Source organism: Tenrec ecaudatus, chromosome 8, assembly GCF_050624435.1.
Source record: "Tenrec ecaudatus isolate mTenEca1 chromosome 8, mTenEca1.hap1, whole genome shotgun sequence".
NCBI classification, from domain to species: Eukaryota; Metazoa; Chordata; class Mammalia; order Afrosoricida; family Tenrecidae; genus Tenrec; species Tenrec ecaudatus.
Genome location: NC_134537.1, coordinates 20,534,466 through 20,822,823, shown reverse-complemented (window position 1 = coordinate 20,822,823; position 288,358 = coordinate 20,534,466). Strand labels below are relative to the sequence as shown.

Genomic DNA, 288,358 nt, shown 5'->3' with positions numbered 1-288,358 from the left:
GCCCCACCTTTCCCTCTCCCATGCCCCTCCCCCACCAGGAACCATGGATCCTGTTGTTTTCTTCTCCAGCTTGTTTATCCTGCCTATCATAGACCTGCAGAGATAATAATATGCACACAAAAAAGACAGAGCCAAACAAAGCAACAAAAGAAAAGAAAACAACAACAACAAAATCAATCACAAAACAAAGAAAAGCCTGTAAATAGTTCAAGGTCTGTTTGTTGACTATTAGGAGTGCTTTCCTATTGAATCTGATGGGGTGCCAAACCCTGACCCCAAAGTCTATTTTTTGTATTCCCTCAGGACTTCCTTGCTCTGCTCCCCTTGTTGTTCTGTTGCACACCCTTAGTATTTTGCCTCGGTGTGGTAAGGTCAGATTTCCACACCGTGTCGCCAGTGTTGTCTCCTGTAGGGCTATGGGTCAGTGAGGGATATCATGTCTCGTAGTGGGGCCTGCCATATGGTCCTCTCTGCATTGGCTGCTCTGAGCAGGGATATCTTCCTCAATGCTTGTGGGCCAGGATGTGCTTCACTCTCTCTTCCTCCCCCTTTATTTGCTCCTGTGTGCTCTGATCAGACATGTCCCTCTTTCTGAGCTGTAGCTTCAGTGCTGTCCACTGAAGTAAATTGTTCTGGGGAACTGGGGCTATTTTTAAGGCACGGGCATGGAGCAGGGAGAGTGACTAGTCTGAGGTTAGTAAGGACAAGGTGCGGTTACCACCTATGGACTTGAAGGCACTAAAGGAGAGTGGCAGGTTGTCTCCTGTCTGATGAGGCCTGTGACTTTTGATCTAGGGACTCAGACAACTTTGAGGAGACTGCAGGAATGGGCCTGGGGTTCAAGTACCTCACCTGGCTCTCTCCCTTCTTCTTCTCATCTGTTGCTAAACCCGATCTGCTGCATCTACCTGGAAACCTGAGGATTGGAGTCCAATGACTTACTCCCTACCGGTCAGTCTGCATAAAGGCAAAGAGCTGTGTACAGCAGGATGAAGATGAAACCCTAACAGAAGGCTTTAAAATTACTTCCAGAAGAATGGTTGTCCTCTGTGCTCCAATGTTCATCGCAGCACAGTTCACAATTGCAAGGAGTTGGAAACAACCCAAATTACCATCAACAGATGAATGGATTAAAAAACTGTGGTACATCCATACAATTGAGTACTATGCATCGCTAAAAAGCAGTGATGAACTCATGAAGCATATTGTCGCATGGGAAGAACTGGAGGAAATTATGCTAAGTGAAGTAAGCCAAGCACAAAATGATAAGTACAGCATGAATCCGCTGAGATAAATTTATAAAGAAAAAAACAGAAAAAGAAAAGAAAAATGGAAATGGGGCACAGGGGAAAAGCTACTGTATACAAACACTCCAGGGGTGAGGTCAAGGTAGTATGACAGGGACCAGACCAAATCCAAGGGTACATATGGTAGCCAATTAAAAAGAATGGTGGGGGGAGGGGGGGAAGATATGTGGCTGGGGAATAGGGCACTGACCCACCCAAGGGGAGGGTATTGTTTGTGTCTCCACAGAGAAAGAGGGACCAGACTTAATTGTTCTGGGTGCAAATGCATCAAACCAGCATGGAGAGGACAGCCAGTGAAGGGGCCTATGGGTTGGGCCCCCATACCAGCTACGTGGACAACTGCCTCTCCTCACAGAAGAATTTACTTGAGAGGACAGCACTGAAGCTGCAGCTAGGGGAGAGGGACATGTCTGATCAGAGCACACTGGAGCAAATGAAGGGGGAGAAAGAGAGTGGAGCACACCCTGGACCACCAGGCCTGGAGGATGAGATCCCCGCTCAGAACAGCCAATGCACAGAGTGGACCATATGGCTGATCCCACAATGAGACACGACGTCCCTCGCTGACCCAGGACCCTACAGGGGACAACACTGGAGACTCAGTGTCGGGATTGGCCCGGACTGGCCCTGCAACACCGAGGCAAAACACTAAAGGTGGGCGGCAGAGCAACGGGGGGGGGGGGGGGGATGCAGCAGAGCAGGGAGCTCCCGAGGGAGTGCAAAGGATAGACACAGGTGGCCAGAGCATGACACCCCATTGGACTTGACTGGAGGAACCGCCTAGCGGTCAAAAATCAGACCTTTATCTATTTACAGGTTTTTCTTTAAAAATTTTTTCTTTTTAAAAAATTTATTCTTTCATGGGTCATTGGTTTTCTATTTTGTTGTCATCATTGTGTTCTCTTTTGTCACTTTGTCTTGCTATGCCTTGTTTTGGGGTGCTTATTATTATCTCTGAAGAGCTATCTAAAGATAGGCTGGATTAACAGTCTGGGGGAGAAAACAATGGGACCCGATGGTTCCGGGGGGACATGGGAGAAGGAACGGCAGGGGTAAGGAGGTGGTGTTGACCAACCCAGGGACAAGGGAGTAACAAGTGATCCAAAATTAGTGGCAAGGACGGTGTGAGAGGCCTGGTAAGGGCAGTGTAACTGAAGGAAATTACTGAAACCCAAATGAAGGTTGAGCATGATAATGGGACAAGAGCAATGTAAAAGGAAATAGAGGAAAGAACTAGGAGACAAAGGGTATTTATAGAGGTCTAAATACAGGCATGTACATATGTAAATATATTTATATGGGATGGTAGGGAAATATTTATAGGTTTAGTGTTAAGGCAGCAGATGAACATTGGACCTCCACTCAAGTACTTACTCAATGCAAGAACACTTTGTTCTATTAAATTGGCATTCCTATTAAATTGCACACCTTCTTGATGGTCGCTGAAGACAAATGTGTGCATAAGCAAATGTGGAGAAAGCTGATGGTGCCCGGCTATCAAAAGATATAGTGCCTGGGATCTTAAAGGCTTGAAGGTAAACAAATGGCCATCTAGCTCAGAAGCAACAAACCCCCATGGAAGAAGCACACCAGCCCATGTGACTACAAAGTGTCTAAGGGATCAGATATCAGGCATCAAAGAACAAAAAATATCGTATCATTGTAAGTGAGGGTGAGTGCAGAGTAGAGACCCAAAGCCCATCTGTAGGCAACTGGACACCCCCTTACTAAAGGGTTGTGGGGAGAAGATGAGCCAGTCAGGTTGTAGGGTAGCAACGATGAAACATACAACTTTCCTCTACTTCTTAAATGCTTCCTCCCCCCACTATCATGATCCCACTTCTGCTTTACAAATCTGGCTAGACCAGAGGATGTACATTGGTACAGATAGGAATTATGAATGCAGGGAATCCAGGACAGATGATCCCTTCAGGACCAGTGGTGAGAGTGGCGATACCCAGAGGGTGGAGGGAAGGAGGGGTAGAAACGGGGAACCGATTACAAGGATCTACATATAACCTCCTCCCTTGGGGATGGACCACAGAAAAGTGGGTGAAGGAAGACATCTTATAATGTAAGATATGACAAAATAATAATAATTTATAAATTATCAAGGGTTCATGAGAGAGGGGGGTAGGAGGGAGGCAGGGGGAAAATGAGGAGCTGACATTAAGGATTCAAGTAGAAATCAAATATTTTGAGAATGATGATGGCAGCAAATGTACAAATGTGCTTGACACGATGGATGGATGTATGGATTGTCATAAGAATTGTACGAGCCCCCAATACAATGATTAAAAGAAAAAGAAAACAATGGTTTCCCATGGAGCTGGGTGGGTTGAGGACTCACTAGAAAGAGATGTGGAAACAGGCCCGGGCAAGAGTAACCTTTTCTATCTTGACACAGTTAGTGATATGTGTGCTGAAACAGGGGATGCATGACTACACAGAGAGCTGACCAGCTGAATATGTGGATCCATGGGTCAGCAGTTAGAAAAAGAACTAGAGAGATCACGTGATGATGAGGGCAACAACGTGCAAACGTGCTTGACACAGTGGATGGGTGGATGCATGGATTATGATAAGAGTTGCATGAACCCCAATAAAATGATTTTTTTAAGCCAGTAGAGTAAATGGTAATAGAAGAATCTGGGTGGTAGGAACATGGGTGTTCATTAAAAATGGTTCAATTTACTGTAAGTTTGAAAATTTGCATATTATAATGAATGCTGGAAAAATGCTTTCAAAAGCAATAGTAACTTCCACTTTGGGCGGGAGATTTACTCATGTCAAATATTTCCCCGAGATTGGCAGTTACAAGAGATTATGAAGATATTGCCTTGAGTAAACCTGCTACACAAGACCTGTTGGACCTCAAGGATGTCACAGACTGAGGCGGGCCTGACCCAAGCCAGGGTATTTTCAACCGACTCGTGTGTATGTGAAGGTTGGACACTGAATAAGGAAGACTGAAGAAAGATGGATGCATTTGAACTCTAGTGCTGGAGAAGCATTTCAAAAGTATCATGGGCTGCCAAAAGAACAAGTAGTTGTCTTGGAAGAAGGATGGCCAGACGTCCCTTAGAGTTGAGGATGGCAAGAGTAGGTCTCCTGTGTTTGGGACCTGGTATCAGGTCCTGGAGAAGGACGTTATGTGCGGTAAAGGAGAGGAGCGGCGAGAGCCCTCCGGGAGATGCCTGGTTCGGTGGCTGCAGCCATGGGCTCCCACATCGGAACCATTGTCAGGATGGTGCAGGACCGAGCGCTGTTTGGCTCTGTTGCGCATGAGGTTTCTGTGAGTCGGAATCGAGTCGACGACATCTAACAACAGACTGAGTATTGCGTTTCTATTGGAAACGTCTGGAAGTCATTTTGCTGAAATTAAAAATTCAACGATGCTCTTTTCAGATCTCTCAAGTTCTTAAAAGGCGTGTTGAGGATCTTTGTGAAGTAGAGAGTCACTGTGTTCATTTTAAAGCCGTTTTATGCTTGTGCCCACAAGCGCATAAATTATCTATAATGCATGGGGCGGTTGCTCCCAGCAGTGCTTTTCCTCTTTTCTTGACGTCACTTGCCATTTGTGAGGGTTGCCACGGTAATGACCAGACACATCTAAAGACAAGCCTGCAGGAAAAGACACCGTACTTTCCCCCCTCCCTTTTGAGCATGGAACATCTTTAAAATTCATAACATATTCTGTTTGAAGAAATTCGACTTCACAGTAAGCCAGACTTCACAGTGTATGGATGTGTTGCTTGCCATATATAAGACGGTCTTCACAAATGTGATTTGCACAGCGAGGGAACTCCATCCCGATACTTTAAGGGAGCCCGCGCCCAGTCATCCTCCCTGCCAGTGCTGCTGGTGGTGGCCAGAAGAATGGGTGGAAGGGGCAGCCTCAGTGGCAAGCTACACAAGGGGCAGGAGCTGCCTGGGCTTCCACCACTGCCACCCCTGCCCGCTGGAGACAGCTGGAGAGCCCATATCCAGAGCCATGTCCTCTGTATCCCATCCCTGGTCTTGTGCTGCAGGAGTCTAGGTTTGGAGTTTTTGAAACCATTAAGGGGCAGTAATAAGTAAACGGAACACTTCTTTCTCTTTATAAAACAAGTATGTTGCCATCATCATTTTCAAAGCATTTTCTTTCTACTTGAGCCCTTGGTACAAATGTGCTTGACACAATGGATGGATGGATGGATGGATGAATTGATGAATTGTGATAAGAGTTATAGAAGCCCCCAATAAAATGATTTTTTTAAAATATGGCTGTAATCAAAGCTATCAAAGAAAATTACAACTCAAAATAAATACCGGTTTGGTAATACAAAAAAATAAAAAAACAAACGATTAAACAGGCTGATGGGACTGTCGACATAGATGCAGTGGATATGGTCTGTATGAACATCGCATGACACACACCTGTAGGTATTTGCAAAAACCCTCTCCACTTATCTTACAGCTTTACTCTTAGTGGATAGATTTGTTCTAAAACCATATGCAGACTGCTCTAGATCCACAGCCCCAATCCTTCCCCACCCTGGAAAAAGGATGTGAAGACAAGCTAGACCTATTTCATAAAATAATTTTGGTAAAGCTAAGATGAAGACCTACTCTATCTCACATGTGGACACAGAGCAAAACTGAGATCTGTTCAAAGGACTACTTCATGCTACTTGGAAAGTACATACTTTTCAGTAATTGAGAAATAATATATGCAATTATCAATCAATATGATTAATGGATATGTTTATGCCTAGATAGATCTATCACATTACACTAATCATTAAGTCTTATGCCAATAAAAAGGTAAGTTTGACAGCTTTAAACATTTAATACAAATATATATTTATTTTGTGGCAACAATACATAAACCACTGTAGGCTAAGGAAGGAAATTCCTACTATTGAGGTGTGCATCATTCTGTTTGGAAATAAACTTGGTCTGCAGTATGGTCGCTATGAGTCGGAATTGACTTGACGGCAGTGAGTTTTCATTTGGCTTTCCGTATGGATTATAACTCAATCTAACGAAACAAAAATCTTCACAATTGGACCAAGAGGCATCGTGATAAACTGAAACAAGATGGAAGTTATCAAGGGCATTCATTTTGCTTGGGCTCTCCAATCAATGCTCATGGGAGCAATAGTCAAAGAAATCAGATGACATTTTGCATTAGGCAAATCTGCTGCATAAGACCTCTTTCAAGTGTTCAAGAACAAGGGGGTCACTTTGAGAACTAAAGGGTGCCTGACCCAAGCCATGGTGTTCCCTGGAAAAGGACGTCATTCTTGGTATAAAAAAAAAAAGGAAGCCTTAACAAGAGGGATTGACACAGTGGCTGCAACAATGGGCTCAAAAGTAACAATTGTGAGGGTGATTCGGGGCCAGGTAGTGGTTCCTTCTGTTGTACATGGGGTCCCCGTGAGTCCGAACAGACTTGACAAAACCTAACAACAACAAACAGTATTAGAAAATTATTATGGGATGCATTTCAGACATTCTATTTCTATCAGTGGCTCCTTAATTTCAAAATAAGTCCCGACCGTACTCTCATTTGTGTGTTGAGATCTTATCACAATTTACTTTTCCCTCTTCACCAAATGTGGTGGCAAATTTGGATCTCCACCTGCCGAAGAGTAACATAGGACTCATACCTCACCCCATGTACCACAATGAACTCAAGACCGATCAGAGACCTAATAAAATCCCAGAGCGGTAAATGTCATCGATGCAAGCATAGGGACAAACTTAAGGGCCCTATTGCAGGGCACAGACATAGTATCATACATAATGGAAGAAGTACACATGGTAGAAGATGAAAGAGATGACTGGGACCTCCTAAACACAAGACACTTAGATGCATCAAGCAAACAAACCGTAATCAAGAGAGTGTAAAGAGAACCCACAGACTGGGAAAACATGCTTTAGTAATGACAAAACAGACAATCTCTAAAATCTGTGGAAAACTGCAATATGTTCATAAGATAAAAATGAATAATCCAATTAAAAAGTGGACAATGCATAGGAATAGACAGTTCACTGAAGATGACATCTAAATGGCTAATGAGGGCATAAAGCAATATTCACAATCATTAGCCATCCAAAAGATGCAAATTAAAACAATGATGAGATATCACTTTACACTAACAAGGACATCCTAATAAAAAACAAAACAAAACAGAAAGCTACAAATGCTGGAGAAGATGAGGAAAGACCGGAGCTCTCACAACTGCTTTTGCGTCTGTGAATATGTCCAACCACCATGGAGCTGCGGTAATCCCTCAAACAACTAGGAATAGAAATTTCATATAATCTAGCAACACCTCTGCTGGTATAGATCCTAAGGAAGTAAGAACCGTAACACCAACAGACATGCATGCTTTAGAGCACTGGGCCTTATATTTAGATCTTTGACACATCTGAAGTTTGTTTTTGTACATGGGATGAGCTATTGGTCCTGTTTCTTTCTTGAGAACTTCATTGCAGCACTGTACGTCACAGTGATGTTGATAATAGGAAAGAGTTGGAAACAGCAAAATGCCCATCAGTAGAAGAATGGATACAGAAACTTTGGTACACACACACACACACACACACACACACACACACACATACACACACACACACAATGGAATGCTATGTATTGCTAAAATATAATGACGAAACAATGAAGAATCTCGTGAAATGGATGCACCTGCCATTAATGTTTAATGCATCAAGTTTTTTCTTGAGATGTTCTCAAAATTCAGGTGGAGGTAGACTCAAGGTAGTATTTGGGCTCTCATGTACTTGTTTTAATTTTCTTCAGTTTCAACTTGAACTTACATATGAGCAAATTGATGGTCTCTTCCACAGTCAGCCCCACCTAATATTAACTGCTGATATTGAGTTTCTCCATTCAAAAAATTCACTCCCATCAAGTTGGTTTCCACTCCCAGTGACCCTGTAGGATAGTTCATTCTGCCCCTGGGGGTTTCCAAGGCACAACCTTTACAGGAGTAGAAAGCCTTATCTTTCTCCCATAGAGCAGCTGGCGTTTTCAAACAACCAGTCTAACCAATATGCAGACAGGACTCCTTTCTCTACTGACAGCTATAGTCAATTGTATTATTGTGTGTTTCATCTGGCAAAGGTCATGTGAATAGTCGCTTTATGTGTTGTTGATAAAAGGTATTTGTGGTCTTGTAAAATTCTGTTATGCGATCTCTAGCTTTATTTCTGTTACCAAAGTTCTATTTCCCAACTACTGTTCCTTCCTCTTAGTTTCCAACGTTTGCAATCCAGTCATCGATAATTATCAATGTATCTTGATTGCATGCTGGATCAATTTCAGACGGAAGACATCAGTAATTCTTCAATTTCTTCATCACTAGCTTCAGTGGTTGGTGCAAAGGTTTGACTAATAGTTGTATTGACTGTGTTTCCTAGCATAGACAACGTGGTACTTCAAAATAGATCTTAAATGTCTTTTTTGACGATGAATCATTCCACTTGAATCTGTCCTTCTGGGCATCGTAAATCTGATTCAAACTGGCCAATACCAGCCCGTTTCAGTTATCTAATCACTAGGAGATTGACCTTCATGTGCTCCATTTCATTTTTGACCACTTCCACTTTCTTAGACTTACTTTGACATTTAGAGTTCTGCTTATCAGTGTGATTTTGCAGCTGTTTCTTCTCATGTGGAGTCGTGGAGTTGTGCTTTCCTCCAACAGGTTTTATTCCATACACATCATTGTGTTCAACTCTCCTCTGACAAGGCAGCTCTTGCTCAAGCGTGGTTTGAGTACCTTCTATCCAGAGGGGTTCATCTTCCGGTACTATTTCTGACAAGGTCCTGCTGCTTTTCATGAGGTTTTTAGTATCTGATAATATTTTGATTCTGTCTATAAGGCTTCATTTGTAGCTAATTTCTCAGAAGCAGGCCAGCCTATTCCTTCGTCGGAGTCAGTTCTTCTTCTGGAAGGTCCAACAAAGCATGTTCTCTTTGGGTGACCCTGCTGGCATCTGAAATACCAGTGGCACAGCTTCCAGCCTCACTGCAACACACAAGCTACCCCAGCCTCACAGCAACACACAAGCTACCGCAGTATGACAAACTGACAGACACATGGTGGAAAATAGAGGATAATTACATCATGTTGAGAATCATTATCTACTCCAAATTGACGCATATTTTGGGTGGATACAATTCCATCGATGACCACTCTCATGTTCACTGGTGTGTTAAACATATTTTTTTACAATAACTAAAAGCCAAAAAGAAACTATCAAGTTCAAACTGCAGATCAAGTGCACGTCTGCTGTGGAATTTGATGGAAATGTTTGCTTTCATTCACCTGGCCCACTGAATCTACCCTCCTGAGTCTCCGTCACAGGCCCCGTGCTCAGAGTTCAAGCCACTGCAGACCCTGCTCTTTCCCTTGATTAGTTTGGATTCTGCATAGGACCTTCTCCACCTTCATTATGTAATGAGCAGTGCATACTAATCTGCAAATGGTTTCAGTTTGGTCCTTAAAACAAATGAATGGGCTAATATCTATTTAACGGTTACATCTTCATGGGGAGATGAAATCGCTAGTGTGGGAAATGAACAGGAGGAAATTACAATCTGAAATCCCTACTAGTTTATTTTATTTCATATTTCCTGGACCTTTGCTTTACTTGAATTTTAAGGGTAAGCCTAATCTACTGATGAGTCCCTAAAGGATGATTTTATGGTATGTGTCAGTCTGGGTAGACCAGAGAAACAAATCCATGGATATATATTTCATATATATATGAAAGGGATTTCTATACAAGAGCAATTGAACATTGAGAAAACATCCCAGCCCAGTCTAGTCCAAGGCCATAAGTCTGATATTAGCCCATATGTCCGATATCAATCTATAAAGTCCTCTTCAGACTCACAAAACACATGCAATGAAGCCAAACGCAGGACGATCACAAGCCAGTGAGTAGAAAGTCTTTGGGTCCAGTGGCGTTGTAAGCATCTCAGCGCTCACAGGGTCTCTCTGTGGCTTTTCCAGCTTCCAAGCGCTGGTTGCATCCATGTGGCTTGTCTTCTGCAATGTCTCCCGGGAAGTGGCAGAGAGAGAGAGAGAGAGAGAGAAAGAGAGAGAGAGAGAGAGAGAGAGAGAGAGAGAGAGAGAGAGATGTCTTCTGCCATCAAGGAGGAAACACCAGATTTCCCAGAATTCTCAGGAGAAGGCCATGCCCACACAGAAGACTCATTGGCTATCTCCAGATTGACAGTCTAGACTCCACCCCTACACTCTTAATCCTTAAACTGACACCAGATTAGGTGACTACCACATGGTGGTAATTAATCAAATATTAAGAAGACCCCAGGCAGTGCAAAGAGTTAAGTGCTTGACTACGGACCAAATAAAGGTTGATGGTTTGAACTCACCCAGGGATGCTTCAGGAGAAAGGCTTGGTGATCTATGTCCAGAAGGATTCCTTGAATACTCTATGGAAAAGTTCTACTCTTTCACACAGGGTCGCTGACCCAGACCAAGGAACTCACTTCACAGCAAATGCAGTGCGGCAATGGGCCCATTCCCATGGAATCCACTGGTCGTATCATGTTCCTCATCATCCTGAAGCTGCCGGCTTGATAGAACGATGGAATGGGCTCCTAAAGACACAGTTACGGCGCCAACTAGGTGGCAACAACTTGCGGGGCTGGGGCAATGTTCTCCAGGAAGCTGTATACGCTCTAAACCAGCGGCCAATATATGGTGCTGTATCTCCAATAGCCAGAATTCATGGGTCCAGGAACCCAGGGGTGGAAGCTGGAGTGGCACCACTCACTATTACTCCTAGTGATCCCCTTGCAGCATTTTTGCTTCCTGTCCCAGCAACCCTGTGTTCCTCAGGCCTTGAGGTCCTGGTCCCGAAGAAAGGAACTCTCCCACCTGGAAACACAGCACGGATTCCACTGAACTGGCAGCTGAGAATGCCCCCTGGGCACTTTGGACTTCTCATGCCTTTGGATCAACAGGTCAGGAAGAGTGTCACCGTACTAAGTGGTGTGATTGATCCTGATTATCAAGGAGAAATTGGACTGGTACTACATAATGGAGGTAAAGAAGAATATGTCTGGAATCCAGGAGATCCCATAGGCCGACTCTTAGTGTTACCATGCCCTGTTATTAAAGTAAATGGTAAGTTACAGCAACCCAATCCTAACAGGACTTATAATGACCCAGACCCCCCAGGAATGAAGGTCTGGGTCACCCCGCCAGGCCAAAAACCACAGGCAGCTGAGGTGTTTGCTGAGCGCAAAGGTATTACAGAATGGGTAGCAGTAGAAGGTAGTTCTACCTATCAATTACGACCATGTGATCAGTTGCAAAAGCGAGGCTTATAATTGTCAATGTATTTTCTTTGTATGTGATTATTGCATATATTTCCTTTGTTCAAGTATGCTATATCAGATATAATTTGACTCAGTGTGTTTTCATTTATATGTATGATAGATGATTGATGATAAGTATAAGTGTGATTTCATTAATATCTGGAAATTATATAAGTATGTATGGGTAAAGAATTGTGTACAGGTGCCAGGCTGGCAAGGGGTGGATTGCTATAGTTTATTGTGCCAGCCTAGCCGATAAACACAAGTAGGATTAACTGAAGGGCAGAGGGATAAATGGCTCGGTGAGCCTCACCTTGGTTGTTCTGTGCCTCAGTTTAAAGGGGTACACTACCTGTGGGATGCCTAGCCTGTGGACTGTATCGCTGTAAGTTGAGGTCCCTTTAAGCCCACATGATTGGAATGTTCATCCCTGGAGCTGGGGACTGACAGTTGATGACAGTTGGGGACCTGCCTTGCTGTTTGCTGCCTGGATATATATAGCCCAGCTCTCTCTACAGAAGGGGACTGGCACCTGGCAGCTCTCAAAACTTGAAGGACTGCTAGTGTCTCACTGCTTTATAATTTAACTGTTAATTTCTTGTATTATCTATCTGTATATTATTTAACGGTTTATTTCTTGAATTATATATCTATCTTTATAAATATATTTATATATAATTACTAGCAATCTGTTTTGTCTCTCTAGAGAACCCTGTCCAATACAGTCGCCATGAATAGGATCCAACTTCATGACAGCAAGCAAAAGCAACAAACAAAGCATTAAGTATTGACTGAGCCCTTGCTTTGGTGTTCGGTATGGCATTAAGCTATTACAGTACTTGCCCCTTCCTGTGAATCTCCCAAGGAGCCACAGGAGTGCCATGAGTTAAGTCTTGAGCTACTTAACTGCAAGGTTGCTGGTTCAAATCCATTAGCCACTTTGTGGGACAAAGATGAGGCTATCAGCTTCCATAGTGATTTACAGCCTTGGAAACCCGATAGGGCCATTCTACTTTGTCCTGTAGGGTGGCTATGAGCCAGAATGGACTTATTTTGGTGACTCTCCCAATTATGATGGTCCAGAGCTTATGTGAACATGAACAATGGAAGCACAGTGGTACTCTGATGCAGGCACCATCGATGCCTTCCTACTCTCTGGCTTTGGGTGGACCTGCTCAGACTTTCTCTCTGGCTTCTCCCTCACCCTCTTTGCACTCCCCAGTCCATCTCATTCTCACCTGTGTGTGCCTGATTCTGAGCCACTTGTTCCCACTAACAGACTCTCTTCATTCGCCCAGCTTGAGGAAGCTGTCCCAGCTCTGTCCTCTCACCTCCAGTCTTCCTGCTAAATGATAAAGCCAAAAACCAAAGCCACTGCCAGAGTGGACTCTGACTCACAGTTACCCTGCAGGGGATTTCTGAGCTTGTAAGTCATCACAGGAGCAGATGGCCTCATCTTTCTCCCCAAGAGTGGCTGGTGGGTTTGAACTCTGGGCATTGGGGTTAGCAGTCCAGCGGTTACCTGTTGACAGATACACAAGGACTCTGGAAAGGATTCGACCTGTTAGCCTTTCCCACACAGACCTAAAAGGACAGGGAAGCTTAATGAGTAAAGATCACAAGCACGAAAACTGTGAGATAATAGAGTTGAGAGCTCTATGATGCTGGGTAAATTACCTAACCATTCTGAACCTGTTTTCAGTAAAGTAGAAATGACTGTTTCAGGCAATCCAAAAACCAAAACCCACATTCACTGCCCTTGAATCCATTCTAACTCCTAGAACCCATTAAGACAGAATTGCCTCTGTGGGTTTCCGAGACTGTATATCAGTGGTTCTTAACCTTCCTCATGGCGCGACCCTTTCATACAGTTTCTCATGTGTGGTGACCCCCAACCATAAAATTATTTTCATTGTTACTTCAAAACTGTAATTTTGCTACTGCTATGAATTGTTGTGTAAATATCCGATATCCAGGATGTATTTTCATTGTTATAAACTGAGCATCATTAAAGCATAGTGAGTCATCACAAAAACAATATGTACTTATATATTGTGAAATATTTATTTCTAATTACAAGTAAATGAAATTTTGTCTTGAAGCATGGTGTAGCATGGGTCATAGTTTTCACATGAGGTACTCACGTGGGCATATCTGCATGTGGGTGGACCCGGCTGGAGACGGATAGAGGAGCAGTGTCTCTATTCCTAAGACCATCGGAAATGTGTTTTCTGACGGTCTTAGGCAACCCCCACGAAAGGGTCATTTGACCCTCAAAGGGGTCACGACCCACAGGTTGAGAACCACTGCTGTAAAGCCATATGGGACACAAGTAGAAAGCTTCCTCTTCCTCTTCCTCCCCTGGAGGGACTGGTAGTTTTGAACTGACAAAGTGCAACCCACTCCACCACAAGGCAGAACACAAGATAATGGACACAAAGGACCTCACTGAGAGGTTTTTAGAAAAGATGGCAGTCATAACTACTACTTTGGTATGAGCTTGGTATTCCTGTGTATAGCATCTAATGTTCTGCATACTCATATGGAAATCTGAGTCTAGGCTACAAGGCATTAAGTCAGTTTGGCCCACAGAAACTTCAGATTAAAATGAATAAATAGTTCCCCTGTGAGGGATTACATTGGTCACTTACTTTCTTTGTAGAAACATCCTCTCCCCCCCACACAGAGAAACACAGAGGAGTAATCAGATAGGCAAAGGGGCGAGAAGACAGGCACACACAGTGATGGGCAGATACGGAGGCTGCAGGAGGACATGCCCACATGCCACTTCATTTGTACATGTGGTACTTTGCTTAAATGTTAGACTCCCTGCCATCGAGTGGATTCTGACTCATGGTAACTCTATAGGACAGGGTAGCAACGGCCTCTGTGGGTTTCTGAGACTGAACTCTTCAGGGGAGTAGAAAACTTCGTCTTTCTCCAATGGAGTAGTTGGTGATTTCGAACTATATACCATGTGCTTAGCACCCCAGTGAACAACCACTGCAAATTCAAGTTTTCTCTCTGAAATTGTGTTTAGAAGACTTTTAATCTACGAATGGCTGAATATGAGATCATGAACCTGTGGCTATGGAGGACCAACTGTATACAGTTTAAAGGAGTTCTGGTCATTGGACCAGCTGGTGTGGGGTCATGCACTAAGCAAATAGATCTTGGACATTAAATGAACACATATGTACACAAATATCAAATTTCTCCTTTCTTGAAATAGGTGCTTTTGTTAGATTTCTCACGTGGGAAATAACTCGGTTTTTGGCTTTGCATGAGAATGAATTCACGCGGAAGCCTGGTTTGTGATCCAAGTGGGTTTTACAGTCTCAAAAGAATACACGCTGTTTTGGGGGAAGCATGCCAAACCACTGTAAGCCACTCTGGGGCTCACAACTGAGCAAGCACGGGAAACCTCGTGGGACTGCTCACCCACACGTGGTGACTTGAGGCCAGAGACACTTTGGCATGGCTGGGGGGTTGCACAGGAGCAAGGTCCCAGGGGAGAAAGCAGAAGGCCAAAGCCATAAGGGCGGAAAAAGGGTCTGGGGTCCTGCAGCCAAGATTATAAAGCCTTTTGCTGGGGAGGCGTGGTTGGTGGCATTGGGCGACCCCATTGGCTGAATTAAGCCTGACTGGGTCTAAGTTGGGTCGCCCAGGTGTACCACCCACCTGGCTGGTGTGTGGGGTGGAGTGGGTGGGGTTGGGGCTGAATTGAAGCACACTCAATTAAAGTGTCCTTCTAAGTGTTTAATGCTTGCCTGATTCTCTTGCAATCTCCTCTAGGGGGCCTTGTGCAGGCATGGGGAGGGGCAATGCCCTCTATCCCCATTCTTCCACCTAACTCTTTGACAGGGGCCAACTGTACATTTGTTTGCTGGACACACTAGCTAACCTACACGACCTCAGTTTGCTCTCTGTAGAATGAGGAACAATTTCTCAAGCAGGGATCATTCCTCATAATATTTTTGAGAATGACATGAGATTTCAAGTATAAAACACTTAGCGCCGCTCTTGGCGTGTGCAAGTTGCTAAAGTTGCTACATGATAGTTGTCTTTCTTTCATCAATTAAGATTGCATTTCTGAGACGCCTGTCGATTCTGACGCTTTATGTAGCTCTGTGGGATTGCTGGGTGTCCTCAGCGTGTTCTGGGCACAAGACCGACTGTCTGCTTCGGCTTTGGTCCCCCTGTTTGTGCTCAGCACCTTTCCTCCTTTCTCTGCAGCACTGGCCACAAGCTGGCGCCAAATGGGAAAGGAAAGTCTCCCAGACTGAGATCAACTGAGAAGAATCTCCCTGCAGGGGCAGGCCCCCTACCTTACTTCTCCCCTTCTCCTGTCTTTCTTGCCAGCGGAACTCTGGACTCCACACTTCCTGCCTCAAACTATAAACACTCTCTCTCTCCCGCTGCTGCCTGCAATTCCCTTGAACCTTAACTATTTAACTGCTGGGGACCCTCTTCTCACAAAAATGCACTGGATTCCAGGAGCCCTATCTTCTGAAAGGGAGAATCGCTCCTTTCCCTCAATCCTCCTTTAATATGCATTTATCCTGTTCATAAATAAAATTAGAAATGTATTTCACCCTAGAAATGGCACCCCCAATAATTTTTCTGTAGTTCAGAATTGTTGATTGAACATTATCTCTATACCTGACACTACAATTTATTTATCACCTAAAAACACTTTCCAATGAGGAAATGTTTGCTGTTTTCCAGAATTTATTCAATCGGACTAATAAAACAGAACCTAAATATAACTTGAAAAGTCTTGGCCCAGAAGCCTCATTCAGTCTTTAGCAATAAAGATAATAAAGGCAGTATTGAGTTAGAAAGAGACTGAAATAGAAATATTAAAAAAGAAAACTCACAAATAAGTAATGATAATGAAGGATTATTATCATCCACAAACTAAAATCCTTAAGTCTATATGGAAATCAATCAATCAATCATGATCAAGATACAGTAAAATTATAATTAATGAATTTAAAAGAAATGACAGGACTAAGAAATCCCCATTAGTAAGTGAAACCATAAGAAACAGAAACTCAAGCCAATGGAGTCAGTGCTGACTCATATAGAACCCCCGGGAGTAGAAAGCTCAGGCTTTGTCTGGAGGAGCTGCCAGTGGTTTTTGAACTGCTGACCATGCAGATAGCATCCCAATGAGTAGCCACTATACCACCAGGGCTCTCTATAAGAAACAATATGGGTGGAAAGGGGGAACCGATTATAGAGATCTACATATAACCTCCCCCCTGGGGGACAGACAACAGAAAAGTGGGTGAAGGGAGACATCGGACAGTGCAAGATATGACAAAATAATAATAATTTATAAATTATCAAGGGTTCATAAGGGAAGGGGGAGCAGGGAGGGAGGGGAAAATGAGGAGCTGATGCCAGGGGCTTAAGTAGAGAGCAAATGTTTTGAGAATGATGAGGGCAACAAATGTACAAATGTGCTTTACACAATTGATGCATGTATGGATTGTGATAAGAGTTGTATGATCCCCAAATAAACTGATTTTTTAAAAAGAAAGGAAAACAAAGTTTTTGAAAGCCAAAAAAACCCCCAACTATATATGCAAAAGATATGTGTCCAATGTTTCTCCATATGATACTTTTTAACTACAAAGGGAAGAACACAATCGTTTCACAGCATAGAAACATGGCACACACCATCCTAATGTACTGATCAAAATGAACGCTGCTAGTGAACACTGAAATCACATACTCACTGCTAGGGTGTACCACAAAGGGGGGAAACATCACTGTGGTATTTTTTGCCAAATATGCATAACCTCACTGCAACCTTGAGAAAACATCAGACAAGCACAAAGTGAAGAGCCTTTCATAAAATAATTGCCCAGCACTCCAAAAAACGATCAAGATCTTGAAAGACCAAGGAATGTTGACCAAACTACCGCAAATTGGAGGAAATTAGGGCATGTGGAAAGTAAATGCAATTTGAGATTCTGTACTAGAAAAAAGGGATATTAGTAGGACAGTGGGTGAAATTCAAGCAAGGTCTGAGATTTGTTAACAATGCTATTTCACGGTTAGTTTTTTGGATTTAGAACATAGTTCTCTGATTTTAGAAGATAAAAACAGTAACATTGAGGAAAGAGGAGTACAAAATATTTGAGGATTTTGATGTCTTCTTTTGCAACCTTTTCTATTATATTGAGCAAAAATTTAAAAAAATTAGAGCGGATGTGTTACTTTTTTTAATAAGAAAAACACTGAAGATCTCAAGAGAAAAAATTATGAGATAGGTGAGAGGGACAATAGTAATATCAAGGAGTAAGTATATAACCCTGTGCTGCTACACCAGAAACACCACAAGTGGGTGACTTAAACAAAGAGAAATTAATTTTCTACAATTTAGGAGGCTGGACGTCTAAATTCAGAGCCCCAACTCTCCAAGAAGGCTTTCTTCTCAAGGAAGATGTTTGTCTCTTCGGCTTCTCCTTCCTGGCCCTTTGGCACGCTCTATGGGTCTCTTCCCCACAAGTCTGCTTCTCAGGTCAATCTTTTTAAAGAGATTGACTCAAAGAAACCCTACCCTAAGCTTGCCTTATTTCCCAAATGGTTTAAACCACAGGGATTAAAAATAAAAAACCAAACCCACTGTTATGCGGTTGATTCTGTTTCATAGAGCTCCTATAGAGGATTTTCAGATCTTTATAGAAGCAGACACTTCATCTTTCCCCTTAAAGTGGCTGGTGAGTTTGAACTGCCAGCCTTTCACTTAGCACCTCAACATCCACTTGATGGTGCTACCAAGGCTCCAACCACAGGCATTGAATTAAAACTCTAGGCTGGCGGCTATCGAATAGGCTAGGACACTAGAACTGACCCTTTGAGGGTCTGACACTGGATACTTTTACAAGTGTAGACAGCCTCATCTTTCACATATGGAGTTGCTGGTGGGTTCAAACCACTGGCCTTGTGGTTAGCAGCTCAATGCAGGGCCCACTACACCACCGGAGCTCATGAACCAGAGGTACGCTGTTGTTGTTAGGTACTATTTATTACTCCAGACTCATAGCGACCCCAGATACAACACAAGGAACCCTACCCGGTTTGGGGCCATCTCACAATTGTTGGAAGGAGGAGCCCATGTGGCAGCCACTGTGTCAGTCTTTCTCACTGTCCCTCTCCATCACGTCCCAAGCAGGATGTCTTCTTCCAAGGACCGATTTCTCCTGATAACATACCAAAGTACACGAGACAAAATCTTGCCATCCTTCTTTCTAAGGAGCATTCCGGTTATACTTCCATCGAGACATCGTTGTTCTTCTGGCAGCCCATGGTACTTTCAATTGTATTCACCAGCACCAGCATTCAAATGCATAAAGTCTTCTTCCGTCTTCCTTAGTCAAGGTCCCATGCTACATGCATGTGAGGTGATTGAAAAGACCAGGTCTTGGGTCAGGCACACCACAGTCCTCCAAGTGACATCCTTGATTTTTCAACACGTTAAAGAGGTTTTGTGCAGCAGTTGATTTACCCAAGGCAAGGCATCAACTGATATTTTGATTACTGCTTCCATGAGCATTGATTGTGACTTCGAGTAAAATACAGTCTTGACAACTTCTGTCTTCCTTCTGTTGACCATGGTATGATATTACCTACTGTCCAGTTGTGAAGATTTTGGTGTTTTCACTGAGTTGTAGTCCCTATTAAAGGCTGCAAGCCTTGATCTTCATCAGCAAATGTTTCAAGTCCTCACTTGGAGCAAATATGTATCATCTGCGTATCAATAAGACTTCCTCCAATTATGTGACATGGTCTTCAAATAACCCTACTTCTCTGATATTTGCTCAGCACACAGATTGAATATGTATGGTGAGAGGCCTGGCACATTTTAAGTATAATAACTGTTAGATTAAATTATGTGTATGTGAGGGTATGATTCAATCCTTAACAATGATCACACATGTCATATGCTGTTCATTTGGCCCCGAAAAGAAAGAGGAGGGTCTTGGAGATACCTGACAAAATATGTACATATGCAGAAGTGTCCATCCTAAAATATATCTACAAGGTTTGTACTCCGCTCTTTAAGCCTTAAACTATGTACGTGTATGAGGATAAGTACAGCTACAAAATCATAGACACCTTTGTTAAAGAAAAAAAATCTCAAAATACAAAGTTATTGTTTCTGGATATGTCCCTCATCTCCGGGTATATAGTTCTGAAAGTGATGTTTCCATCTCTCTAACCTTTCTCCAGGTGAGCTCTGGTGAAGTGCTCTAACCACAAGGCCATCAGTTCAAACTCACCACCTGCTCCAAGGGAGCAAAATGAGCCTGCCTGGTCCTATAAAGATTAAAATCTTGAAAACCCAAAGGGGTAGTTCTATTCTGTACTGTAAAGTCACCGTGCATGAGAATTGACCCCGTGGCAGTGAGCAGCGAGTTTGGTGTTGATGTTCAAAACTCTTCCTTGAAAGGATCCTTACTGGCACTGTCAGGTAAGTATTAGACTTAACCACAAGGTTGCCAGTTCAAATCCATCAGCCACTTTGAGAGGAAACGATGAGGCTATCTGCTCCCATAAAAATTTACTTCCTTGTTAATTCTATAAAGAGTTGCTGTGTCTCAGAACCGATGTAGGTTTGAATTTTTCGTTTTGGAACCTTCTCTGAAGACTTCTTTGCTCTTTGGTTTACACCGTGTCAGAAGGACAGTTTGGATATCCTTGAGGGCCTCGATTACTTTGGAATAGTCTGGCATCGATTTAAGGATTAAGAGCATAGAGGTGGTGTCAATTTAAGGATTAAGAGTGTCAATGTGGACATAGCCAGTGCGACTTCTGTCTGGGCATGACCTTCTCCTGAGAATTCTGGGAAATCTGGTACTTCCTTCTTGGAGGCGGAAGACACCTCTCTCTGTTACTCCCTGGAAAACATTGCAGAAGACAAGTCACATGGACGCAACCAGACCTCAGAAGCTGGAGAAGCTACAGAGAGACCCCTGCCAGCACTGAGATGCTTACAATGCCACTGGACCCAAAGACTTTCTACCCACTGGCTTGTGATCATCCTGCATTTGGCTCCATTGTAAGTGTTTTGTGAATCTGAAGAGAACTTTATAGATTGCTATTGGACATACGGGCTAATGCCGGATTTATGGACTTGATTTGGACTGGGCTGGGCTGTTTTCTCAATGTTCAATTGCTCTTGTATATAAATCTCTTTCTTATACACATATGTGTGTCCATGGATTTGTTTCTCTAGTCTCCCCAGACTAACACAAATACTCTTTGAGTTTTGGGACAAAATGAATTTGTCAGGGCTGAGATGAAGGCAAGGTCGTGGCTAGATCAGGACAATAGGGTGGATACAGTAAGATTTCTCAACAAAATGCTCATAGGGCCATCCTTGCTCTCCTTGAGGAATGTGTTTGCGCATCTTCGTGATGGGACAAAAATTCCTTGGTGGAACTTTCCTGACCTTTTCCTCTCCGATGCACTTTTCCATTTTCTGAAAACTTCTTCACAATAAGCGCAGTGAGATCATCTTGGATTCTTTGAGAAAATCTATCCTTTTGGGATCCCACAAGCCTTAACCCTCTATGCTGACCTCCCCGCCTTTAATGGAACGGTTGTAGCAGATCCTCGGAGAAGTCACTGGTGTGGTTAGACTTTTTCTTTGGAGGCTCCCTAACCAGACTAAGACAAATGTACTACGGAGAGAATTTTCCTTCAGCCATCCACTGATGGCAAAGATTAGCTTAAACACATTCTGTGCGAAATAAACCTGTACGTGTATGAACTGGAATGCTAGAAGAAAAACTTTGTGACTTACCCTTTATATAACTCATGGAAAGGAAACTTTCCAAAGATGTTGCAATCACAAGTGCTTTATACATTCCTTGGCTTTTGAAAAATGTTGTTCAAATTAGGAAAGCAGTTGATTTTTAGATGTAACTTTCTATCACATATTTGGCCCACGGAATATCATATTTTATTTTCTTCTTTCCATTTTCAACACCAGATAGAAATACATCCTAGAGTCCTAGAAGAGAAAACAACAAAAAAAGGAATGTTTCAAAATCATACCTTTTTTTGGTTTGTTTTTTAAAGCATAAAGGTTTACAGTCACAGTTGTTAGGAGAAGGACTGTTTTAGTAGAATAAAAGTCAACAAGACTGAAAGAAAAAAACCATTTAAGCAGAAGATAAAAACTATTTCAGAATCTACCTTTAGGCTCACCAGACAAATCTGAACACACACACACACACGCACACACACACACACACACACACAATTAGACGAAGTATAGCTATTGTGGCTCATTACACGTAGCACACACTAAAACCAGAACCTAAGACACAGTTGGTTTCTTTTCTTTTGCTTTGAGTAGAAATGAAATGCGCTTCCCAGAGCCCAGTCCGGCCATAGAACACAGTGATGCTTCTTCTGGGAGAGAAGCAAGCCATTGACATGCAGCGAGCATAGATCGCTAACACTAGCAAGCTATTTTTAGTTCAAGCGGTAGCTCAATTTAGAAACTAAGCCTTGCCTTTTCCTAGGATTGATTTTTTTTAATACCAGTAGTTATCTATACATATAGAAACGCAGCCTTGCAAAAAGTAGCATTCTAATGATTCTTGAGGAATATAAATTGCTAAAGCTGGTGCTTCTGCAGGGGTTGGAAAGGTTTCGTTGGTCTGTAGGATGGTTTTGATTTTTGAATTCATGGTAGATGGCCCTTAAAACATGAGAATGCTCTTAGCTGTCTTGGAGGGATCTGCCAAGCTGCTCAGCTATCTACCTGGTAGAATAACATCCTTGCCTGGCTGCCAGTGACTGGCCTGGGAGGCAGAACCGGGATGTTGGGAGGAGTTTCTGGGCTTCCAGAACTCGGTGACGCGTATGCTTAAAAGGCTTTCCCTGGGCCATCATTTCTATCCTGGCTTTCCATCAGGATCGTCTAAATTAAATTTAAAATTCATTTCCTGTGCCACACTAGATACATTTCAAGTGCTCCATAGCCGCATGTGTTTAGCGAAGACTGTATTAGTTCAGAGCATTTCTTCTCATCGCAAAACCTTGTCTAGGATAGCAGTGATCTATGCCAGTGAAAAAAGGCCCTTATATGGCTTCGTGAAAAGCTTACATAGGGGGGTCAAGAGACCTAGGATTTGGTCTTATTCTTGTCCCTCTTTAAAACAAAACAAAACAAACAACAAATACTTATATAGTGTTTACCATGTGCCAAGCAGAATTCCTGGGGGGTGTAAATAGTGTTCTTGGTTGTTCATTGAAAATGTACACGTTCTAGTCTTCCTAGAGGTGCCTCAGAAGAAAGGCCAGGTGATCTACTTATGAAAAACCCATCATTGAAAATCCTCTGGAAGACACTTCTACCCTGACCCCCATGAGATGGTGACAAAATGGTGTGGAAGCCATATCTGACCTCCTCTGGCTACAGAGGGTGAAGGAGAATCCATCTCCACTTTGGCCCAAGGCCTACTGCCACCAGTGGTCGGCATGACTCCACCCAGTTATACCTCCCATGACACTCTGTGTCTCTGCTATGTTCAATAATTCGTTGCAATGGCCACACAGAACTCACAGACGATGCTCACAACGAAGGGGGTTTATTAGGAAAGTTAACAGGTTACCACAAGTCAGAATCGGAAAATGGTAAGGTTACAGTGGTCCAAAGCAATGCCTCTCCTCAGCCAGGAGCCAGGTCTCTTTCTCTCTGGTCCTCAGCCTCACCCACATGCTTCTTTGGCTTCTATCGCTGCCCCACCTCATTGCTCTCAGTCTCTTAGCCCATGTGCTGTGTCTCAACCTAGCTCCCTTGCTCAGTTGCATGGTCTCCATGCCTCAGCCTCTGGTGTCTCTGGTGTTGACCTACAACACTATATTCCAGGATCTTGAGTGTGTTCCACTGGTGCTTCTTCCTTGGTGGTCTCTGTACCTTGCTGGTCCCTGTTTCCTCTCCGCTTCAGAGGTGACTCTTGAGAGGCATGGCTTTGATAGAGGTGTGATTTTTGTCTTTCATCAGATGATACCCCCAAGGAAACAAAGGGTGGCGGCTTGATACACAACCCTATGAAACTCACTGCCACCAAGTCAAGTCCAATTCATAGAGACCCTCGAGGACAGGGTAGAACTTCCCTTTGGGATTCTGAGACATTGAATCCTTATGGGATCAGACAGTTTCCTCTTTCTCTGATGGAGTGGGTGGGGGGTTCATACCACAGACTTTGTGGTTAGCAGATCAATGCATAACCCGCTACATAGCCAGCGCACCTCTCACAGCCTCTAGTAATGGTGAAACTCAGAGTTCCACCTTCTTCTTGTTCATTAGCATAGCAGAAACTGGGATGATAGCCATAGGCAGAGATACTAGATGTTACAAAAGGGATTCTGGCTAGAAGGGCGATGTTAATTGACCAGAGTTGGAGTACATGCCATAGCAACTTGTTTTGTTTTGCTTAGATGTACCAAGTACTCTTTTTAACATTGCACAAAGATCACTTAATTCTTATGAAAACCCTAGCAAATGGGCACAATTTTCCACATGGCCAGATTGAGGCACCGGGATCTTAAATGATAATTTATCAAACTGGTAAGGGATAGAGCCAGATATGAACTCAGACCTTGTGCCTTCTGTGTTAGTCTAGGTAGACTAGAGAAACAAATTCATAGACACCAATATGTGTATAGGAAACAGATTTATATACAAGAGCAATTGAATATTGAGATATCATCTCAGCCCAGTCCAGATCAAGTCCATATGTCTGATATTACCTTATATGTCCGATATCAATCTATAAAGTGCTCTTCAGACTCATGCAACACATGCAATGACAGCGAATGCAGGAAGATCACAGGCCAATGGGTTGGAAGTCTTGTGGATCCAGTGGCAATGTAAGCATCTCAACACTGGCAGGGGGTTCCATGTGGCTTCTCCAGTTCCCAGGGCACGGGGTCTATCAGCATTTGCCATGTACCTTGTCAGTAGACCATCTCTCAGGGAATGAGCCTTGTCAGTAGAGAGTCTCCAAGGGAGTGAGCCAAGAGAGAAACTGTCTCCCACGTCCAAGGAGGTAATCCAGGAGTTCCCAGAATCCTCAGGAGAAGGCCATCCCTCTACAGAGACCTCAATGGCTACACCTGATCAATGCCTAGGCTTTACCCTACAATATTAATCCTCAAATTGATACCAGTTTATGTAACTACCACCCCTTCAGAGTCTGTAGTGTCAATACACTGCCTCTCTGAAAAAAAATAGTATTTGGGAAAATAGTTTCAAAAGGAAGGGAGTGAATGCCTTTCAGATCCTTTCCGGTTGTGGAGGATTTCTTCATTTATACGATGGTTACCAAGTGTCTGCTCTGCGCCAGATGCAGGATAGACCCTGATGAAGAAAACATGCATGGTCCCTGTGCTCATAGTAAGGGAAACAGGCATTCATACGCCAACACACAGCCAGTAGCCAGTTGCTGCCAAGCCAACCTCTTATCATGGCAGACCCCTATGTGCCAAGGCTTTCAGTGGATAATTTTCCAAAACTCGATCACCAGGCAATTCCAGTTAGCAACTGTTTGTACCACCAAGGAACTTTGGACTCCCGTCAAACCCCCAAAGACATGTAAGGTTATTTCAGCAAAAGATGGGCTCTGGAGACTCTGAGAGTGTTTAATCAGGAAATGCAATTGGGTTGGGGCAGCCAGTAATAGCTCTCATGGACAGGCCAACCCTGAGAGGAGAGACAATTATGAGAGCCTCACTCTGGCTGGGCTGCTGCTACCCAGTGAGGGTTCACTGTGCCCATGTGCGCTCCTGCCCATATGTTTACCAGGGGTCTGCATGAGTGGGAAGTGGGAATGAGAAATGAACTCGGAAGCTGCGAGTGAGCAGGACCACAGAGAAACACAGGGCACTCCCCTCCTTGGTTTGCCCAGATTCATGTAACCTGGCAACAGGGTATATGCCTACGTCAGAGTTAAAAATGGAATGCAGGCTAACATCTGTAATGGGGACCCAAAATAATTTGAGCTTCAGCTTTCACCCAGCTTGCACGTGGGGATGTTGGTGAATATGGGCGTGTTAATAACCTTAGTTTGTGACGTGGTGGACAAATGCAAAGGCTGGGTGCTGTAGGCTGCTCCTGTTGGTGACTAGCTTCAGGCCTTCTGAGTGCAGATACTTCACTTCAAAAGAGGGACTGATACGCATGTCTCTATATGGGCAATAAACAAAGGTGAAAGGAGATGAGGGAGGAAAGGAAGAAGGGAGGGAGGGAGACGTCCATGCCCTCTGAATGGCTCCTGGCCCTCCTTTCATGTGCCAGCTGTGGGCTTCTCCCAAGGCTCACGGCACACTTTATTTCTCTTCAGCAAATGATTCTATCCCCTGGCTTTAACCAGGTCATCTGTGGATGGTTCAAATGCATACCGGCCAACAGGGAGGAAGCCTACTCTGGCTTTGAACCTGGACACTTGGAATGAGAATGCCTTCCCAGAGTCAACTACCAAACAAAGACCATGTCACCGAAGAGTGATCCTACAGAGCAGCAGTTCTCAATCTGTGAGTCGCAACCCCTATGGGGGTTGATTGACCCTTTCACAGGGATCGCCTGATTCATCACTGTAGCACAATCATAGTTATGAAATGGCAATGAAAATAATTTTATGGGGGTTTTTTTTGGGGGGGGGTCACTTCAACACGAGGAACTGTATTAAAGGGTCGAGGCATTGGGAAGGTTGAGGACCGCTGCTACAGAGGCCCTGGCAGTGCAACCGGTTTTTCATTTATATGGCCTTTCAAGACAGTCTGGAGTTCTACCAGGGTGATTTGGCTAGGTCACAAGACAGATGACAGAAACGGAGAACAAGTTCATGGTGACCTGGGAGTGCGTGCCCTTTCCTACTTCTCCAGCTAATCATTGCCAAATTCCTTTGGCTGCATTTCTGTTTCTTTTAAATCATTTTATTGGGGGCTCTTACAGCTCTTAAAACAATCCATACATTAATTGTATCGAGCACACTTGTATGTATGTTGCCATCATCATTTTCAAAACATTTTCTTCCTACTTCAGATTTTGGTATCAGCTCTTTTCCCCCCTCCGAACCTCGTGAGTCCTTGATAAACTATATATTATTATTATTTTCATATCTTACACAGTCTCCCTTCACCCACATTTATGTCATGCGTCCCCCTCAGTGGTGGTGGTGGGGGTTATATGCTGATCATTGCAATCAGTTCCCCCTTGCCCCCCCTTCTCCCTCCCCCTACCTTCCCTCTCCCCTCACGGTATTGCTACTCCAATTACTGTTCCTGAGGGGGTTATCTGTCCTGGATTTGTGCGTCAAGAGCTCTTATCTGTACCAGTGTACATGCTCTGGTCTAGCTGGATTTGTAAGGTAGAACTCGGGTCATGATAGTTGGGGGGAGGAAGCATTCAAGAACTAGAGGAATTTGCGTGTTTCGTCAGCACTATCCTGCACTCTGGCTGACTCATACCTTCTTTGTGACCCTTTTGTGAGGGGATGTCCACTTATCTACAGATGGACTTTGGGTCTCCACTCCAACCCCCTCTCGTTCATCTTGATATAATTGTTTGTTTTTGGATTTTCTGATACCTAATCCTGTCAACACCTTGTTTGTTTTTTTACCCTGTCAACACCTTGTGATCACACAGACTGGTGTGCTTCTCCCATGTGGGCTTTATTGCTGCCCCGCTAGATGGACACTTGTTTAACTTGAAGCCTGTAAGACCCCAGATGCTATATCTTTTAATAGCCAGGCACCATCAGCTTTCTTCACCACATTTGCTTATTCACCCATTTTTATTTCAGTGATCGATCATGTTGGGAAGATGAGCATCACAGAATGTCAGGTTATTAGAACAAAGTGTTCTTCCATTAAGGTTGGACTTGAATAGAGGCCCAATGTCCATCTGTTACCTTAAGATTTAACATATAAATGTATGTACATAAACCTATATCCCTATCATTACATATTAATATATTTACATATATACATACCTATAGCTATAATTGGCTTTTGCCTCCTTGTTCTTTCCTCTATTTCCTTTTACTTTCCTCCTGTCCCACTATCATGCTCAACCTTCATTTGGCTTTAATTCCTCTCAGCTACATTGCACTTAATCAAATCCCTCCAGAAATTGTACACCCTCCTTATCCATTTGAGATCCCTTGTTGTTCCCTTGTCCCTGAGTTTGTTGGCTCCCCACTTCTTTTCCTTCCACCTCCTTCTCTCCCATGTCGCCCCAGAACAGTCAGTCCTGGTGTTTTCTTCTTGGGATTGTTTATCCTGCCTGTTTTATATAGATGGACATTAAAAAAAAAAGAAGAAGAAAGAAAAGCCTACAAATAGTTCCAGATCTGTCTGCTTACATTCATGAATAGTTTCTGATGGGATCTGATGAGGTGCCAAGCGCTGCCCCCTGAGTCAGACGTCTATTTTGGGGATTCCTCAGAGACTTCCTTACTTTGCTCTCCTTGCTGCTCTGCTGCACTCACTTCACGTTTTGCCCCAGTGGGTGGGGTCAGCCCACGCACACACCCTGCACTGTCTCCGGTGCTGTCTCTGTAGTGCTGTGGATCAGTGAGGGATGTCGCATCTCGTGGTGGGGCGGCCCTACAGACCTTTCTGTGCATTGGCTGCTCCAAGCAGGAATGTCGTCCTCGGGGCTTGGTGGACCAGGATGAGGTCCACTCTCTGTATCTCTCTGTCCCTCTTAGTTTGCTCCCGTGTGGTCTGGACAGACCCCACTCTCCCCGGGCTATATCTTCATGGCTGTTCTCTGCAGTGCAGCCCTTCTTCAAAGAGAGATCACAATTCTACCTTTTCATGAGCAGCTAAGTGACAAAAATGTACTTATAGAGACAGATGTGGTCTCGTGTTTATTAAGATTTTGAGTACCAGTTGTCCATGTAATTTTTTATTACAGATTAGTAAATATGCACAAATAAGGTAACCTTGCTCCTTGGGAAATCGAGCACTGCCCATAATCTGTCCACAGACAGAGAATGCAAATCTGAGTATTTTGTTTATTTTGTAATCTTGTTTCATTTTTGTCACTAAAGCAATTCTGATTTTACAAATTAATCTCTTTCAGTTGAGACAAAGGTGTCCCTTAGACCCTATCACTTAAGACATACTGGATGATCAAATTTCTATGGGCAGAGCTTCTCAGTTGATATCGTCTTCCAGTGAAAAAAAGAAAGGCTCAAAGAGCCAAGTTTTAAATAGATACTTAGCCGAAACATTGTAAAGATAAATCTAACACTAGTGAAAATGCAGATGGAAGTATTCTTCTTAGCATATACATTATTATATAGTTTTAGATTTGCTATCTTCTATATAGTTTACATAGTCAAAAGATAAAATTAAACAAGAAAAATTTTTAAAAAGGCCTGAATGTGTTTAACTATGTATCAAGTTGGCAAGATAGCTATGCAGAGAAAATAATTCAAGTTATTTTATATCTTCTTTTCACAACATATTGTCAGTGGAACATATTAGCAGAGTAAACAGGAACGTGACGGAACTATAAACTTATTGTCAGTAGTAATACTAATATTCTTTTGAAACTGCTTTTTATCTTGCAGGATAAAACAAATGCATTGCCATGTGGATACTGCTAGGAACCATGATCTTCAACATCAGAAACACAAGTTTAAATCAAGTAGTCATGTAGCACTTTTAAAAGATCCTCTGTAATGTTAAATTTGAATTGGAAATATCAGTATGAACCTGTGATTTTTTATTTTCAGAAATATGCATTTCCTCCCTCTGGCCACCGAAAGGCCCGCAAGTAAAGACAGCACAGACTGTGGCCTTTAAATACCATATCGCAGTCCAGAAACGAAGGATCGTTGGCGAAAATAAACCATTCCTGGTCTTGGACACAACATGTACATAGAGAGAGAGAGGAGCCCAAAATGACTGTGTTAGAAAGCCAGGGATTACCTTAGACCATTAAGTCTTTAGGGTCTCAGCAGTCGAGAGCCCAAAGACACGTCACATTGGGTACATCTGCTGCACAGGCTTCTTTAGAGTATTGAAAAGCAGGAAAGTTACTTCGAAGACTAAGGTGTGCCTGATCCAAGCCATGGTGTTTTCAGTTGCCTCGTGAGTATGTGAAAGTTGGACATTGAATAAGGAAGACCGCAGAAGAGTCGATGCGTTTGAAGGACGGGGTTGTTGACGAATACTGAAAGCACCAGGGACTGCCGAAAGAACAAACGAATCTGCCTTGGAAGAAGTGTCGCCAGTGTACTCCTTAATGGCAACGATGGTAAGATTTTGTCTCACTTTCTTTGGCCATAGCGTCAGGAGAGACCAGTCCATGGAGAAGGACATCAGGTTGAAGGTCAGTGAACAAGAAGAAGGCCTTGAGCACATGGGGCCTGGACAGAGGGGCTGCAACAATGGGTCCCTGTGCAGGAACAACTGTGAGGATGGTGCAGGAGCAGGCAGGGTTGCTCTGTTGCACATGGGGTTGCCATGAGTCAGCACTAACTTGGTGGCACCTAACACCAGAGGGCATATCCAGAAGAGCCGACGTGAAGAGGCTGCTTCTTTCTTCCTGTGGTGGGAAAGCTGAGTTTCAGAAAGCTTACTAATTTAAAAAGTGAATGCATGTCACATTGGATCCTTTTGTGACGAACTTCCTTGACTCACAATCATGTTTTTAAGGTTACGCATCTATCAAGACTTAATTTCTCTTTATAGCAGAAAAATAGCCTCCTGTACATTCAAGGGGGCTTCAACAAGTTTGTGGGAGAATGGAATTAAAAGACACTGGAATGTGTCCACAATTTTTTAAAGATAATTTTACTGGGGGCTCTCACAGCTCTTACAACATCATGTGTATCAAGCATATTTGTACATATGTTGCCACCGTTGTTTTCTAAACATTTATTTTCTATTTGAGTCCTCGGTATCGGCTCCTCTTTTTTCCCTCCCTCAACCCCTTCCACCCTCATAACCCCTTGATTAATGATAAATTATTATACTTTTCATATCTTACACCGACCGCTGTCTCTCTTCCCCCACGGTTTCTGTAGTTCATCACCCTGGTGTGTGTGTGTGTGAATGTTTTGATCACTGTGATTGGTTACCCTTTGCTCCACTGCTCCCATTTCTGTTCCTGAGGGTTTATCTAACCTGGATTCCTTGTGTCGTGTCCACAGATCTATGAAGCCCCTCATTTATACCACATTTTCTTTGTCCTTTCTTCTGTTGACGGAGCCCGGGTGGTGTAGTGGTTATGCGTTGGGCTGCAATCTCATAACAGTGACAGTCTCAGAAACACATGGGGAGGGGTCGCTGTGAGTTAGCGTTGACGCAATGGCAGTGAGCCATCTGTTGATTGATGGGTATTTCCGTGGTCTTCACCTTTTGGAAATTATGAACAATGCCGCGAGGATCATTGACGTACACGAGTCTTTCCATTGCTGCTTTCAAGTCTCTGGAGTATACTGCAGGAGCAGGATTGCTACGTCATCTGATAGTTCTACATTTAAGTCTTGAGGAACCGCCTAACTTTACCACAGTGGCTATATGATTTTACATTCTCACAAGGGGTGGATAAATGTTCCAATTTCTTCACATCTTTACCAACATTCCTGCGTTCTAAGCTTTTGTGGTAGTTTCCACCCCACCCCCACCATCCATGTTCGGTATCCTTTAGGGGCTATAGGGATGTAAAAGTCATAATAGTAGTCGTGTTAGACCGTGTCTAGCTTCAGGGGGAAAAACAATCAAGATCATCCTACGGCTGCTTCCTCTGAGATGGAGGTCAGCTATATGACTGTCCCATCTTTTTACCAAATCGAACACCGGCCATCTCTCCCACAGCATCGGTACTTCTCTCTGGCTTCTCTGATTCCTTGCAATGGCCACAGACTCCGGAGACCACACTTAGAGTTAAATGGCTTATTAAGGAACAGAGTATCTTGGGATCAGGAGCAAAATGTTACAACTGAGAATCAGGATCAGGAAGGATATTGGCACTATCGCCCTTCCTCAGTGCAGGGCAGTTTTCTCACCATGCAGACCTCTTCTTGGACCCCAGAGGACAAGGTCCTCCTGGCCCTGTTCTCAGTCAGCAGCTCTGTGTCTGGTCTCTTCCAGGCCTCTCCTGGCTTCTCTCCTGGCTTCCGTATGAAAGTCCTTGATGAGGGTTACAGCTCTTTTAATGGGTCCTTTGATCCCCGCTCCCCCTACTGTGTCTTTCTTTTCTTACTCTGCTCCCTCTGTTGCTTCTCTTCTTGTGTGTTTCGGTCTGTCCCACCACTGTGGACAGCAGAAAAGTGGGTGATGAGAGACATCGGACAGTGTAAGACATGACAAAATAATAATAATTTATAAATTATCAAGGGTTCAGGAGGGAAGGTGGGAGAGGGAGGGGAAAAACTGAGGAGCTGATACCAAGGGCTCAAGTAGAATGAAAATCTTTGGAGAATGAAGATGGCAACAAATATACAAATGTGCTTGACACAATGGATGGATGTATGGATTGTGATAAGAGTGAGTCCTCAATAAAATTTTTTTTTAAAAAAGCTTAACTTTCAAAGGATAAACATTCAATATACCAGCAATCAAAATCTAGAAAACATGACAGGGATGATGCCATTCACAATGGCATCCAGAATATAACAATATTTGAAAATACAGTTGAAAGATAAATTCGTGGGCTCTTACAGCTCTTATAACAATCCATACATCAATTTTATCAAGCGCATTTGTACATATGTTGCCATCATCATTTTCAAAACATTTTCTTCTACTCAGCTTCTCTTTACTCCCTCTCTCCCTCCCTCATGAACCTTTGATAAAATATAAATTATTATTATTTACATATCTTTCACCATTTGCTGTCTCCCTTCAACCACATTTCTGTTGTTCATCCCCCTGGGGGATGGGGTGGGGTTATAGTCAATCACTGTGATCAGTTCTTTCTCCCCATTTTCCCCCACTTTCCCTCTGTCCTCATGGGATCACTACTCTCATTATTGGTCCTGAAGGCTTTATCTGTCCTGGATTCCGTGTGTCGAGAGCTCTTATCTGTACCAGTGTCCATGGTCTGGTCTAGCTGGATTTGTAAGGCAGACCTGGGTTCATGATAGTGGGGGTGGGGAGGGCCACGAGAAGTATTAAAGAATGAGAGTAATGTATTGTGTTTCTTTGGTGCTATACTGCACTGCCTGGTCCCTTCCTTGTGACCCTTCTGTGAGGGGAGAAGATTTTAATAACTTGAGAAAAAGATCATCTTCCTGAGTGGAGGTTAGACATTGCATCCCCATCAGGTCTCCCTAAATTCGCTTATAATGTTAACACATATCCAATTTAAATATCAATGAATCATATATTGGGGAAAAATCAAGAAAAAACATATATTGGGACTAAAATAAGACAGAATAACTATAAAATTCATAACAGAAAAGTCTAAAATAGAAAAATGAGAGCGCTATCTCTCCCTACAAAGTAAAAATGTTTTATAGCTTTTTCACGCAATAGGCTCTAGCAATGCATTACGGGCAGTTAAAATGAACAGAACATGGATACTAGAAATAGACACTTTTTCAAAAAAATCATTTTATTGGGGGCACGTACAATTCTGATCACAATCCATCCATACTTACATTGTGTCAAGCACATATGTACATTTGCTGCCATCATTCTCAAAACATTTGCCTTCTACTTGAACCCTTCAAATCAGCTGCTCATTTTCTCCTTCCCTCCCCACTCCCCCATCCTGAAACGGACTCTTTTACTATAAGAATTTTACACATAGTAAAGGAGGCATGCTTATTTAGAAAAAAATTGGAGCAGAAAACTAAAATGTATATTTTCTAGATCCTCTGAAGCTAAGATTCTGGATGTAAAATGTGTCCTGTAAATTGCATATGGATGTGTGAGATTTAATAGAAGTGCAACATGAGCTATGTGCTGTCAGCTATAATTTCTGCTGGTGCAAGGCTACTTGTGAGTATCCATTATGCTACCACACTTGGAAGAATACCTTCCCCAGTCAGGCCTCCAAAGCCAAGCTTATCCCAGGCTCTACCCTGATTGTGGACGTACAGAGGACTCAGCTAACCCAAGTCTGCACTCCTGAATTACAGATAGGGTGTGATGTAAAATGTGTGCTGTTTGTGTGAAGCTATTGTGCAGGAATAGAAAATAAATACATTCCTAATGTTTGAGAGGGGCTTCAAAAAGGGTGTGTGGGAAAATCCCAGTATCTTTTAATTCCATTTTCTCCCACATACTTTTTGAAGCCCCTTCATAATAAATCTAAGAAGCAAGTTGCAAAAATTGTATCTACTATAGGATACCATTCCGATTTCTAAAAATTCATAGTAGTCTGCTCTGTATGTTCTCCAGAAACATATTATGTTCTATTAGTTAGCAACTTTACAGAAAAATGTCTGGTGGGATACATGCTAGCCTGATAGAGAGAAAATGAGGCTAGAGAATAAAGCTTGATGAGGATTTATGCCTTATTTTATTTTTAAAATATTTGCTGTTGTATCAGAGAGTGTGTCAGTCCAGGTAGGCTAGAGAAACAAATTAATAGACACTCATGTGTGTACAAGAAAGAGCTTTATATAAAAGAGTAATTGTATATTAAGAAAACATTCCAGCCTAGTCCAGATCAAGTTCGTATGTCCAATATTAGCCCATTTGTCGGTACTAGTCCATAAAATCCTCTGTAGGTTCACGCAGCCATGCAATGACGCTGAATGCAGGAAGACCACAGGCCAGTGGGTGGAAAGTCTTGTGGATCCAGTGGCGGTGGAAGCATCATAGTGCATCTTAGTGCTAGTGTATGCCATGTGTCTTGTCGGCGGGAAGATGAAGCAGAGAGATCCTATGTGCACCTGGCCTCCAGTGAGCTATTTATCTCCGTGGCGCCTCCAAATGGGGTCATCAAGCTGTAACCCTGATTGACAGGTTAGATCCCACCCCTTCACAAGTTGACAGGAGATTATGTAACTGCCACCGAGAGCATATGTACTTCCTTAGAGTGAAAAGTGAACATTAAAAAAGTCATAAAACAGAGTCCGTTCTTTTAGTGTCCATAGCTGTACTTCCAGTTGCCATCAGAGTGAAACCACGCACCATGGGATTTCCATGGGTTTGGCCTTTCTGAAGCAGATTGCTCTCGATCTTTCTTTCAAGATATCTATGGGTGGGTTCGAACCACAAACCTTGCCATTAGTAGCCAATTACCACAACATGGTTAATTTATATTAATCTAATTACCTCACTGCAGCACTAGGCACTGTTTATCACTCCCTCTTCCTTGATATATTTTTCCTTTGCCTTCTGGAAACTACTATTCCTTGTTTTTTCTTCCACCTCAAAGACTCTTCTCTTTTCTCTCTGTGGATTCACCTTCATCTTCTTTTCTCCAAACACTAGAGGTCCCAAGGGTTCCTGCTTGGGTTCATGTTTTCTTTGTCTATGAGGGAGAAGAGGTGATATACCCAATCAACCAAGTGATTTCATTGGGGCTCTGGTCCTCCGGGTTGTATTTAAGCCCTATAGAGAATGTTATTATTTGTGTTTTAGCAGACAATTGGCCTGCTTTCAGGTTGCTAGATTTTACTATACACCTGGGTTTGGTGTTGCTTTGAATTCAGGCTGTAGACTAGCAAGGAAGAAAAAAAAAAGGAGCTCAGAATAGGGAATAGCAGAGGTTGGAAAAAATAGAAAACTCACTGTTGGTTTGATGACATTTCCAATTCTGATCTTCTTCCCAATCCATCTGCTTCAATTTACTTTTCAGAGTCATAAAATAGCTGCTCCGTGCATTCTGTCTAGGGTTTATAGTTACTTTAAGTGGATGAGACAGAGTAAAGTATGCTTCCTGCATTTTTACCTAAAACCAAATCTTATGAAATCCAGCATCATTTAATGTTATGATCGCAATTTCTGTAAAGAGTAATATGAGTAAATGATTATACCAAAAGATGGTTCTGAGTTTCTAGCAAAGTTATTGAGACATTTCTTGATCCATTATATGGTGTAAAGTACCACCGGAAAAAAAAGTGGGGAAATGTGGAAAGGACATGAACTTTAGGATTAGGCAGTCCCAGATGTGAGCCAGCATACACATTCTGTTTCCAGCCCTTGATTGCAAGCCCCACAAATAGCATCACTCATCCCACTTCCTTCTGTGTTGCCTCTTTCTTGTTCGCAGTCTTCCTTCTTTTCTAACCCTCTGAACTTGTCCTGTGGTAAATGCTGCCCTTTGATCTCACACGGTTGATTCTTCTAAGGTATGTGGCCTCCCTGGTGCTATTTTTCCCTTTATGGTCTCTTCTATTGTTTGGTTGACAATTGAAGCATGGGAGTGAGCTCAATTCCAGACCTGAAGAGTGACAAAGGGCCATAGTCTCTAAGGTTCCAGCAGTCTCTATCTGGAATTTTTTACTACTTAAATCTGGTTCCATATTTTCCTCCCACTCGACACACAACTTTCTAATACGATCTCTTTCAAAGCAGTGGGTAGTGGTAACCAAGCCCATCTAGTTCTTCTGGTCTCAGGGGCCTGGAGACCAGTGTTTGAATGGTCCATGAGTCCCTTGGAAGAATTGTTTACATGCATCTTTGATTTAATTCTTTCTTCTCTCCTGATAGGGAGAGAACAATAGTTTGTCCCTGAGATGACCATTCACAAGTTTTTAAGACTCCACTTGCCATTCACCAAAGTAGGATGTAGAACATCGTCTTTGTGAACTACGTTTTACCAGTTGAGTTTGGTGTCCCCTGGGACCATGATACTCAGAGCCAAGTCTCCATGAATCAATTCCTTCCAGGTGCTTGATTATATCTAAGAAGTTTTCATAATTTTGTCTCTCATATGCTCTACTGTCTCCATAAATATCTTTTCAGCAAAGGTAACGACACAAGTACAAAGATCCTCTGGCAAACTTGTGTATGGTCAGGGTATGGTTCCACTCTCTCATACCTATTTAGCCTTCATGGATATCCACGTATGCACGCATAGGCCTTTGTTATTGCGAGCCTGTGTATATAAGAGTATTTACCTTTGTTACCTTTAGCTCTTCCATACCTCCAAGGGCCTTCCCCTACCTCCGTCAATTCTTGATGACCTCTCTTTTGTTCCTTATTGCTTTCCCCTTCACCTAAGTTAACATGGACCTACTCTGTGGCCAGAAATTTACCCTCCCTTTCCATTCCTGGGAACCAGCAAAGCATGTTTCTTTGGTGTGAAAACCTTTATTTGACCTTTCACAATAGTGGTCTGATACAGTATTTGTTCTTCTGTGATGGGCTTGTTTCACTGAGCACAATGTTCTCCAGGTTCATCCATGTCATGAGGGATTTGGCAGATTCATCGTGGTTCTCCTCTTTCCTTTAAGGATTTAGTATCAGGACAAGATTGCCAAAAATAATAATGGTCATACGGTGCTAATCATGTGGCTTGTGTTTCTCTTTATGCTCTCACTGACAGGAGGCTCCAAGCAGCATGTAATAAGCATTCGGTGTATCTATCCATGGAAACAATGTAGTTGCCTCTATTCTACATGGTATTTCATTTCAATGGCCAAATTTTCTAATATGCCCTTTATAGTAAACTATTAAACTATTCTAAATTTATTTTGGATGTAAATAGCATGTAGCCATATAAACTTTAGTGTTTTGAATATGATATTGCTGTACATTTTATAATCCTTTGTTGAAAGCTTACAGTTACTTCTTGATAAAATAATTCATCTCAAATTCATAAATACTTAAGCAATTGAATAGCCTATCTTATAACTGAAATTCGTATTTCACAAAGAGAGCTAGCATGACAGACCCCCAACACTGGCATTGCTTCAATATATGACCCATCTTTAAAACATTTAATAGGAGTTGATGATGATAATTGAACAATATTTCTCAAAATGACATGTTGTGATAAGACAACGATTGTGTCATCTTCCTGCAAATGTTATTAGCATGTTTGTCACTGTAAACAGTAAGCCTTTCTTTTGAGCACCATAGGAAAAGGCTTGTTCAATCTTCTACATTTTTCTTTCCAAGTCTAAAAGAGCTCACAGTAAGCATTTAACATGGTTTTGGTTAGATTTTAAAATAAAGTGTTTCATGGTTCTGATGAAAGCTTTCCTTTTTTCTTTCAAATTTCCCTTAGGAAGAGCTATTTTTAAATAGGCCTAATCTCTCCAGCTTGCTTTAAGCTCATAGGTTTTTAAAACAGTTAGATAATTGTGTTGTGGGGCCAGATGTTTAAGCAATTTTTTTCAGTTTTGTTTTTGAAGGTACAAGCTCACCTTTCACAGGGTAAGACACCTTCCAAAATGTTGATCAAAAGCTATTTCAAGAGACTTAAATTTCCCCAAATAATTCAGCTCACAGCAGCACAGAAGTCTGCTTGTACACCCCGCTTCCTGATTTTGAGGTCAAACTTGGCATTTTAAATGGGTAGGCCAGTACAGCCTGCTTGGTTCTTCTCTGGATTTAAGTGTGACTTCACTTTGTGACATTCCATGAGCTAGGTTTGAGAACTTTTCCGTCTCCCTGTAAATACTTCTTGAATTTCACTAGGAACCCAGAGATGGCTCATGAGCTCACTGAGGGAGATGTCAGGGATATTTTTGCTTTCTTTTAAATATTTTCCCATTCTCGTGCAGTTGGATGAATGAAAATGGCACAGAGCATATGTCTGACCTCTCGCTGCACAAGAGAGAAGCCACACCAGCCCAAGGCCAATAGCCATGAAACAGAGGTGAGACTGCTTCTTTCTTTACTCATTCAGGCACCATCTAGCCCTCCCACGGCACTCTACTTCTCTGCTGGGTTCCATGCTTCCCGGCTAAGGCCACACAGAACCCACAGCCAACCCTCACCATGGCAGGGGCTTTCTATTCCCGTAAAGAGTCACCGTCTCAGAAACTCACAGGGGCCATTTTACCCTGTCCTACAGGGTCAAGGTGAATCAGAATCAACTTGATGACAGTGTGTTTGTTAGGGAAGTTAACAGGTTACCACAAGCCAGGATGAGAAAACACTACGGATACAGTCACTGGGCCACAGCGATGCCTCTCCTCAGCCAGCAGCCAGGTCTCTTTCTCTGGCCCTCAGCCTCTAAGCCATATGGTCTCTTGGCCTCGGCCTCCGTGGGACAGGGAGCCCATTTGCTGCTCTGCCTAAAAATCTCCTCTGTCCCTTTGTCTCCTTGCTTTAGCCTCTGGTCGTGGCCTGTGCCCTTCAGACAGGGTTCCCGAATATGTTCCAATGGTGACTCTTCTTTTTGCCTCTGAGACAGCTCTCTTACAATCAGAGAAATGGTGACTAAATCGAACTGTCCCCTCTAAGAGTATTTTGCAAGTCTGCAAATCCCATCCAAACAGTTGGTGGGAGTTACTGAGACATAGATAGCAGAGCCATATTAAGAACTTTCACTTTAACACAGAATCCCACTTGGTCGTGTGTGTGTGTGTGTGTGTGTGTGTGTGTGTGTGTGTGTGTGTATGGCTGGATTCTATTGGCTAGGACTTTGTTGAGGATTTTTGAATCCTGAGTAATATTGATCTATAATTTTCTTTTTCGGTGATTTTCGTTTTTTTGGTGATGTCCCCACTTGTCTTATGGAGAGCTGGTGGTGCTGTCAGCTTCGGTATTGGGTTGTTATCTTCAAATTCATCCATTCACACTCACCAATCCTTCAGCTGGAAAAAGAAGAGGCGGTCTACTTCCATAAAAACTTACAGCCTGGAAACCCTTGTCTAAGGTGTGACTGCGAGTGATTGGCTGCCAGGTTTGGGGTATGAAGGCTATGCTTATGTGATGAAATGGAAAGTTCTCCAGCTTTTCCTGTACTCTGGGTCAGTTTGAGAGCAGAGGTATCACCTCTTTTCTAAATGTTTGGAAGGATTCACCAGTGAAGCTATCTTGGCCCATTTAAAAAAATTTTTACTGGACATTTCATCTTGACCTGACTGATCATTTTTGTTTTGTTTTAGGTTTGTTCAGGTTATGTACTTCAGTTTGTTTTCATTTAGGTAGATAGTGTGTTTCTAGAAATGAGAGCATCTCTTCTAAAGTTTTAAAATGTGTTGGAGTATAATTCTTCATAGCCTTCTACTCTCCCCTTCTATGTCAGCTGGTGTTGTTTGCTGTTGCCCATTTCAGTTGTCATTGCATCGTCTCCTTCTTTCTTTCCTTAGTTTTGCACGTGATTTGTTGATTTTGTTCATCTTTTCTTTTTTTTTTCACACCAACAGCCTTACATTATTTATTGTTAAACTTGCTTAGGAAGCAAAAAACCAAGGAACAAACCAGATTATTTGCCAATATAAGTTCAAGTTATCAGATGGGGACAAAATTCTTAATCCATGATTTGAGCCTGGGAAATGCGGCCATGCGTGCCACCCTTCAGGGAGCTCCTTACAGACCCAGCTTGGTTCTTCTCCAATGTCTTCTCTTGGAGTTGTACCTGATTTTATTACCGGTTTTCATTCGAATCCATTGGGGGAATGGGCCGATTCTGCTTCTGTTTCTTGGCCAGGAATCTCTTGATCCTGAAAGTCTTATGAGACGACATGGTGAAGTCGGAGCACCACCACACTCGGGGTGGCAGAGACACAGAGAGCTTGTTCATCTTTTCAAAGAACCAGTTTTTTGTCTTAGTGTGTCTTTCAATTATATTTTTGTTTTCTGTTTCATTTGTTTCTGATTTAATCTTTCTTATTTATTTTCTTCTGGTGGTTGCACATATATTTTGATGCTCTTTTCTCATTCGTGTAGATGTTCAAGTTGGTTCTTTCATTCATTTACAGCTGTAATTTTCCCTTTGAGCATTGCATTAGCCGTGTCCCAGAGGTTTGGGCACGTTGTGTTCTCATTTGCATTGGATTTAAGGATTTTTGTTGTTGCTGTCATTTCACTTTTTATTTCTTCCATTAGTTCAGTGGTTCTCAACCTTCTTAATGCCGCGATCCTTTCATACAGTTCCTCATGTTCTGGTGACCCCTCAACCATAAAATTATTTTCATTGCTACTTCATCACTGTAATTTTGCTACTGTTATGAATCAGGGGACCCCTGTGAAGGGGTCATTCAACCCCCAAAGGGGTCATGACCCAGAGGTTGAGAGCGGCTGCATTAGTTAGTTGTTTTTAGGGAGGTGTTATTTATTCATTCATTTGTTTGCTTTTTTTCTCCAACAGTTTTATTAGGATATAACCCACATGTAATACATTTGGATGGTTTAATCATATCAAGAAGAGTTGTATAATCATCACCATAATCAGTTTTAGAAAATTTTCTTCATTTTTTTAAAAATCATTTTATTGGGGCTCATACAACTCTTATCACAATCCATACATACATTAATTGTATAAAGCACACTTATACATTTGTTGCCCTCATCATTCTCAAAATTTGCTTTCCGCTTGGGTTCCTGGAATCAGCTCCTCATTTTAATTTTCTTAATTCTTATGCTCATTGTTTTTAGCTCACCATTTCCCACCAACCTCCCTTGCCATGCCCTCAAAGAATCATTTATCCACTTACTGTTTCTATAGACTTACCTGTCCTGGATTTCACATACAGAAAAACACCAAAAACAAACAAGAATAAAAAAAGTAAAATACATAAATGCCATAACTTAAAGAAAGCAGAAAATACTAAAAACTCGAACAAATGTTGTATCTCCACAGGAAAAAGGGAAGACTGCAACCTGGTGCTCCAAGATGGGAATGCAACATGCCGGCATGGAGTAGGGAACCACTGGAGCAGTCTGAGGTGCCGACCCCAATCCCAACTACGTGGGCACCGGCCCAATCCCCCCAGAAGAATTTATTTCAGAGGACAGTACTGAGGCTGCAGCTCAGGGAGAGAGACATGTCTGATCAGAGCACATAGGAGCAAATGGAGGGGGAGGAAGGGAGAGGGGAGCAATCCTGGCCCACCAAGCCTTGAGGACGATGTTCCACTCAGAGCAGGCAATCCAGAGAAGAACATATGGCTGGCCCCACTATGAGACATGACACCCCTCACTGACTCACAGCCCTACAGGGACAACACTGTGGGATATCCGCCTGATCTGAACCCACCACACTGATTGCAGGGATTTACATATAACCTCCTCCTACCTGGGGGACAGACAACAGAAAAGTGGGTAAAGGGAGATGTCGGACAGTATAAGATGTGACAAAACAATAATTTATAAATTATCAAGGGTTCATGAGGGAAGGGGGAGTGGGGAGGGAGGGGGGAAATGAGGAGGTGATGCCAGGGGCTTAGGTGGAGAGCAAGTGCTTTGAGAACAATGAAGGTAATGAGTGTACAAATGTGCTTTACACAATTGATGTGTGTATGGATTGTGATAAGCACTGTATGAGCCCACAATAAAATGATTTAAAAAACTTGAACAAATGTAAATGGATCAGAAGAGAGATCAAATGATAGCGTGCTGAATTTTAATCTCAACAGTCCACTTTCCAGGGCATTCTGCATATTAACAAGGGTATTCGTCTCCCTGATCCATGGTCAGAGGGGATTCACCAGGAGCTTAATCCATGTGTGTTTCCCCTGCCTTTTTTTAAAAACTGAAACAGTCACATGAATAGTCACATCCCTCATCTATGATTCTAAATTACTTAATTTCTAAGTATTTGATTTTTTTCTTCTTGATCTCCTTTGTTGATTTCTAATTTTATAACATTTTCATTTGAGAAGATGTCTTGTAATATCTCAGTGTTTTAAATTTTATTGAGGATTTCTTTGTAGGCTAACATTTGGTCTATCTGAAGGCTGCTCTATGTGCTCTGGAAAAGAAAGAATATTGTGTTGTCATTGGGTGGAATGTTCTGGATGTGCCTATGAAGTCAAGCTTCCTTAGTTCTTCTGTGTCTCTTTTGAGCTTCTTTCTCATTGTTATATTGCTCATCAAAAGTGATGTATTAAAGTTGCCTACTATTTTTACAGAGTTGTCTATTTCTCTCTTCCTTTTTAAGTTCCCTTAATGCATTTTGAAGCTTCTCCATTGGGTGTGTGTATGTGTGTGTGTATCTGATATGGTTATGCCTTCTAGTCAATTGACCCTTTAATCCACTTTCCACTTTTTAATCCACTTAATCATTATATTGCCCTTTTTTTTCTCTTATGCTAGATTTTGCCTTAAAGTTAATTTTATCAGAAATTAATATTGCCTTTCCAGACCTCTTTTGACTGCCTTTAACTTAATATATTTTTCCATCCTTTGATTTTTAGTCTATTTGTATCTCAGGTCTGCCTCTTACAGACAGCATAGTGATAGGTCTTGCTTTCCCATTCATTCTTCTACCCTTTGTCTCTTGTGCATTTAATCCATTTACATTCAGTGTAATTTACTGCAGTTATTTTGCTGTATATTTTTGTGTGGTGTTGCTCTTTTCTTTCTTTCATATAATTTTCTTGCTGAGTTCTTTTTGTTCATGGGTTTTCTTGTCATTTTCTTCATGGCTGTTGTTTCAGTCCTTACTAGACCTTATGATTTTTCTCCTTTTTATTTTGATGAGGTTTGTTCTTTTTCTTTGAGGTTAACTTAGAATTTATTAATTTCTTCCCAAGTTTGAAACAGGCTGTTCTATCTACTTGACTTCCTCTCTATTTGAAAGTTCTATAAACTATTCTATTTAGTTTGTCATTGCCTTTATTACAAACTGATATTTATGGCTCTTTTCAGTCTAGGACTTATGTTTTACTTTGAGTGCTTCTATGTTTGCACTGACCTCTGATTATTATTTTTATGTATGTTAAACTCAGGTTGTTGTCTACTGTTGTAGGTTCTCTGGCCAAAGAACTCCCCATGCCCTATAGGTGTGACTGAAGACGTACGGATGAAACTGAGTTATGTGGCCATTGTGCTTTCTCCAGTCAGGTGTCACAACATCATTGTCATCAACGGCAACAATAAAAAACAAAGAGAACAAAGTTACATGAACAACACTCAAAAAGGAAACTAATTTAAATATATGTAAATGAAATTTGGAAAGCAAGAAAACAACATCAAGGAAAAAAAAGAATTTCATAACTGAAAAGAGGAAAATCAAGAGTAGAGGGAAAGAAAGAAAAAATAAAAAGCAAAGCGAGGGATATTCATTAGCCTGAGTGACTAGAAAAACAAATTCATAAACACTCATATGTGTGTAAGAGAAAACTTTATATCAAAGAGCAATTGTACATTAAGAAAACATCCCAGCCCAGTCCAGGTCAAGTCCATAAGTCTGATATTACCCCACATGTCAGTACAAGTCCAAAAATTCCTCTTTAGACTCACACAGCCATGCAATGATGTTGAATGCAGGAAGATCACAGGACAGTGGGTGGAAAGTCTTGTGGATCCAGTGGCGGTGGAAACATCTTAGTGCTAGTGTGGGTCTCCACCTGGCTCCTCCAGCTCCAGGGCTTGGGCTTCATCAGCTTGGCTTCCATGTGGCTTGTCAACAGGAAAGCCTCACAGAGAGACAAAGCAGAGAAAGTGTGTCTGGCCTCCAGTGAACTATTTATCTCCTTCGCACCTCCAAATGAGGTCATTAAGCTGCGACCTTATTGGCAGGCTAGTCTCCACCCCTTCGCAAGTTGACAGAAGATGATGTAACTGCCACAGGCGGGGCAACCAGAAAGGTGAAAATGAAAACAGCAAAGAAAAAATAACTAAGAGAAAGAAAAGGGAAAGGACCCATGGTAAAGAGAAATAGAAGGAAAGAATTTAAAACAGAAAGCAGAGAAAGAAAGTGTGAACGAAGGGAAGAGTGGCACCGTCCCTTCCACAGCACGCTATTCCTCTGCTGGTTCTGACGATCGGTTGCGATACCCTCACAGAAGTCACCGGCAACACCCACGAGTCTGAGGGTTCATTGGGTCAGGATCCAAAAGCATGAAGGACACAGTTCTTCGACTTTGCTGTTCTTTGGTCAGCCCTGCTGCTAGGCATATTGCTCTCCCTGGTCCTTGGCCACGTGATCCTTTGCTCTCTGCTCAGGTCAGAAGCACAGACCTCCTTCAGTGCTCATAAATGCCCAAAGGGCACAATCTGCAAACAAGCGTCTTGCTGGAAGGCACTCAGCTTTGCTTGCTCCGTAGATGGGAAGCAAATGGCTTGGTCTCATCCTCCTCACTGCCACTGTAGCTCCTTCTTCCTGGTTTCTCTTGCTACCACTTCTCCAAATAGGGACATTACAAGATGGTTCTACCAGGGTGCTGTTGGGTGGGTTTGAGCAGTCAACCTTTGGATCAGAAGGCAAGAGTTTGACCATTGCACCACCAGGGATCCTTGTTCAAAAGAAAACCCAGAAACCTTTACTCTCGGAGTGGAAGTGGCCCTGTAGGTTAAGCAGCAGGTTGCTCCAGGGAAAAGATAAAGCTCTACATTCGATCTACTAGTCATCTAATCTTTGTTTCTATGCTCAGATGCATATCTTTCCTCCTTGAGGATGGATCAAATGCCATTTAACAAAGCTACTTAAAGAGAGAACCTGATTTTATAGTAAACAAATAAAAGCTTGATTGAAATTTGATCTTTAAAAGGGACATACGATGAAATTTTCTTTTGTCTTATCTTGAACAAAATTCAGGCTATAGTTGAAACTGTGCAACTGTCTTAGAATGAACCAAGTCTTAATTTTGTATCAGGGCAACTACTTTAGCAAAATCCTCTTGATACTAGCAACATGATTGCAAAAGGATTATTTATTAACATATGCAATCATTCTTATTAAAAGTGCTCAATGTTATGAATGTTATCATTTTTGCTGGCTAAGTGGATTCATTTTTCCAGAGTCTCATTATCAATTACTTTGTCTTTGGGAGATTAGAGGGGAGAAAGATAACAGTATTTCTCTGGACTAACTTTACATCAGTGGGCATCCGGGAATTCTGGCATCTTTAACAATATCTACATCTTCAGTTTGTAATGTGTTTGCATCATATTCTCATTTTAGATTTTCATGGTATCTGAAAATCGTGCAGCAAGCAACAGACTCCCCCAAATGCAGATGCTATGGGCAAGAAAAGACTAGTGTTACAAATCTGGCTAGCCCAGAGGATGTACACTGGTACAGATAGAAACTGGAAACACAGGGAATCCAGGAGAGATGACACCTTCAAGGACCAGTGCTGAGAGTGGCGATACCGGGAGGGTAGAAGGAGAGTGGGATAGAAAGGGGGAACTGATGATCAGGATCTGCCTATAACCTCCTCCTGGGAGATGGACAACAGAAAAATGAGTGAAGGGAAATGTCGTATAGTGTAAGATATGACAAAATAATAATAATTTATACATTATCAAGGGTTCATGAGGGAGGGAGAAGGGGGGGAGTGAAAAAATGAGGAACTGATACCAAGGGCTCAAGTAGAAAGCAACTATTTTGAGAACGACGATGGCAACAAATGTACAAATGTGCTTGACACAATGGATGGATGCATGGATTGTGATGAGAGTTGTATAAGCTCCCAATAAAATGATTTTTTAAAAAAAGTATAATTCAGTGACATTAAAAAAATACTACATGGAAGTTTGAGAAACCATTTTGTAAGGGAATATTTACAAATAATAATACTATTTACAAATAATACAAATAAACATATTTACTACTACTAATAATAATACATAATAATACTTTGCTTTTGACCCAATATCATGTCCATATAAGCTTGCATGATAAAGGTCAGCCCTTCTGGATTTGATGACAGTCTTCAGTGGTGGACAGGGACGCATCTGCAATGATAAGAACTGTGTGGGAGACCATTGTTTCTCAGGTTCCTCCTGCAGGAAGTATGGACCTTGGTAAAAACAGAAGCTGGTTCATGAAGGAGAGGAGGAAAAACAAGAGGCAGGGAGGGCTAAAGAGATACAGTTTATGGAGAGGTTTCCAGGAATACACAGCTTTAAGTAGTTATTCCTGGACAGGGAGCCCTGATGGCATAGTTGTTACACATTAGGCTGATAACCACAAGGTCAGTAGTTCAAATCCACCAGGTTTACAGTCTTGAAAATGCAAAGTGGACAATTCTACTTTGTCCTGTAGGGTTGCTAAGAGTCGAAATTGAATCATTGGCAGTGGGTTTCATTTGGTGGTTTTCCTCTGGGTTAGGTACAGTCCCAATTTTTAACAATTTTTCCCATGTTCCATGGTGTTTTTAAAAATTTCCATTTTTTGGAAAGAATGCACGACAAGCTAGGGTGTACGGTTTTCAACTGCCATGTGGCTATTTTGCCAGGATATGAGTTTTATCAATGGTGTCCCACTTTACCAACGTGAAAATCTGGTCACCTTAATTTAGGTATTAACTGAAAGGTCAGCTCTGTGGGGAAAAGATGACTTATCTGCTCCTGTGAAAGATGTACAGCCTCCCATGTCAGTGGGTTTTGCCTTGTTTGTTTATTGTTATTATGGTTTTTATTATAGCAGACTTATCTGGGTTCTGCTACCAGACCTGTCCAATGGTTTGTAGCAAATTGTCCTCATTTACTAAGGCTTCCATAACAAAATACTACAAATGTTTTTGTTGTTAGGGGCCATCAAGTCAGTTCCAACCCACTGTGACCCTATGCACAATGGAATAAAACACTGTACGGTCCTGCGTCATCCTGGCAGTTGTTCCTATGCTTGTGTCCATTGTTGTAGCCGCTGTGTCCATTCAGCTCTCTCGCTGCCCCTTTACTTTACCAAACATGACATCCTTATCCAGGGGCTGGTCTCTCCTGACAACATGTCCAAGGTACTGGAGACAAAGCCTTGCCACCCTTATCTCTAAGGAGCACTCTGGCCTTACTTCAACAGGCCTGTCAGTCCTTAGAAGGCCATGATACTTTCAATATTGTTCTCCAGGAGCAGATCAAATGCAGCAATACTTCTTTGATCTTCTTTATTCAATGTCAACTTTCACATGCTTATGAGGCCATGGAAAACACCATGACATACGCCAGGCACCTTAGTCCTCAATGTAACATCCTTGCTTTTCAATACTCTGAAGTGGTCTTATGCTGCATTTACCCAATGCAATGTAGCTTTTGATCTCTTGACTGCCGCTTCCTTAAGCATTGATGTGGATCCAAGCAAGATGAAATCCTTGACAACTTCAACCTTCTCTCCGTTTATCATGCTGTTACCTATTGGTCCACTTGTGAGGATTTTGATCTTCTTTTCAGTGAGTTGCAAGCCAGACTGAAGGCACAAACCTTAATCTTCAGCCGCAAGTACCTCAAGTCCTCCTCATTTTCAGCAACAAGGTTGTATCGTCTGGATATCACAGGTGCTAATAAACCTTCCTCCCATCCAGGTGTCTCATTCTGCATATAAATCTAGCTTCTCTGATGATTTGCTGAGCATAAAAGTTGAATAAATGTGGTGAGAGGTTACAACCCCGACACACAACTTTCCTGATTTTAAAGCACGCAGAAGTCCCTTGATCCATGCACAAGTTCTCACAACTCTCTCTTGATGCATGCACAAGTTCCTCATGAGCACAATGAAGTGTTTTGGAATTCTCACTCTTTGCAAGGCTATCCATAGTTTGTTATCATTCACACAGTTAGGTGCCTTGGCATAATCAATAAAACACATATAAACATCTTCTGGTACTCTCTGCTTTCAGTCAAGATCCATCTGACATCAGCAATGATATCACAAGTAGTTACTTTAATAAATAGACATTTGCTATCTCACAGTCTGGAGGCTAGGAGTCTCAATTCAGGACTTAAGTTGGTAGAAACCTGCTCTTTCCATTTCAGTTCTAGGGAATCCTGCCTTGTTTCTCTCAGCTTACGGGTTTTCACAAAAGCTGTGCATTCTCTGGTGGTTCTACTTGTAATTATATATCTCTTCACAGTAGTGCAGGAGCAGTGCATTATTTAATGTGGATTTTCTAGCCAAAATCTGTAACTCCCACCAAATGACCTTTCGCTGCATGAGTTTGGTAAGAAGGTGGGGGAAATACTGATAGGGATCAGCTATAACTATGAACAGGATTCCCTCGGATGCCATCCTCTTGCACATTAAATGAGCCTTCTGAGAAACATCTGGAGGATCTCATTGCCATTTAAGAACCAGGAGTGGAGTGCGTCCTGTGAATCTCAAGAATTCTGCACAGTGAACCTACTGTAACATCAGAAGAGCAGCATGGAACAGAGGGATGGACTTCCAGGACCACAGAGCAAGGAAAGATGAGTGCTTTTGTGCAGGAGGCTGGCTTGTGGAGTGGGTTGCCTCTGAGTATTTAATTGGCAGAGCTGGGTTTGCTGACCGCATGGAGCTTGACCTGAAGGCTCAAGCACCCTGAAAGAACTTTGTAACATGTCCTGATAAACAGCTCTATCCTGAGCATTTCTCATTTGCATTACAATGTATCAACTTCCTTAGCAAACTCTTTAATCATGAATTTCATCTGTGAATTCTGTGAGCAAGTTCAATAAATATTAGAGCCTAGATATAAAGTAGAGAATGCTAAGACAAGTTATCTTCTGTCTCTATGTGTTCTTTTTAAGTCACTGCTTTGATAATCTCTTCTAGGAAAGACTCTATTTTCTCCAAGTCACACTTACAGGCACAGGGAGTAGGACTTCAACAGATCTCTTTGGAGGATACAATTCACTCAATACCACGAATCATCCTCATTGTAGGCACTAGTTATTGTTGCTCTGTCAGCATACACAGTCTGTAGGAGTCCTTGTTTCTGGAAGTACATAATTCTTTGGCCTGAGAATATGCAACATTTCCAAGGGATGCTGGACCACTTATGAACACTTGATAACTAAGAAGAATTTCTAGCTCTTCATTTGAGGGTTTTTTTGGTTTGTTTTCTAAGACGTGCTCTTTCACATAGTGCACTTGTGTTTATTCTGCTTTTAATCAATTAGCTGGTAGAAGGCATTTCCATGAATTAGGAAAATACCCTTCCAACAGTTTAGAAAAACGATAGAATATTTTTGGTTTACTTTTTACAACCTAGTCACTCCTTACATTAAATGGACAAAACCAAACCACCCCTATTTTGGGATCATAGCCCTATCTCGCCCACCCAGCTAGGTGCTCTTGTACAGGATATGTCACCAGCACATACCCACCCTGTGTGGTGGCTCCATGTTCAATAAACTCATTTGATTGATCTCCCAATCACTTTTCAACTTCCTGGTCATACTGGGGGTTAGGCACTGCGGTGCCAACTGCAAGGTTGAGAGAAAGATCAGACTGTCTACCCCCTAAAGGATTGTAGTCCCAGAACCCTGTGTAGTGTCACTGTGGCAGTCACCTAATCTGGTGTCAATTTAAGGATTACAAGTGTAGGGGTGGAGTCCAGGCTGTCAATCTGGAGATAGCCAATGAGACTTCTGTGTGGGCATGGCCTTCTCCTGAGAATTCTGGGAAATCTGGTACTCCCTCCTTGGAGGCGGAAGACACCTCTCTCTGCTACTCCCTGGGAGACATTGCAGAAGACAAGCTACATGGACGCAACCAGACTTCGGAAGCCGGAGAAGCCACGAGGAGACCCCTGCCAGCACTGAGATGCTTACAACGCCACTGGATCCAAAGACTCCCTACCCACTGGCCTGTGATCGTCCTGCATTCGGCGTCATTGCATGTGTTTCCTGAGTCTGAAGAGGATTTTATGGACTGCTATTGGACATATGGGCTAATGTCGGACGTATGGTCTTGATCTGGACTGGGCTGGGATGTTTTCTCAATGTTCAATTGCTCTTGTATATAAACCTCTCCCTTATACACATGTGTGTCCATGGATTTGTTTCTCTAGTCTACCCAGCCTAACACAGTCACTATGAGTCAGAGTCGATTCAGTGGCAATGGGTACATAGTGTGTAGATATGAAATGAGCATAACTACATTCACGATCTGAATAGAGACAAACACAAGTCTGCTGGAAACCAGATGTCAGGGGCAGTTAGGAAATTTGGTCATTTGGGTACCTGGTAGTATAGATGGGGAAGAGAAATTATAACCATTTACTAACCAATGGTACCAGGAGTTTTATAGATTTACATGTTAAGAGTATAAAATTGAGGGGTACTTAAGAATTTGTGAATCAGTGTTGTTTTTCAGTGCCATGGAGTTGATTTTCAACTTGTCATGACCCCAGATGACAGAATGGAACTGCCCCAGAGTCCCCTGAGTGTGATCTTTATGAAGTTCTTCTCCATGCCTTTCCTCCTAGGAACCCTAGACGGCTTCAAACTGTCAGCTCTCCCCATAGCAATCAAGTGCTTAACCACTGTGCCACCAGGGCTGCGTATCATAGACCAGATGTAACTTTGTAATGTCTTAAGGAATTCTTTTTTTAAGTGATTTTATTGGGGGCTCTTACAAGTCTTCTCACAGTCCACCATTCAATGGTATTAAGAACCCTTGGACATATGTTGCCATCCACCTTTCCCAAACAGTTTCTTTCTACTTGCGCCCTTGGTACCAGCTGTTCTCCCCCCCTCCCGCTCTCATGAACCCTTGATCAATGATATATCATTGATCCTGTTAAGGATTCTTCAATAGCACAAGCTGCTCATTATTGGGAACCTCAAAGGGTGTGAATTAATTATTTATAGTTTCTGCAACTGTGATAATAGCTACTGCTTGTTGAGTGTTTACAATGAACCAAGTAAATTTGGAATTTGAGGAATAGATAGTTGCTCAGGGCAGCACAGTTTAAACCTGGGTTTGAACTCAGGGAGTTGATTGTCGAGCCCACACTGAACCGTGGACTCCCATTGCCTCTGTGCTGTAGTGCTGTCCCCTCTAGCAACTGGTCAAGAGGAGTGATCATAGTTTGTGTTTTGTTTATCTAAACTCATTATCAATCAGTATCAATCATAGAGCATTAATTTAAAAACCCTCACCTGATGGGAATACAACGCAACAGAAATGATAAGGAAGGAGTTTTTTTTATCATTTACGACTGTCTTCTCTCCATATTCACGTAGACACATGTTGGATGATGTGTGCTCTGCTGTGTGCAATCTCAAAAGCATCAATAAAAATAAAATGATTTTTTCAATTTAAAAAAAGACTTATTTCTGCCCTCAACCTCCTTGTTCCTTGCTCCTAAGCTAAGTAATTTTCAATATCTGGTAATTCAATATAACAGGAGCCGTACAGAGCAAATTTACTCTTGAGCCGAAAGTGCAGCTAAGTGGTAATGTCTACACCCTGATATGGTAAGTAGAATTAAACAACATAAAAGGCCGAGATTTCTTGCCAAACATCAAGGACTGTAGGTAAACCATGAGAAGTTATTCAAAACAGAGGGAAAAAAGGAAAGACAGTGAGGCTTTTACTTAGTGCTCAACTGAAAAAACAAGGACATTGAAGCTATGCACTGTTGCATCTGAAAGTTGCTTCAAGAAGAAATTGGGTGAAAAATGCAAAGAATCCCCTTGGTATTATCTATGCAACTTCCTGTTAGAATTTTCAATTATTCCAAACGTTTCAAAGCATGTGTTTTATTTTCTTATTAACTCTTCTGCATGGAAAATAACTATATAGCCTCAGGGAGAATTTTTCTTACAACAGAAGAACAGGAAGTCAAAATCCAAAGCAAACTCACGGCCATTGAGTTGACACAGATTCATAATGACCCTCGTGGGCAGAGTAGGACTATCAGAAACTGTGAGTTTCTGAGACTGTAACTCTTCACACCCCTTTGAGCTGCTGGTGGTTTCGAACTGCTGACCTTGAGGTTAGCAGCCCAACTCATCATCACTACACCACTAGGCCTCCAAACTGTGCCATTTCCAAAGAGAGTACTTGGTGTTCATGGGGGGGGGGCCCTTTTTCCAATTCAGTTCAGTGACTAGAAAGAAGTGATAGAATGTGCCATCAACAATGTACTTCCTTCTCTAATTCCAGGCATGAAATGAGAAGCAGTCATCAGAGAATACCAGCTATATATTTTATTGACATTTATATTTCCTCCCTTGTGATAGAAACTATATATTTATATTATAGAAAATACATAAATATTGAAAATAAAAAAGAAATACATTAAAATCACCTACAATTTAAAACCCAGAAATACCTACTGTTGATAGTTCAATGCATTTATTTTAAGTTTCCCCCCCTCTGTAAATACAAACAGAGGTCTATATATTGTGCTTCACAGATACTGTATGTTTAACTGAAGGTTGTGGCAACCCTGTATCAAACAACCCTATGTCCCATTATTTTTCCAACAACATGTTCACTTCGTGTCTGTGTCACATTTTGGTAACTCTCACAATATTTCACACTCTTTCACACTGCACACAATATATTCCTTTTTCATAATGCACACATTATGTGACACAGTATGTTATCCACAAATACTGACCCTTGCTCTGGAGCAGTGGAGTCTGATTAAGAACCACTTCAACCAAGACAGAGAAAGAGAAACTTCACGAGGAGGTGCACCACCTCTTTAAAAACACGGTACTCTGCGATGCTCACCTGCCCTGACATGATCACTGAAGACAAAATGGGTGCTTAAGCAAATGTGGTGAAGAAAGCCGATGGTACCTGGCTATCAAAAGATGTACCGACTGGGGTCTTAAAGGTTTGAAGATAAATAAGCGGCATCTAGCTCAGAAGCAACAAAGTCCATATGGAAGAAGCACACCAGCCTGTGTGATCATGAGGTGTCCATGGGATCAGGTATCAGGCATCAAAGACACACACAAAAAAAAATCATACCAATGGGAATGAGGGGGAGGGCAGAGTGGATACCCAAAGTCCATCAGTAGTCAATTGGACACCCCATGTCAGAAGGACAACAAGGAAGAGACGAGCCAGTCAGGGTGCACAAACAAAACACATAACCTTCCTCTAGTTATTTAATGCTTCTCTCCTCTCCCCCATTATCATGACCCCCATTCTATCTTACAAATCTGGCTAGACCAGAACATGTATACTGGTACAGATAAGAGCTCAAAACTTAGGGAGTCCAGGACAGATAAACCCTCAGGACCAATAAGGGGAGTAGTGACACGAGGCGAGTAAGGGAAGGAAGTGAGGAGTAAGCAGAACAGATCACAATAATTGACCTATGGCCCCCCTCCTAGGGGGATGAACAGCAGAAAAGTGGGTGAAGGGAGACAGCGGTCAGTGTAAGACATGGGGGGGAAACAGAATAATTTATAAATTATCAAGGAGACATAGGGGAGGAAGGAAAAAATGAGAAACTGATACCAAGGGCTCAAGTAGAAAGAAAATGTTTTGAAAAAGATGATGACAACATATGTACAGATGTGTTTGACACAATGGATATATGGATGGATTGTGCTAAGAGCTGTAAAAGCCCCTAGTAAAATAAAAAAAATAATAAAGGCAAATAATAATAAAGATGTTACTTTGAGAACTGAGGTGTGCCTGACTCAAGCCATGGTGTTTCCAATCACTTCATGTACATGTAAAAGTTGGGCATTGAATTCGAATACCTAAGGAGAATCGATGCATTTGAATTACGGTGCTGGAAAAGATTCTTGACATGGCCCCAGGCTGCCAAAAGAACAAACAAGTCTCTGCTGGAAGAAGTGCAGCCAAGAAGGCTCCTCAGAGCAATGACAGGGAGACTTCATCTCACTTACGTTGGACGTGCTGTCAGGAGAGGCCAGTCCCTGGAGAAGGCCATCACGCGTGGGAAGTGGATGGGCGGTGAACAAGAGGAAGACGGGGTGGATTGACACCGTGGCTGCGACTACGGGCTTAAACACAAGAACAGCGGTGAGGCTGGAACGGGACTGCGTGGTGTGTCTTTCTGCGGATCATAGGAACACCAGCACCTCACAACAGCCTTCAAGCATCCTTCCAGCATCTTGGCTGTTTGGTGGCTGCGCAAATTATCCCAAATGGCCTCAGGATATTTATACTGATCTCTTCCAGCACTACTACTGAGAGATGACGTGACAGTGTGCTCTAAGTCGTACAATGCCTCCCAGGTGACAAAAGCCGTAAAGCGCAGTGAATACATATAACAGGAGGCACAGGAAAGAATTCTGTAATCTCCCAGCTTGGCATTAAACCTCCAACTGACTACTCCTTATCAATGTACACAGTGATCGAGAGAGCTAGAGGCGTCAGCTGGACTCTCAGCAGGGCTCAAAGAGCAATTAACATTCTGAACTCTCACAGAACCCTTGGAAACGGTCAAAGCACAGGCTGAAAAATAAACAACAAGATTATACTTAAACAAGGCTGGTCATATCAAAATGGCTGCTGTCTTGCTCACAACTCACCAGTGTAAATATAACTTTTTTGGCAGGGAGGGGAAATGATTTTTAAAATTGTATCAGTAGTTGGGAGTTCATACATATAGCGTATCATTCCATAGTTCAATCATGTCAAGCAGTATTGTACAGTCGCTACCACAATCAGTTTCCCAGGATTCTTTGACATCGTTTCCTGTTTACGCTCCCCCGTCCCCACCACTACTGAAATCCCCACCCCACTCCTGAAACCCTCAATCTACTTGCTGTCTCGATAGGCTGATCAATCCTGGGTCTCATCTACCGAAAAACATATGGGGTGACCCCGAAGGATATAACACCTCTGAGATAAACCCTGATATGAACAAACAAAACAAAAATGCAGGGAATGTTGAAAACCAGATCAGGTCCAGCATGCGTCAAAGGGGGGGGATCAACTGACAAAGTTTTAACCCTTCAAGTCCGGTTTATCCCTTCCAACCTAACTTTCAGATGCACTGAGAAACCCACAGAAGCCTTTGGGCAACTCACTTTATCGCAATAGCAGCTTTAACATCACCTGAAAGGAAAGCTGCAGCATTTACAGGGTCTGCCTGGGTCAAATGAGGATCGCCCTCCACTTTCACGACAGGCTTCCCTTCACATTTAACACATTGTGAACCTTTTTTCCAAAGATGAAATAAGGTTTTAATGGCTGCATATGATTCCACTGTGTGACTATATTTAAAAAAAACTTGACAACATAAACCATTATTGTTTGACATCTAAGTTATTTGTAATTTTTCATTAGTATAAATAATGGTGTAAACAAAAGTTTAATTCAAGAGCAATATGTTCGTGTTTGATTGTTGAAGACAAATTCTTAGAAGCAGTGTCAAGTTGTTAGGTGTCATAGAAGCAGTTCTGGCTCAGAAAAACCTCATGTACAACAGCATGAAACACTGCCTGGCCCTTGAACAATCTGTCCGATGTTTGAGCCCATTACTGAAACCACTGTGTCAATTCATGTCAACTCATGTTGATGAGGGTCTTTCTGGGGTTTTTTGCTAAGCCTCTATCAGGCATGATGTCCTTCTTCAAGGACTGATCTCTCCTGATAACATGGCTGATAACACGTACATGAGACAGTCTCATAGTCCTCACATCTAAGGTTCATTCTGACTGTAGTTCTTCCAATATAAACATATTCATTCTTATGGCAGTCTATGGTGTCTTTACTATGCTTTTTCCAGCACCATAATGCAAAGACATCAATTCTTCTTGTCTTCCTTATTCATCGTTCAGCGTTGGTACACATTTGAGGCGACTGAAAGAGCCATGGGTGGAGTCGGGCACACCTGAGTCCTCAAACTCACATCTTCGATCTTTAACACCTTGAAGAGGTCTTTTTGCAACTGACTTGCCCAAAGCGAAACATCGTTTGATTTCCTGACTGTTTGCTCCATGGGCATTGGTTGTGGAGCCAAGTAAAATGAAATCCTTGAAAAATTCAATCTTTTCTTCTTCCTTCTTCTTCCTCCTCCTCCTCCTCCTCCTTCTTCTTCTTTCTGTGATGCTGGCCCAGTTGTGAGGACGTTGTTTCCTTTATGTTGAAGTGTAGTCCGTGTGGGAGACTCGTCTTTGATCTTCATCAGTAAGTGCTTTGGTGCTTCTTAGCTGCCAGGATGTAAGTGCTCTTAATGTGCATTGTTGTGCAGAAAGGGTAGATTAATCAAATATCCAACTGAGATTAGAAATGCTGCAGCAATGGCCTCTCCCTTTTGCCTCCTCAAAGTCTATTTTCATTCGCCTGTTCTCCATTCTCACTTCTTTTATATGAGACTAATTACACCCCAAAGATGAGCTATCACCCTAAAACTAAACCCACCGCCATGGAATTGATACACACACACATTTATATCCAACTTCGAATGACCCTATAAAAGCTCTCCAAACCAAACTCACTGCCATCAACTGAATTCAGACTCATAGCAATCCTATAGAGCAGGGCGGGACTTCCCAGGGAGTAGACTAACTCTTTAAGGCAGTAGCAAGCCCTGCCTTCCTCCTGCAGAAGAGTGGTGGTTTTCCAACTGCTGACCTGGCAGTTAGCTATCATCACCGCTATGTCACCAGGGCTCCAATAGGACAGAGTAAAACTGTAGATCTTTATGGACACCGATTGCTACATCTTTCTTTCCTAGAGCAGCCGATGGGTTTTGAACTGCCAATCTTCCTGTTAACAGTCTGATGCTTCACCCACTGTGCTACCAGGGCTCCATAAACGATCAGCTATAGGAGATGAGAAAAAAGATATTCTAATTATAGGCAGTCATCCTAAGTATAGTGACACTGGAAAGCAGGCCTTCACTTTTAAATCCTTTTGGCAGCCACCTAACATTATATTTTCATGTTTTTTTTTAACACCATGCTAGCCCAAATCATTTCTGGACACTAGACTGCCAAGTAACTAAGACCGGGATGAGAGGAGAGAAGAAAGAATGATTTCCTAAAGGACCTAATTATCAGTGTGTCTTGAATCTTAATATGCTGATGATAAGAATAGGGCATCGGGATTGGAGGAAATCCTATTAACTTGCATTCGCTTCTACAGCTGTGTAGGTCATTTTCTTGATATAATTCTCTCTCCACTGTGGGCCAGACTGGAGCATTTATACAGGGACAGATAAGAGATGAGAGCCCGGCATCCATGGAATCCAGGAATCGGAATGGGAGTACTGATACCAGGAGGGTAGAGGAAGATGGCGATAGAAGGGGAAATGGGGGGGATGGAATGCAGTGATCGACTCGTAACCACACACACATCCTAGGGTAAAGAACTACAGAAACCTTGGGTTAAGGGAGACAGGGATCGGTGTCAGATAGGAAAATAATAATTTATAATTACTCAAGGGGTCACAAAGGGGGTTGGGAGTAAAAAGAGCCGATACCAAGGGCTCAAATAGAAAGTAAATGTTTAGAAAATAATGATGGCAACATATGTACAAATATGCTTGATACAATTGATGTATGGATTTTTAGAAGAGCTGGAAGAACCCCCAATAAAATGATCCTTTAGTGAAATATCTATATATGTAGGTAAATGGATAGATATGGATATAGATATAGGTATAGATCTATATATCAATATCTACCTACATATACTTATAAATATCAATAGCTAACCTTCTGAAGAGAACCCATCCTAAGCCAACCATATAATCCTATTGATACCTTTCACCACCCTGTCTTCCACAGACTCCAAAGGAAAAGAAGAAATTATTCATTGGGAATCCTCCCTTGTCCCCAAACATACCCATGACACCAGTAAGCCAACCACTTCATGCCTTTGGTAGGATCTGGGATTTTGTCTTTCTGATAACTGCATGGACCATAGTTTGAGAAGCAACGATTTCAAATATTTTCTTCACTTCATCGGGAAGAACCTTAGACCTAACAAGTTTCTGACACTCAACTCGGGTCATCTAGTTAGTTAGTATAAAAATCCAGGTCTCTATGCTGTCTAATTTTAGCAGTAAAACAGTTATGAGATCCCCCCTTTGTGGCTTACAGTGTCCAATAACCTGGTGGGATGAAGGGAGAGGATGGCGTAGGATCTCCTCTAACTTGTCAAGGAGAAGAGAGAAGATTCGCTACCAGCATCCACAGCGCAAGGCGGTTTCCATGAGGCGAAGGTCGGACATGCCTCTACCCTTCAACCTTGGGACCAATTTCGAAGACAACCATCCATTCCGCAACACTATCTACTCTGCTGAGTTCAATACTTCCTTGTAATGACCACACAGAACCTCCCAGACCATACTCACAGTTACGGAGTTTTTCTAAGAAAGCAGCAGGTGACAGTTCAAGTCCGGGAACATTCAAGATAAAGTTCTTCGCTCAGGACAGCTTCCTCTTACAGCAGATTAGTCACACTTGCAGGCACGTCTCTCGTAGACTGGGTCTCTCAGCCCATACCCGTAGTGGACCATCACCTCCTCCTATCTGCATCATTCTCCTCAATCCGTTGGAATTATACAAAGCCATATCTAGGAAAGTCATAGCAAGTAATTCTGCACCATCATCATGAGGCAAGGAGGCAGTCTTTGGGTTGGTAAATGCCGGCATCGGCTGCAACAGGAAATCATCTAAAGCATAAGCAAAACTAATGGAATAAAGAGGTGCCTTACTGGCTTGCTGGGTAAGTGCTCAAATGCAAACTGAAAGGCTGGGGATTCCTACCCACCCAGTGGTTCTCCAGGAGATGGATTTGGCAAACTGCTTCTATAGAGATAAACCGAAGTGAACCAAACCCATCAGAGTTAATTCCAACTCATTGTAATGCTGTAGTACAGAGTGGAACTACCCCATAGAGTTTCTAAGACGATCCTCTTTACAGAAGCAGAATACCAAATCCTTCTACTATGGGGCAGCTGGTGGGTTCAAACTGCTGACCTTTGGGTTGGCAGCCAAATGCTTAGCCATTGTACTGTGGTAAGCAGGTAACAGGAAGACAGTATATACAGATGACTCCTTTATTCTCATATATTAAGAAGCCTGGCAGGCTGGGCTTCTGGGGTGGAGGGAGGGCTCCACCCTTGAGAATTGGGGGTGAGTCCCAAGCATGTTCTCATCATTAATGTTGTTCCCCACTATGTCCTGCCTTAACAGAGCTACCTTAAAGTTACCTCTTACAAGCGCAGGGCTACTTGCTATCCAGCCCACAGCTTTAGCTATCGGAGCAAATATGAGCTACAGCTCGCTAGGTTCTGAAGAGAGCCATTCCCACTACCTGCCCCGGGCCCTGGTGTTAGGTTACTCCTCTACTATACTTAGGTACCTTTAGGGTTAGGGTACAGCCCAATTTGTTACATAGGTGGTTACCTATAACTAGGGGGGCCTTGAATGCCCTTTGAGTGTATATAAGCCTTGGTTAGAAATATATTCTCTCTCTCTGTGCGTGGGCCCTTGCATGCTTGGTCTTGTCTGACATCTCCTTAGTTTTACCCCTCAATTACACAAATGTCCCTCGGACCTATTCAATTGTCAAGGCTGGTACCCCACATTGTATCACTAGAACTTCTTTTCTTTTTTTTTTTTTTTTTTAGAACTTCTTTTCTGATGGCATCCAACAATAACAATGGAAATCAAGTTGTTAATGGAGTTAACTGTGTCCCACCTCCCAAAATGTGTTGTAAATCCAAATCCCTAACCCCATTTGGGAATGGGGTTTCTTTGTCATGTTAATGAGGCAAAATTAGGATAGGGTGTGAATTAAATCAATCCCTTTTGAACTATAAAAGAGCAGTGCAATAGTGAGAGTTCCTGTCTACTTGTGGGGCCAGGATTCCCAGCAGTTTGGCAGCAATCCCCCAGGTGTGATCTAACACAATGGCATCGATCCAAGACAGGATCTAACATAACCTAATCAACTCGGTCAGCAGCTAGCAACTGTGATCCAGTGTAGCTCCCTTTATTGGATTACCACCTTAATGCACTTGGAAGAAATCCTCTTTGGGGGTGTGGCCTAAAGACTGAATGGGAAAGCTTGTCATTTCTGCTGGATCTGAATCCTGCATCCGGTTCACTGACCTCCTACCATAGGGCCTGCCAATCTGATGCTGGATATAATGCCATCGGCATTTCAAATTACAGCAAGATTTCCCGTCGTGGACAGATTTCAGTGAAGCTTCCAGACTAAGACAAGGAAGAAAGGTTTGGGGAGTTACTTCTGAAAAATACCAAATGAAAACCCTAGGCCTGACGACAGAATACCATCCCCTATCGTGCTTGACAAAAAGAGCCCCTCACGTTGGAAGCCACTCAAAATACAGGTCACAACAATGGACTCAAATATTTCGGTGATCAGGAAGATGACCCGGGAGCTGGCAGCCTTCCATTCTGTTTGTAATACACAAGTTGTAAGGATGCCGTAAGGAAGCGCTAACTAGTTCGTAGTCCGTAATTTCTGAAAGACAGTAGAAGAGAGGCTGATTCACGGAGAAATGAGTTGGTTATTGATGGCTTCCCAGTATCATGGCTACTTTGAGTGACTGCAGAATCTGAACAGCGGTACACACACTGCTTCCTGAGTTGGTGCTGTCTGTGTCAAGTACCAAAACCCATCTCTGTGGACTCCGTTCTGACTCCTGGTGACCCTGTAGAATAGCACAGAACCGCCTCCTTGGATTTCCAGGGCTGTCAATCTTTACAGAACTGGTCGTGTCTTTCTTCTATGTTCAGCTGGTTATGTCAGAACCTCCAATGATCCATTTAGCAGCAGAGTGCTTAACCACCGTGCCACCACTCCTCGTGAATGGCCATATCATGGATTCAGCTCCTTGGCAAATGTGAAATAGCAACAGCTGTAGCATTATACATCTCTTTCTTTTCTCAGCTAAATACCTTTAACCCATTGTTCTTTTTCTGCAAGTCTTTCTAAACTTTCACCCCAAGATTTGTCTCTTTATTCTTTTTAATTTTAACAATTTATTAGGGGCTCATACAATTCTTATCACAGTTCATACATATACATACATCAATTGTATAAAGCACATCTGTACAGTCTTTGCCCTAATCATTTTTTCTCCTCTTTTCTTTTTTTACATTTTATTAGGGACTCATACAACTCTTATCACCATCCATACATATACATACATCAATTGTATAAAGCACATCCATACATTCCCTGCCCCAATCATTCTCAAAGCATTTGCTCTCCTGTCTCTTTATTCTTTGGCCCGTTTTCTACTCCCTTTCAGCATTATCATTCTCCTGGTATTCACAGATGAGGCTGGGGATGGGTGGGAAAGACACTTTTTTCCTCTTTACTGTGGGAGAGGCAAAGAAAGCAAACCTAGGTTGTTCTTTTATAGACATTAAATATAATTGTTTGATAGATTTAAAAAATTAAGGCTCAGAAGAATAGATTCCTTGTGCGAAGTTACACAGCTCCTAAGTTACAGAAACCAGATATGGATTCAGCTTTTTCGCCTCCATAGCTCATGTTCTTTCAACGATGTCACTGTTACTTTTGAATCTGGGAGATAGAACAAGCACAAAAAAGATGATAATTCAAGCCCAAGTGGGTGGTAGTGACATAAATGCTGCAGAGATCAGAAAGGGGAGATCTGTTCAGTTGGGAAACTGTGACTTTGTGGAATTGGCTCAGGATGGGCCTCTGCATGACACATTCCAGCCAGTACAAGGGAAACGAAAATCCCAGGACCTCTTCTCAGAAATCGAAAGAACCTAGTGTCAATGGAAAACACCATCACGGCGAGAGATAAAGCTAGGAAGGAGAGGTCGTGGCCTCGTTCTGGAAGGGTTGCCTGACACATGACAAGGCAAGGGTGCAGAATTCAGTTCCAGGTTGAGGTAGGAAAAGCAGAAGTAGAAGGATAGGTTTTTTAGGGCAATAATTATTGGGTGGGAAAAAGAACCAGGTTCAAGTTAGAGAAGAGAAGGATATTTGGGACATCTCAACATCCTTTAAGTTTACTTTGCAGCATACTGTTAGGGGTTGAGGAGTGGATTTCCACTTGACGTGACCTCCCGTGGTTGAGTAGAACCGCCTTGGACCATTTGCATGACTGATCCAGACAACAGTCGATCTCTAGGTCTCTCTTCTGTGTTGGGTTTGAACCATCAACCTTTCTGCTGAGTGCATGACCATGTTTTCCATCTGCGCTGTCCTTTTAGCATACATACGAGTCTCAACAAAGAGTTGATCTTCTAAACTCTACCACATTGAAGGCTAAGGTGACCCTGACCCAAACCATTTTATTATCCGTTGCCTCCCAAGTAAAACAGAAGATGATGTGATGCATTGGAATTTGGTGTTGACAAAGAATTGAGTTCACAGGGACTGTCAGAGGAACATACAGCCAGAATGTCCTTTAGAAGCAAGGATGGAAAATCTGTGTCTCCAGTACTTTGCAGAGGTTATCAGTAGGTATTACACCGATCCCTGGAGAAGGACTTTATGCTCCGTAAAATGGAAGGTCAGCAAAAAAGGGGAGGACCCTCAATTAGATGGATTGACACAATAGCTCAGCACAGGGCTCAACTAGTTATACATGGGATTGCTATGGGTCAGAACTGACTTGAAGGCATCTGACAACAACAATTAGTACAACACTCCCCCAAAGAGCCATTCCTTCCAAATGCTGCAGGGAGCTTTGCTGGCACCATGGCTAAGCAATCTCCTGGGAACTGAAAGGTCGACAGTTCAAACCTAACCGGTGACTTGGTGGGACAAAGAACTGGTGACATACTTCTGCCGTAAAAATTAGAGCCAAAAAAAATACCCACTTGGGGTCATTTTGAGCCAGAATTGACTCCCCTTGACCTGGCAACCTGAAGTCACCCCTAAAGTCACTTAAAAAATGATTATTTAGGTATTCAATAAGAGTATTGTTTTTACCAAGGGCTCAATAGAAAGTCAATGTCTAGAAAAGAATGATGGCAACATATGTACAAATATGCCTGCTACAATTGATGTATGGATTGCTATAAGAGTTGTAAGAGCCTCAATAAAATGATCTTTTAATAAGAAAAAAAGAGTATTGTTTTTAAGATAAAAGGAAAACAACAAATCTATAGTGAATGCTATTTTTGAGTCGCTACTTTACCAACTAAACTAAGATGTAATCATTACAGTTCCTCATTAGAGGACAAGATTCTGTCCCCCACCTCCATCCTTAAATTTCTTACTGAGTCAATGTAAATCTGACTCACTGTCACCAAAGGAGAGGGATCTTCTTGCTCAGACCTCCTTGCATCTGCTCCAGTGTTAGTCATTACAGAAAATATAGGTACCCTGTGCCATGCTCACAGTTTATAACACTAGTGACTTGAATTATGTTCTTGGTAGTAAATAAAGCGCATTTAATAAAAATGGATAGAGTTGACTAGCATTTCCTTGGCAAAATCATTTTAATATCATTTAAATAATAAGAGGCAACCTATTTATTCCTCAAGAACATTGGAATTCCAGAATACTGTCTCACTGCCAAAAGGAAAGTCCTTGACATTGTAACAGAGAAAGTGAGGTAAGCATACATAATGAGCAATAACACCACATTGCAGGAGAAGTGGGAACACAAGCAATCCCTGGGTTACAAATGTCTGGTGTACCTTGTGATTAGGAACCCTAACCCACAAAGCCTAGTATAAAAAAACCTAGAGAGCTAAACAATGGCTTGGAATAACAAAGGGGGTACTATTTTGCAATCAAAACATTATTATTATTACTATATTAAAAGGGTTTGGAGTTTTCGTAACTGTCTCTATAATTTATCTATAGGGAAAGGTATACTATACACTAAGACAAATATTTGCCTAAATGACATTAGATACAAATTCAATCCCAATGTACTCAACTTAAAAACAGATTTATGAATGAACTTGTTTGTAATAGTCTGGGGACTGGCTGCATAGCCATTCTGACTCAAAGGTTTTAACTAGAAGACCCATCTGACAGAAGGGATAAACACTCAAGTTCATTTCCGTTTAAGCAAAACAGGAAGAGCAATAAGTAGCTAATCCTGATAAGGGTGGGAACTGTGAGCAGCAGAGAAGTCCACATTCCCAGACTGTCCAAATTTGTGACGTCTCTTGGGTCTGGGTAAGTTAGTGGTGGGGTGGGGAGACTTCTCCGCTGCCTGCGCCTGTATGTATGGATTCCAGCTTTGAGAGAGGGAATAAACTTCCGACGCGTTCATTACTTGGCACGCGTTCATTACTCTGCCCTCATTTATTTGGAAGGAAATCCGATATTCAAAGTGAAACTTAAGTGAAAGCAGTGTGTCCCTGCTGGAGGCTGGGCTCCTAAACGGGAGGGAGGAGCTTTCCCAGACATGGGATCAGAAAGTTCTAGTTCCAATGTCAGCTCTCCCGTTTATTCGATATTTGATTCTACCTAGGAGGAATTCAGGGGCTAGTAAACTAGAATTCTTTTGGCGAAAATATTTTTTTAGATCGCTTAAGAAGCGGCAAGCTATTTGTTACTCAGAGAGGGGAAAAAAGCAAATTCCAGAACACCGAGCAAAGGGGGGCATGTTTCAAAGTTGTGTTGGCCTGGTGGGCACCTTTACCTCCGGCTGTATAATATTGGGGTGGCTTTTAGGACTGCTGAAGATTGGGGGAGTATGGAAGGGTCAGGATAAAGGAGGCCCCCCCAAACCCAGACCGGACACTGCCTGGGACCTAGAACATGATTTCAAACTTCAGTCTTAATCCCCGCCTTTGCACAAAAGAAATAACAATATCCCTTTATAAATATGCTACAGACGCTGAATAATGGGAAATGTTGGCTCCTGAATGCTCAATAAAGATCCTGTCATAGTCATTTTAAATATAAAATATATGGAAGAGGGAATGATAAATTAGGGAATCTTTTTGTTTTTAATACTTTTTCTCTTAGGAAAACATTCTTGTTCTGTTTCTCAACTATTTTAGATATTTATTTTCAAATATTTTGTTCGAACTGCTGATATCCTCCCCACCCCCACCCTCCAAAAAAACACATTAAGGAAGAGAAAATCAGTTCATTTCAACCACCATTACCCTGCTAATAGGGGCTCAAAGTTGGGGTTTTCCAACAAAACACTTAAAAACAAGTGAACGTGTCACACCCATTAGTTCGCAGCACCCGTTCTGAGAACAGAAGTTGGACTTTGTGGGTTAGACCGCCCCCCTCCCTGGTTCCTGCAGAGAGTGAATTGTTCCAGGCTCCTTTATTATCTGATGCCACTTGGATGGCAAGCAGTGATGGCAGCTTCCATGCTCCACCCCACGCAGCACTAAGAACAAAAAGGACAACACACAAACCAAAAGCCCTGTTGTCACCCCATCATTTCCTACTCAGAGCAACCCGAGAGCTGTGGCGGGGTAGCTCAGTGCTCAACTACTACTTCAGACACAAGGCCATGTGTAAAAACTGTTCTAAGTCCTAGAACTTGAGCACTTGCCCTCCCCTCCCAGCCCAGCCTGACCACCTCATTCATTGCCCAGGGCAAGATTTCACTCTTGGAAGCACTAATGTGCAAGCATTTTGTTAGTCTGATTCTATGAAGTCCTAAATAACTATGGTTATCCTTTGTATGAGAACTCACTGAATATTTACCAATAACTTATTAAAAAGGAGCCCTGGCACCTTCCCGACACAATCGCAGAAGACAAAGAGGATGCATAAGCAAATGTGGTGAAGAAAGCTTATGGTGCTTGGCTATCAAAAGATATAGCATCTGGGGTCTTAAAGACTTGAAGGTAAAAAGTGTCCATCTAGCTGAGAAGCAACAAAACCCACATGGAAGAAGCATACCAGCCCATGTGATCACCAGGTGTCGAAGGGATCAGGTATCAATGACCAAAAAATCATATAATTGTAAATGAGGGGGAGTGTAGAGTAGGGACCTAAAGCCCATCTGTAGGCAACTGGACTCCCCTTACAGAAGGGTCTCGGGGAAGAGATGAGCCAGTCAGGGTGCAGTGTAGCAACAATGAAACACACAACTTTCCTCTAGTTCTTCAATGTTCCCCCTCCCCCAATATCATGATCCCAATTCTACCTCACAAATCTGGCTAGACCAGACAGAGGATGTACACTGTTACAGGTAGGAACTGGAAACACAGGGAATCCAGGGCAGATGAACCCCTCAGGTCCAGTGGTGAGAGTAGCAATACCGGGAGGGTGGAAGGAAGGTGGGGTGGAAAGAGGGAACTGATTACAAGGATCTACATATAACCCCCTCCCTGGGGACGGACAACAGAAAAGTGAGTGAAGGGAGATGTCAGACAGTGTAAGACATGACAAAATAATAATAATTTATAAATTATCAAGGGTTGATGAGAGAAGGGGTGGGGATGAGAGGAAATGAGGAGCTGATACCCAGGACTCAAGCAGAAAGCAAAAGTTTTGAGAATGATGATGGCAACAAATGTACAAATGTGCTTGACACATGGATGGATGGATGGATGGATGGATGGATGGATGGATGGATGGATGGATGGATGGATGGATGGATGGATGGATAAGCGTTGTACGAGCCCCCAACAAAATTATTGAAAAGAAAGAAAAGGAGTCCTGGTGGCTAGGGCTGCTCCCAACACCCACAGCTTGATTCCAGCAGCTCTGTGGGGGAAGGACCAGGCTTTCTACTTCCATGAAGAGTCACAGTCTTGGAAACCGGCAGTTCCCTCCTGCCGCACAGGGTCACTCTGAATTGGAATCGACTCCATGACAGCGAGTGTGGTTTTGGAGTAAATTAATGACTGTGCCTGCCTCAGCTTCCAGAGACTACTCTGAGCTTCGTAATCATTCTTTAAACAAACCTTGCTATGTGCTTGCTACGTGCGGGTCCTATGCTGTAGCTGGCCTGTGCTGCGCAGTTGGCTCCAAGGCATAGTAACCCCGGGTGACAGAGGAGAACTTCCCCATAGGGGTTTCTTGCCTGTAACCTGTATAAAGGCAGGTTGTCCGATCTCTCTCCCGTGGAACTGCTGGGCAAGTTCCCATCATCATCCTTTCAGTTAGCCATGGAGTGCTTAACCATTGTGCCACCAGGACTTGAGGGCTGGGCTAGAATTGAACATATAGTGATAAGACATGTGGTCCCTTAGTGAGATGATGACATGAAAGAATCATTTCCTTGTGCATCTCTAGATCAACCTAGATAATATGGTATGTTTTTGAGGAGTTGGGGGGAGGGGGTTGCATGGGGTGGGGGGTGGGTTGTTACAAAACAAGCAGTGACACCATGGAGTCCATTTGAAAGGATGCCATGGGGTTCTCTCAAGGTGTGACCTGTCAGAAGCCTATTACTATGCCTTTCTTCCCAGATGCCTCTGGGTGGGTTCAATCTGCCAAACTTTTTGGTGAACTGTGCTCCCGGGGATGCCGCATTATGCTTCCAGGCACCGTAAAATGGCAGTGATTATACAAAGAAGAAATTATATAGAATGACATACACCAGTAACATATACACTTGGTCTGACTCAATTGGTTATCATCAGTAATGTGACTTGACTGCCTTAGAATTTGTAGAAGCAATGATGACATGATTTAGAAATTCTGGTCTACTTGGAGAAGATGGTTAAGGAAGTCTGAACTCAGGATTCTTTTTTTCTCCCAAATATTCCTTGGGGGTAAAAAGGTATATTAAAAATCATTTCTTAAATCTTTTTTTTTTGATGATACAACCACTTTTTTTATTGTTGTTATAAATACATGGGTCACATAACATTTGCCAAATCAAGTTTTTGTATGTGCACAACTTATCAATATCAGTGACATTAATTAGCTGTGCAATTCTTACCCTCAGTCGATGGGAATTTGGGATCACCGTGAATAAAGACTTTAAAGTTCCACAAGCAGGAAGCCCCGCCCCAACCTATCACCACTGGTAAGCACTAGTAAACTTTGCTCTCTACACTTTTGCCTTCTCTTGTCATTTTACATAAACGAAATCATACACTTTTTGTCCTTTGGGGACTAAGTTCCCCCTTCTCGTTCCATCCCTGCAACTGCATATATAGAGACCACGTTCTCTTTCTGGTAGAATAGTAGTTCTTTCTATGGAGGCAAACATTTTTGTTGGTCCTCTCCTCCATTGATGGGCATTTTGGTGATTTCCACCTTTGGACTATGGCGAAGGATGTGACAGTGACGATTGGTGTTACATCAGGCTGCTCCTGAGGCTGCAGCATCCAAGTGCCTATGGGGCCTATTCTTAGCAGTGGAACTGCTGGGCTACTTGGCATTTCTGCCATTTTTAAGACACAACCTTGAGGTGTTTGGTCATAGCAGCTTTAGGAAATGAATACAACCCTGTCCGCAGACTTCTAATTGACCTTGATCCATTTCTTAAATCTTAAGGGTTTTTTTCCCTTTTCTTTTCTAAAAGCAGGTTCATTAATAGTGTTTCTGATGCTGAGACTAGTGATTCCATTACTAAATAAAAAATGTTTAGAATAATACTTGATCCATACTGCTCTTTTAAATCTTTTCTTAGCCTTCCAAATAGAGTTTAAAGTCTAAGCTAAGTAGCTTCGTAGCAGGCCAAAGCAGTTGTTTCTAACAGAAAATTGTCAATGCTATTAAATTATTCGTTCTCAGCTTTCACTGCTGCAGGCAAATGACATGTTGTTGACAGCTATCAGAGCTTTTCATGCTTTATTGGAAAGTCACTTGAAAAATTACCATATCATTAAGCTCATTTTTTTTAAGTTTCAAAACATCACTTAGAGAATTGCTAAGACAGGCAACAGATAATATCTGTACTGTCTGTTCACTCTTTGCCTTCTAGTGTTCAGACTTTGGGTAAAGGTAGGGGATGTGGCTTGGGGAATAAGTCCCATGAGGGGAATGCAGTGTTCATGAAGGAAACCTGTCCTTCCCTGACTTCTCTCTGCTTCTCCAAGGGAGGGGTCACCCAATCCCTTGGAAAGTTGTTGGTCTCTGCCATCGAAGGAGTATCCGTCACCAGCTGGCTACCTGGATGGTCCAGGATTTGCAGACCTTCCCAGGAGGATGTTCTGAGAGGTTGGGGAAACATGTCTTGGATTGTGAATATTCTAGCTAACACGGTTCTTTTTTTAAAAAAATATGCAAATATAAGCATGTACCATGGTTGACATGGTACAGAACTGTCGGTTCTTGAGAAATACAGAAGGAAGGACAGATGAGCCAGTTTGGGAAATAGCAAAGACAAAGATGGGAAAGGAAAGAATAAACTTTTGGTAAAGCAAGAGGACTAAGTAGGATGGAAAACTAAGTCGTAAAAGGTAGACCTAGGAAGTTATGCTGGAGCATGCCAGGGCAAGGCAATATACTCAATTCAGTCAATAATTGAAGGTGGCACCTTCTAATAAAAGTTGTATTGGGGCTTCTTTGAGCCCAACAAGTGATATCATCTGTCCTATGCTTTAGGAAAATTAATATGACAGGAATGTAGTGATCAGATCAGGGTAGAGAAAGACAAGAGGTAATATGCGTGGGGGATGCTGAGGAAGATACAATAATGGGGCACCACTACAGACATTTGTGAAATGACTAAAAAAAGTTTTAATGACATTATCAAAGGATGGTAGGACTACGGAGGAACTAGAACTGTCACGCACGTTGCTTTGGCAATTTAAAATTGACCAGTCACTTTGCAAAATGTTTTGGAACTCTCTTTTTATTTTTGTATATTTTTATTTTTATTAATCATATTGTTTCTTTTTCTTGTTGTTATTATAATAGTTTTCTGGACATATCTTACACAATCCCGATACATCCATTCACATACAATTCTGTTAGTCAACCGCATTGCATGGAGTTATACAATCATCAGTGCTATCAGTTCCTCCATCTCCCTCCTTGTCCCCTCTCTCTCCCATACCCTCAGGAATCCATTACTCCAGTTACTGTTGTTGTAGGATTATCTATCTTGACTTTCATGTGCCAAACAATCTTAAATATACAAATGAACGTACACAAATCTAACATGATTGATGAGTTAAACAATTAACAGTCTTAATAGTAAGGGGAGGAAATCATAAAGACATAATGGATAATTATGTGGTTCATCAGTGCCATGCCACACCCTGGATTTATCATCCTTTCCATGTGGCCCTTCTGAGAGGGACTGTCCAAATACCTTGCAGGTCAGTTTTGGGACTCTAGTGCATCCATGCCCCTTCACATTGAGTGAGTTGCATGTTTTTTAACTTCTGATACCTCTACCTGTCAACACCTCATGATCACATGGGCTGGCATGCTTCTTTCATGTGGGCTTTGTTGCTTCTCTGCTATTTGGCCGCTTGTTTAATAACAAGTTTTAAGACCCAGATGCTATAACTTTTGATAGCTGGGCACCATCAGCTTCTTTACCACATTTCCTTATGCACCCATTTGCTCTTCAGCAATTGTGTCAGGGAGGTGAGTATCATACAATGCCACATTATTAGAAAAAAACCCATTCTTGTACTGAGGCAGTATTTAAGTAGAAGCCCAAAGTTGGTTTGGCACTTTCTTATGTAATTAAATACAATGAAACAAATACAGATGATCCTAAAGCCCTCATCTCCTGTCTGACTGGATAGAATACTGCTTGCAAAAGTTTAATGTTCACAAAAGGACAGAGAAGTGAATTGAATATCAACCAGAAGAAACAAAACAAAAAATAGCAAGAGAGGAGATAAAAGGTGAATTATTGGCTCTCCTGACATGCTGTGGCCATCTTAAACTTTTGCAAGCAGTATTCTATCCAAACCGCAGCCTGGCAAACTGGTGGCTGGTGACATGAAAAATTAGATATTTCTTTGTTCCCCTCACCCTCCTGGTGGTCAAAAGCATGGCCAGGTTCCCCTTTGCCCGCTGAGTGGTTGGCAAACAACCTGGCCCTTGTCTGATGTTGAAGTTTGACTTTCCTGGGTCCGGCATTAGGGGCACCACCCCTGAGTCTGGAGGCACTTGAACTTGCCTTTATCAGAACCCACAGTGCCAGGTCCCTGCACACCAGATAGACAGAAACTCATTCCATAACCAACTGCCTTGCCTCCAGCTACCTCTGTGTCCCCTCCCCCAAAAAAGAGAAAAAACCAAACACCCCCCACCAAAACAACCCAAAAAACTCTTTCTGGAAACAAGCACACCAACCTTGGTCATGATCTGATAAACATGAACGACTTCCAGATCAGGTGTCCTGACTCCACGCAGCATACAAAACTTGAGGAACTCCATCTAGGACTGATGTCCACAGCCTCCCACCCCACTTCCTGAGCTCATGAGCTGGATGATGCCAACCCAGACCAGGTGCCAATAATTTTCTCCTTTCTTTGTGTTTGCAGTTTACTTGCTTTTCCTTTTCTCTTGCTTAATTTTTCATCCTTTCTTTCTCTTTGTCTTTTCTTCTGATTCTAATTTCTTTATCCCTTCTAGTTTTTTTCTTTAAGCCTCAGTTTTTATTATTCTCTTAGCTTCCCCTCCTCTAGTTTTTCTTATTGTATCTCACTTTTCTTTACCTTTGTTGTGCCTTATCTGTTTAGTTATCAAATTATTTTGCTTTATTATTTGCTTGCTTGTTTTTTTTTAATTCATTATTTTCCCATTGGTGTTTGTTTTTATTTTTTGCCGAGTCAACTGTTGGGAGACAGCAACCAGGCCCAGCCAAATCCAAATCCATACCTTTTGCAGCCACACCTGCTGGTTCAGGGCTACTACTTCCTCCGGTACCACCTGCTCATCAGTACACAGTGGAACCCATCAGCCAAACTGGCCCTCAGTTGTGCTATATAAACAGCAAGCAAAAATCTGCAAATAAACCCATTTTCTCTATCACACCCACCATAGGTATGTGGGGAGTGGCTAAGTTCTCAGCAAGACAAAATGATCCATTAAGCACATGTAAAACACCCCCACCATGCCTCAGAGACAGTGGACAATTTCGGTTCATGCAACGAAACATGTCAGAGGGGCTCAAGCAAGTGACTAGTGTTCGGAGCATGAACACCTTTCTCAGGAAGACAAGGCATTGGGGCTATCCTACAAGTAAATTTAAAAAATGGTATTTAGACCCCTCCAATGGATTGATAGAAAACAAATCGACAAAAGCAAGGGAAACAGGTGGGGATGGGGTGGAGGGGAAGGGAACTTTAGAAAAAAAAAACAGGAAAAGGCTGCAAGAACCAACTGATGGAGAACTCCTCAAGAAAAATGAAAGAGTGGGGAGGCTTCCTTTACTGGACTTTCACACCTATTATACAGCCACAGTGGTCAAAACAGTGTGGTGGTGGGGTAACGACAGATACTCAAACCAATGTAAAAGAACTGAAACTCCAGAAATAAAATAATCAGTATACAGAAAACTGATCTTTCATAAGGGCCCAAAAAATATCAAATGGGAAGCAGATGCCCTCTTCAACAAGTGGTGCTGGAAAAAATGGATATCTGCCTGCAAAAAAATGAAGTAAGATCCTTACCTTGGACCACTATGAGACATGACATCCCTCACTGACCCATAGCACTATGGGGGACAACAGTGGAGACACAGTACAGGAATCCCCCCTCAACTGACCTCACCACACTGAGCAAAACACGAAGGGCTTATAACAGAACAGCAAGGGAACAGAGCAACAAAGTCCCCAGGGAATACTAAAAATAGACTTTGGGCCAAGGTGTAACACCTCATCAGACTCTAGTGAAAAACACTCCTAAAGGTCAACAAAGAGACCTTGATCTATTTATAGGCTTTTCTTTTTGTTTGCTTGTTGTTGGTTTTTTTGGTCATTTTGTTTTCTTTTGTTGTTTGATTTTGCTCTGTGCACATTGCTATCTCTGCAGGTCTATCTAGATACAATAGGCGGGATAAACAATCAGGAGGAGAAAACAATGGGGCTGACAGTTCTGGCTGACAGTTCTGGGGGGACATGGGGGGGGGAGTGGGTGTCAACAAACCCTGGGACAAGGGGACAACAAGTGATCCAAAATCGATGGCCTGGTAGAGCTTGATCAAAGGCAATGTAACCAAGAGGAATTAGTGAAACCCAAATTAAGACTGAACATGATAGTGGGACCAGATGAGTGTAAAAGGAAATAAAGGAAAGAGCTAGGAGGCAAAGGACATTTATCAAGGTCTAATTACAGACATGTACATTTGTAAATATATTTATATATGATGATGTGGAAATAGATCTATGCAGATATATTTAAAGGTTTAATATTAAGGTAGCAGAAGGACAGTGAGCCTCCACTCAAATACTCCCTCAGTGCAAGAACACTTTGTTCTATTAAACTGGCATTCCATGATGCTCACCTTCCTGATACGATCGCTGAAGACAAAGCAGGTGCATAAGCAAATGTGGTGAAGAAAGCTGATGGTGCCCAGCTATCAAAAGATATAGCATCTGGGGTCTTAAAGTCTTGAAAATAAACAAGCGACCATCTAGCTCAGAAGCAACAAAGTCTGCAGGGAAGAAGCACAACAGCCTGTGTGATCATGAAGTGTGGATGGGGTCACATATCAGGCATCAAAACTCAGAACAAAAATGATCAATGTGAATAAGGGGGTGTGGGGAGTGGAGACCCAAAGCCCATCTATAGAAAATTGGACATCCCCTTATAGAAGGGTCATGGGGAGGAGATGAGCCAGTCAGGGTGCAGTATAGCACTGTTGAAACATACAACTTTCCTCTAGTTCTTTAAACCTTCCTTCCCCTCACTGTTATGACCCCAATTCTACCTTACAAATTTGACTAGACCAGAGCATGTATACTGGTACAGATAAGAGTTGAAAACACAGGGAATCGAGGACAGATAAACCCCTCAGGACCAATAATGAGAGTAGTGATACCAGGAGGTTAAGGGGAAGGTGGGGGGGAGAAAGGGGGCACCTATCACAATGATCTAAACACAGCCCCCTCCCTGGGGGACAGACAACAAAAAGTGGGTGAAGGGAGATGTCAGTTAGTGTAAGATATGACAAAATAACAATTGATAAATTATCAAGGGCTCATGGGGGAGGGGTGTGGGAAGGGAGGGGGAAAATGAGCAGTTGATGCCAAGAGCTTGAGTGGAGAGCAGGTGTTTGGGGAATGATGAGGGTGTTGAATGTACAGATGTGCTTTACACAATTGATGTATGTATGGATTGTGATAAGAATTGCATGATCCCCTAATAAAATGATTTTTAAAATAATAATTTATAAATTATCAAGGATTCATGAGGAAGAGAGGGTCAGGAAGGGAGGGGGAAAATGAGAAGCTGATACCAAGGGCTCAAGTAGAAAGAAAATGTTTTGAAAATGATGATGGCAACAAATGCTTGACACAAGGGATGGATAGATGGATGGATGGATAGACAGATGGATGGATTGTGAGAAGAGCTGTACAAGCCCCCAGTAAAATGATTAATATATATATATCCACAAAAATAAAAGAACCAACTGATGAAATACATGAAAATTAAGAAACTATACAAAGACAGGAAGCAGAAATCCAGAAGATTAATACTAAGAAATCAAAAATAGATACTTCATTGTATGAGGTAGGATTGAATCAATAGGAGGCAAAATTAGTAAGACTGACGATAACTTTCTCAACACAAACCTGTTAGAGGATCAATGAAAACAAATGCAAAAGAATTTTAAAATTTGGAAAAAGCCTAAGAATTCTGTGGGTCATCATGAAGAGGAATAATTACCTGTGATTGGAATTCTATAACAGGAAGAAACAATAAGAAGCACAAAGAACTCCCACACCTGGGTGAAACACAGAGGGAGGGCAACAGAGCAGCAGGGAAGTGAAGCAACAAAGTCCCTGAGGAATCCAGAATATGGACTTCAGGCTTGGAGGGCAGGGCTTGGCACCTCATTAGATTTGATTGGAAAACATTCATAAGGGTCAGCAGACAGACCTGGAACTATTTATAGGTCTTTCTTTTCTTTCTTTCTTTTTTTCTTTCCTTTTCTCTCTTTCTTCTTTTTCCCTTTTTTCATATCTATCTATATAAGCTAGGCGAGAAAAACGACCCAGAGGAGAAAATAAAGGAACCAATGGTTGGGGGGTGGTGTGTGGGGGGGTGGTGGTGGTGGTAAGGGATGTGAGAGCCACCAAACCCAGGGACAATGGAACAAGATTTGAGCAAGCTGAATGTAGCTGAGAGGAATTATCAAGAGCCGAATGAAGGTCAAACATGATAGTGGGACAGGAGGAAAGTAAAAGGAAACAGAGGAAAAAACTAGGAGGCAAAAGACAGTTATAGAGGTATAAATATAGGCATGTATAAATGTAAATATATTCATATATAATGATAGAGATATAGGTCTATGTACATATATTTATATGTTACGTATCAAGGTAGCAATGTGCTTGACACAATGTATGTATGTATGGATTGTGATAATAGTTGTACAAGCCCCCAATAAAATGATATTTTTTAAAAGTATCAAGGTAGCAGATGGACATTGGGCCTATACTCAAGTCCTCCCTCAACGCAAGAACGCTTTGTTCCAATAACCTGGCATTCAGTGATGCACCTTCCTGACATGAGCCCTGAAGTCAAAATGGTGCAAAGCAAATGTGATTAAAAAAGCTGATACTGCCTGGCCATTAAAAGATATAGCATTTGGGATATTAAAGGCTGGAAGTTAAGCAAGCAGCCATCTAGCATGGAAGCAACGAAGCCCACATGGAAGAAGCTTACCAGCCTATGTGATCACAAGGCATTGACAGGATCAAGTATCAGGCATCAAGACCCAAAACAAACAATCATATCAAGGCAAATGAGGGTGGTTGGAGTGGAGACCCACAGCTCATCTGTAGACAATTGGACATCCCCTCACAGAAGGGTCACAAGGAAGTGATGATCCAGCCAGGGTGCAGTATAGCACCAATGAAACACACAACATTCCTCTAGTTCTTGAATGCTTCCTGTCCCCAACTATCATGACCCAAGTTCTACCTTACAAATCCTACTAGACCGGAACATGTACACTGGTACAGATAAGAGTTCTCGACACATGGAATCCAGGACAGATAATCCCCTCAGGAACAATCATGGTAGTAGTGATACCATGAGGGTAAGGGGGAAGGTGGGAGAAGAAGGGGGGAGAAAGCGGGAAAAATGATAGATGCATAAGAACACTCCCTCCCCACCAACCAGGGGGATGAACAACAGAAACATGGATGAAGGCAGAGAGCAGACAGTGTAAGATATGAAAATAATAACAAATTACAATTTATCAATGGGTCACAAGGATGGAAGAGTGGGGGGGAAGGAGAGGAGCTGATACCAAGGACTCAAATTGAAATAAAATGTTTATATAATGATGATGCAATATATGTACAAATGTGCTGGATACAACTGATGTATGGAGTGATATAAGAGCTGTAATATCCCCCAATAAAATGATTTATTAAAAAAAGAAGAAGCACAAAGAAAATTGGCAAATATTGTTTCTATAGTTTCACATCTAAAAAACTCACAAACCAGAAGAATATATAACAAAGAGTCAAGAAGGGTACCAACAATAAAAAAAAAATACAACAGAGATAAATCCCATTTTGAAAGAAAACAGAATATGTTGAAAACTGGAGCAAACTGGAAATGTGTCAAAAGAGAAATCACATGATTAAGGGTTTCTGGTAGTGGCGGTTGAGGAATGAGGAGTTAATAACAAGGAGTACAAGAAGGAAGAAAATGTTCTAAAACGGATTGTGGTGGTGGTTGCACAACAATTCTAGATACAACTGAACTATTGTATTGTCTGGCTTGTGTCCTAATAAAATTATATATCTATATATAATTGAGGTGGTTAGTTTATTGTGCCAAACTGGCCGATAAACACATGTGGGGTTAATTGAAGGGTGGAGGGATACATTAGCCTTGCCTTTCTTGTTCTCGGGTCTCTTGCTTTGTGATGGTTGGACCAGGGTGCAGCTGCCTTAGCCAGTTCCCTGCTTCAGCTGGCAAGGCTCACTTCCTGCGAGACATCCCCAAGGAGAAGCCACATGGACCTACCCTGAGTGCTGGATGCTGGAGCAGCAGTGTGGAGACCCCTGTCCGTGCTGAGATGCTTACACATTCACTGATTTGGCTTTCCTACTGCAGTCAGCATTGTAGTGTGTGTTTTGTTAGATGGAGGAGGACTTTGTGGATTGGTGGCAGACATATGGGTTAATGTTGAACTTGTGGGCTTGGGCAGCACTGGGTTGGGATGTTTCTTGATGTGCACTTACCCTTATATATACAACTGTCTCTTATACATGAGTTTCTGTGGATTTGTTTCTCTAAAGTACCCAGACTGACACAAAAATTTTTTAAGATTGTTGGAAGAAAACTCCCCTAACCTCATTAAAGTTAAGAAAATATGCATTCAAGAAGCTCAATGAACCACAAACAGGACAGGTCCAAAAGAAAGCCATTATGATATAATAATCTAGATTTCCAAAACCAAAGGTAAGTAATGAATCCTGAAACCAGTTCAGAAAAATAAAAATGTTACTTACAAACTAGAACCATTAAGACTAATTTCTTATTTCTCAGCAGAAGTCATGTAGGCAAGAAAGTAATGGGATAACTTACATAAAACTATGAAAGAAAAAAATTGCCAAACAAGAATCATTTACTCAACAAAATTATCCCTCAAATACCATAATGAAATCAGGATATATCCAGATATACAGAAATTGAAAGGATTTATAAAAACCAGATAACTCTTACAAGTAATTGTAAGGGAAATTCTTTGGACAGAGAACCAACAATAGTAGACAATAACTTGAGATTAACATACACGAAAACGCCACCCAGAAGTCAACTCAGGTATAGAAATACTCAAAGTAAAGCAAACCTACGAGACTGAAAAGAGGAAGCAGAGGTGTCAATTTGTAATGAAGATATTTACAAAATAAATTGAATAGTTTAGTTACAGAACTGTCAAATGGAGAAGTCAAGAAGATTTCAAGATAGTTTCAAACCCATAAACAAATTAATAAATCGCAAATAGCCTCAAATAAAATAAACAAATCTCATCAAAATAAAAGAAGGGAAATCACAAAGATTTAGTAAACAATACAATAGACAATGGAGAAAACGACAAGAAAACCCATGAGCCAAATGAATTCAGCACAGAAAATGATGTGGAATAAAGAAACCAGCAAATCCACACAAGAACACCCAGAAAAATGACAGTGATATATTCATACTTATCTGTAATTACACGGAAAAAAGGGAATTAAACGTAGCAGTCAAGAGACTGAGAGAAGCGAAATGAATGTGAAAATAGGGCCATCAATATGCCGTCTACAGAGACATGAAAAGCAAAAATAGACCAAAATTCAAAAGGTAGAAATATATATTTTGCTAAAGGTAATCCAATTAGAGAAAGAGTGTCAATATTAATTTCTGATAAAATGTGTTTTTAGGCAAAATTTGGTGTAAGAGACAAACAAGAGCATTATACAATGATTGTAGGGTTGATTGAACAAGAGGAAAATCATAATAAATACCTATTTACCCAATTTAAAAAACTTAAAATAAATTATAAAATACTATTTTCTCACATTTATCTCAACTATATTCAATATACATCCCAAACTGGAATGCTCAGCAATAAAATTATGCTAAGTGAAAAAAGCTTGTCTCAAAAGATTTAATACTACATGAACCCACTTACATGACACTCTTCATTTTCCCCCAGGTAAATTGTCTTTAAAAAGAAAAAAGTTTTATTGGGACGTAATCTGCATATCATACAATTCAATAGTTCAATCACATCTTACATGACATTACATAAAGTGAGAAAAAGTACAGATGGAGGACCGATAAGTAATTGTTAGGACTTAGGGAAAGGGCAAAATAATGTAGTTTGGGGGCTGATGGAACTGTACTGTCTCCTGCTTGTCGTGGGGGCTACATGAATCTGTAACCCTTTAACTAGTTGCCACCAAGTTGATTCAGACTCATGGCAATTCCATTTACTTCAGAATAGAACTGCTCAATGGACTTTTTAGTGGCTCTGGATCGATTTGATTTGCCAACTTTTTTATTAGTATGAAAGTATATAACCGTTTGAACTACATGTGTTTAAAATTATGGGAATGCACACTAAAATAAACTCAAATTTATAGTATGATATTTTTAAAGATTTTTTATCAATTAAACAAGGTTAAAAAAAGAAACAAGATTAAAAATCCATAAAGAAATAAAACATTTTACATTGTTTAAAATATCTTTCTTCTTTAAAATCATTTTATTGGGGGCTCATACAACTCTTACCACACTCCATGCATACATCCATTGTGTCAAGCACATTTGTACATCTGTTAAAATATTTTATCTACAAACATATTAACACAAATAAACAAAAGCCATGCTATATAAGAGGAAGGACTGGAAAAAGAGAATCTTAGATGGTTAGACTTACATGCCTTAATCTAGGGCTCTAGGTATACATGCAGGAGATTATATTTCAAAAAATGGCAGCAATAATGTGTTCATGTGTACACACTCTTCTAGAAACTTAGAATTCTCCCATTGAGAGGAACCTATGTCCCTTTCCTTGAATTATGACTAAGTGTATGTTAGAAGTTACATTATATGATTGCTAATGCTCCCATTATACCGTTATTAGGTATCAAATGGCTTCTGACTCATAGCTATCCTGTATAGAACAGAATGAAAATCTACCTGGCCCTTTGCCATCCTCACAATTGTTAGACTTGAATGCATTGTTGAAAGCACTGTGTCAACCCATCTCATTGAAGATCTCTTTTCGGCTACTAGTTCACTTTACCAAACACGATGTTCTTCTCCAGGCGCTGGTCTCTCCTGATAACATGTCCAAAGTGTAGGAGACAAGTCTTTAAATGCTCACTGCTAAGGAACATTCTGGCTGTACTTCTTCCAAAACCGATTTGCTTCTTCAGGCAGTCTGCGGCATTTTCAGTACTTAATTCAAATTCTTCTATTCTTTGGTCTTCCTTATTCATTGTCCAGGTTTCACCTGTATAGGGGACAAGTGAAAAATACCAAAGGATGGGTCAGGCCCACCTTAGTATTCAAAATGATATCTTTGCTTTTGAACAGTTTAAATAGGTCTTGTGCCGCCTAAGGCTGAACAATATATTGTTTCATTTCTTGACTGCTGCTTCCATGAGCAATGATGATGGGTCCAAGTAAAATGAAATCCTTATCAATTCCATCTTTTCTCTGTTTCTTGTGTGTTCATCCTATTGTGAGAATGTTGGTTTCCTCACCATTGAGTTGTAAACCAAACCGAAAGCTGTAGTCTTGGAGGTTCATCAGTGATCGTTATTGGATTCAAAGTGGTCAATACCAGTGCAGTTCACCTTGAAAATGCCTAAGAGCTAATATGACATAGCTGACACTTGCTGGTCTGCTAATGTCAAGAGCAGCCATTTGGGACCGCCAGTTGCTTTATGGGAGAAAGATGAAGCTTTCGATTCCCATAAAGCGTTGGAGTCTCAGAAACCCACAAGGCAGTTCTAACCTGTCCTAGAGGGTCGCTATTAATTGGAATTGAGTCAGTGCCGGAGTGTGGAGTTTGAATGCCTACGACATCAATCCATTTCATTTTTTATTACCTCTAATTTTCCTAAGTTCATATTTCATACATATATCATAACAATTAATGAATATCGGCAGCCTCTTCTCACTTCGAGTCATGTCGCGGCAGCGAAGGAAGGTCCCCAAAGCTTTGTTCCATCCACGCCATGAAAGCTGCCTCTACTTGGAGATAGCGCTTCCTTAGTCCTATTTTGCGCGCCTGCTCACCCAAGGGGCTCGCTTCTGGTTCTGCTTCACGCCACTTTCTAGTGCGATTCATAAAGGTTTTCAGTGGCTCGTCCCTCAGTGGCTAATCACCATGGTTGCGACGATGGGCTCAGGCACAGGACCAACTGCAAGGACGGCTCGGTGGTCTCCTCTTGTGCACAGATAGGGTCGCTATGGGTTGGAGCCGCCTCGATGGCACCTAGCAGCTGCAGCAATCCCTTAGAAGCGGATCGCTTCTTCTTCGTCCTACTCTATAGTCTGTTGAAACCTGTTCACCACAGGTGACTCTGAAGAAGACTCAGAGGGAGATCTGAGGGGCCCGCCCCAAGCCCAACTACCTGGGCACTCTCCTTTTCTGCCGGGTTCGACAAGCCATTGCAATGGCCACACAGAACTCACAGACAGTACACACAATTAAGGGGTTGCATTGTGGAAGTTACCAGGTTTGCACAAGCCAGGATTAGAAAACATCAAGGATATAGTCATTTGTCCATGGCAGATCCTCTAGTTAGCCAGGAGTCAAGTCTCTCTCTGGTCCTCAGCCTCTCAGCCACAAGGTCCTTTGGCCTCTGGTCTCCATGGGCCTGGAACGGCCCACTGCTCCGCCTCACAGTACTAGAGTCCCACCGGTGCTCCCCTGATGTGTCTTATGGTTTCCTTTCCTTAGCCTCTGGTCTTGGCCTCCACTGCCCATGCAGCTTCAAGCAGGGAGGGATCTCAAATGTGCTCTGCTAGGGGATTTTCTTCCTTGGTGGTCCTGCTTGCATCTGAGCTACCTCATTCTTACGCCCACTCATCCCTTCTATTAGTGCGTCACACACCCTATTTGCATTGTCTCACCCAATCATTTGGGGGCGTTACAGAGACATGGATAGAAGAGTCATATTAAGAAATGTCACTTGACCCCAGTGACTCCACTGGCATTTGAAATACTGGTGTCTTGGCTTCCAGCATCACAGCAACACGCAAGCCACCACGGCATGACCAATTGACAGGTGAGCGGTGGACTGACAGGCAAGTTTAGAAGTGCAAGCTTTGGATGTGTTTATAACTTCACTGAACAGCAAATGCAGTTGTGTGCAATTGAGGCTAAAACATGAAAATGCCAACTACTTCCTCCTTGTTCTTGGAACCCACTCACGAAAGTGTGAGGAAGTCTGAGTGGCCCATGGAAAGGCTTCTGTGAAGAGGAACTGAGGTCTCCACCCTCCGATCGGGCTGACCCTCCCGTTGGGCGGCAGCACCATCTTGCCAGCTGGTGAAGAGAGTCATTTTGAAAGTCAAAGTAGCGGTGTCCCAGCAAGGGGCAGAAAAGGGCATGTCTGCCAAGCTTTGCCAAAACCGTACTTTCATGAGCAAAATAAATGATCACGTTGCTTTAATCCATTAATTTTGGTGTTGGCTTGTCACATGGCAATAGATAACTAATTAGTGTTTTGACTCATCAACACAAACAGATCAGAGCATCTTCCTGGAAGGTGATTTTTCACAAGGGTTCTTGGAACCGGATGAAGTTTAGAGAGAAAGGACAATGACTGATGAGTGATGTCATCCACTGAGGATGGTATTGAGGGCTGGCACCAGAGCTGCTTATTTGCCAAGCCTGTTAGGCTCCAACACCTGCACTGGTCATACAGATGTTACGCAGTCAAACTGTTACCTGCTCAATATCACAGACGTCATGTCAGAGCCAAAGCTCTAAGTCAGGTCTGCAGGTGGACTTGTAGTTTGTCTTCTTTCCACCTTTCCATGCTCCTTCCCAGAGATCGATTACAGGATGTGAGCCAAAAAAGGGAACAACAAATACATGCCTGGGTGCTTCTCCACCCCCCACCCCCAATTCCTGTGAGAGATATCATTGGCTAAGTGCTCAGAGAGACCATTTGCTGTTGAGTTGAAGCTGACGTGGCAACCCTGTAAAATATAGTCGAATCTCTCACTAGGTTTGCTGAGGCTATAAATCTTTATGGAAGCAGACTGCCCCACCTTTCTCCTGAGAAGCCGCTGGCGGATTTGAGCCTTTCATTTAACAACACAATGGATTAACCCACGACACCAAAGGACTCCTTTTAGCTAAGTAGAGAGTTTATATGATAGTTCCATAATCTGGTGTCAACTTGCAAAGGGGTGGAGTCTAGCCTGTCAATCAGGTTGTATTTTGATGACCTCACTTGGAGGACACATGGAGATAAACAGCTCATTGGAGGCCAGATTGAAGCAGACAGACTCTCTCTGCTTCATTTTCCTGCTCACACCACACATGGAGCTATGCTAGAGCCCTGGAGCTGGAGGAGCAATATGGAGACCCCTGCCAGTGCTGAGATGCTTACACTGCCACTGGCTCCACAAGACTTTCCACCCACTGGTCTGTGATCTTCCTGCACTCAGCATCATTGCATGGGTTGTGTGAGTCTGAAGAAGAATGTATATATTGATAATGGACTAATGGGCTAATATTGGATTTACGGACTTGACCTGGACTGGGCTGGGATGTTTTCTCAATTTACAATAACTCTTTATATAAAGCTCTTTATTACACAAAAGAAAAGAAACTTAAATCTTAAAGAGGCTAAGGAATTGATTTCCACATCCTTCAGGAATTCTACTACACATCTTATTAGACAATTTCCTATGAATAACTTTAAATGTATTTTGTAGTTGGAAGGAAACATTATACGTTAGCTCTAATGCTGTGTGCCCATACTTTTGGCCTCTGAACATATAATTAGAAGGCATACAACACACACAGAGTCATTATTAGGTCTTGTTCAGTCAATTTTCAACTCAGAGACTCCATGTCACAGAGAACTACCCCAAAGGGCTTTCTTAGCTGTCGTTATACCATGGGCTGTGATCCACAGTTCTAAAGATCAACAGTTCGAAACTACCAGCTGCTCTTCCAGAGAAAGAGGGGACTTTCTCCTCTTGTAAAGACTTATGGACTCAGAAACTGACAGGGACAGTTCTACCCTGTCCTATACGGTCACTATAAGTTGGCATCAATTTGATGAGAGTGAGTTTGGTTTTTGAATCTTCATAGGAGCAAATCTCCAGTTCTTTTCCCATAAGAGCGGCTGAATAAGTTCAAGCAGCCCACCTGTCAGCACGTAAATGCCCCCCCGTAGGGCTCCTTTTGAGACGTAGATAAGATTAAACAAGTGAACCACTGCAAAACAAGGTCAGATGTGAAGCTACCTGGAGATGTTTCCATGTAACCTGGAAGCCCTGCTGAAGAGACCAGAATCTTCCTCAAAAGAACTAGGGGGCAAAGGGCATCTATACAGGCATGTACATATGTAAATATATTTATATATGGTTATGGGGAAATAGATCTATGTACATAAATTTGTAGATTTAGTATTAAGGTAGGAGATGGACATTGGACCTCCACTCAAGTACTCCCTCAATGCAAGAACACTTTGTTCTGTTAACCTGGCATTTCATGATGCTCACCTTCCCAACACGATTGCTGAAGCCAAAGTGGGTGCATAAGCACATCTGATGGAGAAAGCTGATGGTGCCCAGCTATCAAAAGATATAGCATCTGGGATCATAAAGGCTTAAAGATAAACAAGCAACCATCTAGCTGAGAAGCAACAAAGCCCACATGAAAGAAGCACACCAGCCTGCGATCATGAAGTGTCAGTAGACTCAGGTATCAGGCATCAAAGACTCAACACAAAAATCATATCAATGTGAATGAGGGGGAGTGTGGAGTAGAGCCCCAAAGCCCATCTGTAGGCAACTGGACATCCCCTTACAGGAGAGTCACAAGGAAGAGATGAGCCAGTCAGGAAGCAGTATAGCAATGATGAAACATACAACTTTCCTCTAGCTCTCTAATGTTTCCTCCCCCCGCCCCCCCGCACTATCATGATCCTAATTCTACTGTACAAATCCAGCTAGACCAGAGCATGTACATGGGTACAGATCAGAGCTGGAAATACAGGGAATCCAGGACAGATAAATCCCTCAGGACCAATATTGAAAGTAACCATACCAGGAGGAGAAGGGGAAGGGGAAGGTGGGGGAAGAAAGGGGGAACCGATTACAATGATCTACCTATAACCCCCTCCCAGGGGGATGGACAACAGAAAACTGGGTGAAGGGAGACATCAGTCACTACAAGATATGACAAAATAATAATAATTTATAAATTATCAAGGGTTCATGAGGGAGGGAGGGTGAAGGAGGGAGGTGGGGAAATGAGAAGCTGATACCAAGGATTCAAGTAGAAAGAAAATGTTTTGAAAATGATGATGGCACAAGTGACCAATAAAATGATTTTTTTTTAAGAAGAAAAAGAATCTTCCTCAAGAGTCAACACAGAGAGAAAACCTTCCCCTAGAGCTAGCACACTAAGTCAAACTTTGAGCCTCCTAAGCTATGAGAAAATATATTTCTGTTTGCTACAGCCATACACTGTCGTATGTCTGTGATGGTAGCACTAGATAATTAAGACAAAACATAGTACTGAGAGTGGGGTGCTGCTCTAACGAATATCTAAAATGTGAAGGTATGGAAGAGGTTTAAGGTGCCTCAGGCACCTTGGATAGAGTCCTAGAGGTGCTGTTAAGTGCTGGACTAACCACAAGGCCAGGGGTTCAAACCCAGTACCTGGTTCCACAGAAGAAATGTGAGCCTATCTGCTTCTAAAACGATTGAGAGCCTCAGAAAATTTATAGAGTCACTATGAGTTGGGATAGATTCGATGGCAGTGGAGTAAAGGAGCCCTGGTCGTGCAGAATAGTTGATTAAGTGTTGGGCTGCTCACCACAAGGTTGGCAGTTAAAACCCACCAGCTCTTCCACAGAAGAAAGATGAGGCTGTCTGCTCCTGGGAAGGTTGACAGTTTAGGAAACCACGAGAAGCAGTTCTGCTCTGTCCAAAAGATTGGTTGCCATGAGTCATAACTGATTTGATGGGGGGGGGATAATACAAGCCCAGATCATGTTGAAGAGACTTTATCAAGGTCAACACTAAACTGTCTTTTGTTCAAGAGATTCTGACTGTGACTGATGGATCTAACCAACTACTACACCGAAGAGTGTGGAGGACGGCTGGAGAAGGAAAGAAGAGAATGTTGCCTGTTGTTTGTTTGTTGGAGTTCAACCGGCAGGAAACAGTCCAAAGGAGCTGCACGTGTTTTCCTTGTAGACAAGGATCATCCCTGGCACAGTTCATAGATCAGCAGAACGGTTGGAAGGAGCACAGCCCAGGGTCTTCCTGGTTGCAGAGTGTGGTGCCACAGCCTCCTAGCTTTCAAAGAGTTGCAGCTCTGTCAACATGGTTCTGGAGTACGGAGGACATGCCAGGGACATGGAATCAGCACCCAAAGTTGAGAGGACAAGACTGTTACACCGATGGGACCAAAGATCGGGATGTGCTGAGTGAAGGAGGTAGTGTCCATAGTCAGAGGGGCTAGAAGGGGGCTTTGGTTGAGGGAGCAGAGCCAATGGCCTGAAAGGCAGTGCTGAAGCCCAGGGTAAAACACCTTCAGTCAGAACCCAGAAAGCATGGCCAACCCCCAGAGTCCGCAATGCTTGGCGACGGTTTAAATGATCTCAGAGAACAGAGAATTATATTGTAAATCACATATCCAAGAGGGGATTCCAAAAATAATATTCAAACTCACTGCCCTGAGTCGATGCTGACCCATGGCAACCCTAACGGGCTAGCTAGAACTGTCCCTGTGAGTTTCAGAGGCTGTAACTCTTTGTGGGGTTAGAAAGCCCCATCTTTCTCCCTGAGAGCTGCTGGTAGTTTCAAACTGCTGACCTCATGGTTAGCAGCCCAATGCATACCCACAACACCACCAGGGCTCCTAATAAGGGACTAGTACAGCGGTTCTCAACCTGTGGGGATTGAATGACCCTTTCGCAGGACTTGCCTGATTCATAATAGTAGCAAAATTACAGTTGTGAAGTAGCAATGAAAATCATTTTATGGTTGGGGGTCACCACCACATGAGGAACTGTATGAAAGGGTCACAGCATAAGGAAGGTTGAGAACCACTGGACTAGTATGAAGAATATAAGGAACCACAGTGACATAGTGGATTACCAGTTGGACTGATCGACTTAAGGTCAGCAGTGTGGAATCACCAGCTGCTGGGTGGGAGATGATGCTTTCTACTTCATAAAGATTTACAGTCTCCAAAGCCTACAGGGGCAGCTCTGCTCTGTCCTGCAGGGTTGCTATGAGTAGAAATCAACTCGATGGCAGTGAGTTTTTAACCTGTGAGAAGGAGTCAGCAGTTTGAATCCTACTTTGGGAGAATGACAAGTCTTTCTGCCCAGTAAAGATATTCAGCCTTACATGGATGAGAGCTTTCCATCTACGGAACTCAGGATAGACAACCCTCCTCAGAAACAGTAATGGGAGTAGTGATTCCAGGAGGGGAGGGGCGGGAGGGGGAGAAAGAGGGAGGGGTAAGGGAGAATGGATAGTAATGATGGTGGAATAACCCTCCTCAAGGGGGTGGGGGAATGAATACCAGGACAGTAAGTAAAGGGACAGAATGGACAGTGTACAATATATATATAAATAAAAAGAACAATACATAATATATTAAGGTTTCATGGGTGTGGCAGGGTGGGGGAGGGAGGGAAAAAGAAAAAGGAGCTGATATCAAAGGACTCAAGAAGAAAATGTTTAGAAATTGTTGATGCTAACAGAGGTACATATCCGCTTGATATGATGGGTGCATGGGTTCTTATAATATATGTAAGAGGTCCTAATAAAATGATTACATAAATAAATAAAGATAGACATCCTCAGAAACCCAGAGAGATAGTTCTCCTCTGTCCACAAGGCCACTATGAGTCAGAATTGTCTTGATGTCAGCGTGTGAACCGGAGAGAATAAATTTCTGTTGGCTGAAGGCATTCGTGCATGGTATTTCTAGGAGAGCAGACGTAGGTGAGTAAGATAATGGTGCATTCGGCCTTTTCTTGAGCAAGGGAGGCTCACACAGAGACAGACCATCCCAAGGGTACAATTCAAAAGCCAGAGTCAGACATTCATGCCACTGTGGATGAATCCTGCTCACTGAGAACAGGATGGAGATTCATCTCTAATACAGAACAGAGGGCAGAGCTTCTCTAAGCCAGGTCCTAGGTAATCCAAAACATCTTGCATAAGTAGCAAAAACTCAATGCCCTGAGAAGCCACGATCACCCCCACCCGCACTCCCACTATGGTTCTGGCTTGGAGATGTGGGTGCTGAGAGCTATGGAAGTTATTTTAGTAAAATAAGTAAGCATATTCATTCATGCATCTGCTGAGGACCTAGTCAGGGCAAGGAATTCTGTTGAAAACTATAAAATGAATTCAAGAACACAAAATTAATATACGAATAGAAGGATGAGAGAATGAGGGGGGTCAGAGAAGAGACCCCAAACCCATCTGTAGACAATAGGACATCCCCTCACAGAAGGGTCATAAGGAAGAGATGAATCAACCAGGGCTCAGTATAACACCGATGAAACCTACAATATTCTGGTTCTTTGCGGCTTCCTCACCCCCCACTATCATGATCCCAGTTCTGACTTTCAGTTCTGGCTAGACTGGAACATGTACACTGATACAGACAAGAACTCATGACACAGAATCCAGGTCAGATAAACCCCTCAGGAACAGAAATGCAAGTAGCCACACCTGGAGGGCAGAGGAGAGGGTGGAGGGAGGACGGAAGGGAGGAGGAAGCGGAAACTGTGATAAATGCATAACTCCATTCCCCCCACTCCACCCCAGGATGAACAACAGAAATGCGGGTGAAGGGAGACAGTGGTTGGTGTAAGATATGAAAACAACAATAATGTATCAAGAGGTCTTGAGGGTGATGATGGGAGGCAGGGAGGGGAAAAGAGGAGCTGATACCAAGGGCTCAAATAGAAAGTAAATGTTTAGAAAATAATGATGGCAACATCTGTACAAATATGCATGATACCATTGATGTAGGGAATGTTATGAGAGCTGTAAGAGCCCCCAATAAAATGATTACAAACAAACAAACAAGGATGAACCAGGCAAAGATGTTGTCCTCAAAGTTCTCCAATAAGACCATCCCACGCCCCCACCCCACCACCAACCTTGCCCCATCTGCTCTGAATAGAATGCGCTTTGAAAACATGGGACCAGTGAGTTAGAAACCAAAATATATCATCCACTGGCACGCACATGGGAGAACCTGGGGCTCCATCATTACATGCAGAAGGCATGTTACAATTGTCTACACAAATTGGTGGCTTCAAAATGTTAATAGCACCTCTCTAGCCTTTTTTTTCCCCTATAAGATCTACATCCTCTTTGGGAAAATTATCAATTGCTAGATCCCTTTGAGACATTTCTATTCTTTTGAGACATATTTTTTGGTAATGAAATTCTTTTTATCAACTCCACTTTCAGATTTGTAGTATGGGCTTATTCTTTATCAAATAAGTGTCCGTTTTAGAAAAAAATATATACTGCAGATTCAACAAAACACAAATATAATATTCTTGGAAGAAGACTAGTTTAGATAATTAAACTTTCTCTTTCTATATTTGGACTTTAATACATTTTTCTGTTCACATCTAACTTTTGGTGTTGGTTATTGTGTGTACTTTACTCTAAAATATTCTGACAAAAACAAGCAAGATTCTTATTGAAATTGTTCAGGATTTTTTAATAGCTTAATCTAGAAACTGTTTCAGGAAGATGTGGCTTTGATAGAGTAACTTTGCCAACTTTTGCACTTGAAAGCTGGTAATTTAGATTTCCCTTAATCTTTTCAGATATGAAGTATCTATCTCTGTGTTTTTCCTGAACACTAATAACTTGTTTTTCAGCAAATAATCCTAACCCAATCACTTCTCAAAGCCAGATAATGTCTGCTAAGTGTTGTCGCGCAGGGACAAAACAGAAATGAATCTAAATAAGGAAACTGAACTTTGGAGCCAGGCCAGCCAGGTCCCAGGTGAGATGCTGCCACTCCCTGTGACTGCAGCTAACTTGCATGACCTTACGGAGTCTGTTTCCCTATCTGTACAATGGGAGTAAAATCCATATTGCCAGGTCATTGTGAGAACCAAATATGACATGAGAAAGCAGACAGTCTGGTATCCAGCAGGTGCTGGTTAAATCGTAACATCCCTTTGCATACTCCTAAAATCAGCTTTTAAAATTAAAATCTATAAATGGTATATATACACACCATTCGCTCTTTCAACCAGCTCCCAGCAAACTTTTGCTGACTCCTTGATGGCAAAAGGGGAGTTGGCAATTGTTCCTCCTTCTTAGAGGCTGGGGGTGGGAAGGTTGGGGGAGTGGGAGGCGGAAGGGCTGGAGCATCCCTTGTTAAGAAAAGTAAAAGTTTGGGGAGGGAGGTCACAGCCCATTCTTGCCACCTCCCAGAAGCATTCTTTCCGCTCGGCTTTTGCATGGTCTGGTTTTTCCACAAAAGGGTCTCACTTTCTCAAACGGTGCACGCGGGGTGCAAAGCATCCTCCCTCTTCAAGTACTAAGAGATGTATTCCAGGTGCTAGTGGGAAGCGGCAGCAGCAGGAGAAATGGAAGGCTGCGGGGGTGTCAAGTTCTCACAGGATCCATTGAAACCTTTCTCCCCGCACAGCACAGCAATGGCACAAAGAACTCCTGTAAAGTCCTTACCCAGGGCTGTTTCTTTAAATCGTTTGACGTCAGAGAAGGAATGCTATAGCAACAGTCTGTCAAACTGGAATTAACTTAGAAGAAAGATGGGGGTGGGGAGAGGAAGACTGCTCCCAGGGGTACTGACTTCGGAGGGAGCAAACCGCACAGATTGTTCACTTCTTTTATGACACGTTAAGCATGAAAACTCAGAGAAATGTGAAATCATGACGTCCACTGAGCTTGCCTGCGGCCTTTAGCTCGTGCAGGGACGAGGACTCTGCGGGAGGCCTCTGAGGAGATAGTAACAATAACTTGCGAGTCTTGATCATTGGTTAGGCACCGGCTCTGGGACACACAATGCCACAGGTGATTGAACGTTTTGAGCCGCTGGGTGAAGCAGGTATTCACAGGCGGTGAGGCCCGAGAGGAGGGTCACAAGGGTGGTCCCTATCCAGAGGGATGGCAGAGCTGGGCTGGCCACGCAGTTGGGCGCGACACTGGCCTCCGCTCGCTCGGACTTTGAGGTTCCTGGAATGTGAAACCTACATGGGATGGTGGAGACTTGGACCCGAACCCCACTTGGCGCGCCCAGAGGAAGCTGGTGCAGAGCCCGGGAGGAAGCTGGCCACGCTCTTTTTCGACGGGCGCGACGCAGAAGTGCGCTCGGGCGTCCCGGCGCCGCGCCACCGAGAAACTGAAACTGCTCGGGAATCGCGGTCGCTCTTCTCCTTCGAGCAGGAAGCGAGAGAGAAAATAGGAAGCAGAAGCTCCGCGTCGCCAGCAGCCCCAGCCCCCCGCCCCGGCGGGGAGGCGGAGAGGGAGGGGGAGCGCGCTCCGGGGCCTGCGCGCGCGCGTGCCCGCCGCCGGTTCCTGCCGGGCCCGCGCCTCGTGCCTCGCGCCCCGCGCCCGCCGCCACGTCCCCGCCCCACCCCGCCGCAGCCCCCGCCGGCGCGCCGCGGAGTCGCCTGCTGGGCGGCGCGGCCCTGGGTGTGGTCGCCGAGTCTCCGCCGTTGGGCTCCGCGCGCCGCGCGCCGCACGCCGGCTGCACGCCCCCGAGCCGCCGCGGACCCAGACGGCGCCCGGTCGGTCGACGCGAGTGCCCGCGCCTTGCAGGTAGGTGGCCGGCGGCGCACGGGCGGCGGCTCGCCCGGGAACTGGCGGGTGCCCGCCGGGGGCGTGCGGGGCCGCTCGGGCGGCGTCGGGGACGGAGCTCCGGGCGTCGGGGAGGGGACGGAGCTCGGGCGCCGGGCCGCGCGCCGCTGCAGCTCGGGGAGCGGTGGCTCCGCCGTGCCCGGCGCCGCGCCTGGGCCGCTCGCTCGCGTCGGAGGAGCGGTGGGCTCGCTCTCCGCCCCGAGCCCCGCCACCTCCCCCGAGAGAGGCCGAGGTCGGGCGCCCCCGAAACCCGCGGGTCTTCGGGAGGGTCTCGAACGGTGCTTGAGGAGGGAGCGTGGAGAGAGCTGGGCAAGTTGTGCCGGGCGTGCGCCTCCCCACGCGTGCAGCGGGTGCGTGTCCCGTGTCTCTCTGAAGGATGCCCGGGCAATGAGGGAATGGGGGATGCTCGTGAGCCTGGGCCAAGGACCCAAGCCCTTCCTCCCGCCGGACCCCGTCTGCAGAGCGCGCAGGGCGCTCTCACGCTCGGCTGGCGGTGGCCGTTTGGAGAGGAAGAGCTACTTTCCCAAAGTTACAGGGGGACAGAGCGAGCGTCCATGTGTCCGTGGAAGCGCAGCTTTGTTACCGCTGCATCGCTCTCTGCCCTGGTCTCCCCGTTGCTCCGTTTCTCTGCGGTGAGGGTGACGCGGATTAGCACCCGGCCCGCAGGGCTGGCTTTTTGGGAGTTCGGTTGTTGATTACCCAAACCCTAACACACTGCTAACAGATCCCCACTCGCTGTGACGCACGGAGGGTAGAACTGTCCCCATAGGGTTTCCCATCTGTCCATCTTTCAGGAAGCAGGCGACCAGCTCGATCCCCGACTCCGGGTGTGCACGAACTCGCCATCTTTTTGTTTGCACCCTCAAGGCCGCTTATTTAAGTTGGCAGGGCAGTCATTTCTTGTCTGTCAAGGTGCTCTGTAGCCATTTGAAATCGTATGCATCGAGACCCTTGGCACATTTTGAGACTCTTCATCAATGTGAGGCTTTGGGGTTTAGCCTAGATTCTGGAAGTTTCTGGCTTATTTCAGGATTTGTTTAACAGTCACTTCAAGATTTTTTTCCCATGTTGCATTTTCATTTGGAGAGGAATTTGAAACGAAAATAGAAAGCTTTAAAATGTCGTTGTATTGAGCAACAATGACACCCTTCTGTGTGTGTACACACTTGGGAAAGGATAAAATTAGTTTCTGTGGCTTGAGCTGCATTCATATTTCTCTGTGAGGCACAGGCTTTATATGAGGTTCTTCTAAGGCAGTGGTTCTCAACCTTCCTAATGCCGCGACCCTTGCATACAAATTATTTTCATGGCTACTCCATAACTATAATTTTGCTACTGTTATGAATTGGGCGACCCCTGTGAAAGGGTCGTCTCCCCCCCCAAAGGGGTCGAGACCCACAGGTTGAGAACCGCTGGGTGCCTGTCGGTCTTTTTTTAGCATGTAGAATTGGTTTCTTTTAACTTTTTGGTTATGTTTGTCAACACATACTTTCGTGTTTTAAACAATAAACTCTGGGCACTTTGAAAATTAAGTATTGGAACTAGACGGGTGGCCGTTTTTCTGCGTGCCTGAGATGGCGTACTTCTCTCAGGCACCATTATTGATGTCAACTAGCTGCAACTGGTTTTCTTTCTCTTGCCCATTAGTTGTTTTCTGTTTTGTTTTAATCATTATATTGGGGGGTTCTTTCAGAGCTTATAACAATCCATCATTCAATAGTATTAAACACCCTTGTACATATGTTGCCGACAACATTTCCAAAAGTTTCTTTCTACTTGAGCACTTGGTATCAGCTGCCCCTTTCCCCCCCTCCCTTACTCACCCTCCCTCCCTTCCTTGTGAATCCTTGATCAATTATATATTATTATTTCGTGTGTTTTAAAAATATTTTATTGGGGGCTCATACAACTCTTATTGCAATCCATACTTCCATCCATTGTGTCAAGCACATTTGTAGCCATCATCATTTTCAAAACATTTTCTTTCTCTTTGAGCCCTTGGTATCAGCTCTTTTTTTCCTCCCTCTCTCCCACCCATTGACCTCTTGATAAATTATAAATGATTATTATTTTCATCTTACACCAACCGCCATTTCCCTTCACTCATGTTTTTCTTGTTTTCCCCCTGGGAGGGGAAGTACCCATTAGTTTAATCTCTATTTATTATAGGGACTACTTTATACCCGTTCTGGACCAGGGACCATGTTATATGTGATTCTGTTTATATCTCGTAATAACTTGGTGAGGAAATTACATCTCAGTGATGTTGATGGTAAGTAACTTGCCTGGCACTGTGCAGTTGTTAAGTATCTCAAAGGGAATTTAAGGTTCAGCCCCTCTTGTCTCCAAGGCCCATGCTGGTTTCTTTGTGTGGCACTGAATGCCAGGGCATGAGGAGTGAGCCCCCATAACTGGTCAGCATGTGCGTGAGGTGTCCAGGACACATGTGGATGTCAGTTTGTTTGTTTACCGTGAGCCCTACCATCCTTCCCCATTGCTTTTCAGCTCCTCACACCAGCTACTCTCTTACCTCTGGTTAAGTTATAGTGCTTCCCCTCTGATCACAGCTTCCCCTCTGAGGCTGTGGGTTACAGTGGAATCCTAAATCCATTCTGAATCAGCCTCCATTGTGACTGTTCTGACCATTAGCCGGTAATGTAAAAAGCTTGTCCCTCTGAGGGAGTGTCTGCTACCTGGGTGTGCCCTTGATAGAAACTGGGATGCTGAGGTCACATGGTTTTGAGTCAAGCCTCAAACAAGATGGAACGAGGGCCTCAGAAGGAATCCCATAAACATGTCTAATTCACAACAGTGTACTTATCCCCATCAGAGTCCTGTCCTGCTTTGGGAGTCCCGCCGATGTGATGGGTTTTATCTGCCTCCAGTCCTGATTTTGTGACAGCGTCCTTTGTTTACATGCCCTGTGTATGCAGCAGGGCGCCTTGATGGCTACTGACCACAAGGTCAGCAGTTCTAAACCACCAGCCAGCTGCACAGGAGAAAGCAGAAGCTTTCTACTCTCAAAAAAGAGGGATCGTTTCTAAAACTCACAGGGGCCTGTCTGCCCTGTTCTAGAGGCATGCTGTGGGTCAGAATTGACTTGCGGGCGGGAGTTATTGTAAGCAGCATCGCTACTGTGCATCCCGTGGAGGCCAGGATGCTGGTGCTCTGCTTTGAGAGGATTCATTTCTCTTGGTGTCCTGTGAACGACTTAGTAGATGCGTCTCTGCAAAATATATTTGAATTGGAGTCTCTTTTCCCCTAGTAGAACAAGTGTCCTGTTCAAAGTTCAAAGCTTCCCTCTTGCAAGGGCAGAATTTCTCCTATTGAGACTAACAGGAGTCCAGATGGTGTAGTGGATTACACGTTAGGCTGCTAGTAGTTCGAAACCACTAGTCACCCCTGTGGACGAAGAGGAGGCTTTCTACAATCTCTGGAACCTCCTGGGACAGATCTACTCTATCCTCTGAGGGCGCTGTGAGTCGGCATTGACTCAACGGCAGTGAGTTTGGTTTTGAATTTCCAAAATAATAACCCTATTTGAATGCAGGTCCTTGGCAACAGCACTACCAATGGCCCGTTGCTGCCGAGCACATTCTGATGCATGGTGGCACCGAGTTACAGCACTGGGTACTGCAGGGTTTTCTCCTGAAGGAAGCGCCTGGCGTTCATGTCTGATGCTTCTCGGTGTGGATTTGATCTCTAGTCTTCAGGTAGCAGCTGGTAGTGTGACCTGTGTGTGCTACCCAGTGACTTGGAAGTTTACAAACTGGATAGAAATCTAATGTGGAACATGCCCAAACCAAATTCACTGCCCCTGAGCCAGCTCTGACTCAGAGTGACCTCAGAGGGCAGGGCAGTAATGCCCCAATGGGTCTCTGAGACCGTAACTCTTTACTGGAGTAGAAAACCTCATCTTTCTCCCAACGTGGAATATAAGGACCCTGTCATTTCCCTCAAATTAAATCAGGAGATAGTTTATAGGTATCATTTCTCTGTATCTTCTCTTCTGCATCTTCACTTTGTCTCCTTGAAATCATTTGCCTTGTTATGTGAACATTCTCTTGGTCTCCCATCTTAAAATTACTGATGCATTGTTTGGTTCCAGCAATGGCCCCATTTCTCTGTTCTTCCCTGATTAAGTTCAATTTTTATGTAACACAAAAAGATACTATGGTAGGATAACCCCAAAGTAGTGAATTTAGTTACCGTTAGTAAATGGGTACAGATGGAGCAAAAAGGTTAACAGGATATGGCTTTGCTCTGCATATTACAGTTTTGTATAATTTTAAGTTTGGGGAACTTCTTAATGTTTTACATATTCAAAAATAAAATTAACAAGGATTGGGGAAACCCATCCAAAAGTGAGTACAAACCAGCAAATGGACCATCTGTATTTCAAGAATAAGTATAAACATTCAGTAGGAAAAAAAAATCCATTCAAGCATGTTTTAAACACAGGACTTTGACTATGTTCTGAGAGGAAAAGGACCCTAGATTCAAACATATTCTATTGAGGTTCCTTTATTAAGCTTTAGACAAGACAGAAAGAAGACACAGACAAATCAGATTAGAGAGCCATCAGCATGAAGCCACGATGGAGTCCTAATGCATTACTCCATGATCGTCGGGCTAAGCATCAACCACAGGAAACCATCACAAAATCATGATGGATACCAGATCTGTTTATCACCCTGAAGGCAGGACTGCAGGCGCGGTCAGGAGAAGGACCACTATTGATCTGTGTGCGTGTGGGTGATTATAAACGTTTACAGGGTTGGTCCTAATGCTCTGACCACATGGCTCATGACCATATGACTCATGACCATGCCACCTGGAGTCTTGTGTGCCAGTACCCCCAAACTTGATGGCTCGAATCTGTGAATCATGAAGGACACGTGCAGGCAAGGTTCCCGCAGGCAAAGCTGTTGCAGGGCTGGTGAATGGCCAGAAAGTAGTCTCCAGTAGAGTCTGAGTTGAAGCCAAGACTCCAAGTGGAGTTAGGGCTCCCACAGAAGCCTGCAGCCTTCCACAGATGAGGTGCTTGAGGATTTAAGCTCTGATATAATAGGAGACAGCTTCAAAAAGCTTGTGGAAAATCCCATTATCTTTCCATTCCATTTTCCCATGAACTTTTTGAAGCCTCCTCATATACACTTACTCTAAAGATTAAAAGAACTACAAAAAAAGAGAGAAAACTCTTGAATTCTGGATGGACTCAGGGTTTCTGACACTCAATCATTATGGATGAAGAGTGCCTCATCTTCCTTCCGAGGAGCACCCGAGGTTTGAACCGCTGGCCTTGTGGTCAGCAGTCCAGCGACTCACTGTGCCACCAGGGCTCCCTTGAATGATGTAAAGCAAGTTGTTATTTGTAGTAGTAGGGGTGTGTCAGTTCTGTGTGTGTATTGTAAGACTGAGCAAATGAGTAAATGCATTGATATGTAGGAGCCTGGGTTCTTGCTGTGGGAAGAGACAGAGGAGTCCCTGTGAGCGCATGACGTATGCATACATATATCCTAACTCCGTCTGGCAAGGGGGCATAGAAACAATGATACCGTATCTGTTAGTCCAGATTGACGAGAGAAACATTCATAGACATTCATATGTGTATAAGAAATAGCTTTACCCCAATAAAATGACTTATAAAAATCTATATATTCCTGACACCCCTCCCCCCCAAAAAAGAATGAAAGGGCTGAAGTAGAAAGAAAATGTTTTGGAAATGATGAGGCAACATATGTAAAAATGTGCTTGACACAATGGATGGATGTCTGGATTGTGATAAGAGCTGTACAAACCCCCAATAAAATGATTTTTTTAAAAAAGAGTTTTATATAAAAGAGCAATTATATATTGAGAAAACATCCCAGCCCAGTCCAGATCAAGTCCATAAGTCTGATATTAGTCCATATGTTTGATACTAGTCCATAAATTCTTTAGACTCACACAGCACATGCAATGGTGCTGAATGCAGGAGGATCACAGGCTAGTGGGTAGTAGGTCTTGTGGATCGAGTATCAGTGGAAGCGTCTCAACGCTTGTGTGAGTTGCCACATGTCTCCTCCAGCTCCAGGGCTCAAGCTCCATCAGTGTGTCTCCATCTGGCTTGTCAACAGGATGTCTAACAGAGAGAGTATGTGTCCTGCCTCCAGAGAGGAAGATAGGAGTTCCCAGAAGCCTCAGGAGAAGACCGTGCCCACACAGAGGCATGATTGGTTAAGACCTGATTGACAGGCTAGACTCCATCCTTATAACCTTACAACAAGTTGACATGAAAGTATGTAACTACCACACCTTAGTAGCAATGAGTACACTAGTGACCATATATTGGTGTCAAAATATTCTCCAGTCAATAGAACCAAAATGCCGTAGAGAAATAGGTAATACCAGAGCTGGGATAGTTCGAGCCGGAACATCTTGTGTGACAAGGTAAGGAGGTGCTCAGAAATGATGAAGGCACACCAAAAGGACATGGGAACTACTGGAAGGACCTCCTCTGTCTGCCAAATCTGGGACATTTTTCACTTAAATCAAATGAGAACGCGCAAGTCCGTACAAAATAAAACAAGAAAGAAGGGGACATTTTAATTTGAAAAATCACCTCTTGTCACTGGTGCAGATAGGAGCTGGAGACACAGGGACTACAGGGCGGATGATTCCCTTCAGGACCAGGATGTGAGGGGTGATACGGGGAAGGTAGAGGGTGAGTGGGTTGGAAAGAGGGAACCGATTACAAGGATCTACATGTGACCTCCTCCCTGCGGGACGGACAACAGAAAAGGGGGTGAAGGGAGACGCCGGACAGGGCAAGATATGACAAAATAATAATTTGTAAATTATCAAGGGCTCATGAGGGAGGGGGGAGCAGGGAGGGAGGGGAAAAAAGAGGACTTGATGCAAAGGACTTAAGTGGAGAGCAAATGCTTTGAAAATGAGGAGGGCAAAGAATGTACAGATGTGCGTTATACAACTGATGTATGTATGGATTGTGATAAAGAGTTGTATGAGTCCCTAATAAAATGTTTTTTAAAAAATCACCTCTTGTAACCATCTCAGCAATATTGATCAAACAGGTATCATGAATGGAGAAAGCTTGATCAAGCAAGGCTACAGTCTCAAATGATATCTCCAGAGATTCCTTACAAAGATCAAAATGTTAACTTTACGGTGGAGAAATTGGACAGATACCACCGAAACCTAGTAGTCAACGCTAATATTGCCAATAATGGGAGCAGCATGTACCTCTTGATGCGGCTGAACTGAGGCTATCATTCCTTTTCTGTGATATTTCTGCAATAGAGGGCCAGAATCTAATCATGAGGAAACAGCTGCGGAAGCTAAATTAAAGATTACATAGAAGATGGGCTGGACTCTTCAAATACGCCAATGTCCTGAAAAGCACGAGGCGCGGGACTGTGACAGAAAAGCACGGTTAAAACATAGGAGCAGCACATTGCAGTGCATAATCCTCCACTGGATTTGGGAATGGAGAAAAATAATCACGGGCGCGCACTGTTGTGGTAAAAGCACAACCAAGCCCACTGCTCTGCGGTCCATTCCAATGCAGTGACCCCAGAGGACAAAGCAGAACTGCCCCCACAGAATTTCCAAGGCTGTAATTCTTTACAAAACCAGACAGCCACTACTTTCTCAAATCCAGCTGGTGGATTTGAACTGCTGACCTTGCAACCCAGCAGGTAACCCACTGGCCACCAAGGCTCCTTGCCACCAGGGAGATGCAAATCAAAACCCCCGTGAGATGCCCCCTCACCCCCATTAGAAGAACAATGAACACAAAAATGGAAAAGCATTGTTGATGATAAGTGGGGGAGCAGCTGGAACGCCCACCTATTGCTCATGGGGCGGCACAGAGGCATAGCCCCTCGGAAACAGCCTGATGGCACCTCAAAAGTTGAACTTAGAGCTTCATACACACAGCACTCCACCTGGAAGTGAAAGCAGGAACACCTTGTACCAGTGGTCCTCACAGTGATGTACACGACAGCCTACAGGTGGAAGCAACCTAAATGCCCCTCAGCAGACGAATGGGTAAGGGAGACGTGGCCTATACGTACGATGGCATATTACTCAGTCAGAAAGGGAAAGGAGGTTCTGCCGCACATCACAGCGTGGCTGAAGCGACAAAACCGTTTGCCCAATGAAATAAGGCAGGTCCCCAAAGGACACATATGGTCTGATCTGACTCGTCTGAAATAAGCCAACCCACAGAAACCCAGGATTCCCAGCGGTTAGCCGTGGTGAAGGCTTGGCGGGGCGGAGTCTCTCTTTGGGGCATATTGAGTTCGTTCATGGGGGTAGCATACTTTGGAAAAGGACACTTGCAACGCTTTCATAACATGAAGAGGGCAAGCAGTGTCTCTGGCTTGTGTGGAATATTTTGGAAATTGTTGAATTGGTTTTGCTGTATATATTTTCATGGCAATAAAAAAAATAGAGCTACTTTGTGTCAAAATTTGTTTTTCTTTCAAACATTCCACATAGACTATTTCTCAGCTCTTAATCTTTTTTTTCCCCTGAACACACTCCAGACAGACTTTATCCCTTCTAGTCCATGAAGGAGGAGCCCCGGTGGTACCGTGGTTAAGCTCTTGCTAATGAAAAGGTGTATTGTTTTAATTCACCAGCTGCAGAGAGGTAGCCGTCTAATCCACAAAGATTGACAGCTTTGAAAACCCCACGGGCAGTTCTCCTCTGTTCTCCTGGCTGCTCTGAATCGGGACTGTATAGACAGCAATTATTTTTCAGCTTTATAGTAAAGTGACCTGTTTTTGTCGGGAAATTATTATTATTATTTTTAAATTCTGACTTTTAAAAAATTCTGACTTTCTATAAAAGAAATACTTCTGGATTCTAAATACCTTTCTGTTCTTTAATTAAATCATGCATATTAAGCAGACCATGGTGGATAGGTAATTAAGAAAATTGGTGTCAACCAGGGATCTTTGTTATGTGCATGACTTGTTAAGTTGTCCCTTAGGGAATTTGTTGGATGAGAGGATTATTATTTTTTTTAATATAGACTCCTCCATGCCACATCATCTAAAAAGAAGAAGAAAAAGCTGATATGTAACTTTTTTTAAAGCTCAGAGATTTGTTTTTATGTTTATGTGTGACCCTTTATGAGAATTAACATTTATGAACAAGAGATCTTCCCTATATTCTTGGGTTTCTCGATGCGCTGCTTCGGGCAGTTTTCAGGAAGAAACGAGTGAGAGCGAGAGGAGACTCTTTCCCCTAAGATACAAAGAAGAGGAAGAGGGTTTGCGCTGTACACTGCATCTGTGGCTCTGAGCCAACTCTCCTGTTAGTGAAGGACCGGCTTTGTACAGCTGTAGAGAATGATGACGAGGCAGCCGTGATGTGCTGGTTAAGCATCAGAAGTAATACGAAGCAGCTGGAGGAATGGGTGTTGATGACGGAGTGACACTGGCATTGTAGGATAATGTTGTAGGGCAAGAACATCTGGAGGAAAACCAGGGAGCCACAACACAAGGGAAAATGACTAGAGGCCTACCTTGGATAGACTCTTCAAGCCCTCTGCCAGAGATAAAGGAGCCCTGGTGGCGTTGCGGGTTATGCATTGGGCTACTAACCCCACATTGCTCACCTGCAGCTCCAAGGGACAAAGATGGACGATCTTGGAAACCCACAAGGGGAGTCTCACTCTGTCCTGTAGGGTCTCTGTGAGTCGGAATCAGCTAAAGGCCATTTGACTGGTGGTTTTTGAGAACACTAGTTAGTGGTGGGGCAGGCAGGTGGGGCGAAGGTGGAATCTCACATCACACTAGTCTGGGTGGTTAATTAGCTGTTGGTCTAAATCTTAGATGGCAAGCATATGACATTCTGGTAAAGAACTCGTGCAATTTGGTGCTGAAGTAACAGATGTGTGTCTGCTCAATTCAGAGCAAGGTCACATGGTACACTTGCTTGGTAATTGCTAAAGCCACGGAAGCTCTATTTTATACATCGGCTTAATGACTTTCTGTTAGAAAGAATGAAATCAGCAACTAGAAAAGGAAAGCAAAGACAGCGTCTTAGTTCTACTTATTCTTGGTAACTTTTATTCATTTATATTTTTAAAAGGTGTAATCTCATGAAATCGCCTTTTCGTACACGTGTTATTTGCACACGCCATACTTTGTCCTCTGAAGTCAAGGCGGCAAGTAAGTGAGAAGGGTCGTGGTGCCAAGAGGCACAAATAAGCATTTGTTGGATGAAATCTGACATCCTCCATGCCGGCAAGCTTTCATCCTAACAGGAATGGATTAAAACTGTTTTGCAGATATAACCCAACGTAATATGCACCCAAGGTTGTGAAAATTAAGACAAATTTTGCGATTTGATATGGAAAGGAACTACATGTGGTCCTCTATATGAAAAACAAAACAAGAGGTGGCAGTACTGCTTGGAGTCATGAGAAGGGGGACCCACAAGGGCCATGATTTATAATTTGCATAATCATCGTTTATGTTCCTAACAGCTCACATTTGGAATTCAGACAGTAGAGGTGCCTTGTCATTAGTTTTAGGACTGGGTTATGGATTGACTTGTGTCCCCTCAAAATTTCATGTTGTAAATCCTAACCCATATCCCTGTCTTTGTAGTTTGGGAGTGGTGTTCTGTGGTAGGATAACAGAGCAGCACCAGTAGGCTGTGTGTGGCTTACAACAGTCTCTCTCGGAGACAGAAAAGAGCAGGTTTAGCAAGGAAACACAAGCAGGTAGGGGAGGGAGATAGATGCCCTACCACGTGAAGATGACAAGGAACTGAAGACCAGAACCTGAAAAGAGACAAAGACCTTCCCCCAGAGTCACCAGAAAGGGACATCGTTCCTCTAGCCACTGGAAAAGGAGTCTTGGTGGCGGAGTGGCTGATGACATGCATTGGTGCTGCTAACTGCAAAGGTCAGCATGGTCTCTACTCCCGCAGAGGTGTGCGTTCTCATAAGAGCTCCAGATTGCCAGACGAAGAAGAAGGAAGAGGTGATTCAACTCTCACATTTAGGACATTCTGAAGATCAACAACGCATTGGGTGATAGAGTACCAGAAGATGAGCCCTTTGTGTGTGTTTTGTGAGAAGGAGGAGGGCTCTGTGGATTGGTGTCGGACTTAGAGACTTTATATAAGAGTTTTATATAAAGAGTAAGTGCACATCAAGAAAACAGCCCAACCCAGTGCTACACAAGCCCAACATTAGCCCATAAGTCTGACTCCTTCACACGACTGTTCCAGCACCCAGGGCTGCTGTATCCAGGTAGGTCCATGTGGCTTCTCCTCGGGGATATCTTGCAGGAAGTGAGCCTTGCCAGCTAAAGCAGGGAACTGGCCAAGGCAATTGCACCCTGATCCGACCATCACAAAGCAAGAGATCTGAGAATTAGAAAGGCGAGGCTCACTGAGCCATTTAACCCCACATGTGTTTATTAGCCAGGTTGGCACAATAAACTACCTTAAGCTGCCTCCTCAACGTGATGTCAGTCTTGATGTGGACAGAGCAAAGCTTTGAGGACCTTCCTTTACTGACATGGCATAACTCAAAATGAGAAGGAATCACTGCAATTATCTAGTAATAATCAGTGTGTGGTCCTGTTGAAGTATGAATGACGAAGTATGAATCCAGGAAAATCTGAAGTTATAAAAAGTGAAATGAAATGCATAAAGATCAATATCGTAGGCACCAGTGAGCTGAAACAGACTGAGAATGGTAATTTTAAGTCTGACAGACATCGTCTGTTGTACTGAGAATGAAAAACTGAAGAGGAACAACGTCACATTTATCATTAAAAAGACTATTTCAAGATGTATCCTGATGGACAATACTGTCAGTGATAGGAACATATTGATAAGCCTACGATGTAGACCAGTTAATATTACTATCGCTCTAGTTTTTGCACAAATGACTAGTGCCAAAGATAAGGAAAGGGAATATTTTTACCAATGTCTGCAGTCTAAAATTCATCAAACATGCAATCAAGATGCTTTCATAATTCTTGGTGGTTGGAATGTGGACCTTGGAAGCAAAGAAGGAGAAGTTAGACTTGGATGATGCAGACTTGGTGGAAGGAATGAAGCTGGAGAGTCCATGATGGAATTTTGTACATGTGGATCTTTCTGAGTGGAATACACAGAAATTCAATCAACTATGTCTAAGGAAAGGGACAGTGGAGAGGCTTAATATCATCCGATAGAACATGGCCAGGATTGACTGTGGAATAGGATGAGCAATTGCTCACATGCAAGTTCAAGTTGATGCTGAAGAAAATTCAAACACATTCAAGAGAGTCGGAATAGGACCTTGCGTACATGGCAGGTGAAACGATAGTCCGTGTCAAGCATAGATTTGAGCATTAATGACCAAACAACAGACTAGTCAGATGACATCAAAAGATATACTTGAAGCAACCAAAGGGTCATGAAAAAAAAAAAACAGGATGGAAAGAGAAAAAAAATAATAAATGTCAGAGGAGACTCTGAAACTTGCCCTTGAATGTACAGTAGCTAAAGCAAAAGGAACAAATGATGAAGTGAAAGAGGTGACCAGAGATTTCAAAGGTCGACTCAAGAAGACAAACTATAATAATTATCATGATAAGCAAATGCGCAAAGACTTGGAGTTAGAAATCCAAAGGGGAAAACCAGTCAGCCTTTCTCAGGCTCGAAGAACTGAAGAGATGTCATATGGAAGGATCCTATGGACAAAATATTGAATAATGCAGGAAGCGTCCAAAGAAGCCGGACACAAAGACCCTGTACCAAAACGAACTGGTCTGTGTTCAGCCATCTCAGGAGGTAGCACATGCTAAAAAACAAAACAACAACCAGGGTATTAGAAGGAAGTTTAAGCCGCACTGAAAGTATAGACAAAAACAAGGTTCCAGAAATTGACAGAACACCAATTGAAATATTTCAACAAATGATGTCACATTGAAATTACTCCATATATCTATGCCAAGAAATGTGGAAAGCTACTATCTGGCCAAGCAACTGGAAGAGACCCCTATTTGTACCTGTTCCCAAGAAAGACGATCCAACAGTTTGGGAATTATTGAACAATATTATTTGTATTACATTTCAGTAAAATTTTGAATTGCAAACATTCAAAAAGGATTGCAGCAATACACTGACCTGTCAGAAGTTGAAGCTGGACTCAGAAAAGGATGCGTTGTGAGGAATAACATTATAGATGGATCTTGGCTGAAAGATGTTAGCCTGTGTTTATTGGCTGTGCAAAGGCATTCAACTATGTGGTTCATAGCAGATTGTGGATAACATTCTCAAAAATTTAAATTCTAGAGCATTTAATTGTGCTCCTGTGGAAGCTCTATGCAGACCCAGGGGCAACTGTTAGAACAAGGGTAAATGAAGAACATGTATTCAAGATTGGTGAGCCGCGGCGTAACTACCTGCGGCAATGTGACACAGCATAACCTTGCTTCCGCGAGGGAAAGGGACTCGAGGCATTTACAATTTGACCTATACCCCAACATAAAGAAAAACTACATTCCTCACCACTGGATCAGAAAGCAGCATCATGACAAATGGAAAAAAGATCAGAAGTTGTCAAAAATTTCATTTTAGTTGGCTACACCATCAGTGATCTACTGGGAAAATCTGCAAAAGAAATCTAAATTGTTAAAAAGCAAAGATGTCTCTGGCCCAACCCATGGTGTTTCCAGTCACTGCGGGTGAAAACGGGACAATAGATAAGGAAATAGGAATATTAATTGATGCATTTAGTTAATGGTATTCGTGAATATATTGGACCACTAACCACAAGGTCCACAGTTCAAAACCACCAGCCACTCTTCTGGAGAAAGCTGAGGCTTTGTATTCCTGTAAAGATTTATAGGTTTGGAAGCCCACAGGGGCAGTTCTATCCCATCCTATAGGGTCAGTATGAGTCATAATTAACTCGATGGCATTTGTGAGTTGATTTGGTGAATAAAATTAAATAGACCATGCACTGCCAGAGAACCAACAAATAAATCTCTTGGAAGAAGTACTGCCAGAATGTTTACTAGAAGTGAGGATGATTACTTAATTTAAACATATCATCAGGAGGGATCAGTACCTGCTAAGGAACCTCATACTTGTTAAAGTGAAAACCCCCCAAAAAGTCAAACCAAACTCACTGCCATCAAGTCAATGCCAACTGATAGCAGCCCTGTAGACAGGGTAGAACTGCCCCTGTGAATTTCTGCGATTTTAACTGTTTACCAGAATAGAAAGTCCTACCTTTTCTCCCACAGAGTAGCTGGTGGTTTTGAACTTCAGACCTTTCAGATCATAGCCCAACTTATAAACACTACACCGTAAGAGCTCCCTCTAGTCTCTGGAGGACATCTTGTTTTGTAAAAGGGAGCGGTGGTGAAAAAGTGGAAAGCCTTTGACAAAATGGATCGACACCGTGGCTGCATCAATGGACACAGGCATAAGAGCAATTGTGAGGATGGCGCAGGACCACGCAGTGTTTTGATCTGCTTCGTGGGTCGGAGCTGACTTGATGGTACCTAACAACAACAGCAACCAGAACACAACAGACGTATTGCTCCCCCATGTTCAGTGCGTCACAGTTCACAATAGCAAGAAGCTGAAAACAATGGATAAAGAAACTCTGGTACATACACACAACAGAATATTATGCATCCCTGAAAACCAGAGAAGAAACCAGAAAACACCTCATGACATGGATGGCCCTGGAAACCAATATGTTGAATGAAGTTAGTCACAAAAGGATTTATTATATGAGTCCACTACTCTTACACACCAGGATAAATACCACTTCTAGGTCTTGTGATCTCCTAATTCACTCTCCCAAGCAACTAGGTCGAGACGCTGTCTTGCGTCCTTGAGCCATAGATCAGGGCATGAACATCTTAGCAACCACCTTGAAGAGGAGACCTCACCTCATCCAAGGTCATTTTTTCAAGATGTGGGGAGAGGGAGAAGACCATTCAGTTGCTGCCATAAAAAATCGTACTAAGGTCACCCCAAATCCACAGACGCTGGTGAGAGTGATAAGCAAACTTTACTGAAACTTCTACTCAAGATGGAGCCTGTGTGCGTGTGGGGTGTATGTCTTGTAGAGGCGATTTCATTTCTGTAGGTTAGGAAATGGGCACGAGCAACCTCCCATTGGGAGAAAATGCTTAATATTTATATAGAATCCAAGAAGAGAATATGCCTGGTACTGTGTTCCTAAATTGGTTGCTTTTGACCTGGTTTTTATCCAGCCCTTAATGACTCAGGCTTTGTACTATAGAATCCTGGGATTTTACCCTATGTACTTTGAAGCACGCAGCATCCTTCCTAAGGTACACCAGGACTAGGTGAACTGGGATTTACCTTAAACTCACCTGTAGCCCTGGGACTTAGGCTGAAGCTCTCTGGTGTGAGATGCAATAGATGACTGCTGTATCAATGAGTATAGAGCGGTCATTGGACCCTCTCTTGCCTTGAGGGTGCCCAATAAATGGTGGCCCAAGACTACCATAGAATTACGATTTTAATGCCGTTTCCTGTATTATGACATGTGTTAGGCTGGTTCTGCCATTGCGAATGAATATTATTGAAAGTTTTACCCTTATCACCAAGTCCCAGTGTTTATGTAAATAGTACCCGGTCACTTAAAAAGAGTTTAATCTGTACATGTAAACAATTTATTATGGTTAATAAAAAATTAAAATAAAATATGCTCTCTGTATCAGTGTTTCATGCTGTGCCTAATGTTAATGTAACTTTAGGTTTGTTATCTTTTCCTGACTTTCCCCCTTCTTATTCCTTTAATGAAAAAAATTAATTAAATTTATTTAAAGAACTCAAGACTTAAATTTCCAGCTTTTACAAATACAAAGTAGAAACCAGAATTCTGAAATACAGTGGATGAAATATTTAATGTATAAAACATAAATGTGAAAATATGCAGGAAAGAAAATCCATTTGCTTTTCATTCCATGAATTCCTGCTCACTTAAAAAACATGCTCATGCATAACATTTTACTGGGTCACGGAATTTACCACTTCAATATATGTTCTGCACCCATGCCATTCTGTTCAATAACTAAACCATGATTATTATCCAAAGTCCCCCACCAGGTCAGTTCTGATTCATGGTGACGCTTTATGGGAGCAGACAAATCTTTTTATTGGGGGTCCTTACAGCGCTTTTAAGAACTTGTTCTTATGGCTTGGTATATAACTATGTGTGAAAATGGTCACATTGGGCCTTATTGAGAAAACAACCTCGTAAGGTTTTAGGTTCTGTTAAAATAAAAATATATTAAAAAATCACCGTTAGCATTTCAGGATCCAAATTCTTTCACTTATAGTTTTTTCCTCTAAATTTTACTTACTTTTTTGAGAACATAGACAGCAAAACATACCACAATTCGACAGTTTCTACATATACAATTGAGACATTGGTTGCACTATTAAGAGTTGTGATCCTAGCCTCACTGTCCTTTTCTGAGCTAATTCTTCCCGTTAAACTCACTTCCCCCAGGGGTTTCTGACTCATAGTGATCCTGTAGGGCAGGATGGAACTACTCATGTGAGTTTCTGAGACGGTTGGTGTTTATGGGTGTAGAAAGCCCCCTCTGTCTCCCTTACAACGGGGTGGTGGTTTCAGACTATTGGCCTTGCAGTTAGCAGTTTAATGCCACGGAACCACAGGGTTCTTCCTGTTGACCTAAATGATTCTTTGGTTTTAAGATGTCTTCAGGGGATATTTGTGATTGAAGGTTTAAAGATGATCTCAGGACAGCTATCTCAGGCATTCATCCAGCCCCTTGGTACCAGAGAATCTAGAGCTCGGGAGCTCATCTAGAATTCTGATTTGCATTTCTCATGAGAATTTTCCTGAGAATTCATGAGAATTCGTTTTCATGAGAATTCTTTTATAGAATCTGGAATCAAATGTTTGGTAATGGTAACCAGACACCACCCAGTTCTTCTGATTTCACAGGACAGAAGGCAATTAGCCACCCATGCCCCCTTCCCTATCCTCCTATTCCTAACACCAACAAAACGAAACAAACTCCGTGAGCAAGTTGATTCCTATTCATAGCGACTCTGCAGGACAGGGCAGAACTGGCCCCATGAGTTTCCAAGATTGTAACTTTTGTTTTTTATTAGATTATATCTCTTTATGGGAATAGAATGTCTCCTATTTCTCCAAGGAGTGACTGGTGGCTTTGAACTGCTGATCTCGTGGTTAACAGCCAGTGTGTAACCATCAACCAGGGCTGTTTGCAAACTTTTAAGACACACCCAGCCCCAGGCAGTTGGTAGTGAGCTTAGAGATAAAGAGAAGCACCAAGTTACTTCGTGAGTTAATGCTAAAGATACATGGTGGGTATTTTGTCGTATGAAAAAAGATTATTGCATGTAAGTCTTATATTTAGAATCAAAAGGTTGTTTTTTTTTGGTGGGGGTTAAAAGGGAGCTGATGTCAAGGAGTTCAAGAAGGAAAAGCATGTTTTGAAACTGATGTGGTAACATTTGTACAATCCTGCCTGATGTAATTGAACTGTGGAACAATATGATTCTGTATTAGTTCCCAATAACATGATTTTGAAAAAAAAGAGTGTTTTGCCCTAGTTTCCTAAAGGATTGAGACCAATGGTTATCAAACTAGGGTATGTCAGAATCAGCTGGAGAGCTTGTTAAGCACTGATTGTTGGTTGTTCCCCTCACCCCCACCTTCCACCCCTGCTTCCCGAGTTTCTGATACAGACATCTGAGAGTGAGTATTTGCATCCTGAGTTCCTAAGTGCTGCTGCTACTGCCCCCTCCTTCCCCGAGAACACCTACCCATTGCCCCGGACTCAACACATCCCCTCCCACTGAGTCCATCTTACTCATAGTGACTCCAAAGTGGGGTAGAACTGCCCCTGTGCGTTTCCAAGACTACAGATCTTTACAGAAGTAGCAAGTCTCATCATTCTTCCACAACGAGGCTGGTGTTTCTGAACTGCTGACCTTGTGGTTATCAGCCCAACATAACCAGTCCACCACCAGGGCTCCTGCCCATAGACTCAAGAGTAATGCTATATACAGGTTTCCGGGCCTATAAATCTTTACGGGAGCAGACAGCCTTGTCTTTCGAAGAGCAGGTAGTGGGCTTCAACCTCCGATCTTGCAGTTACTAGTCCAACACTTACCTGCCAATGACTCCTGGTTCCTTGAAAGAGCCAGTGGTATACACTTTTTAGTTAATATTGTGGTTTCTTCCCTCATACACCTTAAGGAGATAGTGGACATGAATAGTGAGTCATGGGATTGGAGGGGAGCCCAGAGAAGCGCAGATGCTCCTGAGGAGGCGGGGCAGGAACCGAAACCTTCCAGAGAATCAGTGTCGTTTGAGAAAGTCCTTCAAGGAACTGGATACATCACTGCCATCCAGTCAATACTGACTCATAGCGACTCTCTGGGTTTCCAAGACTTTACAGACGTACAAAGCCCTGTCTCTTCCCCTACCCACCAAGGGGCTGCTGGTGGTTTCGAACTGCTGGCCGTGTGGATTGCAGCCCAATGCATAACCACTATACCACCCAGGTGCCTTATTTTGCCCACTACCCCTCCCTGAATTCCCTCCCTGTTAAGAGTCCAGGTTTGTATGAAGGGTCACATCCGGGATGGTGTACATCATCTCGTCAAAAGCACAAAGACCCAGCTTCTAGAGTCCAAGAGGAATTAACATTGTGCCCATGCTTCCCACCGAGCTAAGCTGAGGAAGATGTGGTTACAGTACAGCAGGATTCGAATAAGGAGTCAGGCCATGAAAGGAGCCCAACCGCCTAAATATTTTGAGTTTACGTTTTAAAGTATGCCTGAGTGATACTTGTCAATGTCAGCAGTTGTTAGGTGCCCTCGCGTCAGCTCTGACACATAGTGGTTCTGTGGGCAACAGAACACACCACCACCCACTCCTCTGCCATCCTCACGACGGCTAGACGTTGAGCCCTTGGATGCAGCCTCTGTGTCAGTTGATCTCATTCGTCTTGCTCTTTTCTCTGACCACCTGCCAAGCATGATGTACTCCTCCAGGGACTGGTCCCTCCTGACATGTCGCAAATGTGTGAGATGAAGTCTCGCAGTCCTCACTTCTGAAGAACACTCGGACTACACTGCTTTCAAGACGGTGTTCTATCCTTCTGGCAGTACACAGTACATTTATTATTATTCGCCATCACCATAGTCCATGGGCCACAAGCCACACCTATTACCATGAAGTCAGTTGCAACTCATCGTGATGCTCGGTATCACTAAGATCACAGAGCTCTGAGGTGCACGCTGCCTCGGTCCTCTCACAGAGGTGCTCGTGTGTTTGAATCACTGACCTGGCGGTTTTCAGCCCAACACTTTACCCCGAGGACTAACCAGACGCCTAGTTTAAAGAGAAATCAATCATTTGTCCTGTCTCCCACATTGTTGTCCAGCTTTAGCGTGCCTACGAGGTGACTGACGACCACAGCTTGGCTCAGGCACACGTCCGTCTTCGAAGCAACATATTTGATCGCTAGCATCTGAGGAAGATTTTCTGCTGCAGATGGCTCAATGGACTGTGTTATTTGATATCTTGATTGCGGCTTCCTCTGGCCTTACGAAGCCAGGTAACACGAATTCTTCCACAACTTGGGTCTTTTCTCCATTTGTCATGAGGTGACTATGAGTCTGCGTGTGAGGGTCTTGTTCTGTTTCCATCGTGGCTTACTCCACACCGAACACTCTTTGAGTGTTCACCAGCAAGGGCTTCACGTCCTCCTCGCTTTCAGCAAGCAAGGTGGTGTCATCTGCCTGTCGCAGGTTGTCAATAGACTCCCTCCAATCCTGATGCTGTTTTTCTTCATACCGTCCAGCTGCTCAGATCATTTGCTCAACATGCAGTTTGTACAAATATGGTGAAAGGACACACACACCTTTCCTGATTTTAAACCACTCCAGGTAGCCCTTTTTCCACTTGAGTCCTGCCTCTTGGTCTGTGTACGGAGTTCCCACAGCAGTTATTTCCATGCTTCACAGCGTGACCCACAGTCTGTTGTGATCCACACAATCCCTTGGAACCGTTCATAAATACAAGAATACAGCATGCTGGCCTTCTCAGCTTTCAGCCCAGGACTACCTGGTGGCAGTAATAATAGACCTTGTTTCATGTCCTTTTCTGAATCCGACTTGAATTTCTAACAGTTGTCCCAAGATCTGGTTGAGGAGTTATGTGATCTATATCATATGATAAGCATTTTGATGTTAAAATCTGAAAAATTCCAAAATATGGAACATATCTGACACCAGGGTTGATGCCAGCATATTTTAGCCTTATATGACTATTTCTTGGTTTCAGGGCTTCACACAGTTCATTCCATTTGGTCCTATTCTGAGAATTTGCATTTCCACCCCCGATACACTGAATCGGCATCATTTTGAACCAGGTCCCCAGGGGATGCTTGTGTATCAGTCAACATTTTAAGGCACCAATGTTAGGCAATCATTCCAGGATGAATCTGTTCAAAGTCTTGGTCCCTTTGTTTATCCTCCTTTTTGGGCTATGACCTCAGAGAACTGGGCCGATATCTTATTCTTGCGGAGTCCCCGCTTCTGGCACAGAATCGGCATTCAGTAAATATTTGGTGAGAGAATAAGCTATTCCTCAAACATCGCACTTAGGTGAAGAGAAACAGATTTGAGAGCACTAGCTTATTTATTTTGGGAACACAAATAAAGCAGACATCCTTTCCAGGCACAAGAAGCTGAATTATTTTATGTTTGGGGTCTTTAAAAATGATTCATATCATGCGTAATTTGGTAGCAAAACTTTCATAAAGGAAATTCCAAGTTAACACTTTATGCTAGAATCTCCGCATCTCTTGAGTGACTTTGTTTTGTTTTCCTCATATCTTTCTGGAGGAAAGCACAACAAACGTCACTTAACCGCTGGTTCACCATTGCGCTGCTAACTGCAAGGTCAGCTGTTTGAAACCACTGGCCGCTCTGCAGGAGAAAGACCAGACCTTCTACTCCTGTAGAGCGTTAAAGTCTTAGAAACTCAGAGGAAGTTCCATTCTACCTTGTCCTATAGGGTTGCTATGAGTCAACATTGATTCGATGGCGGTGAGTTTGGTTTTTAGTTTTCAGTTATGTTTGTTTTTGTTTTGTTTTCCTCCTACCTGTTTGCTCCCTGCATCTCTGTTGTCTTGAGAAAGAATGCCACGCGGGGGGGAAAGACCTAAAATGCAAACCTGTCCTGTACCCAAACCCACTGCTCGGGAGTGGATTCTGATTCTTAGAGACCTTGCAGGGCAGAGTAGAATTAACTGTTCCATAGGGTTTCTGGGGCTATCAGCTTTAAAAGAGTAGGCAGCCTAATTTTCCTCCTGAGTAGCTGGTGGGTTTGTACCCCCAGCCTTACAACAAGCCAGTGCTTAATCCATTGTGCCACCAGGGATTCTTAAACATAGTTTACAGAGACTCTTTCGTTAAACCTTACTACAGGAGAAAGACAAAAGGCAGTCATCCTTTGGGAAGGGATGCCATCAGGTGGATGGATTTCTTCAGCCCCACCACCATGGATTAAGTTCCTTACAGTATATGATTTGGAGACAAAGAAAATTGCTACCAGATTGTGACTGGTGGCAGGTTAATTCATCTCATCCCAGACACTGCTTCAGACTAGGGGAGAGGACCTTGATTAGGGTACGCACAGCATTGCAGAAGTAGATGTTTACAGGACTGGTTCTGGGGCTTTGACCACCAGGATTTGAGCATGACTTTGTGAGTCACAGCCACCTGGTGACCAACTTCAGGGAACATACTGCTCTTGTCTGTGCATCCTTTGGGGTGTCCCTAGGGAGTTCCCTCGTGTTTTAGGCAAGCCTCCCCTAGGTTTGCCCTGGACTTGTATAAATACAGACACCCAAACGCAAACCAAATTCACTGCCTTCACGTGAATTCCATCTCACAACAGTCCCATTGGACAGATTAGAGCTGCCCTTTGCGTCTCCATGGCTTTAGATCTTGACGGAGCAGAAAGCTTTGTCCTGTTTGGACTGCTGGCCTATCGATGAGCAATTCCATGTGTCATCCACCAAGCCCCTGGGGCTCCTCACTGTCACTACGCGACTGGTCAGTTGTTCAGCATGAACTCAGTGGAGCCTGAATTGTGTCAAGTCTCAAAACGGAGTAAAGGATCCCACTGAAAACTACAGCTCTCTGCAAGCCACGCCCTGTAGAATGTAAGTGCTAACACATGGCCCTAGCTGTCGCTTGACTTCTCAGAGAATTTTTAAAACCTCAAAGGCTTTATCTTATTTATGATTTTGCTCTTTGTCAATAATGTATAACCTTTGACCCAGATTAGAAATCTAGAGTGCAAAAAGAATGCCCAATCATTATTTTTTCAATTATTATGATAATAACCAAACTCTATTGTCATCGAGTTGATTCCAACCCATAACCATTCTATGGAACTCAGAACCCTGTGGGTTCTAGTACCACGACTCTTTATGGGAGGAGAAAGCCTCATCGTTCTCCTGATTCTCAACCTACAATAATCTTTGATGAACAGACCTTTACCTGTATGTTTTAGACTTTCAGGAAGAAAAAGTAATTTATGTGTAAGGGTTTGATTTTTTAAAAATCATTTCATTGGGGGCTTGTACAGCTCTTATCACAATCCATCCATCCATCCATTGTGTCAAGCACATTTGTATGTATGTTGCCATCATCATTTTGAAAACATTTTCTTCCTACTCGAACCCTTGGTATTAGCTCATTTCTCCCCTCCCCCACCCTGCCTCCCTCATTAATCCTTGATAATTTATAAATTGTTTTTTTCATGTCTTACACTGACCTCTGTCTCCCTGCACTTTTCTGCTGTTCTTCCTCCTGGGAGGGGGCTATAGTAGGTCATTATGATCGCTTCCCCGCTCTTCCCCTAGCTCCCCTTCCCCTCTAGCATGTAAGGGTCTAAGTGCCATTTCTAATACGGATCTCTTTTATGAGCTTTCATGAAAATAGTTAAGAGATACTTGTATTGTTTCATGCATATTAAAATAGCTGTTCACTAACAGAACAGTGTAATTGTATAGATTACATAATACTTGCTTTATTAAAAGTTCTATGGTCGTGAGGACCTGATGCAAGGGGCGTAAGTGGAGAGCAAATGCCTTGAGAATGATTGGGGCAGGGAATGTATGGATGTGCTTTATACAATTGATGTATGTATATGAATGGATGGTGATAAGAGTTGTATGAGTCCCTAATAAAATGTAAAAAAAGAAAAAAAATACATATATATGTGTGAAAGACAAAAAAAAGTTCTGTGGTCGTTTTTAGAAGTGAAGAAGACCATTGGAATTGTGCAACTGCTTTTTTTTGTAGTTAACAAATTGCCTTGCATACAATGTCTTATTGGTATCTTTGGATAATTGTAACTAGTACAGCTGAGCTTTGAAAAGATAGCTAGCTCTGTTGTTTTCAGCTCAGTGCATGATGCTTTCACTATATGGCAGTTATTTAAAATGTGTTCAAATGAGTCACCGATTTCGTTAAGAACTTAAGTTACAGTGATTGAAAATAACACCGTGCTTACATCAAACCCATTCTCATAACCATTCCATTTAAAATGATCTTCAGTGCCATCTCAACAACCACTTAGGATAAAAGGCTCGGATTCGATCTTAAACGGAAATCGCCATTGGTGGAGTTTCTTTAATATTGCGCCATACCCCTGTTTGGGGGGCGGGGAGTGAAGTAATGAGACTTTCTACTCCCATAAAGAGTTAAGGTCATGGAAACTCACAAGGGCAGCTCTACCCTCCTACAACGGTCACTATGAGTCAGAAGCAACTCCATGGCAGAGTTGGTTTTTTTGACTTGGTGGTGGGGAGGAGATGGTGGTAAGGCATGCGGGGATGGCTTCTCTATAGCTCATACTTCCTTTGATCTTAAGAGCCTTGGTGACAGTGGGTTACGAGTTGGGCTCCTTAGCAGCATAGAGGACAGGAGGGAAAGGCAGTTTGGCCGTTCTTGACGTCCAGAGAACAGCCGTGGTTATCTGGCTCCGCCATCAGATATGTTCCGATTCTGCAGCTTAGAAGCGTTTCCCAGCCCATTATACCATAAATGCCATCTCCTGCTCTATCATACTTGCTTCTGTTTCACCAACGTCTGAGCGAGGTTTGGGAACGCAGAATGCCAAGTAATGGGGCCATCTTTGTTCCTAAGAGAGGGCAACTCTCTGAGCTGATTGACAGGCTAGACTCCACCTCTTCCTCAAGTTGACAGCAGATTATGTAAATGCCACAAATACTTTGATCAAGGATAAGTCAAAAAGAAAAGCAACTCAAAAGATTGGATGGGATGCTTAAAGGGGGCAGTAATTTTATGCTAACATGAAAAATTTAAGAGATATAAGAAAGTATATTATGTAGTTTATGATTGAATCCCAATTTAAACAAATTAGATATAAAAATAATTGGCAGTTGGAGAATTTTTTAAATGGTCTGGGCATTAGATATTAAAGATTATCACTAATTTCAGTAGGTAAAATGAAGGAAATTATAATTTGGTAAAAAGTCACTTGGTAGTTTGATAAATGCATTCTAAAATATTGATGGGGGAGACTATATAATTGAGTCTAAAGTACTGCAGCATGAAAGCAAAAGATGAAGGGAATATGCGAAAATATTAACAATTGGTAAACATATATGATGGGTATTACGGGTTTCATGACCCTAACCTCTCGACTTTTTGATGATTGTTTACCAAGCAATGTTAAGTTCCGATAATCATTGATTATTTTGAGTTTCAGAGAGACCAAAAGTAACTTATATGCCAGTATATTTGAAATGCTCAATAGCTAAATAGAGAATTGAATGTGTCTTGCTTTCCCTTTTGAACAGTTGCTTTTGCTTGCTAATTCCTGAGGCAAACAACGTCAAGGATGAGTGAACTGGAACAGCTGCGGCAGGAGGCAGAACAGCTGCGAAATCAGATCCAGGTAAGGGCTCACTGGCTTGTTTGAAAGTTTCACACTTCCCCCGAATAAAACGATTTAAAAAAAGAAGAAGAAAGTTTCACACTTGTGCGTAGCATGGACCGGGAGTGCTGGTGGCATAGGGGCTTACATGTCTGGCTGCTAACGGCTGTCTATGTTAATTAATATTTTCTATTTTACCTCTTTGAGTTGTAACATCCATTGCACTGGCTACATAGAAATCACAGTCCAAATTCTTGAGTAAAGGGCGTATTAAGGAAGCTAACAAGTAGTAATGCCAGTGAGAAATACTCAGGGCTGAGCGCTCATCAGGACAAGGTACTTTCAGAGTTCACATTTGCTAATAAATGCCCAAAGGGGCACACTCCTCCGCTGGAAGCCTCACCGGAAGGCTTTCAACCCAGCTCCCTGAATTAAGTATCCAGATGCACCTCACTCCAGTAAGCCTTAGCCTGAAGTCACTTAGCTCCACGGGCCCCCCACTTCCATGGCTTGGCAAGCCCGACTTCCCCATTTCGTTGGCCAGAGGCACCGCACTCCTGCCTGAAAGCACTCAGTTTTACTTGTTCCCTAGCTTGGGAAGTCTGTTACTCTGTCCCATGCTTGGACTCCTGGTCCGGCTGCTGTTCCTCTGATGGAACAGCTGTCTTCTGGCCCCAGGAGCTTCACTGTGCAGGAAGCTCAGGTGCGGAGGTCCCCGGTCCTGCTTCCCAGAGGGCTCCTTTTACATACAGCAGGAAGGCATTCCAGGTAGTCTTGTCTGCAATTACTCACAGGTGAATCCTCTCAGGATCTTCACCCACCTTCTTGCCAGGCCCATGCAGTGAAAGGCCATTTGATGGGAGAGGTTTGCGCTAAAAGAGCCACATTCAACAATTCACTACCCCTGCCAACTGCAAGATCAGCAATTTGAAGCCAGCAGCTGCTCCATGAAAAAAAATATGAGACTTTCTACTCCCGTAGGGATTTACAGTCTCAGAAACCGACAGGGGTGTCTGTCCTGTAGGGTCACGGTGAGCTGGAATTGGTTCAGTGGCAGTGAGTTTGCCTAGGAAGGACACCAATCCAGTGCTACTTTTCCATCCTCATTGCTGGTCACCCGTGCCACTCTCCCCCAGAGCTCACAGGTTGGTAAAAACATCTTCAGACGGCCAGATAGGCCGGCACCAGTCACCAGTCTGGGGAGGTCCACATGACACCCCAACTGCCTGACCTACTGGTCAAACATTCAGGGCTGATTTCCCACTACCCCCCTGAGATGGCAGTCACACTCTTGTGAGACCATGAGACAGCCATATGGTCTGACCTGGAGGCTCCTGCGGCGCTGTTGAATTCAAGTGTCCTGGACTGACTCTGAATTTGTGAAGACCGATGACTACAGCTTTCTTCTCATCAGAAAGGATACCAAACGATCCCAGAGAGTGCGATCTGGGAGCGTGTCCACTGCCCACCCCCCTAGTCTCAAACACGAGCAATCCTCCGCCCTCTGAGATGGTCTTCCAATCAGGAAGCACTCTGGGCTTAGTGCTCTGGGCTTGCCTTACCTGATAGGCTTACCTGATTGCCAGTTGCCAGTCTTACCTGATAGGCTAGCTCATCACCTCCCTCCCTCCCTCCCAGGTGAGTCTTCTTTGAAACACACTATGAAACAGACTTGAACGAAACTGCAAGAGTTTGGGAACTTTTAACCATCATAGGAGGTGTTGGCAAATGCAGTGGTGTCAAAGGCATGTCAGCGCAGGGGATTCTCCATGGGTGTACATCTCCTACAATGCAGGTAGCAATGCCTGGGGGGCAGCACTGACAGTCACTTGTTTGGAACAGTGGAAACTCAGGTCCCCTTTCAGGAAGCTCTGCTTGGTGAGCAGGATGAAGACTTGTGAGCAGCCTGGCAGCCGCTTCCTATGTTTGGCTTAAGAGATGTAAAGGCTTAAACTGACAAATACACGGGAAGGGCTTCCCATCACCCTGAAGCAGAGAGAATCCCTGGTATCTTGGAACACTCAGTGGCCCTCTCCAAGATGAGCCAAGCATATGCAAGGACTTCAGAAGACATGTAAGAAGACCCCGCGTCCACCTTGAGGGACGATGGCAAAGGAAGACAAAGATAATAGAAGAAGAAAGAGGACAGGAGAGGCAGAACAAGGGAGGCCTGGACAGGTGCCTACAAAATACCGATCCTGAGAAGATACAAATCATAACCAAGCCTAGGACCATGAGTTGAAGGAAGCTGGAGATTTTATAGAAATAGGCCTGGTGGCATAGTGGTTAAGTGGGTCTCACTGTGCTTCTATGCTCATATGTTCCCCGGTAGGTTGTTGGTTCAAACCCACTGGGCCACAGGAAAGGCTTGGTAATGTGCTCCCGGACAGGCTACTGCCCAGGAGAGGCTAAGGAGCAGGGCTACTCTGACACGGGGCGGCGGGAGTGGGCTTCGACCTGATGGCGCAGAGCAGAAGAGATTGAGCTAGGAATGAGAACCCTGAGGAGGTGTGGCCTTGGGCATCTGAATTAAGGAGAGGCTTGTTTTGCCCGAGCTGGTCCGAGAAGGCGTGCTAGGCAGAGCTGTGTGTTAGATGCTACTGCCGCCAGCAGAGTGAAGTCCCCCAGTGTCTTTGCCCCCTTGTGTTACTTGCTCCCCGAGCTGACTGGCCAGGCAAATGGTCACCTGCTAGTCTCATCTAGGCCTCATTGCAACCCTTTGAGGCAGGTGAAATTATTTTATAGTTGAGGAAACAGGCTCAGTGAGATGAAATCCTTGCCGAACCAAACACCAAAACAAAATGAACTTATTACTATTGAATCACTATTGACACATGACAACTCTATGGGACAGGGTAGAACTGCCCCTGCGAATTTCCAGGTCTAACTCCTTTTTTAAAAATCATTTTATAGGGGGCTCATATAGCTCTTATCACACTCCTTTCACACATCCATTGTGTCACGCACATTTGTTGCCCTTATCATTTTCAAAACACCCTCCCTCCCTCATGAAACCTTGATAATTTACAAATTATTATTATTTTGTCGTGTCTTCCACTGTCTGATGTCTCCCTTCACCCACTTTTCTGTTTTCTGTGGGCTTCTAAGATGGTGTTGAAGGCTGCAGATAGCCCAGATGTTGTCCCTCTAAGGGGCTGGTGATTTCAAACTGCTGACCATGAGGATCACAGCTATACCACCAGGGCCCCTTATTTATACAGCACTTTTGTGCTTCTGCAGAAGCTCTGGTGTCACCTTTTTTATGTGTTGGGCTGCTAATCACAAGGTCAGCAGTTTGAAACCACCAACTGAGCCATGAGCAAACCAGAAGCTTTCTCCTGCCATAAAGAGTTAGTTTCAGAACCCCACGGGGCAGTTCTACCCTGTCCTATGGGCTTGTTATGAGCTAGAACCAACCTGATAGCAGTGAGGGTTCTTTGGTTGTTTGTTCATTTGGTTTGTACTTCTAGGAACCCTGGTGGCACTTTGGGTTAGGTGTTGAGCTGCTAACCGCAAGGTCAGTGGTTCAGACCCACTAGGTGCTCCTTGGAAGAAAGATGAGACTGTCTGCGTCTGTAAAGATTTATGGTCTCAAAAACTCTTCTCTGGGGTTGCTATGAGTTGGAATCAACTCAATGGCAGTTGGTTTGTAGTTTTTCCTTCTATTGCAGGACCTTGTTCCTTGTGCACGACTATCTCCGCCACTTGTACTTGGATGGGAAAGTTCACGGTCATCATCGTGTCTCACCAGCATCCCAAGCACAAAGCCATGTATTTATTTCCTCCGTGGTTTCAAATACCATGTACTTTTTGCGTTAGTGTCACACGACATGTAAAGGCCCTTTTTTCTGTTTTCCCCTTAGTTCTTCCTCCATTTTGGAAATGTAATCCTAATATATATATATATATATATATATATATATATATATATATATATATATATATATATATATCACATATACATACATATACACACATGCTGTGTAAACACATGTTTGCCCATGGATTATATTACTGAAATGCCATGAAGAATTTTTTAGAAGCACCAATAGAGAAAAATATATATTTTTAAACTTATTTTTTGTCGACTGTGATTTTGAATGAGAACTATGCCACAGTTCTCTGCTTGTGCACAAAAATGTCAGTATCGGATCTGGTATTGCTCACTAGTGGACAGCATGGAGTTCAGCCTTTAGTTGGGGATAATTCTTTTATATGCAGTTTTATAATGGATCATGGTGTTCATAAGAGTAAGTTCTTCTCCATGTGAATAGAATCGTTCATAATTAAATTTGCAAGTGATTGCTGCAAAGACTTTTGCAGAATTCTTGTATTCAGCCTGATTTCAATTTCCATACTGATTTGCAATAATTTCCATGTGAGGTTCTTTAATTGCACTGTAAATATTAATAAGATCTTGTGGTGGTGCAAATGGTTAATGTGCCCCGGCTGCTAGCTGAGAGGCTGATGGTTGGGGTCCACCAAGAGGTGCCTTAAAAGAAAGACTTGGTGACGGATTTCTGAAAGAGCAGGCTTGGAATGTCTCTGGAGCGCAGTTCTATACTGACACTTGATTTCATTTGTTTGGTTTTTCATTCATTGGTTCTAAAATAGTTCCTGGCACAGAGGAGCATTTTTCTCAAATCACTGACTCAAGAACGATGGCCTGACTAATGCGAGTTCATTTTCCTAAAGCCTATTTTCAGAAATGAATCTTCAAGTCCACCATTTCCAGAACACGGTTCAGGCCATGGCTGCCCTTCCTGGGAATTCTGATGGCTGTAAACCAGTGGCCATGATTATTTCTTGCCAGTTGAGGTTCTTCAGACCCACAATGTTTCTAAGAATGACAATCAAACCATACATTAGTGCAGCTATTTGTGAGCAACCTCAGAGGGAAATATGCCAAGTGTTTATAAACAGGTCAGAACGGCAGCCCAAAGATCCAGTCTCCCATCCAGACGGCTGCACGCTGAGGCAGACACCTGTCTCCCTTGCCTGCTGGGAGAAGTTAATCTGGAACATTTATCCAACAAATACCGTGTGTCTTCTGTGTTTTCTTAATTAGCGGTCTCTATTTGACCTCTCTAGAGTCTCTAATACCCACTGCAACAGCTACACAGAACTCAGACAATGCTCAGGATACAGTTGTTTATCAGGACATACTACATTCTTCCAAGTCTGGGACTAAGTTCCCAAAAGAGTATACCGTTCCATTGGAAACCCCATCCTGAAGACATTTGGGGCAAGCTCCCAGATTAAAGTGCTCCTGGATGGAGCTCACAGAGCAGTGAGTGATGCCCTGAGTGCCTCAGGGAAGCCCGTGGAGCAACATTGTAAGTTGTGCGGTTGAACATCAAATACATGGCCTGCAGTCCTGCTGGGGGAGTCCTGCTTGTCACTAGTATGGACTGACCCACCACCAGCCATGTATTGTGACCGCCATCAAGGACACACCCAGGTAAGCCCTTAAGGTGTTTGCCCCTCTCTGGGTTCGTAGGGCTGCCTCACTTGTTTCGTTACATTCACTTCTAGTCCACTCTCCTGGATCATTTCTTTTAGTTTGTATGGAGAAAATAACTTGTTTCTTTGAAGTCTCGTAGGAGGGCTAAAATATTGAGGCACAAACCACTGCATACAAGTTAGGGATTTGCCATTATTATAAAAATATGAAAAAAATATACCACTCAGTAAAAAATTGCTGCCTGTTACATAAAATTTATTTTCCTGAGGTAATATCTTATTTTTGTATTGGAGGAAAATATTTTAAAGTACTTTTCCTGCTTTAGATATTTCTGAAACAAGCTGTAATACACTATAAATACCCTTCCCATCACTGAAACTTTTAGATGCCAGAATAAATAAAAGGGAATTTAGAACTTTTGTTTTCAGCTGAAGCTTATTTGGAATACTGTGGACATATTAGCCCAAACTCTCTCTTCTTAGAGGATACAATTTAAAGACACATATATAAAGAACATTTGCACAATGGAATGGAATCGAGAGTCCAGAAACAACCTATTCCAAATGTCCAATTCATTTTCAACTAGGGTGCCAAGATCATGCGATAGGGGAGAGAATGGACTCATTAGTAAATGGTGACTGGACACTGGATATCAATATGCAAAGGAGTAAATTGGGATCCCTGCCTCACACCACATTTAAAGATTATCTAAAACAAATCCACAACAACTGAAAGTGCTAAAACTATATAGTTCTTAGACGTAAACTTAGGTGTCAATCTTCACAACCTTCAACTAGGCAACAGTTAAATTTGGCCCCCAAATAGCACAAGAACAAACCAATCAGTAGGTAAATACAACTTCATCAAAATTAAAAATGTGTGCATCCACGGGCACTAACGAGAAAATAAAACAAAGTGGAAAGGCAGCCGAGCGAGTGGAAGAGGATATTGCAAATCATATATCTAATAAGGGTGTAGTCTCCAGAGTTCATAGAATCTCTTACAGCTGAGCAATCAGAAGACAAGCTTAATGAAAAATAGCAAAGGATTTGAATAGTCGTGTCCCCAAGGAAGACGTATAAGTGAGTGATAAGAACATGAAGATATGCTCAGCATTATTAGTTGCTAACACCTGGCCCCCTGCCCTTGGTAGGCTGCTGTGGTCCCCGCCAGCCCTCTGGGACCGAGGAGAAATGCTCCATAGACTTTCCGAGGCTATACATCGTTCGGGGGCAACCACATGTGTATCTTGTGAAGTGGCCAGTAGGTTCAAACCACTGACCTTGTGGTAATCAGCCCAGCGCTGAACCCACTGCAGCTCCAGGGCTTCTTCATTAGTTATCAGGGAAATGCAAATCAAACCTGCAATGAGATGCAACTTTACACCCCCCGCCCTACCTACCTGCTGGTTGTCGTGACATTGATTCCAACTCATGCAGGTGCCACACGTGTCAGAGTCAAGACCACATTCCAAGGGTTTTCAAGGGTAGTTTTTTCAGAAGTCAATCGCCAGGCCCGTCTTCCAATGTGCCGCTGGGTGGACTTGAACTACCAACCTTTTCATTAGCCATTGAGCATGTTAGCAACTCGCAGCCCCAGGTTGGCCATCAAATAGTCCAACCATTCTGAGAAACAGCCTGGAAGGTTCTCAGCATGTTTAAACATGAAGTTTACGCATGAGCTGCCAGTGCTAGTCCTGGGTGTATTTACTCAAGAGAATTCAAAACATGCTCGTTCAAAACTTGTATATGAACGCCGATAACAGCATCATGAAAAAAAAACAGACAAAAATGGAACTGATGATGTTTATTAACAAGCTAGTGTGAAGCTAGTGAATAAGCAAAATAGTTAAAAAAAAAAAAAAAAAGGGCCACGTTCGATGGTTCCAACCCCCAAACTGAACTCATAGTCATTGACCCGATTCAGGATCCCAGCTCCCAGTAGGACAGGGTAGAGCTGCTGCTGTGGGTGTCTGGGGCCATTAATCTTTACAGGAGCAGAAAGCCTCATCGATCTCCTGGGAAGCCCAGGTGCAGTCAAATTGCTGATCTCGTGGCCAGCAGCCCACCTGGTAACCGCGTACCTGATTCGCCCTGCACGAAGCCTCCAGAATGGTCCAGGGTACAGTCATGACGAGCAGATACAGAGAAGAGGGTCGCAGGCCTGGGCCTTCTGTGCTGGGGCAATGGAAACATTCTGGCATGAGACAGTGGGGACAGTTACCGCTGCATCCTGACAGCATTAAAATCCAATGGGCTACTCACTCAGAATTAGTTACAATGATGAGTTTTGTTTTGTCTCTTGTCACAATAAAAACGTAGAGCATAAACGAAAGGATTTTAAAACTCAAGATTTTGTGGTACAGTAAAAAGTATACTTCTAAACATGCTTTTTGCCATAAACAAATATGACTTTGAATTGTATCTAATCCACACTGAAATGCATTATCATTTTTCTTCAGGATGCCAGGAAAGCATGTAGCGATACAACGCTCGTTCAGGTAAAGTTGTTTTTGTTTGTTTGTTTTGCCCTGTTTTAGTCACACCTGAAATACGTTAACACTGAGTGCAAATGGCTTCAAATTCTTTTATGAGTAATTAATTTTAAACGTAAGTGAGGTCATTATGTTGAAACTTTGCTCTCTGTCAAGTGTTGTGCAGTACAAAGATATTATAAAGTATATTATTAAAGGTTTGTCTGGAAAAAAAAGCCGTATAAAATATGTAAACTGGTATAAATATAGTATAAGCTTCTTTGGACGTTCTTTCTGATATGGTGCCTCAATTAAACATTTGTTTTCTTTTATAAACTCTTAAGAAAGTCTCATGAGCTTAATTAAAATTGGTTACTTTCAAAGAAAGTGTTCTGCGGGCTATATGAATATAGCGTGGGCTTTCTTATACCAAATTGAAAATTGAAATCCATTGCCCTCAAATTGTTTCTGATTCATAATGAGACTCTGGGATATCATTAAACGATCCTTTCGGGTTTCCAAGACTTACCTTAAAGGATGTCAGCTGCTGTATCCACTTTTGCAGATGCCTGGTGAGTTCAAACTGATGACCTTTTGTATAGCGGCTGAGCACCGAGCCTCTGGGCTATCAGGGCTGCTGCCTCTCGTATAGAAGGCTGAAGTTATCAATACTTTACTCTTTGATCCTCTACTGTAAACATTTGTAGCTAATTTTTCCGTAAAGCTTAGAAGGTTTGTCTAAAAAATAGTGTATAGAATATATCCTCACTGATTGTGGCAAATAGGATCACTTAAAATTAATCATGCTTTATTTTTTTATCGACATGATAATCCTTAAGACATGGTTATCCTTAAGAGCTCAGGGATGATTTATAGTAACTTGTCTTCAGTTACTATGAGATTGCTTTATATCTACTTTTCTTCCTCTGCTAATTGTTTCTCGTTTTGAATTGCTTTCTGAAGTAGGGCTAAGAAAAAGGATCACATGTCTGTTGCTTTCGACAGATCACATCAAATCTGGACTCCGTGGGTCGAATACAAATGCGAACGAGACGTACATTGAGGGGACACCTCGCTAAAATTTATGCAATGCACTGGGGATACAATTCAAGGTTTGTGCCTGCTGTTTTCAAACTAGCTACAGAACTGTGTTTGCTAAGAATCATGATGTGGCTTATATTTGTTTTAAAAGCAAGTTGTGTTTATGAAATGTTTGCAGGAGATGTAGCCAATGTAAACACCTAGCTTTCGCTAAAATTTCATTAATATTTTACAAGTTTAGAAACCTTTACTAAGGAAGGTAAGTGCACCTCTCAAAAAATATTTTATTCATAAAATGAAGTATGGTTCAGACTGAGAGAAAGGCAGTTCTGGTGCGTGCGGTGGTGTGGATGACTCTTAACCCAGTACGAGGAATCAGATGAACCACGTGCTAACCTCTTCTGAAGGGATCCATGAAGGCAAGCAATTGAGGCTTGATGTAAAGCGAATCCATGTGCTTTATTCTTTCTCCTAAAGGAGCTGAAGAGAAGAATCATTTGGTGATTGGTAGCCCAAACTGTGAACGCAAAACAGTCACTTGGTAAAAGGTCAATGGTTCTTGATAGCTTTCAAGACCTCAGGAGTCAGAGGCTCACGTTGCCTTCAGACTCACTCTGACGATCAGCTCGTTACTGAAGGTCCTTGCGCTTCACGTGCTGACTCTTCTAATGGATCTTTAAATAGGTTCTGTCTACACTCTACTCCGTGCCCCACTGTCACATCTTTCCCAAAAAACTTAAAAACTGCTCACTGTGTGAGAAGGCCACAATGGTCAGATCACAGGAAGGGAACTGGAGAGCAGAGGTTAGGGAAGAGAGTGTGTTTGTTGGCACTGTAAGAGGGGGTTCCCCCCCCCCCAAATAAACTGGATTTGCTTGGGCGGAGCTGAACTTTTGTATTACGCATGTTTCCCACTAGGGAAGCATCAAGAAATGATCTGAATTAGTGAATCCAGGGGCATCGCCTAGCAAAGTTCTCTCTGGTCACACCAAATTTTTTTTTTTTGAAAAGCAGTTTTGCTGGAACCTTGTTTTTTTGTGATGGCTGATTTATGAGAACAGCATGTGGCTGTAAAATTTTGTTTTCTGTTTGTGAAAAATGCCGCAGAAACTCTTGTGATGTTGAACATCGCTTACAAGGACAACGCTATGGGGAAGACTCAAGCGTATGAGTAGTTTTCTCATTTCAGAAAAGTGAAGTGTTTATTGATGACAAACCTTGTTCTTCCCCGAATGGATGAAAATGTTGACTTGTAGTACATTTGTAGCTCATTCCACCAGGTCAGACTGTTAATCAAGCTTTCTATTTAGAGGTTCTGAAAAGACTGTGTAACAGTGTGCGACAAAAAAGGCCTGACTTGTGGCAGACAGGGGGCTGGTTTTGCCACCACAACAGTGCACCTGCTCATGCAGCCATCTCAGCGTGCCAGTTTTTGGCAAAAAAACAACATGCCTCTTTTCCCCTCTGTACCTGATTCACTTCTTTTGTTTCCACTAATGAAGAGGGACACGAAAGGACAGCAATTTGATGATGTAGAAAAGGTGAAGAAAAAAATGAGCGAGGTGCTGTCAGCCATCCAAACATGAGTTTGAAAAATGTTTCCAAGGATGGAATCTCAGATTTGACATATGTATTATGTAAGTGTATTAGAGAGTACTTTGAAGGTAATAGGGTTGTTTTATACAACACATTTAAATACACAGCTTTGAAAAAAAATTCCAGGTTTGGGGGGCACCCCCTTGTATGTATACATTTTTATAGTTTGAATTTTATACTGCGGTGAAAAATAAAATTCCCAAATAAACCAAAAATGGAGTGACTGGTAATTATTTGGGGCTTTCTACAAAACCTGTTTTTCTCAATGTGTCTTTCTTTTTTCTCACAAATGCTATTCAACTGGGATAGTCACGTCTCCTGCAGTTCACCCTGTGCATGGGCTGCTCACCCTCCTGACAGTGATTGGATTTCACCCTGCTTTTCAGAAGTTAGCTCTCAAAAGTGGTTTTTTGACACATTCTCTTTTTAAAGGCTCACTTGATTAACTCTACTAGCTGTCACTTTGTGGCTCAACTGCCCTCTGGCCTGTTTTCTGCCGCTCCTCGGCACGCTTCAGTCACTTGAGTGTGTAAGTAGCTTCTCTCCCACTTGGCAGAAGTGGGTCTAAAGAACAGGAGGCCTGGCCTGCATTGTACTTAATAATGCATGGGCGAACTCACTGTTGACGTTTTTAGATTGAGTGAAATACAATTGTTAGGCTTTTATACTCTGCTGTTAAATTTCAGTGACTCAACAAATACTGATCCAGGCAGCTAATCCTGTACCAGGACTGAAATACTGCCACCATGACAAAATTGAATCATCAGCCAACGCTTTTAGTGCATTGCTCAATTTTGCATTGAAAATTTGGGGCATGCATTCAGTTTTCTTCCCCCAAAGTTTGATTGGAACACAATTCACATATCATACAATTGAATAGTTCATTGAATCACCACCGCATCTATTTAGAGCCCCGCCCACATGGTCGGTTTTTTGTTTGTTTGTTTTGTTTTTTAATGCTGGGAGAATATGTTTTGATATCCAGTTAATTCGAATTTTTGTTTTTTCTGTCCTGCGCTGTTCTACTCTGATGAATGTGTAACTAATTTAAACCACTTTCCCCTCTCAGTGTCAACCTGTTCTTGTGTTTGTTTTCCAGGCTGCTAGTCAGTGCTTCCCAAGATGGAAAATTGATTATTTGGGACAGCTACACAACAAATAAGGTAGCATTTCACTGTCCTCCTTCTCAACGCCCTGGTCTTTGCTTGGTGGCCATGGGCTCTTTTCTTTATTCTGCTTAAGACTTAACTTGCTCTCTGGGAGAAATTGGTCCCATCCAGATTCTCACTGTCGTCTGAGCGCTTGCGTTTTTATTCCCAAGGTCAACTACAGGAGTCTTATTCGGTGTGTTTTACTTGAGTCTCATGTTTTATACCAGAACATTAGAAAGCACCGTACACCATTTTTACATGTAAACGTTCCTATTCCAAATATGACAGTGATGCTGTTTTTATTTCTAGCTGTAGTTAAGCCAATGGCTAGTTTAAAGCTTTTCTGTGGTCTATTTAGATATCGATTGGAATTTCTGGGCTGCTGAGAAGATGTAGTCGATATGTTAGAAAGTGCTTAGATTGGTTGGTGGTGAAAGACTGGGGGGTAGGGGGCTTTGAAATAGCTTCAGGGGTACTTCCACAGACTAGAGCCATTCGATTCTGGGGAGCCTCCTATCACTATTTTAGTTGTTGTTATTGTTAAGTGGTTGAAGACATTCGTTTGTGAAATAGGCACAGGCTAGCCAACATCATTTTGTAATTTGTTTTTCTGTGTTAATTAGCATTATCCTGCCTATCTCTTGTTCATAAAACCAAATAATTTTTCCTTGTTTTAGCCATGTATTTTAAGTTAAATGAGAACACAGCAATAATTCAGTAATGTGTTGATTCCTCCCGTGAACAATTTATCCTTGTTCACAGATTATATTTCATAATGTGTGTGTGTCCTATAGGGAGGCCGAGTGTCAGAACAGGCTCAATAGCAATGAGTTTGGATGGGTGTGTCTGTGGTGGGGGGTGTTGGTTTTTTTCCCATTTTGTGGGAGAAAGATGAGGCTTCCTATTCTACAGATTTACAGCTTGGAAACGCTTAGGGGCAGTTTTACTTTGTTGAATCAGATCATGGAGTTGGAATCGACTCTATGGCAGAGTTCACATTTTCTATTAAAAGAATGATTTTTGAAAATGCATATATTTTGTGTGTGTGTGTGTTTGAAGTGAAGGTTATATGAGCAGATTAGACTCTCATTTACATAACTCTTGTACACATTGTGCTGTGACATTGGGTTCAGTTTTAACAATGTGTCAGCCTTCTTGTTGTTTCTTCTGTCTGTTCTGTCCTTGCCTTCTCCTCTTTGCCTTCGGGTCATTTGATCTCATACAGTTGGTTGTTTAAGGAAATTCCTCAGGGGTGTGCTTTATAAGCCCCCCCTATTATTTACCTGAAAGGAGCCCTGTGGGAGTGACTTCAAGTTCAAGTTCAGAGCATCCCCCAATAGCCTCAGGGGTTCCTCTGGTCTCTATCAGTCTTGCAAGTCTGATCTCTGTTAGTAATTTGAGTTTGGAGCTAAGTCTCCACCCCCCATTCTCTCCAGGATCTTCTCTTGTATCTTTGGTCACCCCAGTTGGTAGTGAGGGGCACTGATCTCGGCCTAGGATCTTCTGATCTCGGCCTAGGATCATGTGGGTTGACTGTCCTGCGAACTCGTTTGAGCCCTGGGTTTCCTTCACTCTCTTTTGCTGCAGAAGGACAGCCATCAACAGTTCTATCTTAGATGGTCACTTGCAGGTATGAAAAGAACTCTTCTAAAATCCCAGCGGTGTGGTGACACCCAAAAAAGCAATCTGCATTTTTATGTGGATTGGCATTTTTCTTTTCCTAGCTTACTTTCTAAAGCTACTGCCATTTTTACTTTATTTGGCATAGCATTTATCGTTGTCTTTCACGGTTCGTGATATTTGCTTCTGTGGAAATCATTTGAGAAATCCCTGCTGGCAATGGTCGTCGAGTCCTCATCTGTTCATCTTCACATATCGCCTTCGTTCTGCAGATGCATGCCATCCCTCTGAGGTCCTCCTGGGTGATGACCTGTGCGTATGCTCCCTCCGGAAACTACGTTGCTTGTGGCGGGCTGGACAATGTCTGTTCGATATACAACTTAAAGACCAGGGAGGGGAACGTGAGAGTGAGCCGAGAGCTACCAGGTCACACAGGTGAGTCCCACTCAGGCTCTCCTTACCTGCCGGACAAGCGGCTCCGGGAGAATGAGTGACCCCTTGTGCTCAGCTGGCGAAAGGGGGGTCGTTAATTGGCCATAGAGTGGGAGTTGGGCATCTCTACTCAATTACCAAACTGAAGCTGTGTTTGAGGAGCGTGTTTCTGGCTCAGGGCGGGGGCTGCGCTTCTGTCAGGAGTGACTGGCAACAGATCAGGGTGACATTTGTGCAACACGAGAGTGCAGCAGATGTCACTGATTTGTACACCCAGCACATGGCTGGCAGGGCCAATGCTTCTTAGAGGTGTTTACCACAATGAAGGATCCGAATGTCTTTGCGAAGCCGTTCATTGACCACGTCCATGTGCACTGCCTGACTCCCCGCGAACACCCTGTCGTCCAGTGGCGTCCTATAGGCTGAGCGGTGCTCATGGACAGTTAACTGTCTGACCTCTTGGCAGCACTACTGGCCCATGCAGCTACCGAATCTCTCCTGGGACCTTTGCCCATATTTGGAAGCCCCGGGGCAGGCTGAGCCCGCAGATGCCCCACGTTCAGGAAGCCTTCCCTCGAGCTGCGTTTCTCACTGCTCCCAAAATGTTCTTACCTGTTTCTCCAAGCTGCTTCCCTAGCACCATCGAGGGCAGCCTACGGTGCTGTGTGGCAGGGCATCTCTCCCTCCTGGGTCCTGACCCAGGAGCCGTAGCAGCACGGTGGCTAAGAATCAGCTGCTCACTGGAAGGTTGGTGGTTCAAACCGAGGGCAGTCTGCTTCTGGACAAATTTCAGCCTCGGAAACCCTCTGGGGAAGCTTGACTCTGTCCTGCAGGGTTATTATTTCATCGTTGGAATCCACATGACAAAAACAGCGAATCATCCTAGGTGACCAAACCCCAAACCAAAACGCACCGCCCTTGAGTCTATGCCAACTCACAGTGACTTTCCGAGACGGTAGTTCTTTACAGGAGCAGATGACCCCGTCGTTCTTCTGAGGAGCGGCTGGTGATTTTGAACTGCTGACCTTCCAGTGAGCAGCCCCACACATCACCACAATGCCGCCAGGGGCAGGGAATTACTCAGCTTCCTGACTTTCAGAGTGCCCCGCTCAAGTGCCATGGACACACTCAGTGCCCGAGACAGGCTTTTCTAAGAAAATGGGGTTGCAGGCAGCTTACGGCGAGCAGTTACCTGTAGAGCCGTGGCTCTTACTGACAAACAGCCGCTGCCTGGGCGCGATGGATTTTTAAATGCACTGTCCTGATTCACATGGTAACTGAGCCATTCCGTCAACCGTACCCAAATGTGCCGCTCTCTGCTCTAGGCTACCTGTCCTGCTGCCGCTTTTTAGATGACAGCCAGATTGTAACAAGCTCTGGAGACACGAGCTGGTGAGTTCATGTCAAAAGGCTGCTGCCTTGGGTGCGCTGTGGCAGGGGCCAGCGTAAGAGAGAATAGCCACCCATGATCTCGGTCCTTCGTTTTGAATGACAGTGCCCTCTGGGACATCGAGACTGCCCAGCAGACCACCACGTTCACCGGCCATTCTGGAGACGTGATGAGTCTGTCTCTGAGCCCTGACATGAGGACCTTCGTCTCCGGGGCCTGCGACGCGTCCTCCAAACTGTGGGATGTTCGCGATGGAATGTGCAGGCAGTCCTTCGCGGGGCACGTGTCCGACATCAATGCTGTCAGCGTGAGTGGACCCTGGTCTGTGCGTGCAGCGTGGCCCACCACCAGGGGCGGTTTTTAAAGCAAATGGCTTTCCAGGGTAATAAAGATTTGATTCAAGACAAATGGGAAAGTGTGAATCCCAAAGGCCTGGGGTTTGATTTGCAATTGGACAGTAAGTTGTATTTTCAAATTGGAGCCCCCAGATCAGTTTGCCCAAACAAGGGGGCCAGGGGTGCCCACAGCATTGGACTCACTTGACCATAGCCCTTTATCTCGGGGGTGGAAGAGAATGAGCAAGCAGCTGTTTGGCATGAGGTATAATGGGGTGGGGGATGTCTGTGGGTACGCTGCCTGCCACGAGCATGGTGGACAACGTGATACTGCTGTGGATGAGATGCTCCCGTCTCTTCTTCCTAGTTTTTCCCTAACGGATATGCCTTTGCCACTGGCTCGGACGACGCCACCTGCCGGCTCTTCGACCTTCGTGCGGACCAGGAGTTACTGCTGTATTCACATGACAGCATCATGTGTGGAATCACTTCTGTCGCCTTCTCGAAGAGCGGGCGCCTCCTGTTAGCCGGCTACGATGACTACAATTGTAACGTGTGGGACACGCTGAAAGGAGACCGGACAGGTGAGCTAGCAAGGGCACAGGAGGCTCGGTGACCTAGTTTGGTCAGGGAGCGTGCCTCGGCGCAGGGGCTTGGCCCCTGGAGCTGTGCGTAGGGAAAGCCCCGTGGCGTGCCCCTGTCATGTTGGTATTTTGTCGCTCTCCCACAACCGGTCCCAGGCCACACACTGCCTGTATGGCCCGTGCCTAAACTGTAGCATGGAGATCTATGTTTGTTTGTTTAGTAAGTTCTTTTTTCCCATAATTTTATTGGGATCTCTTACAGATATTACAACAGTTCATAATTCAATTAGACAAAGCATAATTGTACAATTACGGCCACCATCATTTTCAAAACATTTTCTTTCTTCTTGAACTCTTTGATATCAGCTCCCCTTTATCTCCCCCCTCCCTCCGCAACCAGGAGCCCTTATTCTTATATTACAGTTCTGATTATTATTATTATTTTTAATAGATATATTTTGCCATGTCTTCCACCATCCACTGTACCCATTCCCCTGTAATTCAGTTATCCGTTCCCCTTGAGTGGAGTTACTCAGTCTTTCCTGCTCTTGGTTTGTTTGGCCAGTTTTAACATCAGGATGGATAGGAAACAGGACCCAGGATGGCCTGTTTAGGAAACTGTAGACCTGCCAAGCCTCTTCCTGCTTCCAGAGCGGGCCTGGTGTGGGACGGGACCTGGGCCCGCCATCTTCCTTGCAGGCTGGGGACTCTCCTGAATGGAACATGAGTCTAATTTCTTCAACTAAAAACACACACACACACACACCCTCCCCCCCCTCAAGGAATCAAATAGTCCTCATGGCTCGTGACCCCGAAGTGGCAACCGTGTGACTGCAAGCCCAGCGGGCGCTCCCTGAGACGGTTGTGGTGTTAGCTTGCATGTATTTAAAATGGGTGCTGGGGTGGCTGCTGCCTGCTCTTCCCCCTTTGCTCGGTGGTCTGTGATTGACTCGGGCTCTCAGGTGGAGCTGTGGTCGGCCGCTTGAACCCCCCGCCCAGGGGCCAGAGAATGGCACTGCTCTGGCAGAGTCACCGGCCAGTTCCCTCCTGTCCTACAGTGTTGCTGTGTGTAGGACTTGGCTCCACGGCCCTGGGTTTGGGTCCTGCTGATGAATTAACTCATTAGCCAGGATAGGGATTAACTTTCCTTAGCATCCCTGCTAAGAAGCACAGCCACGGCCTTCTCAGCCCCGCTGTTTCCATGTAGGTGCCGACTAGTTTGTTCAGAACAACACTCCCTGTTTACACGAGCGCTATGTACTGGTGAACCATGAGGTATGCGGTGACTTCGTTCGCTATACAGCTTTATCATACATATGTATATATATATACACACATGTGTATGCACTTATTTATTCTGACCCCCTCTGAAGTTTAATTTGATGGGGGGGCTGGTTGGTTGTTTGTGTGTATGTTTCTCACTAATGCATCCTCAAACGTTCTGTCTGTCGTGATGTGCGCTCTTTCACAGACTGTCCCAAGCATTCAGGGCTCATTCAATCTGGAAGTCAGCCTGCAATATGGGCCTCATTTCTTTGCACGTTTTTCCCTCCCATTTTCTTCTTCTTTCTCTGGGACGCTTATAATTTTTAGCTTGAACTCCTTGGACTTGTCCTTTGACTTTCTTCCTATATTTTCTTCATCTCTCTTCTTTCTCTTTTGACTGTATATTCTAGAAGGAAATCCTCACATTTTCTTCAATCTCTGTTCAGTTTTCTTTTTTCTGCCATCTCCGTGAGAACTATTTTGAGTCTTTATAGGGATGTGTATTTTGAATGGCATCTGTTCTTTTTAAAATAAATAGCCTTTTGCTTCTCTGAGATTATGAATGATCATTTCCATAAGTTCTTTGAGCACCCTACTGTGTCTTTCAAGTTGATTTTTTATGGTTTCATTTAAAGTTTTTTCCCGCTCTTATTAACTTTGTCTCCTACCTTTGTTTTTGAAGTATTACCCCCCCCCCAAAAAAAAAAAAGTCTGTGGCTCTTAGATGCTTGCTCGTGTAAGAGCACTGTCGATGCTTGGCAGCTCGCTGCGTGGGCTGGGTGCACTGACTGTAGACCACAGGGCAGGGTGAGCTGCCCGGCATTCACCGAGGAACTCGCTCAAGGTCTTCTTGCCTTGGGCTGCTTACATTGCCGTGGGGGGCCCTCCGTCTTCCTATGGGGAGTCCTTGAGTTGACTGGCAGAGTTTGGGAGGAGAGTGGCGCTGGAGTGGAGCAGGACGCACAATTGGCCCTTCTTAAAGCAGCAGTGTTTCACCAGTCTCAGCTCTAGTTAACAACAGGCTCCGGTTCCCTGGCTCCGGCAAGCATCTCCTTTCGTCCCTTCATAATGCAGGCTTACTGTAGCTCCGCTTTGCCGGCTGCACCCCACCTCCTGGTTCCACACTAGTCTCTGACCCGCTGTGGGGCTCCGCAGCGTCATTCTGTACTTGGGGTTTTGAGTTCAGCACCTTGGAATCCACTGAGTCACCACTCTTCAGCTTGAAAACTGTTGTTGGCATCAGCTGCCCCCACACGCTCCCTGTCTCCCTGGGATTATGGGTCCCTTTACAGGCAGGTTTCTCTGTGAAAGTGGTATCAGTGTGCCCAGGGATTGTTTACAACCTCTCCTACGAGACTGCAGCAAACTTCAGTTCTGCCCAAAGCCAATAACTTGTGTAAAGAATCAAGTGTTTTGCCTGGATTGAGTCAACTAGTATCATTAACAAAATGAGAATACTTTTGTCTTGTACATTTTTAAATGTATGTGTGAACTTCAGTTTTGTTTTGTGTACAAGCCGATTTTAAGTTCACCCTACTGGGATTTCCGCTCATTCCTAAACCTTGATTCATGAATTACTAATGAATTCACTTCTCCCACTTAATTTGGAATATTTCATCACAATATTCAGTGAGATAGTTACTTTATTGTGCCAGCCTGGCCGATAAACACAAGTGGGATTAATTTAAAGGCAGAGAGATAAATGGCTCAGTGAGCCTCGCTTTCTTATCTCTCGCTCTTTGATCATAGGACTAGTGTGCGGCTGCCTTGCTTGCTCTGTGCCTCAATTTGCAAGCTACACTACCTTGGGACACCTAACCAGTGAACTGTGTCACTTTAATTTGAGGTCCCTTTAAGACTTGCCTCGCCAGAGAATTGGAATGTACATCTCTGGAGCTGGGGACTGAGGGTTGGTAACCTGCCTTGCTATTTGCTGCCTATACTGGGATAGCCTATCTCTCTCTACAGAGGACTACCTGGCGGTCCTCACGACTTGAAGGACTGCCAGTGTCTCACAACTCTCTCATGGGAGTGAGTTGCAGTGAGCCATTTGTACTGCTTTATAATTTAACTGTTCATTTCTTGTATTATATATCTATCTATCTGTATATAATCTAACAGTTCACTTGTCTTATATATCAATTCATCTTTATAAATATATATATATATAAGTATCAGCAATCTGGTTCTCTCTAGAGAACCCTAACACATTTCAAGTTCACCCTACTGGAATTTCCACTCATTCCTAAACCTTGATTCATGAATTACTAATGAATTCACTTCTCCCACTTAATTTCGAATATTTCATCACAATATTCAGTTTTTGCATTTCATCCCATCATGGGAATTTGCCCATTGCCACCAGTTGTCACACTTGGAGGTCAGACCCATAAACTCACTGCCATCGCATCAGTTGTGCCTCTTGGAGACCGGACAGGACAGGGTAGAGTTTCCCCTGTGGGTTTCCGAGACTGTAGCCCTTTATGGGAATCAAGAGCCTCATCTTTCTCCAGTGGAGCAACTGGTGGTTCCCATCGTGGAGGCACTGAGAGAATGTGGACAGACAGGGTGGCCTTCTGCTCCTGAGCGTGAATGACAGTGACACGCTTAACTATACAGAGATAACTCAAGGTCAAACAAAGTATAGTAACAAAATATAGTAACAAAAATTGAGAATATATGTTTTATTTTATACTCTTGTCACATGGAGTCAGAGTCAAAACGTACTCAACACCTAGAACCAATTTTTCTTTTAACTTGTATCAAATTCCTTTATAATATTGGATAATAATTCATTGTCTACTGTGTGCTGCTCAGGTATCAAGTGAGTTCAACTTTGGTGTGTAAAATAAACTAAAACCAGATGGGTTTGAAGGTTTCTGAAAGTTATAACCATCCACAATTTATCTGCTGCTCATTCCAAAGTCTGAGAGTCAGTAGAATGTAGGCAGATGGCCTTGATATTTTTGAAAGGGCTGGTACGAGGCAAGTCCATGCTCATATTTTTGTGGTTCTCTTGGTAAAAGACCATTTCACTGGACATCACTGACAATTTTGCGTTTATGTTAGAGAACGTAGCCTCGCTCCGTAGCTGCATTTGGACTGCAATACAGAATGAACGTATAAGAAATGTAAAATAAAGTTCTTCTGGGTTACTTACATGTAAAAACAACAACAAAATTGTTCTCAAAGAGCCTTTCAAAGATTAAAAGTGTCAGTTTTCTGCACTTAGATGTAAAATCAACAATAACATTGTTCTCAAAGAACCTTTCAAAGACTAAAACTGCCCATTTTCAGCACATCTGAAGCTTTTCAGTATTTTAAGGATGTGTTCCGCTTATGCCTGGTCCTCCATTTCTCCCCTTGGAGGAACCTAATTGTCAACCACTAGAGAGGCACATATTAGTTGAATGCTAAAGCCCCGCAGTCTTTTTCTTCGCCCTAAGAATGTATTTGTTCTCTTCTGTTCCGTAGGTGTCCTGGCTGGTCACGACAACCGCGTCAGCTGTCTCGGTGTCACTGACGATGGCATGGCTGTGGCGACAGGCTCGTGGGACAGTTTTCTTAGGATCTGGAATTAACAGTGTTGTGCGTGTTTCCTGTTCTCCACTGACCCCTGGAGAAATCAATGCTACAGCCTATAGCTGTGAAAAAATGTCGACCTTATATTTCCAGGTGGAGATATTATATACAAAAAACAGCTTTCTGTAAATAACAAAAAAAAAAAATGTGGGGGGAAAAAAAGGGCAAAGGTGCTTGCTCAGATCAAAAGGATCGGTGTGTTCATCCGGAGAGTTTGGTTAATTTAGCCTTGAACTTTCACTTGTCCTCAAAATCCGAATTCTTTATTTTGTGTAGAACATCACACACACATTATTGCAGCCAGGGTCATGTTCGATTGTATGCATTTGCATTTTTTTAAAGATCTCCTTTGGTAACTTGGTAAGCACGAAGAATGTCCTGTCTGAGTTTGTGATGGTCGACCAGGCACGGTAATGGAGGGACGGGGTATTCTATGTGTGAACTTACATGTGAAGAAAATCCCTTTGAATTATGACCATCCTTTTTAATCTGGAAGAGATCAGGACCCAGTGCAGTATGCGAGTGCTGGCGGGTCTGGCTGCTCTCAGGTGGGTGCTCAGGATAAGCGTGACTTCCTGGCACACCCCTTGCCATCCGTCAGTCAGTCTCCATCAGTGCTAGCTGCTCTGAGGACCTGCGCACAGAGCTTGCTCTGGGCCATCTTCCGCACACATCAGGAACTTGAACTAGTAGAGAGCAGTGGCGGCACATACATGGGCCTGGGGAATTCTCAAAGGCTGGTGGTTATGATCAAAGACATTTGAGTAACCCTCCGAATAGCCATTTTGCTTTTTGGGTGTTCCCTATATTTTTTTTTTTTCTGAAGCTGAGTTAGTAGGCCACGCATGGCTCACACATTTGGTCAGTATTCAGATGATCGCCGCATCTGAGGAATCCTAAATTTCTCTGTCAGCATACTTCCAAGTGGGGAGTCCAGTGCACTAGTGTTGTTTCTGAGAGAAGCGTTAAATTTAACCAGTCCCTAGCCCTACTTTGTCTCATGATTTTTATGTCCATGCAATTTAAAGCCTGAATTGATGTAAAGGATCTGAGCCTTCACATTTCTTAAAAGTATGGAAGCTTTTTGCTGTTCGGTGAGATTTCTTGCTTAGCACAAAAGGATGCTTTCTGAGGGGTTTGCTTCCGAGAGTGCCCAGATCTCTGCCGCCTCAGTTTAAACCTAAAGAAAAACTCATGAAGCAATTCACAGTCTCAGAACTACGTGGTGGAATCCCTTTAGTGGTCAATAGGATACTGTATCTGAATTTTAAGCAATTTTTCTCCTTGGATTTTGTCTTATAAATCTTCATGATGGACACTAGAAGGTTGCTGGTCTTGATGGTGACAATGTTAAGTCACACATTAGAAGTGCTTAGAAGTAGTTTGTCACATTGTAAACTGTTTTAAGATATTGTTGGGATGGGTCTTTGTTCACCTTTGATTGTAACCTAAACAATCTCAAGTATTGCCTATGTAGAGTCTCATTTTTGTATCATGTACGTGCTACTTAGGAGGTGCCATTTTCTTTATTATGGTCAATTTTGTATTAGAGAAATAAAATGGCCAAAAGGTGATTTAGGACCAACACAGAATCTTACAGATGGCAGGCATGACTGTATATTGACATTTTGGGTTAGGTTTCTACGAACTTTTTGCTATTAATGTTTACTTGTGGACTATTTATATCTTTTCTAAAAGAACAGCACTTTGAGACAAGGCCCAATTTTAAAGGAAAAAACTGGAGAAGGGGGAATTTGCCCCGCAGCTCAGCAGTTTATTCCAAACTCTTTCGCAAGTAATTCCGCTCTAAGCAAAACATTTTATATATATCTTCTTTACTTTAAATATTTTCCCAGTAACAAGATAACTTTAGTCAGAGAGGAGCAGACTTTTATTAGTGTGCCTAAAGGGAGATGTTGAAAATGATTTCCTTCATTGACTCTGGTCCAGGCAACTGAGAACCACAATTGAAAACTTGTGACTGATTGTACATGTGACAGAGTGGCAACAGAGTAACCTCAGTATGCCAGTTGTCCTGTGCTGCTATAACAGAAGTGCCACAGATGGTAGCTGTAACAAACAAATTCATTTTTCCATAGTTTAGGAGACTAGAAGTTCAAGGTCAGGGTAATGCTTCTCTGTCGGCTGTGGAAGACAGCCCTGGTTTCTTCAGCTGTTTCCCGGTTCCTAGGCATCCTGTTTGGGGTGACATTGGTCATCCCACAGGTTGGCATCATCCTCTTGTTTAATCTCTCTTATAGCTCAAAAGAGATTGAAGACACCCCTGACAGTAATCCTGCCTCATTAATATAACAAAGCCAACCCATTCCCAAATGGGATAAGAACCACAAGCAGAGATTAGGATATACAACACATTGTGGAGGCACGCGATTCAATCGTAACATTCCACTCTTTGGCCCTGGAAAATTCACATCCTGTCACAGCGTCCCAAAGTGTTAAACCAGCTCCCATCGGAGTTCATAATCTCGTCTTCTAAATCAAATACGACTGAGACGTGAATGAAGCATGCTCCATCATGAGCCCCAAAACTCTTGTCACCTGAGAGTGCCTGTGACATTTAGACTTCAGGTTACCTGGTTCCAAAACACAACGGTGGAGCAAATGAAAGCAATCAGAGAAGGAAGAGGGTGCACCTAGCAAGGCCCAGACTCAGAACCTTTTCAAGGCTTGAAATGGTTTTTTCTCTTTAAGGCGTTTGGGGAATTGTCCCCACGCCAGACTGTGGGTTAGCCAAGCCCTCTGGCATCTAGGTGGGGGCCCCTCCCCCTGGACTTCGGCTGTGCCTTCTAGGCCTGCTGGAATGGTGAAGCTTCTCGTCCACTTGGCGTGGACAAATGTGGATGGTACACCTAATAGCAATCCCACTCGGACTGGGCAGGTGATGCCCCAATCTTTGAAACCTGGGAGGCCGAAGACCCACCTGTTGAAACTGAGAAGCCCATGTTCCTTCCAACAGGTCTGCCGATCGCCAAGCTGCACACCAGTGCCTTTGTCTTGAGGACGGGGGGACGTAGTTCAGATTTTGTCCGTTTTTTCCCCCTTTTTCATTACTTTTATTGAGGGATCTTATATCTCATCACAATCCATACATCCATCCATTGTGCCGTGCACATTTGTACATATGTTGCCATCATCATTTTCAAAGCATTTTCTTACTCCTTGAGCCCTTGATATGTTTTTTTCCAGCTCTGTCTTCTTAAGTTTAAATTGATAGGTTTTCTGCCAGGGTAGTTCGTTCCATCACTCCCAGGCTCAGTGTCTTTTAACAAATAATCGTGTAGTCTCTTCCTTGGTGAGCATTCTAACACAGGTCCTTAGTTGATACAACAATTTGCCAAATCATTACATTGTTTTCATTTTGCAGATGTGTGTGTATATGTGTGTGTGTGTGTGTGTAGAGTTAAGAAAAAAATTATTTAAATCATTTTATTGGGGGATCTTACACTCTTAACAATCCAAACATCAATTGTATCGAGTGCATTTTTACATATGTTGCCATTGTCATTTTCTATTTGAGCCCCTAGGATGAGCTGCAGAATTTGTTTTTAAGTCCATTGTTTCTTCTCCCATTTTGCTATAAGCAGCAAGGAGAAAGCGATCAGCTTTTGGGGTGCCCAGAGTGCTTAGTGCATCAACTTAATGAAGTACCACTTTTCTTTATTATGGTCAATTATGTATGAGTAAAATGGACAAAAGGTGATGAAGGACCAACGCAGAATCGCACCATGCTAGTGGGGAACATATCGGCAGGACACCCCAGCACACTGGAGACTGCAGTGATTGCTATTTTATGGACGTCAGATTGGCTAGTGGGACTGCCCAAATGAAAGGAAGACACAGCCATGGTGCCAGTTACGCGATAGTACTTGGCAAGGTTGGGGTACAGGGCTCCAGGAGACTGGCCTCAAAACCGCAAGGAATGCCTGGTGCGGTTTCTCTCATAACCAGAATTTCTGGGCCCAGAATCAAGGAGTGGAAATGGGAGTGGCGCTATTCCCCTTAGTGACTCAAAGAACATTTGCTTCCTGTCCCTGTGACCCCGTGCTCTTTGGAGCCAGAGGATCCAAATGGAGGAGTGCTCCCACCCTGAGACCCAGCACTGCTTCCATTGAACTGGAAGTTAAGGATGTTACAGTGTGGACTGTTGAGCTTGTTCCTGGGCTGGTGACCAACAGGAAATCAGACTGATAGTATATAATGCAGGTAAAGAACAGTATGCCTGGGCCGTTGAAGAGAAGATCTTCTACAGCCTCTCTGGTACTACTGTGCCCTGTGATTAGTCATTGGAAAACTCCAGCAACCCAATTCTGAAATGACTACTAATCGCCAATCCTTGCAGCAGTGGTTCTCAACCTTCCTAATGCCATGACCCTTTATTACAGTTCATGTTGTGGTGACCAAAAACCACCATATAATTATTTTCATTGCTACTTCATTAACTTGCTGTTATAAATCATAATGTAAATATCTGATATGCAGGAAGTATTTTCCTTGTGACAAATTGAACTAAAGCATAGTGATTAAATCACAAAATATGTAATTGTATATTGTGAAATATTTCTAATTACAAATAAATGATTTTGTCTTGAAGCATGGTGTAACATGGGTACCAGTCTTCACGCCGGGTACTCATATGTGGGCGTATCTGCATGTGAGCGGACCCGCCTGGAGATGGATAGAGGAGCGGTGTCTTTGTTCCTAAGACCATATATGTTTCTGGAAATATGTATTTTCTGATGGGTTTAGGTGAACCCTTGAAAGGGTCGTTCAACCCCCAAAGGGGTCGTGACCCACAAGTTGAGAGCCACTGCCCACCAGAAATTCAAGCCAAATTCAGAAGAGGATGTAGAATGACAACAGATGGGTCTTGACTGGGAGCAGAGAATACCACAAAGATGGTTACCTATTTCACTGATGATCCAAAGGCATTTCTTTGGCTGTGGACGAGCACAAATTTGACTAACACTGTGAATCGGAACCCCATTATGATCATGTGGAGCCTGTACAAGGGAATGCTTCGTATTTTAAAATTAGAAGAGGTGTGTGGCAGAGTTGTATCCTTTCGCCATACTTGATAATAATCCTGGAATTTGGACCACATGAAAAAGAGCAGGGCATGAATGGGAGGCTCATCAACAATGTGTGATAAGCAGATGACAAGACCTTGCTTGCTGAAAGCTAAGACGACCTGGTGAAGATCGAAGGCTACAGTCTTCAGTATGGATTACTAATCTCACAACGAGAAAAATCCTCACTGGACCAATAGGCAACATTATGATAAACGGAGAAAAGATGGAGATCTTTATGGATTGTCTTGTCCTTGGATTTAGAATCAACACCCACGGAAACAGCAAACACTTAAGTGATGTATTAAACTGGGCAAATATGCTGCACATGGAAACCTCTTTAAAGCATTGAAGAGCCAAGATGTCACTTTGAGGATTCAGGCGTGCCTGCCTTAAGCCATGGTATTTGCAATGACCTCCTGTGTTGTGTGTCGTGTGCAAGAGCTGGACAATGAATAAGGAGACTCAAGAACCGATGCTTTTGAATTATGAAACTAGTATAGAATATGAAACAGCTGCTGGGCTGCTGGCAGAAATGAACATGTCTGTCTTGAAAGCAGCACAGCCAGGCGTACCTGAGAAACGATGGCAAGACTATATCCCACTGACAACATGTTACCAGGAGGGACCACTCCTTGGAGACGGACAACACACTTGAAAAAGCAGGATCAAAGTGAAAGAGGAAAACCCTGGACAAGGTGGGTGGACACAGTGGCTGCACCAATGGGCTCAACAAGCAATGATTATCAGGACTGGGCAGCATTTTGTTTGTTGTGCGTCGTGTCACTGCAAGTTGGAAACAACGTGACAATAACTAACCTCATAACTAGACCAAGAACCACAGCTAGCTGAGGTGTTTGCTGAGGCTTAAGGGATTATGAAATGGGTGGTAAAGGGTAGTTCTGCCAGCTGTGACTGTAACTACCCAGTTGCAGACACAAGGACTGTATAATTGTTACATGCTTTCCTTATACATGCACGTGTGTTTGTATACAAGATTCTAGAAGTGCATGGGAAAATGGAGTTAAAAGAAGGTTCCCAAAAACCTTTTTAAGACCTGTCACACATATATAATACATACACCTGTACATTTTTTCTCCCTTGTCATGTTACTTATGCAAGAGGTACTACAACCAGTTAAGCTGACCTCTGTCCTTCCCTTTGGGAGCTGGTGTGCAGTGACTGCAAGCCACAGCCTCCTCAATGGTGTATAGTTACTCCAAGGGACCTTGGAGACAGCCTTTTCTGCTCCTTCATGTGACTGCTGATCTATACTGCCCCTAACCTAGGCTCCACACAGGTGTGCACAGTACCTGTGGAAAAGCCCACGGTCCAGTGGCCAGAATGCCCATCATTTGCGTCACCACACTTCAAAACAAAGACAATGTGATCAATTTGAAGCCCTACGAGGACCAAGTTCAAGATCACTTGGGCATCAGAACTATCTCCAAGAAATGGGGCTTCACCAAGTTTAACGGTGAGGAGTTTGAAGACGTCACTGAGAAAGCGCCTCGTCCCAGATGGTTGTGGAGTCAAATGCAGACCCAACACCGGCCCCTTGGACAAGTGGCGGGCCCCGCATTCCTGAAGCCTGCCGGACCGCTGTTCACTGATGGGAGTTGCTGTCTTTCCCCTCCAAAAAATGAAGAGATGTAAATGGAGCTAGTGTGCTTTCGTCTGTACGTGTTAGGTGTATTGTTTGGCGTAAGTCTGACTTTTTAATTATAGTTTCTACTTTAGCGATTATGTAAGTTTTAAGGAGGTGTGTTCAGGCACCAAACTTGACAGTGGACAGTGACTGCTGTGGTGTTAGGTGTTACTTTGTCTAGGTCACGATTGTAATCATCCTTCATTTTATACTCTGGTGTACGGGGAACTTCTTTGGGAGTGTGGCCTGCAGCCAGCATTTTGGTCCCTTTGCTCTGCATTTGACTCGTCATCTCTGCTTCTGAGGACATGGGCCAGCATCCTGCCCTTGCACCAGATTGTGGGGTTTGCCAGCTCCCACAGCCCCCATGAGCCAGCCCCTTTCCATCGACCTGCTGGTTTGAGTTTGTCATCCCTTGTGACCACAGAAGTCAGAAGCCTCAACCTGAATCGATGGCTTGCCAAGCTGCATGACTGTGAACCAGTTTCTTGAAAACTTTATATTTACACGTGTGCTTCCCAGCTTTTCCTCCTCTAGCGAACTCAAGCTAGACACATTACATTAGTTACTTTACAAGTTAAGCTTCTGCAAGTGATAGAGGTTCACATTTCTAAACATTTTAATTTATTTGCAGTTTGAGTTCAATTGAGTACCCATGTAATTCTGTGCACCAGACTTCCTGAAATCAATGCCTCTTATAATAGAGAGACATGGTATAGTTTGACTCAGTTTATTTAAAGGCTAAAAATGTGGCCACGTGTCATTTTTAGGAATTCCTATCATAAAGAATACAGCAGTTACCTGTTGCCTATTCTTTAAAAGCCAAAACCAAGCAAGCAGTGTACCTTAACATTCATTTAAATCACTCCATTAGCTCACTAAATCTGGCAAGAATATTTTCAAGGCACATATTCTTTCCTAAAACTAAATGATTGCTGAGTAGCTCGGGAAGTTCAATTCAAAAACACTTGCTCAAGAGCGCACTTCTTGAAATCAGTTGGAAGACAAGCATTATTGGTCTGCTAACTACAAGATCAGTGGTGAAAACCCACCAGCAACCGAGGAAGATGAGGCAGTCCACTCCCATAAAAACGTACAGCCTCAGTTACACCTTAAGAGGGTTATGATGAGTCAGTATCAACTGGTTGATCAGCCTCATTTCTCAATTCTATTAGGAATTTAGCTGAAACACCCATCTTCCCCCAGCTCGTATCAGCTTCATCTTCATAAAGGCAAAGATCTGGGCTCAGTATTTCAACTGGGTGCATCCTAGTAGGCACCTCTTGTTATTGTAATTTTGACAGCACCGTGATCCTAGACGTACTGGTTGTAGGTACTTGTGGAAGTGAACCCGTTATGAGAGAAATGAATTTAAAAAAATCAAATTGAACCCAGTTGACAAAGATGAAATGTTATTAGGTACAATCATTATAAAATTTTCTAGTTTTAGCAATTTGTTTTCGAACACTGCCAGTTAATGTGTCCACATTACTGCCAATCCTAACTCTGCTCCTTGGATGTCCAAAATCTAGTAATAAATTAAGATTTTATCCATTTAAAAAAACTGAAGAAGCCTTATGTACTGCTTAATAGTGAATGCCTCACATCTTAAACTGTGTCTGAAAGGCATGGACACTGACACAGGCCCCAATGTGCCTGGCATGCTAATACTGAAGGTGTAACTTTTTATTCTTTAGGGAATCAGAGAACTGGGCTTTTGAATTTTTATTGTTTATACACTATGCTTAGCATTTTCTTTCCTGGTTGAGTGAGTCCACAAGTTTTTAAATTATTTCTTAAGTCCTGCTAAAATTGCTTAAACCATTTAGTTATACCACCTTGCTTATGTGACATGTAGCTTACAATGCAGTGACTAAAATGGGTGTTGAGATTAGATGCAGAACAAGGAGCATTTCAGATTTTGTTGCCTCAATGTGCTATATGAAGGGGCTTCACTACAGTCCATGGAAAAGTAGCATTTTAGAAAAACGTTTCTACTTTTTTAATCCCGTTTAAGAACTATTGGCTACAGTAGCATTCATGAAGCTGGTTTGCAGTAGTTTGTGTAAGCTAGGACTCCCGTTTTAAACAGTAAGTTACTGACAGATCGTGCGTCTTGTATTGAGCAAATTTGTATGCATGCATGCTGGCAAAATTTCCAGTCTTTTTTATAAAACCCAATGACTGATGTTAATAGACTAAAGTTAGGCTGATAGACCATTACGATAAATGTGATGTTACTAAGTGGTGTTAAGTGTGCCCAATAGCTTTTTCTTTTTAGCGTTACTGGCTTCGGTGATAAACTTGGCACAGTTCGGGCTTTTCCCTCTTCTACACAATGGTGCTCTTTCCGACTGTCTTCAAAACATATGAGCGCGTGTGCTTGCATAGCTTATCCAAAGGCATCCACCTTGTAGGGAATTTTTTTAAACAGTTGATGCGTATTAGATTGCTGTTACAGCCTTTGACTGAAATGGTTCTGTGTACTTGTGGCTAGTTGACTGTGAAAGTAGCAGTAATGTTAGGGGAAAGGTAGACACGCCAGAGCAGTGGTTCTCAACCTTCCTCGTGCCGTGGCCCTTTCACAGTTCCTCATGTGGTGGGGACCCCAACCATAAAACTGTTTTTCTTGCTACTTCATCACTGTCATTTTGCTGTTATGAACTGAGCGACCCCCCAAGGGGTCGCAACCCACCGGTTGAGAACCGCTGTGCTGGAGTAAAGCTTCTGGAAGAGCTTTAAGCCAAGCCAAGGACACGCTCGTGCCAAGACTCAGTGTGTTTACTTAGATCTTCTCTTGCACAATGACTCATTTATTTGTATAGTAGCTCAATGAAATAATGTGGCTGTGATTTGATATTGTCGTCAATAAAGCATTCTTAACCACATTTCATTGTCTTAAGCCAGTATTTTATGCTCACCCCGAATTTGTCTAAACAAATTCTTCATGAAAAATGCATTGGGAGACAGACTAGATCGCTCCAGACCAGCCATTTGAGAACCAGGAGCTTCTTCCTGGGTGTCTGCTGAAAGAACACACTTTTAAGTCAAAAGCAGAATTAAGCCACCTTTCGCCTGGAACTGCTTTAGTTTAATTTGGTTTCGTTCTGCAACCGTTCTACTGCTTATATTGACAGGGTGGTGGTTTAAAAAGAAGTCTTCCTGTTTTCATGTCCCCAACACCCCGAGGGAGCAGGGGCAGATTCGTCCCACACTGGCTGCACAGAAACAGTGAGGGTGACACGGCAGCTCTGCTGTTGCCCAGGAACTGACTGTCACTGAAACGGAGTGATTGGTCAGAGGGGTTCACGATGCTTTCTGGCTTTTGTCTTGATTCATTTCCAGCATTTAAGTTTTTGCTTTATTTTTCAATTAGCATGAACGTATGAAGAGGCCGAAGTGAAGAGCACAAGTAATGGCCTCGGGGGCACTTGTGGTGCTCTGCTGACTGGGAACAGAGCTCACACACGCCTTTAGTGGCAGGACTAACAAGGACCACCTATCACAGTGCTCCCCAAGAAGGTCTGTAAGACCCAACGTACTTACGCTCACTCACGTCTGAAACACTGCCAGCTGCACTAAAAAACGCCGTGAACAAAGAAAAGCCAGTCTACTCAGGACCACTCACTGCCCACAGTAAAAATGACCAAAGATGAAAAATCTCTAAATGCCAGCATAAATGTGCCATTATCAATGCATGTATCAACTACCAGGCAATCAGGTTTGTTTTATTTTCTCACTGCAATCTTGCATTTTTTAAAAAGTACTATTTTGTAAAAAGTTTGTTCATACAAAGTTTATAAATAATTCTGAAAACATACATAGTAAATCAAGTATATGAGCAATTACCTTGGACCACATCCACTGTAAATCACATCATTTCTGGCTAATTCATGGGCTTGGTACTTATCTTCAGGCATAAAGGGTAGGGTTTCATCATTTCAGTGTTTTATTTCCAACATTCATTCGTTTTCAATAGGACCAGGAAGGAACTACATGTAAACAGTGATGGAAAACTTTCTACACCAGAACGACTGTATCGTATCGTAGATCCCTCAACTTTAATGTGCATGCCCATCACGTGGAGGTCTTGCTAAACAGATTCACTGGGTCTAACATTTCTGACAATTTCCCAAACAAAGCTGACAATCCAAGGACCAAACTTCAAGAACCACTAAGGTCACACTAAACTACCCGCTGCTTCACAGGGTCAAGGTCTTGAATTTGCAGTGCCACCCAGTGTTGGACATCAGCTTTTCATGTTACTGTTGCTGGTGGCCTGACCCATTAATAGAATTATAAACCAACAGCAAAAACTGTAATAGTCACCGGCGCTCCAATACTGCATCTTATTTAATCTCACTTGCATAAAAGTATTTTTGCAAGTCTTCTATAACCTAAACAATGTTAGTCTTTCAAGATACCTTGAAAAATCAATTGCACCTGCTTTGAAAAGTTCAAACATCTAGGATCCCAAAAGGCACAGATAAGGAAGTGCTAAGCAATTCCATCTTTCTTGTGTGTAACAGAACATAAGCTGTACTTAGCCAAACAGACCGTGTCCCTAGGGATGCTGGATTTCTAACAAGCTTTTAGGTGGCGCTTTATCTGCTGGTCCTCAGACTACATTCTGTACACCAAGACTTCAGAATGATGTCATTAAAAAAAAATTCCAATGTAAGTTCCAATCAGTTTTCCATACAGACATAATACCCCTATAAATATTTCAATAAAGAATGCATTAGTCATTTGTAGCCTGGACCTGGCCATTTCATAAAATAAAAGTAAACACCTCTCCTGAGAGACAAGCTGCCACTACACAGAAGACCTGCCTTCTGAAGAACTGCTCTTGCCCATTACTGTCAGCACCCAGAACCCAGGCCTCCCTTATCTCCGGATGTTTTCCTGACTTCAAGCTCTACAAGGAAAACAGAGAGAAGCTTCTCTTCCTGGAATCAGTTGATGAAGCACAACTGGAAACATTTCTTCAGAAGCACACCAGTGACTATTTAGATCCAGATTAGTGGCTACGTATAATAACAAACTTTTATGTTGTTTTATATCAGCTTTAATGGGAATCAAAGGGAGTAAAAACAGCACATTTATTAGTGGTTTACATTACTGCCATGACAGCAAAGGTGACTGTAACTTGAATAATAAAACACCCTAGAACATTCCATTTTCCTCCTTGGTGACTAGAGCAAGGCTACTGATAAACAAACCAGAAAACCATTCCCATTAAAGTAGGCATCAAAAATTAGTTTTGAGAAAACAGATGAGCCTTCTCTAACTCCTGGATGCCAGGAAGCAGAGCTTTTCAGAACCAAAACAAAGAAAGCCCTACCTACTGAAGAGCTCACGGCCCACCCCCTCAGGGGTGTACTCGGCTGGTTCTGTTGCTTTTAGATGATTGGCTATTTTAAAATAGTAAATGATTTGGCCTCTTATTTACCCCGAATTAAAACTAAGGACAGCAACACATTATAACACTCCTCCGGAACACAAACACCCTGAGACAGCATTACCAGAATCTGCACAGGGTTTGTGGCGTAGGTAAAGTTAGTATAATTCATATTTAAAGTCATTTCATAAAAGTTATAACTACTGTTCCAATCTTCCAAATTCTTCTCCTCTGTGGCGATCACGGAAGCAATCTCTCTCAAGATTTTTCTTCACTGCTTGAATGTAGAAACTGCTTAGCAAAAATTTCCAGCTCATTTTCAAGTTGAACAGCTTTATTTCTAATTAAAAGAGAAAACATGCTCAATTATTGTAAAGGTCAATAAAGAAAAACAAACAAACCAACAAGCTCAGGAGCCAACAAGCTCTATTTTATCTGAAGCCGCAGCTAGCAAGGGACTGTATGTCCTGCCCTAGCCCTCCCTGCAGGACACACCCGGTGTTCAGGTCCCAGAAAGTTAAAGCGGGACAAGAGGCAGAACTTAGGATTCCAAACTATCATGGTATTTGGTTTTCAAAAAATGTTTCTCTGTTAGAAAAAAAAATAATTAGGAGATCAAAAATACTACAATTCAAAATAAAAAATTAAAGAAAAATTAAGATACCAATCTTACCAAAACAAAATGTTATGGGGCACACACAGTTTCTCCAGATGTGAAGGGCAGATCTGGGGTGCTCTAACTTAAATAAAAGAGAAACCAGGAAAGAAGGAGCTTTTCCCATGGGAGGGGCTGGTGGGTGAGCGACGGTGGTGAGAGTCAAGTGATAGGCAGTCACCTTTTCCAGATTCTGAAACAGGTGCGGTGAGCAGGGGACTGCTGATTATGGGTCAGATACTACCGAAACGGTTTACCGTATGTCTACAATTCGGATGTCAAGGTCAGTCCCTTCAAATTGCAAATACCGGCTATAAAGTTTGGGCATGAGTAACGTATACGCAGCTTAAGCGCTGGTAAGAGAGTAAGTGAAGCTCAGTGGTTCGCCACACGTGCAGGGGAGCCAGCTACTGGGCACCAGAGCGGAAAGTCAAAGACCCATGGTGACACTTCTCATCTTGTCCGCAAAGGCAAACATTTAGATCTAAGGAGCCCATTAATCATGTTACGTTAGAAAATCTGTATTAAGAAATCTCATTTACTTTTTGTGTCAAATTTAAGTATACACAACATTTCCTAATAAGAAAACAGCTATGTAACATAAAAACTGAAAGTCCACATACTTTTCATTCGAACTACTCTAACAGGGACTCTCATAGAGCCTAACTATGAGCTGCAAGTACAGAGCTCCAAACTTGTTTTAACCAGGCAGTACATAGGAACCCAGCTGTCAGGCGCCGTTGGCTTTGTTAGGTGCCGGGGGTGGTTATGACTCACAACGAGCCCAGGCACAACAGGGTGAAGCACTGGGCCAGCGTCACAACTGACACTTTGTCAGTCCGTTCATGTGGTACTGTCCTTTTAACGACTCGATTTTGTTTTCCTGTTTAGAAATCAGTTTTCATGAAACTGCAAACACGTGGAATTCATTTTGAGTTTTAGACTACGCTAGGGGAGAAAGCTCCGGTGTCCGTGAAAATTTGCAAGTGCTCCCACACAGCTGTATTTTGTAATGAGACCACTGAAATGTCTGTGGTATTGAGAACTTGGTTCAAATACCGTAAGAGCTTTGAATTATTTTGTATTTTCTCCAACTGCTCTATTTCTTTGGATAATCGAGCAATTTCTTCTTCCAGATGTCTCTGAGTTATATCGACTTGTTGGCACAGGCGTGCAAAAGTGGTAGCCATCTCCCTTAAAACAAACAAACAACATTTTATTAGCAGCCATGTCTTCAAACAAGTAAGCTTTCATTTAATCCTTAGATAGAAAGGGACCACAAGTAGTAAAAAGTAGCTAAAATGTAAGCTATATCAGAGACCACTGCTGTAATAAAAAGAGGTATAGCATTTTTGAAGCTTAATAAAGATGATAGGCTTAATGTCACCTGGTCTCAAGAGACAGCACTGCCTCTTCTCTACAGCTTCACAAGTACACTACAAAAAGACAGATGATGACTATTTTTCTTTTTCCAGAAGCACAATTACCCTGACCCTGCTATAAAAATTACCAATGAAAAAAATTTTTTTTAATGATCAATGACCAAGAACGGGGGGAAAAAGTCATCACCTAATATTGCATTCGGAGAAATACTTTAAATCCTGCTAAAAGTCAGCAATGCGAGGAACAGATTAGCCCTCCTCTCGGTGTGAGCCCGCACGTGTGCCTTCCTATCTGGGAGCTGACAGTGGTGTGTGTGGCCCACCTCGGCACTTTTCCCTGCAACCATTTTCCTGGGAATCTTCCTCTATTCCCTGGTTTATTTCCTTCCCAAATGAAGTATGTTTCACTATTTTAACATTTCTCTAAAATTTAAACAAATATTTAGATAAACAATTTTAACTGAATGATTACTTTGGCTTTCCTCCAGTAGAGTGTAAAGTTCTGCAAGAGGATCAGATTACTTCGTACACTGTATCTCCCTCACTCCTAGCAGGGTTGTCGCACGGTGTGCAACTAACAGATGTTTGATGGTCAAATAAATGGAGAGCTAGCCTCAGTTTACTCCTGGGATCCTCAACTGATTTTTAAGATGCAGGTATCTTTAGTACAAACAGGGATTCTCCTAGGAGCACTTTAAATGTTTAGTAAATGAATGATTGAGTTTTCAAATCCGTGGCCTCCTACTTCCATTCTTCAAAGCTCTAATTCTGATTGTGTATCTAAAATAAAGGTTAACTTGTTTCTCTACCACTCCACACACACCAGAGCCAAGTGACTTTTTCTAGAGCTAAGTGTTGATTGATACCATCACTCTCAGGGTTTCTTCTAGTAATAAAACACCCAATTCCTACACATCCAGGGCCAGTCTGAGCTAGACTCCAGTGCACCCTCTTTACGTGCACATGCCACACAGACCCGCTCTCGTGTTTGCATCACATTCGTGCTCCCTCCCCTCTTGCTGCTGGTTGTGCTGTCTTCTCTGCCTGCACTGTCCTACAGTGTGTGTTCAAACCATCGTTTCAAACTGGGTCCGAACACTTCAGTCATGGCCAAAGAAGCAAAATAATTTGTAAACTTTAAGAGTAACCAGGCATAATAACTACAAAGGAAAAATAATGGACACCCTGCTAGAAACGTAAGCTCCCTTTTAGAAAACATGAATAGTATGTGTTGCCTAGAAACCAAATCTCTTGAACGGCAGAATTGGAAACTCTGGTTTGGGGCCCAGCTCAAAGAAGAGTTTCACTCTCCCAGTCCTGGCAATAATTCACCCACTCACACACGTTTCCTGAAAGGGTTCACCAAGCCTCTCCTCTCCCCCGCCTGCCCGCCGCCCCCCAATATTCCAGTGTCAACTCATCATCTTTCCTGTGCCAGCACATCCAGGTTTTACAAATTTACGTCCATCTTCACTTCAAGGGGTCACCCATGACTGCATCAGTTCTGAACCTTGGTTCAAATCTCACATGCTAAAACCTTTATTGATCCATTATCTTTTGATTTAGTAATTTCTGAGAGCCTCACTCTGTGAAACATGTTTTGTCGTCTTCCTGTATTACTTATCACCTTTAATTTTGTCATATAATTACAATCACATACCATTGCAATCAAGCTCAGGGACTGAAGTCAAGGCACACAAATAGTGTAGCTTGTTAACTAGAGGAGTTCTGTCTCTTAACAAAAGCAACAAAACAAGGTTTAAAACACATAAAAGCAAAATCTGGGTGGATTGAGTTATTTATTTCTCTTGAGTACTAAAAATTTTTATCTTTCAAGTTATTTGTGACATTGAAACTATTATTACAGCCACCAAAAATATAGTCTATGTTTTGAGCCCACTGGTGAACTACAAAGAATTCAATCTCTACAATTTAGAAGTGGCAATGATCTTAAGAGTAGGACCCTGAATTTAGGTAAGGCCTGGAAAAAATGTTTATAGAAAACCCTCGGGAGTCGTGGGGAGGTCTTCTCCTTCAATGTGCAGACATCCACTCTAATCTAGCGGAGAGTACAAAGTCCAGTGAGTAGGAGAAAGGGAGAGGGGAAGTGAGGCTTCTGAGATTTGGTACTGTTATTTCTTCTCTGTGATAAGAGTTGCAAGATGTATTCATTGTGTGATCATTCTCTGAAGTAGACACTTATCTGTGTGCCTTCTACATGCATATCCTCCTTCAAGGAAACTTTTTCAAAAGAGCAAAACATGTATCTTTCCACTTACTGCTGTACTTGATGGCTGCAGTTCGCACTGGTGAAGCTAACAATCATCTGCAGTTTTTCAGTTGCATAGTTCACAAACTGCTGCTTAAAGGCTCTCTCCTTGGCATGGGTGGTCCAGGACAGCCGTTCATAAAGATACAAAGCGCCATACATACTCAGTGACACAGATATGAGCTTCCAGCCTATAGTTTTCCAAATCTGTAAGATAAAACCAGAGTTTACTTTCGAAAAGAAAAAAACCACTTGGGAATTATGCTATTGTTTTTTGTTAGTTGCTGTCAAGTTGCTTCTGGCTCCTGGCGACCTCACACGGGTACAGCATGTGATACACAGGGTTTTCTGGCTGTGACTACCTCGTTCGGTCTGTATTCCCAGGAACCTCTGGTTGGGACTGAACCACCAACCTTCTGGCTCACAGTCATTATTTTGCAGATCTAGGAAAGCCAGAGAGTATTCTAAAAGGCATTTTAGGAAATGCTTTCACTACTAAAAAAATAATCTTTATATTTTAAGATAGAACTTCCTAAGACTCACAAGTTTGCCACCAACTAGATCCCCATTACTCTAATGTATAAATTAAATTTCTTTATGCACTATGACATAAAACTTGTTAGGAACTTTTATAAATTAAAAATAATATTCTGTAAAGTAAAACAATGTTAGGAAGCATAGTTTTAAATACAATTGGTGGTGACTCTTCCCTAAGAGTACACATAATTTGAAAATCCAAGATTAGACTTGTGAAACTGCAATTCATTTATATTTACCCATACATTTTCATGTGATTCCATAGACATAGGAAACGGAAGTAAATATACTTCTCTTTCATTATTTCAGATAGTCCTACAAAAGCATCTACTTTAGTTATAAATCAATGTTTCTTACCACTCCTCCAATAACAATGATGCCCATGGATGTCCTAGATGTAAGAGAAGCTAGTCCTGTTATCACGGTAACCATGAGTTCTTCCTGCGATGCAGTATCTGACATTGTTGGATTGGCAGGAGCAGTCGGCGTAGAAGCTAAAGATCTAGGGAGCTGGTAGGTTGAGGAAAAGCAAATATCACTGTTAAAATAACTATATATAAGTTCTCTTTATGAAATTTTCAAAACTTCTACTTGTACCATATTTTTATATAAATACTGCATGCCCACCTGTGCTTGTCTGCCATAGCATTATGCTTAATTTTTATTTAATATTGCTGTAAAAACATTAGCATAGCATGTTTATGAAAATTGGCAGAGGGAATGATTGTACAAACAACCGAAGAAGGCTCGTGTTATTTGTATAAAAATACAGTAAATCTGTGAGAAATGATACTAAATAACGAGTTTACCATAAGTATATTAAGACAATAAAATAGGTCTGAAATTATTTTCTGATATGAGCAAGAGATATTATAAAGAATAATTTAAACATACAATGGCATCTACCTGTAATTTAAAAACTCAAATTTATTGCCATCAAAGTCAGTGCTGACTGACAGTGACCTTGGAGGACACGCAGGAGAACTGCAATGTCTGGTTCTGAGGCTATAAATCTTACGGGAGCAGACAGCCTCATCTTTGTCCTGTGAGGGAGCTGCTCAGTGAGAGGCCCAAGCACAGTGGCTGCAATCACAGACTGACAACAGTGACTCTGGGGTGCCTGGCCGGCAGTGCTCCACTCTGGGACACAGCGCTCTAAGTCAGAACTGACTAGACGTCACCTAACAGACATACAAAACCCAACATAAAAGACATTTTCTGTGGGTACATTTCCACTGAAAGCCAAGCATACGACGGAAAGGTAAGCAATCACTCTGAAGCAAAGGTGAGAAGGGGGCAGGAAGCCTGAAGGATGAGAAAGGGAACAGCCAGAATACAATTAAGGAGAATGCTGACAATATTGTGAAAAACTGAATTAATGTCACTGAATAATTTGTCATAAGTATCAAATGAGAACCTAACTTGCTGTGTACCCTTTGATAATACAGAATTTTAAAAGAAAACTTAAAGACAAGCTCTACTAAAGAGAATCTTTTTAAATTGCATTATCTGATATGCAGTCCTATAACTCAGTAAGACAAATAATTAGAAAATGGGCACAATACATAAATATGCATTCTGCCAGAGAAAACATGTGGATGGCTACTAAGCATACAAAACAATGCTAAAGAGCCCCAGTCATTAAAGCGCAGGGCCATCTAATCAATTCTGACTCACAGTGATCCTGCATGACAGACTAGAAATGCTCCCTTGGGTCTCCGAAGCTGTAAATCATTACAGGACAGATAGCTGAATCTTTCTCCCCAAAGAGCAGCTGGTGAGTTTGAACCTCAGATCTTTTTTCTTTTTTGCTTCCCCTGTCCCGTCCTCCCCCGTGCCCCCACTTGTCGAACCTCAGATCTTAAGGCAGTAACCCACCGCACCATCATGGCTCCTAAGCCAGAAGATTATGTGAAGCTAATTTTATTAGCGAGAGAGTATGAATTGCTATTCAAATCTACACACCTGAAGCATAGGCTCAGACAATCCGAGAAGCATCCTCTGAGCATTTGTAGGGCCCAGGAAACGATGGACAAGAGAAGACCAGCCCAAGGAAAACCGAAATACAATATCTTCTTGGAAATCTGAGCATAACTTGTGGCAATTTAGGTCATAGCTGAGATCAAACTTCTTACAAGGGATTAGTGTGTGTAGTTTATTCTGAACACCAGTTGGAAGTAATGGCTTCAAATTTTCTAGATAACAACAAAAATATGGTTACTTATATTTTACAAAAAGGTTTGAATAATGGTGTGCCTTCTAAAAATACTCAATAAATATAAAACTATCTAAGAAACAAATTCTTTCCTAATGAAAGGGGCGAGGGGAGAACAAAAGCTGTCTATGACCTTGCAGGCATCAACATTACCAATAATCTCCTGCTGGGACTGGAACATCGACGTGTTGACTTCGTTGGTGCACCGGTCAGCCAGATTTCTTCCCATGCCATCTTCTATGTGCTTATTTAGCTCCTATCAACAGTGGGAAATATTCATGTGATTGCTTCTAAAGAAAACAGCACATATTTTGTACACTTCAAAAAACTAGTAAGCTTACTCTCACCCATGAAAGGATGATTTTTTGTGTACTTCAAATGCAAGATAAAATCACTCAAACATACAACTATCGAGTTGATTCGGACTCATAGCGACCCTACAGGGCAGAAGAGAACTGTCCTCGTGGGCTTCCAAGACTGTCAATCTTTACTGGAGTTGGAAGCCGCCTCCTTCTTCTGTGAAGAGCTGGTGTTTTCAAACCTGTTGTCTTTTCCGTTAGTGGTCCGATGTGTAGGCCGCTGCGCCACAGAGAGCTTGCACTGATTACATGAGCGCTCCCAAACTGCTCACGGTTTAACTTTGTATCGGCAGTCATGAAGACAGTAAGATGCTCAAGCCACTGTGTTCACAGTAAAGGGGAGGTGAGTAAACCGTCACTAATAACTGACAACGGCATTTCAACTTACACTCTTATAGACTTTTAATACGCTTGGAGTAGGATGGAACTCAGAACAAAATTCATCAACCAAAACAGAAAGTCGACAAATTTCATCTGTCATTGCACATGAGACCTGCAAACATTAAAAATTAAGACCAGGAATTAATAAACAAGGCCATAAACTACTAAAAGAAAATCAAATTTTGAAACAAAACAAAATTTAAGAACTCCTTTATGGGGCAGTGACTGTAAAATTGTATAATTATCAAAAATGTTCATTTCCATATACTGAAGTGAAATAATTCCCCCTTACCTTATTTGCCACCTCCTCCGTAACCTCTCGGATTTTTTTCTTGACATCCAGTGTTAAAAGATTCATCTGGTTCCGAATAAAGTCCAATCTGTCAATTTGATCTTCCCTCTCTTCTATTGAATATACTCTATAACAGTATTAGATTAGAGCAATTAATATATTCAGGTTACATTCATGTCCCAAAGCAATTAAACAAGGGCATTCATTCATTTAGGTACTGAATTACCCCTTAGCAAGACAGTAACAAGAAATATCCTATTTCAACATCTAAAAGGATTCAAATACTCCTTACAAAAGCCTTATAGATGATATGTAGGGATTTTCTTTATTTTCTTCCCATTTGGCATCTCAGTACCACAAGGGATTAATAGTTAACGTCTCAAAACACAAGAGTTATGAACAGTCAAAACAATATTGTCTCAACATTTAAACAAGTGTCAACAAATGGCAGCCTGTAAGCCAAATCCAGCCAGTTACTGATTTCAATTAAAGTTTTCGTGAAGCACAACAATATCCAGCAAGTGCACTTGCGCGTGGCTGCTTTCGTTTACAGGTGCGGAGCTGAGGAGGGTTACAGAAGAGTAGGACCCACCAGCCTGAGATGTATTATGTGGCGGGCTTTACAGAAAGTGACTCCTGTACCATAACACAAGAATATAAGACCTAAGATTCTTTTTAAAAGGTACTTAGCAAAGAGATCCCAAGATAATATAGCTATGAAAACTATCCTCATATTTAGTTTAATGCCCTGTATTTTAAAAATTAATAGCAGCAAGGACAATTTGATGGATCAATTTGGGGGGGGAGGGCTTACTATAATAAAGCAATTAAGCTGAAGGGCAATTTAATAGCAATCTCTCATATATTAGCAGGGACTACACACGAGAGCAAAGAAGCCCTAGTGTAGTGGTGCAGTGATTAAGCACTCAGCTGCCGAGAAAAGTCAACAGTGCAAATCTCCCAGTGGCTCCACGGACTAAAGAGGGGCAGCCTGCTTCTGCAAAGACTGTATCTCGGAAACCGTTCTGAGCTGGCCCACAGTATGGCTTTCATTCAGTCTGACTGAAGGGCAATGGGTGTGGTTGGGTAAACAGAGGCCCGGCAAAAGAGACTGAGACCAGATTCAGTTCTCTCTCCTGTATTTTACGTGCTGACATTCCCTGTTTATGTACATTAATTCATTCCCAAGAATGTACCAAAGTGAAGCAACCCAGAATGTGAGTAGAGTGGTTTCCAGCTAAATGGTATAAATTTCAATCCCAATTGTACCTCACCTTGGACGCATTCTTGGGTGTTTTTTCTCTTTTTCTCAACTGGCTTAAAACAAGTTCCAGTGGAGGCTTAATATCATTTATCACAATGACATCTTGATTTCTGGTTCAAGTTTACCACATTTGTGACGACTATAATTTCCATTGGTAGTATAGTACTGGCTATTTCAGCATTTATTTAAAAAGGACAGCGCAATATGGCAAATAGGATCATGCTTACCAGTTTGTGTTTCTGGCTAGCAGGTTATCACCTTGTCTGTTCACCATCCAATGCACAAAATAATGACAACTGGCTCAACAATGGATTTCAGAGTACCAATGTATGGATATATGAAAGACTGGGTAGTAAGTTGAATATAACAAAGATAAGAACTACTGTTTTGAACATGAGCATAAAATTCTGCTGGAAGAAATAGTTCTTCTACCGCTTTAAAATATTTTAAATGTTGTGGAACCAATCACAATGACCTACATATAACACCCTCCCCAGGCAACAGAAAAGTGGGTGAAGGGAGACATTGGACCGTGTAAGACATGACAAAATAATAATTTATAAATTATCAAGGGTTCATGAGGGAGGGAGGGGAAAAATGAGTAGCTGATACTAAGGGCTCAAGTAGAAAAAATGTTTTGAGGATGATGGGAACAAATGTACAAATGAACTTGACACAATGGATGGATGGATGGATTGTGATAAGAGTTGTACGAGCCCTCAACAAAATTTATATATAGATATTTTTAAATGCACTAAATACTTAAAAAATATAATTCATACATGGGTATACTGAGATCCTGAGAATGTAAATGATGTTAAATGTTACAGAAAATTTATACACATATCTTCATACATTTAAGTTTTTAAAATATGCACATTTATAAATATATACCACTTCAAACATTAAGAAATATACAAATAGAAGCATCCGTTAACCTGCAGGTTGGCTTTAGTATGGACTTACAAGCCTTAGCCATACAAATTCTCACTGACACACTGAAAAACAAGCTAACATTTGTAGGTTGTGACAAACTGAACTCATACCTTTTCTCTGCTGCGGCCACGTTTATTGAGTCCATTATGTTTTTCACGGTATCTAGTATCTGTTTAGCTCTGATAGTGTGCTGTTCAAACTTTGTTTTCACTGCTGACTGCGAGATACACTCCTGCGAGGGCCCAAGCCATAACACATTACTGTAATTCCATCCCAACAGTTTCAGGAATTTAAACACAAAAACTTGCTGTTTGCAACTTTTAACGAAAACAGAAATAGGGATGTAAAATAAATGCAAAACAAACAATTTAAAAAGCAAAGTTAAATAAAAGTATAAGAATTCAAAAGTAAAAAGGGTTTTCACAGCAAGTTCACAGCTTTGTGTATTTCTACACAGTAATGTGCAATGCCTTTGTTAACTATGGTTCCAACAGTAAATAAACAAACAAATAAAACAGGATACTGTTTTCAATGTTTAAGAGGACTTCACCATTAAGTTACTAATTTTATCTATATCACTTTTAATTCACCCATTTTGATTCCCTTACACATGTGATAACTTAATAAGTTCTTACATTTAAAACGGTTAAATCCTTGTGATAATTCTTGTCAGGCTACGAAAAAGGACTTCTGTGGGTCAAAACTTGGACAATTTGAACAATAATCTTTAACAGCAAACAACCTAAGTGATTTTATTTTTAAACCAGGAAAGTGCCCAGTTATTTTAAAGGTAACCTTATTCTTGTTATTGGGCTAGGATGTGTGCTCACCAACACTGTCTCAATTGCTTCACTGTTCTCTAACTACAGCTCATAATATGCTGATAGATTTTCATAAACACCAATCCAGTGTTTCATTGTCGCTTTTTGTTTTTAGATAGAATATAGCAGAATATATCAAATATAGTGATGGGCTCATTTACGTTTTAAAATTTTATATATAAATAAGATATATATACCAATTGCTATGTAAATATACTTTTTGGGGGTAAATATACTTTTAATAGCTAGCAACCATGAAAAGTTAGCAAAATTATCAAAGTTTCCCTCATTTCATTTTTACTTCCTAGAAAGTCAAATTCTGTAACTATAAATGTTTACTGAGATAAATTAACCAGGTCTTTGGACAACCTACAAACTCTAGGCTGAGTCACATTGAACATCAAAAACCACAGGAGGAGTCCAGTAGACTATTTTCCCCTCCTGGGATAAATGTTAAAAGTCAGGGCTGTGCCAACCCTGAGGCTGATTCCAAGAATTCATCTTCTTTAATCTCTTTACACCTATTTAGCTAGTATAAATTGTGGCACTTACTTCCTAACATTAATTACTGTACTTTCAAGCTTTTAAAAAGCATTCACTTGATGCTCCAGGACATTAATTATTTCAAGCATCCACAGGCTACAGGTCGTCCAACATACTCAAGTGATGCCGCGAGAGCTAGAACGTGGTGGACTCTCTCGTTTTCCCACATCTTGTAGGTTGTCTGCTATTGACAAGATGCAGCCTCACCTTTTTTTTTTATTACTTGCTTTACTGAAAAATATTTCCGTTTTCTCTCTGACAGGTTTATGCCTTACACAGGCTCTGACTTTCACCGGATTCGCTGTATCTGGAACTCAAGAATTGTCCATTCTCTAAACTGATCATATGCTCATTTCACCCTGAGATGACTCCTTAGTTTTCATCTACTTTTTGCTCCTGAGCTGCTTTCTTTAGTATTTGGGCTGAGATTGAGTCACTGCTTTAGCTATGGGCACATGAGAGTAACACCTTTATTATGCAAGTTTATAAAGACTTCTTGGTCGTTTCTTACGCCCTAATTCAGAGCCCTTCATTCATTATTTAGCCTCATTTTTGCTCATAATGAATTGAGGTTAATTTTTAAATCACTATTTTCACTAACCCTCAAGAGTTTAGTCGTAGAAGTCACAGTACTCCTGTACATGTCTAAACAAAAACAAAACTAAATTCATGGATACTTCCTTTTTTGAAACATCAATACAAACTATCTAACATTAAGGAGGTAGATTTCGACCAGAGCAAAACTTTATAGAAGCAGGCAGCCTCATCCTCCCACTCCCTGCCATCGAGTCAATTCCGACTCATAGCAAAGTCTATAGGGCAGAATGGAACTCACCCTGTGGGTTTCTGCCCCACCAAACATTGCCACTAACTGGATTCCGCCTCACAGTGACCTTGCAGGATAGGGCACAATGGCCGCTCAATGATTCCTTCCGAGCCTTAACTATTTAAGGGAGGAAAGGTTGGTGGTTTCAAACTGCTGGCCTTGCACAGCCCAACACGAACCATTCCACAACCAGAGAGAAAGTGAAGGACTGCCCTAAATACAGTTTAATCTGCTTATGTTTCCGTATCAGTACAAAGGTTGGCTTCGGTTAGAAATAACTGTGCTTTACAAATGAGACAAACTAATATCCACAAAACAAAAACATGAAAATAAACATGTTAAAGGACAGGGAGCTAAAAGAAACTGTCTTCCTCGATGAAGCAGATCTAGGCGTCAGCAATGAAGGTCTGAATGCGCACACAGCACAGTGTCAGAGCTAGACTAGACAGAAAAAGAGAAACTTCGAAAAGTTATTAGGCAACATACACACTACTCTGACTTTCAAGTGAACAACAATGAGTAAACCCACTCACACTTTAGAGCAAGGAGCTACTGGACACCTTTCTCCCATCCTACAACCGAAAAAGCAGTCACAGCTAAGAGCCAAAGAGCTGGGCTAAGAAATCTGTGTTTTTTACTTGCCTTGAGAATATATGCCTTCCCAAATTCACGTTGAAAGTTTTCAATGCATATTTTAAAAATATGACATTCCTTTGTCTTGATCATTTATACATAACTTAACATTCAAGCTTACTGTTAACAGGACTATACTGTAAACATGCAGGTCTTTTAAAAATCAAATCAACCTGAGAAAATGCCGATTGTTTAATAAAGATGATGAATTTGGCATTTCGTTGTTCTGTTCACAAAATGGAGCTCATCATGATATGGAAAAAAACAAATCCATGCCCTAATGAAAGAGAAAGTATTTATAAAGGCCATGTTCTGTGATTATAATGCAGTGAAACCAAGAAGTTAATAACCAAAGGCTGGATTCGATGAGATTGGCTATGTTCAGGAAGCGATGGCTGTGAACAAAAGTTGTATTAAAATAATGCAAACATTTGAATTTTTAACAGTTCTGGTTTGAAAGAGTGGGTGGGGGTAGCAAAAACAAAGACTACCATGAATACAGAAACCCATGGATTATGCTGCAAAGCTGCACTAAAAATTCACAGCTTTTAAGTCCTTTCTTAAGAAACAAAAGGCAGAGAGAAATTTTACTTTAAAAGGAAAAAAATTCCAGAAAATATATAAATTATCAAGGGTTCGTGAGAGGGAAGGCAGGGGTGGGGGGAAAAGGAGGAGCTGATACCAAGGGCTCAAGCAGAAAGTAAAGGTTTTGAGAATGATGATGGCAACAAACGTACAGATGTGTTTGACACAATGGATTGGTGAATGGATTGTGTTAAGAGTTGTATCAGGCCCCAATAAAATGATTTTTAAAAGTCCAAAGAATGTACAAAGAATCTGTTACAGGAAATATAAAAATTCAGTAAAAATAAAAAAGCAATACTTGCCAATAAATAAAATAGCCATGGGCTGAATGTTTGCAAAATATACAAAGAAATTAAACTACTAGAAAATCCAATTAAGGTTTTATAGAAGTAAAATAGAAAAGACAGTTTTTTAAAAATACAATTTTGTTGTTACATTTTAAATTTCTAAAAACAAAAGTTATAAATTCTCAGAAATGCACCCAAGTGCTAAGAATTCCTAAATTACCCAAACTGAAGTAGTGAAGTAGTAGATAAACACTTTATTAAAAAAGATGCCAAAGAATCACCAAAACCTGCTTTGGCCCTTCATAATATCAGAGATTTTACCCACCTGATTATTGCCTTGTATTAATCTGATATGTCTAACAGACTCTCAGTTTTGAAATAGCATAATTTTAAGACACATTTTCAGACCATAACGTATGATTAGAATCATGCTCCATATATATACATAAAACTACTAATCAAATGATTTTCATGATTTTTGAATTCCCAAATAAACTTTTACAATAAAAATACCTAACATTCATCTTTAAAACAAAACAATACCTAACTCTCCTGTTTTCTCTATGAACATCTTAGCATGGCCGAGCCAAAGTCTGTGCCTGACTATCATCATCTCATAGCGAGCTTATCAATGCAGAGATTCTGAGGGCCCGGGCACCTTGGGCCTTCTGAGTCAGTCTGTGGATCAGTCAGGAATCTATGGTTCTCTAAGGCACCTCCCTCCTGCGATTCTACTCATCACATTTGGAAACGGGCACATCTTTTATTCTTTCATTCTTACCTCTTCCAGGGAATGTCCTGGGAAATCTAAAGGTATACTATAGACCAGTGGTTTTCAACCTTCCTAATGCCGTGACCCTTCAATACAGTTCCTCATGTTGTGGTGACACTCCCAACCATAAAATTATTTTTAGGAGCAAATGCTTTGAAAATGATGAGGGCAATGAATGTACAAGGGTGCTTTACACAATTGATGTATGTATGGATTGTGATGAGTTGTGTGATCCCCTAACAAACGTTTAAAAATTATTTTTGTGGCTACTTCATAACTACTTTTGCTACAGTTCTGAATCGGGGGACCCCTGTGAAAGAGTCCCTTGACTCCCAAAGGGGTCACAACCCACAGGTTGAGAACTGCTGCCATAGATCAATATGAAAGAGATAAACATTTTTAACAACAGTGTATGATTTGGCAGATGTAATCAATGCTAAACACCCATGAACAAATAGATAAACTCATTAAATTAAGGAAAAAACCAACATATCCTCTCTCTATATTTTTTACCCGGAGATGAAAAGATTGACAAGAACATCAACTCTCTTGTAAAGCGAAAGGGAGAGGAAATAAACTGCTGACAATGACCTCTGAGTAACCGAGACTCTGTGTCCTACAGACTGGCCGGAGAGGAGGGGACACCTGCTGACATCCTTGCAGACTCTGAACCACGGGAGGATCTTACCACTAAAACTGGTAGTGGCTTTCTTTCCTTCTCAAATATTTAAGAAAAAAATTATTCTTGGCTGCTTAATGAATCTTCTCTCTCCAAATTAAAGATGAGGAATAGGGAGCAAATTTTTGCTTTTAAAAAAATTGACAAGTGTATTAAATACACATACACCTCCAGTCAGGACAGGAACATCTACAGAGGAATAATTACAAGTACATCTATAGAGGAACAATGCCAGTGGCTTCACATCTGAAGTCCTCTGTTACACTTGTGAAAGGAAAGAGGATGTGGAATCTAAGCAGAGTGATGAAGTAAAATTAAAAGTATGGAAGTGTAACATCTAAAGAACTTCAAATTCTAAAATTGGATCATGAATGCATCTCATTATGATCAAACTTTTGTATTACACGACATGTGAATTATATGCCAATTAAAAATTAAAAACATAACTTTTCAGACAATGGTAGTATAAAGTTTCAATGTCTCCAAATTAAGCAGAACAGGGATATCATTGCCGATGTCAGATGTGGCTATAAACAGAGAAGATTATACAGCTATTTACTTGTGTTTTACTGACTATCCAGAGGCACTTGAAAGTGTGATTCATAACAATTGTAGAAGAAAGGGAATTCCAGAACACTTCACTGTACTCCTGTGGAAGTGGCCATGGACTAACAGGCAGTTTGTTCAATCAGAACAAGGAGTTCCAGTGTAGTTTAAAATCCAGGAAGGTGTATTTAAAAGTTGCATCCTTCCACTGATTTACTCCATCCGTATGCCACATCAATCGTCTGAGCAGCTAGAGCACAAGAAGAAAGCAGGATTGGAGGAAGACTCATTCTGTGCTATGTACCCTACACAACCTTGCTGACTTGACCGAAAGCCAAAATGATGAAGCGCTTACTAACTTACTGATGGAGATGAGCAGCTAGTCTTCAGTGTGGAGTAGACCTCAACATAAAGAAAACAAAATCCTTAGGATGACCAATAAACTACATCACGATAACCTAAGCTAACATTGAAGTTGTCAAGGATTTCATTTTACTTGGATTTCATTTTACAAATCAATCATGGAAGCAGCACTCACAAGACATTGAGTTGGGAAAATGTGTGCAACAGATCTCTTGAAATTATTAAAAAGGAAGCAACCAATCGCAATGATCAACACATTAACCATACATCCCTCTCCAAGGGGAAGAACAACAGAAAACACAGGGGAAGGGAGACAGCGGGCAGTGTAAGATATGAAAATATAATTTATAGTTTATCAAAGGGGTGTGGGGGTGAGAAAGAGGACCTGATATCAAGGGCTCAATAAAAAGTAAATGTCTAGAAATGAATAAAGGCAACATATGTACAAACATGTCTGATGCAATCAATGTATCGATTATAACAAGAACTGTCAATAAAACGATCTCTTAATTAAAAATATACATAAAGTATTAAAAGGGAAAAATGTGACTTTGGGGATTACACTGCAGTTGACCCAATTCGTGGTATTTAATTGCTAGGGAAGCTAGACAGTGAATAACGAAGACCAGCAAAGAATCGGTGTTTCTGAATTACGTTGTTGGAAAAGAATACTCAATACATGATGGACCGCAAAGAATGAGACTGGTCATGAGGAAGTCCAGCCGCAAGCTCCTTAGAAGTAAAACTTCAGTTCCAATATTTCGGACATTTTATTAAAGAGCAGTCCCAGAGAAGGATATCATAGTTTGTGAAACAGACCTCAATAAAATGGATTGGCAACACAAAGTGGCTGGAACTAGGGGCTCAACTGTATCACAGATGGTGAGGCTGGTGCAGGACTACATCAGTATCTCATTGCGCTCTACATGGGGATGCTGAGTTAAAACTTAACAGCACCTAACACTTGATACTGTTCAGTCATCAGCCTTTCATGTGCTTCAGTGTGTTTTTTCAAGATGCCGAGTGTACTGGATCTATATACTAATTGTTTTTCTATTTATTCATATGTCCAGACCATACAGCAAAGTGGGGAGAATTATTTGGTCCCAACTCAATTTAGGACTCTAGTAAACTTTTATCAAATGATAATAATCATGCTATAAATAGGATGGTACAATGAAAAAAACGGATGATCTTCTGTTCGTTTTAATATCTATTCCAGTAGCAATTATGTTTGCAATTGTCCAAAACTATTGGATAGAATTTAACTCATTGTAACAAAGGATCAGCAACACTGGGAAACGGTTTTTCTTTATATTTAACTACATAAGGAAATTACAATCTCAATTCTCAGTGCTTTATGGACTCCATTTTCAAGCTGTCTCTACTTCATTCACTGTGTGAGGAACTACACGAGTAACAGCAAAAGCTACTGACAAAGATAATAAAAACAATGAAATTGCAATCTCCAACTAATCATAATTTTATATAAACCCATACACTCAAAATTCCTACCTCAAATGTTTGTTCAAAATTCTGAAACTCCTGTAATCGTGCCTGAAATCCTTCAGCAAGTGCTCCTCCTGTAAAGTATAGGTAAAGGCTTTACAACCGTGTATAACGAGACAGGACTTCTAGCATGTGGCGGGCGTCTCTGGCTAGGGTGCTGTGGCACTGTGGAGTTCTAGGCTTCCAAGAGGGACGGCCATAATGAGTACACACCACCTTCCGGCATCCCCTGGGCTTTGTGCTTTCTAGCACTAAGAACTTCCTTCGCTGAAACAAAGAAGATCCGATTCTTTGCTTCTAAATAATCCACAACTTTGAGCTCCTCAACCAAGAAGTTTAGGCATCTTTCCATGTGCTGCCGACGTACCTATGAAGAAAAACAGAGCTTGAGAAGAATCTTAGTAATTTAAACAAACACAAGTTATAATTAACTACAGGTTGAATACTAAACTCCAATTGTAGTTAAATGTTAGTAAGAGTTCTCAAATGCTTCAATAATTTGAGGCATTTTAAGGAAGTTGCATACTTGCTAAGAGAAAAATCTGTTAAAACATGAACCTATGACCATTTAAAATTCTGATGTAAAAATATTACATAATAATTTTAAAAACACAAACAAATATGACTTCTCAGTGGTATGGAATAGTTTCCAATTTTGTTTCAGAGTGTATTTTATTATACTACAAAAGTTGTGTGTGATACATATGCAAATTAACAATCCTAAAAAAATTTTTAGTAAGGCAATAAGTAGCATTTTTACTTCTTTCATACTCATCTTCCCCAGTGAAATTACTATTTCCTTTGAATGATCAGTACTTTGATAAATTTTCCCCGACGAAGCTATTTTTACTTTGAAAATCAGAATTGAAATGGCAACACTTTTCTTAGCAAACATTAGCTTCTTAAAAATAAAAGCTAGGGAAATTGTATTAGTGAAGGATTAAAGTTATCATGCAAATTTTTAAGATTAGCACTTAAGTATTAGAGAGGGTTCAGAGTTAAAAACCAGTTAGGGTTTAGTACTACCCATCATGATATGATAAGCTATCTCTACAGAAAGATTTAGGGGAATAAAACTAAACTGTAATGAAGAACCACTTCAGAACAGTCTCTTGCCAGTCTTGGTCTTGCCTAATTTTCTGATTGAGACCCCTATTTGAAAATGTTATCATCAAAAAGAAAAAGTTGCTAACAGAACTCTTTTTATTAATAGGACAGAAACCTTTTTATTGAGTAAAATCCAATTTAGAGGGAAAAAGGGGAAAGAAAAAATAAACTAGCATAATAAGTGATTGGATAGTTTTTTCCGTTTTTATACTTGTTTTCCAAATCTTCTGCAATAAACACACACAATTATTAAAGTCGGAAAAAAGTTGAGTCATAATGAACAAAGTAAGTATACTATCTACTGATGATATGCTAGATATTATTCCAAAGAAATAATTTCTAGAACACAACAAAATGAAACTTCAAGTTTTGGTGAGGATGTAAATTAACTGGATGTAATTAACTCTGCTGATGAAAGCATTGATCGGTGCAAGCACCTAAGAGAAATCTGTTGGCTGGGCCTATTAAAATGGAAGCTGTCGTCTAGTAGTTCTGTTTGCAGCAGATACTGATGGTTGGCTTACTGGCCGACCGGGCCCTATCAGTTTGCTTAGGGAGCTGTCCTGGCATTTACGATGGCTAGCAGCATCACGATTGCGATTCACTAAGTGCTAGTAGCATACTTACTTGGTAGTGATAACCAGACATGCCATTAGATGGTAAATATGACGAGGCCTCAAAAATGTGTGATAATACTTTTAGAGGATCATGGGATTTTTCCACTAACTTTCTGAGGTCCCCTTGTATACCATGGAAGTCAAAACTGACCCTCCTCTATTGAAAACCACTTGATCAACTCGAAAGAAAAGCACACATGTGTACACAAGGCAAGTGCAACAATGTATACAGTAGCATTTTTCAAAATAGTTCAAAACAGGTTATTGACCCAAATGTCCATCACCAGCAGAATAAATAGTGGTATATTCACACAATGGGACACTCTACAGCAACTTGCAGTGCAAAAGAATGTACTACAACACGTAGAGCATACAGAGAGCAACGGGGACACGTATACAGGTGAAGGGGAAACTGACATAAAAGTAGACACTGTGTGTGACTCCATTATATAAAATGTTCAGCCAAATGTAACAATCTATAGTATTAAAATTTCACATAAGTGATTATCCTTGGGAGAGAAAATACAGGGAAAATGAGCTAACAGGGGAATAGAAACTAGGGTGCTGAGGCTGTTGCTTCTTGACCTGTACGCCAAGACAGACGTGCTAAATTTGTCAGCTAAACTGAGCTGGACAGTTCATCATTTGTGTTTTTCTGTTTCGTATTCTAAAATGCCTAGATGGTACTTTTATAAATCAATTTTCCTTCTAACTAGCTTAATACTGAGATAGTACCTTGCCCACTTCTTCATGTTTTCAATAACCATCTTTTATGCATAGTAAGAGGAAAACTATATGACTTTCTATTTTGTTACATATACTATTTTCTCAAATAACCACAAACATGACTATATTTCTTAAGTTAAAGAAAAATATAACTTACATCTTCCATATATTCTGGCTCTGATGCAGAAGCATCCCAACGATTATTCAAAATAAATATATTAGGCTTGGAAAGTCGTTCATTTACTTTGTGAAAAAAATGTTTTTCCTAAAGACAAAATAAAAAACAAGTTTGTTCCTTTGTATTTGTAGGAAAAAAAGGCTAATTTTCCATTTACAAATGAAACCTTATTTTAATCTAAAAGTTTGGCCATTTAGTTAACAGTGATTAACACCTGCTGGGAAAGGGTTATAAAGTACTCTGTGTAAGCATTCTATTTTTGAAAGATGAGAAAACTAAAATACTAGGCATAAGCTTTTTTGAAATTCAATTTACCAATTATCTATGTCTTTATTATGTGAAGGCATAGAAGACACTCCTGAATAAAGAACCCCCGTTCTCAGAGAGCTACTTGAATCCTTTTGATTGATAGGCTAAGAAAACCACTATCAGTGACACAATGATTAACGAACTTGTAATAGAGAAAAGTACACGCTGTCAATAATATAAGTAAAATTCTATGTCTACTAACAGTAAGATCCGTCACATCCAGTAGAAATTAGGAAAAGTACCAGAAAGAAGGAAGTGTAATAGAAAGGGACTTGAAAATCCTGAGATGAGGGCGTGGTGAATGAAGTACAGTTCTCTCTGAACTGGACACAAGGAGTGTCATGTGTGAAGGCACCAAGATCAGAATGTGGAGAGAAGTTTATCTCAAACATCAGAATATTGAAGTAATGCTACGAAGCTTTAAATAGCTACTCATTTTTTCTCCCATCACCAGGTCACAATGACTGTCAATGTTGCCAGGATAACGTGGGCCAGGTGACACACACTGGGCTGTATAACACTACAAAGACAGCAAAATAGAAACCTTGTTGGCAATACAGATTATAATAGCGCTCGGTCATTTGCATGTTTTGATGAACACAAATGTGGATACTAGATATCTAGATTCTGTAGACAGTCTAGCTCTACACACTCTGGGGAAACAATCTGTTGTTAAGGAAGCACAGGGCAGCTTAACGTGTACAGGTAAAGCCAGAACTTTGAAAATAGGTGGAAAAGATGAAAAAATAATAAAAGTTGGAAAAGACTGACAAAAGTGAAAGCATGAAAGGCTTTTGCCTGCTGGGATAAGAGAGGTTTATACTTTAAGAGACCTGAAATTAAAACCTAACAATTCTGGCATTCATTCCCTCGGAGAACGGCAAATAATCAGGGACTATTACGGTGAACTCAAGAGATTCCCCAGAAGCCAAGGCCATCAAATCAAGCCGTAGGTCGCTACTTGACACCCTCTAACTTAAAGACACCTTATAGATAGATTCAACTCCTGTAGTTCCACAGGAACACAAACTCCCAATAACCAAGGTTTAAAATAGGATTTATATTTCCCTCGCTTTCAAACATAAAACTGACATTCCTTGACAGTCACTTCTTACCCAAACACAGCAATACATTAAATCTCACCGTGTTCATGAGCGTTGATTCAGAGTTTGCGACCAAAACAAAGACATCAGCATCCAAGCAAAACTTGTCAATCCAACTATCCAGCTCTGTAGTGACATCTGTGCCTGGACTATGGGAGTGAAATGAAAATTGTATTATGTAATATTTCTTAAAAAGAAAAACTGAGTTACAAACTGAGTTTTTTAGCTTTGCATTCTTTTTTTTTTTAAGAAACTCTTCGTTTCTTCAAACTTATTATGAATCAGGTGAAGGTTTATAAAGCACATCATCAGCTTACACATTTTGTTTCAATTCATCCATTTCCATTCCCTCAATGCACTTTCACTTCTGTTTCCTGTTTCCACTCCTCCTCCTTTCCTCACCCCATCCTTTGGGACAGGCTACCCTTTTCTAACACAGGGGAGTTCAGTGCCAGACCTGAAGGATGACTAAGGGCAGAGTCTTGGAGGCGGCACCAGTCTCTAAAATATGAGGAAGTGATGGAGAATCTGTTGTCTCTGCTAGCGGGGTCCCCTCAGGGCTGTGCTGTCAAAGGGACTACTGCCGGCCTCACTCTTGTGAGAGCTTGTGTTTAATGGTGCTCCTCTCAGAGCAAGATGAACAAAGAGGGTGCTGGCAGCTGCACAGGCCACAACTCCTGCTGCTCACAGTCATGGGCCCGCTCAACGCTGCCCCACTGCTGGATCTGGTAATCCTCCTCCAAGTGCACAGCCTGTTCCACTGTAAGAAGCAGGTCAACACGGCCCAAGGTTAGTACCATGGACTTGAGCTGGGCCAGCACAAACTCAATCCCTTGAAGGGTCCACATGTCATAAAAGATCAGGTGGCTGGCAAGTCTCCTGAGTCTTGGCTGTTACGCTGGTCCCCCGGATGCTGGTGGAGGCATCTATCTCCACTCTGTCTGTCCACTCGAAAATAGGGTCCCATTCACTCTTCTGAAGTTCCTCTAGTGTCTCTGATGCCTCCACTTTGCAGCAGATGGCGTCGGTGTCCAGAATTTCCAGATCAGCTGGTCCTTGTTTCGCTGGGTTGGGTTGTCCACATAAGTGTTGCACAAGGTGGTCACGGGCAAGGGGTCCAACTTGATCGTATCTTGCTAGGAGTCCCATCCCATGGCCACTGTGATGGCCAAGGCCTCACTGGGGATCGTAAAGAGCTTGGCTTGGAGTGCTTTCGGTTTTCTGTTGTCCAGGTTTACCTCAAAGCCACCTTCACCCTGGGTGATGCTGACATTCTGGTAAAATCGCTTCCTTTCTGGTGGGAGTGCATAGGCCCTGACCTGGAGCTTAAGGGTGGGCCTAGACAGTTCTGTAGTGGAGGCCGCTCCGCCACACCACACCCAAGAACCTTCGATGCTGTGCTGTGAGTAGCAAAGCCTCCGCGCTGCAGACGTTGTGCATGTAAACTATGGGAAAACTCTCACAGACTAACGGGGCCTTCAGCTGCCCAGAGAGCCGCCATCGTTCTCATGACACTACTGGCATGCTCAGCTTTTGTGTTCTAATGGACAGGATTTCTCCCAATCCTCTGTACAAAGCCCAAGAAGCTTAAATTACTCTCACCTAAAAGAGATGGTTGTGGGCCAAACTAAACCAAACCCACTGACATCAAGTCAATTCTGACACACTGTAACTCAACATAGGGTGTCTGAGACTGCAAATCTTCATGGAGACTCACAGCCCCATTTTTCTCCCAAGTAGCTGATGGGTTTGAACTGCCAACATTGTGGGGAACATTCTAACACTTACCCAACACCACCACCTGGGATCCTTTAGAGCAGGTTAAGAATCTATGCTTTATACATGGGGCTTCAAAAAATTTGGGGAAAAGAAAACCATGATATTTTCATTCCCCTTCCCCCACCACTCCCTTATACTTGTATATATTTCTTCTAAACAAAGTATACTTACAAAAAAATATTTTTGACAAAGCAAATAATATGGTCAGCATTTTAATTTATGCTTTGGAAGGCTCAGAAGAGGTGAGTGCAGACAAGCACACACACAAACCCCAAACCTTACACCACACCTAAGCTCAACATGCCTTCTGTACCCATCAAAGCTGAAGGGAGAGATTTGCAACCGTCTACGCTATGCGTCCTGTGACTGGCCAGGGCCACTGATATAGTCTAGCCATAACACCAAGCAAACTAATGATGTAATGCTGTATTTAAACCAAAAATTGTATATTTGAAAACATCTCTCGTATCTGAAGCATTGTTGATTACCAGAAACACGACTGCAATGAAAGGGAAGCCCATCAGTGAAACAAAACGGTTTACACAGAGCACGGAAATTAACTGAAGAAATCAAGAGACAACTCCAAGAGTTCTTAAGTCGCTTGCAATCAGTTTCATAGCTGCTACCAAGTAACAGGTAATTCATAATCACTTTATTAAGCATCAAGTAGTAGAGTGATTTCAAAATCATGTGATACAGGCTGAGTTGAGAGTAGAGGCTCATAAGAGTTGAAAAAAAACTTAAAAGCACTCTATAATTCTTGAACAAAAGCTACATAACCTGTTTAGCCAAGTTATTCTGAGACACTTGGTCTGAAGAATAAATTCACTGCTGATCAAGAAAACAAAACATCTAGAGTACAGGTTCCTAAACTTATTTGGCCCACTATCCCTTTTTAGGAAAAAGAATTTTACTCAGTACCCCTCTTAGCAATTACACTTCACTTTGGGAAAAACGGGTTGAGTTACAAAATTCCCAAGGCTCAACCACTTATTCAAACTACCAAATTCCTCTCAAGAAAATACAGTGGTTATAGCCTTATAATTTCATAAGAGAATGACAATGACAAAAGTAGCACCTTTATATAGCTTTTAAAAATAAAACCCAAAAAAACAAACAAACAATAAATAAAACCCAATGTTTTTATCTTCTTCCTTAACAATCTAGCAAATAAGACAAAGCAGCCATTGAAAGCTTCGATACAGTAATGAGCAGCATCATTCTGTTAACCTCCACCAGAAGGAAAGTGTAAGTCCCATGCACATCTTACCTGTCTACTAAAACCAGATCATCTCTTAAGAGTGCACATTTTGCCTTTGGCCAAAACACATGCACAAGACAGCCAGCTTTCAAGTCCTTGTCCATATGAAGGGCATGAGCCAGCTGATTAACTGTCTAAAGCAGAAGGGGGGAAAACTCTACTTGTAATAAAATGCAATAAAAACAAAATACTATAAATTTGTAAAACACTTATTTCTACAAACTATATACACCAGGGAAAATTTTGAAAAATTTGAAATAAAGCCATCTGAGTATTCCTGAAGAGCCTGTTTTACGTTTATCAATTAGGAGGAATTTTTAAAAGTTCCCTTATAATTGTTCATTTATTCATTATCACCTTTCAAAAATAAGCAAGGTTCAAAACATAAATGCCCAACAAAGAAACCCAGGCAATGAAAAATAAATTCACAATATAAAAAGAGAAAAAATTTAAAATTCCAGAAACAAGACATATAATATGAAACTATATCAAAGAGATTCCACTAGTTCTGAGAAGTATGTGAGTTTTTAAGTTTGTTGTTTTTTCTCTTTGTATCTTCTGACTTCTCTAATATGACTTTGTGCTGCTTCAACAGCAAAATAGAGAAGGGGGAAAAGGTAACTTCATGATTAAAACAGGATTAAAGACTCATTAAGCATAAGGCCCAGTCAGTACAAAAGAAGCGTGCTGTGCATTTTCCTTCTGATAAAGGCTTTTCCCCAGCAGGTCGTGATTTATGCACCACCTGACTTCACGACTGTTACCTCCTCTTTCCATTTAAATTCACTAAAATACTTCTATTTCTTGAGATGACTTTGGTTATAAATTGCTAGTCTATTATTTATTAATGGGTTACACACCTAATTTGTGTATAAAGGTTTAAAGCAAAATGAATAAGTAAATCAAAGTAGGAGTATCACGACACACACCTCCACAGTTGTTTTACGCCACGTCAAATTTTGACGAGAAACACCTGCTGTTAAATAATCAAAGTCAGACTCGGTTTCAAGTTAATTTCTGTAGTAACAATGTTAGAGTTGTTTCTTTGTCTTTGTTTTCTTTTTGCTTGCTTTCACAATTTGTTTGAGAGAATCGTCAACCTAGAATCTTGATGCCTCACCTGCAAAAGGGTTGGACTGGATTGCTTCAAATAATTCTGAGGCTGGTACACTCGAAAAACGTATTGGGCTTTGTTGTTAGGAGCCTTGGTGGTGCCCTGGAGTTGGGTGGCAATCTGCAAGGTCAGCAGGTCGAGACAACCAACTGCTCCTCAGGTGGCTTTCTACTCCCATAGCTACAGTCTGAGAAACTCAGAGGCAGTTCTACCCTGGCCTGTGGGGTTGCTTTAACTTGGAATTGACTCTGTGGCATTAAGTCTGTTTTCTGTTACATGTGTTTCTTTTAGTAAAAAAGCTACTGCAGCATTAGGACTCATAGTCTATTTGAAACTTTTGTTTGTTTGAAACAAGGCCATGTCTGGAGGTGAATATTTAAGTCTGGGAGCAGGATACAGGAAGGAAAGGAGCAGGATGGAAGAAAATTGAGAATAGAGCACAGAGAAGGAAAAATGAGGAATTACATTAAAATAGTACTGCGTGCCTGCCTTTGGGAATCTAAAGTTCAAATTCTTATTTGGTTAAAATCCTGACTGCATAAGTGATTCTATGATTTGTGTGGTGGTTATACATTTGAAAAGTATTTTCATAACACTATTTCACTTATTTATCACAACTTATCTGAAAAGTATGCTCCTTCTGCGAAGATAAATTGTTACCTGATTGGAAATAAACACCAAACTCACAGAACCAGAGCCTATGAAAAACTAACTCAAAATTACTTGTGTGCTAAACCAAGAACTACTGTTCTTCCAATACTTTGGCTATAAGCAAATATTTTTCAAAATCTCAAAATATTAGTGATGGCTTTAATTATTGAGTAGAAATATTAATGCTTCTTTCATCTGCTTGATGCAAACGTTAAAATATAAATACATATTTTGAAGAACAATTTACGGACATGTTTCCCATGCCTTATGCAGCTAAAATTTGAATAGCATACCTTCACACTCTTTTTCTCATCTGATCCTTCTGTCATAAGATAGGCTTTATCCCCATCGGTACCTTCGACACTCAGGAAGCAGTTGGTTGTATGGCCGATGCCACTCGGGAGAACTTTATCCCACAACATGGCATTGATAACAGAGCTCTTTCCACTGCTTGTCCTGAATAAGAGCACATACCATCATGAAAAAAAATAGTCAACAACCAAAACATGCTTTTTCACAGACCTTATATATCAGAATTAAAGAGGTGGGTTTTTGTAAGCCCAGTAATTTCATAATTCAAACATTGTTACAATTTAACCAGATTACAATTCCGCATGAAAGAGTTTACAGCTTGATTTACACAAACAAAAGCAATGCACATTTCAGAGAAATAAAGGAAAACCAATCCCAACTTTTCCATAAAGCTACCCTTGATAGTTGACTTATGCATTTTCTTGCTTTTATAGCAGGGAGGGTCTAGCATACCCCACCCCTTGTCCCCTTAGGGCAGGGCTAAATTGTGACTGCCTCCATAATTTTGTCAGTTGATACCAGGTGACTTCCAGGAGGAGGCCACAAAAGACAACAAAGCTTGTTTATCCTGTTCCCTGGGGCATGTGATTTGGCTTCTTGCCATATATGACTGCAAGTTCACCATGCTGGAAAAGGGCGTGCCAAAGGGAGTGGTCTGGATAGGTGATGTCCTTAAGAGTCCTAGGCATGTCCCTGAGCCTGGGTCCCACACAGAAGTGCATAAAGAAACCTTCAGTTTATTTGAGGCCCCGCTCTTGAGTCATTCTGAACTTTTGAGTTTTCCCACTTGAAGTTCCAGATATTGTGGACATCTCCCCTATGTCTTGTCTGCATTCTTGACCCACAGAATCTGGGAGAAAAATACAAAGGCTGCTTTTAAGTTTTGGGTGATTTGTTACAGTCAGAGTAACCAGAACAGTTCTGATAATACTGAAATCCACAAGGGATGTTTTCAAGTAAATCACCTTAAACTCCAGAGGCCAGTACAGAGCCTGAGTTGTGTGTGTCTACTCACAACACAAGAGAACCCTGTAAGTCATGCAAGCTGCCCTGACTTCCAGGGCCAAAGGTTAGTACTGTTTACCTCAGTATCCTACTTCTGCGGTGTGTTTCACCTCCTTCCCTCATGGTGAGAACTGCGCCTTTACCTGTGCTGCAGGCATCAGTCCCTACTACCTCCAAAAGGTGCCATCTTGTCGTAGCTCAGTGTTTGTTGACTGGCTCCTATTGTCAGTATTCACACAAATTGCAAGGTCACTTACAACTTGCTAGTTATTTGTTCTTTTATCAATGTAGGCTCTCTTCTTTAACATTAGTCCTTCCTAACACCTGCACCAAACCTTGCTGCTGTGATCCTAAAGAATAGTTTGGAGCAAACATATGGGATGAAAGGGCAACATGCGCCCAAGGATAAAGCTCAGAGGGCAGGAGAGGAACAGAAAGAAAAGCAAGTGGGAAAATGGTAAACAAGAGGGCAAAGTGGGAAGAGGGCTGTTACAGTGCGGGAATTGCCATCAAAACAAAATGCATATGAATTATGGAACGAAAAACTAATCTGCTCTATAAGTGTTCACCCAATCACAAGCAAAAATGAAAATAAAAAAGAATAATCAGGTGTTCCCGCTCCAAAACCAAAGGTGCCTGTTAAATATGCAGGTTCCTCAGGCCCACTGTGACCCTAGAACCAGACTGTCTGAAGGTACTCTCAGGGTGAATTTTATGCACACTTTAATTTGAAATGACTTGTTAAAATATTAAATATTAAAACAAAAAAAATCAAGCTTCCTTTTACTTCTCTGGTGTCCATTAACGGCACCTCTCCCTCATCCTGTCATCAGTTTTCTGTTAATTACAAATTCTCCCCAAGCACATCTCATCCACACCTGTGCTTCTCCATCACCAACGTAAGCCAATGATTCCATAAATTCCTCTCCTCGGTCTAGAACTCTTAGTCCACACCTAGGTAACTCCACCTGAATGCCTAATATGTACCAGAGATGACACCCAAACACAGCAGAGCCAAAGCCAACTACCTCCCCTTCTTTCACCAAGCCCACCTCAGTGAAGGGCACTTAGTCAATCAGGTGGGTGTTGACTCTTCTCTTACTTCTCTGAGATAATCACCAGGCCAGCCTAATGACTCCTAGATAGTGCTTGTATCAATACTTCCCCTTCAATTTCACAACTGGAATTTCTTCCCTAAATTATTCAAAACTGTTTACTACCCGCATTCAACCCACTCTATCCAAGGTTTTCTTGATAACACCCAATTCCCATCTTCTCATTGCTATTTCTCACAATCAAGAATTTAGAACTCTTTACCTCAAAAAGGCCTTTCATGAGCTGACACCGGCTTACTTCCATACCCTCGTTTTGACCGTGTTTCCTACTGTCCTAAATCGAATGGACTCAGCAGACTCCAAATGCACTGCCTCATATGCACGTGAAAGATGGGCATTGGAGGAGGGGGGATGGACACTGAATAAGGAAGAGCGAAGGACTAATGTATTTGAATTACAGTACTGGCGAATAGTGAAAGACTACAGACTGTTCACAAGGGCAAACAAATCTGTCTTGCAAGACTTATTGCCAGACAGCTCCTTAGAAGCAAATATGGTGAGACTTCCCCTCACTTACTTTGGACAGATTATCAGGAGACCAGTGCCTAGCAAAAGAGTACTAGTTAGTAGAAGAGCAGGAAAAAAAGAGGCAGACCCTTGACAAGATGGACTGCCAGTGGCCACAATAATGGGCTCAAACATAACAACTGTGAGGCTGGTACAGCATAAGGTGGTGTTTTCTTCTCTTAAACAGAGGGTCGCGGTGAATTCAAACTAACTCAGTGGCGCGTAACACACCACCATCACCAACTCACTAATATGCTCACTGCCATGAAGTTGATTCCAATTCATAGTGATGCTTTAAGACAAAATAAACTGCCCCCGTGAGTTTCCAACTGTAAACCTTTATGGGAATAAAAAGCTTCATTTTTCTCCTGCAAAGGGGCCGGTGGTTTTGAACTATTGACCTACTGGTTAGCAATTCAATGAGTAACCCACTCTACTACAGGGCTCCTTGTCTACACCCATTTCACCTCTTTAATGTAGAACCCCTGAGTGATTACCTCACTTGGAGGCCTCTTCAGCCCTACTGGTCCTCCCCAACCAGTGTTACCAGTCTCTTTTATGGACCAATCAACTTCATATCAGATTCTTTAAGGCCTGAGGGTATGATCAAAATGTGGCCAGTTGGGAGGCACACCATACCAACCAACCAACAATGGAGCTTTGCGGGAAAAGTCTTCAAGAACACAAACACGGAGCTTTAGATAAGGTTCTGGGAGAACGCTGAGCTGGTAACATTGAAGCTATGCTCTAAACGTTAGAGACTTCTATGCCTAAGGAGCTGCAAGTGCAAAGCTGTTATGGAGCTTAGAAGGCCTGCTAGCTGAGTGAACAAATGAACGCACCTCGTGTTTGAACACCCAAGACTGGGCTGGTCATTTGCCCTTGAGTCCATAATTTCTAACAGTGTATGTGTGGTATGCAGGGAGTTAGTAAAGCATTCTCCAGTGAATGCGTACACTGCCACAGGGAGCACTCCGTGACACCACACATTTGCATTCACTATGAGGCATTCCCCTGAGAATCATGGGGTTAAAAATCCTTTGGCGAAGAAAATATTGAAACAAAACAAAATCCTTTGGTGAATAAGAACTGTAAGAGCCCCCAATAAATTTTTTTTAAACATCCTTTGGCGACATACTTGATCATCAAATCAATGCAAGCTTGAAAAGCCACAAATTACCCACATCACTTCTATTCTCTTTTTAAAACTAAGTAAGACCAAACTCTTAGCAAATCCTTGAAAGATAAAAATATGACTAATCTCCCTTTATTTTACACCAGGGTGCTAAGATGTACAATTATTTTTTAAAAGGTAGTAACTAACACTTCGTACCAATAGAAGCTACAGTCTGGAGGGAGTATCACTTACTAAAATAACAGAAACAAAGGTGGGGCTATTACCAAGAAACACTGATTTCCAGAAACTAGCTTCGAGATTCATAATAAAATATTACCTGCCAAAAAATGCCACTTTCATGTGTCTTCGAGACAGTACCTCAGCGATGACAGCAAGTTTGTTTTTATATCCCTGTATTTCTATCACATCATCATCGGTGGCTATGCGATCAAGTTCTGGATTCTTAAATGTTGCTGCAAAATAAAAAAATGGTATTAAAAGTGACTAAATAGTACTGGGTTCATGTAAAACTGGAAATTGTATACTTTGTGCATACTTTGGCTTTATCTCAAAATATTAAAAACTATTTGAAAAGTAAGACCCAGTTTGAAATCTTTTTATCTTGTAAAAGTTGCATGCTTTGGTAAAATGAACTAAAAGGATTTTAAGATGATCAAGATGCTAGTCTCCAAGAGATGCCCCAAGGGGACAATTCCCGTGTAGGGCAAGGGCTGATCTTAAAAGTACAAAATATTTAAAAATGCATTGGGCTGCTAGCTAGCAGTTCCAATCTACTCACGATCTGCTCTGAGAAAGAAAAAAGGAGCCTTTCTACTCCTGTTGACTTAGTCTACAAAACTCCAAGGAGCAATTCTACTCTGTTCAGTAGCTATGAGTTGGAATCAACTCTATGGCAGTGGGTCTGGTTCCAGATTTTAATCTGAGGATAAACCACCAATTAAATAAAAGTGAGATCTAAAGATACAGAAATATGGCCTTAAGTGGCCACCAGGAGGCTTGCAAAGACTGACATGACAGCTGCTCATTACCATGAGAAAGGAGAGATGACAGAATTCCTGTCATGTTTGGGGTTAACTAACAATCCTAGCCCTAACTTCACCATGGGTGGAAATAACTTTCAGTTTTGTTTACTCTTCGGGGAAAGGAAAAAATCATCTCCACTTTTATTAGCTTGCTTTGAAGGTAAAGATGTTAAGTCATTTAGCTGTGTGGTCACAGATAGCAGACATTCTCACTTAAACGTACCCATATTAACTAGCCATAAGCTTTGTCCTGTATCCCCATACTTTTCCAGAGTACTAATAAAATGTGCAATGGGATGAATCATAGACAGGTTGGTTTAATTAACATTACATTCACTTTTGTATTTCAATCTTCCTCTTCCAGTGTTCTTCTTTTAATTTATTTGCTTTTTTATTCATTCATTTCCCTCCCTGGTGGTATAGCAGGTTGTACCTTGGCCTGCTAATCAGTCAGCAGGTCAAACCCCCCAGCGGCTCTGTAAGAAAGGACTTTCTGCCCCTGTAATTACACTTGAGGAATGTGAATAGTCCTGTTATCATGCCCAAGCACTGTAAAAATATCTTTTGATCTCCCTTTTGACCCATTTTAAAGCTGTTTCAGGTTTTTACAAAAGGGAAGGTTAGGAAACACTCATGGACTAAGTAGCAGATGAAGCCCTTCTGACCATGGAGCAGGGCTGTGAGTGGCCTGGCCAACATGAAGCATGCATTAGAAAGTGGATTATTGCAGACAAGGGTAGGTTCAATTTTAGCACCCTACCCTAACATTTGATCCCCCTTAGGATCCAATTCAATTTCCAGTTTTTAATATTTCCAGCTTCCTTTTTGATTGAAGTTTTTCTGTTTTACTTTGCGAGTCTTACTAGTTTTGTTAGTTTTTGAATGCTTCTCTCTCTATGAACTCCAGGACAGGTAAATCTACAGAGACAGTAACTGGATGGTTTCTTGGGAGTGTGGCAGGGGAGACTGGGGAGGGAGTGAGGGGGTAAAGAAGCTAATAATGAGCACGAGAATGAAGACATGCTTCTCAAACTGAGTGTGGTGATAACTGCACAACTGCTCCTGAAGTGACTGGAGTGCTGGAGTGCACGATATGTGAATTATATGCCAGGAAAACTTGGGAGAGGGACTTACAGCCTCAGAACCCAAAAGGGTAGTTCTACTCTGTCTATAAGGTCACTATGAGTCAGAATTGACCAAGCGACAATGAGTTGGTTAGAAGTACTTAATTCAGTTTATTTTCTAAAGTTGATACTACTGGCTATGAGTTGTAATCAACCCCCAAATGTTTTGTTTTGGGGTTTTTTTTAGGATAATACAAAGGATCCCTGGTGGCCTAGTGGTTTCCACATTGGGCTGCTAACTACAAGGTCAACAGGTGGACACCACCAGGCGCTCTGCAGGAGCAAAGATGAGGCTTTCTGGTGCCGTGAACAGTTAGTCTCAGAAACCCACAGGACAGTTCTACCCTGTCCCAGAGGGTTGCTGTATGGGAGACAACTTGACGACAGAGTGAGCATAGTACAAGAGGAGTCCTGATAGCACAGGGGGTTAGATGTTGGGCCCTTAACCACAAGGCTGGTGCTCTAACCCCACCAGGCAGTCAAGGTGTGGGAGAAACAGGAAGCTGTTGGAATCTTGACAGTCTTGGAACCCCTAGATGGGGTTTCTAAGAGTGAGAATCAACAGTTTTTCACATTGTTTCAACTCATCTATTTCAACCCCCTCAATGTACTTATCCCACTTCCTCCCAGTATTTCCTGTTTACATTGCACCTTCTTTCCTAACCTGTGCCTTGGTACATGATGCCCCATTATCTGAAACGGTTGATTATTTTAACTCAAACCCTGGTGCTGTAGTAGTAACCAGCGGGCTGCAATCCACATGGTCAGCAGTTCAAAACCACCAGCAGCTCAAGAGAAAGACTGGGCTTTCTACTCCCATAAGCAGTTACAGGCTTGGAAACCAACAGGAGGGTTGCTATGAATCAGCATCAGCTCAATGGAAGTGTGTGTGGTTTGGCATTCAGTTCCTAATATGGGCCATAGTCTTGGGGTCTTCACTAGTTTCCCTATCTGACCAGTAAACATGTTTGTTTGTCTTTTGACTTTTGAGGTCTGTTCTACATTTTTCTCAGGTCTCAGGGTTGTGGAGACTGATGTGTGCATGGTGTTTCTGTGTCTTGAGATTTTCATCGCTTTTTTTTCTCGACAGGAAGGCATCAGTATTTGCATGTTAGATGGCTTCTCACCAGCTTCTAAGACTAATCACTACTCACCATAGTAGGATATACAACATTGTCTTAGTGACCTGTTATGCCAATTGACCTTGGTGTCCCCCAAGCCTAGTGATTCATTCCCTAGGGTGTTTGAGTTATGTCTAAGAATTTTCCTAACTTAGCTCCCACATTTATGGCTATATTTGCAACAAAGGTAAATATCCATGTAGAAATATTTTATGCAGAGGATGTACACTGGTACAGATAGGAACTTGAAACATAGGGAATCCAGGATGGATGATCCCTTCAGGACCAGTGGTGTGAGTGGCGATACTGGGAGGGTGGAAGGAGAGTGGGTTGGAAACGGGGGAACCGGTTACAAGGATCTGTACATAACCTCCTCCCTGGGGGATGGACAACAGAAAAGTGGATGAAGGGAGACATCAGACAGGGCAAGATATGACAAAATAATAATTTATAAATTTTCAAGTGTTCATGAGGGAGTGGGGAGGGAGAGGAAAATATGAGGAGCTGATGCCAGGGGCTTAAGTGGAGAGCAAGTGTTTTGAAAATGATGAGGGCAATGAATGTACAAATGTGCTTTACACAATTGATGTATGTATGGATTGTGACAAGAGTTCTATGAGCCTCTAATAAAACGATATAAAATAAAAAGTTTTTAAAAAGAAATACTCTGTCAAACCTATGTACACTGTGGGTATATTCCTGCTCTCCCTCCCATACCTGTTAAACCAAGCATCTACTCGTAGACCACCACTACTGCAGGGCTGTGTGTAGCAGCATTTGCTTCTGTTGTCTTTAACTTGCAAGCCAAATACCATTATTATTTTTTATTCTATTTTTCTTGTATGTACTTGAAGGTCATGTCATCTTTAGAACAAGAAGGAATTTTGACAATTCCTCCAGAGAAAGTCTCTACCAAAATATTCCTCACCACACACACAAACACACATTTAAAGCCCTTGTGTTAAAACTCTCAGCTGCTAAATTAAATGTTAGTGGTCTAAATCCACGCAGTGGAAAAGATCGAGTGATCAGTCAAGAAAAACCCTATGCAGTTTTCTACTGTCATGGGGGTGGTCACTATGGGTTAGAATTAACGCCTTGGCACTCAAAACAAGAACCACCATCATCTGTTAGAAAGGTCATATTCAATTAAGAAAAATCCCTTTTCTCTTCTCCCACTGTACCCCAGCCTCATTTGGGAGGCTGGGGCTTAGCTGAGGTTGGAGAGGAGAAAAATTTACTTATTTATTTACTTAAGAGTTGCCTGATGTTTAGTCTGGGTATTTACTGTGTGACTTTAAAAAGTTGCTTGAGTTCCGGCAGGAGGCCGCACTGAGGGCCAGCACCTTCACCAGGGCCTGGGCACAGCTGGTCTATAACATGGAGATCCCAGCTGAGCCATGCTGGAGTCGGAGCACAGCCAAGAGGAAGAGAGGAAAGAGGCGGGGACACCAGAGCCTGTGGTGATTCTCTTGGGCTGGAGTTGGGGTGGCTGCTCAGACAAGAACCTTGCCAAGTACACCACCACCATCTACCTCAGTGGTTCTCAACCTGTGGGTCATGACCCCTTTGGGGATCAAAGGACCCTTTCACGGGGATCACCTGCCCTAAGACCATGGGAAAACACATGAATATTTCACAATATATAATTACATATTGTTTTGTGATTAATCACTATGCTTTAATTACGTTTAATTATGTTCAATTTGTAACAATAAAATTCCTCCTGCATATCAGATATTTACATTATGATTCATAACAGTAGCAAAATTACAGTTATGAAGTAGCAACGAAAATAATTTTATGGGTGGGGGTCACTACAACATGAGGAACTGTATCAAAGGGTCATGGGATTAGGAAGCTTGAGAACCGCTGATCTACCTAAAAGGGGTTACATTGTGATCTAATATACTGATCCAAGACCATGGCATATGGTCTTCTTCTCTAAGTCCTTAGGCATCTATTCCTACACTGCATGTTTGGGGCAGGAAGCTGCTTGAGCTGCTCTTTGATTACAAGATCCAGAAGAAAGCCCTACTCTTACACACGGCGGGGGGGGGGGGGGTCATGCTATACATGCTGGAGCTCTTTACCCACTAACGCTTCTCCTGTGTGTGGTGGGTGCCATCTTCAACAGTGGCCCTGGGGACACCAACCTGGTGGGAGCTCTGTGGTGCCTGGGGGCCATCCTGGAGCACCAACCTGCTGTGCTGCTCCTGGTGGCCTTCGTCCGGTTAGCTGTCCTGTTCCACATCCTGCTCGCTCCACCCACTACTCTCTTCCACACCTACTTCTATGACAGGCTACAGGGCTGGGCTCTGGCTGGCCCCAGCTCTATCTCTACTTGAGGGCAGATGAGGTGGTCCTGGCTGGGGATGTGGAGCGCATGGTGGAGGTATGCCAGGCACACCAGGTCCTGGTGAGTGCCATGGACTGAAGTGTCATCTGCTCCTCTCAGCCACCTCTGAGACTACCAGCTTGTGTCCAACACTGAGGTCTCTCCCTCACCTCACCACTCCTGTGTTCCCCAAATAAAGGTCTGACACCCTCACACAAATCTTCTCTAAGCTTTGACATTTTCACCTTTAAAGTAACTATCTCAGAACCTCCCTCCGTGCTTATCTGAGGGTTAAATGACTTCTGGTAAAGTACTTAGAAGGGTACACTGCACATTAGTACTTGCTTCTTATGCACAATGGAAGCCCTAAAGCTATACAGTACAATGTACTTTGTGTGTTCAATGACTTGTTTGCTGATGTGCCAAAAGTCTTGTGACACGACATTTATCTCAAACGCACAAACATCAGAGGGAAAATAAATGCAATGTTCACGCAATAATGTACCTTCATCTTCAGTGCATTCTCCTAAAATAATCTCTTCAAGAACTTAGCGAGGCGGCTTACCTTCAACAAAATGTGAGCCTTCAGTAACAAACTCCAGTAACTGGCCAAAGATCCCAGTAATCGCCTTCTTCGCCAGCACAAAGTGCTTCAGCGGAGAAGCTGTTTCTGCCATTATGCTACGGGGAAGAAAGAAAAATGGGTTAGCAAAACAAATTAAAGTGGCTGACAGACATGCGAAATCATGACCCTACTGTTAGCATTCAGTCCTTACATCCAAGATATTTTTACATGAATTGTTTCCCCCCCACCCCCGTGGTGTGGTGGCGTGGTGTGGTGTGTGTGTGTGTGTGGTGTTTTCAGCAGACTTACCGCGAAGTGATTCCTTCACTAAAGTATGTGCAAACCTATTGGCCAAAATCTTGGTTGCAGTTTCTGATTTCGCTCGGGTGAAGAGGAACACTAATCGTGCGCGGCTAAGTTATAACCGCATGTGACTCTTTAGAAGTCCATCGGGGAACTGGGTCGGTCGAGGAAGCCAAGTTCACAAACGAAAACTAAGATAGGGCTTTCTCAACCTGCCGCTCCAGGGGGGCTGGGGGCGGGGCTGCAAAGCGACCACGGCACGGAACTCCAAGATCGCCAAACAGCCCCGGACCGGGACAAGTCCAGTGGGAAGACAGCGTCCCGGGAAAGAACTGGTCTAGAAGGGAATTCTGCCCCGCACCCCACCCCACCCCACCCCGTCCCGGCCTCTCCCGGAAAAAAAACCAACGTCAGCCAAGGTAAACTGTCCTACTCCGGGCGAGGGCGCGGAAAGGTGCCCCGTGGCCCGAAGGACGGCCGGTCCTCCGACAGCGGCCCCCGAAAAGCCTGCGCCCAGGAGCTCCGTGGGGACGTCGGGGAGAAGGCGCGCCTACCTCTCCCCGCGGGCGCGGGCGTCAGACCCCGCCGCCGCCCCGCGCGCCCCGCTGCCGGCCCGCCTGCCCGACGCCGGGCTCCAGGGCCCGAGCCGACCGCCGGCCCCGCGCGAAGCCGCGCCTCGTCACAGAGCGCCTCGCGCCGGCTCCCCGCCCCCCGTCCCCGGCAGCGCGAAGGTCACCCCGAGCGCCCGGGCCGCCGGCGGCCGGGGACACGCGCACTCACGCGGAGCGGGCTCCCACTTGTCACCGAGCAACCGCAGCCGGGCCACAGCCTCCCGGTCGCCTCATCCTCTCCGGAGAGGCTGAAGCGAGGGGGAGGAGACAGAGGGAGGGGCTACACGGCACTCACTTCCGGTACCTGCCCACTTCGCCTCGGTTTGGTTCCGCGGCCGGAAGTACGTCTGCTCCCGGCGCCATTTTTCTTCAGGGCAGAAGGCAAAGACGGTTGTGCTTCGGGAATGCTACCCAAAGAATGGCTGGTGGTCAGAGCCACTTTCCTTCTCTTCTCACCCCTCTTCCCCTTTCAACGTTTCCATGGCTCAGCCTAGCCTTGGAAGAGTTTAGAGAGGTAGAGCTGGAAGTGGTGGGGTGCCAGGAAAGGCGAAAGATTAAGAGGGATTCCAAGATACAAATTACACAAGTTCATGCACCAACCACTGAGGCAAAGATGAGGCAACAAGATTTATTTTAACGAGCTTTTGCCATCTGAAATTCAAGCGTTCAGTTGAGATGCATTGAAATTACTGCTGATTAGAATACTAAACTTGATTAGAATGTTAAACTTGGAAAGCAAAATCCTACAGCCGAGTACCATGCAAATCACCCTATGGGGCAGAATAGCATTCTAGATTAAATCTTTCCAGGAGCAGATGGCCCCATTTACACACACACACACACACACACACACACACACACACACACCCAGGAAGCAGCTAGATTTGAATTGCTAACCTCACAATTTCACCATTGGGAAGGAAATTTTAGATGAACAGTCTGATTCCTATAAAGTAGAAGTTAGTTATACCCTGCCCTCAAACTTTTTACTAAAAATGATACCAAGCACCCTTCCCAGGGTACTCTTTACTCCTCTGCTGGGCTCACTGTGTGGCAATGGCCACAGACCATACTCACAGTATGGTTAATTAGACAGTAATAGGTTATAGTGTTTATTAGAGAGTAGCAGATTATAATGCAGGATCAAAACAGACTCAGCATATAGTTTAACAATGAAGATAGCCTCTGCTTTTCAGCCTCTCAGTTCTCTTGGGGTGTCCTAGTATCTCTGTGTTTGGACAAGGGTTACCCTGATCATTAGCGCTGCTGGTGAGTCTATGGAGGCACCCCCCTCCATTGGCAAGCCTCGTACTTGAAGATACTCAACCCACTGCACCATTGCTTTCCAATCTTCTGGTTCTGTTTCCTTTGTGCTGACGTTTCTGTGGAAAATGATTGTCACCATCTCTGGTATTACAGCTCTGTCTCCTGGGTCTCAGGGTTCCCAGTGCAGGGATATGGGGCCCAAATGATTCCCTCTGCTCCTGTCTCATCATCTTGGTGATTTGGCTCCCTCTGTTCATTTCTGGAATAGCTCATTTTAAGCCTACCAGGAAGACAAAACTGACCAACCCTCTCATTGGTGTTCCATATATCTTATTTGAAAGGTCCTACCCCTAATAGGGGGCCATGGATTTTATTTTCATTATTAGAAATCCACTTAACCCCCTTGGTGAGCCAAAAATACCACATTTACATCATCCCACCCAGTCCTTTGGTGGGAGTTATAATTACAATGGTCAGATGGGTCTGTTTAAACAATTCCCTGCACCATAGAAAATGTATCCATCTGGATTGTATCTTTTCTCCATATTCTATTTTTATGGCAAGAAAATAAGAAGTTATCATTTATGAAGGAGACTGTAGCATCGGGTTTGGAAGAAGGAAATCTCATGCAGAAGACACGCCCTTTACTGAAAAGCAAGAGGACTTGGCACACTTACTGATAAAGGTCAAAGACTAAATCCTTTGTATGAATTACAACAACATAAACGATAATGGATCAATAAGCAATATCTTGATAAACAGAGAAAAAATGAAATTGGCCAAGGATTTCATTTTATTTGGATCCATGGATGTAGCAGTCAAGTTACATATTGCATAGGCCAAATCTGCTGCAAACGAACTTTGTAAAGTGTTCAAAACACAGATGTCATCTTGAGAACTACAGCACATCTGACCCAAGTCATGTTTTAGATCACATTCTTTGCTTGTTAAAGCTGGACAGTGAGTAAGGAGAATAAAGGAGAATTTATGCACTTAATTTATAGTGGAAACAAAGATCATGGACCACCAGAATAAGGAACAAATCTGTCTTGGAAAAAGTACAATCTGATTGTTCATTAGAAACAAAGAGAGTGAGAGTTTATCTCATGTTCTTTGTAAATGTTATCAGGAGGGAACTGAGCCTAGAGAAAGAGGGCATGTTTGTTAAATAGAGTCAGTGAAAGAGGAAGTCCCTCAATGAGCTGAATTTACACAGTGATTGAAAGGGTGACCTTATAGCAATGATTCTAAGATGATGCAGGAGTATTATGTTCTGTTCTTCCTCATCAGGTAGCTCTTAGTCGGAACCATCTTGACAATACTTAACGAAAACAATTATAATAATAACTACAATCTTAGAGTGAATTCTCTGGAAGGAAAACCATTGAAGCATTGTGGGAAACTGAGAACCTGGAAGAGAGTGTATGTGGACAAATTCTCTGCTCATATTTAAGGAATCCGGGAGGCTGAGACACTGGTGGAGGGACATGAATCCCGGTCACATTCTCCTAACTAAAAGTTATCCCCCAATATGCCCCACCTCCCACCCCATATTACAAGCTCATGGTGGCTTACTATAGATAAGCTTCAAGGTTGTCTGTTCTCCAGAGCAATCAGATCCTATTGTCTAGCCCACCAAAAGTATGTACCACTCCCTTCTGATAAGGATCATAGATTGTTCCCCTGGAGAAGAGCTCAGGGACACTTAAGATCAAGCCAGCTCAGGACAACTAAGGTTAAGGTGCCATGTGTTTGTTTTTTTTTAAGGTGCCATCTTAACTCTAGAATCCACCCATCTTGTTACATATATGCTTTCCTGTCACATGTATTCTCCTAGCAATCCCTTTTCTGTTATTTGTATGCCTCTAGCACATTCCTTTCCTGCCCTTGCTTGCCTTTTCTGATGTTTATTTAATTTACCCTTCAATTATACAATTGCCCTTTAGGACCCCTTGGGTTGTGAGGCTGGTCCCCACAAAGTATATATAAGGAGGCTTTTTCTGACTTTTGTAGTTACAGAGGCTCATCAGCACAACATTGGGAGGAAAACAGAGGTGAATGGATCCAAGTTTGGAAGATCAGGCCTGGGCTGCAGATGCTAATAGATCCATGGTCCATAAGTAGGATGACAGGCCACCAAAGAGCCAGAGTCCAAAGACCAGAGGTTGAACACTCAGATGCAGAATCCAGACCCAGCAAAAAGCAAGCAAGTGTTCCCCCCATGCCAACCTATATTGAAAGCAGGCCACGCCCTTGAGATCATATCATATTTTAACTGCCAAACCACTAAGAATCCTGGCCCAGCTAATTTGAGGCAAAATTTTAACTATTAAACCTACTTTATCCCCCTCAGAAGAATTTATTTCAAAGGACAGCATTGAATCTGAAGCTCTGGGAGAGGGACATATCTGACCGCAGGACACGGGAGCAGATGAAGGGGGAGGAGGAAAGAGTGGAGCACATCCTGGACCACCAGGCCTTGAGGACGATATTCCCAATTACAGCAGCCAGTCCACAGAGATGACCACATGGCTGGCACCACTATGAAACATGACGCCCCTCACTGACCCATAGCCCTACAGGGGGCAACACTGGAGACACAGTGTGGGAATTTCACCCAATTTGATCCCCCCACACCAAGGCAAAACACTTAGGAGGTGCAACACAACAGCAAGGGAATGGAGCAGCGAGGTCCCCAGGGAATACTGAAGGTGGACTTTGGGGCCAGGGTGTGGTGCCCCAACAGAGTGGACTGGAAAACACTCCTAAAAGCCAACAAACAATTCTTGAACTAACTACAAGCTTGTCTTTCTTGTTGTGTTGTGTTTTGTTTTTTGTCATTGGTTTGTTGTTGTTTTGTTGAATATTGTTGCTTGGTTTGGCTCTCTCGTTTTTGTGCATGCTATTATCTCCACAAGTCAGTCTAAATAAAATAGGCTGGATGAACAATCTGGAGGAGAAAACAACAGGACCAACAGTTCCAGGGGGACATGGGAAAGGGGGAGGTGGGGGGGAAAGGTAATGGTGTTAACAAACCAGGGACAAGGTAACAACAAGTGATCCAAATTGGTGGTGAGGAGGGTGTGGGAGGCCTGGGAGGGCATGATCAAGGGTAATGTAATCAAGAGAAATTACTGAAATCCTGGTGGGGACTGAGCATGATAGTGGGACAGGAGAAAAGTCAAGGGAAATAGAGAAAAGAACTGGGGGGCAAAGAGAATTTATAGAGGTCTAGATAAAGACATGTACATATGCAAATATATTTATATATCAGGATGGGGAAATAGATCTATGTGCATATATTTATAGGTTTAGTATTAAGGTAGCAGAAGGACATTGGGCCTCCTCTCAAGTACTCCCTCAATGCAAGAATAATCTCTTCTATTACATTGGTATTCTATGATACTCACCTCCCGACACAACCGCTGAAGCGGGTGAATAAGCAAATGTGGTGAAGAAAGCTGATGGTGCCTGGCTATCAAAAGCTATAGCATCTGGGATCTTAAAGACTTGAAGGTAAATAAGTGGCCATCTAGCTCAGAAGAAACAAACTCCACACGGAAGAAGCACATCAGCCTGTGTGGTCACGAGGTGTCGAAGGGATCAGTTATCAGGCATCATCAGAACAAAAAATCTTACCACAGTGAATGAGAGGGAGAGTGCGGAGTAGAGATCCAAAGCCCATTTGTAGGCCACTGGATATCCCCTTACAGAAGGGTCTGGGGAGGAGAAGGGCCAGTTAGTGTGCAAGGTAGCAAAGATGAAAAATACAACTCTCCTCTAGTTCCTAAATGCTCCCTCCCATCTCTACCCCCACTATTATGATCCCAATTCTACCTTGCAAGTCTGGCTAGACCAGAGGATGTACACTGGTACAGATAGGACCTAGAAACGGAATCCAGGGTGGATGTTACCTTCAGGACCAGCGGTGTGTATGGCGATACTAAGAGGGTAGAGGGAGGGTGAGTTGGAAAGGGGGAACCGATTACAAGGATCTACATATAACCTCCTCCCTGGGGGACGGACAACAGAAAATTGGGTGAAGGGAGATGTTGGACAGGGAAAGATATGACAAAATAATAATTTATAAATTATCAAGGGGTTCATGAGGTAGGGGAAAAAATGAGGACCCGATGCCAGGGGCTAAAGTGGAGAGCAAATGTTTTGAGAATGATAAGTGGCAATGAATGTACAAATGAGCTTTACACAATTGATGTATGTATGGATTGTGATAAGAGTTGTATGAGCCCCTAATAAAATGATTTTGAAAATTAAAGTATTCGAGAAAATTTTTTTTTAAATATACCTACTTTATCAACTGTGAAAATTAGGTGGGCTGATACCATATGCTTAGAATGGTGCTTGCTTCCCACATAAGTAATAGTTGGATAAATCTTAGCTATTGTTCCTCTTACATCCTAATGAATATCAAGTAAGCAAATACATTTTTTAAATTATTTCAGTCAGTACTTAATAGTCTGAATACAAAAAACACACTTTGGCAACAAGATACACTAACTACAGGAAAATAAGAAAAGATTGAGTTATTTAATGTGGTCTTTCTGAGGAAGTAATACTTTCTGGCTCCTCAGGAATACTTCTGGGAAACTCTTGAGGACGAGGAATTCATATCGTGGGGACAGTAAGTCTCAAGGCTCCTAGGGAAAAGAGTAGTACCGCCGATGGGAAAAATGCCGGTGCCACTGGGGTGTAGAGATAGAGAGGGCAGATAAAATTAGTTTAGAGAGGAATGTCCAGTATTTCTCAAAGTGGGCAATACTCTCTGGGGATGCTGGAGCTGTGCAGGGAGGCTACAAAATCAGATGCCTATACTAGGTCCTGGATTATGGGCATTAGTGTAAACAGTTTTTAATTGCCAGGGGAGTGCTGAGGAATTTTTTTTCTTCTTGAAAAGAGGCATTAGGCCAAATAAGTTGGGAACTTTTGATATTGACGACTATCAGAAGTTTGGATTTTATTCTAAGAGCAAGGGTAAGCTGTTCCGAAGCTTTAAGCCCATCACCTCATTGATATTTTGAAAGGTCACTTTGGTGGCTCTGTGGATTTTGGACTATAGTGAGATGCCACACAATTTTTCTTTCTTTCTTTTCAGCGTGGCCAATAGAAACTTTATTACTTTGTGTAACAGCATGTTATGGTTTCTTGCCAGTTGCCTTGGGGGCGGGTGTTTTCTGGGCTGTAGCCTTCTGGGCTTTCTGAGCTTTCGGAGGCCCGCCCTTCTGACCTGCAGCTTTCTCCTTCTGGGCGGGAGCTTTCTCTTTTTGACCCTCAGCTTTCTCCTTCTGGGCGGGAGCCTTCTTGCCTGGGGCAGTGGCAGCAGCCCCCTTCTTAGCTGGAACCTTCCCAGCAGCTGCTCCCTTCGCAGCACTTGCTTTTTTGGGAGAAGCCTTCAGGAGAGCTGCCCTTTGAAGCTTCTTAACTTCGTACTTTATGAGCCGGTTCCTCATTTTCTTGGCCTTCATGACTTTAAAACGATCAAAATCTGTCATCTTGGCTTTCTTTTCTCTGGCTTCGATCTTTTTGGCCCATCTTGTGGCTGCCCATTTTGTATTGATATCCGCCTTCTGCCAGGCTTGTCGGACATACTTCTCTTGGGCACTGTGTGGGAACTTGAGGATGAAGTCGGTGAGCTGCATGCATTTGAAAGGCATGGCCTGCCGTCTGACTTGAGTGCAAGGGCCATCGACCAAAGCCCGGTTCTGATCAATCACATCTACAATCGCGACCAGTTTCCCGGCATGAGGTCCAAAGGAGATGTAGGCCACCTGGCCAACCTCCACGAAGCGCCTGATCACCATCTCGGCGGCGTTCGACGAGAAGGAAGAAGGCCCGCCCGGCGGTGCGCATGTGCTCACAATTTTTCTTAAAAGTTCAAACTCATCGAATGGGATTAGAGATAATTGATAAAGTTATATATACAAAACCCCATGCTGGAATCATTTCACTTCAGAACATCTTGTTTTTCATCTGTTTCTCTTCTGCCTCATTCCATCCCACACCTTAAAGGAACACGCTTACACACACACACACACACACACCAAACACATCACACACAGTGTGATGATTATTTCTGCTAGGGATCTTTTTTCCTCACTCCCCCCCCCCCCCACTGCTAGGGATCTTATAATTTTAGTTTTATTTTTAAAAAATCCCAATAAACATCTGAAAACTATCAAACTATCCTACAAATGACCAAGGGCAGCCTGGAAGTCTCATACTTTGCTGGAGGGAGTGTGACTGTGGGTATCAACGAAGCTTTCATCAGAGAAACGGGCCTTGTGGGGTATAGTGACCCACAAGAAGAGAGAGAGATTTATTATAAGTAATTGGCATATGTGATGGTGAAGACTGGTTTGGCAAGTCTGAAACTGGTCCAGAAGGACCAACTGGAAAATCTTGGTCAAGACTGACACTGAAAACCATCGATGGAACTTCTTTCTTTAGGAACCTAAGTTGTAAGCTTGCAAGGTCTTTCAATTGGGTTATATCAAGCCCACCCACATTATCCAGTTACAGAAAGGGAACTGATTGTGGATGTTCCTCACATGAACAAAATGTCTTTACAGTCACATCTCTAGATTAATATTTCATGGAATGGATATAATTACCATATATAAATTAAGCAATACATCATACAACATCTCTTTAGAGCACTTTAGTAAAACGTTTCAGAATTATGTGAAGGCATAGCCAGAGGAGTAAGAAACTCCATTCACCTATTTCCCAATGGGAACATCAAAGGTACAAAGAGAAACAGAACTTTGTTGGGAACTCTGGCAATGGTCAGAGGTTCACAGCAGCTAGCAACCCTATAGAATAGGGTAGAACTGCCCCTGTGAGTTTCTACGGCTGCAACTGTTGATGGGGGTATAAAGCCACATATTTCTCCTGAAGAGTGGCTGGTGGATTTAAAGTGCTCATTTGTAGAACTAAAAATCATATCAGTGGGTGCCCACCTTCCTGATATGATCACTGAAGGCAAATGTGTGCATAAGCAAATGTGGTGAAGAAAGCTAATGGTGCCCGGCTATCAAAAGATAAAGCATCTGGGGTCTTAAAGGCTTGAAGATAAACAAGCGGCCATCTAGCTGAGAAGCATCAAAGCCCACATGGAAAAAGCACACCAGCCTGTCTGACCACAAGGTGCAGAAGGGACCAGTTATCAGACATTAAAGAAATAAAAATCATATCAATGGGTGCCCACCTCCCTGATATGATCAATGAAGACAAACATGTACATAAGCAATTGTGGTGAAGAAAGCTGATGGTGCCTGGCTATCAAAAGAAATAGCATTTGGGGTCTTAAAGGCTCAAAGATAAACGAGTGGCCATCTAGTTCAAAAGCAACAAAGTCCACATGGAAGAAACACACCAGCCTGTGTGACCACAAGCTGCCGAAGGGATCAGGTATCAAGCATTAAGGAACAAAAAAGCATATCATTGAAAATGTGGGTGAGTGCAGAGTGGAGACTCAAAGCCCATTAGTAGCCAACTTACACAACACTTACTGAAGGGTTGTGGGGAGCAGATGAGCCAGTCAGGGTGCAGGGTAGCAACGATGAAACATATAACTTTCCTCTAGTTCTTAAATGCTCCCCCCCCCCCCACAGTATCATGATCCCAATTCTACCTTACAAATCTGGCTAGACCAGAGGATGTACATAGGTACAGATAGCAACTGGAAACACAGGGAATCCAGGACAGATGACTCCTTCAGGAACCAGTGGTGAGAGGCACGATGCCTGGAGGGTGGAGAGAATGTGGGGTAGAAAGGGAGAACTGATTACAAGAATCTACGTATAGCCTCCTCCCTGGGGGATGGACAGCAGAGAAGAAGGTGAGGGAGATGTTGGACAGTGTAATATATGACAAAATAATAATGATCTATGATTGATGAAGGGTTCATGAGGTAGGGGGGAGTGGGGAGGGAGGGGGGAAATGAGCAGCAGGTATTAATGGCTCAAGTAGAAGGCAAATGTTTTGAGAATGATGATGGCAACAAATGTACGTATGTTCTTGACACAACGGATGGATGTATGGATTGTGATAAGAATTGTACGAGCCCCCAATAAACTGATTTTTTTTAATCAGGGAAAAAATGTATTAGACAGGGTTTTCTAGCGAGATAAAACCAGATTGCTGATAATTATATATATATATATTTATAAAGATAGATATATAACATAAGAAATGAACAGCTAATTTTTAAAAACATTTTATTAGGGACTCATACAACTCTTATCACAATCCATACATATACATACATTAATTGTATAAAGCACATCTGTACATTCTTTGCCCTAATCATTTTCAAAGCATTTGCTCTCCACTTAAGCCCTTTGCATCAGGTCCTTTATTTCCCTCCCTCCCCGCTGCCCCCTCCCTCATGAGCCCTTGATAATTTATAGATTATTATTTTGCCATATCTTGCCCTATCCGGCGTCTCTCTTCACCCCCTTTTCTGTTGTCCATCCCCTAGGGAGGAGGTCACATGTAGATCCTTGTAATCGGTTCCCCCTTTCCAACCCACTCACCCTCTACTCTCCCAGTATTGCCCCTCACACCCCTGGTTCTGAAGGGATCACCCACCCTGGATTCCCTGTGCCTCCAGCTCCTATATGCACCAGTGTACAACCTCTGCTCTATCCAGACTTGCAAGGTAGAATTCGGATCATGGTAGTGGGGGGGGGGAGCATTTAGGATCTGGGAGAAAGCTGTATTCTTCATCGGTGCTACATCGCACCCTGACTGACTCATCTCCTCCCTTACACCCCTCTGTGAGGGGATCTCCAGTGGCCAACAAATGAGCTTTGAGTCTTCACTCTGCACTTCCCCCTTCATTCACTATGGTGCGATTTTTTTTTTTTGATGATGCCTTATACCTGATCCCTTTGACACCTCGTGATCACACAGGCTGGTGTGCTTCTTCCATGTGGGCTTTGCTGCTTCTGAGCTAGATGGCCGCTTGTTCAGACTGTTACATTATATACAGATCAATAGATATATAATACAAGAAATGAACAGTTAAATTATAAAGCATTACAAATGGCTCAGTGCAACTCACTCCCGTGAGATAGTTGTGAGACAGTAGCAGTCCTTTAAGTCTTGAGGGCTGCCAGGTAGTCCTCTGTAGAGAGAGCGCTAGGCTATCCCAGCACAGGCAGCAAATAGCAAGGCAGGTCACCAACTGTCAAGTCCCCAGCTCAAGACATGTAAATTCCAATTGTGTGGTCTTAAAGGGACCTCAACTTACAGCGACACAGTCCACAGGCTAGGCATCCCACAGGTAGTGTAGCCTGTAAATTGAGGCACAGAACAAGCAAGGCAGCCACACACTGGTCCGATGATCAAAGAGCAAGAGACAAGAAAGGCGAGGCTCACCAAGCCATTTATCTCTGCGCTCTTTAATTAATCCCACTTGTGTTTATCGGCCAGGCAGGCACAATAAACTAACTCTCTCACAGTCCAACACATAAACAACAATGCCACTAGGACTCCTAGTAAGAGGTTCAAAATGGTAGAACAACTCTGTGGCCTTTTGTTATTGACTTGTTCCCCACTCGACTTACAACGTGAGACACCTGTTCCTGATTCTGACATGAGTGAGTGGAGCACAAATTAGTGGTAGTTACAAAATGTTGTCAATTTGAGACTATTAAGAGTAAAGGGGTGGAGTTTAGTCTGTCAATCAAGTTGCAGATTGATGACATCATTTGGATATAGTAAGGAGATAAATAGCTCATTGGAGGTGGGACACATGCTCCTGCCTGTGAGACATTCCTGTTGACAAGACACATGGAGCTACTCTAGAGCTCTGGAGCTGGAGAGTTCTTTCTTCTATTTCCTTGACTTTCCTGTCATGTTCGGCCTTCATTTGGGTTTCAGTAATTCCTCTCGGTTACATTGCCCTTGATCAAGTCCTACCAGGCTTCCTACACCCTCCTCGCCTTTGATTTTGGATCACTTGTTCCCTTGTCCCTGGGTTTGTTAACACCCACTTCCATTCCCCCTCCTCCCACTCCCATGTCCCATCAGAACTGTCTATCTGTTGTTTTCTCCTCCAGCTTATTTATCCATCCTATCTTATCTAGATAGACCTGCAGATAATATGCACAAAAACAAGATAGAGCAAGAGAAAGCAACAAAAGAAAACAAAACAACAAAAACGACAAATATGTTGACCTTTAGGAGTGTTTTCTGGTCAAGTCTGATGGGGTGCCATGCCCTGGCCCCACAGTCTATTTTTAGTGTTCCCTGGGGTCTCAGTTGCTCTGTTCCCCTTGCTGTTCTGTTGCTCACCATTAGAGTTTCACCTGAGTGTGGTGGGGTCAGATGGGGTGCAATTCCTGCACTGTGCCTCCAATGTTGTCCCAGCCCCAGTTAGTCTTTATGGCTGGCTAAGAGCTCACCTGATTCTCTTCCAACCTCCTGTAGGGGGCCTTCAGGCATGTGTAGGGACAGCCTCTGTCCCTGTTTTGTTACCTAACACAATGACATCAAATGCAGGAAGATCACAGGCCAGTGGGTGGAATGTCTGGTGGATCCAGTGGTGGTGGAAGCATCTCAGGACTGGCAGGGGTCTCCACATGGCTCCCCCAGGGCCAGGGCACTAGCGTAGCTTCATGTGTCTTGTCAGTAGGGGTGTCTCATAGGAAGTGAGCATGTATCCAGCCTCCAGTGAGCTATTTTTTTTCTTTTCTTTTTTTGTGAGTGAGTGAATAAGACCATGAGTGAGTGAGACCATAAGTGAGTGAGACAGTGAGTCACTATTTGTCTTCTTAGTGCCTCCAAATGAGCTCCTCAATCTGACTTTATTGATAGGCGAAACTCCACCTCTTCACTCTTAATAGTCTCAAATTGACAACAGATTATGTAACTACCACAACACTCTACCAAGTCCTGTTTACCACATTTGTATTTGTACCTATTCCAAACAAAGATGACCCAGGAGAATGTTCAAATTATAGAACAATACTAACATCACATGCAAACCCAATTTTGCTGAAGTTTATCCAACAATAGCTACAGCAGTACAGTGATAGGCAGCTGTCAGAAATTCAGGCCAAATAAGGTAGATGATGTGGAACAAGGGTTATCATTGCCAATGTCAGATGAATCTTGGCTGAAAGTAGAGAATACTAGAAAGATGCTTGTGTTTTACCGCCTGTGTGAACCATAATAAACTATTGATAACCTTGAAGAGAATAGTAATTCCAGAAAAAACTAATTGTGCTCATCTGAATCCTAAATGTGGATCAAAAGGCCATTCTGTGAACAGATTCAGGGAATACCGCATGGCTTAAAATCAAGAGGTGTGTGGCAGGGTTGTAACCTCTCGTCATACTTATTCAATCTGTATGCTGAGCAAATCATCAGAGAAGCTGGACTACCTGAAGAAGAACTGAGTATCAGGATTGGAAGAAGTGTTAATAGTGATTTTGAAAATGCAGATGATATCCTTACTTGCTGAAAAGTGAGGACATACAACCCTTGCTGATGAAGATCAAGGTTTGTAGCCTTTGACATGGATGGTTTATGACTTCATGTAAATAAAATTAAAATCCTTCCAACTTTACCAATGAGTAATAAGCAAAGGAGGATTGAAGTTGTCAAGGATTTTCTTTCACTTGGATCCACAATCAATGCTCAGGAAAGTAGCAGTCATAAGATCAAGCAACACATTGCATTGGGTGAATCTGCTGCACAAGACTTATTTAACATGTTGAAGAGCAAGACTGCTTAAGGGCTACTATGCGCCTGACCCAAGCCGTGGTATACTTAATCACCTCCTATGAAAGTGAAAATTGAATATTGAATAAGCACAACTCAAGAAAAATCAAGGCCTTTGTGTTACGGTGCTAGCAAAGAATGTTGAAAGTTCCACGAACCGTCGACAGTAGGTACAAAATTGGGAATAACAGCAACCAGAAGGCTCCTTCCAAGTACAAATGGGTGAGACTGCATCTCCTGTACCTCGGACATGCTATCAAGAGAAACCACTTCTTGGAAATGGACATCATGCTTGGTCGAGAGGGAGGGAAAAAGAGAAAGATCCTCTGCAAGATGGGTTGACTCAGTGGCTACAATGGACCCAGAGATAATTTCAAGAACAGTGCGGGGTGGGCAGGGTTTGTTCTGTTGAGCATATGACTGGGAACCAATTCGACAGTACTCAACACATATCTATCTTTACTTTGTGATAGTCTAACGATCATGTATTTTTCTGTAAATCTATTTTTTTAAAAAAATCCTCAGGGTTTGTCGAGTTTGGGGATTTGTGGAATCAGGGGAAATTCTACTCATTCCTATAGGGTTGCTATCTATGAATTAACATCGACTTAATGGCAGTGAGTTTGGTTTGGTTTTTTGGTTCTTAATTGTACTGGGAAAATATGCTGTCATTAAAAAAATCATTTTATTGGGGGCTCATACAACTCATCACAATCCATCCATCGTGTCAAGCATACTTGTACATTTGTTGCCATCATTTACAAAATGAGCCCTTGGTATTAGCTTCTCATTTTTTCCTCCCTCCCCTACGAACCCTTGATTATTTATAAATCATTTTTCCAAAGTCCCTACACTTCACCCACTTTTCTGTTGTTTATCCCCCCCCAGGGAGGGGGTTATATGTACATCACTGTGATTCATTCACCCTTTCTCTCCTCACCTTCCCCTTCCCCTTCCCCTCCTGGTATGGCTACTCTCATTATTGTTCCTGAGGGGTTTATCTGTCCTGGATTCCCTGTGTTTCCAGCTCTTATCTGTACCCATGTACATCCTCTGGTCTAGCCAGATTTGTAAGGTAGAATTGAGGTCATGATACTGGGGTGTGGGGAGGAAGCATTAAAGCACTAGAGGAAAGTTGTATGTTTCATCAGTGCTACACTGCACCGGAAATTAATTTTCACTAATGTGATTTATTTTGGGTTTGGGTAATTATTGTTTAAGAAGGTTACTATAACTGAACTCAAACAAAAAAGTTGTGGTATTTGTAATACAGAAAACTTTTACCCAGAATGATCTTTACATCTCTGCTGTGAAGTAGACTACAAATAATTACAGCACACGCCACAATAATACTAATAGGTTTAGTTCTTAAACTTACAAATTAAGCATAAAAACATTTAAATTACACATGACAGCTTTTGGTCTTGTGAATTTATAATTTATACCGTAAATATACACATTAAAAAATATATACACATCTTTGTCTTAGATTTTTGTCTTATTCTCTGGTGGGATTAACAGAGAAACAAAACAAAGATTAATGATAAATTAGCAGGCTCAAAAACAATTAATGGTGCTAAAGGCTACTGCAAGAAATGAAAAAAAAAAACCCAGTATATATGTGGGCAACAATTCAGAAATTATAGGCATTAGACCTGTGAAACTGAGAAAATGGTTAATATAGGGACTCAAATTCAGAGAAACCCAAGACTACAGAAAGGCAATTTTATACCTACCAAATTAGCACATTTGCAAGCAGGAAGAGGAAAAGCTTGGAATCCTTCACATGTGTTTTCAAAATCTGGAGCACAAAGGAAATGCTTTGGAATGTTAAAAGCAACAATTCTTTAACAGGTAAAGACAGAAAAAACAAGGAAAACAACTCTAACCCATCATGACTGTTCACTGCTGCCAAGTATTCTCTTGATGTGCTAATAAACACCAGTCAGTATGCTTTCTCAGACTGGAATTGTGAATCAAGTCACAACAGAGTTCGATGGAAATGTGTCTTTGAAAAGAAAATTGATTTGTGGTTGGAAAAACATTTTTCTAGGGATATATTTTAAGTTTAAAATATAAACCAGCTATGTCAGCAATTTAGGATCTATCACAGACTCACTTAAAAACTGAATCAAAGCAAAAAAAAATCGCTGGACAAACTGTCAGTGGGTTGTGGCTTCCAATTGCAGACTCAACAGAAAGTACAGAAATATATGGTTCCGAACATGCATGTCCGTAGTGAGTAGTTGCATTAATCTCATTGATGTGACCACTGACCCAATGTAGAGGCAAAATACAGAATTTAAAAACAAACATTCAAGGATTGTGTGCTATTTAAAAATCAAATTTCTCCAGCTATCTACCCTTGTAAAGATTTAAAGTCTCGGAAACACAGGGGAGTAGTTCGACTCTGTCCCTCAGGGGTGCCCGAACTGGAATCATTCCTTCGGTAACTTTTTGAGAGGATGTGTGTAGAAAAAGACAAAGCACACTCACCAGAATGACTCAGTGAAGTGACATTTCAAGGACAGACTTTAGCTTTATGTAACACGGTGTCATGGAAATAGTACCTGACCTGAAGCCAAGTAGCCTGTCTGCTATAATGGGTTATGTGATCTTGGGCTAATTACAAGCTAAGTTTTTATTTTCATAAGAAACTTATCTGAAACGCCAAGGCTGTGATAGAGAGGGTGTGTGTGTGTGTGTGTGTATGTGTTTAGGATTCTCTTCCAACTTGAATTGTGATACTTTTACCTGACAGACCTCCTTGACCGGCTTCTTCCCCTCCCTCGACCAAGTAAATAACATTATGGCTTCTAAGAACACCAGTTAAAAAACCAGTTGCAGTGGACAGATTCCAACTCAGAGCACCGATGTGTCACGGAGTGGTCAAAGCTGAGGTTGGAAGCAGATCACCAAGCCTTTGAGTCACCACTGAGTGGACTTAGGACTTCAATCCTTCAATTTGCAGTGGGGTTCCTTAATCTCGTGCATAAACCAAGGAGAATAGGAACATAGCTATACATCTATGACAAAATTATTTACAGACACAATTCAAAAGATGATGAGTTTTGAGGGCAATTGTAGCCGCCATTCTCAAAATGGACTTCAGTGATATAACTGCAGGCTGTACCAGAGGTCTTTTCAACTCTCAGTATCCCGGGACGTGGTACTGTTTGCAGGCATGTTTGTTGTAGTTGAGGCCAATGAGCTTCTGCTACCTTTTTGGTACTGTTATTTCAGAAGTGAAACAATTTTCGCCATTGTTAAAAGTAATTTATACATTATCATGCTAGCAGCCCCTTTCTTTCTTTTATATAATCTTTTACACATTACTGCAATCCCTTCAGTGCATTCCAACAGATCATTTAACACCAGAAGTTTGACCCTAAGTTTGCAGCAAACACTGCCGATCAAATGCTGACACGTTCTGAGTTATGAAAAGGCTTTTCCTTTACTGCCTGATCCCTCACCAGTTCCATCCCTCCCTGCGGACAGTTAAAATGACTCAACACCTAGATAAGGGCTTAGCAACAATATTAAGAGAAAGCTAGAATTACCGAAAACCAGAGTGTCTGACAAGAATGGGGTCTTTCCTCTCTGCAGCAGCATTGACCTCTTAGTGTTACTAACGTGCCCACTGATGCCATGGGGGAACATACTAGTGGGGAATGCAAAAGGGGCGCGGGGTTATGGTTAGTGGACGCACCTCAGGGCATCATCACACACAGGGGAGTGCTTTCAGATCTGGTTCAGTGCTGGACTTTAATGACATCATATGTGAAGTGATTCATCACTGAAAACCGAGTTTGTCTTGTGTCCGTGTTTGTTTGCTTAAAACAACTCACGAGCACCTATCATAACAGAAGTTTCTTCAGTACAATTTTTTTGAACAATTCATGAGATTGGAGCACATGCAATAGAAAGAGTCACCAAAGTATTCCATTCACCATGGAATCAAAAATAACACATTTCAGGTGAATTATATGCTGACAATGTTGCAAAGCCATAAAAACTGAAAATTAAAAACATTCTTGTTAAAGGCATTTCCCTTAAATCATCTTTAAGATCATCCATTTCAACATCTCAAAATAAAAAACCCAAACCAAACCCCAAATTTATTTTACATTGACATTAATCAAGTTGTCTCATGAACCGGAAGGTGGCTTATTAATTCCCTTTCATTTCCAAACCTCATCAAGCAGTCACTACATTTATGAGGTAAGTCAGCCGAGTGCTTGAAATCTAGGTGAATTTTAAGGTCTTCGATCTGCCCTGTTGAGTATTCACAATACTGGCATAAATAAATCCCCTCAGATAAATGTGAATTTAAATGCTTGCAATATTCTAGCATACTGGAAAAGCCTCTCCCGCAGTCATCACAAACGTGAGGGAAGATTTTAGTGTGTTCAATAGCAACATGCCTGTTGACATTTGTATGAAGTCGACTCCGAAAACCACATACTTGACATACAAAGAAGTTTTTACATTTGTCGAAGGTGATTTTGCTTAAGAGGCTGTATTGTCCATGCTCTCCATGGTTATACTTATCGCTTAACTCTATTAATTTACACGCGTGCTCATTTACCACGTGGCTATGCAAATCTTCCGGGTCATTTGTTTCATGTTCACAGAACTGGCACAAGTACTGCTCGTCACAGCTGTGCTCCTGGAAATGTAAGTAGAGCTCACTGCTCGAGGAGAAGTGCACATCACACTGCTCACACCAATAGAGGTGATCGCTGAAATGGGTATCTGCGATGTGCTGGCTGAGGTTCTCAAAAATCACGGTTTTGTAATCGCAGTATTTACAAATGTAGGGATCCTCCTCGTGCAGTTTGGCGTGTTCAATCAGAAGCATGTTGGTCGAGAACGTTTCTTTGCACACGCGACACACATTTGAATCAGTGCGTTTATGCTTCAGGATCATGTGCTGCTTTAAGTCAGAAAAATATTTGCTGTTGAACTCACAAAGTTCGCATTTATAGAGACCACTGCTATTAGCTCTCAGTAATGGCCATTTCTGCTGGGCAGTCACATTCAAAGCTTGGCTCTTGTCAAGAATTTTACAAAGCTTGGCTGGTGGCTCTTCATCGGTTTGGTCCTGGAGACTCTCTGAGGAATTGTTTTCTGCCTCTAGATCATAATCTTCAGAAATTGCATGTACCTCGGCAGCAATTGGAACATCTTCGGCAGTGCGAACCTCAGGACTCTCCTCTTGCGTTTGCTGGTTGACTGACTCAGGTGAGTCACATTCTTCATCATAAATTTCAATATCAGCAGACTTTTCTGGAAAGTAAAATCCAGTCTATTATTATAATAAAACCTATTAAAAGAAATGCAACCAGCAATTTAAAAAGAATAACTGGACTAATAATGATAGTAGCAATACCAGAAAGGTAAGGGGAAGGTGGGGGGAGTTAGGGGGAACCAATCACAATGATCTACATACACCCCCGTCCCTTAGGGATGGACAACAGAGTAGTGGGTGAGGGGAGACATTGGTCAATGTCAAACATGAAAATAAAAATAATTTATAAATGGTCAAGGGTTCGTGAGGAAGGGAGGGAAATGAGAAGCTGATACCAAGGGCTAAGTAGAAAGAAAATGTTTTGAAAATGATGATGGCAGCAAATGTACAAATGTGCTGACACAATGGATAGATGGATGGATTCTAATAAGAGTTGTATGCGTCCCCAATAAAATGATTGGGGAAAAAAAGAATAAACTGCTTCTTCATTGATTGACACAAAAAATATGTCAATAATATGAATTAGTTCTCTAACCTGCAGAAAAGGCAGTGTGGTCTAGAATTCTAAGTACTGGACTAGGAACCAGGTAGTTCTGATTTCTGTTCCTGGCTTTGGTTCCTTCTGTAAATTTTGGCAAGTCATTTGATGTTTCCGTGTCAGAATCGTCATCTGCAAAAGAGGATTTTGAAAAGGACCTGTTATTTATAACAAAGTATTTAGAGCTTAGATTGAGTCATGACAAGAGATGACACCTGTATACCCTATACACACAGAAGGTCTGCCCAAGCAAAGAGTAGCTTTTGCTTCTATGCGCCATCTGGACCAGAACATGCCTTCTGGTGGATATTCACATTTACATTACTGAGCTTGAATGAGTCTGTACTCCCATGATATTGCCGTGGGAATTTAAAGCTGGAGAGGTAACTCCCATGGAGATACAGGCCGGTAGAGAAGACTGAAGGAATCCTAGGGGTAATGGTCATTATGGGTTTGGTTGGTAACCAAAAGGTCAAGGTCAGTGTCTCAAGACCACTCTGTGGGAGAAAGACATGGCAGTTTACTTTGTAAAGGTCACAGATTTGTAAACTCTAAAGGGCAGTCCTGTCCTATCAGGTCTGACTTCACGTTATGGCAAAAGGCTGCTTTTCTAAGAGAATATTGGATTTTTATGATGTTTCATACTAGACTTCTTTAAGATGGTACAACAAATTATCACATAACCTACACTGTTCCTTTTGCCGTGAACTTCTTAGATTAGTAAAGTATACTTGCTATAATTACTAACACATTGACATAACTGATACATTGTTATAGAAAGTTCCTATTAGGGAATTCTGGTAGTGTAGTGGTTAGGCACTTGGCTGCTAACCAAAGGTTCAAGCCCGCCAGCTGCCATAGGGAAGCAAGAGGCGGCCATCAGCCTGTGAAGATTCCAGCCTTGGAAACTCTATGGGGCAGTGCTATTCTGCCTCACAGGATTACTGAGTTGGAATCAACTCAGTGGTTGTGGGTTTGGCTTTTGGTTTATAGGGTTTCTTTGAGTCCGAACTTATATAATAGCAATGGGTTTTGGTCTTTGGAGAAGTCCATACTTTAACCAGGTATTCTAAAGTTGACCTAAAGTCCCTTCTCTATTCCAGGATCTCACCAGGAATACTGGGTGGCATCTGGTTTTTGTCTCCTTAGGCCTCTCTGGGCTATGCCAGTTTCGAGGAGTATTGGTCAGGTATTTCGCAGAACGCCTTACTGATGGAATGTGTTTGATGTTCTTCTCACAGTCAGATGGGAGTTTGGGTTACCAGAAGGTGGACAATATAAGTGCCATTTTTCACGACAGTGTATGGACAGCACATATTACAGACTTCTGACTATTGACGATAACCTTGACTACCTACTATATCATTTCTCACGTTTGTCCTCTGTAAGGCCACCCTTTCCCTTTTGTATACTGCATGCTTTGGAAGGAAATCACTACTCAAAGCCCTCTTTTAAGTAGTTCCATCGCCTTGAGACAGGCACACCTGTATGCATAATTAGGAATTGGTTTATATATAACAGATTTCTTTCTTCTCTCCCATTTGTTTATTTGATCTTTTAAAAAAATATCAGCTTGAACAGAGATTTATTTACACTTCCGTTTATAACCCAATACTTTATTTTGTTGTTTCTCAAAGGTTCCAGCTTTGGCTACTGTGTGCTCCTCTAAGCAATGGGTTTTGTTCTGCCCACTTCCACACTTTCTGGCATGATATAGTGCGCAGACTCATCCTGTAGATTTCCTGCCCCAGTTCTAGAATCAGCTAGTTCTCCAAGGAGCTACTGAAAACAAACAAAGCCCAAAACTGACTTTTATTGAAGAACAGTATTAGAAATAAACGTCTAGACATTATGTGTGCAGGTTTGGCATTTTAAAAATGTTGCAGGTTTGGCATTTAAAAAATGTGCTTTTAGTTGAAACGACAAAAAGTATGTGTACATCCTAACCTGTGCACATATGCAATCATGTCTATCTTGAACTACATTATGAGTTTATACTGATGAATCATTCTATTAAAATTTCTATGTAAATAAAACTCCCAGTATAGGAGCTCAATGGATTGGGAGCTCCCGTGATTCCAAAGGAAGAAGAGATCAAGTATAAGTTGTTCTTATCACCCACCTAATGCTCTAGAACAGGGCTTCTTAAAGCTTTCCCACTCCCAACTCCTTTTTGTCAATAAAAACACCTTGGGTTCAGGCAAAGGGTAGTCATAGTGATTTAAATACAGGCATATAAAGATGTAAATATATTTATATACGACGAGGGAGAAAATAGATCTATGTACATATATTTATAAGTTTAGTATTAAGAAAACAGATGGAAAGTGGGCCCCTGCTCAAGTACTCCATCAACACAAGAACACTTTGTTCTAACAATTCGGCAGTCTGAGATGCTTACCTGCCTGGCACGATCGCTTATGATAATGGGTGCACAATCAAATGTGGAGAAAGCTGATGGTGCCCAGCTACCAAAAGATATAGCACTTGAAGTCGCTGAAGACAATGGGTGCACAAACAAATGTGGTGAAGAAAGCTCATGATGCCCAGCTACCAAAAGATATAGCACCTGGAGTCTTAAAGACCTGTAGATAAACAAGCAGCCATCTAGCTGAGAGACAACAAAACCCACACGGAAGAAGCACACTGATCTGTCCTGACTCGATCACTGCGGACAAAGTGGGTGCATAAGCAAAAGTTGTGAAGAAAGCTGAGGGTACCCAGCTATCAAATGATGTACCATCTGGGGTCTTAAAGGCTTGAAGACAATTAAGCGGCCATCTAGCTTAGAAACAACAAAACCCACACAGAAGAAGCATACCAGCCTACCCCGACACGAATGCTGAAGACAAAGTGGTTGCAATAGGCAAATGTGGTGAAGAAAGCTGATATTGAATCTGGGTTCCCATAGGCTGGATGATAAACAAGGGGCCATCTAACTGAGAAACAACAAAGCCCACATGCTAAATGCACACCAGACTGGGAGATGACAAGGCGTTGAAGGGATCAGGTATCAGGCATCAAAGATGAAAAAAAAAAAATCATAGCATTGTGAATGAGGGGTAGTGCAAAGTGGGGACCCAAGGCCTATCTGGGGGAAATTGGACATCCCCTTCCAGAAGGGCTGTGGGGAAGTGATGAGCCAGTCAGAGTGCAGTGTAGCAACGATGAAACATACATTTTTCCTCTAGTTCTTAAATGCTTCCTCCCCCCACTATCATGATCCCAATTCTACCTTAAATGTCCAGGTGGACTGGAGGATGTACACTAGCAGAGATAAGAACTGGAGATACAGGGAATCCAGGACAGATGAACCCCTCAGGATCAGTGGTGAGAGTGGCGATATTGAGAGGGTCAAGGGAGGGTGAGGGAGAAAGGGGGAACAGATGACAAGGTCTACATATAACCTCCTCCCTGGATGACGGACAGTGGAGAACTGGGTGAAGGAGATGTCAGATGGTGTAAGATATGATAAAATAATAATTATTTATAAATTATCAAGGGGGAAGGGGGAGCGGGGAAAGAGGGGGGAAATGAGGAGCTGATACCAAGGGCTCAAGTAGAAAACAGGTGTTTTGAGAATGATGATGGCAACGTATGTATGAATGTGGTGGACACAAATGATGTATGTATGGATTATGAAAAGAGTTGTATGAGCCCCTAATAAAATGATTTTAAAAAAAGAAAAGTTTTTATCCAATTGCCTTTATTGCTGCACATGCCACTTTTAAATTATTGAAAAGGCTCCTACTCTTTTACTAATCCCATACATCCATTTCCACTGTTACTGCTCTATTCTGACCTTTAACGATCCATTCAGGACTAGTGGCGAGAGTGGTGATACTAGCAGGGTAGAGGGAAGGTAGGGTAGAAAGAGGGAACCGATTACAAGGATTCACATATAACCTCCTCCCTGGGGGATGGTCAACAGAAAAGTGGGTGAAGGGAGATGTCGGACAGTGTAAGATATGAAAAAATAATAATTTATAAATTATCAAGGGTTCATGAGGAAGGGGGGACCAGGGAGGGAAGAGGGGGTGGGGAATGAGGAGCTGACACCAAGGGCTCAAGTAGAAAGCAAATGTTTTAAGAATGATGGCAAAAAATGTATGAACGTGCTTGACACAATGGATGTATGGATAGATTGTGATAAGAGTTGTAGGAGCCCCCAATAAAATGATTTAAAAAGAAAAGAAAAAAATTGTAGTATCATATCGTATCATTCAATCACTTTTTTGACCTATTTTAAAGTTGTCTCTATTTAAAAAAAGGGAGGACGGGGTGGGTAGACATGGACTCAGTGCCCACGGGCCAGAGATGTGAGCAGCCTCGCAGTGATGCGGCATGCACTGGAAAGTGGATTATTGAAGATTAGTTAGGCTAAAATTTAGCACACCCTCATTTGATCTCCCCTATGAGCCATCTTAATGTTCTAGTTTTTAATATTTTTGCTTTCTTTCTGAGGTTTCATCTGTTTTAATTTGTTAGTTTTTTAATGTTCTCTGTATATGAAATTCATGATAGGAAAACACAGAGAGGTATTAACTGGATTAATGGCTCTCTAGGGCTTTGCACAAGAGGTGGGGCTCTAATACAATTAGTACAAGAACATAGAACATGTATTAAAACTGATTGCGGTAATGATTGTCCTACTCCTCTCAATTGTGTGATATGTGAAGAATTAGATGCCAATAAACTTGCTTTAAAAACTTGACTACTGAAAAAAAACACCACCTTGGGTTCATTATGTATTAGGTTTTGGATTCTGGGTTGTTTCGAGTTCAGAAACTCTTGCCAAACTTCTCCCGATTCACTCATCTTCCCCCATGTGGGGCCATGACCCACAATTTAAGAAGCTTTGCTCTAGTAAAGAGGAGCCATAGTATGGATACAAGTTGGAAAACACCTAATCCTCCACCTGCTCTTTCTTTTCTTTAGCTCCCTAGACTGCATGGTATGGCTCAGTTTTAAAGCTGTGCATACATCTATTCTTAACCTTGGACTACAAATGTGCCCCAGGTCTGGGCCATTCCTGCTTTGCCATCAAGTCCTAGCCAATACAAATGGATTTAGATGAGTGAGATTTTTATTTGTAAGTCTGATAATCTAAGATATTAAAATTCCCTTAGCTGCTTAAAAAAACCAACCCAAACAATAGAAGCAGGGAAAGACACAGGGCAGAGTGCAAAGTTACAGGCAATGAAAATAAAACCATTATATACCATATGTACTCATGTATAAGTCCAGTTCTCAGCACATTTTTAATGCAGTTTTTGTGGTAAAACGAGGTGCCCTGGCTGATATTCGGGTTGGCTTATACTCGAGTGTATACGGTGCAATCTTTCAATGATGAAGGTACTATCAGATGCATGGGTAGATAGGATGGTTGAATGAGAGTGGGAGTACACTAATGAATATATAGGCCTGACCAAGGATACTTGTACATGGTTACTTACTTCTGCTACACATATGTCCATGCATGTGGTAGAACACATGGGGAAAAGTTATGAACACATCTTAAGCATAAACAAACATATCCAGGAAATGAATCCCTTGGCCCAGGAGCTCAGGCCTACAGTCTTGTGAGACACCATGGTCAACTGACACAAACAAAGTCCATAAAGACAATGTTCTGCATCCTACTTTGCTGAGTAGCAACTGGGGTCAGTGAAAAGTTCGTGAATGGCCCCCTAAGGTACAATTATTGAGTCTCTTGTCCAGAGGATGGAAGAGTGATGGAACTGAAGAACGCATGCAAACAATTAGTGCGACAGACTAAGGGCCCACTTGAACGTCAATCTTCACAATCCTGAGACCAGATGAACTACATGGTTCCTGGCTGCCATTACCAACTATTCTGAAAGGGATTCACATGAGAAGGTCCTGGATGGAGTTGACAGGATTGAAATGAATGAGATGAAGCAAATGTGTATGAAATGCTGCATGTAAAACTGATAATGTACTCTATCAACCGTAACCCACACCCAACTCACAGTGAAAAGATAAACAAAGAAAACGTAGTTTACTTTAATTAAAACAAACACCCGCCTGTTTGGAAATCATTACTTTCACCCCACCTTTCTCATTTTCAAATAAGGAAGAAAAATAAATACGTAAAAGTAACATTAAGGAAAACATTTTGGAATATAACATAGACATACCTTTGTTATCAAAATATCTCAGATCTGGCTGCCTCATAGAACAGACACTATAACAATGATCAGAAAAAATCCCACTGAATCCATCTGCAATTCTGTTTATTCCAGAGGAATCTGAATATAAAACAAAACAAAAAACATTTTGAGCACAGTAACAAATACGTATTTGTGATAGACCTGCTTTGCCATGCTGCAGGTATGTAGCTTGAGGCTGGTGGATTCTGTCTTGCATTGCTTGAGCTCGATATCCCATCCCGGCCTGCTTCACTAAGCTCCAGAGCTGCTGACTATTGGTGACCATGGCCAGCCCTCCTATTTGTTACCTGTAGGTGGACTCTGCCTATATTGCCCTAGGGATATTTGCTGTCTGCTTCCTTGACCTTGGACCCAGCAGCCCTCATGAACTGAAGGACTTCCAGTATATTAACTGCTCCACAGAAGTGAGTTGAACTGAGCCCTCTGTACTGCTGTGTGGACTAATTAGCTACTATATTCTTTCGTGCTGTATCAACTTTATCTATCTATCTATCTATCAATCAATCTATCTAAAATCAAAAGTGTCCTGGTTTTGTTTCTCTAGAGAAACCTGCCTAACAGTATTTAAGTACAACCATTCTTTTATCCAACCTATATAATTTTAAAATTTTAATTACAGATCCTATAATAAAGTACTACCGGTACTATTTTCCTTAATTTAAAAAGCTCTTCTACTTCAGATCCACAGAGCCTTCCTTTTCCTATACTGCCAAAACATCTTAAAATCAACAAACAAAATGAAAGTTCACATTTTTTGAAGATAATGTACAAGATAGAGATTCTTTCCCATTAATTTTGTACATTAGGTTGAAAAAAAACGTTTCCACTCTGTACATCATTTTAAACACTGTGAATTTTCATTCTCATTGTGCAAGTTTAGACCCCTCGGTGGAGGTTGGCTCTGCTGTCTCAGCAGTGTAAGAGAGGGGTTTCTACATCCATCTGGGGACACTATCAGTGTCATTTGCACACTATCAGTGCATGCAGGCTACATGCTCTGCACGTCAGAGAACATTAAGCCTGGTTTGTTGCTGAATGCCCCCACCTCGGCAAGCCTTGAGATAATTATATTATTCAGAAGTCCTACCTGATCCTCAAGCCCTTTCCCGAAAATCAGGGAGCCCTGGTGTTTGTTGTAGGTTATGCAACGGTGGGTCAGAAAGAGGAGGTTTTCTACTCCAGTACAGAGTTACAGTCTTAGAAACCCACAGGGGTAACTCCACCCGGTCCTACTGGGATGATATTTAGATGCAATGAGCTTGTTTTCAATGACAAAAACATTGCTCACTAAGGTTATTATGCCTGGGGTACAGGCTTGGGAGGAGGCAGATGAGGATGAAACCTCAGATACCTGATTTTAAATATTTACAATCCATGGAGCTGTGATGATAAAATAAAATGTCTACAAATTCTCGTGTCTCCAGGCACATGGCAGACGAGGAATCTAAACGAAGTTTATTTAAATTTTTCTCTGACCTGAAATGAAGATATTTAACTCTTTTTTTCCGTTCATTTGAGAAAATGAATGGGAAAACAATATCACAGGAAACAGAATTAATTTGTGACTCAACTTTAAAACATTTCAATGACATTCTGACCTGAATAACGAGAAGGGTGTAAAGTCTTCCTTTTCCTTTTTTTGGGATATTCATTCATATCTTTTCAATCTAAAGAAGAAGGGGGGGAAGGGTCAGATATGTTACAAACAGTAATTCTTAACATTGTTATTTCTTTCTAACCCACAAAGCATCAGTAACAAGAAATGTGTGCACCGCATGAGAGTCTAATTCATGAAAGCAACACTCAACGTTCTCTCTATAGCTTGGATGTGTGTTTCTAGTCAAGTCTAAACGCAGAGCCCAATTCCTGTTTCTATTAGTAAGGTTGAAAAAGCACCATTTTTAAATGACGCGCCATTGTGAAGAACTACAATAAGCCTTACGTGGTATGCTTATTCAATATATTGTGCTGTGGTACCCTTTAATGAGTTTCATCAGCACAGTTCCTAAAATTAAGACCATTTCAATACAGGCTTCAAGCTGGTACATTCCCTTACAGTGTCATTTTCACAAATAGCATTGATCACATAGAAGAACAGAGTGACTTTCATGGGGAAATTTTCTTTTTGTTCTCATTCACATTTCTGGGAGAACAAAGCAGGTATAGCAACTAGGGTACAGTGAAATTCACACAAAAATGCCACAAAATGATATAATTCGTTTACTACCTTCTACTTAGTGTAATCCTTAATACTGGAGCGAACAAAGCTGAATTATATATTCTCGCCAGCGGTAAAAAACCAAACCAAAACATGTCCGTAGATAAAAGGGAAGAAGTCATAGAGGCAAAAGTAGCTCATGTCTGAGATGTAAGAACCCAATGGTGCCAGATCTTTAATCAACTAGAAAGTTACATAGAAGGAATTAAGTGTATATTCTTTTGAAGAAACGACATTAAGCGCTAAAAGTTATTATACGAGGCGGCTTCAGAAAGTTTGCGGGAACATGGAACTGGAAGGCCATGGAATGTGGACTGGTCTGTCCGAGGTGCTGACCGGGCTGAGTTGGCGACGTCTCCATCAGCGCCCAGCGCCCATTGTGCGTCCGAGCCTGCGTGGCCCGCGCCCCAACGGACAGCGCTGGGAGCCAGCCAGAGGACAGATGGTCTCTGCGACTCAGTCCTTAAACATTCCCTGGCTATGCCACAGAAAGACCCATGCCAGAAACAGGCCTGTGAAATACAGAGATGCTTACAAGCCAACAACTACATGGAATCGAAATGCCAGGCTGTCATCCAAGACCTGCGGAAGTGCTGTGCCAAGTATCCCAAGGGAAAGTCGGTCGTCTGCTCTGGATTTGAAAAGGAGGAGGAAGAAAAGCTGACCCGAAAGTCTGAGTCAAAGTCAAGTCTGCCGGGAAGCTAAATAGCACTCCAGGTTTTCCCCACGTTCTACTTATCCTCCTAGCTCTCTATCTTCCGCCCAGGTAGCAGCAAGCAGCACCCAAAAGAGTCAACTAGAAAAGTTAATGAATATGCTTATCATACATAGAAGAGACAAATACAAATGTATTATAATAAAATGCAGAATGCAATCAAACAGACACCAAATATAATAAAACTGATCTGCTAAAATAAACTTGTGTTTAAGTGCAACATTAAAAAGTGTAAGATTTTGTCATATCTTGCCCTATCGGGAGTCTCCCTTCCCCCCCATTCTCTGCAGTCCGTCTCCCATGGAGGAGGTCACAAGATATGACAAAATAACAATTTATAAATTATCAAGGGCTCATGAGGGAGGGGGGAGCGGGGAGGGAGGGGAAAAAAGAAAAAAAAAAAGAGGACCTGATGCAAAGGGCTTAAGTAAAGAGCAAATGCTTTGAAAATGATTAGGGCAAGGAATGTATGAATGTGCTTTATACAATTGATGTATGTATATGTATGGATTGTGATAAGAGTTGTATGAGCCCCTAATAAAATGTAAAATTAAAAAGAAAAAAGTGTAAGATAAAAAAGTGTAAGCTATAACAAAATAATAATTGATAAATTATCACGTTTTCATGAAGGAGGGAGGGCACCGGGAGGGAGGGGGGGAAATGAGGAGCTTATACCAAGGGCTTAAGTGGAGAGCAAATATTTTGAGAATGATGAGGGGAAAGAAATTACAAATGTGCTTTACACAATTGATGTATGTATGGATTGTGATAAGAGTTGTAGGAGACCCAATAAAATGATTTTTAAAAATTAGAAGAAAAAAAAGATAATGGAATTCTTCCACAAACCTTTTGAAGTCCCCTTGTATGTATGCTTTGAATTAAATTTATCGCAACTATATCCTGACACCAAAATAGGAGTATATAAGTAAAAGAGCAAATTCACTGCTATTGAGTCTCTTCTGACTCGTAGCGACCCTACAGGACAGGGCAGAACTGCCCCTGTAATTCTTCAGGAGAGTGGAAAGCCCTGTCCTCCTGTGGAGAGGCTGGTGGTTTTGAGTTCTGGACCTTGTAGTTAGCAATCTAACATGCAACCAGTATGCAACCAAACCGAAACCAAACTTGCTGCCATCAAGTCAATGCTGGCCATATCAACCGCCTGTGGGTTTCAGAGACTGTAACAGTTTACACGGGTAAAAAGCCCAGTCTTTCTCCCATGGAGCTGCTGGTGGTTTGGAACCACCAACTGTGTGGATGGTAGCCCAACAAGTAACTATTACACCACCAGCAGGACGTCTTAATAGGAGCGTAAGTCTACATTAATTTTTTCACACATGAGGAAAGTAAATAATTTTAGTCACTAAACCCGAGTCAGACATTTAACTGTTAAGGGACTTAAAATAACAGTAAAATACTAATGAGCATCTATTATGTATAGACTGTCAACATACTCTGATCTTATTTAATCTGAATGATAATTTGTACTCCTGGTAAGGAAATTGAGACAAAGTCAAATATGTAGCTCAAAGTTAGACAGCCAGCAAGAGGGATTGGGTTCTGAACACAAGTCTGATTTTAATATGCATGTTCGATCCCTTTATTTTCATTTTGGAAACAGAGAAAGTGATCGTCTCAATTCAAGCAAGTAGCTTAGTATCAGAGAAGGGCTCCCCACCCTTTTTTGCACTGTGGTGGTGGTGCGGTAGAGGGAATATCAGAAAAGAAATGCAGTGTGAAGTTTTCTTCACCCCTCCTATACAGTGCTCTCTCTCTATCCACATCAGCATTTACATGGCAGGCAGAAATGGCATCATAGCTAAACCTATCGTCTAGTGGCCTAAGGGGCCACAGGAACCACAGCTCCCGGAACCCAGAGCTGACTAGATAGAGCCCACTGCTCAGGTGGTCTTGGAGAGATGGGAGGAAAATGTGGGGCAAAAATCAAAATCAGACATGAGACCAGGCTGACTGACTGCAGAGATGCCTGTCGTCAGGTCTGGAGTGAAATTCAATCCGTGACCCAATCTTTGGCTAAACCAAGGGGAACAATAATGCTAGGGAGGTACACACTTCTTAGGCTAATCAACCCTCTGAGACTAAAGGCCCAGACCAAGCGTAGAAGGATGGGGGAGGGAGGATGTTACATAAGCATTTGCTCACTAGTCCCCTGCAAGTTATTCGCTCCGCCTTCACCTCTTAACACCAAAAGCATGTAATGCATGTCTCTGTAGGGAATTAGACATTTCCCCTAGAATCCCTTCACCAGAGAAGCCGCTGCTAACATTCTGGTACACATATTTTAAGTACATTTTTTGACTTTTTCTTGTTACACTGCATCTCTCTTGGTATCTATTCCTATGTAGACATTTACAGTTACAAAACTGAGATCGCGGTACACGAAACATCCAGTTAAAGAAAAGGGCAATGCCAAAAGATACATCAGCATCTCATTTTTCCACCACCCATCAAAACATTTCAACGAATAGGATGCAACCGAACAGGTAGTCAATATCTTTCAAACAGAGGAACCGCCTTTGCAATTTCATGCCATGTAGATAGTTACCTCTAAATTCTTGTAAAACAAATACCTCTCCCCCCAAAAAGCCCCCTTTCACTCGGAGAATGATGTAAACATAATTGAGACACACAAATGCTGCGGAAGAGTTTTAACTAGAACGCTACCTGGCCAACTCATGTCAGTCTTTGTGCTGAAGGAGATGGTAAAAAAACAAACCCAAGGTTTGGTTGGATAGCTACTTCGACACAAACCAAGCAGGGTATTCTGAGAATGATGATGGCAACAAATGTACACATGTGCTTGACACAATGGATGGATGCATGATGATAGAGTTGTACGAGCCCCCAATAAAATGATTTAAAAAGAGCTGTAGGAGCCCCCAATAAAATGATTTATTAAAAATTTAAAAATTAAGAAAAACAAAAACAGGGTGGCTAAGGACCCTACCAGACCACCGCTGGAAGAAAGGAGGCGGTCCACTCCCGAAAACAGTTACAGCCTCGGAAACTCACAAGGGCAGTTCGACCCGGTCCTCTCGGGTCGCTGGGAGTTGGTACAGACTGGGTGGCAGGGAGCGCGCAGACCAACCCGGCCGGGGAAGGAGAGCCCCGGGGCGTCCCGCGCCGGAGTCCCGGCCCGCCCGCGGGAGCCCGAGGGCCGGCGTGGCGCCCAGGGGGAGCCCAGGGTCGCAGGACGGGTCCCGGGGTGCCACGCACCCGAGCCCAGAGACACCAGGAGCACCAGGGGCCGGGCGCCCGGGTGTCCCCCCCGGAGGCGGGGGGCTGGCTTTCGGGGGGTGGGGACGCCATTCCGCCGTGAACAGACGCAGGTTCTCACGTTCAAGGACTCCACCCGCCCTCCCCGCGTGCCCAGATGCGCCCGCCCGCCTGCCCTGCGCGCGGCGGCCGCTCCTCCATCACACTCACCGGAGCCCTGGACCCGGCGCGGCCCGGAGGCAGCGGCGGCCGGGCGGCCCGGGCGCGGGCGGAGGGGCCACACGGCCCTGTCCCCCGAGGGAGGGAGGGAGGGAGACAGGGAGGGGGGACGCGGCTGGGGCGCCCCCGCAGGGCCGGCCCGGGGCTCCGCCGCGCGCCGCACTCCGCGCCCACGCCGGCCCGCAGGCCCAGGCCCGGATCCCGGCCGCCCTCCGCGCCGCGCTGTGCGCCTGCGCCGAGCACCTCTGGGGACCTTCGGAAGGGCAGGGAGGTGAATGGGCGAGGGCGCCGGCGGGGGAGGGGAGCGCGCGGCCTTGCCGCACAGCCGGCCTGGGAGGGACCACCGGGCTCCAGCCCCCCGGGGGGGGGGTATGTGGTGGCGGCCTGCGGCCACCTCCGTAGCCTCGCGGACCTCGGCGATGCGCGGCGCCCCCCCTCCCGAGCCGAGCGAGTGACCCCTCCCTCGGGGACCGCTGGATGCAGGCGACTCTGCTCCGCCCCGGTCCCCGGGGCCTTCCGCTCCTGCCCAAAGCGGCGCCGCGCCGCGCGCCAGCTCCTCGTTTTCCCAGCCTGCTCCGGCAGGGGAAATGCGTAAATGGCCTTGGCAGGTTAAGGGGGGCGGGACGCCGTCAAACCCCAAAGGGTGCCTGCAGCCTGGTGGGGACGAAAAGGGCCACGTCGGCGCCTACGGCCACGTCACGCCTTTGTTGGGGCCCCAAGTGGCATACCGGTCTGGGATGCGCTCCTTAAGGCCCGCAGGTGAAGGTTTTTACGATCAGCCCAGCCGACTTCAAAACCTGGTTGAATGCATGTGACACCAGAGACCTTGCTAGATGACCCTGCTCCTCTTTTTGTCCTTAAGCTCCTCCTACAAGCAGAGAGCCTAATGAGGTAATGGCATCAAAGAACTTGACTTTCAAAACCGAAGGTCTCCCCGTACAAGGATGTTCCGCTGACTGTTTACCACGACTTGTTAAGGTTGTTTTAAACTTAGAAAGCTAAAGGCTTGATTCGTTTTGTAGCCTCAGGAGCCTCAGTTCAAACTTTTAAAATTTAAGTCACAATCCATTGACAATGGCTGGTGATAGGATAAACCGTTTTTAACAGAATGAATGAGGCCTGTGCCTCGTCACGTGCCAGGGTCCAGCAGACAGCGTGGGCAGAAATTCAGTCTTCACAGGCGCTACGATTCCTGAAGAGGATACACTAGGGAAAGGACTCGACTATTTGACAAGCTAGGTTTGTGTGACCACATAATGTGTGACCTCAGAGCCTATTAACGGAATGATCTTACAAGAGGAGCTGATACCAAGGGCTCAAGTAGAAAATGTTTTGGAAATGTGGGTGGCAACATATGTACAAGGGTGCTTAATAATTGAGAGATGGATTGTCATAAGATTTGTAACAGCCCCCCAATAACATGATTAATAATAATTTTAAAATAAAGGAATGATTGCATTCTAGTAGTTACCATAGTAGCCTACCCCGCAAAGAGTTCTCAAACAACCCAAGCTCAAACTCATGACCATCAGACCAGTTCTGATTTATAAGGACCCTATATAGGGCAGGGGAGAACTGACCCTACAGGTTCCCGAGATTATAACTCTTCATCTTTCTACTGCTGAAGAGCTGATGGTTTTGAACTGCTGACCTTGAAATTATCAGCCCCATGCCTTCCGTCCTACGCCACCAGAGACACAAAGATCTCGATGAGGATTTAAAAAAATTTTTGTCCCTGAACGGTACAAAAAGGACTCCTGGTGGCGCTGTTGAGTAAAAGTTGCCCTGCTAAATCTCAAAAAGTCAGCCTCAAACTGCTCAAATCAAGATGTACAGCTACAGAAACCCTATGTAAGGTCACCGAGTAAAACGGGCTCCATGGCATAGGGTTTTGGGGTGACATGACAACGCTCCGCTACTAAGGAAAGATTGGTGGTTCGCACCCATCCAATGGCGCCAAGGAAGAAACGCCTGGCGATCTACTTCTGTACAAAATTGTAGCTGTCAAAACGCAGCACAACAAAACCGTGGAGCCCTTTTCTATTCTGAACACATGGGGTCACCATGAATTAGAACCAAGACTACAACTTTTGTTGTTGTTGTTGTTGTTGTTGTTAGTCCTTGGAACTATACTGTCATCTCTGGTTTGATGAATTGATAACGCATAAAGAACATTCCTTCCTCTCTAGTGGTTTCCTGAACTGATGGCCCCATCAGAGGCCACAAGAGGGTGCCATGGAGTCGTTTTAAGTTACTGTGTTCATGTGCATGGCCTTGTCCAAACAGAATGGTTACATTTTGGGATTAAGAGCTACTGTAAAACATTTTGTATCCAGCAAAGACCTATTCTACCACTCACCCTTAACCCATTAACTTTAAAAAACAAAACCAAACCAAAACTACCTATATTGTTTTGTAATTACTCAATTGCGGAGTAAATTAGGACATTAAGATGGTTAGCTGTCGAAATTGGAGACTTAAAAAAATTATTCGACTAACTGAAGTACAGTCTCTGTGGGAAACAGAACGGGGAAGAGAGTGTAAGTGGACACATTTTCTAATTTCATTCATGAAGGTGTCTGGGAGGCCTTGGCTCCTGTGGAGGGAGACTTTCACTTCCGGAGGTGGAAGATGCATCCCACTCACATCCTCCTAAGTAAAAGTTATTCTCTGTGATGCCCCCCCCCATCATGATGGCAATATAAAGGTGCTACTTGCAAGCACATGGCTGCTACTTCATATATGCTTGAAGGTCAACTGCTTGAAGGCTACTTGCCTCCATCAAGAGCAATCAGACCCTATTGTCTGTCCAACCCTAAGTAGGACCAACTCTCTCCTGATACGGTTCATAGATTTTGCCCCTGGAGAAGAGCTCACGATACCCAAGGTCAAGCCAGCTCAGAGACGACTTAAGGTTAGGCTGCCATCTTAACTCCAGAGCCCGCCTATCTTGTTACATATGTACCTTCCTGTTACATGTAGGTCTTTAGGGTCTCCACTTCCTATTGCATGTATACCCCCTGGTTTGTCTCCCTCCTGCTATGTGCATTCCTCTAATACAACCCCTTCCTGTGATATATGTGTGTGACATGGGTTGCATGCCCCAGACTATACAAGTTGGTATTAAGAATACATTCTCTCACATTCTCTCTCTCTCTCTCTCTCTCTCTCTCTCTCTCTCTCTCTCTCTCTCTCTCTCTCTCTCTCTCTCTCTCTCTCTCTCTCTCTCTCTCTCTCTCTCTCCTCTTCTGTCTCTCTCCTCGGACATGGTTCCTGATGTCATGCAGAGGGCTGTGTAATTTCTTCAATGACACAACCATTCCTTAGGATCCATCTAAATCTTCAATTACACAACCATTCCTTAGGATCCATCTAAATGTGGGGCTGGATCCCACAATTGTGGTTTATTTTTTGCTCATTTGTCTAAAGATTCTGTAGAGAAAGAAAACCAGGGAGGGAGAGGAAGAGAGAAGGAGAGAGAGATTTCTTTTAAGGGGACTGATTCATGTGATTGTGGCCACTGACAATACCAAATACTGAAGTTCACGCTTCAGGCTATAGATTTCTACATGCTTGGTCCTAAGATCTGCTGGTAGAGTGAAGACCATAGGAAAAACATCTACCAAAATATCTGCTTAGAGCCGGAAGGCAATGCAAACCCTAAGAAAACTCCCCTGTCAGTGGATGACTGATTGCGTCACAGAAGGGGTTCCCTCCAGTTAGATCACATTAGATGAGACAATGGAGCGGAGCCGTAGCTGTTCTGTCTTGTTAGGGACATCAAGTCAATTCCAATTCACATTGACCCTACGGGAAGCAGGATGAAACACGACCTGGTCCTGCACTCTCCATAGAGTTATGGCTCTGTGTGAACACACTTCTGCTGCTGTACCAATCCATTCCATGGTGGGCCTTGCTCCTTTTCCCCGACCTTCTGCTTTATCAAGGATAATGTCCTTGTGAGAGTCCGAGTAGACTAGAGAATCACATCCAGGGAGACGCATATATGTATAAGAAAGAACTTTATATACCAGAGCAATGAATATTGAGAAAATACCCAGCCTGATCCAGATCAAGTCCATAAATCCATTATTAGTGCATATGTCCGATACCAATCTATAAAGTCCTCTTCAGACTCATGAAACATGCAATGACACCGAATGCAGGATGATCACGGGCCAGTGGGTGGGAAGTGTTGTGAATCCAGTGGATCTATTGGCATTGTAAGCATTTCAGTGATGGCAAGGGTCTCCACGTGGTTCCTCCAGCTCAGGGGGTGGTGGGGGAGAGAGAGAGAGAGAGAGAGAGAGAGAGAGAGAGAGAGAGAGAGAGAGAGAGAGAGAGAGAGAGAGAGAGAGAGAGAGAGAGAGAGAGAGAGAGAGAGAGAGAGAGAGAGAGAGAGAGAAAGTCTCCGCCTCCAAGGAGAAAATACAGGAGTTCCCAGAATCCTCAGGAGAAGGCCATGCCCACACAGAGGCCTCATTGGCTGTATCCTGATTTATAGTTTAGACTCCACCCCTTCCCTCTTAATCCTCAAATTGGCACCAGATTATGTAACTACCACAGTCTTTCTCCAAGGAAGTTACTTTAAGGACTAAAGTGCTCCTGACCCAAACCACAGTATGTTCAATCACCTCCTCTGCATGTGAAAGTTTGACACTGAATAAAGAAGACAGAGGCATTTCAATTATGGTGTTGGCAAAGATTATGGAGAGTATCATGGACTTCCAAAAGAACAAACAAAGAAATCCATCTTGGAAGTACAGCTAAGATTGCTCCTTAGAGGCAAAGATGGCTAGATTTTGACTCAGATACTTGTGACATGTTGTCAGGAGAGAACAGTCCCTGGAGGAGGACATCATGCATGGAAGAGTATGGAACAGTAGAGGGGCAGAGAAAAAGAAGCAAGTCCTCAACAAGATGGATTGACAAGTGGCTGCAACAATGGCCTCGCCCATACGAATAACTATGAGGAAGGTGCAGGACCAGGCATTGTTTTGTTTACTTGTGCATGGGACCACTCTGAGTTGGTACTGACTGACGGCAGCTAGGAACAACAACAAGGGCCGGTTCTTCCTAATAACATGCTCCAAATACATAAGGCAAAATCTTCCCATCCTTGCTGGAAGGGCATTTTGGCTGTACTTCTTTTTTATTTTATTTTTTTAATCATTTTATTGGGGACTCATACAACTCATCAAAATCTACACATACATCTATTGTATGTCAAGAACCTTTGTACATTTGTTGCCCTCATAATTCTCAAAACATTTGTTTTCTACTTAAGTCCTTGGTATCAACTCCTCATTTCCTCCCTCTCTTCCCCCTCCCCCTCCCTCATGAACCCTGATACTTTATAAATTATTAGTATTTTGTCATGTCTTACACTGTCTGACATCTCCCTCCCTTCACCCACATTTCTGTTGTCTGTTCCCCAGGGAGGAGGTTATATGTAGATCCTTATAATCAGTTCCCCCTTTCTATCCCACCTTCCTTTCACCCTCCCTGTATTACCACTCTCACCACTGGTCCTGAAAGGATCATCTGTCTTGGATTCCCTGTGTTTCCGGTTCCTATCTGTACCAGTGTACATCCTCTGGTGTAGCCGGATTTGTAAGGTAGAATTGGGATCATGATAGTCAGTGGGAGGAAGCATTTAAGAATTAGAGGAAAGTTAAAGTTTCATCATTGTTACCCTGCATCATGACTGGTTTGTCTCCTCCCTGCGACCCTTCTGAAAGGGGATGTCCCATTACCTACAGATGGGTTTTGGGTCCCCAATCTGAAACCCCCTTCATTTACAGTGATAAGATTTTTTTGTTCTTTGATGCCTGATACCTGATCCCTTGGACCCCTCGTGTTCACATAGACTGGTGTGCTTCTTCCATGTGGGCTTTGTTGATTCTGAGCTAGATGGCTGCTTGTTGCCTTCAAACTTTTAAGACCACAGACACTATATCTTTTGATAGTCAGGCACCATCAGCTTTCTTCACCACATTTGCTTGTACACACACATTTGTCTTTAGTGATCCTGTTGGGAAGGTGAGCATCATGGAATTTGGCTTTACTCCTTAGGGGACATTTGTTCAGTCATCTCATAGTCCATGGCATATTCCATATGCCAATACCCTCATGTGAAGCCATCAATTCTGTCACCCTCGTTCATTTGTCCAGCATGCACACATTTGGATACTTTAGTCTTTGTGAGTCCCTTTGACATTTTCTGTTCATCTCTTTCATTACATCATTTCTTCTGGAAGCTTGCAGCTGTGTTTTCTCCTTGTGCATCATGCCACATAGGCAAATGAAGACCCCCCAAAGCTTTTCTCTGTCCACATCGTAAGTTCAGGGTCTTTCAACTTCAGGGGCTCATCTTTGGGCACTGTACAAGGTGATGCTCTGCTATATGTAAAGTTTGCTGGCCAGTCTTCAGAATTAGAGCCCCAGCCTTTTCTTCCTATTCTACATTAGTCTAGAAACCTTTGTACCTTGAATGACCCAGCTGGTACTGAAGCACTGGTAGCTTAGCTTCTGGAATCACAGACACAGTACCACAAACTGACAGAGTAGTGGGCAATTGTGCTTGTATTTGGCTAAATCATTAGGAATCAATTTAGCCAAATTGACACTTAAAACTAACCTTACATCTTCTTTCCATGTTCTTTCCAGGGAGGTGGCATCAAACTATGAAGTCTACCAAGTTGTATACATTAGTAGATCCTATGATAACCTTCCATTTAGTGGTGAGTTGTTTTCTTTATGGTTACTGTAACCTTGATGGAAGGGGTATTTCACCACCATGAGTTCAATTTTTAAAATACACTTGTAGCATAGCTTAGTTTTGTCCTGACTAGGAAAGGGATACATGCAAATTAAGAATGGGGACAACAGAAAAGTATGAGGAGCCTAAGAAATTTCCCTCAGTGAAGGAAGGGTCAGGTGGAAATGGGGAACCGATGACAAGGATCTATATATAGCCTCCTCCCTGGGGGATGGACAACAGAAAAGTGGGTGAAGGGAGACGTCTGACAGTGTAAGATATGACAAAATAATAATAATTTATAAATTATCAAGGCTTCATGAGAGAGGGGGGAAAGTGGAGGGAGGGGGGAAATGAGGAGCTGATACCAGGGGCTAAAGTGGAGAGCAAGTGTTTTGAGGATGATGATGGCAACGAATGTACAAATGTGCTTTACACAATTGATGTATGTATGGCTTGTGATAAGAGTTGTATGAGACCTCAATAAAATGATTTTTAAAAAATGACATTTACTACAATCCCATAACCCTGAATGAATCTAGCAGCTTTTCCCCACTTAATATTGGTAGTACATTTCTTAGGCTAGCAAGATGTAATGGAACACTTTAGTAGTGGAAATTTGAGTTGTTTCCATTAAAAAATGCTCTTTTTGGTGAGTAAAATACGGGATCCTATTTTAATCATATTCTCTGAATGAATTTAGAATTTTCTCTCTTATTGGCCATTTGTAATTTTAAAAAAAAGTCCATTCATGTCTTTTGCCCATTTAATGACAGGCTATTAATCTTTTAAAATTCAAATGTTACTTTTTTTGTCTGTGATATATATTTGTCCATGATATATGGAAATATTTCTAATTTGATTCCTTTTAATTTTGATAATGTATCAACATTTTAAATTGGTCTAAAATCAAGTCCGTCAATCACATCCTTTAAAGTTTGGTTATTGGCCTTATGCTGAGATAATTTTTATGCAAATCTGTTTGCATGTTTTACTTGGACCATTTAGCTGATCCAGAAATTTATTTTGGAGGAGATGAGACAGGGAGAACTACATGTTTCTCTTTGTGTGTCGCTTTTTCTGTCATCCCCTCCGCCCCCCTGTTACTTCTTGGTATCTTGAAAAGCATCCTGGATTAAGTTTACAGGCATGAAGGAGCTTCATCTCATATGAAAATCCTCTCTGAGAGCTGTGGTTTTCAAACTCTAACTGCATTAGACTCACTTGCAGGTTTTGTTTTCTGGGCTCTTTTCCTAATTGGGTAACACTGAGGTGGGAATTTACATTTTTAACAAATTCCCAGGTGATGCTGATACTCCTGGGCAGGAGCACAGTCTGAGTGAACCCCCTCCCTCTGTCACCATCCAGGGACTCCCATCTCACACCACCTCGTTCCCGGCTCCACAGATAAGCTCCAGGTCTTTCTCACCGAGAGCATGGACACCAGTTTCCCTCCTGCGCAGCCCCCTCTTATTTCTGCAAGTTCAAAGTCTAGTTCCCTGATAGTTTCCATCTTCCTGGTAGCAGCAATCTCGGCTTCAGGGATTTCACACGCTTGCTCCACGAGTCCGCGTTTCACCAGCTGCGCAATCACTGTCCATATCAGGACGCTTACATGTCACGTCCTCTTAGATGTGTGAACATTTTCTGGGATAGGATAGTTCATTTTATATTAAATTTAGAACCAATCTTCCTCAGGATGAGCTTTTAGCTTCACAAAATTCGGTTCAATGATTATCCGCACATGTCAAAATTTGAAAAAGACAGCCTGCTTTAAGAAATTGGCTCAACCCTTGCTTATCCTAGTATGTTTCTGTACACACAAAGTTTTCATTTTACTATCATTCAGTGCATCTCCTCTCCCCACTTAGCACAGAGCCATGCATAACACTTTATTTACTTTTCCAATAAAATAATCATTGCATATTAATCTAGGTCCAGCTCTGCCCTGTAGATGAGAGCATGAAGGCAGTAGACGTGACCCTCGCCTTAGCAATCTGAGAACCCAAACCCACCGCTCTTCAGTTCATTCTGATTGATACAGATTCTGTGATGGGGTTTCTGAGACTAAATCGTTCTGGGAGCAGATAGCCTCAGTTCTTTCCTGGGAAGAGGCTGGTGGGTTTGAAGCACTGACCTTGTGGACAGCAGCCCAGTGTTAACTACAGCACCACCAGCACTCCCTTCCAATCTGATAGGGAGGATGTGCACTCGAACAATACTAGAATGTGATGACTAAACACAAAAAGCAAGTAAGCAGTATCATGGGACCACATACTAGGGAGCCTAACTTGGTCTAGGAGCCCCTGGTTGGGTAAGTACTTGATTATTAGCCCAAAGTTGAGACAGTTCAAATCCAGGGGAGGTGCCTTGGAAAGGAAGCAGTGGTTCTCTGCATCACCATGGTATCACCATGAGTCAGAATCACCTGTGGGCAACTAACCACCACCACCACATGGTCTAAGCATGATGGGGCAAGTCAAGAGTCTAGGCATTCAACTTGTTGAATGAAATGACCAACTCTGTCTGGCCATATAACTTGCTGACACCAGGGCAGACTGTCCTCCAAAAGATATTCCTACCTCCAGCATGAGACAACTGAATCTCACTCGCTCCAAATCAGAGACCTCATGTCTTCAAGAGAGACGTGAACTGCATCATTCCAAACCAGCTGCACAGCAGAGCTGTGCCAACAGACCAGAGCTGTCAGAACCAGCAAGCCCAGGTCTAAACACCTGATCAGTCGACTCTGACACTTGGACTTTTTTATTTCACAGGGACAACCTTTTGACCATAAAACAAAAAAATCTGACTGACCACATTTCTCTTTCCCTAGAACTCAACCTTGAGAACTTAGTCTCTCAACGAAATCAGGGTCTCTGCTTGACCAGGCTGTTTCACCCAATGCTCAATTTTCAATTTTCCTTCTTAAAAACTCCCTGCCACCCGGGCAACTCCACATCGTTGTGACCCTACCTGAGAGTAGCACTGCCTCTCTGGGCTTCCCACACCTTCACTCACTTTAGGAGTGGGAAGTCTCAGTTTTCTCTCTTCCAGGCGTTGGTGCTTTCCAACGACTAACCTTGCAGTTAGCGGCCCAACTCCCTACTCTGCCACCAGGGCTCCTTCCATCTCCACTAGTGCACTGTCATCAAGTCGAGGCTACTCATAGCGACCCCCACCCCCCACCCCCTGTTGGTTTCTGACACTTTAACTGTTTGCGGGAGTTGAAAACTCGGTTTTTCTCCCGCTGAGTTGCTGGTGGGACCACGTGGCTCAGCCCCAGTAAACCACTACCCCACCAGGGCTCCCTCCAGTCTCCACTGGTCTTTAATTTTTTTAATGGAATAAATGGATAGACGAATGAAAGGGATCTAGCATCCTTATTAGAAGATTAATGATACCAAATACAGTGTTTGAGTGGCATATTTCATTTCTTGGACCACTTGTTTTGATGACACCCCCCCCCCTTTTGGGGAAATGATGGTCAGGTGTTGTGTCTGTTTGCTAGATTTGCACACGGACATCCACATCTGCACAGATCCAAAAGGCCGAGCCAGGTCAGAGGAGACTGAGCAGAAGGTGAGAGGAGGGACTCCTTTCCGGGTAAATAGATGTACAGGGAGCACTCCAGTGTGACCGACCCCGCGGTCTGGTTCTCTCTACTTTCACGCCCCGAGGTAGGCTACACTCCTGGTCCCCAGTGAGAGTCCTTGTGACGGATCACTTGCGTTGGCCATTGGAATGCGGCGCAGAGAGGTGCGGGCTGTCACCTGTCAGTGGAGGCGGCTCCTTTCCAGCACGACGTCCCCGTCCCCTGTCCCGCGCCCTCTCTGGCTCTGCCCGGGTCCCTGGTCCCCGGGACTCGCTGGAGACATTACAAAACAGAAGCCAGGTCCCGCTTTGATTTCAACTTGGGGGATTGCTACCGGACCTCCCTAACCCATCCTGACCCCTAAAAGCCAACGATACATGACTTCAGCCCAAGATCGGAGAGGGACGAAGAGCTTCTATTGAAAACAGGCTCATTCAGGCGTCTTTGGCGCTGCCCTGCAGTCGTTTCTGCGTTTCTTAAAGCCTGGTCCGTACCGTAGTCCCGGTGGCAGGGGCGATGCAAACACACGCTTTTAGCTACTCTGATGGCGGCCTGAGAGGGGGAACTCGGAGCACCACCGTGAAGCCGCTGAAAAGCTCCATTTTCCGGGGCTTTTCAGGTTGCAGTTTTCCAGGCGAAAACCAAGTGGCGCCACTGACTAAACGGTAACCACACGGACCGCAGAGTTAACTCAAAACACTCAATCTCAGGGGCATCCAGCCAATGAGGACTCCCAGCCACTCTCTAGCACAGAGCAGAAGGGCGCCTGTGGGTGTCCCACGTTCAACGTCGTCGCAGGAGCGGCAAGCCTCATCTTCCTCCTTTGGAAAAACTGGTGGGTTTTGAACGGCCGAAACTGTGGTTGGGAGCTCAACGCATAACTCACTGCATCGCTGGGAGCCCAAACTGAGCAATACTGTTTTTCCTGTTGTTGCCAAGGGGAATAAAACTGTTACAATGATTGCTCAACAAGCAACCCACGACCATTGGCTTTGACGACTTAGAAGAAAACAGTCTAATGCATGGCGTCTAAATGAAGGCGAGGGAAGATCTCTCTATTACTATCACGATGTAATCATCTGTATGTGGACTTCACACCTCTCCTTTTAAGATCCTTTGACCGGAGCCTGTTTGTTGGACTGTGGCGGCTTGTGTGGCTAGAATGCGCAAAGCCATACCCCTGGTATTTCAAATATCAATAGGATCCTTTCCAGACTGCCACAGAGTAGGAAGAAAGACCTGGCGATTTATTTCCGAAGGTTAGTCGACAAACCTTTAGGGACCACAAGAGAACGCTGTGCAGTTTGCTTGCTTTGAGCTCATCATTAGGTAGATTCCATTGTTATAGAACGACATAGTGTGTGGGGTAGGTTTGGGGTAGGCAATGCAAAGGGGATTTAAAGAGGAATATCAAAATAATTCAGACTGATTCTCTTTTAGATATAGAACTACTTTTATTTCTGAATTTTAAACTTTAAAAATTTTAATAAATCATTTTATTGGGAACTCTTATAGCTCTCAGCACAATCCACACATCAGTTGTATCAAGCACATTCGTACACATGTTGTCATCATCATTTCTTTTTTTTTTGCCATCATCATTTCAAAAACAATTTCTACTTGACCCCTTGATATTAGCTTCTCTTTCTCCCACTCCCTTCCTCATGAATCTTCGATAATTTATAAATTATTTTTATTTTCATATTTTATACTGTCCACTGTCTCCCTTCACCCATTTCACCCATGTTTCTGTTGCTTGACCGATTTAAGAACTTTTAAATAGATGAAACTGATTGTTTTACAAAATTGATGAGGCTTATATATTAAGAAGTAGTTTGGATAATAATATCATTAAATATACTTTGTTCAATTTTAATCTCAATATTGTTTATATATTAAAAATCATTTTATTGGGGGCTCTTACAACTCTTATCACAATCCCATCATCCATCCATTGTGTCAAGTACATTTGTTGCCATCATTATTTTCAAAATATTTTCTTTTTACTTGAGCCCTTGATATCAGTTCCTCATTTTTCCTTCCCTCTCTCCTTCATCCTCCCTCTCTCCCTCATAAACTCTTGATAATTTATAAATTATTATTTTTTCATGTCTTACACTGACCGTTGTCTCCCTTCACCCACTTTTCTGTTGTCTGTTCCCCTGGGAGGGGGTTATAGTGATCATTGTGATTGGTTCCCCTTTTCTCCCCCCAACCTTCCCCTTCCCCTCCTGGTATTGCTACTCTCAATATTGGTCCTGGGGTTTGTCCGTCATGGATTCCCTGCATTTCCAACTCTTATCTGTACCCGTGTACGTGCACATTTGTGTATTTCTAATGACTTTCATAAAAAAAATTCTAAACATATACTAGAGTAGGGAGAATAATAAGTGAAGGCTTATCGACTCACCACCCAGTTTTTTTTTTTTACACACACTTATATCTTTTTTTTTTTTTTTTTTGCATGATGCCTTATACCTGGTCCCTTGGGCACCTCGTGATCGCACTGGCCGGCGTGCTTCTTCCATGTGGGCTTATTTGCTTCTGAGCTAGATGGCCGCTTGTTCACCTTCAAGCCTTTAAGACCCCAGACACTATCTCTTTTGATAGCCGGGCACCATCAGCTTTCTTCACCACATTTACTTGTTCACCCACTTTGGCTCCAGCCGTTGCACCACCCAGTTTTCAAGTAAAGTTTTGGTGAAGAATATTGGCGATATCATGCACTTCCAGAAAAATCAAGTATCTGTCTCAGAAGAAGTACAGACAGTACAATCCTTAGAAGTGAGGTCAGAGGACATTTATGTCACATGCTTTGGACATGGTATTAGGAGGGACCAGTCCCCAGAGATGGACATTATATTGGAAAAGAATTAGGGCCAGTGAAAAAGAAAGACTTTCAAGCGTCTACGAGGTCCCATATAGCACGGTGGAGACCGTGCCGGGTGAGGCACTGTTTCCTTCAGCTGCCCGTGGGGTCACCACGAGTCAGCACTAGCTTGATGGTACAGTAATGGTTTTCAAAGATGATCATGATGTCATCACGCTTCAGTTGATTATTTCTTCCTCCTCTTCCCCCTTTTTCCTTTCTCCCTTCCTTCTTTTTTCAAGCATTTTATTTGTTTGTTTATTTATTCAAGCATTTTAAAGAAAACTCCCAGATCATTTCCCTCTGACCATACTTTTGAAATACATGAATGTTTCCATAGAGGAACTCAGTCATGTCCACACCTAACAAAATAATATTGAGGCATCTTCAGAACAAAAAAATCTTACCATAGTGAATGAGGTGGGCAGTATGGAGTGGCGACCCAAAGCTGACTGGACATCCCCTTACAGAAGGGTTTCGGGGAGGAGACGAGCCAGTCAGGGTGTGATGTAGCAACGATGATAAATACAACTTTCTTCTAGTTCCTAAATGCTTTCTCCCCCCCTGTCCCCCCTATCATGATCCCAATTCTAGTTTTAAAGTCTGGCTAGACCAGAGGATGTACACTGGTACAGATAGGAACTGGAAACACAGGGAATCCAGGCCTGATGATCCCTTTGGACCAGTGGTGTGAGTGGCGATACTGGGAGTGTAGAGGGAGGGTGGGTAGGAAAGGGGGAACCAATTACAAGGATCTACATGTGACCTCCTCCCTGGGGGATGGACAACAGAAAAGTGCCTGAAGGGAGACGTTGGACAGGGCAAGATATGACAAAATAATCTTTTACAAATTATCAAGGGTTCATGAGGGAGGGGGTAGCAGGGAGGGAGGGGAAAAATGAGGACCTGATACCAGGGACTTAAGTGGAGAGCAAATGTTTTGAGAATGATGAGGGCAATGGATGTACAAATGTGCTTTACACAATTGATGTATGTATGGATTGTGATAAGAGTTGTATGAGCCCCTAATAAAATGATTAAAAAATAAAAACAAACAAAACAAAACAAAAATATTCTCCAATTCAACAACTTCTACATGTATAATTCAGTGCCATGATTATATTCTTTATATATATATATAACTATTATAGATATTCATTTCCAAATTATTCCACCATTAACATAAACTCAATGCCCCTAAGGAAAAACTCTTCTTCCTTCACCTATGGTAATAACCATTGGTCGTTTGGTTTCTTTCTTCTTTTTTTAAGTGGTTTTCTTGATATGCTATGCTATTCACATATCATACGCAACAATAATTATTTTAAAGTCATTTTGGGGCTTATACAACTCTTATGACAATCCATCCATCCACCCATGTGTCAAGCACATTTGTACATTTGTTGACATCATCATTCTCAAAACATTTTCTTTCCTCTCTAGGCCTTGGTATCAGCTCCTCATTTTTTCACTTCCCTTCCCCTCCCTCCCCCACTACCTACCTCAAGAACCCTTGATAATTTATAAATTATTATTTTGTCATATCTTTGACAGTCCAACGTCTCCCTTCACCCACTTTTCTGTTGTCCATCCCCCAGGGAGGGGATTATATATAGATCCTTGTGATCAGTTCCTCTTTTCTACCCCACGTTCCCCTTCCCCTCCTGGTATTGCTACACGCATTATTGATCTTGGGGGGTTTATTTGTCCTGGATTCCCTGTGTTTCTAGTTCTTATCTGCACCAGTGTACATCCTATGGTCTAGCCAGATTTATAAGGTAGAATTGGGATCATGATAATGGGGTGGAGAAAGCATTAAAGAACTAGAGGAAAGTTGTATGTTTCATCAGTGTTATACTTCACAGTGACTGGCTGGTCTCCTCCTGGTGACCTTCTGTAAGAGGATGTCCAGCTGCCTACAGATGAGCTTTGGGTCTCCACTCCACACTTCCCCTTATTCATAATGACATGATTTTTTGTTCTTTGATGCCTGATACCTGATCCCATTGACACCTGTGACCACACAGGTTGCTGTGCTTCTTCCATGTGGGCTTTGTTTCTTCTCAGCTAGATGGCTGCTTGTTTATCTTCAAGACTTTAGGATCCCAGATGCTGTATCTTTTGATAGCTGGGCACCATCAGCTTTCTTCACCACGTTTGCTTATGCACCCACTTGGTTTTCAGCGATTGTGTTGGGAAGGTGAGCATCATGGAATGCCAATTTAATAGAACAAAGTGTTCTTGCATTGAGGGAGTACTTGAGTAGAGGCCCAATGTCCATCTGCTACCTTAATATTAAACCTATAAATATATGCACATAGATCTATTTCCCCATCATCATATATAAATATATTTATATATGTACATGACTATACTTAGACCTCTCTATATGCCATTTTCCCCCTAGTTCTTCCCTCTATTTCCTTTTACTTTCTTCTGGTCCCACTATTATGCTCAGCCTTCATTTGAGTTTCAGTAATCCCTCTTGGTTATATTGCTCTTGATCAAGCCCTACTACTCATCCTACACCCACCTTGCCATTGATTTTGGATCACTTGTTCTCTTGTCCCTGGATTGGTTAACACCCACTTCCTTTCCCCCACCTCTCCCTCTCCCATGTCCCCTCTGAGCTGTTGGTCCCGTTGTTCTCTCTTCCAGATTGTTTATCTCGCCTATCTTATCTAGATAGATCTGAAGAGATAATAATATGCACAAAAAACAAGACAGAGCAAAACAAAGCAACAAAATAAAACAACAAACCAATGACAAAGAAAAAGAAAAGTCTGTAAATAGTTCAAGGTTCTGTTTGTTGACCTTCAGCAGTGTTTTCCAGTCGAATCTGATGGAGTGCCATGCCCTGGCCCCAAAGTCTATTTTTGGTATTCCCTTGCGACTTCCTTGCTCTGCTCTCCTTGCTGTTCTGTTGCACGTCCTTAGTGTTTTGCCTTGGTGAGTGGGGTCAGATCGGGCACAATTCCCACACCATGTCTCCAGTATTGTCCCCCGCGGGGCTATGGGTCAGTGAGAGATGTCATGTCTCATATTGGGGCCGGTCATATTGTCTTCTCTGTGCATTGACTGCTCTGAGCAGGGATATCATCCTCAAGGCTTTGTGGGCCAGGATATGCTCCACTCTCTCTTCCTCTCCATTTTATCCTGTGTGCTTTGATCAGACATGTCCCTCTCCCTGAACTGTAGCTTCAGTGTTGTCCTCTTAAGTAAATTCTGCTGGGTGGAGGGGCGGCTGTCCACCTGGTTGAGATTGGGGCCGGCCCCTCAGAACTCTTTATTGGTTCTCTGCTTCATGCCGGTATGTTGCATTCACCTCTTGGAGCACTGGGTTGAACACTTCCATAATTAAATCACTTTTTGAAAAGAGTTGTAGATACATCATCACAATCAGTTCCTCTTGCCGCCATTGATTTCCTACATAGGGTTTCAAAGTGCAAAGAGGATCTGACAACCTCATCTTTCTTCCTCAGGAACCACTGATGAGTGGGGGGAAAAACATTGTATTTGCAGTCTAATAAGATTCTCTAGAATGAATATACATTATATACATGTCCTCAAAAGCTCATGGAGAAATTCCATTACCTTTTCATTCCATTTTCCCCAAACTTTTTTGAACTGCCTTCATAGAGTATGAATATATATGAGGGGCCATTCCAAAGTGTTTGAGAAAAAATGGAATGAAAAGATAATGGAAACATTTCCATGAGCTTTTCGCAGGGCTTTCTGTATTATGAAGTAAGAATTGCTTCTCTGAGAACCATCAGAAATTGATTGCATTGTTCAGATGATGCAGATGACAAACGACAAAGATTTTGAAAGAAGGCATACTAGAGACATAAGAACAGGATAAATTTAGGAAATATTTCGGAGGTGAAATCGTCAACAGGTTTGGGGATGAGCGAGTGAGGGAACTCTAGAGTGGATTTCCAGTCTTTGGAGTGGATTTAAGTGGTGGAATGAATGGCATAGACAAAGGAGGAGGAGGAGGAGCAAGTCTGGTGGGAAAAGAAGATAAGTTTAGTTTTGTTCTCATGAATATGACCTGTAACTGGAGTTTGGTGGGCAGGACCAACCCTATAAAACAACGATTCTCAACCTGTGGGTCGTGACCCCTTTGGGGGCTCGAACCACCCTTTCACAGGGGTTGCCTAATACCATGGAAAACACATCTTTCCGATGGTCTTAGGAACAGACACACCACTTCTCTAGTTGTCTCCAGGCAGGTGACCCAGCATGGGAAGACTATTACTCATGCTACACCATGCTTCATGACAAAATTTCATTTATTTGTCATTAGAAATAAAAATTTCATAATATATGATTACATATTGTTTCATGATGAATCACTATGGTTTAATTATGTTCAATTGGTCATAATGAAAATACATCCAGCATATCAGATATTTACATGACGATTCATAGCAGTTGCAAAATGACAGTGATGACGTAGCTAGACTCCAATCTTTATGGAACGAAATCGCCAGACCTTTATCTCATGGACTTACTGGGTAGGTTGGAGCTGCCAACCTTTCCCCTAGCTTGAATATTTAACCATTTTGCCAAGATCTGAGCATACACAAGGGGATTTGAAAAAAAATCATAGAAAATTGATGTTTTCTTTGATTACATTTTTCGCCCAAGAATTATCTGAAGCCCTCTTGTGCACCTGTTGTGAAGATCCACCACCACGTAAAAGGTACCCAGCACGGGGAGGGCTATGTCAGATGTCTTCATGCATCAATTGCTGTGACGGCAGTGCGTTTTCTGCTGTGAACACTGTCAGAAACCTGTTGTAAGGGACAGAGGTCTGTTTCAAATGAGAGGAGATAAATAAAAAAGTCCAGAGAGAATGTAGCATTTGGTAACCCCAGAGGGAGAGGTCAAAGCTATGGGGCAATCTGGCAACTAGAAAGGCAAGAGCTCAGCTCCCTCAGCAGACCAGACAAAGCTGCATTCTCCCCCACGTTCACATCCCAAGGCTGTTAGAAACACGTCCAGAGGCCGAGTTATGCTTATTGAGTTTGCTGCAAGAGAGACCGCACACTCAAGGGACACTGGGAGCAGTTCAGTGAGATGGAAGGCCTCCTTCGGATGGGGCACACGCTGCTGGACGTGTAGTGGGAATTACAGACGTGGGGGCCATCTCTGGCTGGAGTGTGATAAGGAAGAGGGAGGGATCTCCGAAATCTTTCCTTCAGGAGGTTGAAAGAAGAAAGCCAGACGAGCAGCGATGTCATCTGTAACAAAAGTAGCAATCACTTAGAAGAACAGATTTTTAGTTTCCCCAGCTGCGGCATGACTCTGTACAGGGCTTCAGAAAGCTAGTGGAAAAATTCCAAGTATGCATAAATATTGTGAAGCCCCACCCTCGTTTAAAGACATTATTTACATTACCTAATTCATTCCCTTGAAAACATTGTTTACGTGCTGTTAGGAATCACAGAGTCTGAGGACCATCCTGGCAGATTTTCACCTTGTCGAATAACTGCCCGTCTGCAAAGCGGTGTCTTGCTCCAAGAACAAGCCCCTGGAGAGATGCAAGCTGAGAAACAACAGGCTTGAGAAACAGTCGAAGACCTTTATAAGGAGTCCCTACATTTCTTTCTCCACTCTACATACGTAGTTTCCACTTCTCTCTCTCCACCCCAACAGAGACGGAAGCGGTACCTGGTAGCGAGGGGAACTAGAGAGTCTGGATTTGGGGCGAGGGGCAATGGTAAAGAAAAGGGAGGTCCCGCTGAGCGTGAGCAATGAAGAATTTGTGTAGTTACTGGTAAGGCTCCAGTTTCCTTTTTTTTGTTGTTTTTTGCTTTAATTAAAGGATCATTTTATTGGGGGCTCTTACAGCTCTTATAACATCGATTGTATGAAGCTCTTACAACATCGATGGTATCAGATTTGTACAGATGTTGCCATCATTATTCTCTAGACATTTATTTTCTATTGAGCCCTTGCTATCATCACAACATTTTTTCTTTTTAAACTCGTCGACAGCAGCTCCCCTTCATGCCCTCTCTCCCTCTACCCTCCATCCTGGAACCCTTATTCTTATATTATATTATGATTATTTTGCTGTATCTTACACCATCTAATGTATCCGTTCACCTGTAATTCTATGCTCAATTAAATGAATAAAGAGGAAAGCAGAAACAAACAAAGAAACAACCCCATGGAGGCAATTCAGTTTGAGACTTCAAAATGTTAGGGTTAAGGAGAAGGTACTGAAAGCTCTGGGGTGCTAGGGAGAGCAAATCACCTGCAAAGGATCAGACACTGGACTGCAATGAAGCCACACCCTCAACATTCCCAGGAACAATGATATACAAGCCAGAATTCTCCCTGTAGCACACTATCAATCCAAGGGGAGGCTAGGAGAACAGCAAAGTTTCAGAACCCGTACTCCTAAGTAGCGTGGCATCAGGCTGAGGAAGCTCTGGCGAATGAACTCCATTAAAACAAGGCCGCGAATCAAGAGAAGGATACGGAGGCTCCAGGAAATAGGAATTACACTCTAAGAGAAAGTTGAGAATTTCCATGTGATGATATAGCTAATTCCTGGAACACAGTAATGGAGTTGGCCCCGAATACAGACAGCTCAGGTTACAGCAGGGGAAGCAAGGCTTTCCATGTGTTTCTGAGAAAAGAAATAGCTGAGTATCTGATATTTTTGAAAACACCAAGAAGAGATTTATACTTCTAGCATAAAGCATGGAGTACATTAGAAAATTAAGCTAAATGAGGCAATTTTTTTAATTTTTAGAAAAATGAAAAGTATGCAAGGAAATGACTCATGAGGTTAATGTTTACAAAATTATTAAAATATGAGATATAGACACTAAGTACATATGTTGCCAAATAAAGTTATATAGCAGTTTCCCAGTTTCCCTGGGTGGGGGAGGGGGGCAAGACACTGGAACAATACAGGGGGTAGCCTGCAAAAGCAAAAAGCTACACTTTATTCTGGATGATGCTATAGTACAAACATTTTTAATTACAGGGGGTGGAACTGAGTAATTTTTCTGAAAATAATGTAGTTACTAGACGAATAAGTTTAGGAACCTATGCATTGGGAAGAAAAGTGAGTGAGTGAAGTGTGTGTGTGTGTATGTGTGTGTGTGTGTGTGTGTGCGCGCCTGCACTTGGTGGGGGAGACTGTTATTACACTGGAAGAGACAACAGTATAAGAAATCTAAACTCTCTTAGTCTAGAGTAATGTGCCAAGAGAAGTTACCTAAACTTGAACATTCAGGAAGTTCCCCTGAAATATGAAGGGAAATCTTAGACGACACAGCCAAACAGAGTTGGAGGTGATTGCTTTTGAGGGGGAGAAGTTGGGGTTTGGGAAGGATGGAGGGTCTGTTATTGTACAGTAGAAACTTTCTTAAACTATTTCACTTCAAGAATAATTCTGGACTATATGCCCATGGCCCTGATCCTATTTTGAGAGGACTTCTCTGTTACAGGATGAAAGGCAAGCTCAGTACTGACCATAGTGAAGGGTGTGAGCCAAGCCACACACACCCCTGTTTTCCTTTTGAGGCATTAAACCCACTTCGCCAGAAGATATGCCTTAAGACACTATCCTTCATTTTCCTCAGGGATGCTTTGCTAAAAGATGTCCACACCTCCATTAAAGCCACTCTTCAGTGTCTAAGTGTCCTCTGGGACACAAAGGAATTTCAGGACCATTTGGAACAACCCATCCAAGAGCTCTGGCGGAAGTGGCTGCGGGTCTGCTGAGAGCAGAAGCACAGGAGGCGGTGGTACGGAGGCTCACAAGAGCAGCGCCAAGACTCTGGGGTACCTTCTCCTCATCTGAGACTATGCGAGTGACAGGTGGGCTGGCTTCCTGACCCACGGAGGCCAAGGCCAAGGGCTGAGAGATGGAGGTCTTGAGGGAAGCTTGGCTGCTTGCTGAGGAGGTGCTGCTATGAACCAGAGACTGTGTCCTTAGTGTTTGCGAAATCTGACTTATAACATTCATGGCAAGTCCTCTTGTAAGAATTGTCCATGCGTTCTTTGTGGCCATTGCGATGTCTTATCAGCCCCATCATAGCAATAGCGTGCAGAGGGAAGAATGGTGGGTGTCCGGAGAGGTACAGAAGGAGGGTGCGTGGAGGTGTGTCTGACGCCTGCCTGGTGGCGACAGGGAAGCCAGAGGAGGCCAGTTGTGTCCACTCCCATTGCTGTTTGCAGGGAGCGAACTCAGAATGCGTTCGGCGAACATTCCAGGAATCGTGCAAATGACTGAGATGTTTCAAAAAGTGGCGTCTGCCAATAGAGAGAAGTGGAAACGGGATCCTCAGGGAAGATGCTCAACACGATTCAACCATGTGGTTGATTTCCATGTTAGATATTATTTGACCCATCTTGTTACTTTTTCTGTAAGCTCTGAGAAAATAGGAAATACCCCTGAGTTTTAGGACACAGTCGAGTCCAAGAATAGCTCTCTGAGGTAGCATTTTCTAAATTAAAACAACAACAACATCATTTAGGTTTATGATAAAAGCTCACACTTAATTTTGAAAGCATAGAGATCACCCATTTGGCTGTTAATATTTAGATTTATTTTTTGCCAAGCTATTCCAACCCTCCGCCCCCCTCCCCCTCCCCCCCCCCAGTATGCGTCAGGTTGAGAAAAGTGTTATTTTAACAGCCACTACTAGAGTTCTTGTTAGGGAAAGAACTGGTGGTATTTAGGGGGGTGGTGGTGGTTGGGAAGGACTTACTAAGACGTTTTGAAGTGAGAGATGAAGCCTAGAATACTGGGTTAGAAACAGGGTTTACCATAATTCAAAAAGAAAATTGAAATTTAGAAGTGAGAACAGTTGAAGAAAGTAGAAGGAAGGGGAAAAAAAGGAACCACTGAATAACACCTGAGGAATTTGTGTCGGGGAAAGAACTGAGTCTGGGAGTGTGTACCAGCGCTAGTCAATCTTTCCGTCCTCTGCTGTATGCAGCTGCATTGTAACATCCTTTGTGAATTCTTCCAATTTTGGATTACACTCTACCATTCATGGCTCTTCCCTGAAAGTGGTCATTTGAAGGAAGGGGTCAAGGAGAAATTTGCAGCTGATGCCAAGTTCAAGCAATCCTGTCATGGATTTACTCAAGATTCAGAGCAGAGTCTAGCCTATCAGGTCATAGCTTGATGACCTCATTTGGAGGCACAATGGAGATAAATAGCTCACTGAAGACCAGACACACTCTTTCTGCCTTCCCTTTCCCGCTGTTGTGACACTCAGAGAGCTGGAGGAGACGTGGAGACCCACACCAGTGTTGAGATGCTTCCACTGCCACTGGATCCAGAAGACCTTCTACCCACTGGCCCGTGATCTTCCTGCAGTTGGCATCATTGCATGTGCTGCGTGAGTCTAAAGAGGAATGTATGGACCAGTATCGGCCTTAAGGGCTAATATTGGATTTATTGGCTTTGGACCTGGCTGTGATGTTTTCTCAATATACAATTGCTCTTTTACATAAAGCTCTTTCTTATACACTGTCTTATAGGACTATCTATGAAGCTAATCAATCCAGACTAACGCAGACTCCCCAGTGGGTTTCTGAGACAGCAAATGCTTATTGGAATAGAAAGCCTAGTCTTTCTCCCTCAAGCTGCTGCTGATTTCAAACTCCCAGCCATGTGGAGCACAGCTCAATATGTCACCACTATACCACCAGGGCCCCTGTTTTGTATAAACAGACAAACATTAGATGTAAGAGATACAAACCTGGGGAGTCTTTCTTTAAACCAAAATTTTACAATGGAATTCCAAATGCCAAGACAATGGCTCATGCACTTTTGTTGTTCTCAGGTCTTGCTGAGTCAGATCGAACTCACAGCAGTGCTATGGACAACAGCATGAAACCCTGCCCTCTGGTTGTAGCCATTGTGCCAATCAGCTCATTGGAGCTCGTCGTTTCTGCTGATTTATATGACGTCCTTCTCCTCCATGGCACTAAACCCACTGCAATTGAGTGGATTCCAACTAATTGTAACCTTGCATGGGGTTTTGTTGTTTCTGGGTGCTACTAAGTTGACTCAGGGGGACAGAGACCTGATGCACAATAGAATGAAACCCCGCATGGTCCTGCTCCATCCTCACAAATATTCTCATGCCCGAGCCCATTGTCGCAGCTGCCGTGTCCATCCATCTCCTTGAGGGCCTCCCTCTACTTTCACTGCCCCTCACCTTTACCAAAAGTGACTTCCTTGTCCGGGGACTCATCTCTCCTAACAATAGATCCAAGGTATGGAAGGCTAAGTCTCGCTATCTCTGCCTCTAAGGAACACTCTGGCTTTACTTCTTCCAGGACAGACCTGCCCATCCTTTCAGCAGTCCATGGTACGCTCAATAGTCTTCTTCAGCACCACAGTCCAAATGCATCAATTCTTCTTCAGTCTTTCTCATCCAGTGTCCAACTTTCACACGCATATGAGGCAATGGAAAATACCATGACTTGGGGAAGGCAACACCTTAGTCTTCAAATTAACAACTCTGATTTTCAATACCCTAAAGAGGCCCTGTGCAGATTCATTACCTAATGCCATACGTCTTTTTTTCTCTTGATTGCTGCTTCCAGGAGCATTCATTGTGGATCCCAGCAAGACAAAATCCTTGGCAACTTTAGCTTTTCTCCATTTATCATGATGTTACCTATTGGTCCATCAGTGAGGACCTATTAGTCCTCACTTGTGTTACCTATTGGTCCAGCTGTGGTCTTCTTGACATTGAATTGTAATTCATACTGAAGGCTGCCATCCTTGATTTTCATCAGCAAGTGCCTCAAGTCCTCCTCACTGAGCAAGCAACGTTGTGTCATCTAGATATTGTAGGTTGTTTATAAGCCTTCCTCCACTCTTGATGACATATCAGCTTCACACAAGGCAGCTTCTTGGATGCCACATACTGGTTGAATAAGTATAGTGAGAGGACACAACCCTGCCTTACATTTTTTCCTGATTTTAAACTATGCAGTATTCCCTTGCTCTGTTAGCTCTGTTAGCATAGCTATCTCTTGGTCCATGTACAAGTTCACCAGGAGCACACTCAAGTATTCCAGAATTATCATTCTTTTCAAGGACATCCATAGTTTATCATGGTCCACAGAGTCAAATGCCTTGTGTCAATGAAACACAAGTAAGCATCTTTCTGGTATTCTCTGCTTTGAGCCAAGTTCCTGCCATCAGCAATGATATCCCTGGTTCCATATCGACAGACTTTCAAATTTGCAACTTGAGGCTTGAATTTTACCTTGAGTTCGTCCAGTTTAAGATATGTTGAGTGCATTCATCCCTTTTGATTTTCTAATTGTAGGGTTTGTTTTTTTACATTTTCATCATAACATTTGTACATTTCATCATAATATTTGTCTTCTTGAGGTGCCCTTTGAAATTTTCCGTCCAGCTCTTTGACTTCATCTTTCCTTCCATTTGCTTTAGCTGCTCTATCATGTTCAGTTTCTTTTGACATCCACTTTGATCTTTGTGTTATTTCCTGTTTTTTTTTAATGACCTTTGTTTTCTTCATGAATGATGATTTTAATGTTCTCCCATAGCTCACCGGGTCTTCTTCATTAGTGTTCAATGTGTCAAATCTGTTATTGCGATGTTCTTGAAATTCAGGTGTGATAGACTCAAGGTCATATTTCGGCCATTGTGGACTTGTTTTCATTTACTTCAGGTTTCTTTTGAACTTAAATATGAGGAATGAATAATCTGGGAGAGTGTAAAACTTTACGGAAGCAGATGGCCTCACTTTTGTCCCACAGAGTGGCTGGGGAGTTTGATCCATTGTCCTTGAGATTAGTAGTCCAACACCTAGCCCACAGTGCCACTGTACCGTATCTATAATTCGGACATTAGTCTGAAGGGTTCTCCTCACTCACATGGTTTCAGGGGACCGAGGAACACAAGTCAGATGACAGGTTGCTAACTCACCAGGCTGTGGAAGCTGGAACCCGTTAGGGCAATAAACTGCTAGAGCAAGTCCGAAGAACCAGAGTTCGGGTGAAGAAGAGTCAGATGCAGGATCCAGAGTAAAAGTACAGACTGTCCCGAAGTGTTACTGAGATCTCCCAGGTCTCGCGTGGCATGGTCGTAGAGATGCAGAACGGCTGAAAGTGAAAGATGAAACTCTTACTTGAGAGTCAAGGAAGGAATGCACTGGGACTCGCTGGCCAAAGGCTTTCTCTGACCCCTGGGCCTGGGTGTTCTAAGGTGGTAACTCGTGTGCCACCGGTGTTTGTCAGGTTGATGCAACCTAAGATGCATCCTCAGTTGGGAAGGGTGCTCACCAAGATGGTCCTTTGTCCCCGGATCGACAGGTGCGTTGTTAGCCTTGTGACATCAGAAGTTCAGTGGAATACATGTTGGCTGTTACTGAGCACAGATGTAGCCAGCTCTGTGACTCCAGCCTTCTGGTTTTTTTTCTTAATTAAGAAGGAAGCTGTCAGTCTGCCTAATGAGAAAACAGCTTACAACAGGAAGTTGTTTTAACGCAGATATCAAAAGTGGTGGCTAATTGGCAGGTCTCAAAAGCATTCATGTGTATTGGATGCAGACCGAGCACCCAAGGGTGATGGCCCGAGGCATACTTTCTAGCATAACAATGCAGGCATTCCAGATAAAGCCCACTTTCCTTCTGCTTCTGTAACACATCAGACAGCTCACTCCAAAATGGGGTCATAGCCACAGCGCAGAGACTAGGATCTACAATGCACCACACATAGAGGACTGTGGCTCGAAGCCATATGGAATAACTTACTACACCTCTGGGAAAGAGATGGTGGAAGCTGCGGAGATGAAGGACAGTGAATGGCTTGATTCTGGATATAATTTGGAGCTTGATTTTCTCATATGCTAGAAGAGAGAATGAGTATTTTGTTGCTGTTGTTGTCTTGGATAGTTCCAGGTCTGTCTACTGAATCATATATGTTTTCTGATCAAGTCTAATGAGGTCCCAAGCCCTGTCTCCCGAGTCAGAAGTCTATTTCCGGGTTCTTCGGGGACTTGGTTACTTTGCTGCCCTGTTGAAACTCCCTTCGTGTTTCACCCTGCTGTGCATGGGGCAGACAGAACACATTTTCTGCATAGTGTCTCCAGTGCTGTCCCCTGTAGTGCTATGGGTCAGTGAGGGAACATCCTGTCTTGTGGTGGGGTCGGCCCTATGGTTTCTGTGTATTGGCTGCTCTGAGCAGGGATGTCGTCCTCGGGGCTTGGGCCATGATGAGGTCCATTCTCTCTCCCTCAGCTTGCTCCCATGTGGTCTGAAGAGAATGAGGAAATTTAAGAAAGATAACTCCTCTACTTTTTATTTGATTCCCTGGGCAAGTGTGATGGTTCCTTTGATCATTTGCACGTGCGATTAAAACCCCAGCCAGTTACTTTTAAGTACATGAAATAATATGCATGGGCTTTACGGAATCAGTTGGAACATGAGAGAGAGAGAGAGAGAGAGAGAGAGAGAGAGAGAGAGAGAGAGCGAGAGCGAGATTGAGAGAGAAAGAGAACAAATTCTTCCAATAGATAATGAATTTGACCCTTGTCTGGGGCTTGGGCTTGCTCAGCATGTCCTTCAGTTTCTGGACTGCCTGTCATGTGGATTTTGGACTGGCTAAAATGGCCCTCACAATCACATAAACTCATAAGTTATACATACCACCATCACCACCACCACCAGAGGGCTTCCAAAAGGGCTTCCAAAAATTCATGGAAAAACATGGAATAAAAAGATAAGGGAATTTTCCTAGACACTTTTCACAAGCCCCTTGTATACACACACACATACCACACATGGATGTTGTGGTTGGGTGCCATTCAGTTGCTTCTGACTCCTTGGCAGTGCATGTACAATGGAAGGAAACTACCTGGTCCTCAACCATTCTCACAATTGTTGCGTGTGCATCCGCTGTGTCAACCGCTTCCTTTGCTTTGGCTGACCCCCTACTTTACACATACTGACATGGAACATCTAGCCAGAGGAACAACTTCCGAGGTGGGAGCCAGGAATTCACTTTAGGATGTATTCAGCTTGAGATGAGCTAGATCTGCTAACGGAAAGGCGACGCAGGCACGTAGATGTCTAAGAAACACGAGGCAGAGGCCATGCATCTGTACGCATGATTATAGAGATGCTCCTTTTAAACCACAGGTCCTATGACACGGGGTGTGATCACCAAAGGCATAAAGAAAGTGCAGGGGACCACAACTAATCCCAGGGCAGTCCACACTTGGCACTCGGAATAAATTGGAAAGATGATGGAAGAAGCGTGGCCTCCTTAGGTAAGAGAATCAGAAATATTCATGATGTGGAAGTCTTGAGAACATAATGTTTCAAGAGGGGAGAGCTCAAATGAGTCTCATGCTGATCAGCTGTTAAATAAAAATGAGACCTTCAGATTTGATGATAATAGCAACGCAGTGTTTATAAAGTACTTTGGGAGCCACTTTTATAAAATGTGAAATCTCAGTTTTTTTCTCACCTAGGAGATAGTGGGAGATAGTTATTATTAATATGATTACACTAAAGAAAAACCTAGGCTTAGGCAGATTAAAGGGGATTAATTGTTCAAGATTAAAGTATCGATTTATAGCACATCTGGGTTAGAACCAGATTTCCTAAGTCAAGCTCAGGTTTTTTTTAATCTCAACTCTAAAACCTGGTTGGTAGAAGAATCATCTATGGAGCTCTCTAAAATTGCAGATGTCTGGGATTCATTCCAGATCCTTTTACCAAGTGTCGTTGGAATATAAGAGACCCGGACACTCACTATCTGCAGCTGATTCCAGCTCACAGCGACCCTACAGGACACTGTGGAACTGCCCCGGTGGGTTCCCAAGACTGTAACTGTGTACGGGAGTAGAAAGCCTCGTCTGTCTTCTGTGGAGCCTCTGGTGGTTTCGAATTGCTGACCTTGTGGTTACCAGCTCAACGCATAACCACTATGACACCAGGGCTCCTCAGAGGCCAGGATTTGAACAGTAAGAAGGAAATAAAACAAATACAACTCAACAAGTAGTTTTAATGAGGGACTAGGGTTAAGAGTCACTGAATTAGTCTGTAAAGTATTCTGAATAAGCCATTAGATTGGACTTCCTAGGATGAATGTCTCCGGATGGTTTAGTTAGCCTAGTTCATAAAGGCTAGCCGATACGTCTTTGAGTTTCCCCTGGGTATAAATGCTAATTAACCCAATATGTTAACAGCTCCATCCAATCTGCTAAGATATTTTCTTATAATTAGCCTCTCCTGCTTCTGAATGAAGAAAACAAGTTCTTTCCTTTGCGATTGAACGTCTAAATTAAACGTAGTTATCTCATCAGATGAATTTCCATGACCAGGTTTCCCAAGCTAAGAATCACTTAGCATAATGAGAGAAGCAATTGGTAGAAGTAGGTTTATGAAATAAGATTAATGTCCAAAACATGAATGAGTGTGCATTGTAAAGATGAGAAAATTGTGTTCTACAGATCACTTAAAGCCAGGACTCAAGTTTACGAGATTCTGGGGTAATATTTGAAAACCTTAACAACCTGTGTTCACTCATTCCAGATCAATGAGTGATGGGCATTTTCACCCTTTCCCTATGAAGCTAATTCAGTGCTGCCGCACTGTTTCCTTTTTGTGGGAATGTAGCCGGTTCACACCCATGCAGCCTCTGGATTGACCCTTTCCAGCAGAGCTCCTTAGAAGAACCCCTTTGCATATATAGCCACTTATTATTAGCCTGTAGTGTCTTTTTCTACCATGAATTCCTCAAAGGCCTGGCTGCCCACTAGAATCACCGAGATGCTTAAAAAATATTGATGTCCAGGGCTGCCCCCTGAGATTTGGTTTCTTCAGCTGATTCTTTCATTACTATGTGTTGGGACTCTTGCAGTAATCTCCCAACCTTTAGTCAATTACCAAATCAATCCATCTCACAGCTTCATAACAAGGAAATATCTCTAAAACTCATCTTGATGGACTTAGAAGATTTAAAGGATAAAAAAGACAGACCATTTGAAAGGCGCCCTGATGGCATCATGGTTAAGCACTGTAGGAGTTACATAATCTGTTGTCCATTTGAGAGTCTAAGAGTGAAGGGGTGAAGCTTAGCCTGTCAATCAGGTAGCAGCTTGTTGACCTCGTTTGGAGGCACTAAGGAGAAAAAGAGCTCGCCGGAGGTGGGACTGACACACTCACTCCCTGCGAGACATCTCCCATGACAAGATGCATGAAGCAATGCTGGCACTCTGGAGCCAGAGGAGTACATAGAGACCCCCTGCCAGTGCTGAGATGCCTCTACCACCACAGGATCCACAAGACTTTCCACCTGTGATCTTCCTGAATTTGGCCTCATTGAATGTGTTTCATGAGTCTGAAGAGGAATCTATAGATTGGTATCAGATATATGGGATAATATTGGACTTATGGACTTGATCTTGGCTGAGATGTTTTCTCAATATTCAATTGCTCTTGTCTATAAAGCTCTTTCTTTAAAAATAATTTTATTAGGGGCTCATACAACTCTTATCACAATCCATACATGCATCAATTGTGTAAAGCACATTTGCACATTCATTGCCCTCATCATTCTTAAAACATCCGCTCTCCACCCAAGCCCCTGGCATCAGCTCCTCGGTTTTCACTTCCCTCCCTGCTCCCCTTCCCTCATGAGCCTTTAGTAATTTAAAAATTATTATTTTGTCATATCTTGCATTGTCCGATGTCTCTCTTCACCCACTTTTATGTTGTCTGTCACCCCAGGGAAGAGGCTATATGTAGATCCTTGTAATCGGTTTCCCCTGTCTACTTCACCCTCCCTCCACCTCCCGGTACCTCCACTCTCACCCCTAGTCCTGAAGGGATCATCCACCCTGGATTCCCTGTTTCCAGTTCCTATCTGTACCAGTGTACATCCTCTGGTCTAGCCAGATTTGTAAGGTAGAATTACGATCATAATAGTGGAGGTAGGGGGTAGGACCCATTAGGAACTAGATGTATGCTTCATCATTGCTACATCACATCCTAACTAGCTTGTCTACTCCCTGAGACCCTTCTGTAAGGGCATGTCTAGTGGCCTACAAATGGGTTTTGAGTCTCATTCCACACTCCCCACCTCATTCACAATGATATGATTTTTTGTTCTAATTATGCCCGATACCTGATCCCTTCCACACCTTGTGATCTCACAGGCTGGTGTGCTTCTTCCATGTGGGCTTTGTTGCTTCTTAGCTAGATGGCCTCTTGTTTACCTTCAAGCCTTTAAGACCCCAGGTGCTATACCTTTTGATAGCCAGGCACCATCAGCTTTCTTCACCACAGTTGCTTATGCACCCAGTTTGTCTTCAGTGATTGTGTCGGAAAGGTGAGCATTATAGAATGCCAATTTAATAGAACAAAGTATTCTTGCATTGAGGGAGTACTTGAGAGGAGGCCCAATGTCCATCTGCTACCTTAATACTAAACCTATAAATATATGCACATAGATCTATGTCCCCATCCTCATATATAAATATATTTACATATGTACATGCCTTTATTTAGACCTCTATAAATGCCCTTTGCCTCCTAGTTCTTTCCTCTATTTCCTTTGACTTTCCTCTTGTCCCACTATCATGCTCAGTCTTCATTTGGCTTTCAGTAATTCTTCTTGGTTACATTACCCTTTATCACACCCTACCAGGCCTCCTACACCCTACTCACACCAATTTGGATCACTTGTTCCCTTGTCCCTGTGTTTGTTAACACCACTACCTTTCCCCCTACGTCCCCTGTCCCATGCCCTCCTGGAACTGTTGGTCCTGTTGTTTTCTCACCCAGATTTTTCATCCAGTCTATCTTATTTAGACAGACCTGCGAAGATAATAACATGCACAAAAACAAGACAGAGCAAAACCAAGCAACAATATTCAACAAACAGCAACAAACAAATGACAAAAACAAAACACAACAAGAAAGAAAAGCTTGTAGTTAATTGAAGGACTGATTGTTGGCCTTTAGGAGTGCTTTCCAGTCCAGTCTGTTGAGGCACCAAGCCCTGGCCCCAAAGGCCACCTTCGGCATTCCCTGAGGACCTCGCTGCTCTATTCCCTTGCTGTTGTGTTGCACCCCCTTCATGTTTTGCCTCAGTGTGGCGGGATCAGATCGGGTGCAATTCCCACACTGTCTCCAGTGTTGTCACCTGTAGGGATATGGGTCCGTGAGGGATGTTGTGTCCCATAGTGGGGCCAGCCAAGTGCTCTTCTCTGTGTACTGGCTGCTCTGAGTGGGAACATTGTCTTCAAGGCCTGGTGGGCCAGGTGTGCTCCACTCTCTCCTCCTCCCCTTCAACTGCTCCTGTGTATTGCCATCAGATATGTCCCTCTCCCAGACTGCAGATTCAGTGCCATCCTCTGAAATAAATTCTTCTAGGGGCGGGGCAGGTGTCCACGTAGTTGATGGCAATGGGGCCATGCCGCCATATTGTATTCACATCTTGGAGCACTGGATTGAAGTCTGGTCCCTCTTTCCCTGTGGAGCTATAAACAATACCCTCTCCTTTGGTGGGTTAGTGCCCTGTACCCCCGCTACCCATTTCTTTTTTTCTCTTTCTTTCTTTCTTTTTCTTTCTTTCTCTCTCTCTCTCTCTCTCTTTCTTTCTTTTCCTCTTTCCCCAACTCCTTTTTAGTTGGCTACTATATGTATTGCTGTATTTTGTTTGCTCCCTGCCATACTGCATAGTACTCACCCCAGGAATGTTTGTATACAGTAGCTTTTTCCCTATGCCCCTTTTGCATTTTTTTTAAAAGCTTACCTCAGCAGACTCATGTTATATTGTCCTTTTGTGCTTGGCTTACTTCACTTAGCATGATTTCCTCCAATTCTTCACATGCAGCGATGTGCTTCATACGTACATCACTGCTTTTTAGCAATGCGTAGTCCTCCATTGTATGTATGCACCACCGCTTATAGAGCTCTTTCTTACACACACGTGAGTCTCCCTGGATTTGGTTCTCTAGTCTACCCAGATGAGCACAAGCACTTGACTGCTAATGGAAAGACTGGCAGCTGGAAACCAAGCAGAGGCTCCTCCTAACAGAGCTGTGGTGATCTTTATCCATAATAATCACAACCAAGAAAACCCTGTTGGATAGTTCTACTCTGCCACAGGGCTTGCAATTAGTCAGACTCTAAATGATGGGCACCTAAAACTCCTTCAAGAATCCTGGTGATGCCGTGGGTTACGCATAGTGAAAAGTTGGGGGGGGGTTTGAACCCACAAGTTACACCAAGGTGAAACGTGATCCAAGGTGCTTTCCTAAAGCCTCAGGCATGATAGGGAGCAGATCTCTTCCCCACAGGGTCATGAAAGAGTTGAAATCCACTTTACCTCAGTGGGGTGAGCAGCCTGTATCTCAAATGTCCTCCTCTACCTCCAATCACGGCTTGATGGTGTTGCTAGGTGGTGGTAGTAATGAAGGGTAAGATTAAAAACTAATTGTCCTTAACTCTGGGTCTTAGTTTTGACACGAGTAAGGTAGGATCTTAGGCAAAGGCCAAGAGGCAAATCATTTGAACTGAGAAAGGGGATACGGGATGGTTTAAAGTCAGGAAAATGTTCGTCAAGGTTGTATCCTTTCAGCATCTGCCTAGTTTGGTTATATGAAGAAGAATGTGGCATCAAGATCAAAGGAAGATTCATTACCAACCCTGTGAGGGGAAGATGATACAACTTTGCTTCCTGAAGTAGAAGAGAACTTGAAGCACTTTTTGATGAAGACCAAAGATTCTAGCCTTCAGTGTGGATTATATCTCAATGTAAAGAAAACAAAATTCCTCTCACCTGCATCAATAAGCAAATCATGATATACTGAGAAAACAGTCAAGTTCAAGAATTTCATTTTACTTAGATCTACAATCAACAGCCACAGAAGCAGCAGTTAAGGAATCAAACGATGTATTACATTGGGCAAACCTGCAAAAGAACTCTTCCATTGGCTAACAAGCGCCCAGCCTCTGCAACACTGAGCCAAGAGCTAGAGGGTGCCCAGCTGCCACTGCCACCTGCTCTGATAGGGATCACGGCAGGATGTCCTGGATTGAGTGAGAGAAAAGTGTGGAACAAAGTTATAACCATGACAAGGATTACTAGTCTGAGAGTGCTGGGTGGAATCCCCAAGACTAGGGCTCTTTGATACCCTGCAGCCTCAGAAGCAAATTCACCTCTAAGGCTCAGCTTTCAGCCAACTGATAGCCAGTGAAGAATCTCGAAAGCACCATGGACTTGCCCAGAGAGCCCATCAGTCTGTGTCAGACTAAGTGCAACCTATAAGGTGCGCAAGAGTGCCCCAGAGGCACACACTGCACAGAGTGATCAGCTATACTGGATCAATAGGGCAGCATTCGCCCCGGAAGCCAGCTCAGAAGTCAGGAAGGGAGAGAAAGGAAGCATGGATGGGAAGGTAAAGACAGGGAGGAAGTGGGAAGAGTGCTGTTACACTGTTGGGATCACGATCAATGTCACAATCAAATGTGTATGAATTGAGTGGAAACCAGTGAGAATACCACTTTGAAGACAAGGGCACCTGCACTAAAATGCAAGCACTGCATTTTCTTTTTCTTCTCTGATGATTGTGCTTTAAAATTTTTTTTTATCGTTTTATTGGGGGCTCTTACAGCTCTTAGAACAATCCAAACAACTGTATCCATCTCATTTGTGCATCTGTAGCCATCATCATTTTCAAAGCATTTTCTTTCTACGTGAGCCCCTGGTATCCGCTCCTCTTTTTGCCCCTCCCTCTCCCACCCTCCCATCCTTGTGAACTCTTGATACATTTTAAATGACTAGCAATCATATTTCCCATGGTCTAATATGCATGTGAAAGATGGGCGATGAATAGGAAAGACCTAAGGAAAATTGATATGGAAGAAGAATGGCAATGCTGGTGAAGATGATCGAAATTACTGTGGACTGCCATGGGAACAGACACATCTGTTTTGGGAGAAGTGCAGCCAGAATGCTCCTGGTGAGATTTCATATCGAGTACTTTGCACGCGCTGTCAGGAGGGACCAATCCCTGGAAAGGGCATCCTGCTTGATAAAGCAGAGGGGCAGCAAAATAGAGGACGACCCTCCATGAGATGGATTCACATGGGATCACACATGGGCATGGTGGTCAGAATGGTTAGAAATCAACACGGTCCATTCTGTTGTACACAGGCTTCTCATGAGGGAATGGCACCCAAGGACAGCAACAGTAGCAACGGGGATGGAGAGTCAGTTTCAGAAACAAATCCATGGACTTAAAAAAAAATAATGACCTGAGTTTTTCTCACTGCTTTCACACCAGTGAAAAATGCAGGTCCTTCTTCTGTTCAAATCTCAGTTTTATTTCTTGGATTCTATCTTCCTCCTTCCTTCAAACTGGACTCAAGATTTCCTCCTAGGCCTTCCACTCTGTTGTCTTTCTTCCTCTACTGCCGCATCCATTGTTGGTAGGTGCCAACCCATAGTAACCTTAGATGCACAACAGAACAAAACACTGCCTGGCCCCAGGCCTTCCTCTCAATTGTTCCAATGCTTGAGCCCATTGTTACAGCCATTGTCATTCTTGACCCAGTGTCAATCCATCTCGTTGAGGGCCTTCTTTTGTTGAGCTCTACTTTATCAAACACGATGTCCTCCTCCTGATAACATATCCAAAATATGAAAGACAATGGTTTGTTCTTTTAGCAGTCCTTGGTACTTTCTTAATTTTTTTTTCTTTTTAGTCCTTGGCATTTTCAATTCACATGCAATTCCTTTATTAGGAACTTGGAATTGGGAAACCAAGAGGCTGTGTCAGCCATGGGATCTAAATGGGAATGTCTATTAAATTCAGGGAGTCTGATGGCTGCTATTGTCATGAACAAGGTGAAGCAGAGAAAGTAGAGCGAAACGAAGGAAGCAAACTTGTGGAAAGAGAGATAAGATATCTGAGACAGGGAGTGAGAGTGTGAGAGAGCCATTATGCTTTCCTGGTTTTAGATTCCCATGGAGCTCATTGTGTCTTCATGATACCTTCTCTTTTCCAGATCAAGTTGGGTAACTTTCATTTCCTTACCCTGTAGAGCAGGGTGCTAAGACCATCTTCTCACCAGACCACTTCTGAGATGGATTCCATCTCTGAGATGGCTTTTCAAAACAAACAAACAAAAAACAAGATTCCCAATGACCTACAGTTAGTAGTCATTCTGCCTCCCAGTTACCTGACTGATGTCCGTTCATTCAAGAGGTGCCACTGCTCTCTAAGTCTCCATAGTCAACAAGTCATTTAGCTCAATCCTTACAATAGCCACTTAAAGCCGTAATCTTACTATTTTGTACACAAAGGCTGTAACACTAAGAGACGTCAAATAACTTGTGCATTATTATTCATTCTATAAATCCCACAGGCAAGATTCTAAGCCAAGTCTGATGCACTCCAAAACCCATACCCTTTTATCTATGCCACAATGTAGGATCAATCCAAATTCTTCCAAAAGGGCCCAAAGTTTTCCCTGTCTCAATTCCTTAAGCCAGGTAGTGGACAAGGCCCTCCATAGTAGTTTTGCACAAAGGTTGAAGCAGAGTTGACTTGAATCTGTAAGAAACATTTACAGTCTGCCATTGCTTTGTAAGTAAGAGAGATTTGTTGTTGTTTGCTGTAGATACTGATATACAGTGACCTTATAGGACAGGGTAGAATTGCCTCAAGGAGGTTTGCTAGGCTGTACAACTTTATGGAAGCAGACGGCTTTATCTTTCTCCCATGGAGCAGCTGTTGGATTTAAATGACTAACTTTTCAGTAAGTAATCAAGGATTTTTAATCATTGGGCCACCAGAGTTCCTAAGAGAAATTTGAGGAGGGTTAAGTTAGCACAGCAAAGGATTTCCGGTGACCTAGCAACCAACCACAGACAGTTGATTACCCTGTAACTAGGTATAGGCATCCTCTTCATTTGCTACCAACTTTTTAACCTAAATTCTGGATCATTGCTGGATTGCTGACAGTTACAGGTTACAATCTCTGACCAGACATTGAAGTACATCTTCTCTGTGCAACTAAAGGACAGATCCCTAAGTTTTGGAAGTTGGGATGTGTGTTAGGGTTCTCTAGAGAAACAAAATCAGGACACTTATGAAACAAAACCAGTGTGTGTGTGTGTGTGTGTATGTATGTATGTGTATATATATATATATATATATATATATATATATATATATATATATATATATATATATATATATATATATATATATATATATATATATCTGAAGGAAAATAACAGCTAACTAGTCCATACAGCAGAGTAGAGGGCTCCATTCAACTCACTTCTGTGGAACAGTTAATATACTAGAAGTCCTTCAATTTACGAGGGCTGCTGGGTCTAAGGTCAGGGAAGCAGACAGCTGATTCTTCCCTAAGGCAATGCAGGCAGTCCGGCCACAGGCAGTAAACAGCAGGGTGGGTCACCAACAGTCAGTAGCTCCAGAGCTTGGCAAAGCAGGCCCAGATGGGATCTCGAACTCAAGCAATGCAAGCCAATGGAATCCGCCAGCTTCAAGTTGTGTGGCGAAGCAGGTCTTGAAGGAATCTCAAGCTCTAGCAACACGATCGATGGGTTGGCTCTCCCACAGGTAGTGTAGCTCACGAGTTGAGGTAGAGAACTAGCTAAAGCAGCCACACACTGGTCTGATCACTAGAGAACAAGTGCGAGAGGGGCAGGGCTCACTGAACTATCCCTTTGCCCTCCAATCAAACTGTGACCTTATTAATCCCACATATTCATATTGGTCAGATTGGCCAATAAACCTACCTATCACAGGATGGTAGATGATAGTACACTGCACTAATATACTAAATAGTAGCAAAGCAACAACTTGAACTTAAAACCAAAACCCAGTAAAGAAAAAAGTTGCCTTCCTTTTCTGGTTTTATTTTTTCAAGGCATTTTTGGGAGGGCACCTCATCTTCCCTCTAGGTACACAAAACTAAACTGTATTACAAAAAAGAGTTTTAAAATATGAATGAAGAATAGTAAATAATATCTGACTTAAAAAAATACAACTGCGACTTAAGATATTCCACATTGCTTCTTGATTGGTGTCCTCACTTGCAATATTCTTTATTTTAATCCAAGCACCCTCAGCTGTGTGATTTCTCCTTAACTATCTTTCCACTGTAGGAATAGGATCCCATTCCTTTAGAGGCAGGTCAGTTAGACAATAGTCACTGGGTTTGATATATTAGAAATAGTCAGGAAACTTCTTTTCTCTGAACATATCATGTTTCTCTGTGAAAAACCCTTTTCTGCTTCTGCTAAACTTACAGCAATTGTTCTGACAACATTTTTAGCTCTTTGAACACTTTCAGGAATTGCATCGTGCACTCCTCTTGTGAGAATTTGAGGCATAACACAAAGTTGACACAAATGACAGCGCTGCACTCCAGTTGCTTGGATATTTTTGCTCTTTATATTTGCTTACTGAAATAACAAATGTAAGGGAATGAAATTGTAGTATTTCCTTAGTGTTTCACTCCCATATGATCAGTTCAGATTGATCACGAATAAGGGCATGCAACAGAGCAGCAAGGGGAGGAAAGCGATGTAGTCCCCAGGGAATACCAAAAATAGACTTTGGGGACAGAGGGTGGCACCCCATCAGACTTGACTGGAAAACATTCCTAAAGGTCAAAAAACAGACCTGTAAATATTTATAGGCTTTTCCTTTTTTTGTGATTGGCTGTCTTTTTGTTATTGTTTTTGCTGTTTTGTTGGTTTTGTCTTCCTTTGTCGTTTTGCTTGGCTTTGCCTGGTTTTTGCACTTATTATTGTCTCTGCCTGTCTATCTAGATAAGATAGGCGGGATAAACAATTTGGAGAAGAAAACAATGGAACCGATGGTTCAAGGGGACTTGGGAGATAGGAGAAAGGAAGGGGGGTGGCAACCAGCCCAGGGACAAGGGCACAACAAGTGAACTAAAATCAATGGAGAGAAGGATGTAGGTTGCCTAGTGGGCCTTAATCAAGGACAATGTAGCAGCGAGGAATTATTGAACCCAAATGAAGGCTGAACCTGATAGTAGGATATGAGGAAAATAAAAGGAAATAGTGGAAAGGACTAGGAGGCAAAGGACATTTATAGAGGTCTAAATACAGATATATACATATATAAATATTTTAATATATAATGATAAGTAAATAGATCTATGTACATCTACTTATATGTTTAGTATTAAGGTAGCAGATGGACATTGGGCCTAGACTCAAGTACTCCCTCAACACAAGAACACTTTGTTCTAATAACGTGGAATTCTGTGATGCTCACCTTCTTGACACCATCACTGAAGACAAAATGGGTGCATAAGCAAATGTGGTGAAGAAAGTTGATGGTTCCTGGCTATCAAAGGAAATAGCGTCTGAGGTCTTAAAGGATTGAAGTTAAACAAGCAGCTATCTAGCTTAGAAGCAACAAGACCCACATGGAAGAAGTATACCAGTCTACGTGATCATGAGGTGTTGATGGGATCAGGTATCAGGCATTAAAGACCCAGAACAAAATCATACCAATGTGGATTGGGGTGGGCGCAGAGTGGAGACCCAAAGCCCATCTGTAGACAATGAACATCCCCTTACAGAAGGGTCACAAGGGAGAGATGAGCCAGTCAGGGTGCAGTATATCATCAAAGAAACATACAACTTTCCCCTAGTTCTTTAATGCAACCCCCCCACCCCCACTATCATTTCTACCTTACAAATCTGACTAGACCCGAACATGTACACAGGTACAGATAAGAGTCTGAAACACAGGGAATCCCAGACAGATAAACCCCTCAGGACTAATAATGAGAATAGATATACCAGGAGGATAAGGGGAAGATGGGGGGAGAAAGCGGGAATCAATCACAAGGATCGACATATAACCCCCTCCCAGGGGGACAAACAACAGAAAAGTGGGTGAAGGGAGACAGAGAACTATGTCAGATATGGAAATAATAATCTATAATTTTTCAAGGGTTCATGGTGGGGGGTAATGAGGAGCAGATATCACGGGCTCAAGTAGAAAAATGCTTTGAAAATGATGATGACAATTTATGTACGAATGTGCTTGACACAATGGATGAATGTATGGATTGTGGTAAGAGCTGTAAGAGCCCCAAATAAAATTATTTAATAAAAAAAGAAAAGAAAATGTAGTATTTCATCATAAGCACAACTAGTTTTATGGAATGAGTAAATGAACTATAAGTAGTTCTGTCTAATTTTTTTATACTGATGGATGGAATGTACATGATTGTGGGCGCTTAGAATATGCTGTTGTGTGGATTAACGTTCAAACAGAGTAAGGAATGGAACTTTGTAATTTCCACATTGGGCGGCTGCCCAGTCACCCGCCTCAGAGAGAACCTGGATGACTAATGCCATCTTAACAACCAGTTTGTCGAGCTCAACAAAAAATTAGGTATCGGTTCTGAACCAGTGCAAACCAGCTAAGCCAACCACTGATGGCTTGCATCGCTGCCTGGCAGAGATGTGCACACCTGCATAACTCGGGGGGAAAAAAAAAAGAGAGGCCTCACCCCACCTGTCCTGGCACTGGAGTCTACTTGGGACATATGTGTCCTTCATAATTGCATCAAAGTTCATATCGTCTCAACTTTCCTCTTGATTTCAGCATGCCATTCATTAGTGAGAATACAAGGTATCAACCAAAATATTCAAAGCAGAAAATAATTCAGTTACGAAATCATGAAAGAAAGTGCTTTGATGAAGAAAGATAACCCCTGAATAGAAGAAGAGTCCTGCTTCTGAATCCATATAATCTTTACGTCAATTGTTCAACTTCTTAGCATTTCATTTTCCCAACAAGGAAATCATGTTAACTACAGAAATTTACCTCATTCTTTTCATTAAAGGATAATGATATAATCAATTGTGAAAAATATATTAAATTAGAATGTCCCTGGAAATGGAATAATTTTGAGTATGTTTGTCATATGTTTTGAAAAGCAGACAAATCATAAACTATTTGTTCATACCTGTAACTATTTCTTTGAATAGGCTCTGTGGGACCTGACATGGGGACATGCAGGGATTGGGGGTTCACAGATTGAGACATGGTGAGGTAGGTAGGTTTAATCATGGAGAGGTGGTCTTAGTAGGGAGGGAGCTGGACTAGGAATGTAGTCAGTTTGAGAAATGATTCAAAAAGGGTGAGCAAATTAGTCAGCGTAACCTAGTGCCTCCCTACACAGGATATGGTAAGAAGGCCATTGTTGGAGGTAAGGGGGGTTGCCCCAGCTTACCTACCAATTAGCAGTGAATCTGAGGAAGTCACATAATTTTTCCCGGGCTTCAATTTCTTGGTCTGTTAGTCTAGGAAATGTGCTTTCGATCTACATTGTCCAATGGCTAACAGCCTTTGTCCTATAGCTATGGAGTCTTGGAATTATGGCTAGGATGACTGGGGGACTGGCTTTTTCATTTTAATTAAAGTTTAAAATAAGTAGTGTAAATAAGCAAATTTTAAAAAGTAACTATAAAAATGTTTCTATTTTCAAGTTTATTGCTTCAAAATAATGCTCATAATAGAAATTCACCCCATTGTTTTCATTAGAGGATGGTGGTATACTAAGAAGCTTAAAATTATATATATATATATAAAATGCCCCTGAAGTAAGTAGCATTTGACTGCTCACTGAAAGGTTGGCATTTTGAACCGACCAATCTCTCCATGGGAGAAAGAGGGGGCATTCTGCTCCCACGAAGATTACAGCCTTGGAAACCGTATGACCCTGTGTACCAGGGCTGCTATGAGTCAGCATCAACTGAGCGACAATGGGTTAGTAAGCGCCACACGCCATTGTAACTTACACAAGGCACCGTGAGTCTTCTTCACTTCCACCATTCCTGACGGAGCCCACCCAGCAGTATGATGCAAAGTGGTAAGGAGAAAGAGGTCTACAGAACTCCTTCACTTAGGGAGCCACGGTGGCCCTATGGGTAAGCCCTTGACTGCTCACTAGAACGTCGGTGGTTTGAACCCACCAAGCAGGGGGGAAGACCCGCCCATCTGGTTTTGTAAAGTTGGCTGCTAGAAAGCTCTACAAAGCCTTCTCTTGTCACGTAGGGTTGCTGAATCCAAAGGGACTCAACAGCAACTAACAACAACAAAGCCTTTCACTGGGTTGAAAAACTAGCATCCCATCTGAGATTGGCTGCAAGTGTAAGACACTTATTTCAAAGACTTGGTTTAATGTACATATTCAACTATTTCACAGAGTGTTTATATTGATGACATGCTGAACTGATAGTGTTTTGGACATATTGCATAAAATGAAATAGCTTATTAAAATGAATTTCACCTCTATCGAAACCTTTTAAAAACGTGGCTACTAAAAAAAAATCTAAATTACTTTATGGCTCATATTGTAGTTCTACTAAATGGTTCTGGGCTTGAGCACCTCAGCTGAATAAAGCTTGCTAATGTTCTACGTGGCTATAATGACGGTTCAGCTTTAAGGGCATTTGGTATGAACTTTCAAAATAGAGAGCTCTGAGTTAGAAGCCCCACTGGCTATGTGTTTGAGTTTGGGCAAGTGACTTCACCCCACTGGGCCTCAGTTTCCTCATCTGAGGAACAGGGATATGCATACCTACCTCGTAGGTTTGTTTTAGGGATGAAAGGAAACAACAAACAGAAGGTGCTGAGCTAAGTGCCTCCGAGGTCTCCCATCCTCCCCAGCACTCCGATGGTTTTTAATGCCGCGGGAAACTAAAAGAGGAAATATGAGCCGAAGTTTCCCAAGTGAGTTCAGGTCTGAACTTTGTCTTGATCCTAATGACCCCTTTCTTTCTACCCCTGCCCACCGTGCCTTTCCTCCATTCATCATTGCCCCTTTGCCCTGGCAGTCTGTGACTCAGTCCAGTTCCAGGCTGCTCCCAGGATGCAGGAAGGCTAAGAGATACCATTCAGGTTGGCTTGGGAAAGAAGACATGGCCCTCCTCCTCCCTTCCTGGTTTCACTGTGGAGCATGGAGGACTCTAGGGCAGAGTTGAGAAAACACGCTGTGTAGCAGCTGCCCAAGGATTCCTGGTGGCCCAATGGTGAAGCGTTCAGCTGCTAATGGAAAGGTTGTAACCCATCAGCCTCTCCACAGAAGAGAGATGTGGTTTCTGCTCCTGCAAAGATCACAACCTTAGAAACCTTATCACCCTGTCTGCAGGGGCTCTGTGAGCTGGCGCAATGGATGAGCAGGTGCCCATACCATCCGACTTTGTACGACACATCTCAAATCCTCTCCATGCCTGACAGAGGTCCCTAGGCAGAATAAGGAAAAGGAAAAAGGAACAAGAGGTCTACAGAACTCACTTCAGAAGATCTGAAAAGTCCAATGGAAGGGTAAAAGATTTGTCTCATACTACAGTTGTGTGTTTAAAAAAATCATTTTATTGGGGGCTCATACAGCTCTTATCACCATCCATCCATCCATCCATCCATCCATCCATCCATCCATCCATCCATCCATCCATCCATCCATTGTGTCAAGCACATTTGTACATTTGTTGCCATCATCATTCTCAAAACATTTTGTCCCAGTCCGGGTAGACTAGAGAAATAAATCCATATGTATGTGAGTTTTTTAAGGATTAGGGGAGGGTGGGAGGAGGAAGGGGGAATCGATCACAAAGATCATCCTATAACCCCCTACCAGGGGGACAAAAAATGGAAAAGTGGGTGAGGGGTGACAGAGGATGATGTAAGATATGAAAATAATAATCTATAACTTATCAAGGGTTCATGAGGGAGGGTGGGTGACAACATGGGGAGCTGATATCAGGGTTTCAAGTAGGAAGAGAATGCTTTGAAGATGATGATGGCAGCATATGTGCAAATGTGCTTGACACAATGGATGAATGTATGGATTGCGATAAGAGATGTAAAAGCTCCCAATAAAAGTACTTAATAAAAAAAGAGAGAGTTTTATATAAAGGGTAATTGTATACTAAGAAAACATCCCATCCCAGTCCAGATCCAGACCATAAGTCTAATATTAGCCCATATGTCGAATACCAATCTATAAAGTCCTCTTCAGAGTCACAAAACACAGGCAATGACGCTGAATGCAGGACGATCATGGGCCAGTGGGTAGAAAGTCTTTGGATCCGGTGGTGGTGTAAGCATCGCAGAGCTAACAGGGGTCTCTATGTGGTTTCTCCGGCTTCAGAGGTCTGGTTGCATCAGGGTAGGTCCATGTGGCTTCTCTTGCTCAGGGCACTAGTGTAGTTCCATGTGTCTTGTCAGCTGCTATGTCTTCTAAGAAGTGAACAGAGAAAGAAAAGTGTCTCCCACTTCCTAGGAAGAAATGCAGGATTTCCCAGAATTCCCAGGAGAAGGCCATGCCCATACAGCGACCTCATTGGCTATGATCTGATTGACAGGCTAGACTCCACCCCTACACTCTTAATCCTACAATTGACAGATGTTTATATATATAACTACCACAATTTTCTTTCTACTTAAGCCCTTTATATCAGCTTCTCATTTTTTCCCTCCCTCTCTCATCAAGCCTTGATCATTAATAAATTATTATTTTTTTATGTCTTAAACTGACTGCTGTCTCCCTTCACCCGCTTTTCTGCTGTCTGTCCCCCTGGGAGGGGTCATATGTCAATCATTGTGATTGGTTTCCCCTTGCTCCTCCCCACCCCCTTCCTCTTCCCCTCCTGGTAACACAACTCACGTTAATGGTCCTGAAGGGTTATCTGTCGGGGATTTCCTGTGTTTCCAGCTCTTATCTGTCTAACCATATTTTTAAGGTAGAATTGAGGTCATGATAGTGGGGGGGGGGCAAGGAAGCATTAAAGAAGTAGAGGAAAGTTGATTGTTTCATCTGCTGTGTTATACTGCACCCAGACTGGCTCTTCTCTTCCTTGTGACCCTTCTGTAAGGGGATGTCCAATTGTTTACAAATGGGCTTTGCATTCCCCCTCATTCACATTGACATGATTTTTTGTTCTGGGTCTTTGATGCCTGATGCTTGATCCCATCAACACCTTGTGATCACACAGGTTGGTGTGCTTCATCCACGTGAGCTTTGTTGCCTCTCAGCTATATGGCCACTAGTTTATCTTCAAGCTTGTAAGACCCCAGATGCTACATCTTTTGATAGCCAGGCACCATCAGCTTTCTTCACCACATTTGCTTATGCACCGGCTTTGTCTTCAGCTATTGTACCAGGAAGCTGAGCATCACTGAATGCCAGGTTATTAGAGCAAAATGTTTTTTACATTGAGGGAGTACTTGAGTAGTGGTCCAATGTTCGTCTTCTACCTTAATACTTGGCATAGGAATATATGTACATAAATCTATTTCCTATTGTTATATGTAAATATATTTACATATGTATATGACTGTATTTAGACCTCTACAAATGCCCTTTGCCTCCTAGTTCTTTCCTCTATTTCCTTTTACTTTCCTCTTGTCCTACTATCATGTTTGGCCTTTATTTGGGTTTAAGTAATTCCTCTCGGTTACGTTGCCCTTGATCAAGTCCTACAAGGCATCCTATGCCCTAGTAGCCATTGAGTTTTAGATTACTTGTTGTTCTCTTGTCCCTGGGTTTGTTAACAGCCACTTCCACCCCCACCCCCACTTTCTCCTCTCCCATGTCCCCCCGAGAATCGTCAGTCCCGTTGTTTTCTCCTCCAGATTGTTTATCCTGCCCATCTTATCTAGATAGACATGCAGAGACAATAATAAGCACAAAAACAAAGCATAGCAAAACAAAACAACAAGAGGAAACAAAACAACCCCCCCACCCCCCAAAAAAACCAACAAAAATTAATGACAAAAGAAAAGAAAAGCCCATAAATAGTTCCAGGTCTGTTTGTTGATCTTTAGGAGTGTTTTCCTGTTGGTGGGGCCTGATAGGGTATCACACCCTGGCCCCAAAGTCTATTTTTGGCATTCCCCAGGGAATTCATTGCTTTGCTCCCCTTGCTGCTCTGTTGCACTCCCTTAGTGTTTTGCCCGGTGTGGTGGGGTCAGATTAGGCACAATTCCTATACTGTGCCTCCAGTGTTGTCTCTTGTAGTAGTATGGGTCAGTGAGGGACATCTTGTCTCTTGATGGGGCCAGCCCTATGGTCTTCTCTGTGCATTGGCTACTCTGAGCAGGAATATTGCCCTTGGGGTTTGGTGGGCCAGGATGTGTTCCACTGTCTCTCCTTCGCTCTTCATTTGTTCCTGTGTGTTCTGGTCAGATGCCCCCCTCTCCCTGAGCTGTAGCTTCAGTGGTTCAAACTCACCAGCTGATCCCCTGGAGAAAGTTGAGGCTGTCATTGCCTTGGAAACTTTTGAAAGGATCGCTATGGAGTTGGAATCAGCTTGGTGAGAGTGAATTTTGGATAATAGTTGTATTTAAAGTGTCCTGTTGCTACCTTGATTCAAAACTTCCAGGCACTCCAAGGGAGAAAGATGAGGCTGTCTGCCCTTGTAAAGGTTTACCTTCTCAGAAACCCTACGGAGCAGTTCTTCTCTGTCCTCTAGGGGCATGATGAGTCGGAAGTTGCCCAGTGGCAGTGGGTTGGTGTTTGGATTCATCAGCATGATTAGGATCCTTGGTGTCACATTGACTAAGTGCTTGGCTGATCGCTGAGAGGCCCTAGGTTGGAACTGAGCAGACATTCTGTGGAAGAGAGTTTTTCCTAAGCTTACAGCATTGGAAATGCCACGCTGTAAGCCAGTCTACTCAGCCCCAAAGGGCCATTACAAGTCAGAATGGACTTGCCAGTAAATTTTTTTAAAGTGGTATTATCAATGGCAAGTTTTAGTTTTATTCAATCACTATTGATTATTCATAGTGAATGAGCTCTGGAGTTAGAAAACCCTGAGTTTGAATTTGCATCATGGCACTGACTACTCTGTCTTCCTGGATAAATTACTTGACCTCTCTGAGCCTCTCTGAATGTCCCTGTCTGCTAGTTGGGTATACGACAATTGACCTCGTAGGACGGTTGTGTGCTTCAAATACCGCAAGGCACAGTGCTGGGGCACAGAAAGGATCAAGAGATGGTACTTATGATGATCATTGTTGTCATATAAATTTTAAATTATGATTCCGTGATTAGCTAATAAACACAGATAAACGTAGTCTTATTGGTAATACTTTTTCCCTCTTGCCTGACTTCTGCTAGTTACTTTATGTCTTTGGTCTCTGCGTAAGGTGTTTACTTTGATGCTTAAAGAAAGGAGCTATATGCTCAAATCAGGAAAGAAAATATCTGCACTGTGACCTGGAGCTCTAAGTGTGACCTGATTCGGGCGGGAAGTACTAGTTCCAGGTCTGTTGCTCCTGGTGGCCAGAGCGTGAAGTGGAACTGTCATGTGTCACAGGAGAGTTAACCACGGAAACTGAAGTCACTGGCCATCTTCAACCCCTTTGGCAAGAACAGAGCTGCTCGTAAAGCTCTCATGCACTTGGCTTTGAGACTTCCTCTCTAGAAAGTGAGGAGCCACCCCAGAAGGACTTAAAATATTTTCCCTCCCACTTTTTGGCTTCGCTCTAGCTTGAGCCAGTCAGTTGCAGCTTCCTGGGAAGAAAAGGCCAAAGGGAGAACCAGCCCTTGTGGACTCATGAGTCACCTGCTTCACAGGCTGCGGAGCATCTGAGGTCATTGCCACGCTTGCTGCCTTACAACTGCCCAGGAACTCGGCTTAGGGAGCCAGCCTGGGAGCCAAGAAATCTCTCTTTGATCTACTTTTAATTGCTTTCCCAAAGTACTTCCCGGTGCACAGGAATGCAGCGTGCCGAATCCCAGCAGCTTGTCAACCTCCTGCTTGCTATTCCCTCACTTGGGGGAAGTGGAGCGTGTCAATTAGGATGGATTGAGCTATTTGGTCACCTGACCAGGTTCCCAGGACCCCTGGCACACACCTTTATTCCTGAATATGCCACATAGAACCAATCCTTTGTAGATATGCCACCAGCAAGAAGGTGAACGTTTCTGGCTGGCACAAACTGTTTGCACTAGCCATCCACCGAAAGGTTTGTGGTTCAAACCCACCCAGCAGCACTTCTGAAGAAAGGCTTGGTGGTCTGTTCTGAAAAGATTCCAAAAAACCAATCTCACTGCTATCAAATTGATTCTGACTGTCAGCGAACCCATAGGACAGGGTAGAACTGCTTCTGGGGGTTTCCAAGACTGTAACTCTCTATGGGAGTAGAAAACCTCATCTTTCTCCCACAGAGTAGGTGGTGGTTTTGAACTACTGACTTTGAGGTTAGCAGCCCAATCACTACACCACCAGAACTCCTGAAGGATTACAACGTAAAAAAACCCATATAGATACACATGGTAGACAACTAAAAAGGAGCCGGTGGCGGGGGGGGGGGCAGCAAGAAATGGGTAGCAGGGGCACAGGGCACTAACCCAATTAAGGGGAGGGTATTGTTTATATCTCCACAGGGAAAGAGGGACCAGACTTCAACCCAGTGCTTCAAGTTGTGAATGCAACACACTGGCATGAAGCAGGGAACCAGTAGAGAGGTCTGAGGGGCCAGCTCCAATCCCAACTATGTGGACAGCCGCCCCTCCCCTCAAAATAGTTTACTTCAGAGGACAACACTGAAGCTACAGCTCAGGGAGAGGGACATGTCTGATCAGAGCACACAGGGGCAAATGAAGGGGGAGGAAGAGAGAGTGGAGCACATCCTGGCCCACCAAACCTTGAGGATGATATCCATGCTCAGAGCAGCCAATGCACAGAGAGGACCATTGGGCTAGCCCCACTGAGACATAGCATCCCTCACTGATCCATAGCCCTACGAGGGACAACACTGGCGACACAGTGTGGGAATTGCACCCGATCTGATCCCACCACACCGAGGCAAAACACTAAGGGCGTGCAACAGAACAGCAAGTGGAGGAGAGCAAGGAAGTAATGAGGGAATACCAAAAATAGACTTTGGGGCCAGGGCGTGGCACCCCGTCAGACTCAACCAGAAAACAGACCTTGAACTAGTTACAGGCTTCTCTCTCTTTTTTTGTTGTAGTTATTGTTGTTTTGTTTTCTTTTGTTGCTTTGTTTTGCTCTGTCTTGTTTTTGTGCATATTATTGTTTTTGCATGTCTATCTCCTTCTCCAGGGATGGATCTTCCCTGACAACAAGTTCAAGACTTGAGACTAAGTCTCACCATCCTTGCCTCCAAGGAGCGCCCTGGTGGTCCTGCATCTAAAGTAGATTTGTTTGTGCCTCCTGCAGTCTGTGGTGCAGTCCGTAGGTGTGCCGGTATCATAATTCGAATGCATCACTTATTCCTCGGTTTTCCTTATTCTACGGCCATTCTCAAGGCTGTGGGAGGCGACTGAGAATACTTCAGGCTGGGTCGCTTACAAGTGGCAGGTTTGCTTTTTAACACGTTAGAGAGGTCTTTTGCAGCACATCTGCTCAATGAAATACACCATTGATTTCTCATCTTTCTTTTTTTTTCCCCCATCACATATTTCTTTTTTTTTCTTTTCAGTTTTCCTGAGCCATCACGTATTTCTTGATTTTCTTTGATTTCACATGGTAGCTGATGTGATTTCCCTCCCCCGTGAAGCTTTGCAGTGCCCAACTGAACTGCCCCCACCCTCGGAGCAGCAGCCTTGTCTGGGATGAGATGGTTGTAATTGGTTCAGTAAGAGATTGGTTCAGTAAGTCTTTTATGCAGACATGTGGTACATGGCAGGTGCTCAATGAATGTTGGGAGGAGGGGGGTGAATGACACTGTCCTCACCATTTTTTTTTTTGGTTGACTTGACGCATTAGTCTCATCTGATCTTTTCATCTAGTCCTCCTATTCAGAAGTTTATGTTCCTTCATCCAGAAAGATGCTTCGGTCATAATGGGCCTATGTTATTGATGTTTCTGTGTATCCAGTGAGACCTTTGCAGATGTAGGTCACTCTAGTCCAGCGGTTCTCAGCCTGTGGGTTGTGCCCCTTTGGGGGTTGAATGACCCTTTCACGGGGGTTGCCTAAGATCATTGGAAAGCTTATTTCCGATGGTCTTAGGAACCCAGACACCACTCCTCTATCCATATTCAGGCAGGTCCGCACCCATGCAGTTATGCCCACAGACAAGTACCTGGCGTGAAGACTGTGACCCATGCTAGACCATGATTCAAGACAAAATTTCATTGATTTGTCATTAGAAATAAATAGTTCACAATATAGAATTACATATTGTTTTTGTGATGAATCACTAGGCTTTCATTATGTTCAATTTTTAACAATGAAAATACATCCTGTGTATCAGATATTTACATGATGATTCATAACAGCAGCAAAATGACAGCGATTGAAAATCATGTTATGGTTGGGGGTCACCACAACCTGAGGAACTGTATGAAAGGGTCACGGCACTAGGAAGGTGGAGAACCCCTGCTCTAGTCCCTCCAGGGGGCAGGGCAGGGATCACTGCAGCTGCTTGATACTGTGAGGGCCCAGCTTGGTGAGCGGAAGAGGTCCACTTTCAGTTTTGGGGAACAACTCTGACCTTCTGGCCTCTGGGGAAAAAAACTGTCTTTCTTCAGAACAATAGCATTGAGTTTGGGTCACAGCTGCAGCAAAAATGACCAGAAACGTATACACAGTACAGGTATGCACACACTCTTGGACACACACACACACACACTAAACAATCTCAACCCTCAGCCATCAAGTTGATTCTGGTTTATGGTGACCCTATGGATGGAGTAGAACTGACACTGTAAGTCTTCATGGGAGAAGCCTGCCTATGGTTCTTCTGCATTGAGTACAATGTAGGCATGAATTGGACCCATGTTCCTATTTCTGCATGTGGAGCTGGGGAATAAGACGGTGGGTAGATGATCTGTCTTGAGTTCTTCTGACCTACTGAGGTCATACTTCAGTCAGAGGGCATTTAACCCAGAACACCATTGGTAGCATGATTCAAGTGCACATGGACAAGCAGGTAGTGAGCACTTGAGATGTGTCAGGTTGGAGTGCCCTTTGGGATTTTCCCTTCCTGGAAGATGGGAAGCCTTGTGTCCTTGGCGGAGTCAAAGCCACATTCTCCTTAAGAGGTTTTGAAGAGATTGAGCTTTCCAGACCCAAGTTTACCTCATCTGTTTCTTGATGATTAAACATAAAGCCATCGAGAAAATCCTTTTCCCTGGGCAAAGTCTGGCTTTTGAGTTCCAGTGTAGGTGGCTGCAGGCTCCCCGATTCACATCTTTGCAGGTCAGAGACTGACTCTTGAGTTCACTTTTCTGTTGACACCCCTGTTGAAAAATCTACCTTCGTTCTCCTGACCTGGGAGGTCCAGACAGATGTAGTGCTCTGGCTGACAAGAGAGCAGAGTCCACATATGAAGATGCAGAAGAGACAAGCTCATCAAAGCATTTCAAGCCATGGCCCCCTTGTTATAGCACAATTGATGTTGAAACAGGACCCAGAATGCTTCCTGGAGGAATGTTCCAGAGGACAGACACTGCTTTGTGGAGAAAATAGAAAGACGTAGCTAGGGCTTACATTGTATCCTTCAAATGGACATGTTGCAGACCTAACCCCTGAGCCTGTGCACAGTGACCTTGTTTGTGGACATAGAGTCCTTCCAAAAAAGTTGTTTTTTGCGTGGGAAACGTAGACACAGCAAAACCTACACCATTCAGCAATGGCAACATCTTTGCTCTTTTTTCTAGATCACTCCGTGAGCATTACTATAAGCTCAATGTCCCCCCAACAAAAATCCCTGCCCCTCTATCTCCTTCCAGCACTGGTAACTATTAATAATCTTTGGTTGCTACGTATTTGCTTATGCCATATAGGTGAAACCACACACTATTGTTCTTTTGTGACTGATTTGTTTTACTTTGCAAAATGCTCTCGAGGTTCATCTCTGCCGTGGCATTGTGTCATTTACATAATCTGTCAACTAGTGGAAGGGGTGGAGGCAGGTTTGTCTATCAGGTCACAGTTTGATGACCTCATTTGGAGTCACAATGGAGAAAAGTAGCTCACTGGAGGCGGGGCGCACTCACTCCCTGCGAGACATTCCTGTTGACTAGACGCATGGAGCTACTCGAGAGCCCTGGAGCTGGAGGAGCCACGTGGAGACCCCTGCCAGTGCTGAGATGCTTACACTGCCATTGAATCCACAAGACTTTCCACCCACTGGCCCGTGATCTTCCTGCATTCGACGTCATTGCATGTGTTGTGTGAGTCTGAAGAGGAATGTATAGATTGGTATCAGACATATGGGCTAATATCAGACTTATGGACTTGATCTGGACTAGGATGTTTTCTCAATATGCAATTACCCTTGATATAAAGTTCGATCTTACACACATATGAGTGTCTATGAACTTGTTTCTCTAGTCAACTCGGACTAGCACAGACCTGCACCAAGATTGCTAGTCTCTTCATGGGTGGGCAGCAGGAGCCCTGGAGGTGTAGTGGATTAGGTGCTGGGCTGCAGTTTGAAACCACTAGCTTATCAGTGGGAGAAAGATGAGGCTTTCTACTCCAGTGAAGAGTACAGTCTCAGAAACCCACGGGGGCAGTTCTACCCTGTTCTGTAGGGTCGGTCGCTATGAGTCAGATTCAACTCGATGGCAGTGAGTGAGCATTCTGTTGTGTGTATTTACCACTTTTTGATTCTCCCTCCAGTTGTCAATGAGCTGTTTGATTGTTGCTACCTTTTGGCCAATAGTGAAAAGTGCTGCAATGTAATTGGTGTAGAGTTGTTGGGGGAGAGATTTTTCTTCAAATATATTATCAGTTAAGTCATCCTGGAGTAGGATTGGCCCTAATCCTAATTTCAGCTGAGTGGTATTTTATGAAAGGGGAGAATAGTCTTGCAGAAAGGGTCACACACAGAGGAGGATGGCACGTGAAAATGGAGACTGGCAATGACTAGAAGCCAGGAGAGAGACCTGGGAGAGATCTTTCTCGGGAGGAATCGACATCATTACTATCCTGATTTAGACTTGTGCTGCCAAAACTGCGAGACAAAAAGTGTCTGTTCTTCACGGTCACTCCCTGTGGTCGTTCCAGTAGCATTAGGAAACTAAGAGAGGGATTGGCCCCAAGAGAGACAAGAGGATCTGTTCTCCCTCAATCAGTGTGGGCTGCCGTCTTGCATTATTCCAGTCACCCAGCCTGTGAACGGAGGACTTGGTCTACCGACCTGGCAGGAAACATCCCAGATTCTGGGGAGCCCTGCTTCTGGAATCTTCTTCCTGAAGAATGAAGGGCAATAAATGGCATTTGCAATCAAGGGTGAGTTAGAATCGACGAGTCGCACTCCAAGACGACTTTTGAAAGAATGAGTAGGTCTTTGCATGTGGTCCGTGGCACTTGTGGAGGTTCCTTCTTTCATGTGGCCAAGTGTCGGGTCTGGCCATTTCAGCGTGGGCGAGTTTGACGAGACATCCAGGAAGTCTCTGTTGTCTGTGGTCCACGTGGCTGCAAAGCCAGGTAAGTAAGTCAGTGCTCTGGACATAATCGTGGTGCAGAGCCAGAGGAAGAACTGTTTCCCTGCTGCCCAGCGGTGAATGGATGAGTTTAATTTAACATTGTCGATATTGCTTGATCATTATTGACTTTGATTTATGATTGAGGTAGTTAGTTTATTGTGCCAACCTGGCCGATAAACACATGTGGGATTAATTGAAGGGCCGAGATAAATGACTTGGTAAGCCTCGCCTTCCTTGTCTCTTGCTCTTTGATCATTGCACCGGTGTGTGTGCCTCAATTTGCAGGCTACACTACCTGTGGGACACCTAACCCGTGGACTGTGTCACTGTAATTTGAGGTTCCTTCAAGACCTCACACTATTGGAATTTACATCTCTTGAGCTGGGGCTTGTCAGACCCTGTCATCTGGCTGACTGTTGGCGACCTGCCTTGCTGTTTGCTGCCTGTGCCCAGATAGCCTGAATTGCTCTACAGAGGACTACCCAGCAGCCCTCAAGACTTGAAGGGCTGCCAGTGTCTCACAACTGTCTCATGGGAGTGAGTTGCACTGAGCCATTTGTACTGCTTTATAATTTAACTGTTTATTTCTTGTGTTATCTATCTATATATAAATTATTAGCAATCTGGTTTTGTCTCTCTAGAAAACCCTGTCTAACACAATGATGAATGATTTGTACAGAGAAAATTGGATAGTCTAGCCTATTCTCTCTTCCTAGGTTATTAGGCATTTAAAGTAGTTAAGTTGATGGATATCAGCTTCTTCATAATTTTTTTCATTTTGAATATAGTCTTAATAGACGTGAACACGTTTCTCTAGCATCAGAGAATTTCAACATTTTTTGTTCCTAAATCATTAGGATTATTTTAAAAATAAAGAATTTTTACAGATCACATTAGCTTCTCACTTGATTCAGAAATCTCTCACATTACTGAGCTCCTCAGACTTTTCTTTAAGATTTGTTTCTTTCTTTTTAAAAAATCATTTTATTGGGGGCTCATAAAACTCATCACAATCCATGCATACATCCATTGTGTCAAGCACATTTGCACATTTGTTGCCATCATCATTCTCTAAACATTTGCTTTCTACTTGAGCCCTTGGTATCAGCTCCTCATTTTTGTCTCCTCCCTCCCCACTCCCTACTTCCTTTCTTTCATCATTTTTTTTCTTTCATCATTTTTATGGATAGGTGACTGGGCCAGATTTCCTGTCAAGGAGTGCAGAAGATAGGAGCTCTTACTTTATGGATCTGGTGGAAGATGTTCCTTTTACTGTAATGGTTTAGAAATGAACTCTTTTAGAGACAAGGGACAAAAATTTCACTTCATCTAATTTAAGGAAATGTGCATTTATCCGTTGTGGTGGTTACATAATCTGGTGTCAACTTGAGACTATTAAGAGTGAAGGGGTGGAGCTTCACCTGTCAATCAGTTCACAGCTTGATAACCTCATTTGGAGGAAAAAAGGAGGTAAATAGCTCACTAGAGGTGGAACACACACTCTCTCCTTGTGAGACATTCCTGTTGACAAGCCACATGGAACTATGCTGATGGAGCCAGAGCCCTGGAACTACAGGAGGCACGTGGAGACCCACTCCAGCGCTGAGATACTTCTGCCACCACGGGATCCAGAAGACTTTCTACCCACTGGCCTGTGATCTTCCTGCATTCGGCCCCATTGCATGTGTTGCGTGAGCCTGAAGAGGAATTTATAGACTGGTATGGGACATGTGGGCTAATATAGAACTTTGGACTTGATCACGACTGAGCTGGGATGTTTTCTTAATATACAATTACTATTTATATAAAGCTCTTCCTTATACACATATGAGTATGTATGAATTTTTCCCCCCTACTCAACCCAGACTAACACATCCTTCATGTAACAGTTTAGTGCATCGAGGAGTAAACCAGCTTCAGGCACAGCTGGATCTGTCCTGGCTCAGTTTTATTGTACAGCAATGGGCTTTTCAGGTGGTAGACTAGGTGGCTGACAGCATCCCCAGACACATGATCTCCAGCTCTGCAAACCTAGTGAAGCCAGAGGGTTCCCTTCCATGCTCTCTGCGTTTGCTCTCAGAACACTCTGCTTGGGCCACCCTTGAAGCAAGCCCGGGGCAAGAGCGATGGTTCACATGGACTGGAGGATCTGTGCCAAGTGCTGGGGTGGGATGACAGGACACGGCACTCAGAGGTCACTTGGGACCCAAATACTTCTAGAGTCGTTTCTAGAGAAACCAGGGCTGTGATGGGAAAATGGGCTGGGCAGATGAAAGTCTTGCAAATCCTCTCTCACTCAGAAAACCTCCCTTCCTCCACTCCCTCCACATCCTGCCTCTTCAGGAACCTGTTCAGGTTCCTCTGACATCATCCTCTCCCCCTGCTAGTCCTGTCTGGCCTTCACCGCTGCTCCCAGTTTTGCAACTCACCACACGCTGCATTATTTTCCTCTGGATTAATAAAAAAAAATCATTCTACACTTTGTGAAATACTTAATGATGCTGCTGACCACACACACACAAACAAAACCAAGTTAATACAAACAGAAATAAAAGGATCTTTTGACATGCTGCGACCCCGTAGACCAGAGCAGCCCCTCCCCAGTGGTTGCCAAGACTGCCATCGTTAGGAAGCAGACCGTCACGTGTTTCTTCTGAGTAGCAGGCCGTGGGTTCGAACTACTGATGTTTCAGTATCATCAGAGTGCTTTAGCCATCACGCCACCGGGGGTCCTTCTGTAGAGGGACGTTGCCGAAGAGTGTTGATTAGTTTAGTTTGCATTTTATCTTCTACACAATATGGCAAGATGGTGAGGGAATGCGGCCGTACCCTCAGAAGGCTCCCGGGACCCAGAGCTGGAGGGCGTGATGCCTGTCTAATGGATGCTTGTGGGGCAGCCAGGTTGTTGCCTAGGTAACGATCGGCTCTGGTAGAGACCTAAGAAAATTAAAAGAAACCTACATGGCTCAATGGTAAAGTTCTTTTTTGCAATTTTATTTTTAAAATACCATAGACTTCATTGTTCAGAGGAGTTTTGTGCTTACTGAGATGGTGCAGAGCACAGCGTTTCTGTAGACTCCCATCTCTCCTGCACTCTTGCCCCCTAGGGAACATCGGCAGTGGGGGCGCGGGGTGGGAGGAGAGGGTTGTGGTGAGAAGGTGAAGCTTTTGGCAGCTAACTGAAAAGTTGGTGATTTGACGTGATCCCCGGGATCTATGGAAGAAAGACCTGGGGATCAGCTCCCATAAAGATTGCCACCTAATTACCTCACCCAAGGGAGGGTATCATTTATATCTCCACTGGAGAGGGAGAGAGGGACTAGACTTCAACCCAGTATGCAAAGTATGAATGCAACGTACAGGCTGGTCCCAATCCCAACTAATTGGACCCGGCTGTCCCCACTCCACCCCCTCTCCCCCCAAGAATTCACTTCAGAGGACAGCACTGAGGCTACACCTGAGGCTACACCATTTCCTTTTACTTTCCTCTTGTCCTACTATCATGTTGGAGGAAAGAACTAGGAGGCAACGGGTATTTATAGAGGTCTAAATACAGGCATGTACATATGTAAATATATTTATATATAATGATAGGGATATATATATAATATTAAGGTAGCATACAGACCTCTACTCAAGTGTTCTCTCAATGCAGGAATGCTTTGTTCTAACAATCTGGCATTCCATGATGTTCAGCTTCCCAACATGATCACTGAAAACAAAATAGGTGCATAAGCAAATGTGAAGAAACCTGATGGTGCCCAGTTATCAAAAGATATATCTTCTTAAAAGCTTGAAGATAAGCAAGTGGCCCTTTAGCTGAGAAGCAATAAAGCCTACATGGAAGAAGCACACCAATCTGTGTGATCATGAGGTGTCGATGGGATCAGGTATCAGGCATCAAAGACCCAAAACAAAGAATCTTATCAATGTGAATGAGGGGGAGCATGGAGTAGAGATACAAAGCCCAACTATAAACAACTGGACACCCCCTTACAGAAGGGTCACAAGGAAGAGACGAGCCAGTCAGGGTGCAGTATAGCACCGACAAAACATACAAATTTCCTTTAGCTCTTTAATGCTTACCCCCCCCCCACCCCACTATCATGATCCCAATTCTACCTTACAATTCTGGCTAGACCAGACCATGTACATGGGTACAGATAGGAGTTGGAAGCACAGGAAATCCAGGACAGATAGACCTCTCAGGACCAATAATGAGAGTAGCGATACCAGGAGTGCAAGGGAAAGGTGGGGGAGCAAGGGGGACTGATCACAATGATCTACATATAACCCTTTCTCTGGAGGATGGACAACAGAAAAGTAGGTGAAGGGAGAGCAGGAGTCAGTGTAAGACATGAAAAAAATTATCAAGGGTTCATGAGGGAGGGAGAGTGGGGGAGCTGGTGCCAAGGGCTCAAGTAGAAAGAAAATGTTTTGAGAATGATGATGGCAACAAATGTATAAAAGTGCTTGACACAATGGATAGATGGATGGCTTGTGATAAGAGTTGTATAAGCCCCCAATAAAATGGTTTAAAAAACAAAAGAAAAACAAACAAACAAAAAGGTTGCAGTCTCCAAAACCCCCTGGAGCAGTCTGCTCTGGCATATGGGGTCACTGTGAGTCCAAATAATAACTACATACGTTTATTATAATTGATGGGCCAAAGTATCGACATGATTATTAACTAAAGTTCATAGTTCACACTCACTGCCATGAGTGGATGTGGTTAGGAACTCCATGCACAGCCCACCACGATGCCCACCAAGGTTCCGTATAAACAGATAGATTAGTGATAGATTGAAAACCAAACACGACAAAATGCACTGCCATCGAGTCAATTCCGGCTCATAGCGACCCCATAGGACAGGGTAGAACTACCTCTGTGGGTTTCCGAGACTGTAGCTCCTACGGGAGTAGGAAGGCCTATCTTTCTCCCTGGTGGGTGGCTTCAAACTACTAGGAGTACTTCACCCTAAGGTTCACAATTTATGTTACACAGCCTGATGGCACTGCAGGCTAGGCGTTAGGCTGTGAACTGAAAGGCGAGTGGTTTAAACCCACCTGCCACCCCACAGGAGAAAGGTTAGGTGTAGATTCCCAGTCTATCTAGGGTGCGTTCTGAGTAGCAACTCACTTCATGGCAGTGTTTGCTTTTGGTGTTTAGTATAGGTGGTCGGACACACAACGTCATGGTCCATAAGAATCCTGTGATCATGTGATCACCTCTCGGCCTTTCGGCCAATATCAAGTGTAGAATCATTTCACCCTGAGAATGCCTCGTGCCTCCCACCTTTTCATCCGCCTCCCCTGCTACCCCCGCCCCCTCGCCCCCCCAGCCCCTGGCTACCTCTGATCTCTCCCTAGTGCTCATGGTACTTCGTTGCAGTTAGCAATTACTAAGACCATAGGGGCAACAATGTTAAAGGGACTTTGTCCCCAGCCTTTCCCTGCTGCGGAAAGAAAATCCAATATTCATAGTGCTAAGCCCAGGACACTGTTTCGTCATGGGGTGGGGCTTTTCTGCAAACTGTAAGACATCTAACTAGGCCCCACCCCTAAATGCCAGCACTGTGCCTTCAATCATACTGATCCTTCAAAATGCTCCCATGGATTTCTGGAATGCTCATCGGGGGTGGCACCGTCCTGGTTAAGAATCACTGAAGTATAACATGTGACTAGAATCGAACTCTGCACCAGGACATGCCCCCTAAGTGCTTGTTGGACAGGGGGGCTCAGAAGCTTACAGATTCGCACATCATTTTGAACTTTAATTCCAGGTTGAAATCTGGTCCCTAACCTCCTCTTGCTTCTTTTTGCCCTCCTCCCCTCATTTAATCCTGTGTCTTTTCATTCCTCAAAGGAGAAAGTTATCAAAAACCTTCTATTCACTGTGAATTCAGATTATTCTTTTCTTTTACAAGTCAGTTGATTCTAAATTGTTATCATTTTCTCCTCTTGGGAAAATTTCCTTTACTGCATGACATGAAGTATCTGTTCTTCTGCTCAGGAGTAAAAGGGTCACCCCTTCTCAGGAGTCTGCAGGGGCATGTCTTGCCAGAAGGACTCCTTGGGAGGGGTGCAGTTGGGGTCCTAGATTTTCTTATATGAGTCATATTTGTGTGAAATATGAAAATAAAAATTATAAATTATCAAGGGTTCACCAGGGTGTGAGGGTAGGAAGTGAGGGGAAAAAAGAGAAGCTGATAGCAAGGGCTCAAGTAGAAAGAAAATGTTTTAGAAATGATGCTGCCGCCATAGGTACAAATATGCTTGCTATGATTGATATATGATTATTATTTTTAATCATTTTATTGGGGGCTCATACAACTCTTTTTAAAAAAACATTTTATTAGGGACTCATACAACTCTTATCACAATCCATACATATATCAATTGTGTAAAGCACGTCTATACATTCTTTGCCCTCATCAATTTCAAAGCATTTGCTCTCCACTTAAGCCCTTTGCATCAGGTCCTCTTTTATCCCCCCTCCCTCGCCGCCACCTCCCTCATGAGCCCTTGATAATTTATAAATTATTATTTTTTCATATCTTTCCCTGTCCCATGTCTCCCTTCACCCCCTTTTCTGTTGTCCGTACCCCAGGGAGGAGGTCACATGTAGATCCTTGTAATCGGTTTCCTCTTTCCAACCCACTCACCCTCTACCCTCCCAGTATCATCCCTCACACCTCTGGTTCTGGAGGTATCATCCACCCTGGATTCCCTGTGCCTCCAGCTCCTATCTGCACCAGTGTACATCCTCTGCTCTATCCAGACTTGCAAGGTAGAATTCTGATCATGGTAGTTGGGGGGAGGGAGCATTTAGGAACTGGAGGAAAGCTATATTCTTCATCGGTGCTACATCGCACCCTGACTGACTCATCTCCTCCCCTAGATGGGGGATCTCCAGTGGCAGACAAATGGGCTTTGGGTCTCCACTCTGCACTTCCCCCTTCATTCACTATGGTAAGATTATTTTTGTTTCTTTCTGATGATGCCTTATACCTGATCCCTTCGACACCTCGTGATCACTCAGGCTAGTGTGCTTCTTCCATGTGGGCTTTGTTGCTTCTGAGCTAGATGGCTGCTTGTTTACCTTCAAACCTTTAAGACCCCAGATGCTATCTCTTTTGATAGCCGGGCACCATCAGCTTTCTTCACCACATTTGCTTATGCACCCGTTTGTCCTCAGTGATCATATCATGGCGGTGTGCACCCAATGATATGATTTTTTTGTTTTTTCAATGCCTGATAACTGATCCCTTCGGAACCACGTGATCACACAGGTTGATGTGTTCTTCCATATGGGCTTTGTTGCTTCTGAGCTATATGGCTGCTTGTTTACCTTCAAGCCTTTAAGACCCCAGATGCTATATCTTTTGATAGCCGGGCACCATCACCACATTTGCTTGTTCACCTGCTTTGTCTTCAGCGGTTGTGTCAGGAGGATGAGCATGATAGGATGCCAATTTAATAGAAGAAAATATTCATGCATTGAGGGAGTACTTGAGTAGAGGCCGAATGTTCTTCGGCCACCTTAATACTAAACCTATAAATATAGGCACATAGATCTATTTTCTCATCCTCATAGACATAGTAGCATATGTACATGTCTTTGTCTAGACCTGTATAAATGCCCTTTGCCTCCTAGCTCTTTCCTCTATTTCCCTTGACTTTACTCCTGTCCCACTATCATATTCCGTCCCCACCTGGGTTTCAGCTATACCTCTTCATTACATTACCCTTGATCACATTCCCTACCAGGCCTGCCACACCCACCTCACCACCAATTTGGATCCCTTGTTGTTCCCTTGTCACTGGGTTTGTTAACACCACTTCCTTACCACCCACCTCCCCCTATCCGTGTCCCCCTCAGAACTGTCGGTCCTGTTGTTTTTCCTCCAGAGAGTTCATCCAGCTCATACAACTCTTATCACAATCCATCCATCCATCCATCCATCCATCCATCCATCCATCCATTGTGTTGAGCACATTTGTACATTTGTTGCCATCATCATACTCAAAATGATGTATGGATTATTATAAGAGCTGTAAGAGCCCCCAATAAAACAATTTATTAAAATGAAAAAAATTAGCCTTGTGACTCTGTGCTCCTTTGTGCTGTCAATATTTGGACAACCATTTCTTGCTCCTCCCTAAGGAGACATGGACAATTTAGCACACCTGTAACCACTGTGGGTTCTGATGACATGATCTTTTGCATTGGACAAGCTCATGAGCATGTTAGGTCTCAGAGCACCAATCCTTTTGAAGCTGGTCTGGGCGCATGCTACAGGCAGGTTTGGTGCTTTATCAACCTTCTTTGTGGAAAGATCAACAGATCCACAGTCAGGGGTTGAGTTAGTCTAGTTTGGCTAGAGGCTGCACTCTAGGAGGATGTGTGATGGCCGGTCAGATATGCACCCTTCTGATTGCCTCTAGACACTATTACTGGAAGAGTTGGCTCTTGGTAACAGAGCTTATTCTGTAATTGTAAAGGAAGCATTGGAATTAGTGGCCAGATATCACGGGCCAAAATGGGCACTTGTCCAGTCCTGAACATGAATTTTCTTTTTCCAAAGAATTCAAGGTACTTTTATTTATTGTTGTTGTTGTTATTGTCATTGTAAGGTGCCATTGAATCAGTTCTGACTCATAGCGACCTGATGTACAACAGAATGAAATGCTGCTGCGGCCCTTGCTCTTCATCAGTAAGTGACTCAAGTCCTCCTCACTTTCAGCAAACAAGGTTGATTTACTAAAACGTATGAATGTCCTGTCTCAAGGAATATTTACCTGGCTGGTAACATGCTTGGAGCAAATGATGGGGTTTCTTCAAGCCTTGGGATAAGATATAGATCTAAGGCCTAAGTACGAAGGCAGAATATTATCATTGTGAAAAGCTTGGATCTAGACCAGTCAAATGTATAGAGACCAAAATTGACTAGTAGTTATCAGAAAGGAAAACGAGGTGTGGTGGCACAGTGGGTTAAGCACTGAGTTTCTAACAGAAAGGTCAACAGGATGTACAAATGTGTTTGATACAATCGATGTATGGATTGTTATAAGAGCTGTAAGAGTCCCCAAATGATTTGTTAATAATAATGTAAAAGGGAAGAAGAAAGGTCAATGGTTTGAATCCACCAAGTTATCCTTGAGACAAAGAGGGGACAGTCTACTCTTGCAAAGATTACAGGGGGCAGTGCTACTCGGCCCCAGAGGGCCACTGTGAGTCAGAGTCTGCGAGAAGACGGTGGGTACCAGAGGTTGATGGAAAGTCACTACTTTGGGACCTTGAACTTCTATGAAGAGTGATGGAAAAACCAGGAAATGGATCACGATGATCGTTGAAGAACATGATGAACCTAATTGATGTCACTGACTTTTACACAAGGAGAGGGCTGACATGGCAGATGTTTGGGTACAGACGTATGTCCTACAGTGAAACTAAACAAAGCTCAAACACCTAAGTTCTTGTACCTTAAAAAAAAGAGAAGAAGATGAAAAAGAAAAAAGCAGCCACTCTGGATTGGATCTATTTTGGAGACTGTGCCTTGCTCCTTGCTGCTTGTGAGCTTTGGGGAAATTTTCTCAGCTTCCCAAGGCCCTGGTGTTCTCCTCATCTGGAGCAGGGGTGGGGGCCTGCCCCTATGGGTTGTAGAGTGGGAAGAAATAATATTCTCAAAGCACTGAACACAATACCTGGCACCTGGTCACTTAGGCCTCTTGATTTATTATACTGTCATCTTTTTTGTTTTGTCTAGGGGAAGCATCTGCATGTGTGTGGGTGGAGGTGGTAGGACTTTTTTCCTCCCCAGGTGAGCATTGCCTTTCCGCAGCATTATTGTAACTGATAAGGAGATACCTGGTCCTCATAAGCCACCTTTTGACGTTATCTACTTTAGGAGATGCTAAAGGTGGGAAGTACACTAAAGAGCACCTGCTCCAACCCTGCAACACAGAGAGGAATAAGTTGAGCTCTCGAGGGAGGGTGCATGATCTGGGACGAAAAGCTGAATCTAGATTCTACAAGGCAGGCTCCAAGATGACTTAGTCTGTCGCATGGCTTGGTGGTTCTTCAAGTATCAAACAGCCACTAGTGTTAGAATCACATTGGGTGGCGGTGGGCAGGGGGAGAGGGGCAGCACTTTATAAACTGCAGGTTCCTGTGTCCTACATCCAAACAGTTCTCAGAATTTTCTTTATCTTTTAAAAAATCATTTTATTGGGAGCTCCTACAACTCTTAATCACAACCCATGCATCCATCCATTGTGTCAAGCACATCTGTACATTTGTTGCCGTCATCATTCTCGTACAAATTCTTTGTGTCATTCTTCACCGCCCTTGAATTCAAGTCCCACTCACGGAGTAAAAATCTCCTTGGCTTGCAATTTTATAAAGCATGTCTATAATTCACACCCAGGGCCAGCTGCTGAAGCTATAATCATAGGAGATTTCAAATAAGACCCCAAGTCCAGGACTATTGAGCTAGATCAACACGTACAGCTGTCATTTCCACTGGTTTCAACCTCAAATATGCAGAGTCTTCCGTAGGCCAGGGCAAGCCCTGTTTGGGGATTCTTGTGAGGTTGGGTAACTCAGCTCTCTGCTCTTGAATAGGTCCAACAAATGTGTCAATACATGCCGAGATTTAGAACTGTGCCTGACTCATCGTAGGTACTGAATAAATGTGAACCCTTAGATCAGTGGAGTCTCTGGATTGTGGGATGCAAAAGGGTTTATCCCCAGGTTGTCTCCCCCAAATACATGTGATAACTAGGATGCTGCTTGTATCGCATGGTAAATGACTGTGCACTTGGAGGGAAATGCAAGTGGCTTAGAGGTTGTTCTCCCTGAGGGTTAGAGAAATCAGTCTGGGTAGTCTGTCCCAGCCAAAGTAGGGCCCACTCCCTTCCGATAAGGTTAGTGGATTGCTTCCCTGCAGGACAGCCCAGAGACAGGGTCGAGCCCACTCAGGATGACCAAGGTTAGGCTGCCATCTTAAATCTAGGATCCGCCCATCTTGTCACATGTGTACTCCTAGTCCCTCCCCTTCCTATTGTATGTACACCCTCCTCCCCCTCCCAGTGCTGTATGTGGTTACCCATAATCAGGGAGGCTTACACGCCTCTAAGTATATATAAGTCTCAGTTAGAAATATATTCACTCTCTCCTCCTCTTGCTCTCTGCTTGGACCTGGCTGCTGAGATCATGGCCATCCAGGAGGTGAGCATGCTACCATAAAATGTGTCTGACTCCTTGATTTTACCTTCTCTTGTATCTCTCCTATATTCTATGACTTTACTGTGATCTTTATATATCACCGCCGTACACTTGCACCTACAGACACCCCACAATTGTCAGAGGCTGGTTACTCTGACACTGGATGGCATAAGTGACCATGTACTTGATTACTAATGGAAAGGTTGGCAGTTTGAATCCATGCAGAGAGACCCCAGAGGAAAGGGCTGGTAATTTGGGTCTGAAAGATCAGAGCCACCGGGAACCGTGTGGAACGACCGACACACATGGGGTGGGCCTGAGCCGAACTGAACTGCCACTGGCTATTAGGAAAAACATCTTCAGAATGATAATGCTGGTTTCTCTGATGTGAGCCACGTAGGAACGCTATAGGGTCAGATGTCCCTTTTACTAGCCAAGATGAACGAAGATCTCATCGAAGACCTTATAAGTGGCACAGAGTCGTTCCCTCCACCTCCACCCCACCCTGTCTTTTTTTAATCTCTCAGCAAAGTGAATGGAAGATCAACTCTGACTGTACTTCTAACAGTTTTGTTGTTGCTTGCTTCGGCAATTGGGATTATTGTTTAGTGAGGACTTTATTTATTCTCCCACCAGACAGGCATGGAATATAGGCTCTTTATACTTTGAAGGTTGTTTTAAATGTTTGTGCATCTATCAAATTAAGAACACTCACAGATGTAGTTCTCATGAACTATGTTACAGAAGCTACATGGTGTAGTTTCTTCAGCACAGTGAAGGGGAGAGTGAATTCTCTGTATTCGCGAATCAAGCATCTGTGAAATGTAAAAGAAACTTGCTGTGGGCTCAGCAGCCAGGCATTCACAGTGACAGCATTATGCAATAACAGGCCTTTTATCTGTAGACCCCCGAGTCAATAAAGCTTCACCATCATTATACAATTAATACTGAACTTTATTTGGTTTTTAAAATTTTTTTAATCCAAGAACGACGGTAAGGAATGTTTACAAGGTTCTTTGAAGTTACAAAGCTACAATCTGAACCCACGGTCTCTGGCCCGGGAAAAGAGGGGGAACCACTTTGCACATCGACCTGGGCTGATGTTTCGTGGAGCAGGAAGCGATCTCTGGCAACACTGAGAAGAAAGAGTAAGCTAAGATCTCATGAGAGGATAGGGGACAGGTTGGACTAATGATCCATGCAAACATCAGTCTCAACAATCCTGAGACCGGAAAGACTAGATGGTGCCCGTCTACCACTGTCAACTGCTCTGAGAAGGATTACATTGCAAAGTCCTGGATCAAGTGGGAGAAATCGTGGAACAAAACTCTGTCATAAAGGATACCAGGCTTAATGTTTGGAAAAAGGTAGGTGGACCCCCAAGACTATGACACTTAGTCATCCTTCAGGTCTAGAACAGAACACATCCGTGGTTTAAAAACAAAAACAAAAGCAAAAAACCAACGACATGAGATCAAAAGGGTGACATTTACCCACTGTCTAGGCTCAGAAGGCTAGGAAAGGAGGAGGGAAAACAGGAAACTGGTGGAAAGTGCAGAGTGGGTGACAGTATTCACGGGCTTGGCAAGCAACGAGTAGACACAAAATGTGTATGGATTGTTGAATATAAAACCGATGATCTTCTCTGTGAACATTCACCTAATTCCCAATAAAAACAAAACGAAAAAGCCCTGACTTGGCGTGAGGTTGCACTCTCGGGCCATGACGGTTAATAGCGCAGTTGCGATTCGCGAGGTTGGAGCTGTGAACCACGCAGCTTTTTCACGGGAAAAGACCTGATGGTCTGATCCATAAAGATGACAGGCGAGGAAACTCAATGAGCTCATCTATTCTGTCACATCGTTTGATTATGAGTTACAAAATTCACTTGATGATACTTAACAGCAACTACAGTTCTAAGGTCCGTCTCAGGTGGCCAATTGTGACAGTTCTTCCAGGACCCAGGACCTCTCTCTGGGCCTACCAGAACTCTTGAATAGGAACTAACAGCAATTAAAAGTAACTCAACTTCCCATTTCAGACCACGGCAAGATAAAATGTGAAGACTCCACAAGAACATGCCCTTGTTGTTGGTGGTGTTGTTAGGGGTCGTCTAGTCCATTCTAACCCATAGCAACTCTGTGTACTATAGCACAAAACAAAATGTTTCCTGGTCTTATGTCATCCTCACAATTGTTCTTTTATTTGAGCCCATTGTTTCAGCCACTGTGTCGATCCATCTTGTCTAGGATTCTGCTTTCTCACCGTCCTTCTACTTTACCAAGTAGTGCGATCTCCTGACAAGTCCCAAATATGTGAGATGAAGTCTCACCATCTTTGCTTCCAAGGTACCTTCTGGCTGTATTCCTTCCAAGACAGATTGGTTGGTTCTTTTGGCAGGCCATGGTTTTTTCAATATCTTCACCAGCACCATAATTCAAGTGCATTGATTCTTTTTTGAGCTTCCTTATTCAATGATTTTTTTAGATGCTTTTCATACGATGGGAATGACTTGAAGGTCCTGATAAAGGCAGATATGTGTTCTAGGAATTTTTTTTGGGGGGGGGGTCTCAGGGTTCAAAAAGCCATGTTTATGAAGTTGCATCAGATGCATAATGTGAGATACAAAAAGATTTCTCCCAAATTGTCTCCCCCAATAAATGTCAAACCCCAAACGCTGCTTGCTACACGTGGTAAATGACTGCACACTAGGAGGTCAATGAAAGTAGGTCAGAGGTTATTCTCCCTAAGGCTTATCAGCCATCTAGAGCAACCAGACTGTATCTTCTGACCCACCCTAAGTAGGGCCCATTCTCTTCTGATAAGGATAGAGATTGTTCCCTAAAGGATCACTCAAGGATGACCAAGGTTAGGCTACTACATTGAGTCTAGGGTCCGCCTATCTTGTCACATATGTACCCCTCTTCCCTTCTTTTATCATTGACCTACATCCCTAGGTCATTCCCCCTCCTATTGCTTTTATTGCCTATGTTACAACCCCTTCCTATGATGTAGGTCATTATCTGTAACCAGGAGGCTTGAATGCCTCCAAAGATACATAAGCTTTGGTTAGAAATAAATCTCAGCTCTCTCGTGCCCTCTCATTTCCCACCTCCACGTGCACCACCAAGAGGAGCTGAGGTGAGCATGCTACTATGAAATGTGTCTGACTTATTTATTTTAGGCTCTCTCTTATCTTTCCTATTTTCTATGACTTTACTATAATGTTTGTGTATCATAACCGTACAGTTGTGTCTACCGAATCTGTGACAATTGTGAAGGGCTGGTTACCCCCACAACATAAGAATACAGAAAAGCAGTCGCTTCTTCAAACAGTGACTTCAACATTCCAAGTTGCAGTGGAATTCAAGAGCACAGCCATATCTGAAAAGGAAAAAGTTATTATCTATCTATAAGGCTAAGTTGGAAGTAAGAGGTAGATGAAAGAAGATTGTGATTGCCAGCAGTTTTTATTCTGAGTCACATCCGATGATTTAAAGCAAATATTGTATTAAATACCGGGTCTAGGACTTTAATCAAAGAATAATACAAACCAGAAATATTGCTATTGTTAGGTACCGTTGAGTCAGCTCTGACTCACAGAGACAACATGTACAATGGAACGAAGCATTGCCTGGTCCTGTACCATCGTTACAATCCTTGCTGTGGTTCAGCCCAATGTTGCATCCATCTGGTTAGTCCTTCTCATTGAAGGTCTTTCTCTTTTTGCTGACCCTATGCTTCCCCAAGAATGATGTCCTTCCCAGGGACAAGTCCTTCTGGAGAACATGTTCAAAGGACATGAAATGAACTGTCACCATTCTTGTCCCTCAGGACTATACACTCTATACTTCCTCCAGGGTGTATTTGTCCATTCTTCTAGCAGTCCACAGTACGTTTGATATTTTGCCAACACCATGACTCAGCTGCATCCGTTCTTTTCTGCTCTTCCTTATTCATTGTCCAGCATTAACCTGCCTGCCAAGCAATAGAAAACACCATGGCTTTGGTCAAGTGTGTCTTTGTCCTAAAAGTGACATCTTTGCTTTATAACACTTTAACGAGATCTTTTGCACGAGATTTTCCCAAATGTAATACATTGTTTGGCTTCTTGATAGCTGCTTCCATGGATATTGATTGTGGATCCAAGTAAAATAAAACCCTTGACAACTTCGATATTTTCTTCATTTAACATCATGCTAGTGAGTGGTCCAATTGTGAGGAATTTTGTTCTCTTTGCATTGAGTTGTATTCTGCACTGATATGGTGGTATTTGATACTCATCAATAAGCGCTTCAAGCCACCTTTACTTTCAGTAAGTAATGCTGTCATTTGCTTAATTGTAGGCTGTTACTAAGTCTTTCCCAATCCCGATGCTGTGTTCTTTTACATATAAACCAGTTCTCAGATGATTTGCTCAGTAAACAAATTGTGTAAGTATGGTGAAAGGAAAATAATTAAAAACCAGGCAGAATTCCCTTGTTCTATTCAAATGACTGCCTCTTGGTCATGTACAGGTTCCACATGAGCACAATGATCTGTTCTGGAATTCCCATTCTTTGCAACCGTAAATTGTTGTAATCAACAAAGTTGAATGCCTTTTTACAAGCAATACAGCACAGGCAAACATCTTTCTGCTGTTCTCTGCTTTAAGCCACGATCTACTTGATGACAGTAGTCAATCATCCTGTTGCACGTCTTGGACTGAATTTGGCTTGAATTTCTGGCCGTTCCCTGTCTGTGTACTGCTGCAACTATTTTTGCATTTTCTTCAATAAAAGTGTATCATATGTGGTTTTAATCTCATTGTTTGCTAATTTCCGATTTCTGTTGGATCATCTTTCTTTGTAATGGGCACAAATGTGGATCACTTCTAATTGGTTGACCAGGTAGCTGTCTTCCCAACTTTTTTTAGCATAGACAAGTGAATGTTTCCAGTATTGTATCTGTTTGCTGAGATTTCTCAACGGGTGTTTTGTCAGTTCCCTGAATGTTATTTTTCACAACATTTTCAGTGCAACTGGGACTTCTTCCTTCAATACCATTGGTTCTTGATCATGCGCTCTCTCTTCATACGATTGACCCTCGACTAATTCTTTTTGGTACCATGGTCCATGTTTTCCTTCCATCATCTTTTGATACTCTTCAGTATGTTGCCCATAA

At 42.9% G+C, this 288,358-nt stretch overlaps 3 protein-coding genes, 1 long non-coding RNA gene and 5 pseudogenes across 9 annotated transcripts; 5 read left to right on the top strand and 4 right to left on the bottom strand.

Annotated features, from left to right (window-relative positions):
* The first annotated feature begins 29,326 nt into the window (after positions 1 to 29,326).
* LOC142454219 (uncharacterized) lies at positions 29,327 to 45,233 on the top strand. The gene is made up of 4 exons (XR_012785691.1): positions 29,327 to 29,977; positions 38,358 to 38,452; positions 41,387 to 41,471; positions 43,496 to 45,233. It is a non-coding gene; the product is annotated as an uncharacterized LOC142454219 (long non-coding RNA).
* A 46,487-nt stretch (positions 45,234 to 91,720) lies between these two features.
* Positions 91,721 to 145,836, top strand: GNB4 (G protein subunit beta 4). Of its 2 annotated transcripts, XM_075556072.1 has the most exons (11): positions 91,721 to 91,897; positions 111,400 to 111,573; positions 116,860 to 116,957; positions 124,862 to 124,900; positions 125,879 to 125,985; positions 128,610 to 128,673; positions 130,554 to 130,716; positions 132,039 to 132,105; positions 132,209 to 132,410; positions 132,806 to 133,022; positions 137,763 to 145,836. In XM_075556072.1, the coding sequence occupies exons 3-11, from the start codon at positions 116,901 to 116,903 to the stop codon at positions 137,867 to 137,869; spliced, it is 1,023 nt and encodes a 340-aa protein (XP_075412187.1). In that variant the 5' UTR covers positions 91,721 to 91,897; positions 111,400 to 111,573; positions 116,860 to 116,900; the 3' UTR covers positions 137,870 to 145,836. The 2 variants fall into 2 exon arrangements, with proteins under 2 accessions (XP_075412187.1, XP_075412186.1); XM_075556071.1 differs by lacking the exon at positions 111,400 to 111,573 and having other exon boundaries at positions 91,723 to 91,897.
* Positions 144,085 to 144,198, top strand: LOC142455797 (small nucleolar RNA SNORA70; annotated as a pseudogene).
* A 2,476-nt stretch (positions 145,837 to 148,312) lies between the features above and the next one.
* Positions 148,313 to 188,139, bottom strand: MFN1 (mitofusin 1). 4 transcript variants are annotated; one of them, XM_075556067.1, is made up of 18 exons: positions 188,036 to 188,139; positions 186,953 to 187,068; positions 181,099 to 181,234; positions 176,999 to 177,161; positions 174,950 to 175,074; positions 171,941 to 172,049; positions 170,468 to 170,575; positions 168,074 to 168,227; positions 167,867 to 167,934; positions 160,407 to 160,528; positions 158,097 to 158,223; positions 157,812 to 157,916; positions 157,218 to 157,320; positions 156,815 to 157,044; positions 155,207 to 155,359; positions 154,323 to 154,519; positions 151,721 to 151,855; positions 148,313 to 150,346 (listed from the first exon to the last, which is right to left on the bottom strand). In XM_075556067.1, the coding sequence occupies exons 2-18, from the start codon at positions 187,062 to 187,064 to the stop codon at positions 150,265 to 150,267; spliced, it is 2,229 nt and encodes a 742-aa protein (XP_075412182.1). In that variant the 5' UTR covers positions 187,065 to 187,068; positions 188,036 to 188,139; the 3' UTR covers positions 148,313 to 150,264. The 4 variants fall into 4 exon arrangements, with proteins under 4 accessions (XP_075412182.1, XP_075412185.1, XP_075412183.1 ...); XM_075556070.1 differs by having other exon boundaries at positions 168,077 to 168,227; XM_075556068.1 differs by lacking the exon at positions 188,036 to 188,139 and adding an exon at positions 187,810 to 187,937.
* LOC142454571 (ATP synthase mitochondrial F1 complex assembly factor 2 pseudogene) lies at positions 172,191 to 173,401 on the bottom strand (annotated as a pseudogene).
* On the top strand, positions 182,502 to 186,592 carry LOC142454570 (transmembrane protein 53-like; annotated as a pseudogene).
* Positions 188,140 to 194,254: 6,115 nt separating the features above from the next.
* Positions 194,255 to 194,986, bottom strand: LOC142454218 (large ribosomal subunit protein eL14 pseudogene; annotated as a pseudogene).
* Positions 194,987 to 199,261: 4,275 nt separating this feature from the next.
* ZNF639 (zinc finger protein 639) lies at positions 199,262 to 220,025 on the bottom strand. 2 transcript variants are annotated; one of them, XM_075556066.1, is made up of 5 exons: positions 219,981 to 220,025; positions 214,465 to 214,533; positions 212,834 to 212,944; positions 206,670 to 206,804; positions 199,262 to 206,172 (listed from the first exon to the last, which is right to left on the bottom strand). In XM_075556066.1, the coding sequence occupies exons 2-5, from the start codon at positions 214,520 to 214,522 to the stop codon at positions 205,022 to 205,024; spliced, it is 1,455 nt and encodes a 484-aa protein (XP_075412181.1). In that variant the 5' UTR covers positions 214,523 to 214,533; positions 219,981 to 220,025; the 3' UTR covers positions 199,262 to 205,021. The 2 variants fall into 2 exon arrangements, with proteins under 2 accessions (XP_075412181.1, XP_075412180.1); XM_075556065.1 differs by lacking the exon at positions 219,981 to 220,025 and adding an exon at positions 219,244 to 219,776.
* On the top strand, positions 215,565 to 215,789 carry LOC142454659 (cx9C motif-containing protein 4 pseudogene; annotated as a pseudogene).
* Positions 220,026 to 288,358: the final 68,333 nt, after the last annotated feature.

Excerpts from the sequence above, each read along its gene's own strand:
- ZNF639 (XM_075556066.1), bottom strand. The coding sequence starts at position 214,522 with ATGAATGAATATCCCAAAAAAAGGAAAAGGAAGACTTTACACCCTTCT. Across the intron at positions 206,805-212,833 it reads GAGATATTTTGATAACAAAG|ATGACGATTCTGACACGGAA; the intron begins GTATGTCTATGT and ends CCTCTTTTGCAG. Across the intron at positions 206,173-206,669 it reads CCACACTGCCTTTTCTGCAG|AAAAGTCTGCTGATATTGAA; the intron begins GTTAGAGAACTA and ends TTTACTTTCCAG.
- MFN1 (XM_075556067.1), bottom strand. The coding sequence starts at position 187,064 with ATGGCAGAAACAGCTTCTCCGCTGAAGCACTTTGTGCTGGCGAAGAAG. Across the intron at positions 170,576-171,940 it reads AATCAACGCTCATGAACACG|GAAAAACATTTTTTTCACAA; the intron begins GTGAGATTTAAT and ends TTTTGTCTTTAG. Across the intron at positions 167,935-168,073 it reads CCAGGGGATGCCGGAAGGTG|GAGGAGCACTTGCTGAAGGA; the intron begins GTGTGTACTCAT and ends TATACTTTACAG.
- GNB4 (XM_075556072.1), top strand. The coding sequence starts at position 116,901 with ATGAGTGAACTGGAACAGCTGCGGCAGGAGGCAGAACAGCTGCGAAAT. Across the intron at positions 116,958-124,861 it reads AGCTGCGAAATCAGATCCAG|GATGCCAGGAAAGCATGTAG; the intron begins GTAAGGGCTCAC and ends ATTTTTCTTCAG. Across the intron at positions 132,411-132,805 it reads CCGACATCAATGCTGTCAGC|TTTTTCCCTAACGGATATGC; the intron begins GTGAGTGGACCC and ends TCTTCTTCCTAG.